General features: G+C 38.5%; 4 protein-coding genes, 2 non-coding genes and 1 pseudogene across 8 annotated transcripts; 4 read left to right on the top strand and 3 right to left on the bottom strand.

Annotated features, from left to right (window-relative positions):
• Window positions 1–33,105: 33,105 nt before the first annotated feature.
• On the top strand, window positions 33,106–35,674 carry FOXD3 (forkhead box D3). The gene has a single exon (XM_034966540.3). It carries the CDS (start codon window positions 33,599–33,601, stop codon window positions 35,033–35,035), a length of 1,437 nt encoding a protein of 478 aa, XP_034822431.1. The 5' UTR covers window positions 33,106–33,598; the 3' UTR covers window positions 35,036–35,674.
• An 8,635-nt stretch (window positions 35,675–44,309) lies between these two features.
• Window positions 44,310–44,371, top strand: LOC112438402 (U7 small nuclear RNA). Its single transcript, XR_003026829.1, has one exon. It is a non-coding gene; the product is annotated as a U7 small nuclear RNA (small nuclear RNA).
• A 25,912-nt stretch (window positions 44,372–70,283) lies between these two features.
• Window positions 70,284–73,781, bottom strand: LOC100988077 (dnaJ homolog subfamily C member 7-like; annotated as a pseudogene).
• A 4,307-nt stretch (window positions 73,782–78,088) lies between these two features.
• Window positions 78,089–147,838, top strand: ALG6 (ALG6 alpha-1,3-glucosyltransferase). The gene is made up of 15 exons (XM_055091788.2): window positions 78,089–78,203; window positions 81,283–81,571; window positions 107,014–107,098; window positions 112,618–112,707; window positions 114,805–114,893; window positions 116,671–116,753; window positions 117,416–117,480; window positions 121,481–121,672; window positions 122,267–122,402; window positions 124,410–124,495; window positions 126,223–126,307; window positions 129,667–129,737; window positions 139,373–139,441; window positions 139,568–139,766; window positions 147,460–147,838. The coding sequence occupies exons 2-15, from the start codon at window positions 81,490–81,492 to the stop codon at window positions 147,655–147,657; spliced, it is 1,530 nt and encodes a 509-aa protein (XP_054947763.1). The 5' UTR covers window positions 78,089–78,203; window positions 81,283–81,489; the 3' UTR covers window positions 147,658–147,838.
• A 1,278-nt stretch (window positions 147,839–149,116) lies between these two features.
• ITGB3BP (integrin subunit beta 3 binding protein) lies at window positions 149,117–235,271 on the bottom strand. 3 transcript variants are annotated; one of them, XR_610205.3, is made up of 10 exons: window positions 235,146–235,271; window positions 218,626–218,668; window positions 199,909–200,044; window positions 188,324–188,393; window positions 166,978–167,056; window positions 166,469–166,562; window positions 166,008–166,064; window positions 159,660–159,709; window positions 158,900–158,950; window positions 151,635–151,719 (listed from the first exon to the last, which is right to left on the bottom strand). XR_610205.3 is itself a non-coding variant. In XM_003809146.5 (9 exons), the coding sequence occupies exons 1-8, from the start codon at window positions 235,148–235,150 to the stop codon at window positions 158,901–158,903; spliced, it is 534 nt and encodes a 177-aa protein (XP_003809194.1). In that variant the 5' UTR covers window positions 235,151–235,271; the 3' UTR covers window positions 151,625–151,719; window position 158,900. The 3 variants fall into 3 exon arrangements, 2 of the variants coding, with proteins under 2 accessions (XP_034822456.1, XP_003809194.1); XM_003809146.5 differs by lacking the exon at window positions 159,660–159,709 and having other exon boundaries at window positions 151,625–151,719; XM_034966565.3 differs by lacking the exons at window positions 158,900–158,950; window positions 159,660–159,709 and having other exon boundaries at window positions 149,117–151,719.
• Window positions 235,272–235,330: 59 nt separating this feature from the next.
• EFCAB7 (EF-hand calcium binding domain 7) lies at window positions 235,331–284,662 on the top strand. The gene is made up of 14 exons (XM_008961324.5): window positions 235,331–235,585; window positions 237,562–237,749; window positions 243,823–244,034; window positions 244,675–244,761; window positions 245,456–245,651; window positions 246,097–246,218; window positions 257,958–258,099; window positions 263,765–263,874; window positions 267,386–267,543; window positions 269,152–269,285; window positions 273,730–273,878; window positions 280,285–280,494; window positions 282,995–283,102; window positions 284,411–284,662. Exons 1-14 carry the CDS (start codon window positions 235,548–235,550, stop codon window positions 284,483–284,485), a joined length of 1,929 nt encoding a protein of 642 aa, XP_008959572.4. The 5' UTR covers window positions 235,331–235,547; the 3' UTR covers window positions 284,486–284,662.
• Window positions 248,747–248,806, bottom strand: LOC112438398 (U7 small nuclear RNA). Its single transcript, XR_003026825.1, has one exon. It is a non-coding gene; the product is annotated as a U7 small nuclear RNA (small nuclear RNA).
• Window positions 284,663–288,358: the final 3,696 nt, after the last annotated feature.

Here is a 288,358-nt window from a genome sequence, read left to right as displayed (position 1 = left end):
TCATCAAACTCTCCAAAGTAAAAGAGAGAATTTTGAAAGAAACAAGAGAAAAGCAACTTATCATATACAATGGAACCTCCAGATTTCTCAACAGAAACCTTGCAGGCCAGAAGACAGTGGGATGATATAGTCATAGTAATGAAAGAATAAAACTGCCAACCGAGCATACTATGCCCAGCAAGGCTGTCCTTCAGAACTAAAGTATAGGTAAGGACTTTCCCAGATAGACAAGTTGTAGGAGTTCATCACCACTAGACCTGCCTTACAAAAAATTCTAAAGATAGCTCTTCAAATTACAAAAAAAAGACACTAATAACAAGAAAACATACGAAAGTATAAAACTCCTTAGTAAAAGTAAGTATATAATCAAATCCAGAAAATTTTAATACTGCAGTGGTGGTGTGTAAATCATGTATACCTTTAGTATGAAGGTTAAAAGACAAAACTATTAAAAATAATAATAGCTTTAATAATTTGTTAAGGGATGCCCAACATAAAAAGATGTAAATTAGAGCATCAAAAAAATGTGGGGGAGGGGTATAAATGTGTAGAGACTTTTATGCAACTGATATTAAGTTGTTCTCAGCTTACAATAGCTGTTATAATTATAAAATGGTTCATGTAAGCTTCATAGTAACTGTAGTAACTACAAAGCAAAAATCTATAGTAGACACACAAAAAATGAAAAGTAAGGAATCAAAGCATACCACTAAGGAAAATCATCTAATTGCAAAGAAAGACAGCAAGAGAGTAAGAAAAGAACAAAGGATCTAAAACAACCAGGAAACAATTACCAAAATGGCAGTGATAACTTCCTACCTATTAATAAAATTCCCCAATCAAAAGACATAGAGTGGCTTAAAAACAAAACAAACAAAGATACCAAACTATATGCTGCCTATAAGAGACTTATTTCACCTTCAATGACACAAATACACTGAAAGTAAAGCATTGGAAAAAGACATTCCACACAAATGGAAACCAAGAGAGCAAGTATAGCTATACTTACATCAGAAAACATAGACTTAAAGTAGAAAACTGTAACAAGAGGCCGGGTGCAGTGGCTCATGCCTGTAATCCTAGCACTTTGGGAGGCCAAGGCAGGAGAATCACCTGATGTCAGGAGTTCAAGACCAGTCTGGCCAACATGGTGAAACCCATCTCTACTAAAATACAAAAAATTAGCCAGGCATAGTGGCATGCACCTGTAGTCCCAGCTACTCGGGAGGCTGAGGCAGGAGAATTGCTTGAACCTGGGAGATGGAGGTTGCAGTGAGTCAAAATCACGCCACTGCACTCTAGCCTGGGTGACACAGCAAGACTCTGTCTCAAAAATAAATAAATAAATAAATATTTTCAGCAAATTAAGTATCGAGGGAATGTGCCTCAACACAATAAAGGCCACATATGACAAACCCACAGCTAGCAATAAACTCAACAGTGAGAAGTTGAAGGCATTTCCTCTAAGATCAGGTACAAAAAGGATGCCCGTTTTTACCACTTCTATTCAGCATAGTACTGGAAGTCTTAGCCAGAGTAACTAGGTAAGAGAAAGAAACAAAAGATATCCACAATGGAAAGGAAGAGTTAAATTGTCTGTTTGCAAATGACATGATCTTATGTATAGAAAACTCTAAAGCCTCCCCCCCAAAAAAACTGTTAGAACTAATAAACAAATTCAGTAAAGTTGCAGGGCACAAAATGAACATATAAAAATCAGTAGCATTTGTATACACTAACAACAAACTATCCCAAAAAGAAATTGAGAAAATAATTTCATTTACAAAAGCTACAAAAAATAAAATACTTAGGAATTAATTTAACCAGGAGGTGAAATATCTATATGCTGAAAACTGAAAAAAAAAATTGACAAAAGAAATTGAAAACACAAATAAATGGAAAGATATCTCATGTTCATGGATTGAAAGAATTAATATTGTTAAAATGTCCATACTACCCAAAGCAATCTATAGATTTAATGCAATCCCTACCAAAATTCCAAGACACTTTTCACAGAAATAGAAAAATAATCTTAAAATTCATATCAAACTATGAAAGACCTCAAATAGCCAAAACAATCTTGAGCAAAAAGAACAAAGTGGGAGACATCATATTATCTGATTTGAAAATATACTACAGACCTAATCAAAAGAGCAGAGTACTGGTATAAAAACAGACACAATTAGTGAGTACATGGTTAACTCCAAGATGTCTAATAACCACTACATTATACCATCTCTATTAAAATTTTAATTAAAAATTTTAAATTTGTATGCCTCATAATATAGTACAGTTATTCCTTCTATGTTATCTCTGACATCGACTTTCTGTGTAGAAATTTCTAGTAATAGAGCATTCTACTTTTCTAGGAAGCTGTAATTTGAAATGTAGGTAATTTTAATGGACTATGTAAGCATCTAGACAGAGGAGACCACATAGATTTAAAAAAAGGTGGGGTGGGCAGAGAAGGAGGATGATGGATAGGTAGGCTGAGGCCACATCAGTAACACCTTATTCATTTAACAGAGGTGGAATATTGAAGGTTATTGGGAAAGTAACAATCCAAGGTATGTTTTAGAAAGACAAATTGAATTGCTATAAGGAATATGGATCCTTTCAAAGTACTGCTCAAGATTGACATCACTGTATCTAAATTATCTTTCATTTGTTTTTAAGATGTTCATCTCAAGAACCAGCATGCTAGTACTCACTTTGTTATATATCACATATTACATTGATCAAAGTATTTCTTTTGGCTGGATCCTAGATTTAGCCTCAGAATTTTCCTCAACACAAGCCAGTCACAGTGGCTCATGCCTGTAATCCCATCACTTTGGGAGGCTGGATCACTTGAGGTCAGAAGTTTGATACCAACCTGGCCAACATGGTGAAACCCCATCTCTACTAAAAATACAAAAATTAGCTACATTAGCTGAGCATGGTGGTGCACACCTGTAGTCCCAGCTACTTGGGAGGCTGAAGTGGGAGAATCGCTTGAACCCACAGGCAGAGGTTGCAGTAAGCCAATATTGCATCACTGCACTCCAGCCTGGGTGACAGAGTGAGACTCCATCTCAAAAAAAAAAAAAAAAAAAAAAGAATTTTCCTCAGCACAATTCTCCTATTCTTCTAGCAGCAATGATCAATTGAAGAAACTTCTTTGCAGGCCCAGGCACTGTAAAAAAGAACAGGATTTGGCCAGGCGCGGTGGCTCACGCCCATAATCCCAGCACTTTGGGAGGCCGAGGCAGGTGGATCACGAGGTCAGGAAACAGAGATGACCAACATGGTGAAACCCCATCTCTACTAAAAATTCAAAAATTAGCTGGGCGTGTTGGCGTGTGCCTCTAGTCCCAGCTACTCAGGAGGCTGAAGCAGGAGAATCGCTTGAACGCAGGAGGCGGAGGTTGCCGTGAGCCGAGACCGTGCCACTGCACTCCAGCCTGGGCCACACAGCCAGACACTGTCTCAAAAAAAAAAAAAAAAAGGCCGGGTGCGGTGGCTCACGCCTGTAATCCCAGCACTTTGGGAGGCCAAAGTGGGCAGATCATGAGGTCAGGAGATCGAGACCATCCTGGCTAACACAGTGGAACCCTGTCTCTACTAAAAAAATACAAAAAATTAGCTGGGCGTGGTGGCGGGCGCCTGTAGTCCCAGCTACTCGGGAGGCTGAGAGGCAGGAGAATGGCGTGAACCCAGGAGGCAGAGCTTGCAGTGATCTGAGATCGTGCCATGCACTCCACCCTGGGCAACAAAGCGAGACTCCACCTTAAAAAAAAAACAGGATTTGGAATTAGATGTCCAGCATCAGCTCTACTACCTACGTATCTGTGTGACCTTAAACAAGGTACTGTGCACCCATAAGCCTTGGTTATAAAATGGATTGATAATACTTATCTTACAGAATTATACAACAGAATGTATGTAAAAACCCTAATGAGTACCTGCCCCATAATGGCTATTTAATAAATATTAGTCTACCTTTCCTCTATATAGCTATTCAAACTAGTACATAATATGGACCCAGCACTTTCATAATACTATTTTCAATAACTATAAATCCCAATTTAAAGATATAAATTTATCTTAGGATGATAGTATACCAAATATACACTTCCCTTAAAATCTTTGCTCAAATGTCACCTTTAAGGCCTACTTTAACAACCATATTTTAAAATTGTGGCCGCGCCTGTAGTCCCAGCACTTTGGGAGGCTGAGGCAGGCAAATCACTTGGGTCCAGGAGTTTGAGACCAGCCTGGGCAACATAGTGAGACTCCATCTCTAAAAAAAACACAAAACTTAGCTGGACATGGTGGCACACGCCTGTAGTACCAGCTACTCAGGAGGCTGAGGTAGGAGATTGCTTGAGCCCAGGAGTTTGAGGCTGAAGTGAGCCATAATGTTTGCAATTCACTCCAGCCTGGGTGGCAGCAGGAGACCCTGTCTCAATAAATAAATAAATAAATAAATAAAATTACAACAGTACCATTCCTAGTACTCTTAACCCTTTTATCCTCTTCTTTTTTCCTTAGCACTTAACCACCTTCTAAGATAACGTATAAATGTTGTTATCTCTTATTATCTTGGTAGAAAGTGAGCTCCACTAGAGCAGGAATCCTATTTCACTGATGTACCCCAAGCACCTAGAACTGTGCCTGACCTACAACAAGTGCTCTATAAGGATTTGTTGGCCAGGCACGGTGGCTCATGCCTGTAATCCCAGCACTTTGGGAGGCCAAAGCGGGTGGATCACGAGGTCAGGAGTTCAAGACCAGACTGGCCAACATGGTGAAACCCTGTCTCTACTAAAAATACAAAAATTAGCTGGGTGTGGTGGCGGGCTCCTGTAATCCCAGCTATTCAGGAGGCTGGGGCAGGAGAATTGCTTGAAGCCGGGAGGCGGAGGTTGCAGTGAGCCGAGATCCTGCCACTGTACTCCAGCCTGGGTAACAGAGCAAGTCTCCATCTCAAAAAAAACAAAAAAGTGTTGAATTAATTATCTGAAAGTATAATATACTTAGGATTACGTTTATCAATAATGGTGAAGATAAATCCGTATTTCAAAACTTCTTGATAATTTTGAGTTTTTGTCCAATTTCTTGACAGATCTAATGATATCACCATTGCATTGTCTTTATTTTGTAATATGTTAGAGAAGAGCTCTAATGAGATCACCGTTATTTTCATCTGGTAATTGTGGCTGAGGAAGAACTCTATTAAAAGGAAAAAGAGTTGGCTTTGCCATTTTATCATTAGTACCATCTGCAAAACAAAATTTCTTTGCAAGAATCTTTTCAAGCTTAAATTATAGGTACAATTTTAAGGGTTATTTTAACTACATATTATAATCTATAAATTTACTTAACCCAAAAAATGCTAACTGCAACTACTGCTCAGTAAGCTGGAAGCAAGCAAAAGAATGAAAGATCCCTGAAAGCCTCTCTGTGTTGTGCAATTCCTACTCTTCTCTCAAAACACTGCATTTATCTGATTTATACTTACCACTACTTAGGAGATTACTACTTTAAGTAACCAATGCAAAATAAAACACAAATTATATAATTTGTCCCTAGCGTTAAGGAAAATGGCAAATCCGGGTACTTTCCCAATTCATGTCACAGACTATTATTAGGTTTTTCTGCCAGAGTAAAGGCTAACTGCATGAATATCCTGTTTAGTCCTGGTAAGGGAGGGGGTGGGTTGCATTCCTGAAATAGGTGTGCAAACTAAATCTGTATATGTGTAGTTGTTTAGCATAGCCCCTGTGGAGATGCTTTTGTAAGTCAGCATTGTTCCCTTCAAATCCCCTGAAGTCACTGCATCCCTTAGGTAACAGTCACCTCGTGCTACCATTCCTACAATTCTCCAAGACTTCAGTAATGTTTATTATGCCCTTCATAATGTCAAAGAGCTCTACCAGTGTTGAAAGGGCTTCTGGCTGTTCCTGACTCCTTTTCCTCTACCCTTCGCTTGAAGACACCTCAAGCTGCCTTGAAAATGCATTTTAACACCCAGTATGATGCCCTTCCTTTGTTACTTTGTAACAAAGTGCTATTCATGTATGTCTTTTGTCAGCTATTACAGGTTTGCTAGAGCACAGGATAAATGGCAGGGAGAGGCTACAGTAGAGTAGATCCATTGCCTAACACACTCAACTCAGGAGTGCAAGATAAAGAGCTCTGAGGATTGAGAGTGGATGGCCAGAGTTCAGATGTCCTGAAAGTTCAAAGACCAAGAGTATACAACAGCTCAGAGAACATGATGGGTGTGGTATGTGTGTGTCAGTTGGGGCGTGGTGTGGGGATGGATACACATACACGCACACACACACACACACACACCCATATACACACACACATCAGTAACATACATTATGTTTATATGGGAAATATTTCAGATACAGAGATATAGAAAAATCGGTGTTGTTTAAAGCTGTTTTTCTTGCCCTGATGAGTGTTGTCTTTCTTAAACAACATTTTGGAAGGTTATAAACTTATTTTTAAATCCTCAAAGCATTTTTAGAATTCTGTGTGGAAAGGCCTTTGCAGACTAAAGCACATTCTATTGGTCATCCTTAAGGATGAGAAATTGTCATTATTTGATGCTGGCTCTAATTCTAGACAAAAGCCTCTAAAAGTGAGTTGTAGAAAAGTGGATAATTGGCCGGGCGCAGTGGCTTATGCCTGTAATTCCAGCACTTTGGGAGGCCAAGGCGGGGCGGATCAGGAGGTCAGGAGATCGAGACCATACTGTCTCTACTAAAAATACAAAAAGTTAGCTGGGTGTGGTGGCACATGCCTGTAGTCCCAGCTACTCGGGAGGCTGAGGCAGGAGAATCACTTGAACCCGGGAGGCAGAGGTTGCAGTGAGCCGAGATTGCACTATTGTACTCCAGCCTTGGCCACAAGACTGAAACACTGTCTCAAACAACAACAAAAACAAGTGGATAATTGAGCTAGTACTATTTAGGGAATCAAAAGTTGCATGTCACTATAAAGTAATTAGACAGATTTTCTTATGATTATTTATAACATCTCATGAATTTTATAATACTTCATAATAATTTTGGAGTACTTTAGAAAAGAGAACTCAGAAATGACACATGGTACCACAAAGAAAAGATCGTGGAGAAGGAAAAAACGCATTTAAATTATAATATTCATTATTTATGATGATCAAAAACCATTAGTAATAGCTCATTATTTTCAGCTATTGAACCAGTTTTATAGACCTATTCGTTTGGTCCAAAATAATGCAAGATTTAAAACATGTTATATACACATGTTTATATATACATGTATATATAGGATAATGAAAGTTTTGTTATATCTTAGAAAAATATGAAGTTGAGAAAACATTTATATAATTAGTATCATTAATGTTCTGTCTTTTTTTTTTCTTTTGGAGATGGAATCTCGCCTGTCGCTCAGGCTGGAGTGCAGTGGTGCAATCTTGGCTCACTGCAAGCTCCACCTCCCAGGTTCATGCCATTCTCCTGCCTCAGCCTCCCAAGTAGCTGGGACTACAGGTGCCCGCCACCACGCCTGGCTAATTTTTTTTTTTTTTTTTGTATTTTTAGTAGAGACGGGGTTTCACCGTGTTAACCAGGATGGTCTTGATCTCCTGACCTCGTGATCCGCCCATCTCAGCCTCCCAAAGTGCTGGGATTACAGGCGAGCCACCGCGCCTGGCCAATGTTCTGTCTTATAGTTGGCCTTAAATACTTACATCTATAATTTTGTTATGTATAAAACTAACCCTCTTCTTAGGATGCCATCTCCAAGAAAGCTTACTTTCCCATTCCCATGAGACCATCTGTACCCAAACTTGTTTGATATTGGTAAATGCTAAAATTTTGAAATAAAAGACAAAAGTGTTTTCAATATACATTTTTAAAACCTTAAAACCTTTTTAAAAATATCGTGTGCATTAGAACGTAACTGCTAGGAACCCTGGTTTGGTATTAGGGTTTACTAACATTATTATTTTTTTTCTCTTGTTACTTGCCCATAGGGTTTACTAACATTTGAAGCGTCTTAACTCTGCTAGTAGTCGGCAAGTTCATTAGGTTAGGCTCCGTTTTTAAGCCACTTAGTGAATTATTTCTGAATGCCAACCAATGTATTATAGAGACAGTGTGGGAATAAAACAGTGGACATTTTCTTTTTTTTTAATAAAAACTGTATATATTTAAAATGTACATGGCTGTACACATGAGATCAAAATAAAATAAAATGTACAATATGTTTTGATATACATTAGCTTGACTACAGTCAAGCTCATTAATATGTCTATCTCCTCATATAGTTACTGTGTGGTGGGTGGTGGGGGCGGCGAGCTGGATATTTTCAAAAGGGAAATTACCAAAGAAAATGCATGCACTCTTGAAAAGGTGTTAGAATGCTAGATAATAGTAAAGGGAAACAGAGTAGTTTGATTAGAATATTGACATTTCATTTGATACAATAGGTTTACCAAGTATTCCAATTAAGAATTTCTCTGTCCGGGCGCGGTGGCTCATGCCTGTAATCCCAGCACTTTGGAAGGCCAAGGTGGGCAGATCATGAGGTCAGGAGATCGAGACCATCCTGGCTAACACGGTGAAACCCCATCTCTACTAAAAATACAAAAAATTAGCCAGGTGTGGTGGCGGGTGCCTGTCATCCCAGCTACTCGAGAGGCTGAGGCAGGAGAATGGCATGAACCCAGGAGGTGGAGTTTGCAGTGAGCCGAGATCATGCCACTGCACTCCAGCCTGGGTGACAGAGTGAGACTCTGTCTCCAAAAAAGAAAAAAAAAAAGAATTTCTCAGGCGGGGCTCCGTGGCTCACGCCTGTAATCCCAACACTTTGGGAGGCCAAGGCAGGCGGATCACCTGAAGTCAGGAGTATAAGAACAGCCTGGCCAACGTGGTGAAACCCTATCTCTAAAAAAAACATAAAAATTAGCCAGGAGTGTTGGTGCATGCCTGTAATCCAGCTATTTGGGAGGCTGAGGCACAAGAATCACTTGAACCCGAGAGGTGGAGATTGCGGTGAGCCAAGATCGCGCCACTGCACTCCAGCCTGGGCGACAGAGTGAGACTCTGTCTCAAAAACTATATATAATTAAATTTAAATATATATATATACACACACACACATGCATGTATAAAATCTATACTGAATATGTATAGATTTTCTCTTGTCATTATTCCCTAAACAATATACAATATAGTATAATAACTATTTACATAGCATTTACATTCTATTATGTATTATAAGTAATCCAGAGATGATTTAAAGTGTATGGGAGAATGTGTGTAGGTTATATGCAAATACCACACCATTTTATATAAGGGACTTCAGTATTCATAGATTTTGTTATGGTGGGGGGGGGCTGTGAAACTAATCCACTATGGATACTATATTTTCTATCATAACACTTTTCCTTGTTTATCACGTTTTTTTTGGAGGTGTTGTTTTTTGGAGACGGAGTCTCGCTCTGTCACCCAAGCTGGAGTGCAGTGGTGCAATCTCTGCTTACTGCAACCTCCACCTCCCAGATTTAAGCAATTCTCCTGCCTCAGCCTCCCAAGTAGCTGGGATTACAGACATGAGCCACCACGCCCTGCTAATTTTTGTATTTTTAGTAGAGGCAGGACTTCACCATGTTGGCCAGGCTGGTCTCAAACTCCTGACCTCAGGTGATCCACCCACCTCAGCCTTCCAAAGTGCTGGGATTATAGGCATGAGCCGCCATGCCCGGCCTCTTTATCACATTTTGTACTTTGTTGTTTCTTGTCTTTTATCTGTCTGCTCCATCAGACCCTATGGTGGAGAGAGCGTGACCATGTCTGTTTGGTTACCACTACATATCTAATACCTGGTGTTTTATAGGTTCTCTATTCATTTGCCTAAATGAATGAAAAAAAAATGCCAAATACATGGATTTCAAACTGTAATGTATAAGGTGACTTCAGGATCTTTTTTTGCTTGTTTTTGTTTTTTTGTGTGTTTTTTTTTTTTTTTTTTTTGTATTTTTAGTAGAAATGGGGTTTCTCCATGTTGGCCAGTCTGGTCTTAAACTCCTGACCTCAGGTGATCTGCCCGCCTTGGCCTCCCAAAGTGCTGGGATTACAGGCGTGAGCCACTGCGTCCGGTCTGACTCCAGGATCTTAATGAGCTTCAACCTCAAGTACTATTATGTTTAAAACATTGGACCTGGGTTCAAATTCCAGTTTAATTACTTACTAGCTATGTAATTTTGAGCTATTTACTTAAGTCCTCCAAATCTCAAATTCTTCCAAAAGGAGCTAAAAATAGTATCTGCTTCTCAGAGTTGTGAGAACTGAATGATAATATTCCTCCCTCCCTGTGAAGCTATTAAGTACTCAATAAATGGTTGATATTATTATTCATATTAGAATTTCTTTTGTCTCCCACTGGTTATTTGTTCTTCTTTTCTCTGCATCAATTGCTTCACTTAAAGCACCAATTCTAATTTAATGAGGTTATTTTAAATGTGATCTTGGCTCAAAGGTCTTCTAGACAATATGATAAGGAATGCTGACCTTATCACAGCAACACTGTATAACCTTCCATTCCATATGAATATAGCAGCGTCCCTGTTTGGGAAACTTTTAGGAAACTCTATGTATAGATTCACTGAACACATATTTAATGAGTACCAGGTATGTGTCAGGTAGTATTCTAGGAGTCAGGGATATACCAGTGAACGAAATACACAAAGATCACTGCCTTTCTGGAGTTGACATTCTAGTATTATTTGCTATAATGCAAAAGAATTTGTGAATTTTAGAAATTTTGTGAATTTTTTAAAAGGGATTCCTTTAAATAGCTATAAACTATACTTAAAATGTAGCCGGGTTGGCTGGGCATGGTGGCTCATGCCTGTAATTCCAGCACTTTGGGAGGCCGAGGTGGGTAGATCATGAGGTCAGGAGTTCAAGACCAGCCTGGCCAACATGGTGAAACCCCGCCTCTACTAAAAATACAAAAATTAGCCAGGCTTGGTGGCACATGCCTGTAATCCCAGCTACTTGGGAGGCTGAGGCAGGAGAATCGCTTGAACCCGGGAGGCGGAGGTTGCAGTGAGCCGAGATCACCAGTGAGCCGAGATTGCACCAATTGTACTGCAGCCTGGGCAACAGGAATGAAACTCTGTCTCAAAACAAAACAAAAAGTAAGGCCATTCAGAAACATTAAATGTATCCTAATAAACATTTAATAAATACATTCTCATTAATGTATTTAGATAAGCATTCTAAAGACTCATCTATCACATAAAATAAGTATAGCTACAATAAAAGACTACCTCTACAGCCAGGTGCAGTGGCTCATGCCTGTAATCCCAGCACTTTGGGAGGCCAGGGCGGGCGGATCACGAGGTCGGGAGATTGAGACCATCCTAGCTAACACTGCAAAACCCCGTCTCTACTAAAAATACAAAAAATTAGCCGGGCATGGTGGCACATGCCTGTAGTCCCAGCTACTCGGAAGGCTGAGGCAGGAGAATCTCTTGAACCCGGGAGGCGGAGGTTGCAGTGAGTGGAGATCACGCCACTGCACTCCAGCCTGAGCGACCGAGCGAGACTCTGTCTCAAAAAATAAAAAATAAAACAATAAAATAAAAGACTACCTCTACAATCGGTTTTTTGTTTGTTTGTTTGTTTGTTTGTTTGTTTTTGAGATGGAGTTTCACTCTAGTTGCCCAGGCTGGAGTGCAATGGCACGATCTCGACTCACTGCAACCTCTGCCTCCCAGGTTCAAGAGATTCTCCTGCCTCAGCCTCCCTAGTAGCTGGGATTACAGGCATGCACCACCACGCCCGTCTAATTTTGTATTTTTAGTAGAGGTGGAGTTTCTCCATGTTGGTCAGGCTGGTCTCAAACTCCCAACAGCAGGTGATCTGCCCGCCTCGGCCTCCCAGAGTGCTGGGATTACAGGCATGAGCCACTGCGCCCGGCCTCTACAATAGGTTTAAAGCGCATCCGAGGCAGAGGTTGCAGTGAGCTGAGATTGTGCCACTGCACTCCAGCCTAGGCGACAGAACAAGACTCTGTCTCAGAAAAAATAAAAAATTAATAAAAAAAGAAAGTGTATCCGGCAAGAATCTGATAATCATACTCATGTTATGGCTGTTTCATTCATTAACAGATCATTTATTCTATAAGACACTTCCTGGCTGCAACTTCCTCCCCTCCTGAAGCTAGCCCTAATAAAAATTTCCTTTCTAGGCAACTATGGAGACAGCAAAAAGATCAGTGGTTACTAGGTTTTAGGGAGAGGATTAATATAGGTGGGGTACAGAGAATTGTTAAGGCAGTGAAAATACCTTGTATGACACTATAATGATGGAGATATGTCATTATGCATTTATGCAAACCCATAGAATGTACAACACCAAAAGTGAACCCTAAAGTAAGCTATGGAGTTTGGGTGGTAAGGATTTGTCAATGTACAGTAGCTCCCCCTTATCAGAGGAAGATACATTCCAAGATCCCCAGTGGATGCCTGAAACCACAGATAGTATCAAACCCTCTTTATATTCTTCACAATTTCACAGATAGAAGAGTTATTCTTACCATAGATCCTAGCAACATCAGCATGCAATTTTTTTTCTTTTTTATTAATTAGAGAACTTTCTCCTTTTCACTGAAAGGTAGTACTTTATGGCTTCTCTTTGGCATATCCGAATTGCCAGCATCACTACCCTTGCACTTTGGGGCCTTTTTACTTTTTTTTTTTTTTTGAAATAGGGTTTTTCTCTGTTGCCCAGGCCGGAGTGCAGTGGCACCATCATAGCTCACTGCTGCCTCAAACTCCCAGGCTCAAAGGATCCTCATGTCTTGGCCTCCCAAAGTGCTGGATTACCGGTGTGAGCCACCACACCCAGCCTGGGGCCATTATTAAGTAAAATAAGTGTTATTTGAGCACAAGCCCTGATATATTGTCACAGTATCTCAGCATAATCTGGTAACCGAGACCAATAGGTGGGGAGTGTATACAGCAGGGATACACTGGACAAATGGATGATTCACATCCCAGTCAGGATGGAACAGGACAGCACAAGGTTTCAACATGCTACTCAGAATGGCACACAGTTTAAACTTATCAATTGTTTATTTCGGGAATATTCCATTTAATATTTTCAAACAGCAATTGACCATGGATAACTGAAACTGAGGTTAAGATGGGATTTCTGTAGGTTCATCAGTTGTAACAAATGCCCCACTCTGATGTGACATGGTGATAATGGGAGAGGCTATGCATGTGTGCAGGCAGCGGGTATATGGGAAATCTCTGTATCTTCCTCTCAGTTTTGCTGTGAACCTAAAACTGCTCTAAAAAATAAAGTCGTTTTTTTAAATTGTCTTTCCATCTTTCTTTCTTTTCTTTTCTTTTTTTTTTTTTTAAGACAGAGTCTTGCTCTGTCGCCCAGGCTGGAGGGCAGTCGTATGACCTTGGCTCACTTCAGCCTCCGCCTCCCAGGTTCAAGCAATTCTCCTGCCTCAGCCTCCCAAGTAGCTGGGACTGCAGGCACATACCACCATGTCCAGGTAATTTTTGTATTTTAGTAGAGACGGGGGTTTCACCATGTTGGCCAGGCTGGTCTCGAACTCCTGACCTCAGGTGATCCACCCACTTTGGCCTCCCAAAATGCTGGGATTACAGGCATGAGCCACCTCACCTGACCGCCTTTCCATCTTTCAGTCTGTAAAATCCCAGATCTGAGTATAACATGTGAAGAAAATAAGTAGGTAAAAATGTGGAGGGCAACATAAAGGAAGGGAGGTTTTATTTCGCTTTGGCATTCCCCAAAGTGAATAAGAATATGCTTCTTTAATTCTATTACTTCTTAAAATCTTTTTTTTTTTTTTTTTTTTTTAGACAGAGTCTTGCTCTGTTGCCCAGGCTGGAGTGCAGTGGCGCCATCTTGGCTCACTGCAAGCTCTGCCTCCCAGGTTCACGCCATTCTCCTGCCTCAGCCTCCCATGTAGCTATAGGCGCGCACCCAGCGATTTTTTTGTATTTTTAGTAGAGTCGTGGTTTCACTGTGCTATCCAGGATGGTCTCGATCTCCTGACCTCGTGATCCACCCGCCTCAGCCTCCCAAAGTGCTGGGATTACAGGCGTGAGCCACCGCGCCCGGCCTTAAAATCTTGATAGTGTTTTATCACACTGTTAGTCCCAATTCATTAGTGGGCCATGAAATCAATTTTGTGGGTCTGACTAGCATTCTTTTTTTTACTAGAATAGAAAAAAATGTGGTATTACACGATGTGAATTTTGTCCTGTGAAACTTGTGTTTCATGTATGTATATACGTAGTTACATGTATTTTATATATACTGGGTCATGATATAAAATGTATTTCTCATCATGAGTCATGGTCAGAGTTCGAAATATCACAGAAGCTTCATGTGTTGGGGAGGAGGAAGAAGGGGTCACTCCTATATGCAAGAATGAGAGAATAAGCTGAGTTTTATGAATCAAAGTTCAATATTAAAACTTCTCCAAAATGGTAGTTTATAGATTTCTGTTTTAACTTTTTTTTGTTGTTGTTGTTGTTGTTGTTGTTGTTGAGATGGAGTTTCACTCTTGTTGCCCAGGCTGGAGTGCAATGGCGCGATCTCAACTCACTGCAACTTCCACCTCCCGGGTTCAAGCGATTCCCCTGCCTCAGCCTCCTGAGTAGCTGGGATTACAGGTATGCACCACAACACCCGACTAATTTTGTATTTTTTTTTTTAGTAGAGACAGGGTTTCTCCATGTTGGTTAGGTTGGTCTCGAACTCCCAACCTCAGGTGATCCACCCACCTCAGCCTCCCAAAGTGCTAGGATTACAGGTGTGAGCCACCGCGCCCAGTCATGTTTTAACTATTTGAGAGGAGAGCAGGAAACATTATGATCAGATGCATTCACTTTTAATTCAGAAAATCGGTGCTAATTTAAAACAAACTTTTTTTTAACCTCTTTATATAAGGCAGAAAACGTTTCGTTCAGAAATAAAAGAAATATGGTTATGTTGAGTTCATTTTCAAAGTGCTGTGATTGCCACTAAGATCTAGCAATCCAAGATTCTCTGGGGTTCTCCTTAAGCCTGTCCTCTCCCTGGAAGAGTTGATCCTTCCTTCCTTTGTAAAATAACATGTGAATACCTAGGGCAAGGATAAGCCTCTTGGAAAACCAAAACAAGACAAAGATGTTCCTACCTTAATAGGTGGTAAATTCATGCTTCCCAACTGCAGGTTTCTTCATTCTAGGCTGAAAATTATAAGCAGTACCTTATAAATATTACTTGAAATAGGAGCCCTTAGATCAGGAAAGTCATTTTCTTAGGATATTAATTTACATCCTTTGAATGTTATTTATTTACAGGGCTTTAAAAGTAATTAAGACATTTAGGGAACACATTAAACCACAGATGAATGTGAATTTTTCTGTTGGACTATCTATCATTCAAAGGCTTACCCCTACCCTTTTCCACCCAGGGAGATAAATGCTTCAGAACCAAAGAGGCATATTTCCTTTCTGTCTGGTTTCTTAGAATTCATTTAAACATGCTTATTGAAATCTCCTGTCATGCAATATTTTAGCAAGATTCCCTAAATATATACTGCTTGCAGACTGTAAATATTGCATGACAAGATTGTTACCATGTTTTCGTCCTTAGGCAAACAATACCACAGTCAAAATCCTCTATATAAACAATTCCAGTCAGTATGTACATTAATTTACATAATAAAAAGTAGGTATAGCTGTTTTCCTCTAAGGCTTTTAAATAAGTAGAAGCGAATATTCAAAAACTGTAAATGCCTTGGGACAAGAGGACTGCCTACCTCCAAACTAAATTTCACTTTCTCTAAACAACACCCAAATCAGATCACAAAGAAAACATTTTCCTCTTTAAGGCACTGTCTTCAAAAAAACTTGAATTCCTAAGAAGTCCCAATGGGTTATAGACTGATAAGATCACCAGAAACAGAAGACTCCATAAGCATTTTTGAGACCAATTTCCTATTTCTAAAAAGGAAAGATACTTGTCAAAACTAAATATGATTCCTATTAAACAACTGCATAATCAGGACACTAGTAAACAAAGATTCATCCCCTTAGGTCTCTTGGCCATGGCATGGTGTAAAGTATTCTAGGAAAAAAGAGAAATGTCAGAGGTGGTTGCCACCCTTTTAACAGTTCATTATAGGTGGGGGTGGGTGAGAGGATCTGGGACTGAAATTTTACTCATCTAGCTACCTAAACTGTGGCAAAATAATCGGGTCTGTACGGAGGCAAACAACCGGTTAGACAAATTAGAATCTTGATCTTGTTTTAAACTTTTGGGTTTCCATTTCCTTCGTTTTAAAGGAAAATAACCATTTAAAATTTGATTTTTTTAAAGCTACAATGTTGACTCCCACAAGAATTACAGCTTTGACCCTAGTTTTCTGTTTATATCCACCAGTTAGGTATATGAACTTAACCAGTTTAACACGGACAGCTAGCAAATTGTCCTTCTTGTGGAAGAGTTCCTTTCACTCCTGCATAGTGGTTAAAGCACAGACTTTGGAATCACATAGGCTTGAGCTAGATGCCTAGTGGCCACTTTTTAGCTGCATAATTATGACCAAGTTGCTTAATCTCTCAACTAAATACTGAGAATATTATCTGTACCTATTAGACAGGGTCTTCATGAGAACTGAATAAGGCAATGCATACAAATAAATGGTAGCTCTGAGACTGAGAATAAGGAAGAGAAGGAGGAAGGGGAAGGGAATATTGAATGAGGAAAACTGAAAGGGAAGAAGACAGGAGAGAGGAGTAGGGGCACAGGGAAGAGGTGGGGATAGTGGAAAGGGGTGAGGGGGGAAAGGAAAGAGAAAAGAAATACCACAATTATAGTCCCCTCTTTGTGAAGGACACCCACTGTACTTGGCAAACACTTAATCACATAACCTTGCTTGTACCTCATTATCCACTTTCTCCATCTTCACCTGAGCAGTTGGCTCACATTCCCCCCAAAAAACAACCATACAGCCATACTGACTAGGTTTCACTTGAAATTCATGTCCACAATTAGCAACTGATTTTTTGTTTGTTTGTTTGTTTGTTTTTGAGATGGAGTTTCGCTCTTGTTGCCCAGGCTGGAGTGCAATGGCGCCATCTCAGCTCACCGCAACCTCCGCCTCCTGGGTTCAAGTGATTCTCCTGCCTCAGCCTCCCGCAACCGATTTTAAAATAAAGAAAATTTCGTTTTCCAGCATTGATTAATTCAGTCGCACAATTATATAATGAAGAACCTAAGTGCTTTCCATCTTTTTCTTCTGCCAGACTCAAAACCATGAAATGACAACTATGTTATGCAGGCATACCAATGTCTACTAGAAGAGAGATGCTTTCTTCCCTGGAGATCCTTTTGTCAGAAAAGAAAACCTTTCACAGTAACCCCTAAACAATCTTCCCCTTCTGTCTCACTGGCCAGATGGCATCACTTGACCAAGTCTTAATCCTTGGCAAGGTGAATGAAACTATCATGTTTGGATTAAATCAGCAAATTCCAACCTCTGGAACTGGAATGGGGCTCATTTCCAACAATATACATGGCCATGAGGAAGACAGGAGATATCTGGAGAATTATATTAGCAGAAGAGAATTACAGTGGCAGAAACACTTACCAGCTTGGACTGAAAGTGACATAGACAGTACAAAATGAAAAGAGACCTCTGGATCCCCCACCTTGAAACTTCTACCAGCAGAAAGCAGGTTAAAAAAAAGCTACTTGGTTGCAAAAACATGTTATCTTTCGTGAAAAAAGAAAGATGACTCAGAGGGTGGAAATAAGAGCCAAGAAGGTAGAACATTATTCTCAGGCTTTGAGACCTGATCATGGAAAAGCCAATTAGTGCTTAACTGAATTTCAGAATTGCTAAGGACCAGTTACTCTTGTGTGACTTCCCTATTCCCCTTTTCTGAATAGGAGTGTCTGTGTAGCAGTTAACTTATGCCTGTCCTACCATTTTATGTTGAGTATGCATGGAGGAAGCTAACTTGTTTCTTTAGTTCAAAGGTCTTCAGATCAAGAGAAACTGTACTCAGGGAGCTGTGCTTATGAAACTAAACCTGAGAAGTCTCATTTACAGCTGAACCTGATTTATACAATGAAATTCTAAACTTTGAAGTGATGCTGCAATTAAATGGGACTTTTGAGAATCTTGGGGGAAAGTGAGTACATTTTGCATGTGAGAGCAATGTTAATATAGGGTAGGTTGTGGAAGCTAGCCTCCAAGATGGCTCCCAGTGATCCTTCTGGTATCCTTATCTTCTGGTATTCACATCCTTATATAGTGCACTCCCACATTGCATCAGGGTTGGCTTGTGTGACCAACAGATGCTACAGAAGTGATAGTACATGATGAAACTAGGTCATAAAAAACTTTGTGATTGCCGGGCGCGGTGGCTCACACCTGTAATCCCAGCACTTTGGGAGGCTGAGGCAGGGGGATCACCTGAGGTCAAGAGTTCAAGACCAGCCTGGCCAACATGGAGAAACCCTGTTTCTACTGAAAATACAAAAATTAGCCAGGCATGGTGGCATATGCCCAAGGCTGAGACAGGAGAATCGCTTGACCTCGAGAGGCAGAGGCCGCAGTGAGCTGAGATCTTGCCATTGCATTCTAGCCTGGGCAACAAGAGTAAAACTCCATCTCAAAAAAAAAAAAAATGCAATTTCTTTTTTCTTTTTTTTGAGACGGAGTCTCGCTCTGTCTCCCAGGCTGGAGTGCAGTGGCGCAATCTCGGCTCACTGCAACCTCCGCCTCCCAGGTTCAAGCAATTCTCCTGCCTCAGCCTCCCGTGTAGCTGGGACTACAGGTACTGGTCACCACGCAAGGCTAATTTTTGTATTTTTAGTAGAGACAGGGTTTCACCATATTAGTCAGGCTGGTCTCAAACTCCCGACCTCAGGTGATCTGCCTGCCTCAGCCTCCCAAAGTGCTGGGATTACAGGCGTGAGCCACCATGCCTGGCTAAAAAACTTCGTGATTTCTTTCTTGCGCTTCCTCTTCTATCACTTGCTCTGGCAAGTCAGCTTCCATGTCATAAGGGCTCTTAAGCAGTCTTATGGAAAGATCTATGTGACAATAAACTCAGGCCACCTCCAAAAAGCCAAGTAAGTGAGCCCCAGTCAAGGCTTCAGATGACCACAGCCCCAATCAACAGCTTGCCTGTAACCTCATGAAAGATGCTGAGCAAGAACTGCCAAGATATGCCCCTTCTGAATTCCCGATCCACAGAAACTATGGGAAAATAAGTGTTTGTTATTTTAAGCTGCTGTATTTTGGGGAATGTAGTAATAGATCATAATTATAAGTAGTTACTAAAAATTCTGTATTCATTTTTTCCCCCAAAAACTGTCCGTTCTGAGAAGGCTCTCAAAATGAGTTATCAAAAAATTATTATGAGGCTGGGTGCAGTGGCTCACGCATGTAATCCCAGCACTTTGGGAGGCCGAGGAAGGCAGATCATGAGGTCAGGAGTTTGAGACCAGCTGACCAACATGGTGAACCCCCGTCTCTACTAAAAATACAAAAATTAGCCAGGCGTGGTGGCACTCACCTGTAATCCCAGCTACTCGGGAGGCTGAGGCAGGAGAATCACTTGAACCTGGGAGGCAGAGGTTGCAGTGAGCCAAGATCACGCCACTGCACTCCTGCCTGGGTGACAGAATGAGACTCCGTCTCAAAAAAAAAAAAAAAAAAAACTATGGCCCCTTTAAAAGAAAAACACAAAATCATTGACACATCTTCATCTCATAAAAAAGCGAAATATCAAATTCTGCAATAATGACTAGATAATAAAGATCTCTTGTTGTTCTTTGTATATCATCTTCCATAATTCAAATAATTAATACTGAAATTATAAAAACAAACAATATTCCCCCATTGAAAGGTTTAATTCAGTTGTAGGTGCCAGTGAGAAAGCTACTGGAGATGAGAAAGGGAAGGAAGGGGCATGTGAAAAGCAAGATGATATTACAAGGCAGTACAAAGTCGTGGTGAAGAGCATAGGCTCTGAAGGCAAGCTGCATTGGTCCAGATCCTGTCTGATGACCTTCCTCATTTGTAAAATGAGAATAATTAGCACTCCTCCTTCATAAGACTGTCATAAGTAGTAAATAAATACATGTAAGTTGCATAGGAGATCATCTGGCACATAACAAGTGCATCATAAATCACTTTCATCATCTTCATCATCCTCGTGGTGTGGATAGGGTGGGGATATATAGATGTATTTGGGGTCACAAAGAAGATTCAGTCACAGTCTTATTTGGCAGATCTTGCTGATTTAATTTCCCTTCAGAAAACATCAAGAGAGTGAAAAGAGAAGCCCTGACCTAGCTGGGAGGCAGTTAAAACTATAGTAAGTGGTACCTACATTTGTTTCAAGCACTTCCCTAGCCATTAGTATATCCCGATGGGCAGCTTCACAGTTGGGCTCTAAGTGTTGAAAGTTACATCAACGGCTGGTCACGGCGGCTCATGCCTCTAATCCCAGCACTTTGGAAGGCTGAGGCGGGTGGATCACCTGAGGTCGAGAGTTCGAAACCAGCCTGGCCAACGTGGTGAAACCTTGTCTCTACTAAAAATACAAAAAATTAGCCAGGTGTGGTGGTGCATGCCTATAATCCCAGCTACTTGGGAGGCTGAGGCAGGAGAATCGCTTGAAGCCGGGAGGCGGAGGTTGCACTAAGCCGAGATTATGCCATTGCACTCCAGCTTGGGCAACAAGAGCGAAACTCCATCTCAAAGAAAAAAGAAAGTTACATCGACTACATATGGGGTAGCCAAATAATTTCTTATCCAAACTGGGACACTTCTGAGAATTAAAAAGGCCATAGAAAAGATTATATTTGAAAAGCAGGCTTAAACTGGAATTGTTCCAGGCCAGTCGGGATAAATGATTGGTCACTGTGACTGTGGGATAAGTTCATAGAAAAGCAATACACATAGTTTGTAATGAAATTGAACAATAGTATTTTACAACTATGCACAGAATGAGGAAATGGTATCTACTCCCAATAACTACCTCACCAGAAGCAATCCACTTATATTTAAATAATTCCTATCATAATAATTATTAAATAAGCAATTTACTTTACTTAAATATTTCCTATCAGAGGTGGCCAAACCCTTATCATAATATCTATATAAACATCACGTATAGCTGGGCAAGGTGGTGTGTGTCTGTAGTCCCAGCTACTTAGGAGGCTGAAGCAGGATTGCTTGTGCCCAGGAGTTTGAGTCCAGCCTAGACAACAGAATGAGACCCTGTCTCTGGAAAAACAAATTCATATAATAAATATATATCTCAGAGCACCTGACCTTGTTGACTATTCTATCTTCTCAAAACTCCTTCTTCCTTGGTTTCCATGATAATACTTGCTCCCAATTTATGCTCTATTTATTTTCAAACTTTCTTTTACGGGCCTTTCTTCTTTCTTTTTTTGAGACGGAGTCTCGTTCTGTCACCCAGGCTGGAGTGCGGTGGCACGATCTCAGCTCACTGCTACCTCTGCTTCGCGGGTTCAAGAGATTCTCCTGCCTCAACCTCCTGAGTAGCTGGGATTACAGGCGTGTGCTACCATGCCCGGTTAATTTTTTGTATTTTTAGTAGAAGCAGGGTTTCTCCATGTTGCGCAGGCTGGTGTTGAACTCCTGACCTTGTGATCTGCCTGCCTTGGCCTCCCAAAGTGCTGGGATTACAGACGTGAGCCACCACGCCCAGCCATCTTCTTCTTCTTTCTACCATCTCTGATATTTCCTTATCCTTTTCCTTTATTCCACACCCTCTAATTTGCTGAGCTAACACACTCTCATTGCAAGACATATCACACTTGAACACTGATGACTCCCATATGTTTATTTGTAGTCCTGACCTCTCTCTTAAGGTCTGTATCTGAACTGTCCAATGTGATAACAATTAGTTACATGTGATTATGAAACAATTGACATGTGGATAGCTCAAATTGAGATACACACCATATTTCAAAGACTTAGTATGAAAAAAGAAAAATAGGGCCGGGCGCAGTGGCTCACGCCTGCAATCCCAGCACTTTGGGAGGCCGAGGCGGGCAGATCATGAGGTCAGGAGATCGAGACCATCCTGGCTTACAAGGTGAAACCCCATCTCTACTAAAAATACAAAAAAATTAGCTGGGCGTGGTGGCGGGCACCTGTAGTCCCAGCTACTCGGGAGGCTGAGGCAGGAGAATGGCGTGAACCTGGGAGGCAGAGCTTGCAGTGAGCTGAGATCGTGCCACTGGACTCCAGCCTGGGCGACAGACACAGCGAGACTCCGTCTCAAAAAAAGAAAAAAGAAAAAAAAGAAAAAATCTTAAATTTTATATTGATTACATGCTGAAATATTAATATTTTTAGGTATAATAAAAATAAATATTTTTGGGTTAAATAAAATGTATCATTAAAATCAATTTTACTTAGGTTAATGGCATAACATTAGAAAAAATCAACTTTATGTGTTTCTGTTTAGTTTTTTAAAAAAACTTTTGTGGGTACATAGTAGTTGTATATATTTATGGGGTATATGAGATACTTTGATACAGGCATGCGATACACAACAATCACATCATGGTAAATGGGGTATCCTTCCCGTCAAGCACTTATCCTTTGTGTTACAAACAATCCAATTGTACTCTTTTAGTTTTGTTTTTTTGTTTTGTTTTGTTTTGAGACAGAGTCTGGCTCTGTCACCTAGGCTGGCATGCAGTGGCATGATCTTGGTTCACTGCAACCTCCACCTCCGGGGTCCCGGTGATTCTCCCGCCTCAGCCTCCTGAGTAGCTGGGGCTACAGACACGCACCACCACACCTGACTAATTTTTGTATTTTTAGTAGAGAAGGGGTTTCACCATGTTGACCAGGCTGGTCTCAAACTCCTGACCTCAGATGATCTGCCCACCTTGGCTTCCCAAAGTGCTGGGATTACAGGCGTGAGCCACCGCACCCAGCCTCTTTTAGTTATTTCTAAATGTACAATTAAGTTATTATTGACTATGGTCACCCTGTTGTGCTGTCAAATACTGTCTTACTCATTCTTTCTAAATATATTTTGTACCCATCTGTTTACTTTTTAAAATGTGGGTATTAGAAATTTAAAAGTACATGCATGGCTCCTTACCTCCTACTAATTATCTCTACTTAGAAATTCCACTAGCACCTCAAATTCAGTATGTGTAAAACTAAACTCATCTTCCCCCTTTCAGCCCATTGTCCACACTGATGATACAGTGATATTGCTAAAACACATATCCAGTTACATCACTTCCCTGCTCAAAATTCTGTAATAGTCACTTTCAGGAAAAAAAAAAAAAAAAGAAGAAAGAAAAAATCTAAGCCTCTCAGTCTCTACTTTCAAGGGCTTACAACATCTGCCTCTCTTACTCTTCACAAGTAAACTGAAAATTCCTAGAAGGCTGGGACTATGTCTCTTAATAAAATTAAAATAAAAATAAATGAAAAATAAAAAAACAGGGAAAAGCATTACAATCAATTAAGAAAAATTTTTGAGTGATCCTTAATTATGTGCCAACTCTATTCTAAGTGATTTGGATGTCCTTAATCCTTACAAAAACCCCATAAGGAAGATGCTATTATCTCCATTTTACAAGTAAGGATATGAGGCACAGAGAGTTTAAGGAACTTACTCAAGGTCATATAACTGGTAAAGGACGGAGGCCACAGTGTGTCCTGGAAATGCATTATAGTCCCATAGGTCAGGGGCATGAAGTGCAAAGGAAACTAGAAGGTATATTGGAGCCAGATTATGGCACACCTGAAGTATCTTACTAAAGGGTTTGGGTTTTCTTCTACAAGCAATGAGGTAGCATTAAACAGTTTTGCTTTTGTTTTGTTTTGTATGAGACAAGGTCTCTATCTCTCAGGTTAAAGTGCAGTGGCAGGATCATAGATCACTACAGCCTCAACCTCCTGGGCTCAATCAAGCCTCTTGCCTCAGCCTCCCAAGTAGCTGGGACCATGAGCATGCACCACCATGCCCAGCTAACTTTTTACTTTTTTGTAGAGACAGGGTCTTGTTATGTTTTCCAGATTGGTCTCAAACTGCTGGCTCAAGTGATCCTCCTGCCTCAGCCTCCCAAAGTGCTGGAATTACAGGCATGAGCCATCATGCTCAATGTGCATTAAATGTTTTTGATCAGAGGAGTGACTGGCGTGCTCCAACTGACATTTAAGGAAATAATTTGAGTAGTCATGTCTATGACTGAGGAACAAGGGACTAGAGAGTGTTTCTCCATCTGTAGTCTCCTCAATTAATGATAACACCATTTCTTCTAGACATGCAAATTTCATATCTGGGAGTTACTGTGAACTCTTTCTCCCTTAGCAATCAGACACTTAGTTCCATCCATTTTACTTCTTCAGTCCTCTCAAAGTCATCATCATCTCCTCTTCTCCAGTCTCACTGCCAATAATTTAAATCATACCTTCTTCATCTCTTACTAAGATAACGAAATAGCCTCCTTGCTATCTCCAGTCTTTTACTCCCTCAGTTTATCCTTCACATTCCTGCAAAGAATAGTTCCAAAATTTTATTTCAATCATGCCAATCAGTTAAAGACCTTTACTGGCTTCTTAATAACTTTGGGCTCTTCAGCCCAGTATTCAAGAGTCTTTATTATTTTACTCTGGCCATTCCCTTATCTCATTTCAGTTATACCAAACTACATGCTGCTCCTCGTGTCTTGCATAAATCTGTGTCTTTACTCGTGCTGTGTTCTCTTTCTTTTCCCAGAACTCTGTTCCTCTTTTTCTCTACCTAACTGCTGCTTATCATTCACAACAGCTCAAGTATTATTTCCTTTTTTTTTTTTTTTTTTCGAGACGGAGTCTCGCTCTGTAGCCCAGGCTGGAGTGCATTGGCGGAATCTCTGCTCACTGCAAGCTCCGCCCCCCGGGTTCACGCCATTCTCCTGCCTCAGCCTCCCGAATAGCTGGGACTACAGGCGCCGGCCACCACGCCCGGCTAATTTTTTGTATTTTCAGTAGAGACGGGGTTTCACCGTGGTCTCGATCTCCTGACCTCGTGATCCGCCCGCCTCGGCCTCCTAAAGTGCTGGGATTACAAGCGTGAGCCACCGCGCCCGACCGTTCAAGTATTATTTCTTAGGGAAACCTTCCTACCCACCTATTCTCTTTCCCAGGCAGAGTTAGTTATGTTTCTTTTGCGCTCCTGTAACATTCTATCATGTATTTATAACTCATCACACTACATTTTAGCTATGGACTTCCCTGAATAAGTCCCCCATTAGAGTGAGAATGTGTCTTACTGATCTGGTTATTCAAGCAATATTTATTGAGCCACACCTCCACCCCTACACCACTAGTACTTGGCTGGAGGCTAGGGATACAACAGTGAACAGATAAAAATTCCTGCCCTTCTGGAATTAACATTCTAAAGGTGGAGTCTATCTTCTTACTCACCTTTGTGGTTCCAGTGTCTGGCCCTTGATGAATACGATAAGGTTAGAAAAACAGCTGGGTCTAACAACTAGCCTTTTGAATATTTTCTTTTCAAAGGATCTTTTCCTTTATCTATGTTCCCTTTTAAATTTCTTCCATGTGTTTGTTAGTCAAATACTTCCATGTAGTCTAAATGTACTATACCTAGACAAAATGTCTAAGCAAATTTCAATTTTTACATTTCCCTTCTCTCTTCTTCCATCCCTTTCTGTTTCCTTATCATACATCTATTGTCCATTTCCCTTGAGACCAAGTACTTTCTGGCTGTCCAGAAGTACCATTAGGCATCCAACTTAGCACTTTCTTTCCCCAAAGTATCCCGGGTTCTAACTTACTTCTCCCCAATCTCCCCTGAAAACCCCTAAAGTCAGAGCTAGCTGGTCAGTAGCATCTTCCGTATTGAAGGCTTCACACTTTCTCTATCCCTACCCAGTGAGAAAGGCCCTCCTCTGCGCTGTTTCCCCTTGCCATGGCACCTATCAACCTGCATGACAAACACTGATTCTCTTGCCTGGTTCTTCCGTAAGGAACCTTGGGTTTAATTCTTCTTTTCATTCCTAGTACTTTCCAGGTCTACAACAGTTCAATAAATTACTAATAAGGAATAAATGAGTAAATAAATATATATTGTATACTTATATATCCTCTCCCCCTGAATTCAGCTGTGGGTATGACTTAAATCCAAGAAATTTCGGATTAAAATGAGAGTTACCAAAAAAGGCAGCTTTGACCCAAGGAAAACTTGTTTCTTTAAAAATGTTAGAAGAATTTAAATTTTTAAAATGTGTTTTGGCCTGGCAGGATGGTTCACACCTTTAATCCCAGCACTTTGAGAGGCTGAGGTGGGAGGATCGTTGGAGGCCAAGAGCTTGAGACTAGCCTGGGCAACAGAGCGAGATCCCATCTCTACAAAAAATAAAAATAAAAAATTACCTGGGTGTGGTGGTGTGCATCTGTACTCCCAGCTACTCAAGAGGCTAAGGCAGGAGGATCACTTGAGCCCAGGAGGTCGAGGGCTGCAGCCATCTACAATTGCACCACTGTACTGCAGCCTGAGACACAGAGACCCTGTCTCAAAGAAAAACAAAAAAATGTGTTTCGATATCCGCGATCCATGTCACATCTGTTAGTGTACCTTTAGTACATGACTTCTGCATTGTTTGCTAACTGACATTCTGTGTGAATAAAGCGTGTATCACAATGGTGTTTCCGTATGTTATCCAAGTGGGTCCTTTCCCCAGGATGTGAGTGAGCCTTCGGCATGGTCTTTTTAAGATTTTGCCAAGGGAAGACTGGGCTGGAACTAAGGAGCTAACATACCATTGAAATCAAATATCCCGTTGGGTGCACTGGAGGGTAGAGAAGAGGGGATTCCTGCACTCACGCTAAATGATAAACTTTTCCAAGGGCAGGGTCGTGAGAGGTCTTCCAGGTCACCTAGTGTTCTGAGTCATGCAGAAGTAGAAAATGGACACAATACTCCCCGCAGAGAATCCTTCCCACAGGACTGATCCTGTCCCTTCCTCCCCTCCCCCACACAAGGCGGAATCCCCACGCAGTGCACTGCAGGCGCGGTGGCCACTGCCCCTAGAACCAGATCTCTCCCCCAGTCCCGTCCTCTCCAAGCTCCAGATATGTCAAGGATTCTTAAGTAGGGGTTTTCCAATCTGCCCCTTGAGGAACTAACCCTGAGGCAAGGCGGGCAGGCCGAAGCTGCGATGTGGAGAATTCGATGTCCGAGCGACCTCCTCGGAGGAGTGGGTCGAGTTAAATATAACCGCGCGAATGGAATGGCGCTAAAAATAAGGCAGCAGCTGGCCTGTCCACAGCCCTGTCCCGGGAGGGGCGGGGGCCCCAGTGGTCTTGGGCAGGAAGGCCGCGTCCGGCCCAGGGGCGAGGAGGCTGCGGCGTCCGCAGCCAGGGCTGGAAGGCCTGGGAGGCCGCGCTCTGTGGGCCCCGGGGCCTCCACTCGGGCTGGGTCGCGGGCCTGGACGGGGACTGTCCAGAGGCATCCGAAAGCCGGGCCAACTTGCCTGGACGTAACAAGACGGAAGGGCTGGGCGCTGAGGTCCTGCCAGCCCGGCCGCCAGAGGGAGCTGAGCGCCAGAGGAGGACAAGCCGAACCCTTCAGGAGGCCGGGCGTCTCCGGAGACCGAAGCGCCGGGGGACCCGAGGAGGTCTGCCCCGCGCGCTGCTCTGGAGACTCCCGGGGCGGGTGGCGCTCGGCCTTTCCGCTCCCTTCCTTCCCACAAGTCCCTTCCCGCGCGCGCCCCACGGCCCTGCCCGCCCTCCCGCGTCAGCGCCCCAACCGTCAAGCCAGCAATTGAAACGTTTCCAAAACGGTCTATTTATTTGCTCCCAATAAATCGATCGGCGGTGATTAAAGAATCGATGTGGCCTGGGTGGGCGAGTCGCTTGAGGGGAGGGATTGGGGGCTTTCGCCCGGCGCCTGCAGGGAGGCCGAGGGCGGGCGTGGGCCTGAGGGAGGCGTGTCCCGCCCGGGCCACACCCGAGGACCCGACATCTGGGCTCACAGGCCCCGGCAGGCAGCGTTCCCTCCGGCGGAGAGGGGCGCGCGCCCGCCGCCTGCTTTCCTCGGCCCCTCTCGCCTTTCTTTCTCGCGCGCCGGGGAGGCTGTGGCCGCCAGTGGCTGCGGAGCTGCTCAGAGGCTTTTGTTGCTCCTCGGCCGGCTGAATGAGGATTTTGTAAAGCGGGACAGATAAAAATGAGCAGCATCATATTGTTTGACAGAATGATCTCGCATGATGAAGTGTCGGCTCCGAAGGGGGTGAAAATGGTGAATTCCTAAAAACCCAGCCCTGGGCTCCTCCTAGAGCTGCCGGTAGCCTGGAGGGACCCAGCGGACAGCCGGGCCTGGCCGCATCGCTCCAAACGGTGTCAGAAAGACTCCGGCTTTCAATGCCAAGTCATTTTTAAGCCCCGATCCTGTCCAGGACCTTTCTCCTCGTGGATGAAAAGAACAATTTTCGAGAGAAAGGCTCGTTTTGATTAAATCTGACATGCTGCTGATAACTCCATGCTAATGTGAAATAATTAACATAATAGCCATAATTAAAAGCACGCTAACAATGCCATAAATTTATCACACAATTTTACTAGCTTTCTGCCCCTAACTGCTCTCTCATCGTTAATTAAACGTGTTGCCTTTTACAGAATGGATGTTTATATATTTCCAATATAAATAAATTCGAAACCATCCTCTCTCTCTTCCTCTTTCTCTCCTCCTTTCCTTTTGGTCTCTCGCCATTTACAGGCACGCCTTGGCGTGGACCCTGAGTGGCAGACATCTTGAAAATAAATGAAGTTTTGAGATGCAAATCCAAACAAGAACATTAAAATAGCCTCTTTTTTTCCACCCCGAAAAGATCCGGAGAAGTATACAAGGGGGTGGTGGTGGGTAAGAGAGTTGAAAATCCCCCGCTTTGGGAAATGGAAGTAATCTGGGTGGGTTGGGGCCTTGGGTACCACCTCTGCCCTTTCCCACCTTCCTTGGTGGCGGCCATCCAGACAAAGAGGCCGGTAATAGTTTAACAAATCTATGAAGATTGTCAAGAAGCAGCAGACTTTGATTGTTGCGGGCGCGGGGGTGTTGGGGAGAAAGGAGGGGAATTTTTCTAATAGTCCCACCCACGTTTTGCTCCCTCTTGGACAAAGAGTAACTACTCTTGGTGCGGGACGCGCCCTTCACTCCGCGGAACCTGGTCCCAACTCCCCGTATTGTAAGAAAAGTGCACCCGCGCGCGGGCATGATGATTCTATCTCACATCGCGCCAACGATTTATTCAAGCCACTGGCACTGTCTCTGACTTAAAAGAGGAGAAAAGAGGCATATGGGTTCACTTGGGCCTGGTGAGGGGTAGGTGGGCAATTCCCGCCTTCCGCACTCTAACCGTGCCCCTCCTCCAGTGTTGACCACCTAAGAACCCAAAATGAGCTGTAATTAATTTCCCTTTCTCCATCATAAATTTTTCTATCCATTTCTTCCCCCCCCATCCCCCCACTGGACGCACACACTAAATCTCCCCTCCCCTGGAGACGTCTCAATTTCCTTCCTATCGATCCGGACTCCATTCTTCTTGCCTCCTGTTGCTAGAACCTAGATCCCCACTCCCCGCACCCCTCATTCCCACCGCGTCCAGGTGGCTTTCCCAGCGGGGTACCACGTACTCTGCCCGCTCCAGAGGAACCGAAGGGGTTTCATTCCATTCTCCTTTGGTTGAAACATTTCAAACATTTGAGCAGGTGAGGCAGCTGGCTGCCATCTTCCTTTTCAAATCTCTCCTGGGAAGTTCGCTTGTTGAGACTCAAAGAGTCACTCAAACTCATAATTGCGTGTGTGTGTCTACTCATTCTCCCTCTATCTCTCCAATAACCCTTTGAGACTCAGAAACTTTTTATCCACATACACCCTTTATCACATTTTCTTCCCCCCACTACATGTGTCTCACTTTCTCTCTGTATCTGTCTCGCTTCTTCCGTCTCTGTCCTACAGCTTGGCGGTAACTGACGACCTGTGAGCTTTTAGCTGCAAACTGCAACTACGCGGCAAACTATTTAGCCCGACATCTAGCCGGTCTCCGGCAGGACCCTGCACCGCGTCGGGATCGGACCCTTCCGCTGGGGCGGCCTCCTGCGTCAAGGCCAGCAGGAACCTTCCTGTCGCCCTCCCCGGCCGCCGCTTCGCCTCCTTCCCGCCCCCGGAGGTTGTGCAGGCGCTATGGTCCGCCTGGAGGGAGAAAGCCGGCGGCCGGTTCCTGAGCCGAGAGCGGCCGCGGAAAAATCCTCTGCCTCCGCTGGAAATCGATATTAGGCCGGCGCGGGCGCGGGACGTCGGGGCCGCAGCCAGTAGGTTGTGCACGTCTCATCATTTAGCTAATCGAGTCGAAAAGTTTCTGTAAGGGCCGGACCCAGCATCAGATGGTAACACTGATTGAACAAGAGATTAGCACAATAGATCTCTAACCGAGGGGAAGCGTTGCTTTTCACGCTACGCGCCGTAATTAATGGTATGAATCAATTAATTTGACTTTTATTGTGTCGAAGGAAAAAAGCGCAACAAATGGAACCGGCAGCTGGGAGTTGTTCGTCTTCCACCCCCTTCCCCAGGGAGGTTCCAAGGAGACACCGGGGAATGGACGGATCAGGCTGGGCCGTGGCAGAGGGAGGGTAGGAGGCAGCGACCAGCGGCGTGGAGGGAGTCCAGAGAGCTAGCCTCTGCGGACGGCGGAATCGAAATTAGGCTCATTTGGAGACTACTTCGAGACCGGTGAGGGGAGCCCTGTAGCCACCATCCTCCGGCGCGCAACCACACATACTAGTCCACGCGGGCCCAGCCACCAAGGCCGCGGCAGGGCCAGCGCTGCGCCCCGGGCCCCTGCCTCTAGGGCTGGGCAACCCAAGCAGAGCAAAGGAGGTTCCTGAATGTGTAAATTTCCGCTTTTTAGCTTTTTTTTTTTTTTTTTTTTTTGGACCTTCCGACACTTCGGTTGCTGAGGCAGTTGCAGACGCGACCTCTGCAGTCCTGGGCGATGGCCAGCCAGCTCAGCTCGGGTCGGTTTCGCGGAAAGCTGTCTAGACGGCATTGTAAACGGCTCGGAGCCTGCGGGCCACAAAGCTGTGGAGCTACGGAAATCAACTCTGAGATGCGTTTTAGGGCCGGGTGCAACCTCGGGATCATTTAGATAAAGAAAAACTGTGGAGGTTGGCGGGCGTCTCGGGATAGTGTCACCACCCCCTACCCTGCTCCCAGCCTCAGATGAGTAGTGTTATATCCTGGGAAACTGTCTAATGGGGATGAAAGTCAATCTGTGTGTCTCAATGCCTGTAATGAAGCAAGTTTACAGATTTTTAAATTTTTATTTTTATTTTATTGAATTATTTTTGGTGTGTCTAGGCCAAGGAAAGAGGAGATCGTGGGTGGGGAAACAGACTGAGGGAATCAGAAGCACCACTGTCCATCCGGAATTAAATCCACATCCCAGCATCTTCTGCAAATATTTCACTAATTATTTCCTCTCGGAACTCCTCCCCTCGTGCTCCTTCCTCTGGTGAGGCCGGCGCTCCCCTCCCAGGCCGCAGCGGACAGACAGGGATTGGGTTCCGTGTGCCTGCCACACCAGGCAGGCTCTTGCGGCTCCCAACTAGGCGGCCTAAATGAGGGAGGAAAGAGGAGGCGCATCGCTGATTCACCGGGTCAAGAGCACTGACTTTCCTTGGAGGTGTGAGGTCCACGCACCCCAGCCACGCACTTGGGGGTCGGTTTGCGGTGCCTCCGCCTCCAGTCCCAGTGAAATCCCCACAGTTTTTCCTACTATCACTGACTTGCCTTGCACTCCGCGTGCACTGGCCACACATCCTCGCCTCCTCCACCCGCTCCGCCGCCAGTTTTCTTGGAAGTTAAATCTTGGAGGATTTGTCCACACCTTAAGAGAAGAAAATCCAGGTTAGCTGGCAGCAACGGAGATCCCAGCATGCTGGCATGCCCAAGTCTGCCCAGGTTCCCCCAAGGCCATGCCCGCCGCCCTGGAAGTCACTGCCCGCACCCCTCACGTTTCTTCAGCCGCCCCTGGGCGCTGCGTCTAACCTGAAGACACCAGGCCTCTTCCCGGATCCACTCGACTTACCCAGGCCGCTGCCAATCCCAGCTCCTTCCCCAGCGCCTCATTTCCGATTTTTTCATATGCTAAGTCGTTTAACAACTCCAAGTAGCCAGGTATGGCTTCTTTATTTATAGGTTCCCTGTTATTTTACGTCGTTTTTATTTCTCTCGGCAACTATTCTAGTAGATTAATCAATAGCCATTTTCTGACCTTCGGGAACCCCAGCTGATGCTTTTTGTGGCCGCGCGAAAAAATACATACAGGAAAACACGCCCGCATCAAGCCGGGAAAGAGCAGGCAGGACCTGAGTGGTTTGGTTGGGGGAGGGGGAAAAAGACATCTCAGCAGGTGTCTTCCCCGGAATGAGCACTGAGGCCAGAGGGGAATCTGAAATCTAATTAGCAGGAGGGAGCCGGGTGCGCTGCTCTTACTCTTTAAAGCTAAAAACAATTAAACAAAAAGCAAAACAGAGACTAAGTTTTGCTTTTTAAAAGACGATATGGGAACCTCGTTCTAGGTCGCCCAGTCCCTGTCTAAGGAGTGTGACAAAGTGGGGGGGAGAAGGGCGGAAGGGAGAGGGGGCGGGGAAGGCAGGGCAGCGACAGTCGCACAGTCCCGCGGACGCTCCCAGGCCCACGCCCTGACTCGCTCACACCCACCCACACTCACACCCACCCGCTCCCTGGGCCCCAGGGCCCGGATCCAGCCTGGGTGGGGGGTCTCCGGGCGGGCCGCAGCGCCCTCGGTGCCCCGGGGATGCTGGCGCACAGTGCGGAGCGGAGTTGCGCGTCTCTCGTCCCTTTGTTGACAATTCCCTGAACCAACTTGAGTTTGGCTGGCTCGGCCGCGGCCCTGACGTCACGCACGGTCACGTGGCCCCGCCTCCCGCTGGATCTTTAAGTAGAAAGTAATCTATCAGGCCAGTCCTTAAAACGGGACTTTCGACTACCGGGGCTTCGGCGTCCCTGACACCCAGCCCCCTGCCCCCCCCGCTACTGTTCCTGCCCGCGCCCTCCCGAGCTGCTCGGCGCCTGGCGTCCCGCGCCCGCCTGGACCGCTCCTGCGCCCCACGCCAGGGCCAGAGGCCGAGGAAGGCGGGTTAAGTGAGGGGGCGCGGCGTGGAGAACCGCCGGGGCCGGGAGCGGTAGCGAGCGCCTAGTACCGAGCGCCAGGGACGGCAGGAGTTCGCGGAGCGCGGCCGCTGGGGGCGGACGGCAGAGCCCGCGCCACGCGATGCGGGGCCGCCGAGTGTGAGCTGAGCCCAGCGGGCCCCAAGCCACCTGCGGCCCCCTCCCCTCTCCCTGCCCCCCATCTTTCGGGGGCACTCAAACCCTCTTCCCCTGAGCTCCGTGGCAGCCCCCGACCACCCTCATCGCCCGCTGCCCCCTCCCCGCCGCCGCTACCAACCCCGAGGAGGGATGACCCTCTCCGGCGGCGGCAGCGCCAGCGACATGTCCGGCCAGACGGTGCTGACGGCCGAGGACGTGGACATCGATGTGGTGGGCGAGGGCGACGACGGGCTGGAAGAGAAGGACAGCGACGCGGGTTGCGATAGCCCCGCGGGGCCGCCGGAGCTGCGCCTGGACGAGGCGGACGAGGTGCCCCCGGCGGCACCCCATCACGGACAGCCTCAGCCGCCGCACCAGCAGCCCCTGACATTGCCCAAGGAGGCGGCCGGAGCCGGGGCCGGACCGGGGGGCGACGTGGGCGCGCCGGAGGCGGACGGCTGCAAGGGCGGTGTTGGCGGCGAGGAGGGCGGCGCGAGCGGCGGCGGACCTGGCGCGGGCAGCGGTTCGGCGGGAGGCCTGGCCCCGAGCAAGCCCAAGAACAGCCTAGTGAAGCCGCCTTACTCGTACATCGCGCTCATCACCATGGCCATCCTGCAGAGCCCGCAGAAGAAGCTGACCCTGAGCGGCATCTGCGAGTTCATCAGCAACCGCTTCCCCTACTACAGGGAGAAGTTCCCCGCCTGGCAGAACAGCATCCGCCACAACCTCTCACTCAACGACTGCTTCGTCAAGATCCCCCGCGAGCCGGGCAACCCGGGCAAGGGCAACTACTGGACCCTGGACCCGCAGTCCGAGGACATGTTCGACAACGGCAGCTTCCTGCGGCGCCGGAAACGCTTCAAGCGCCACCAGCAGGAGCACCTGCGCGAGCAGACGGCGCTCATGATGCAGAGCTTCGGCGCTTACAGCCTGGCGGCGGCGGCCGGCGCCGCGGGACCCTACGGCCGCCCCTACGGCCTGCACCCTGCGGCGGCGGCCGGTGCCTATTCGCACCCGGCAGCGGCGGCGGCCGCGGCGGCTGCGGCGGCGCTCCAGTACCCGTACGCGCTGCCGCCGGTGGCACCGGTGCTCCCTCCCGCTGTGCCGCTGCTGCCCTCGGGCGAGCTGGGCCGCAAAGCGGCCGCCTTCGGCTCACAGCTCGGCCCGGGCCTGCAGCTGCAGCTCAATAGCCTGGGCGCCGCCGCGGCCGCTGCGGGCACAGCGGGTGCCGCGGGCACCACCGCGTCGCTCATCAAGTCCGAGCCAAGCGCGCGGCCGTCGTTCAGCATCGAGAACATCATAGGTGGGGGCCCCGCGGCTCCTGGGGGCTCGGCGGCGGGCGCTGGGGTCGCCGGCGGCACTGGGGGTTCCGGGGGCGGCAGCACGGCGCAGTCGTTTCTGCGGCCACCCGGGACCGTGCAGTCGGCAGCGCTCATGGCCACCCACCAACCGCTGTCGCTGAGCCGGACGACTGCCACCATCGCGCCCATTCTTAGCGTGCCACTCTCCGGACAGTTTCTGCAGCCCGCAGCCTCGGCCGCCGCCGCTGCTGCCGCCGCCGCTCAAGCCAAATGGCCGGCGCAATAGGGACGCGCCAATGGCCGGGACCCAGGGTCCGGCGGCGGCCTCGAGCAACAGCTGCACCTCTAGGCTGCGCGCCCTGTCCCAAGCCCGGTCCGGGTCCCGGTCCCGCTGCCCAATCCTGGACTCTGCCTCTCCCCCATTTCCTTTCCCCTGAGCCCCCAACGCCTACCTTCCGCGGCCTCCATCCCCTCGCGCACACCTAAGCTGGTCGAGCAAACTCACCGCGCGCCCGCCGGGGATAGCTTTCCATACAGGTAAAACCGAAAACCGAATTTTCCAAAAATGCACCCCGACGGCGCCTGCTCTTAGTACCGTGGGGATGGGAGGGAAATTCTTTGTATATATTTGTAAAAAAATTATTGACTTTCCTTTTGGGGTTTTTATTTTTTTAAGAAAAAACAAATTCCGTAGATTTAGAGCTCTGAACTTTCATTTTTTTTGAAGGTTCACTCTCCGAAGTTTTATCTGAGAAAAGAATGTATAGAGACGTTGGGAGATTTTAAATATAAAAAATTTTCAAAAAGGCAAAAAGTGTCATTCTATTATAAAAGTCTGTTTATATATGAATGAATATATATGGTATTCTAAATGTTATTCCATCGTGTTGTACACAACTTTGTAAATAAATTTTTAAAATGCCCAGCCTAGTGTTTTATTTAGTTGTCTGAAGTAAATGGCAAGATTTTAAAATGGTATTTGCCTTTTCTCCTCCCCAGAAAATCAAGGAATTTCAAGTAATGACCTTTTCAAACTTTGTAAATTCATAATTTGAGTGTAAGAAAATTTTAATTGGAGAAAGGAAACAGTATGCCTAATTTAAATTGTGTTACTATTTTTCTTTTAGTTTTCACATAAAATCAGGATGTGAGTGATATCATTCATATCAACCCATTAAATCTAAATGACCAGACATTTCTGTAGATAAAGTAAGCTGTCATTTAAAAAAAGAAACCGAAACAACAGCAGTCTTTAAATTTTTTTTTAAAATGACTAGACTTGTATCTTCCACAATGAAAACTTCCCAAATGAGAGAGTTCTTGGTCATTTCAATTATCCTTTGAAAAGTAAGTAAATTCCAAACATCCCTCTTTTTAACATTTAAATCTTAGATTTTTGAAATTATTTCTCTTCATTCCTTAAGTGGAAGTGGTAAATAGACCCAGCTGGTTTTAAAATTTATGTTAAGGCACTTTACATTTTGCAGTGGGATTTTATTTATGTTCATCTGATAGATAATACATAGTTTTGTTTTCATAATATTTTCAAATAAGATATCTCATTTATATGGCAATAATCAATCCACAACATAATTGGATTTCTGAAGGGGTCCTATAGATGCTTCCTCTCCCTCCAACCCGAAGCCTTTCTGAAGGCCAAGGAATGGTGGCCTTAATACCCTTTTAAAAACAGCTGAACATCACCTCTCTCCCCTTTTTTTTCTTTACCTTAGGCTAGGTTAGTGTGAAATGCGACATCATAGGGTAGGAATGGGGAAGGTCCTTGTAGATTATTTTTAATTTGCATTTCAGCTGTTAAAAACCTTTTAAAAGAAAGTATGAAGGTAGAAATGAAACATCTTGATGTGGAAGGCTGGTTCTCACCACCATCAGCATATCCTCAAAAGGCATCAATTCTAATTATTTTGTAATTAATTTAGCTGTTACAATTACTTGTGCGAAATCGCTTTTAAAAACGGGAGCGAGTAGCAGTGCTGTCGGCTCGGCCCTGCGCGCGTCCTTTTGGTTAAACCCGGCCAGTCCCCGGTGTTGTCGTCCACTTTGCCTCCCTGGTGGTGGAGATGCCTCCCCGTCGCGGATCCCACCTCATTTCTCCGCTGTCGACGTGGGCTGGGGGTCGCTTTGAAAGACACTTCCTTGCAAATACACAATCTGTTTTCCTGGTAAACGGTAAACATTATTGTGTCTTGAGTAAACATTCCTTCGGGATCAGGGTCCTAAAATAAAACAAGCTGCCGGGGGTGAGATAGTTTAACTTGATAAACAAGAACCTGATAACCACCGCCGAGAGAGGAGCAATGGTAACCTTCACCGAGAGGAGATTATGGACCACACGGTCTCCGGGCGGGTCCCTTCTAATCTCCTTTTACAAGGAAAACTAAACGGATCTAATTTTGTTTGTGTGTTGCAGCTATAAAAGTAACAAGTTGTTTCACAGTTGTGTCTGGCTAATCGGTTTTTACACAAACAGCAAATGGTACATGATTTGTGCAAACACATAGAGAGGTTATTTCTAAATTTAGCTGACAGCCCCTGGGAAAAGGGAAAGGCAGGGCTTCTTGAATTCACTTTTAGCCTCAAGAAGCTGCTGATCCAAGGCTTCTAAATGACATTGGATAACAGGGGCCTCATTCCATCCCTGATCCTTTGTTACTTATAAAATTACTCGCTCATATTTCCGCGCATAGCAGCAATACCGGCCGAGCCTGCGCCAGCAGCGTGACACTCAGCCACAAGCCACCGCCAGAGACTCGCAGGGCTTTTTCCAGCGCTACATTCATTAGGCGGCGGGGTGAACGGGAGAGACCTGCCGGCAACTTTCCTTCCAGCCAGTTCTTACCCTTGAACGACGGCCTAAAGATGGTCCCCTTCCTTTATGTCGTGGAAGGCAGGAAACTCTCGGACCCAGACCCTCAAGCTGCCAGCGGTTGTTTAAAGTCCTGGCAGATGTCAGGAAGATGGGCCCGGCCGTCGCACCCTCAAAAGCTCTTTTTCGTTTAAGCTTTTTAAACCTCGAAGATTTAGCACAAAAGGGGAAATGCAAATATCATAGACAATGATCGCAAGCACTTCGTGGTGGGGCTGGGGGAAGCCTGAAACCCTTGTTTGATGTTATGGAACGCAGGCACCTGCGACAAACGGCACTGGAAACAGCTCTCTCGTTGAGATTTAAAGTCAACACTACTGATATCCACTTTTTATTCCACTTAAGAAAAAAAAAACTAAAGGAAGGGGGGCAGATTTATTTGCAATAAAAGGAGAAAGCGGGTTGATTTTTATGGGGAAGATTTTAGCTTTCGGCTACACACGCATTTAGACGTTTCTACTTTCTCTAGCACTCATTCCTAGAAAAATCAATCCAGCCCTGAGGCCTGTGGCCCCTAGAGCGTTCTCAGGACCAAGGTCTGAGTTGGGACCGCCCGTATCTAGTTCCTCGGAGTGGTGGATCTGGATGTCCGGGGAAAGGCGAATGAAGAGTAGAGCAAAACATGTGCCGGCTGTTGAGGGCTGTCGATGCGATGGCAGATGTGGCCTGTAGGGGGCGACGAGCAGACGGAAAACTTCGCGGTTTGTCTGGAATGGTCCAGCCCCAGCCCCGGAGGCCTCTCCTTCCCTCCCAGGCTCTGAGCCTCCTGACATCCTTGCTTATTCTCAGGCCCCGGAAGCCTAGGTCGAATCTCGAGAAGCTGATTTCCTCCTTTCCCCCGCCTGTGTCCTGGGAGGAACAGAGTCCCGAGGGGAGTTTGTCCTAAAGATTGGGAGGCAATAAAGTTTAGTGATGAGGAAACATTGACTTGGAAGCAATTAAGAGTTATATTTGAGGTTATTTATTTCACATGGTTTATAGGGTGAGTCTTGGTAGTGAGAACATGAAAGGCTGATATGAGTGTGTGAGAGGTGGGTATTTTTAACGTGAGTCTCTTGAGAAACTGTCCTGAGGGGTATGTGATCTGAAAGAAAGTGGGTTCCAGAGCCTTGTGTCCCCGGACTCCACCTGTGTCCCCGGTGGTACAAGCTGCAGAATAAAGTAGTGAAGGGAGGAGGTTGGAAGGGCATTCTGAAAGTGCCAGGCTGAACCTTGTGGGGAGCCGTCTGTTTCAAGGGAGGAGGCGACAGGAAGAAGCGGGATGAGAAAGGCCTTGCAGAAGGCGTTCCAACAGGGATTAGGCATTTCCTAACAGTGACTTTGGACAAGCTGCTTGGTTTCTTTCAATGTCTGCATTTCCTCGACCCTACAGTGAGAATGAGTCTGCCTGTCACCTGGGCTTACAGAATTAGGTGAGTTGGTGTCAGTGAAAAATGTCTTATAAACTGTAAAGTGCTGGGGGCATGTACAGTGTGTTTTTTAATGGCTTCTGCACGAAGAAACAACTCTGTTCTAAGCACTGGTACACGGCCAAATACATTGGCTCGGTTCTGAACCATTTGATTTTAGGTATGAAAGGTGGATTTTTCTAAGAGGGGTTGCAGAACCCATCCTAGGAAACTCCCACTCCAGAAGAGGCTTTTAAAAGGTGGAGCTTCCTCCTGGTCTGTAGGCCTTTCACTATGCCTGCGGAGAAGCTCTCGGTGCCCACCCATCCTTCAGCCTGCACCCCCAGCTCCAGGGGCAGGGCATACGTCTGTCTTCTCTCTGGCAGAGCGGCCTACTCTGCTGTTTGCCCCTATGCTTCCACTATCCGAGGCAAGTGGGGAAATCTGAGTCCACCGCTGACAGACTCCCATTAGTGCAAGATGCCGCCTGGGAGGCGAATTAAAGGTAACCAGATCCCAAACTCACTCAAAAGACCACCCTCCCCTTGCTGCCCTCCAACAGTTGGCAGAGTTACACCCAGAGCCAACTTCTCTCTTCGCCACTCCCCCTCCCCTTGCCCTCTGAGGAATGTACAAGCCATTCTTTGCTCCCTGGGGTACACAAAACAAAATTTGAAAAGAAATGTAAAACTAGCCAGGGTGTCTGTAAGAAAGCATAACCATCTCATTTTTATTTCCCGAAGTGCCGTCATATATTAGAATTTTCCTAAATGCAGAATTAAATTGGTCCCCTCCCCCATTTTAACATAAAACTGCTACCTAAGGCTCTTCTCCAGATCATTTGTGCTTTTGCACACAGCTCCATCCCATCAGGGGTGAGGCGGGGAAGAAGAGGGACACCTTCACTCTCTTGCCTGAGTCCTCTGGTGCTGAATTCCGAACCCGTCTTCAGAAAAACAGTCCTAGAATATCGGCATTAGAAGTGGCCTCCGGGGTCACCCTGGAGGCCCTCTTTTCACACAGGCCCACCCAGAAGGTTCTGGGACTTACCCAGGGTCACTCAGCAGCCCAAGTGCAAGCTATGGAAGTACTCGGAGGAGGAAAAAGTGTGCTTTACCCAGCAAGAAGGCGCCACTTGAGGAAACAAAAACAGCAGACTCTGGGGCAAGGAAGATTGGGGAGGGTTGAGAGGAGAAGGGAAAGACAGACACAGACGCGCCGGGCCGGTGGAACTCAGCTCCGGGAAGGCTGTGGACCTGGACCCTGGGACTCCCCGCTGCCTGGGCGCCTCTAGCCCGGCGATGAGCGGTTCTGCGGGGACCGACGGCCCCATTTCCTTCTTGCCTCGTGATGTGGGAGGGAAGAAAGAAGGCGGCAACTGCAGGCCCGAAGCTCCCCTCGCCCAGCGGCCCAACCTCAGTGCTGTCGTGTCGGGGATCGGTCCCCAAGGGCGCCCCCAACCCCCTGCCCACGCCGAGATCACCCCCGTGCCAACCTCGAGGGCTCGGCCTGCGGGACTCCAGCTGCCCCTGCCTGGAGGGAGGGAAGGGAGAAGAGAATACGAATTAATTACGAAGGAAACCCAGGTGTGAAAGGCACCCGCCGCGGAGCTGGGCGTGCAGCGGGGCGCGCGGTGGGGCCTCTGCTCCCGTCCCCGTCCCGCGGCTACTCAGTTGCCCGCTCATGGGAGGCTCGCGACGGAAAATAAATCCCCTCAGAGTGAACCTGGGAGCCCGAGAGGACCCAGCCTGGGATCTCTGGGGGAAATAGGGGCAAGTTTACCACGGTTTAATTAAGCCACAGCCCTAGCGTGAGGACCCCGGCGACCCATCCGGGCTGGGGGATGGACTGGAGTGCCCCCCAGCCCAGGCCGCGAACCGGCAGCGAGAAGCACACTCTCCGCCATCCCCGGCCCCGCCGCTCCCGCCTCTGCGGACTCCGCGTTTGCCATGCTCCTTCCCGGGGTCCAGGGACCGGAGCTGCGGTGCACGTCTTATTGAAGGGGAGAGCTTTGGTTCTTTTCCTCCCTGCATCCCTCCCACTTTCCTCTCAACAGATAGTAAGCAAGACTCAATTTTCTCCAAAAAAGCCCGTTACCCCTTTCTGCAAGGGGCGCGTGCCTAGGTTCACAGGGAGCTCTCTTGTCAGCCCCAGAACAACCCTAAACTCCAAATGTTCTGTTTGCTCTCGAGGTACCCCTGGGATGCAGCGTCTCCTCCACGAAGCCTTCCTGAGCCTCCCTGCCCAGACCAGTTGCTCCTTCTTGAAGCTCACCGTGCCAATTAATGAGCCATTGTCATTAGTGTTGCCCTCTGAGTTCCTGGTGAGTTCCTGACCGTCTAGCATTGCTGAGCACAAAGGGGACGATCTAAATTATTTGCCTGAGGAATAACAGCTTCGCACCACGGGAGCGGGGATAGGGGATCTTGAAGGCTGTTAACTTATCAAATCCAGTCTTTCTCAAGAGTTTGGGGAACTGTTTTCTTCCCATTTCTTTTCTTTCCTTCTTTATAATGAATGCTTTTTATAAACACTTAATTTTTTTAAGTGAATGAATTTTAAGTCTTTACTAGAGGTCTAAAAAGCGTAAGACCCGTCAACTATGTATTTTTCTGGCATGTTTTCTCAGTCATTGTGAAATTAGTTGAAAACTTCTCCCAGCCTGAAATACCAGTAGCTGGTTCCACCTCCCACCCTAATGTAGAAACCTCTTCAGAACACCTCGGTTTTCAGCCAGCATCTGTTTCAATTTTTCCAGTGGAAGAGGAAGAGGAACCACTACCTCACAAAACAATCCATTCCACTTAGGGGCATCGTTATTTGTTCAAGGGTCTTTCTTTTCTAGAACTCCTTTATTTCCTTAGTAAAGGACAGTGGATTTGAGAGTCATTTGCTCAGATTTTCATATGAAAAATGGTCGTATTTCCATGTGTTGGGTTTCTTTATCTAGAAACACAAATAATTCACTGTGCTTTAGCTCCCACATTAAAACTACTATTTGTGGGGGGAAACTGAGCAAAAGCTAAAGTTTTGAGAAAGCCTCTGGATTCTGTATTCATTACACACAATCCAGGATGGTCCACAGGCCTTCTTTTGAGACCCACTTGGAGAGCCTTGGGTTCAGACTACACTGGTGGTAAAACTCTTGTGGAATGGTTGTAAGAGTTTTGTGTTCCTGGTTTTTTTAACCAGATAAAAAGCTTTTTTTTTTTTATTATTCTTTTTACCATTTTGTTTTTATAAGCTAAGATAAAAAGTATTTTTTAAAAAGTTAAATCATTTAATTCATCTTTCATTGTTGTATTCCTTGGCATAAAAGTTATGTCTTACCTATATTAGTCATCTAAACCACTCATCATATAAAACTAGGAACTTAGATGTCTTCTCTGGAAAATATTCATGTAGATTCCACTGTTTAATTAGAGAAGCAGAAAGAAGGAAAATCCCAGATATTTGGCCATTGCCTTCCAATTGGAATCAAGATAATGTGTTCTTTTGCATTACCCATCTAATGCATTTTCTGGCAAATTTATATCGCAGTTTGTGTGGTTCCCATTTGATTTAGTCTTTATATAGCTCTGTTAGCTTCCTTCTTTGCCATTGTTACAGATTATACTGGTAAAACTTCTTTCAAATTCTACCAGCTTGCAAATGTAAATGTTGGTTACAAGAGCAAGGTAGTATCAAGATCAGCACAAATTAATCACAACCACTGTGAAACATCTGCTTTATTGATGGTACTTCAACAGCATCATTTTCCACATATATCAGGAATTATGACTTTATGATAAAGTTGCTCTTGTTCCTAGAGGGAATCAAGTGCAAGAGTTAATAGACTGGATTAAAAGACAAGACTAATTGCTAGTCCTAGTCCTGACATTGAATTTAGAAGCCCACATACAGTAAAGATTACTAGTGAAAATTTAGCTGAGAGAAGGAAAGGAATTATAGTATAATAACTATCATTTCAAAGTTTTAGCTTTTTGAGTAACTATTTTAAAAATTTAGTTTTTTTACCTTGATTTTACTTTTATCTTGATTTAAGATATCTGTCATTCAAACCTCCAGCAGTTTGAGAACTTATTTACTCTAATACTGATACTATATACTACAGGTCAGGGTAAGGGATTGAATTATTCTCTGCTACCACCACCTATGAGGTCCAGTGAATAATTTGAAAAAGGCTTACAGGAGATTGTGAGCAGGAATCCGGGCTCAACTTTGGGAACTGGTATTCTAGTGCAGTATATTCAAAATACATACTTAATGGGTCACTTTTTTTTGTTACTTTAAAATAAAATATTCTTACACTAAATGAGATGAAGTTTGAGAAGCATATTATTAGTTGTGAGAGCTAAACACTTATGATGTGAGAGATATCTATATTGTATTTTTCAAACTGATTCCCTTACTTCTTATTTGAGACACAAAATGATATTCTAGAAGGAGCATAGGCTTTGGAATTGATAATCTTAGGGTCAGATCCTGGTTCTGCCATTTCTTAACTATGTGATCTTGATTAAAGTTACTCAGCCTCTCTGAATCTATGTTTCCTTACCTACAAAATGGGGATCAGAATATGAAGATTTACTGTCACGTATTTGGAGTGCTCAAATATGGGGGCTATTAGTACTACACAGTTTTGCTGTTACATAGTGGTCATATTTTCATGAGGCTACCTTAATTTTTACTCTGATATCATATACCAAATAGTTGCCACATTTCATATTTAAAAATGAAGTCATTGAGACCACTGTCCCTTCCATCGGTTTGAGCTAGGCATCATTTTTGTGTTCTCACAACTTAACGAATGTGAGACAATTTACTCTGTAGTGTTGCTTGGTAAATCACTTTTTCACTTTCAGGGTATTTTTCAGTCTTGTGGATGAGAGGTCTTGACAATAGTCATTAAAGATATGATAGCATTTTCACAAGAACAAGGACATGTGCCTTATGTCTCTTTGCTGAGATCCAGTCTGGGTGGACTAATTTTAACATTTTTCTAGATCTACACTAATATTTCACTAGGAGAAGTCACTATCTGCCTAGGTCAGATCTGATTAAGAGCTAGTAAAGACCACCTCAGTTATACTCTCTGGTAATGGGAGGATGTGATGTTGTGTAGTTCAAGGAGGATGGGATAGAAGTCAACCGGTTTGGGTTTGCTGGATGGTGACTTTGGTTAAGTCACTTGAAACTCCAAACTGCAGATTATTATTATCTAGTGGAGACATATTACATATCTGTTTAGCTTACTCCCATTAAACCAAACATCATTTAAAAAGCAGTGTTACAGCTCTTTTAGAATTAGTCTAGCAGGTTTTCCAGCTCTCACCAGAAAACTAAAGAAAAAATAAATAAAAAAAAATAAGAGAGAGAGAGAATGAAAATCCACTTAAATGTGAAGCTACCCTGAATTCTACTTAATGGGCATGAGATGCAGGGAAGTGAAGCAAGGGTGGCACAAATTGCTGTTTCCATAGTTAGTGTCAGTTCTCTTATCCTTTTCTTTCTTTCTTTCTTTCTTTTTTGAGATGGAGTTTCGCTCTTGTAGCCCAGGCTGGAGTGCAATGGCGCGATCTCGGCTCACTGCAACCTCCGCCTCCCAGGTTCAAGCACTTCTCCTGCCTCAGCCTCCCAATTAGCTGGGATTACAGGCACCCACCACCAAGTCTGGCCAGTTTTTTGAATTTTTTAGTAGAGATGGGGTTTCACCATATTGGCTAGGCTGGTCTCGAACTCCTGACCTCAGGTGATCCACCTGCCTCAGCCTCCCAAAGTGCTGGGGTTACAGGTGTGAACCACTGCACTCGGTTCTCTTATACTTTTTACAATGTGGGTATCTTGCTGCCAAAAGTGTTGGTGTTTAAATATACTACCCTCAATTTTTGTGCAATATAGCCTCTAAATGCAAGTCAGCTATTTCTTTTTTTCTTTTTCCTTCCTTCCCTTCCCTTCCCTCTTTCTTTCTTTCTTCTTTCTTTTCTTTTCTTTCTTTCTTTCTTTCTTTCTTTCTTTCTTTCTTTCTTTACTTTCTTTCTTTCATTCGTTCATTTCTTTTGACAGAGTCTCACTCTGTCACCCAAGCTAGAGTGCAGTGGCATGATCATGGCTTACTGCAGCCTCAACCTCCCAGACAAACAATCCTCCCAAGTAGCTGGGACAATACATGTGCACTGCCACACCGGACTAATTTTTGTAGAGACAGAATCTCGCTATGTTGCCCAGGTTGCAAATTAGCTATTACATCTATAGCTCAACCAAAGGAAAAGCTAGCTATTTAGATTAATGGAGATATGGTATGCTTGTATACTGTAAAGGCAAATTTTAAAAATTTTGTGGCTAATTTTTATTATATTTGAGTTTTACCTTACATGTTTCTTTAGAGTCTAACTCCTGCACAAGATGCAATTTCCATTGTAATATCTGCCTTACCAGGGTTGTTCTGAGAATCAAGTGATATATGTTTAATTGCTTTGGAAAACTTAACAGTGCTATGAAATGTAAATTGTTTCTGTCCTCTGGACAAGACTTGGCCAGGAATTCATTCTAATAGATTTGCTCTTATTTGTTTTGTGTTTTCATACAGAAAGGGAATTATAGATAAGTATAGAACAACAGCCATGATGATGATGATAGGAGCTTAGAAGACGAATTGACCACTTACCACATGCCAGAAAATGTGCTTAGTCCTGTAAGAAGATTATCTCAGTTAGATACTTCTTTGTGGGGAGTTCCTCCATTAGATTTTCTATCATCTAGGCCCTCCTAGAATTACCTCACTCGGATTGGGAAATCTCCAAGTGTGTGTGTGTGTGTGTGTGTGTGTGTTTGTATGTGTGTGTCTAGTGCTTTTTTATTCTTACAGAGCTGAACTAGTAAGTGCTAGGCAGGGAAATATTTATTTCCGACTCAACATGTTTCCATGGTGAGGAATTTTTATTAGAAGAAGATGTGAACTTCTTCCTTTCCCCCCACACGCTCCACTGAGGGCAGGAGAGTGACTTATCTGATTGAAGAGTTTGGAAGAGGGAATTGGGCATTTGTGGATTAGCCACTCTTGTACATTTTGGGCATGACTGCTTGCAGAGAGGATACATTCTGGTTTTCAGTCTCCACCATGCTACGACTTAGCAAAATATGCTCTATATCTGTGGGTGAGATATGCACCTGTTTAGTGCTGCCTATGGCTGGGTAGGTAAATCTGACTAGCTCAGCAACTATTAGCAAGTCCACTTGGTTGTATGTCTTTAATTCAACTTTCACCAGAAATAAAGCTAATATTTTCAATCTCTCACTTCTGTGTCTACTTTTAATTGGTTCCAAATTTAGATGGGAAAGAGAAGTGTTATGAATTAACTGCTTAAACACCTGATAAGGGGCAGTATAAGGGAGTGGTGAAGAGCACTGGTGTGGAAATGAAATTGCCGATTTCAAATTCTGGCTCCATGACTTATTAGCTGTGTTACATTGTGCAAGTTACTTAACCTCCTGTGCCTTAGTTACCTTATCTTTAATTAAAAAAAAATTTTTTTTTGAGACGTCTCACTCTTTTACCCAGTCTGGAGTGCAGTGGTGCAATCATGGCCCACTGCAGCCTCAACCTGCCAGGCTCAAGTGTTCTTTCCATCTCAACTTCCCGAGTGGCTGGGACCACAGGCACACACCACCATGCCTAGCTAATAAGACGAGGTCTCATTATGTTTCCCAGGCTGGTCTCAAACTCCTGAGCTCAAGCAATCCTCCCTCCTCAGCCTCCCAAAGTGCTAGAATTGTAGGCATGAACCACCATGTGCAGCTTAATTACTGTATCTGTAAAACAGGGACAATAATAGTCCCTATTTTACCTTCACTGAGTTGGTGAGAGGATTAAATAATTTAAAGCATGTAGAATGTTTCTAACAGTCCTGGGCACATAATAAGCATTAAAAAAAAACTGTTAGCTATTCTTATTATTATATCAATATTGACAGCCCAAGGATATAATCTAAATATTTGCAAATAATTTGCACTCAGCTTCTTTTTTTGAGACAGGGTCTCACTTTGTCACCCAAACTGGAGTGCAGTGTTGCAATTTTGGCTCACTGCAACCTCTGCCTCCTGGGCTCAAGCAATCCTCCACCTCAGCCTCCTGAGTAGCTGGGACCACAGGCTTTCACCACCACACCCGGCTAATTTTTTGTATTTTTGGTAGAGACAGGGTTTCACCATGTTGCCCAGGCTGGTCTCAAATTCTTGGACTCAAGCGATCCACCCACGTCAGCCTCCCAAAGTGCTGGGATTACAGGTGTGAGCCACCATACACAGCTGCACTCAGCTTCTAACTTTCTTCCTGCAGTGACTGAATGTTTATGTCTCTCCAAAATTCATATGTTGAAATCCTAACCTAGGGCCGGGCGCGGTGGCTCACGCCTGTAATCCCAGCACTTAGGGAGGCCAAGGTGGGCGGATCACAAGGTCAGGAAATCAAGACCATCCTGGCTAATACAGTGAAACCCCGTCTCTACTAAAAATACAAAAAATTAGCCGGGTGTGGTGGTGGGTGCCTGTAGTCCCAGCTACTCGGGAGGCTGAGGCAGGAGAATGGCGTGAACCCGGGAGGCGGAGCTTGCAGTGAACCAAGATTGCGCCATGCACTCCAGCCTGGGTGACAGAGCAGGGCTCCATCTCAAAAAAAAAAAAAAAAAAAAAAATCCTAACCCAATTCTGAAGTGATGGTATTAGGAGGTGGGGCCTTTGGGGGGTGATTAGGTCATGAGGATAGAGGCCTCATAAATGGGATTAATGCCCATAATTTGCTTGACTATAGTAACCACTATATATATCACTGTATATTAGCTTGACTATAGTAACCACTACATATATATTTTGGCTTCCCCGGGCCACACTGGAAGAAAAAGAATTGTCTTTGACCACACATAAAATACACTAACACTAATGATAGCTGTTGAGCTAACAAACAAACAAACAAAAAATCGCAAAAAAATCTCATAATGTTTTCAGAAAGTTTACAAATTTCTGTTGGGCTATATTCAAAGCTGTCCTGGGCCACATGCAACTCACAGGCCACAGGTTGGACAGGCTTGATGTATTTCAAAACATCACGTTGTATACCTTAAATATAATAAAAATAAAATATGGCTGGTCAAGCTGGGCATGGTGGCTCACGCCTGTAATCCCTACACTTTGGGAGAGCAAGGTGGGTGGGTCACCTGAGGTCAGGTGTTCGAGACCAGCCTGGCCAACATGACGAAACCCTGTCTTTACTAAAAATACAAAAAACAAAACTAGCCGGGCTTGGTGGCGGGCGCCTGTAATCCCAGATACTCCGGAGGCTGAGGTGGGAGAATCACTTGAATCCAGAAGGCGGATATTGCTATGAGCCGAGATTGTGCCATTGCACTCCAGCCTGGGCAGCAAGAGCTAGACTCTGCACCAAAAAAAAAAAAAAACAAAAGGCTGGTCTCAGTGCAGTGGAATTAATTGACACAACCAGTTATTTCTTTTTCTTTTTTTTTTTTTTTTGAGACAGGGTCTCACTCTGTCCCCCAGGCTGGAGTGCAGTGGCATGATCTTGGCTCACTGCAACCTCTGCCTCCTAGCTTCAAGTGATTCTCCAACCTCAGCCTCCCAAGTAGCTGGGATTACAGGTATAGGCCACCACAGCCAGCTAATTTTTGTATTTTTTTGTAGAGACAAGGTTTCTCCATGTTGCTCAGGCTGATCTCAAACTCCTGAGCTCAAAGCCATCCACCTGCTTTGGCCTCCCAAAGTGCTGGGATTACAGGTGTGAGCCATCACACCCGGCCCAGTTATAGATTTATTTGTTCTGTCTTCACTCCCGTTGATTCACCTGACTAGACTTAAAATATAAATAGGCCAAGGGCAGTGGCTCATGCCTGTAAACCCAGCACTTTGGGAGGTTGAGGTGGGAGGAGTACTTGAGCCCAGGAGGTCAAGACCAGCCTGGGCAACATGGTGAGATTCCATCTCTACAAAAAATGTAAAAATTAACCAGTGTGGTGGTGCATGCCTGTAGTCCCAGCTACTCAGGAGGCAGAGGCAGGAGAATTGCTTGAACCCAGGAGGCAGAGGTTATGGTGAGCCGAGATCGCACCACTGCACTTCAGCCTGGGCAACAGAGCGAGACTCCTTAAAAAAAAAAAAAAAAAGGCCAGGTGCAGTGGCTTACACCTGTAATCCCAGCACTTTGGGAGGCCAAGGCTGGCGGATCACCTGAGGTCAGGAGTTCGAGACCGGCCTGACCAACATGGTGAAACCCTGTCTCTACTAAAAAATACAAAAATTAGCTGGGTGTGGTGGTACGTTCCTGTAATCCCAGCTACTCAGGAGGCTGAGGCAGGAGAATCACTTGAACCCAGGAGGTGGAGGTTGCAGTGAGCTGACATCACACCATTGCACTCCAGCCTGGGCAACAGAGCGAGACTCCATTTCAAAAAAAAAAGCCAGGCACGGTGGCTCACGCTTGTAATCCCAGCACTTTGGGAGGCCGAGGTGGGCAGATCATGAGGTCAGGAGATCAAGACTATCCTGGCTAACATGGTGAAACCCCATCTCTACTAAAAATGCAAAAAATTAGCCCGGTGTGGTGGTGGGTGCCTGTAGTCCCAGCTACTTGGGAGGCTAAGGCAGGAGAATGGCGTGAACTTGGGAGGTGGAGTTTGCAGTGAGCCGAGATCGCGCCAGTGCACTCCAGCCTGGGTGACGGAGCAAGACTCCATCTCAAAAAAAAAAAAAAATGTTGATTCACTGGTTATTACAATAGGGGGATTCTGTGAGCTAAATATGCTTTAATTATATAATTAAATGTAGTTTGATTTTTTTCTCCCATTTCTCTACTTGCCACAATCTGCAAAAATGAGACTCACAGTGACATTCCTAGGGGGCACTTATCAGGCTAGTCCATAGCGATCACCCTTATTTCAGAGTCGCATGGCATTTTGTCTGTCCTACACAATTTAGTAGTTAAATGTGTGCTGTCATATGTAGTAGGATGCTGGATAAGGTAGACTTTTGATAAAAGAATTATCTGAGTGGCTTGTAGGGTGCAAATATGTTGCAGTAGTATTTGGGGAATGGTGCTTAATATTTTATTATGAAAAATTTCGACACAGAAAACATGAATTTTGTTACAAATACCTGTATAGTTACCATTCTGCCATGAACACTCTAATACACATGCTTTTATTTATTTATTTATTTTTAGTTTTTATTTTTTGAGATAGAGTCTTGCTCTGTCACCCAGGCTGGAGTGCAGTGCCCGCAATCTCAGCTGACAGCTGACTGCAACCTCTGCCTGCCAGGTTCAAGCAATTCTCCTGCCTCACCCTCCTAAGTAGCTGGGATTACAGGTGCATGCCACCATGTCGACTAATTTTTGTATTCTTAGTAGAGATGGGGTTTCACCATGTTGGCCAGGCTGGTCTCCAACTCCTGACCTCAAGTGATGCGCCCACCTCGGCCTCCCAAAGTGCTGGGATTATAGGTGTGAGCCACTGCGCCTGGCCTAATACATATGCTTTATTACATAACCGATCTATCCATTTATCATTTGATCCATCCATCAGTCCATCTTACTTTTCTGATGCATTTCAAAGTAGAGTGTTGCAGTAAAATTTTGAAATGCTAACATTCTTCTGGGTGTAGTGGCACATGCCTATAATCCCAGTGCTGTGGGAGGCCAAGGCAGGATGGTCCCTTTAGCTCAGGAGTTCCAGTCCAGTCTGGGCAACATAGAGAGACCTCGTCTCTACAAAAATTAAACAAAATTAGCTGGGTGTGGTAGCAGGCACCTGTGGTCCCAGCTACTTGGTGGGGCTGAGGTGGGAGGATTGCTTGAGCCCTGGGGGTTTGAGGCTGCAGTGAGCTGTAATCACACCACTGCACTCCAGCCTGGGTGACGTAGCAAGACCCTCCAGCCTGGGTGACAGCAAGACCCTGTCTCAAAATAAAAGAAAGCAAAAGGCCGGGCGTGGTGGCTCACGCCTGTAATCCCAGCACTTTGGGAGGCTGAGGCGGGTGGATCACAAGGTCATGAGATCGAGACCATCCTGGGTAACACGGTGAAACCTCGGCTCTACAAAAATACGAAAAAATTAGCCGGGCGTAGTGGTGGGCACCTGTAGTCCCAGCTGCTCGGGAGGCTGAGGTAGGAGAATGGCATGAACCCGGGAGGCGGAGCTTGCAGTGAGCCGAGATCCCACCACTGTACTCCAGCCTTGGCAACAGAGCAAGCCTACGTCTCAAAAAAAAAAAAAAAAAAAAAAAGAAAAGAAAAAAAGAAAAAGAAAGAAAGAAAGAAAAAAATGCTAACATTTGATTCCTTTCTTGGAATTTCTTGTGACTCCTTGATTTCCTCTTGAAAGGCAGAAGCCATATGGTAGAGCAGACAAAGTCTGGAGCCTGACTGCCTGGGCTTGAAATCCAGCCCTGCCACCTACTAGCTGTGTGACTTGAGCAACCTTAGTGTGACTTAGTGTTCTCATCTGAAATGAGAGGATTATAACAGTTCCTACTTGTTGTGGGACTAAATGAGGTAGTTACAGGCAAGGCATCTGCAACAGTGCTTGGTGAACAAACACTTGTAGAATGCTAAGTGGCCCTAGGCACTTTATACGTATTAACTCATTTAATTGTCACCAAAACCTTATGAGGTAGTACTATTGTTATAAAATATAATGAATATTAAGCTATTATTGTTTGTTTTAGCAGAAATTCATAGAGGAAAAAGTATCTACTTAGTTTACAGTGGCACAATTGTCACTCGTTGTAACCTCAAACTCCTGGGTGTAAGCAATCCTCCTGACTTAGCCTCCTGAGTAGCTAGGACTACAGATGTGCACCACCACACCTAGCTAATTTTTAAATTCTTTTGTAGAGACAGGGTCTTACCCAGGCTGGTCTTGAACTCCTGGCCTCAAACCATTCTCCCACCTCAGCTTCCCAAAGCACTGGGATTACAGACATGCACCACTGCACCAAGCCTAGTTTTTTAGTTTTAAAACGGGCATTTTGAAGTTCATGACAAAGAGAATACTTTGGAAAGGAAGGCTTTTTGAAAGAAACGGCTCTTTGCCTGTCAAAAACCAGAGTACCCAGAGTCAAAGTTTATGTCATTAACAATTGATTTGGAACAACAGGTGAAGAGTTTCGCCCTATCAAATTATATAACGATGCCTGGCCTTGGGGAGGAGAGAGAGAAAGAACCAGGGAGAGGCTGATGACAGTATCTGGAACTTGCCCTAATCCAGGCTGATTTCCACAGTTGGGATAAAAGTACCTCTGGATTTGACAGCGAAGGAGAATTGTGCTTTCCTGTGACTATTTGGACTGGGGCTTGGGGTTGGAGTAAGGTGAGGTAGCTCTTGATGTGCAATGCTTTTTTTTTTTTTTTTTTTTTTTTTTTTACCTCATCCCTCTCTCCAGTTCGAACTGAAACTTGTCATCCACTGCCTCAGGAAAGGGAGGCCATAAGAAACAAAATAAGTTAATTTTTTGGCTTTTGAGCACTAAAAACTTTTGACCTGGCCAAAAAGTAAAAATAAAAACACCTAAAATCCCAGCACTTGGGGAGGCCCAGGCTGGTGGATCACCTGAGGTCAGGAGTTCAAGACCAGCCTGGCCAACATGGCAAAACCCCTTCTCTACTAAAAATATAAAAAAATTATCCGGGCATGTTGGCACGTGCTTATAGTCCCAGCTACTCGGGAGGTAGAGGCAGGAGAATTGCTTTAACCCAGGAGGCAGAGGTTGCAGTGTGCCGAGATCATGCCACTCGACTCCAGCCTGGGCGACAGAGAAAGACTGTCTCAAGAACAAACAAAAACAAATGAAAAACATGTTTGATAGAGTTATTTCTGGTTCCAGAGAAGACAGAAATTCTCTGGACTGAAAAAGTCCCAGGCAAACAGTTGGTCACCCTACTTGGGAGGGTTCTTCTGTTTCCAATTATACTTGATATTTGTAAAATAAATGCAGTATTGTTATGTTATATTAAGAATTCAGCATTCTACTAATAAATGCAAGGCTTGGCAATCTTTTAGTGTTCCTACTACATATGACATAAATAGCTGGAACTTCCAAAATTTTTAGGAGCTGCATTTGCTGACTTGAGTTGACTGTAATTTTCAATAGTTCCCTTTTTATTTTCGAGACAGAGTCTTGCTCTGTTGCCTAGGCTGGAGTGCAGTGATGCAATCATAGCTCACTGCAGCCTCGACCTCCAGGACTCAAGCAATCCTCCCATTTCAGCCACCTGAGTAGCTGGGACTACAGGCATGTGCCATCACATCCAATTAATTTTTTATTTTATTTTTTTGTAGAGACAGGGTCTCATTATTTTGCTAAGGCTGGTGTCAAACTCCCAGGCTCAAGCGATCCTCCCACTTGGCCTCCTGAGTAGCTAGGTCTACAGGCGGGCACCACCACGACTGGCTAATTGTTAAATTTTTTGTAGAGGTGAGGTCTCACTATGTTGCCCAAGGTATTTGTTCCTATTTTTTGCTTTTTAACTTAAAATTATTATTCTAAGCACTTTATATGAGCAAACTATGTAAAGGATAATTCATACATACCACTTTCCATTTGTTTTGTATAACCATGTTTATTTGCCCCAGGAAACTGGAAGTGATTATAATAAATATAAGCAACATGGAGTTATAGTTAAGAGCATAGGATCAGGAGCCAGACTGTTTGGGTTTAAATCCTAGTCTTGCCCCTTATTAGCTGTGTGATGTTGGACTAGTTCCATTTCTTCATCTGCAAAATGGGAGCTAAATCTTATTATGGTATCTACATAATAAGATGGTTGTGAGGATGAAATTAGTTAATATATGTAAGGTGCTTATAATGAATGATGCCAGGGACATAGTAGGCACTCAAGGATTGTTAGGTGATTTGCAAGTTTTGTTTCGTTTTGTTTGAGATCGAGTCTCACTTTGTCACCCAGGCTAAAGTGCAGTGGCATGATCTCAGCTCACTATAACCTCCACCTCCCGGTTCTGGGGATTGTCCTGCCTCAGTCTCACGAGTAGCTGGGATTACAGGTATGCACCACCACGCCCAGCTAATTTTTGTATTTTTGGTTGTGATGGGGTTTCACCATGTTGGCCAGGCTGGTCTCCAACTCCTGACCCCAAGTTATCTGCCCACCTCGGCCCCCCAAAGTGCTGGGATTACAGGCATGAGCCACTGCGCCCAGCCAATTTGCAAGTTCTTTTGCCTTACTAAGAAACCTAAAAATTTATCCATAGTTCTTTATTTCCCTAATTAAAACTTCACTAAGAATTGAGAAGGTGAGAATATTTTCTGACATGACACATTGTTTTCCCCTTTAACTTTTAATAGGACTGTCCTATGGACTGAATTGTTTCTTCCCAGTTCCAGCCCCCAAAGTGACTGTATTTGAAGACTACATCTTTAGGAGATAATTAAAGATCATAAGAGTGAGGCCTTAATATGATTAGACTGGTGGCCTTATACGAAGAGGAGGAAATCTCTCTCTCTCTCTCTCTTTCTCTCTCCCCGCCCCCCGCTCCCCTTCTCCCCCTCTCCCCCTCCCTCCCTTCCTCCCTCTCTGCATCCAGCAAGGAAAGGCTATGTGAGGAAACAATGAGAAGACAGCCTTCTACAAGCCAGGAAGAGAGCTCTCACTGAGGCCCAACCTTGCTGAATGTTGATCTGGGACTTTTGGCCTCCAGGAGAGTGAGAAAAGTAATTTCTGTTGTTTAAGCCATCCAGTCTATAGTATTTTGTTACGGCGCCAAAGCTGACTAAAATAGATTATTAATTAATAAGTAGTAAAGACCTGGGGAAAACTCTTAGAGTTGCATTTATTGGCCAAAGAATGGCCAAGTTTCTTCCCCTCCCTGAGCTATACAAATGTACCTGATGACTGGGAAGAATGATGAAGTGGAAAGAAGACCTGACTTCTTGGCCCAGCCCTGCCCCTCACCAGCTGAGTCATCTTGGGCATGTCTTGTAACCTCCACTCCTCAATTTTCTCCACAGTATAAAATGAGGCATGAGAGATTAATATATTGATCTCTGTATAAAAGGGTTGAGCTACATGTTTGAATTGATGACAAGGCTGAGATGAAAGAGGAGAAGCAATATAGACTAAAGACCAAGAACTTAGAAGACAAAGTAGTTGGAGCCAGAAGCAACTGCCATGAGAAGCCCCTAGGTCTTTCCAGAGAGGTTGAGAAGGGTACTGGGTTTTCCACAGGAGGTGGAATGGGGGATTGAGTCAATCCCACCAGGTCTTAAGAGGCAGGGAGACCTTGGCTGTCATTTGGGTTACCAAGAGGTTTTGGCTATATGCTTCCTAAATCATCTTCTATCTCTTGGGTTCTGTAATTTAATGATTAAGGGGAAGAAGAAGGGATGAGGAAAGGGGGAAAGAAGGAGGCTGAGGACTCATTTGTGCTAGAAATGAAATATATAGCTGGTCTCCAAATTCTTCTTTACTGCCGCAAAATACAGGGGTCTGTCTTCCTTCTTTCACATATGTATTTCTCTACCTGTCCATGATATTCATTTTAACTTGATTGGGGTGCCCTGTCTGGGTCTTCAGCACTCCCTTGGATAGCATTGGTCCTGTAGGTCACGGGAAAATGCTGTCCCTCTCACCTGTCTCATCTATACCTGCAAGGTATGTGTTAAATGAGGCTAACCTCTCAGATAAATGTCGGGTTCTAGCTCTGCTACCCACTACCATATGCCTTTGAGCAAGTCACTTAAGCACTCTATGCTACATGTCATTTTGTTTTTAAAGTCTATTAGGCAGTGATAAACAAAACACATACCTCATATGGTTTTGAAGGATAGTTAGAAATTCTCTTTAAATTTTGCATCCTGTGGGAACAGGGACCACGTCTTTCTTGTTCTCATGCTTAGCCTGTAGTAGGTTCTCAGTAATTGTTTTTTGAATGAATAAAAATGGCTTAGCCTGGTGCCTGAAGCATAGTAAGTACCCAAGAAAAGGTGTCTCTATATATCTCCTTCTCTAGTGGTTGTCAGTTGTTTTGCCTACCCAAAAGCTAGTGTAAGTTTATTCTATTTTTTTGAGACAAAGTCTCTATCTGTTACCCAGTCTATAGTGCAGTAGGGTAATCACAGCTCATTGCAGCCTCGAACTCTTAGGCTCAAGCAATCCTCCAGCCTCAGCCTTCCAAGTAGCTGGGACTAGATGCAAGCACCACCATGTCAAGCTAATTTTTAAAACTTTTTTTTTTTAGGGACAGGATCTCACTATGTTGCCCAGGCTGGTCTTGAACTCCTGGGCTCAAGTGATCTCCTGCCTTGGCCTTCCAAAGCACTGGGATTCCAGGTGTGAGCACCAAGCCTGGCCTGCCCAGTATCTATTTGTGCATTTTCTAGTCATAAGGCCTCCATTTGCCTTTGTAAAACTTCTCCTTTCTCCTCCTCAGTTGTTGTGATTCTGGGGGCTGACTCCACAGAGCCACTCTAGGAGGTGATATGCGGCCCACACCTGGCCCAATTGAGGCCAGTGAGAGGCCAAATGTTTTTCTGGATCTAATGTGAAAGGGACATTGTCTTTCCATCAAGGTTGCCAAGTTGGTAAAAGGTAGGCCTGAAGCTCCTGGTGGCCATCTCGTCCATGTGGGAGGAATCTGCCCAGGAGTAAAGCCAAGAGAAAAGAAAAGCAGACTTGAGGGAAGGAGGGAAATGGATTCCTAATGATTTCCTTTAGCATCTGAATTCAGCCAAAAATAAGACAGTCTCTGTCCACAAGGAGCTTACAGATAGGTAAAGACGATGTGATCAGGAGGGTCAGGCTGCCATGGAAACACTAACACAGGCTACATAGCCAGAACTTTGGTGAGTGTAGGTAGGCTTCTGGGCAGGCAGGGAGAGACATCTACAAAGAGATGGAAATGATTAATACGAGTTAGCCAGAAATGGGGCAGCATGTGAGAAAGGGGAGAAAGGAAAACAATGCAGAGATGAAAAACAACAAAACAATGGCTGAAAAGCAAAATAGTATGGTGCTTTCAGGGAATTCAATATGACAAAAGCATATACAACATTTTCCCAAATATGATCTCATTTAATCCGACAATTTGAAATCTTGCACAATAAAAACAATGACCAGTTAGAATGTGTTCAGGTGCAAGTTAATGAAAACCTGTTTACTAGTGACTTATACAATGAAGACATTTAATTACTTAGAGGTAGGCAATCCAGAGCTGGTACTTTGATTCTGTAATGTCATTAAGAATCTGGGGGCTGGGGGTGGTGACTCACATCTGTAATTCCAGCACTTTGGGAGGCTAAGGTGGGTGGATCACCTGAGGTGAGGAGTTCGAGACAGCCTGGCCAACATGGTGAAACCCTGTCTCTACTAAAAATACAAAAATTAGCTGGGCGTGGTGGTGCAGGCCTGTAATCCCAGCTACTTGGGAGGCTGAGGCAGGAGCATTGTTTGAACTCGGGAGGCGGAGGTTGCAGTGAGCTGAGATCATGCCACTGCACTCCAGCCTGGGTGATAGAGTAAGACTCTGTCTTAAAAAAAAAAAATACATATATATATATATATATATATATATGTACATATATGGGGGCTGGGTGCAGTGGCTCATACCTGTAATTCCAGCACTTTGGGAGGCTGAGGAGGGAAGATTGCTCGAGTCCAAGAGTTTAAGACCAGCCTGGGCAACATAGTGAAAACCCATCTCTATCCCCCAAAAAGCCAAACGAAACAAATTAGCTTGGTAGGGTGGTGTGTGCCTGTGGTGCCAACTACTCAGGAGGCTGAGACAAGAGGATCATTTGAGCCTAGGAGGGGAGACCGCAGTTAGCGGTGATTGTGCCACTGCATTCCAGCCTAGGTGGTAGAGTGAGACCCTGTCTCAAAAAAAGAAAAAAGAATCTGGGCTCTTCCTATCTTTTTGTTTCACCATTTTTGGCTTTTGGATGCTTATTATGCATTATACATATTACTCGTGGTATATAGAATAATGGCCCCCAAAAATACCCACATTCTAATACCCAGAATCTATTAATATATTACCTTACATGCCAGAAGGGACTTTGTAGATTTGATTGAGTTAAGGACATTGAGGGCTGGGAGCATGGTAGCTCACGTCTGTAATCCTAGCACTTTGGGGAGGCTGAGACGGGTAGATCGCTTGTGCCCAGGAGTTGGAGACCAGCCTGGGCAATATGGCGAAATCCCATCTCTAATTAAAAATAAATAAATAGGCCAGGTGCAGTGGCTCACACCTGTAATCCCAGCATTTTGGGAGGCCGAGGCAGGTGGATCATAAGGTCAGGAGTTCAAGACCATCCTGACTAACACGGTGAAACCCTGTATCTACTAAAAATACAAAAATTAGCTAGGTGTGGTGGTGCGCACCTGTAATACCAGCTACTCAGGAGGCTGAGGCAGGAGAATCACATGAACCCGGGAGGCAGAGGTTGCAGTGAGCCAAGGCGCCACTGCACTCCAGCCTGGGCAACAGAGCGAGACACCGTCTCAAAAAAAAAAAAAAAATTAGCTGTGTGTGGTGGTGCATGCCTGTAATCCCAGCTACTTGGGAGGCTGAGGCAGGAGAATTTTCTGAACCTGGGAGGCAGACGTTGCTGTGAGCCAAGATCGTGCCATTGTACTCCAGCCTGGGCAACAAGAGTGAAACTCCATCTCAAAAATAAATAAATAAATTTAATTAATTAATTTTTTTTTTAAAAGAAGCAGAGGTTAGAGAAAGAGAAAGATTTGAAGATACTGTGGTGCTAGCTTTGAAGATGAAGGAAGGAGCCATGAGCCAAGGAATGCAGACAGCTTTTAGAAGGTGGAAAAGTTCCGACCTCCAGAATTAAAATATAATATATTGGTGTTTTAAGCCATTAAGTTTGTGGTAATTTGGCAATAGGAAATGAATTTCTCACCAATGGTTGCAAGACAACTGTCACAGCTCCAGGTATTATTTTCATAGCCACTGCAGGAAGAAGGGTTAGGAGTTTAAAAGGCAGATCCACCCCACATTCATTCCTTTTGTCAAGAAAGCAAAAGCATTCACAGGCATCCTGCCAGCTGACTTTCCCTACAAATCATTGAGAACTTGGACAGAATGGCCACCTCTAGCTGCAAGGGAGGGTAGGAAAGTATGTCACTTTCCAGCCTGATTTGTTTAGTAGATGGGTCAGTCCCTTATTAATGAAAGCATAAGCAGGTTGTGCTGAGGTGCAGAACATCGGAGCATGTGACTGCGGGTGCCCTTCATCTGGGAGGAAGGGCTGTGGGAAAGTCTTGGTCCTATGTGCTAAGTGTCATTTGCCCTCGGCAGGCCAAGGCAGAGTGATTGAGTGCCTCAGAAACTGGGCTTTTCATAAGTGGCGGTTTTGGTATTTTTGGAAAGTAAGAATGAATATCCTTTTCTAAGGAGACCATCTGAGAGAGACTTTGGTTAGGGAGGGCTGATGTGCGCCTCCAACCAGAGTCAAACGGTCTCGTGCTCTCTCTGAGGTGATTCCTCCCTTCAGACACTTGTGGAGAGAGTGAAGCCTGCTCCAAAATGATAAGGAGTGAAAGCTGAGAAATTATAACCAGAGGAAGGCTCTAGAGAACACAAAAGAGGGCCAGAACTGGAGTGGAGAGGGAAGACAGAAGTAAAACCATGTCTACTATTAAGGACACAATGCAGAGAAAGCTAGGCATTATTTTTATCAGCATTAACCTGATTGGTAGCTCTCTTGTTAGGGGGCAAGCTCCCATCAGTGAAAGGCAGTGATAAGTTTGGTGATCATAGTCAGAAAGCTTGGGTAGACTCTTTGGCATAGGAGAGACATCCAGGCAAAGGATCTGACAATTGCAGCTTTTGACAAAATATCAGAATCTTGCTGTGGTGAATCAGGAGGAATGCACAGCACTGGGGATAGCAAAGAGTGACTTTGGCAGGGAAACAAAAGCTAAACAAAAAATGTAAGTTGCCTTGTGGATAGGGATCACCCTCATTGATACTGTCCAGACCATAGGACTGCCCTGTTGCCCTGTTAGTTCTGGTTGTTGGAGAGAAGTTTGTTTGTTGGGGCAGTTTCTAGAGATCTTTGTGGAGGAGCACCATCCTTGAACCCCATCCCCACCTCCCATGGATTTACTTACATACATGCATAGATATATATGTGCAAAGATGATCACTGCATCAATGTTTGGAAATTTTAAAAAAGCAGAAACAACCTAAATTCCCATTTGAAAGCCTTGGTTAAATAAATTATGCTATATCCAAATAACAGAATACTCTGAGGCCATTTATGTTTATATGACTGATGTGGAGTAAGTTCCATATTAAGGGACTTTAGCAAGATGCAGAGCAGTGTATAGAACTCAAATGGAACAGCTTCCATTGTGGGGGCTGTTGTCTCTGGAGGTGAGGACCAAGGTTTGGGGGAGGAAGGAAGACATATTTTTGCTTGTTTTGAATTTTGGTTCTTTTTGAGACAGTGAGACAGTCTCCCTCTGTTTCCCATGCTGGAGTGCAATGGTGAGATCTTGGCTCACTGCAACCTCTGCCTCCCAAGCTCAAATGATTCTCGTGCTTCAGCCTCCTGAGTAGCTAGGACTACAGGTGTGTGCCACCACGCTGGCTAACTTTTGTATTTTTAGTAGAGGTGGGGTTTTGCCATGTTGGTCAGGCTAGTCTTGAAATCCTGGCCTCAAGTGATCCACTTGTCCCAGCCTCCCAAAGTACTGGGATTACAGGCTTGAGCCACCATGCCCAGCCTGAAAACAATTTTTAACCAGATATATTGTGCCAGTTATTTATTGCTTTATAACAAATCATCTCAAAACTTACTGGCTAAACTAATATTGTATTTGGTTACAATTCTAAGGGTCAGAAATTAGAGCTGAACTCAGCTGGTCATTTCTCGTGTGCGTGCCTGGAGTCACTAATGTGGCTGTAGTCATCTGGTAACTAGATATGAGCTGAATGGCTTACGATGACCTCACTTAAATGTCTAGCTGTTGATGCTGGCTGTCACCTGAGACATCTGTCTCCTACAGGTTAACCTGGGCTTCTTTGTACGATGCCAGTGTTCAAAGACAGCAAGAGCAGACGCTGCAAGGTTTCCTGAGGCCTAGACTCCAGAGGAGCTCATACAACACTTCTGCCACATTCTATCAGTCAAAGAAAGTCACAAGGCCAGCCCTGATTCAAGGATTGGCAAAATAAACTGCACTTCTTACTGGAAGGAGCTGCAAAGAATTTGTGGCCACTTTTAATCCACCACTTGCACATGTTGCTTTTTCCAATAAAAGGCTCCACTTAATTAAAAAAAAAAAAAAAAGCTGGGCATGGTGGCTCATGCCTACATCCCAGCACTTTTGGAGGCTAAGGTAGGTGGATTGCTCGAGCCCAAGAGTTCAAGACCAGCCTGGGCAACATGGTGAAACCCCATCTCTACAAAAAATACAAAATTAGCTGGGTGTGGTGGTGCGTGCCTGTTGTCCCAGCTACTCCAGAGGCTGAGATAGGAGGATCAACTTAGCCCAGGATGATCAAGGCTGCTACTGTATGTACTCCAGCATGGGTGACAGAGGGAGATGCTCACACACACACACACACACACACACACACACACACACACACACAATGAATGCTATTTGTAATACATTCACAGGATCACAGGCTTTTAAGAATTGGGTAGAACCTTCGAGATTATTGAGTATGAAACCTCCAAAGTTTATAAGTAAGGAAACTGAGGCCCAGAAAGCTGAAGTGTTTTGGAGAAAGTAACACAGTCAGTAGCAGCATCAGGAAGAAAACCAGGTCTTCTGACTTCTAGTCTCGTACTTTTAATTCCACAGTAGAGTTTTCTTTTTCAAACAAAGCTTGTTAGTGATCTTTGATTAAGAAAACTTGACAGCAGTTTTGTAGTCCTACTGTTCTAGTTAATAACTTAAGATTCTATTAACTTCAAAGATTATTTTTATTACTATTATACTTTAAGTTCTGGGATGCATGTGCAGAACATGCAGGTTTGTCATATAGGTATGCATGTGCCATGGTGGTTTGCTGCACCTGTCAACCTGTCATCTATATTAGGTATTTCTCCTAATGCTATCCCTCCCCTTGCCCCCTACCCCCCAACAGGTGTGTGATGTTCCCCTCCCTGTGTCCATGTGTTCTCATTGTTCAACTCCCACTTATGAGTGAGAACTAACTTCAAAGATTCTATCTCAAACAAAGGAAAGAAACTAAAGAAATAGTCCAAGCAATTCTGAGAAAAGCAAAACAGAAATCTATCTTATCTAGTCTCAGTGCTGGTTTTTCTTTTTTTAGGAAATCTAGTCTTAGTGTATCTGTGGAATGAATAATTTACTGAATCATAAATACATTGATCAAAATTGCCTTACAAAATTGTTTAAATGAGTCTAGGTTATTTTTCCTTTTGGCATATTTTTAAATCCAAAATGTACTGTCAAGTATATTTAAGTAATCCTTATTGCTCCCACTGAGAACTTAGGAATTCTCTAACAGCTCTGCTTAGTCTTTAATTAATATAATCTTGATTATTAACTGTTGAATTAATGAACTTAAAGTAATTCAACAACTGTTTATTGTGAACCCACTGATTCAAAATACTGTGCTGAAAACTGTAAAGAATATAGGAAAGAAAACATGAACCCTCCTCTTAAGAAGCTTAAAGTCTAGTTGCAGGCAAACATGTATAGACCTAATTACAACACAAAGAGGAATGAATTAGATTCCATAAGGGAGGTATTAGCAAAGCGGAATGAGGGTATAAAAGAAAGATTATAGTAATGCCAACTGGGCAGGGTGGGAAAGGCTATACCGTTATTTGTGGCAGAAAGGAGGAATGAAAAGACTTTCTATAGTTAGTGTGGTCTGTAGGATTTCCTCACAGAAAGTTAAAGTTGGGGAACTTATACAGCTTAAATACTTAGGATGCATGTCTGGGCTGTTGGAGCCCTCAGAACAGGTAGTCTCCCGATACCCATCCAAGAGGAGCTATCTTTGTGTTCATAAAATTCTGAATTGAAGAGTCTATTTAATTACTACTATGTATGAGTATCTGGATTAGACGGAGCCTACCAAACAATTAAAATCAAAGTTTTGGCATGCCAAGTAGGCAAAAACAGGCAAGGAGTCCTTTGAACAGAATTCTCTTTTAATGAGACTTGCTTCTTTTTGGGTTTGCTGACAAAGTAGGATAGATATGTACTTTCATAAAAGAGAGGAATATACAGGAAAATCATTTCTTAATTTATATACATATATTTATTCATTTTTTTCTCACATTCATTCACTGACACTTTCTTTTGTGTTCAAAAACCACCTTAAAAGAAGGCAAAATGGCTAGGCAGAAGTTCCTCTAAAAAAAACAAAACAAAACAAAACAAAAAAAAAAACCCTAAAATTTGCCTGAATGTCAGTAAGAATGAATGGTAAAATACCTGTTCTGTTCAGTTTGGAATATAGGTCCATAAACTACTTCTCTCATAGCCTTGAAACCCTGAGAACAAGTTGAGTCAATGCAAGGATGGAGTTTTAATCAGCTATTCTTGCTTTCTTGATTTAAATAAGACTCTTATTTTATGAGCGCCTGTGTTATTTTTCAACATCCGGTCACTTATGATATGCAGGTGCTAATGGAGCAAAGGATGTATATCATTGGATAAATATGAACACTATATTTTTCTTGCGGGACAATACATATTCTTAGGACTGTTACTGAATTACATTTTACTAGTCCTAAAATATTTAGAGTTATGTATTTAAAAGATACAGAGCATAGGTATTAGATCCACACAAAGTATTTTAGTCAGTGAATGTTCAATGTAGCAGGTAGAGATGAACTTAGCATGTCTCGTAGACTGAACTGGGAACAGACTCTTCAGCCATAAAATGCACTTAACAGTCTATTTAATAGTGGTAAGGTCCTTGAAAATGCAATATCCATGCTAATCTTGCCTTTTTCTAAATCACAGATGAAAAATAGGTCAGTTAGGTAGAGCCTTCTCTTTCTATTTAAAGTGTGACATTTAATCTATTTAAACAACTACCAAAACTTTATTAATTCAATGTAAGAAAAGTATGCTGAGAAAGTAGAGAACTTTATTAAGAACACAAGGTTTTCCAAAATTTGATTTGGATGTCTTAGATCTCAGGACTCAATAAAAATCTCTACGTGGGGGTTTCGATCAAATCAGTAGCAGCAAGTAAGGACCAGAAAAGAGCAATCCAGAATGTAATTAAATCTCACACTGTGAAACAGCTTAAAGGAACTATTTTACAAAAGGTAAGAGGCAAAAATTAGAAGAGGAGCCTCCGGAGAAAGGTTTTCTGCTTCCCTGATGCCTCTGGGGAAAATTCATTTGGGAAGTGAAGTATACACAATCAGAAAGCTTCCAGCAGAGAACAAACCAAGGAGTCAAATTAGTGTTTAATGTAACTAGATACCAGCTTTGATGCATTTCATTTAAACCACATCGTGCTGTAGAATTCTTTGGAGAAGAAAATGCAGAGTATCTGATGAATTGTAATTACGTTTCACTGGGGTCTATTTTGGAGAATGTTCACACTTTTCCAGCCCCTCTCATTTCTTTGAATAGGATTTAGTACTTTCTGGCCCCGCCCTTCCAATCAGCCCAAATGTTTACCTAGGGTAATGCAGTAGTTCCATCTTTCCCAAGAATAGTTATAAAGAACAAGCGCTCCAGTATTTGAAAAGTAAACACCACAATATTCCACAACAGCTTTGGATAGGGGCTTTGAAAAAAAATTTTTTTTTAATTTTTAAATTTCTTCTCACAGTATACTTTCTGTTTTTAAATTTTTTAAAATTTTTTTGTTTCTAATTTAATAGAGATGAGATCTCACTATATTGCCCAGGCTGGTCTCCATCTCCTGGCTCAAGCAATCCTCCCACCTCAGCCTCGCAAAGTGTTGGGATTACAGGTGTGAGCCACTGTGTCCAGCCATCATACACTTTCCTGGGTTGTAGATTTGGATGCTATAGTTGAAGGGAGAAGATGCTTTCCTCCTCTTAGCTGTCTTCTCTGGATCCTAAAGAAATCCTGGACGAGAAAGGGCACTTAGAGGTTATTTCTTTTGCTTAACTGACTACTGTAGATTCAATAACAGTTTAGTTTTGTTCAGTTCAGCTATTATTCCAGAAAACTAACTCCATCAATTATAGAAAATAACTTTTTATAGATAGAGTTTTTACAAACCTATCTTCACTACATATCCAGGAAGGATTATTTTCCTTTACACCATCAAAGCACCCAGGTTCTTTTCTTCATTTTATGAGAATCATTCCGGTGATATGTAGTAGCTACTATTATTGGGCACATGTGGTATCTCATTTAGATTTAAATCCATGTTTCCAGAGGCAGAGTGCTGTCTTGACAATATCTGCCGTCTCCTTTCTCATTAAAACCAAACCCCAAACCTACTATCAAACAAAACGGTGATACAAAAATCACATCCTACATATTTTGTGTCCTGCCCCTCTCCTCAGCATTCATTTTTAGTTTGGCAATCTTTTATAACTTTGGTGAACAAAAGCAAAAACTCAAGAAAGAAGAAAAGACTTTATTTTGTGTTTTACCCTGTTTCACTGGCATAGACTTTGATCCCTTTCTATAAATAAAAATCTATTTCAAAATCGGACTTTAAATCTTGATGTATTTACTGTAAATTTTACAAGTTGGAACCTCCTACTATCTTGATTTATATGATTTTAAAATGGAGTTCTTACCATTTCCCTCGGGAAGAATTTTTGGTTTGAATAGTTCTTACTGGCAGGTTGCTGCCTTTATGTTTAGCCCAAATTTTCATTTTCAAAGACCGTTTTAGATAAGCACCATGATAGCTCTAAGCCAATGGATCTGTGTGCCACATAATAGAGTGTGACAATCCACTCAGTTGTGAAAGACACTGAAGATAAAGCAATAAAGCAGCATTTGTGTTATCACATTGGCTTTACAAATCTACTTAAGCACTGACCCAACAGTGTTATTCATTATTGGGAATTATGGATGTTTATAATTGTCCAAAAATACATTGGGCTAAGTTATACCATATATCATAGATTTAAATTTAAATTCAAGATCCCGGGCTGAGAGAGATGCAGATTTGTCACACTCCTTGGAGGTTTGGGGGTCCATGAACCAATGAATACATTATATTGTCACATTAAAGAACTCTTTTTATCCATAAAGATGTAACTTTTATGATCCATATAAACAAAATTATTCTTATATGTATGATTATATACATATATATGGTTGAAACATCTGTATGTATGTATATATATGAGAATAATTCCAGCTGGCATCTGAAATTGACAGTAAAAATAACAATGATTATATTCTTCTGGACTGTGTGTAAATTACTGGTGTAAGCTCCTTAAGGGCAGGCTGTTTAGTCAATAAATATTTGTTGAATGAATGAGTATGTTCATAAGTAATTATAAATTTAACTTGATTTGCATCACTTAAACAATAGAAATCAAAACTACTCTATTCACAGTAGAAAACAATTCATTTTTAGGTATGGTGTGGTGGCTCACACCCGTAATCCCAGGACTTTAGGAGGCTGAGATGGGTGAATCACTTGAGCTCAGGAGTTTGAGACAAGCTTGGCCAATAGAGAAACCCCGTCTCTACTAAAAATAAAAAAATAAACTGGGTGTGGTGGTGGGCACTTGTAATCCCAGCTACTTGGGAGGCTGAGGCAGGATAATTGCTTGAACCTGGGAGGTGGAGGTTGCAGTGAGCTGAGATCGTACCACTGCACTCCAGCCAGGGCGACAGAGCCAGACTCTGTCTCAAAAAAGGAACGAAGGAAAGGAAAGAAGGAAGGAAGGAGGGAAAGGAAGGAAGGAAGGAAGGGAAGGAAGGAAGGAAGGAAGGAAGAAAGGAAGGGCATATTTCTTAGCTCTTTCCACAGAACGGACTAAAACCAAAAAGCAACCCAATAGCAATGAGCATCCTCAGCACATAGAATGTGGTCTTGAAATACCATTTCCTGCTAAAATGAACCAGGGTTCTTGAAGAAATAGCTAATTACAGGTTTGGAAAATAAACATACAAAAATAAACCTGGAACATCTTGTTATACCAGATAGCAAGGAAACTATGATCCAAGTAAAGACTGCTATGTCATGTCAAAAGGACTCAGGAGCCAACTTAAAGGGACTCCCACTAGCCATGGGACACACTGAGCACCAGTAAGCACAGTAACGACACTGGATCGAAACACATCGAACGTGAATTGTCTGTCACATTCTCCATGAGTTCATGATACATTTTTAAAAAATTGTCACCAATGGGGAAGCTAATAAACCAGCTCATTATTTTGAAACCTCTTCCCCTCCCCTTCCCTCTCCCTTTCTTACACACACACACACACACACACACACACACACACACACGATCACCCTTGTTTCAAACCACAGAACAGACTTATAGATGAAAGGAATCTCTTTTGGAACTTCGGAAACCAACCTCATATTTGGAGGAACCAAACTGGAATCAACTTAAAACTGAATTGGTTTTTTTCTTGAGACGAAGTCTCGCTCTGTCTCTGAGGCTGGAGTGCAGTGGTGGGGTGATCTTGGCTCGCTGACATCTCTGCTTCCCAGGTTCAAGAGATTCTCATACCTCAGCCTCCCGAGTAGCTGGGATTATAGGTGCACGCCACCACACCCGGCTATTTTTTTGTATTTTTAATAGAGATGGGGTTTCACCATGTTGGCCAGGCTGATCTCTAACTCCTGGCCTCAAGTGATCCGCCTACCTCGGCCTCCCAAAGGGCTGAGATTCCAGGTGTCAGCTTACTGTGCCCGGCCTACTTTTAATTTCCTTTCTTCCTCTCTCCCTCCTTCATTCCCTCCCTCCCTTCCTTCTTTTTTCCTTTCTTCCTTCCAGTAATTCTATAAAATAAATCCTGAATGTATATCAAAATTTAACTTCTAGGCTGGGCGTGGTGGCTCAAGCCTGTAATCCCAGCACTTTAGGAGGCCAAGGCAGGCAGATTGCTTGAGGTCAGGAGTTTGAGACCAGCCTGGCCAACGTGGTGAAACCCCGTTTCTACTGAAAATACAAAAAAATTAGCCGGGGGTAGTGGTGTGTGCCTGTAGTCCCACCTACTCGGGAGGCTGAGGCGGGAGAATCGCTTTGAACCTGGGAGGCAGAGGCTGCAGTGAGCTGAGATACGCCACTGCGCTCCAGCCTGGGTGACAGAGCAAGATTCTGTCTCAAAAAAAAAAAGAAAAACAAAGAAATATTTAACCTTATCTTTCACGTTTAACTCATTTTTCCCATGCCAAGAATCATGATCTCAAAACACCAGGCATGATAGAATTTGAATAGCATATATATCTTCATTTTCTTTATCCCACTTTACACATAAAGTAGTCTCAGAATAACAATTCCAACCCTAATACACACAATATGATTACTAACAATTATTTAATTATTTTAACAGATTTTTTTTTTTCCCTTAAGGTATATCAAACTAGGAATTAACCATCAAATTACTGTGTTTTTTCCTTTTCGTTTCTTTGAGACAGGATCTTACTGTGTCGTCTAGGCTGGAGTGCAGTTGCACAATCATGGCTCACCTCATCCTCAACCTCCTGGGCTTCATGTGATCCTCCCACCTCAGCCTCCCAAGTAGCTGGGACCACAGGTGTGTGCCACCACACCCAGATAATTTTTTAAATTTTTTTGTAGAGATGGAGTCTCCCTATGTTGTCCAGGCTGGTCTTGAACTGCTGGGCTCAAGTGATCCTTGTGCCCGTGCCTCCCAAAGTGCTGGGATAGCAGGCATGAGCCACTGCACCTAGGCCCTACTGTGTTTTTTCTGTTTATTCTTCTTCTTTTTTTTTTAATGGAGTCTCGTTATGTTGCCCAGGCTGGCCTCAAACTCCTAGGCTGAAGTGATCCTTCTGCCTCACAGCCTCCCAAGTAACTGGGATTACAGCTGGGCCATTATGCTGGCTAAATTATATGTTTTAAAGTCACTTGGAACAGTCTCTTTGTGTAGCTGAGCCATCAGCTGGATATATAGTTAAGTTATTTTGTTTCATTTTATTTTTGAATTTTAGGAATTTATTTTTTCCATTTTAATTTTGCTTTATCATTAATTTAATCAGCAAATTTCATATTCTGACTTCCTTTAAATAGCCCTAAAAATGAATAAAAGTTAACTAAGATCTATGTTCAGATACTTATCTGCTGTATCTCTTAGGGAAATTGTGCAGTGTCTCACACCAGCATTTCCAAAAGTGTGTTTCATGGACCATTCTTCAGGGCGAGAAGTGGGAGGTGGGGTGGGTGTGAAGATAGGAGTCTATAGTCACATGAGTCTGAAAATCCTATATTCTCTTGGAGAATCATGATGTACATAACATATAAAAGGCTTTGAAAGCCAGGTGCAGTGGCATGTGCTTATACTCCTAGCTTCTTGGGAGGCTGAGGCAGGAGGATTACCTTAAGCCAGGATTTTGAGGGCAGCCTGGCAACATAGTGAGACCCTGCCTTAAAAAACAGGCACCAAGAAGATCTGAAGTAAGGAAGCTTTCTTCCTTAGATTTGTGTAACCTAGTGTTTTAAAATTTATTTGTCTGGGCCGGGTGTGATGGCTCACGCCTGTAATCCCAGCACTTTGGGAGGCCAAGGCAAGTGGATCACCTGAGGTCAGGAGTTCGAGACCAGCCTGGCCAACATGGTGAAACCTCATCTCTACTAAAAATAGAAAAATTAGCCAGGTATGGTGGTGGGCGCCTGTAATCCCAGCTACTGAGGAGGCTAAGGCAAGAGTATTGCTTGAACCCAGGAGGCGGAGGTTGCAGTAAGCTGAGATTGTGCCACTACACTCCAGCCTGGATGATAGAGTGAAACTCTGTCTCAAAAAATAAATAAATAAATAAAATTTATTTGTCTGTATGAAGAGACTGTCCTCACACCCTTTTTCTCTTCTTTTTTTTTTTCTGTTTTAATAAAGTTAAAGAGTAAAATAAAAATTCACAAGCTGCTTCCTTGTCCATCTGCCTACCTCCATCCCCTAATTGCAGTCTTTGACACTGGTTCATTATCTGTCACCCCATTCACACAGACACTGGATATCCAACTGAGAAAACAGAACCGCTGTAAGTACACGGAGACATGATGTGAATTGCATCCACATTCAAGATTAAACTGAGTGACTCTGCATTTTCTGGGTTCTGGGTGGTTGCCCTTCATTAGGCAAATAGAAAAAAATTTCCTGGACCAGACGCTTCAAAGCTGAAGCCCCAAGACCACTGAAGAATGCCTTGAAGATACTATTTGCATCAAAATCACCCATATTCATGCCCTCCTTGTCCAGGTCCTGTCCACTGTCCTAGCGAGTCTTTTTCTTGGGATCCGAGAAGATGGTAAAGGCCTCTCCAATTTCCTTGAACTTTCCCTCCTCCTTCTGAACCTCAGCACTGCCTCCACTGTGCCAATCTGGATGGTGCATCAAGGCCCATTTGTGATAAGCTTTCTTGGTCTCGTCCTCAGAGGCATTATTGTCCACTCCCAGAATCTTGTAGTAATCTTTCTTCTTACTCTTCTTCAGTTTCAGCTGTGCATTTTTTAGGAGCTGTTTGTGTTCTTTTGTTTTCTCTGTCTGATACACTTTTTCATAACTGTGCACTGCTTCTTCATACTGTTTGGTGTTCATGTAACACTGAGCTCTTCTCAAGCAGGCTTTTAAATAGGTGTCATTGAGCTTCACTGTATTTGTGCAGTCTTGTATTGCATTATCTAGTTTCCTAAGCTTAGAATTAACCATAACCCGATTATAGTAGAGTTTAGCTTAGTTTTTATATTGTTGGGGTTTATCCCCAGGGGTCATGTGTACAGTTCGTATGCTAGCTTGTAATTTCCTTCCTTAAATGCTTTATTTCTGTCTTCTTTCTTTGCTTTGAGTGCTTTGGGATTTCTGCAAGCAACGCAGGCCCTCTCATGGAGCCATCCTAAGAGCCTATACAAAAACGGAACTGACTTGTCAATACAATCTTCATAATAAAGGCAAAGACCTTATACATACAGAGGATCTGCATTGGTGGACTCCATTTGTAAAATGTCACTGGCCACAGATTGTGCTTCTGGATAATGACCCAGCATTACTAAATATTCTGCTTTGAGGATTTTGAAGCAATGGCAGGCAGGGGCAAGTGCTAGGGCACAGTCCATGCAGAGAACAACCTTCCTAATATCATGCTTCTCAAAATCTGTTTTTGCTAACTTCTCATATTCCATTATTGAATTGGCATTCTTGAACTCCTGTTATTCCTGAGCATTTTTATGATCCAGTTCTAGGGCTCTCTGGAGACTAACATGTGGCCATGGCATTCTCTAGAGAGAGGGGGCACTTGCCCCCTCCTAGATGTCCCTGAACAAAACTGTCATCCAATCTCAATGACTGGTGTGCATCTCCAAGAGCTTCCTGGAACCTTCCAAGCATAATCGATGTGGCTGCTTGATTACTGTAGTAGCTAGCATTTTTAGGACATATGCCTATGGCTTTTGTATAATAATTATAAGCTTCATTGTAGTATTTCTTGGCGTAATATACATTTCCTTGTTCCTTGAAAGACTCTGCTTCCCATGGTGTACAGTTAGACTTCTAGCTTCCCTAGAAGTGAAGTTCTGATGGGCAGCCACCAAGTCTAACTTGTCTGGTTTCTATTAGCACATGGCTCTGCATCTGGCACAGACAGAGCAGATGCTCAGAAAACATTTGACGAATAAATGATATTGAATAAAGGAGGCGTTACTTACTATGGTAGCCTTTAGAGAGAGATTTTGTTGGCCTGGCATGATAGCTCATGCCTATAATCCTAGCACTTTGGGAGGCCGAGGTGGGCAGATCACCTGAGGTCAGGAGTTTGAGACCAACCTGGCCAACATGGTGAAACCCCATCTCTACTAAAAAGACAAAAATTAGCCGAGTGTGGTGGCACATGACTGTAATCCCAGCTACTTGGGAGGCTGAGGCAGGATAATTGCTTGAACACGGGAGATGGAGGTTGCAGTAAGTCGAGATCGTGCCTCTGCACTCCAGCCTAGGCAACAGAATGAGATTCTGTCTCAAAAAAAAAAAAAAAAAAAAAGAGAGAGAGAGAACATTTGGGCATCAGAGACACCAGAACAGCAGTCTGCAACTAGGGAGCCTAGAATCTTCCTGTTTTTTGTGTGTGACAATAGTTATTATCTCACTGAATGAGAGTTCTGTAGAACATGCTTTGGGGAAATGTCACTCTCAAGTTTTCTTATATGTCAGAAGGGGATAATAACACCTGTTCTACCATTGTCTCAGAGTTACTGTGAAGATCAAGTGAGCTGGATATGAAAGACTTTGGCTAATGCCTATACTGAAACATGACAATGTAAGTTTAACTCTAACATTCTGCTACTTAGGTGAACTTATGCCCTACATGGGGCAAGAGTATAATGAGACTTGGAGGTTACAGAATAATGGAAAATGAGTCATTTTGACCCATAAAAGGGTCAATTAAGGAACAGGTACTGATAAGAAAATAGATTCTATTTAAAAGAATAGTTATGATCAGGTGAATGGCTTTCACTTAAAATCAGAGAAGATCTGAAACTTATATAGAAAAGGGCTTGTTTTCTTACTGAGTGGAAGTGATCTAGGAAAGGGACTAGAAACTATTATAAAAGTATGATTTGTGTGAGGAAGTTTGCCTAGCTGATTGAATATTGACAGTACCTTCAATAAAGTATATAATAGTTTGTTAAGGTTGCTGTAACAAAATAGCACAGGCTGCGTGGCTTAAACAACAGAAATTTATTTTCTCAGAGTTCTGGAGGCTTGAAGTCTCAGAGATCAAAGTGTCTGCAGGGTTGATTTCTTTTGAGGCCTCTCTCCTTTTCTTGCAGATGGCCCTATTCTCCTGTCTTCACATGGTCTTTCTTCTGTGTGCATGCATATCTGTGTTCAAATTTCCATTCTTACAAGGATCCAGGCATGTTGGGCTAGGGCCCATCCTAATGTCCTCACTTAATCTTAATTACCTCTTTAAAATCCCTATTTCCAAATATAGTCACATTCTAAGGCACTAGGGATTAGGACTTCAACATATGAATTTTGAGGGCTACAATTCAGGCCAAAACAAGTTATATGCAATTTGTACCATGAGATTATCTTTACTCTACATACATGAAATGGCCACCAGAGGTTGCTCCTTTTGCAAAAGACATGGCAGAAAGACAAGTAAGTAAGGGGATTTGAACTCTGATTTTCTGGCTGGTGACAAAATTGTTAGTTGGGCTCTTGCCCATTTCTAGTTTCATCCCAACTTTTCTGTAGTGGATTACAGATGGCCGGAAATTCTTTCCTACCTTCCCACTGAGAGGCAGAATCTATTTCCACTCTCCTTGTATCATGGCTAGGTTGCTGTGTGACTTGTAAGGCTGGGGTGTAAGAGATCTGCAACTTTTGCCTTTGCCGCTTGGAATGCTCTCTCTGGGAAGTGAGCTGCCCTGTAAAAAGTTTGCGAAACTTTCTGAAGAGAGAAGCCCTGTGGAGAGAGGGCTGAAGCCATTCATGGATGTTTCAGCCTGAGCTGATCTCCCAGCTGAATGCAGCCTTGTGAGTGACCTCAGACAATCCCAGTGGAACAGATGAACCACCTACCTGAACCCTGCCTAGATTCTTGATCCATAGAAGCATGAGCAAATAAAATCATTGCTATATAAGCCGCTAAATTTTGGAGTAATTTGTTACACAGCAGTAGATAATTGAAGCCATCACCTATTAGTCAAACTGACTTTAGAGATTAATAGTATTCATTTCATATTCTTTCCCATCTGCCTTTAAAATGCACCAACTTTTTTTTTTCTTTTTTTTTCCCAATGGAGTCTCGCTCTGTCGCCCAGGCTGGAGTGCAGTGGTGCGATCTCGGCTCACTGCAAGCTCCGCCTCCCGGGTTCACACCATTCTCCTGCCTCAGCCTCTCGAGTAGCTGAGACTACAGGCACCCACCACCACGCCCGGCTAATTTTTTTTGTATTTTTAGAAGCGATGGGGTTTCACCGTGTCTCCTGACCTTGTGATCTGCCTGCCTCGGCCTCCCAAAGTGCTGGGATTGCAGCCATGAGCCAGCGGGCCTGGGCAACAACAACTTTTTTTTTTTTTTTTTGAGACGGAGTCTTGCTGTGTTGCCCAAGCTGGAGTGCAGTGGCGCGATCTCGGTTCACTGCAAGCTCCTCCTCCCGGGTTCACGCCATTCTCCTGCCTCAGCCTCCCGAGTAGTTGGGACTACAGGCGCCCACCACCATGCCCGGCTAATTTTTTTTTTTTGTATTTTTAGTACAGACAGGGTTTCACTGTGTTAACCGGGATGGTCTCGATCTCCTGACCTCGTGATCCACCCGCCTTGGCCTCCCAAAGTGCTGGGATTACAGACGTGAGCCATTGCACCCAGCCAACAACTTTTAAGACGGATTATGCATTAGTGTAATTTGATTTCAGATAATTTTTTTTTTATTTTTTTGAGACAGGGTTGTGCTCTGTCACTCAGGCTAGAGTGCATTGGTGCAATCATGGTTCACTGCAGCCTCAACCTCCCTGGGCTCAAGTGATCCTCCCATCTCAACCTCCTGAGTAGCTGGGACTATATAAGCACACCACCACACCTGGCTAATTTTTATATACTTTTTGTAGAGACAGGGTTTCGCCATGTTGCTCAGTCTGGTCTTCAACTCCTGGGCTCAAAGGATCTGCCTGCCTCAGCCTCCCAAAGTGCTGGGATTACAGCTGTGAGATACTGTGTCTGGTCGTGGTTTCAGAGAAAATTTTCAGATAAGAACAGTAGGCTTCTGGTGGGGATGTAAATATATATATGTATGGGCTGCTATATGGTAGGAGGAAGAAGACACTTCAAAGAAAGGCTATGAAAAAGTGAGCACATGTTAAAGACAAATGATAATAGCTATTATTTATTGATTGCATACTATATGCCAGGCAGTATATTCAAGTTTTATATGCATGATTTCATTTTACTCTCATTAAAATTCAAAGAAGATGACATTATTATTAATTCTTTTTTTTTTGTAGGTGAAGTAATTATGCCAGAGACATTAGGAGACTTTACCAAGTTCACACAGCTAGAAAGTAGAAGAACTAAGATTTAAATCCAAACCTGTTTGTTTTCAGAGTTAGAGACTAGTTCTTAATCACCTTTCTACACTGCCTCTAAACTTGATCTGCTCTACAATTTTGCTATGGCTTATCCTTTTTGCTTATAGTAAATGCTAACATTCAAAATGCATTTTCTGAACATCTGTTATGTAAAGGCACTGGATATTCACATGTGAAAGATGATACCTATTGAAGGTAAAGAGCAGGAGAAGGTATATAGATGGCAGTGGTGAGACAATTCAGCTATGAGTTAGTGACTGTGACGTCTCTTCCGCTATTTATTCATGAACATTTTGAGCATTAACTTTTTGTTAAATACTGGGTCAGAAGCTGTTGGGTTGAGAACCAGGAAGGAGAGATTGATACCAACTTCCATCACTTTAAGATGTATACTTTTTACATATTAATATTTCTGAAATTATATGTTTTACAGTAATTACTAGCTTAAATGGTAGCATTGTTTTCTTCCTCAGTGGTACATAAAATAATGGTGCTTTTTACAAGTGGTGGAACTTTAGATTCAATAAAGTATGATTTTTGGTCTGCCAAACATGGTTCTTGTTCACCAGATGCTTAATATTTATGATCCTGCAATGTAATGGATTTCTCCCTACATTTGTAACCATGTAACATCCTTCACCAATGTGGCTTTCTCCTTTTGGCCTGAGATAATGCATTTATTCAAGTATGGTTGTTTATTTTCTCTCTATACTGTCTCCATCATTGTTCAGCAAATGAAACACTTTCATCTCTCTATCTTCACCCCAACTTCTTTCCTGGGCTCTGATTCATAACTGACACCTGAGTATTACAACTTTCTTGTCTTTATGTTACCGTGAACTCAATACAATGCACCATCTTTCCCTCCAAGCCAGATTATTCTCCAGGCTTCCCAAGATCTATCACTTCTTGGGAACTGTAATGCACACTTGAAACCTTGGGAGCCATCCTTGATTCTTCCCTCTCCTTTGTTTCACTTGTACATATCTAGTATGCTATTAAGACCTGTACACGAGGCCAGGTGCAGCAGCTCACGCCTGTAATCCCAGCACTTTGGGAGGCCGAGGCAGGCAGATCACCTGAGGTCAGGAGTTCGAGACTAGCCTGACCAACACAGAGAAACCCTATGTCTACTAAACATACAAAATTAGCCAGGTGTGGTGGTGCATGCCTGTAATCCCAGCTACTCGGGAGGCTGAGGCAGGAGAATCGCTTGAACCCGGGAGGTGGAGGTTGTGGTGAGCCAAGATCGCGCCATCGCTCCCCAGCCTGGGCAACAAGAGAAGAAGAGCGAAACTGCGTCTCAGAAAAAAAAAAAAAAAAGACCTGTACATGTTTCTTCTTGCATTGATCTCTCCCTTTGCAGTTCCACTATTGCCATCTCAGTCCAAGCCCTTGTCTAATCATGCGTGGACTGCTATAGTCTCCCTCTGATTCATCTGATCCATTTTCACCACTTTAAGTTTTCTCTAACACTGTAACTGTACTGTATACTTGACTCCCTGCTAAAAGTCATTTAATAGCCCCTTACTGATCACTGGATACATTCCAGACACCATAGCCTGGTATTCAAGGCTCTCTACAATTACCAGTCCTTTCCAGCTTCATCACCCACCACCTAAACTAGAGGAAATGTTCTACACTTTTCAGCTGCCACAATATTTGGCTTGAACCATTTCCTTTGTCTAGATTCTTACTCTCATTCTCTGGGCTTATCCAGCCAGGCTTTCCTTCAAAGCTCAGCTGACTCCTCCAGGAAAAGCATTTCCTGATGGTTTGCAGTTTACAGTGAACCCTCTTCTCCTAACTCCTACAGTGCTTAGTGCATATGTAAGTAATGTAACATTTAGTATGTGTTTCCTTCTATAGCTTTTTATCCTTTTATGCATAAAAATGTCTTTCCAATGAGAATTAAATGCCTTGAGGGCAGGGACCTGCCATATTTCTCCATATTCCCAGTGCTGATGGTCTTTTAGATATAATCATATTTTAGACCTGGAAGTTCACCTAGCCCTACTGATTCCTTTCACAGTTGAAGAAACTGAGGCCCAGAGAGAAGTTATTCAGACTCAGTAGAAAGTCATAGTCCTAGCCAAATATTTGCTAACACTTACAAATTATAGGGGTTGGCTTACGTAGAATGGCAAGATTCAGAAGTGGGGAATGAGGGCACTCTCTGAACAGAGGAAGGCAAGTAAAAATCATCACAGCCGTCCATGCGTGATTGGACAGAAGCCTAGACTGAGATGGAAATAGTGGAACTGGAAAGGAAGGGATCAATGCAAAAGGAAAAGTGTGCAGGTCTTACTAACTTACTAGATAGGTATTTTTGGCAAGTTTGGGACCAGGTGATTCAAGCTGCCCGCTGGGGCACGTGTAGTGGCTACTCGAGGGCAGGGCTGTCCTTTTGCACAACGCACAGGCTCTCGCAAATGATTGGATGTTCAATGTTTCTTACTTTAGGGGGCTGCCCAGTCTTCTTCTTCGCAGGCATGTGGCTGGAAGAAAGTGAAGCAGGTTGGCTTTCTGGCTCCTCGAGGGCACAGGCCCAGAGGAAGCCCTACTGCCCGGTGGTGAGGACCGGCCAAGGCTCTCTGCTCAGTGCAGCAAACCAGGGCCCGCCCCTGACAGGAATCCGTTGGCTAAGCAGCCGCTCCGGCCTTGGCCACGATCCCAGGAAAGAAGAGCAAGGGGCTTTCCATCTGCCCCTAGCCTAACCCGGGGCTGGGAACCTCTCGGGTTCCATCGGCTCTTGCCCCGCCTCCTAAGACGGCCGCCTCCTGTCCAGGCCAGGTTGCCCGCCCCTCCCCTCACGCTCGACGGGCTCGCTCCCGCACCGGGCGCGCGGGTGGTGCGCGGGCACACGGAGGCGGAAGGCCAGAGGGGCAGTCCGCCGCGGGGGCGAGCGCGCATGCGCCTTCCTGGGACCCACGGCAGGCGCGAATCCCAGCGGCCGGCGGGCGGCGGGGTAAGAGCATGGGATCCCGGGGGTTCCGGACCCCAGGCCAGTGTGGGGAGGTGCCGGGGGCTCGGACGCGCCACGAGGCGGCGCAGAGCTGGCGACCCGTCTCCCAGCTCCGCTCCACTCCCAGGGACGCGACGCGAGGCCTCCCCAGCCCTTCCTGCAGGGTCGCTTGTGGGTCGGGTGAGGGGACGCGGTGATAGTGGTGGCACTTGCAGGCTGGGGCGGTCCTGGCACCCTTGTCCTTGCGGTTCTGAGGGCCTGGCCCTCAAGAGGAGGGGCGGAGAAACGCGAGAAGGGATCCCTTTCGCCCCATATACACGCCCGGGATAGCTGCACTCCCCGGTGTTGTGTCCACTGCGGTGGAAGGACCTTTCAGACTAAAAGGAGCAAAGTCGGCTCTGGGATGGGGACGGCGGGCTTGGCATTTGTCGAGATGCACCGTCAGGGCAAAGGAGGACGAAAAGCGCATCTACTGCCTGCCTAGCAACTTCGTGGCCAGTGGATGGGTTAGAAAATTACTGTTTTCTGATTTACAGGTGGAAAAAGTCGCAAATAACCCTTTTTCTGGTTTAAGCAGAAGAGAGTCGTTAAAAGCCTCACATAATATCTTTAACCACACAGGGCTCAGTAAAATTAGGGTACCTCCCCGCTTCGTACACACAGACGCACACAGCTCCATTCAGCAAATACTTCTTGGGTACCTGCCTTCTGCTAACACTGTTCTACAAGTGGGGAACAGAGAGCAACGACTAAGACAGGAGGATCCCTGCTCACAGGGAGCCTTTAGTCAACACATCCAAGTAATTTCCTTTTACACTTTTTTTTTTTTAATTGAGACAGAGTCTTGCTCTGTCGCCCAGGCTGGAGTGCAGTGGCACGATCTCGGCTCACTGCAACCTCTGCCTCCCGGGTTCGAGCGATTTTCCTGCCTCAGCCTCACGAGTAGCTGGGATTACAGGAACGCACCACCACGCCCAGCTAATTTTTGTATTTTTAGTAGAGATGGGGTTTCACCATGTTGACCAGGCTGGTCTCGAACTCCTGACCTCAGGTGATCCACCTGCCTCGGCCTCCCAAAGTGCTGGGATTACAGGGGTGAACCACTGCGCCCAGCCCCTTTTATGCTTTTTAAATTGGAATATATCATATAGAAAAATACTGTACGCAAATTATAAGTTGTAACTTGTTAATTTATCCTAAAGTCAACACATTTCCTAACCACTACTCAAATCAAGAAGCAAGATTCACAGCATTTCAGAACACCTCTGGGCACCCCTCCCAACCACCATCCCTTCTTTCCTCCCCAAAGGTAACCTCTTTCCTGATTTTTAACACCATAGATTAGTTTTGCGTATTTATGAACCTTTCATGGAACCATATGATATGTATTCTTTGGTGTCCAGCATTTATACTGAAAATTATGTGTGTGAGATTGCACCATGTCATGTGAAAATACAAATCCTGTTAGTGAAAAGAATTAGGAAGCAAATTGAAGGTAATGATACAAACAGTAAGGGGAGGAAGCTTTAGTAGGATAGTCAGGGATGATCTTTCTGAGGGGATGATTTGAGATTTGGCATCAATGACAAAAGATTAGCCATTCCAATCAGTTCTGGAGTTATCCCGTGATGTTTTAATTTTAAATAAGAAAATAATTAGGGCCGGGTGCAGTGGCTCACGCCTGTAATCCCAGCACTTTGGGAGACCAAGGCGGGTGGATCACCTGAGGTCAGGAGTTCAAGATCAGCCTGGCCAATCTGGTGAAACCCCGTCTCTACTAACAATACAAAAATTAGCCAGGCGTGGTGGTGGGTGCCTGTAATCCCAACTACCTGGGAGGCTGAGGGAAGAGAATCGCTTGAACCCAGGAGGCAGAGGTTGCGGTGAGCCGATATTGTGCCATTGTACTCCAGCCTGGGCAACAAGAGCAAAACTCCATCTCAAAAAAAAGAAAAAAAAACAAATAACATAAAATAATTTTAGATCATTAGGTGGAATGTACCAATTTTGCCCTAAATTTTTTAGTTGATTTATTATATTTTCTGAATATATTTAAAGTGTATCCTGTGGTTAAAATGGTCCAACATTTTTCAAAGAGAAGAGGAAAATGTCAATTTTGTCGATTTGCTTTTTATTTTTTTTTGTTTGAGATGGAGTTTCGCTCTTGTTTCCCAGGCTGGAGTGCAATGGTGCGATCTGGGCTCACTGCAACCTTCACCTCCTGGGTTGAAGCGATTCTCCTGCCTCAGCCTTCCAAATAGCTGGGATCACAGGCGAGCGCCACCATACCTGGCTAATTTTGTATTTTTAGTAGAGATGGGGTTTCACCATGTTGGTCAGGCTGGTCTTGAACTCCTGACCTCAGGTGATCTGCCCACCTCGGCTTCCCAAAGTGCTGGGATTACAGGCGTGAGCCACCGCAATCGGCATCAATTTGCTTCTTACTTTAAAACCCCAACCTAAGGAAAACTGTAAAAAAAAAAAAAAAGTAAGTGGTTAATTGAGTTTTACTGCTTTTGTATTTTTTTCTCACGATTTGGGGTTATTCTTAATGATTCTTAAAAAGGCTCATTTCTCTAAGATGGAAAGTTGGTGTGGTTAATGCAAGTATATTTTGGAAGAAAAGTAAAAACCAAACTAGATAAATTGTTTATTGGAAGACTTTCCCAAACTAAATACAAAGACAAAATTCCTCTTTCTCGCTGTACCAAAGATAAATCATGCCTTTGTCTACGGTTGTGGTTTTATATTTACCTGTAGGTGAACGTGTTCTAAATAGAATTGACTGTGTCATTATCTACATATGTGTTGTTTTTCTTTTCTCAGAAATATTCCCTTGTGAGAGTAAATCTTTACTATATCTTTAGATGTATTGAGTCCCATTTAATAGGGAGATCCACCTTTTGATGTATATTCCCAACTAAAGGACTAGGGAATAAGGAACTTAAAATACCACCTTTCCTTCACATTCCTTCCCACTACCCCTCCCCTCGAATTCTCTATCCTTCTACTTGGTTTACTGGGTTCATTGTTGTAGGTACTGTACTCAGCTGAATCTTGATATCTTTTTTTTTCCCCTTAGGATACTTCTACATAGACACAATCAAGTTTTGACTATTTGGAAACCAAGCATCATTAAAATTCTCTCAAACTCCTAATTGCGAAGAATTGATAACATTTCAAGAAGTGATAACATTTCTCTGAACAAGAAAAGAAGTGATTGACCACGTTTTAAAAGTACTCTGGCACTGGTGCTGTGTTTTCTTCCCCTCCCTAAATTTGAAGAACTATGGAGAAATGGTACTTGATGACAGTAGTGGTTTTAATAGGACTAACAGTACGATGGACAGTGTCTCTTAATTCTTATTCAGGTAATACATTTTTACTGGTTAAAAAAAAAACGAAATTTTCCTTTGAATAGGTGTTTGTTTGGGGAAAAGTTTACCATTTTCTGACCAGTACAGAGAAGAATTTCAGGCCTTTTTGATATGGTTGAGAAAATACATTTAAATGTCCAGTTCTAATAGAAAGAATATGGATAACAGCTAAATAGAAGCATGCGCTTTGTGATGTGAGAAAGCAAAAATGTGTTCTAACAGGTAAGATGACAAATTGAGAAATGATTCTGTATTAAACATTGAAGAGGAAAATGAGCTAGCACTTCAAGGGAGGGGTGGAGCCTGTTTAGGGTAGAGAAGCATATTACTGGATTAAAGGGAAGCGATCAGTGAACAAGAATAAAATTGGGAATGAGAGAGGGGGAATTGATGGAGTATGGTCCTGGTGTGTTGGATTGGCTTAAATGTAACTCTGCAGGTACCTATTTAGCACGTCTCATGTTCCCGGCACTGTGCTAGCTTCTAAAAATACAAGATGAATAGCCAATACTCAGAGGGCCCACATTTTATTTTATTTTATTTTATTTTATTTTATTTTATTTTTTTGATACGGAGCCTCGCTGTGTCGCCCAGGCTGGAGTTCAGTGGCGCAATCTTGGCTCACTGTAACCTCTGCCTCCCGGGTTCAAGCAATTCTTCTACCTCAACCTTCCGAGTAGCTGGGATTACAGATGCACGCGACCATGCCCAGCTAATTTTTGCATTTTTAGTAGAGACGGGGTTTCACCATGCTGGCCAGGCTGGTGTCGAACTCCTGACCTCGTGATCCACTTGCCTCGGCCTCCCAAAGTGCTGGGATTACAGGCGTGAGCCACCGCACCCAGCCAGAGGGCCCACATTTTAATAGTTAAATGGTCACAACAGAGGGTGATAATTATAATGTAGGAGTATGTGTGAGGTACAGAGTTAATAGAGAGGTAAATGATCAAGATGCATTAGAGAAAACTTCAGGAAAGATGTTTGCATTCAAGATTTGAAGGATGAGTCAGAATTTTCTAGGCAAATGAAGTGGAGAAGGTATTATAGAGTGCAGGAACTTGTGCAGCAGACATGGTGTCACAGAGCATGGTTATTATAAGTATTGTATTTGAGTTGCATGAAACATAGGAACAAAAAGGATGAGGAGAGAGTGACCAGAGAGTAGGTTATACAATTAGCTGGGCAAATTATTTAGTTGTAGAAAAATAACTTATGTTAGTGAAAAAGGGTCATAGGAAAAAGAGATAGGTAAAGAGAAAAATGAGACAATAATATTAATAGTTGTAAGAGCTATGATATATACACAGACACATATATATACACAGACACACATTTACTCTCTACTTACACATTTACTATATACGAAGATACACATATGGAAATTTATATATATGTGTGTCTATATAGTAAATGTGTATATACACAGACACACATATATAGGTATTTTATGCATACCTATATATGTGTGTGTCTGTATATAGTAAATGTATATATACACAGACATATATATGGATATATACAGACACACATATATATAAATATCTGTATATATGTGTGTATATAGTAAATGTGTATGTAGAGAATAAATGTGTATGTGTCTGTGTATGTCGTAGCTTTTTTTTGAGAAAAAAAAAGCGCTGTCACCCAGGCTGGAGTGCAGTGGCGCAATCTTGGCTCACTGTAACCTCCGCCTCCCAGTTTCAAGCGATTCTCCTGCCTCAGCCTCCTAAGTAGCTGGGATTACAGGTGCATGCCATCATGCCCAGCTAATTTTTGTATTTTTAGTAGAGACGAGGTTTCACCATGTTGGTCAGGCTGGGCTTGAACTCCTGACCTCGTGATCTGCCTGCCTCGGCCTCCTGAAGTGCTGGGATTACAGGCATGAGCCACCGTGCCTGGCCTGTAGCTCTTACATATAGATGTATACACACACACATACATATATGTTTTGTAAGTCTTTTTTTTTTGGAGACAGGGTTTCACTTTCATCGTCCAGGCTAAAGTGCAGTGGCACAATGTTGGCTCATGGCAGCCTCCGCCTCCTTGGTGCAGTGATTCTGCTGCCTCAGCCTACCGAGTAGCTGGAAATACAGGCGTGCACCATGACGCCTGGCTAATTTTTGTATTTTTTGTAGACACAGGGTCTCACCATGTTGCCCAGGCTGGTCTTGAACTCCTGAGCTCAAGTGATCTGCCTGCCCCAGCCTCCCAAAGTGCTGGGATTACAGGTGTGAGCCGCCATGTCCAGCCAATATTTTAACCAGACTATAGTTTCTCTTTTCTCTTAAAACATTTTTTTTCGGGGGGAGGCTAAGGTGGGTGGATTGCCTGAGCTCAGGAGTTCAAGACCAGCCTGAGCAACATGGCAAAACCCCGTCTCTATTAAAAATACAAAAATTAGCCGGGCGCACACCTGTAATCCCAGCTGCTGGGGAGGCTGAGGCACGAGAATTGCTTAAGCCCAGGAGATGGAGGTTGCAGTGAGCCGAGATCATCCCATTACACTTTAGCCTGGGCGACAGAGCAAGACTCTGCCTCAAAAAAAAACAAAACAACACACTTTTTTGGGCTATTTTTATTTTTCAATTTAATTTAATTTACATTTTTTTTTTTTTTTTTTTTTTTGAGACAGGGTCTCCCCCTGTTGCCCAGGCTGGAGTGCAGTGGCATGATCTTGGCTCACTGCAGCCTTGACCTCTTGGGACTACAGGCATGTGGCTAATTGTCTGGCTAATTGTTTTGATTTTTAGTAAAGATGAGGTCTCACTGTGTTGCTTAGGCTGGTCTTGAACTCCTGGGCTCGAGCAATACTCCTGCCTCAGCCTCCCAAAGTACTGGGATTATAGGTGTGAGCCACTGCGCCCAATTTTTTCAAATACTCTGGCTTAATATAGTTTCTCTTTATTCAGCATGAATTTAAAGGATTTATAGAAAGAACTTGTAAGAACTACTATATTTTGAGTATGAGTATTTTCTTTAGTATTTACCACAACCACTGAAGACAGGTAATATCTTCGATTTACAAATGGAAAATGAGACAACCAATAAATGACAACTGGGATTCAAATATAGTTGTATTTAATTCCACAATCAGTGCTCTTATGACTGTGCTCTGTGGCTTCTGAATGAGTTCGAGGAATATGGAGGAAGTAAAATCACTTAAATGTTGCAGTTGACTTGGGCTCAAATCTTAGCTCTTTCACCTGTTAGTTGCCTGATCTTGGGGAACTTATTTAATCTCCTTGAGCCTCTTCTATCAAGTGGGGTATTAATACATACTTTAAGAGGGTTATTGGCCGGGCCGTGGCTCACGCCTGTAATCCCAGCACTTTGGGAGGCTGAAGTGGGCCGATCACATGAGGTCAGGAGTTCGAGACCAGCCTGGCCAACATAGTGAAACCCCGTCTCTACTAAAAATACAAAAATTAGCCGGGTGTGGTGGCAGGTGCCTGTAGTCCCAGCTATTCCGGAGGATGAGGCACGAGAATTGCTTGAACCCGGAAGGCAGAGGTTGCAGTGAGCCGAGATCACGCCACTGCACCCCACCCTGGGTGACAGAGCAAGACTCTGTCTCCAAAAAAAAAAAAAAAAAAAAAAAAGGATTCTTGTGAGGATTGAGATAATATGTATAAATTATGTTTTCTTTTTTAATAGTGCAGGGCTATAACTAGCACATTTATAGTTCATAACTCATCTTATTTGATCCTCACATCAGATCATTTAACCCTAAAATGTCTGCTATGCAGGAAAAATAGGTCTTGCTGGTGATTAAGTCTTTAGGCCTGGTCTTTAGGGTGACCAAGAATAATAAATGGTATCTTCCCTAGAGAAGTTTACAGTCTAGTGGATAAGGTGGACATGTAAATATATACTACATAAAAATGTAGGCTGAGCACAGTGGCTCATGCTTGTAATTCTAGCACTTTGGGAGGCTGAGGCAGGGGGATCACTTGAGGTCAGGAGTTCCAGACCAGCCTAGCCAACGTGGTGAAACCCCCTTTACAAAAAGAAAAATTAGGCATGGTGGCGCATGCCTGTAGTCCTAGCTACTCGGGCCTCTGAGGTGGGAGGATTGCTTGAACCCGGGAGGCGGAGGTTGCAGTGAGCCAGAGATGGTGCCACTGCACTTCAGCCTGGGTGACAGAGGGAGACTCCATTAAAAAAAAAAATGTAGTGTGGTATAGGCAAATACTTTGTTTCTTTTCTTTTTTTTTTTTTTCTCCCTAGACTGAATCGTGCTCTGTTGCCCAGGCTGGAGGGCAATGGTGCAATCTCGGCTCACTACAATATCCGTCTCCTGGGTTCAAGCAATTCTCCTGTCTCAGCTTCCCGAGTAGCTGGGATTTACAGGCATGTGCCACCACCCCTGGCATTTTTTTTTTTTTTTTCAGTAGAGACAGGATTTCCCCATGTTTGCCAGCCTGGTCTCAAACTCCTGACCTTAGGTGATCCGCCCTCCTTGGCCTCCCAAAGTGCTGGGATTATAGGCATGAGCCACCACGCCTGGCCCATTTCTTTTACTTCCTTAAAATGCCTTTGTCAGGTTTGATATCAAGGTTAAGCTAGCCTCATAAAATGAATTAGGGAGTATTCTCTCTTCTTGTAAAATCTGGAATAGTATGTAAGCTTGAAATTGTTTGTTCCTTAGATACTTGGTAGAACTTGATAGTAAAGGTATTTGGGCCTGGAATTTTCTTCGTAGGGAAAATGTTTAGTGATTTAATTTGTTTATTGGTTATAGGACCATTTAGGCTCTCTCTTTTTTCTCGAATTATTTTTGTAATTTATATTTTTCTAGAAATGTTTCCATTTCACCTAAGTTTTAAAATGTATTGACATAAAATTATTCATAATGTTTTCTTACCTTTTACATTTTCTGCTGTATCAATGATTATAGTTCCTTTTTTATTTCTTATATAGTTAGTGGTGTTTCATTTTTTAAAACAATCAGTCTTATTAGGGGTTTATTAATTTTATTAGTACAGTCATGCATTGTTTAATGATGGGGATTCATTCTGAGAAATGCGTCAATTGGCAGTTTAGTCATTGTTCAACCATTGTAGAGTGACTTACACCAACTCAGATTGTACAGCCTACTACACCCAGGCTGTACATTATAGCCTATTGCTCCTAGGCTACAAACCTATACAACATGTTACTGTACTGAATACTGTAGGCAGTTGTAGCACATGGTAAGTATTTGTGTATTTAAACATATCTAAACATAGATAAGGTGCAGTTAAAATACAGTATGATTATCTTATGGGACCATCATTGTTTATACAGTTCGTTGTTGACTGAGATGTCATTATTGTGGTACATGGCCGTATTTTTCAAATAACTAATCTGAGCTTTGCCCATTCTCTCAGTGATATCCTTGGGGTTGTTCTTTTTTAAATTTACTAAATTGGATGCTTTAGCTCTTAAGTTTCAGTCTCTGTAACACTATCATTTAAGCTATACATTTTCTTTAGAGTACCATCCCACAAGTAATATTTTCTAATTTCTAATGTGACATCTACTTTGACCCATGAGTTATTTAGAATTATGTTTAAAATTTTTTAAATATTTAGGCTTTAAAAATTATCTTTTTGATATTTTAAATTTAAGTAGATGGTAGAAAGAGAATCTTTCTGTGTACTACTAATTCTTTGAAAAGCATTGAAACTTGACCTAGTATGTAATCAGTTTTTGTAAATGTTCTGTGTGTGCTTGAAAAGAATGTGTAATCTCTAGTTTAATATTCTGCATATATTCAATAACCCAATATTATTGTTTTGATACAATTGTTTTTTATATTCTTACTGATATTTTACCAATTGATCTACCAGTTATTAAGAGAGCTGTAGTTTCTCTTTGTAGTTTTGTCAACTTGTATGTATATATTTTGTATCTATATTACTAGGTGATTTAGAATTGTTTTTCTTTTTTCTTTTATTTTTTGAGATGGAATCTCACTCTGTTGCCCAGGCTGGACGGCACAATCTCAGCTTACTGCAACCTCTGCCTCCCGGGTTCAAGGGATTCTCCTGCCTCAGCCTCCCTAGTGGCTGGGATTACAGGCGTGCGCTGCCACACCCAGCTAATTTTTGCATTTTTAGTAGAGACGGGGTTTCACCATGTTGGCCAGGCTGGTCTTGAACTCCTGATCTCAGGTGATCCACCACCTCGGCCTCCCAAAGTCGTGGTATTAACAAGGTAGAATTTTTTTGTGTGTGACCTGAATTTCATATCACTGTTGCTTCCCTGTTTGTTTACAGTAATGCTTTTTTGTTAAAGTTTGTTTCCTCTAAAATTAATATAGCCATAATAGTTTTCTTTAGTTTGATTTTTGCTTGTTACATCTTTTTCTGTCCTTTTATTCTTTACTGTATGTTTAGATATGTCTAAGCAATTTCCTTCTGCAATTGCTGTTTCCCTTCTCTATTGGTTTGAAAGCTATACTTTTATTTTCTTCTTTCAGGACTTATCTGGAAATTTTCAGTTGCATATTTAACTTAACAAAGCCTAAAGTTAATATTTATATCCTCTTGAACAATGCAAAGACTTTAGAATGTTTTAATTCTGGTTACAGATCCTCACTTCCCAAGTTAAAATGTTACTGTCTAGGATTTTGTTTATTCCATGATTTTTAATCCTATAAATTAGGCATTAATGACTTGTTTTGTACAGTTAATATTGGTTTATTATTTATTATTTATTTATTTTTAGAGATGGGATCTCACTCTATTGCCCAAGCTCAAGTACAGTGGCATGACCATAGTTCATTGCAGCCTTGACTTCCTGGGCTCAGAGGATCCTCCTGCTCCAGCCTCCCCAGTAGCTGGAACTACAGGTGCTTGCCACCACACCCAGCTAAATATATGTTTTTTTATTTTTAGTAGACATAAGGTCCTGCTGTGTTGCCCAAGCTGGGCTCAAACTCCTGGGCTCAAGGGGGATCCTCCCACCTTGGCCTCCCGAAGTGCTGGGATGACAGGTGTGAGCCACTGTGCCCTGCATATTTATTTAGTTTTACCCTTGTGTTTAGCATTTTCTGTTCACCCTTCTTACATATTGTATCTTTCTTTGAGATCATTTTTTTTCTTCCTGAAGTACACCTTTGGGAGTTTTTTTTGGTGAGAGTCTGTTGGTGGCAAACCCAGTTTTTGTCTGAAAATGCCTTTATTTGGCTTTCAGTCTTAAAGTTTTGCTGGGTATGGAATTGTTTTGATGGTTGTTTTCTCTTAGTATTTTGAAAATACCATTGTCTTTTAATTTGTGTTGATGTTTGGACATCAGCTGTCATTTTAACTGTTATTCTTTTGTAGGTAATTTGCCTTTCCTTTCTTGCTGCAGTTTCACTATGATATATCTTAGTGAATATTAAAACATTTGTCATCCTAGTATTTTCTGTGATTTCTGTCTCTAAGGAATGGTATTTTCTGTCTGTTCTAGAAACTTTTCAGCTACTGTGTCTTCTTATTTTTCTTCCTTTTAGAACTCTGATTAGATATATGTTGGATCTTTGGTTAGGAATTCCACAGATAGTATAGGCCATTCACTATGTGCCAAGGGCTGGTGATGCTGCAGAGAATAAAACAGACAATAATCTCTTCCCCTCATTGACTTTATAGTTCTCAGTTATCTCTTCAAATATTGTATCTTCCTCATTTTTATTCTTGTACAACTCTTGTTAGATGTATGTTGGGTCTTTTCATTCTGTCTTCTGTGTTTCATAATCTCTTGTATTTTCCATCTCGGGGTTTCTTCACAGTGCTTCCTTTATAATCATCAAATTTGGTTTCCTGTTCATTACTTTTTAGCTGTGCTTAATTTGTTTTTTTTTTTTTTTTTAACTCCCCATTGAATGTTAAGGTTTCAGTTATTATATTTTTTATTTCCAGAAGTTCTCTTTGGTTCCTTTTTAGATCTTGATCATTTCTGATAGTCTCTTGTTCCTTCAGCATACTTTCAAGGTCTTCTTTTGTATTGTTAAGCAGTTGAACCATGCTTATTTTATGTTCCTTATCTAAAAAGTCTCGTATCTGCATTCTGATTTCATAGTTTTTTGTTTCTCCTGACCCTTGCTCATGGTATTTTGTTTCTTCATGAGCTTAGTGATTTTTAATAAAATTGTGAGTTTATGTAATTTGGAACTTTTATCTGTGGGAATTCTTTGAGGCTTGAGTTTCCTGTGCATTTTTCCACATGGGGTTTATGTTGCTTCCTGGTAGGCACCTGGGGCACTATTAACAAAAATCAAACTAAATTAGCAACTTAAAGTTTCTTTGGGTCATGTACTTGGTGTGAATTCAGGCCCCAACCAGGGCAAATGCAGGCATATGGTTAGGAGTTTTCATAGGACTCTTTTTCGTTTTTCCTGTACTACCAGGAGCCAAGGCCGAGATGAGTACTATCTTCACTATCTCCCTAAAGGCATTGTATTTTAAATTGTAGTAGAGGGTTCTCTGACCTTGAATTCCTACCTGTTCAGGTCCCAGGCTTTGCCTCCTTACTGACTGCATAGGGCTCCTGGTAGCCAGGCTATTGACCACCAGAGATCATTGGATACCCTCAAGGCAAATGCTTACCTCTCTGAATCTACACTTTGCTGTTGTTTCTGGGGCCTCTAAGGAATTCTTACATGTTACTGCTAGTTCAGCCATATATTAAAATTATATATTTATAAAAGTAGGAAAAGTAATACTATATTATTAATTATATAAAAACAAATATAAATCATACATTATATATAAAACATCATATATAAAACATTATATACATTATTTATTCAATGTTAACTAGGATTTTTACTGGAGATGTTTTTGGACCCTTTGTCTGGCATATTGCTGGAAACTGAAGTGCCATCTATATTTTTAAAAGCTCCATAAATTATTCTAGTGTTTATAGAGGGTTAATAGACATGATGGTTGAAGCCAGGGGTTGAGGGGCAAAAGCAACAGGTTTAAGAGTTGCTTTTGCCCCTCAACAAAAGCAACTTTTGTGCAAGAAGAAAACAGATTTAACCACTAATCATCTCCAGAGAGAAGAGAGAATGATTAAAGGAGACTGAGAAGAAACTGTGTAGTAGGCTTAGCATCTGGAGAGTTTGTTTTTCTAGAAGCCAAGAAACCAGACAACTTTACAAAATGAGGACCGGCCAACAGTGTCCAGCTATAGACATGTCAAAAAGGATGAAAATTTAAAATAGACAAGAGATCTATAGGAGGCCATGTGAACCTCCTGGTTGCCAGACTGTAATGAACTGAGGACTGAATGGTAGTTATCAAATGGACATAGCAACTTTCAGGAAGTTTGTTCATGAATGGAAGAAAGGAAATAGTTTGGTGGCTGAAGTGGGGGAAGAAGGGCTGAGGAAACGTCCAGTTAGAAGTTGTTATATAAAATATGTAACTTATAATATTACTTTTAGTCCATAATTGGTCCATTGGAAAGTCATCCCCTTTTCTGAATTTGGTACTAATTCATGGTGATTATTTAGTTTGCAATCTTTTTTCCAGTTTTCCTTTTGTCTCCTAATTGTGACACATATATTATTTTCTCGTTTATTTTAAGGTGAAGTTGAAAAGAACTAAAATCAGAGTATAGGATAAAATACTACAAATTTTTAAATGATACTATTTCAGTATTGCTGGTATATATAATCAAATGCTTAATGGGAATTCAGGAGGGGACAATTCATCCAATACTTCTCTATTCCTGTGACTTACATATATTACTTAACCTGACATTTCTTTCATGAACTGAATTTACTCAATTACTTTTCTCATCTGGAAAAGAAAACAGGACTCCAGCTACTTATTTTAAACGCTGCTCTTAAATTGTCCCTAGGAAAATCAACAGAATCAGATTCCTTTTGGGTTACTATATAAGAAAAATATTGTTATTGCACATTAGTAGATTATTTGAAGGCATCTTGTAGATGGCTATGATATATTTTTGTCATTTTTCAGATAAGGAAAGTAAATATGCTAAACATTAAGAAAAATGGTGGCTGGGCCCAGTGGCTCACACCTGTAATCCCAGCACTTTGAGAGGCCGAGGCAGGTGGATCGCTTGAGCCCAAAAGTTTGAGTCCAGCCTGGGCAATACAGGGAAACCTTGTCTTTATAAAAAATACAAAAATTGGCCAGGCGCGGTGGCTCACGCCTGTAATCCCAGCACTTTGGGAGGCCGAGGCAGGCGGATCACGAGGTCAGGAGATCAAGACCATCCTGGCTAACACGGTGAAACCCCGTCTCTACTAAAAATACAAAAAATTAGCTGTGCATGGTGGCGGGCGCCTGTAGTCCCAGCTACTAGGGAGGCTGAGGCAGGAGAATGGCATGAACCCAGGAGGCGGAGCTTGCAGTGAGCTGAGATCTCACCACTGCACTCCAGCCTGGGCGACAGAGCAAGACCGTCTCAAAAGACAAAAACAAATACAAAAACAAAAACAAAACCCCAAAATTAGGTGGGCATGGTGGCGCATGCCTGTAGTCCCAGCTACTGATAGTGGGGGCTGAGGGGGGATCCCTTGAGCCCAGAAGGTCAAGGCCGCAGTGAGCCGTGATCACACCACTGGACTCCAGCCTGGGTGACAGAACAAGACCCTGTTTAAAAGAAGAGAAAAGAAGGAAGGGAGGGGAGGGGAGGGGAGAGGATTCCATTATAGAACTCAACTCCATCATAAAGAATATAACATTTTTAGCATTCATGTGTGAGGGACTTATGTGTCATTGGAGGTTGGGAGAATTAATGAATAACATCTGTGATTCTGCTGAGATATTGTTCCTTCTGTTGATTAAAATACTATTTTTGGTATCCTGATTTGTATTGTTTTGTTTTTAAGAAGTGAGTTTTCACTATGTTGCCCAAGCTGCAGTAGAGTGACTATTTACAGGATGTGATCATCAGGCACTGTAACCTTGGGCTCCTGGCCTCAAGTGGTCCTCCCACCTAGCCTCCCAATAGAAATGCATCATTTTTATGTATTGTAAAATATCTCAGCTTGTACCACTGCTCCCAGCTCATAATTTCTTTTTTTGTTGTTTTTTAAAAGTTTTTTGCTTTTAATTTTTATGGGTACATAGTAGATGTACATATTCATGGGTCACATGAGATTTTTTAAAAAAAATTTTATTTATTTTTTTTATTTTAAATTTTTATTTTATTATTATTTTTTGAAATGGAGTCTTGCTGTGTCACCCAAAGTGGAGTGCAGTGGTGCCATCTCGACTTACTGCAACCTCTGCCTCCCCGGTTCAAGCAATTCTTCTGTCTCAGCCTCCCAGGTAGCTGGGACTACAAGCATGAGCCACCACGCCCAGCTAATTTTTTGTATTTTTAGTATAGATGGGGTTTTACCATGTTGACCAGACTGGTCTCGAACTCCTGACTTCAAGTGATCTGCCCGCCTCAGCGCCCAGCTGATTATTTATTATTTATTATTTTTTTGAGACAAGAGCCTCGCTCTGTCACCCAGGCTGGAGTGCAGTGGTACGGCCTTGGCTCATTGCAACTCTGCCTCCCGAGTTCAAGCAGTTCTCCTGCCTCAGCCTCCTGAGTAGCTAGGATTATAGGCGCGTGCCACCATGCCTGGCTAAGTTTTGTTTTTTTTGTTTTGTTTTTGTTTTTTTTTTTTGAGACGGAGTCTGGCTCTGTCGCCCAGGCTGGAGTGCAGTAGCGCGATCTCGGCTCACTGCAAGCTCTGCCTCCCGGGTTCACGCCATTCTCCTGCCTCAGCCTCCTGAGTAGCTGGGACTACAGGTGCCCGCCACCACGCCCAGCTCATTTTTTTGTATTTTTATTAGAGACGGGGTTTCACCATGTTAGCCAGGATGGTCTCGAGCTCCTGACCTCATGATCCGCCCGTCTCGGCCTCCCAAAGTGCTGGGATTACAGGCGTGAGCCACCGCACCTGGCCTAAGTTTTTGTATTTTTAGCAGAGTCGGGGTTTTACCATGTTGGCCAGGCTGGTCTCAAACTCCTGACCTCAGGAGATCCACCCACCTTGGCCTCCCAAAGTGCAGGGATTACAGGCGTGAGCCACCATGCCCAGCCTATTTTTATTTTTTTGAGATAGAGTCTCGCTCCATTGCCCTGTGCTCCAGCACAGGCTGGAGTGCAGTTGTGAAATCTTAGCTCACTGTAGCCTCTGTCTCTGGGTTCAAGTGATTCTCCTGCCTCAGCCTCCCAAGTAGCTGGGATTACAGGTGCTCACCACCATGCCTAGCTAATTTTTTTTGTATTTTTTAGTAGAGATGGGGTTTCATCATGTTGTCCAGGCTGGTCTTGAACTCCTGGCGATCTGCCCACCTTGGCCTCCCAAAGTGCTAGGATTACAGGCATGAGCTACCGTGCCTGGCCATTATTTTATTTTTTAGATACAGTATCTCACTATGTCACCCAGGCTGGAGTACAGTGGTGCCATCATGGTTCACTGCAGCCTTGACCCCCTGGGCTCAAGTGATCCTCCTACCTCAGCCTTACAGGTAGCCAGGACTATAGGCACATACCACTGCACCTGGCTAACATGAAATGTTTTGATACAAGCATACAATGTGTAATAATCACATTAGGGTAAATGAGGTATTCATTACCTCAAGCATTTATTCTTTGTATTATAAACATTCCATTTATACTTTTAGTTATTTAAAAATGGTAAAATAAATTATTGTTGACTGCAGTCACCCTGTTGAGCTATCAAATACTAGATCTTATTCATTCTGTGTAATTATATTTTTGAATCCATTAATCTTCCCTACCCCACCCACTCTTCTCAGCCTCTGGTAACCATAATTCTGTTCTTCATCTCCAAGAGTTCAATTGCTTCAATTTTTAGCTCCCACTAATGAGTGAGAATATTGAAAGTTTGTCTTTCTGTGCCTGGCTTGTTTCACTTAACATCATGACCTCCAGTTCCAGCTATGTTGTTGCAAGTGACAGGATCTCATTCTTTTTTATGGCTGAATCCATTGCATATACATTTTATTTATTCATTCGTCTGCTGATGGACACTTAGGTTGCTTGCGAATCTTGGCTATTGTGAACGGTGCTGCAATAAACACAAGAGTGGAGCTATCTTTTCAGTATATGGATTTCTTTTATTGCCTGTCGTTTGGATAAAAGCCATTTTACCTGGGTGAGATGATGTCTCATTGTAGTTTTGATTTGCATTTCTCTGATCATCAGTGATGTTGAGCACTTTTTCATATTCCTGTTTGCCATTTGTATGTCTTCTTTTGAAAAATGTGTATTCAGATCTTTTGCCCATTTTTTAATTGGGTTATTTGATTTTTTTTCCTATTGAGTTGCTTGAATTCCTTATATATTCTGGTTGTTAATCCCTTGTCAGATGGGTAGTTTGCGCATATTTTCTCCCATTCTGTGGGTTCTGTCTTTGTTGATTGCTTCCTTTGCTGTGCAGAAGCTTTTAAACTTGATGGATCCCATTTGCCCGTTTTTGCTTTGGTTGCTTGTGCTTGTAGAGTATTACTCAAGAAATTTTTGCCCAGACCAATGTCCTAGAGAGTTTCCCCAGTGTTTTCTTGGAGCAGTTTCATAGTGTGAGGTCGTATATTTAAGTCTTTAATCCATTTTGATTTGATTTTTGTATGTGATGAGAGATAGGGGTTTAGTTTCATTTTCTGCATATAGATATCCAATTTTCCCCCAAAGAGACTCTCTTTTCCCCAGTGTATGTTCTTGGCACCTTTGTCAAAAATGAGTTCACTGTAGATGTGTGTATTTGTTTCTGGGTTCTCTATTCTGTTCCATGGTCTAGGTATCTGTTTTTATGCCAGTACCATGCTGTTTTGGTTACTGTAGCTCTGTAGTAAAATTGAAGTCAGTGTAATGTAATTCCTCCAGTTTTGTTCTTTTTGCTTAGGATAGTTTTGACTATTTGGGGTCTTTTGTGGTTCCATATAAATTTTAGGATTATTTTTTCTATTTCTGTGAGGAATGTCATTGGTAGTTTGATGGAGATTGCATTGAATCTGTAGATTGCTTTGGGTAGAATGGACATTTAATGATATTGATTCTTCCAATCCATGAACATGGAATATTTTCCCATTTTTTTGAATTTCTTTCATCAGTGTTCTATAGTTTTTTATTAAGATCTTTTACTTCTTCTTCTTTTTTTTTTTTTTTTTGAGACAGAGTCTCGCTCTGTCACCCAGGCTGGAGTGCAATGGCATGATCTTGGCTCACGGCAACCTCTACCTCCCAGGTTAAAGCAATTCTCCTGCCTCAGTCTCCTGAGTAGCTGGGATTATAGGCGCATGCCACCATGCCCGACAAATTTTTGTATTATTTTTATTTTTTTTTAGTAGAAATGGGGTTTCACCATGTTGGCCAGGCTGGTCTTGAACTCCTGACCTTGTGATCTGCCCATCTCAGCCTCCCAAAGTGCTGGGATTACAGGCGTGAGCCACCACGCCCGGCCTTGAGCCACTGTGCTTGGCCTGATCTTTTATTCTTTAGTTAATTCCTAGGTATTTAATTTTATTTGTGGCTATTGTAAATGAGATTTTTCAAATTTCTTTTTCAAATTGTTCACCATTGGCATACAGAAGTACTAGTGATTTTTGTATGTTGATTTTTTATGCTGTGACTTTACTGAGTTTGTTTTACAGTTCTAATAGTTTTTTTATGGTGTTTTAAGGTTTTTCCGAATATAAAATTATATCATCTGCAAACAAGGATAATTTGACTTCTTCCTTTCCAGTTTGGGTGACCTTTATTTCTTTCTCTTGTCTGATTGCGCTAGCTAAGACTAACAGCACTATGTTGAATAACAGTTGTGAAAGTGGGCATTCTTCTTTTGTTCCAAATCTTAGAGGAAAGGCTTTCAGTTTTTCCCCATTCAGTATGATACTAGCTGTGGGTCTGTCATGTATGGATTTTATTGTGTTGAGGTATGTTTTTTCTAAACTCAATTTTTTGAGGGTTTGTGTCAGGAAGGGGTGTGGAATTGTATCAGATACTTTTTCAGCATCAACCAAAATGGTCATATGGTTTCTGTCCTTCATTGTGTTGATTTGATGTACCACATTGATTGATTTGCATATGTTGAGCCATTCTTGCATCTGTGGGATTTATCTGTAGGGTAATGATGAATGATCTTTTTAATGTACTGTTTGCTAGTATTTTGTTGTGGATTTTTGCATCAATGTTCATCAGGGATATTGGCTTGTAGTTTTTTTTTCTTTTTTTAATATGTCTTTCTCTGGTTTTGTTATTAGGAATACTGGGCTCGTAGAATGAGTTTGGAAGTATTCTCTCTATTTTTTGGAATAGTTTGAATAGGACTGATATTAGGATTTTTCTTTAAATGTTTGGTGAAATTCAACAGTGATGCCATCAGGTTCTAGGCTTTTCTTTGCTGGGAGACTTTTAATTACTGCTTTGATGTCATTGCTTGTTATTGATCTGTTCAGGTTTTGGATTTCTTCCTGGTTCAGCTTGGTAGGTTGTATGTGTCTAGGAATTTATCAGTTTCTTCTAGGCTTTCCAGTTTTTTGGCATATAATTGCTCATAGTAGTCTCTGGTGATCCTTTGAATTTCTGCAGTATTGGTTGTAATGTCTCCTCTTTAATCTCTGATTTTATTTATTTAAGTCTTCTTTCTTTTTTTCCTAGTCTGGCTAAAAGTGTCTCAATTTTGTTTATCTTTTCGAAAACCAACTTTTTGTTTCGTTGATCTTTCAACTTCGTTTATTTCTGCTCTGATCTTTACTATTTCTTCTACTAATTTTCTGTTTATTTTGCTGTAGCTTTTCTAGTTCTTTAAGATGTATCATTAGGTTGTTTATTTGAAGTTTTTCTACTTTTTTGACATAGGCAGTTATTGCTATAAACTTTCCTCTTAGTACTACTTTCATGTATCCCATAGGTTTTGGTATGTTGTGTTTCCATTTTCATTTGTTTGAAGAAATTTTTAAATTTTCTTCTTAATTTCTTCGTTGGCACACTGGTCATTCAGGATCATATTGATTAATTTCCATGTGTTTGTACTGTTTCCAAAATTCCTCTTGTTATTGATTTCTAGTTTTATTCCATTGTGGTTAGAAAGGATACCTGATATGATATCAGTGTTTTGAATTTTTTAAGACTTGTTTGTGGTCTATCGTATGGTCTATCTGTGTGCCAAGGAGAAGAATGTGTATATTCTCTAGCCATTGGATGAAATGTTGTATAAATATCTGATAGGTCCACTTAGTTTACACTGCAGATTAAGTCTGATGTTTCTTTGTTGATTTTCTGTCTGGATGATTTGTCCAGTGCTGAAATTGACATCTCTAGCTATTACCCTATTGGAGACACTCTCTTTAGCTCTAATAATATTTGTTTTATATATCTAAGTGCTCCAGTGCTGGATGCGTATATATTTACCATTGTTATATCTCTTGCTGAATTGATCCGTTTGTCATTATATAATGACCTTCTTTGTCTTTCTCTTTTTTTGTTTTTTTTTTTTTTTTTTTTTGAGACAGAGTCTTGCTCTGTTGCCCAGGCTGGAGTGCAGTGGTGTGATCTCGGCTCACTGCAACCTCCTGCCTCCAGAGTTCAAGTGATTCTCCTGCCTCAGCCTCCCAAGTAGTGGGACTACAGGTGTGCACCACCACGCCCAGCTAATTTTTGTATTTTTAGAAAAGACGAGGTTTTGCCGTGTTGGCCAGGCTGGTCTTGAACTCCTGACCTCAGGCAATCCGCCTGCCTCGGCCTGCCAAAGTACTGGGATTAGAGGTGTGAGCCACCGTGCCCAGCTTCTTTGTCTCTTTTTATAGCTTTTGTCTTGAAATCTGTTTTGTCTGATGTAAGTATAGCTACTCCTGCTCTTTTTGGTTTCCATTTGCATGGAATATCTTTTTCCATCCTTTTATTTTCAGTCTATGTGTGTCTTTGTAAATGAAGTATGTTTCTTGTAGGCAACAGACTGTTCAAGTGATTCTCCTGCCTCAGCCTGTGGAGTAGCTGTGATTACAGGTGCACGCCACCATGCCCGGCTATTTTTTTTGTATTTTTAGTAGAGACGAGTTTTCACCATGTTGGCCACGCTGGTCTCAAACTTCTGACCTCAAGTAATCTGCCCACCTTGGCCTCCCAAAGTGCTGGGATTACAGGCATGAGCCACCGCGCCTGGCCTAAGTGAGGTGATCTTGGCTCACTGGAACCTCCGCCTTCCAGACTCAGGTTATCCTTTCACCTCAGCCTCCCAAGTAGCTGAGACTACAGGCACATGCCACCATGCCCAGCTAATTTTTTGTATTTTTGTAGAGATGGGGGTTTGGCCATGTTCCCCAGGCTGGCAAATAACATCTTATAACTCATTATTTTAAGCTAATGATTACTTAATACTGATTGTAAAAACTAACAAATAAGCAAAGAGAAAATTAACAAAAACTCTACACTTTAACTTTATTCCCCTGCTTTTTAACTTTTTATTGTTTCTATTTATATTTTATTCTGTGTCTTGAAAAGTTATGGTTATTATTTTTGATAGGTTCATCTTTTAGTCTTTCTACTCAAGATATGGGTAGTTTACAAACCTTAATGACAGTGTTAAAATACTTTGTGTACTTACTATTACCAGTGAGTTTTGTACCTTCAGATGATTTCTTATTGCTTATTAATGCCCTTTTCTTTCTGGTTGAAGAACTCCCTTTAGCATTTCTTGTAGGATAGGTCTAGTGTTGATGAAATCCCTCAGCTTTTTTGTCTGGGAAAATCTTTATATCTCCTTCATGTTTGACAGGTATTTTTGCTGGATATACTATTCTAGGATAAAAGTTTTTTTTTCCTTCAGTACTTTAAATATGTTGTGCCATTCTCTTCTGGCCTGTGTGGCTTTCTACTGAGAAGTCTGCTGCCAGATGTATTGGAACTCCTTTGTATGCTGTTTCTTTCTTCTTGCTGCTTTTAGGATTCTTTCTTTATCCTTAACCTTTGGGAGTTTGACTGTTAAAAAGTCTTGAGGTAGTCTTATTTGCATTAAATCTGCTTGGTGTTCTATAACCTTCTTCTACTTGAATATTGGTATCTTTCTCTAGGTTTGGAATGTTCTCAGTTATTATCCCTTTGAATAAACTTTCTACCCTGATCTCTCTCTCTCTCTCTATTACCTCTTTAAGGCCAGAAGCTCTTAGATTTGTCCATTTGAGGCTATCTTATAGATCTTCTAGGCATGCTTCTTTTGTCATTCTTATTTTTCTTTAGTTTCCACTGACTGTGTATTTTCAAATAGCCTGCCTTTGAGCTTACTAATTCTTTCTTTTGCTTGATCAATTCTGCTGTTGAGAGACTCTGATGCATTCCACAGTATGTCAATTGAATTATTTAGCACCAGAATTTCTGCTTGATTTTAACAAATTATTTCCATCTCTGTTAAGGATAGAATTCTAAATTCCTTCTCTGTTATATCTTGAATTTTTTGAGTTTCTTCAAAACAGTTATTTTGAATGCTCTGTTTGAAAGGTCACATACCTCTATCACTCTGAGATTGGTTGCTGGTGCCTTATTAAGTTCCTTTGGTGAGGTCATGCTTTTCTGGATGGTCTTAATGCTTGTGGATATTCATCTGGATATTGATAAGTTAGGTATTTATTGTAGTCTTCACAGTCTGGGCTTGTTTATACCCATCCTTCTTGGGAAGGCTTTCCAAGTATTCAAAGGGAGTTGAGTGTTGTCATCCATGGTCGCTGCAGCCATATTTGCATTAGGGGGCAACCCAAGCCCAGTTACACTGTGACTCTTGCAGGCTCATAGAGGTACCACTTTGATGGTCTTGGGTAACAAATCTGAGAGAATTCTTTGGATTACCAGACAAAGACTCTTGTTCTTTTCCCTTACTTTCCCCCAAAGAAATGGAGTCTGTCTCTCCATGTTGAGCTGATGGGAGCTGGAGGAGGGGTGACAAAAGTACCCATGTGGCCATCACATTGGTACATCAGACCTGAAGCTAGCACAGCACTGGGTCTTACCCAAGGCCTGCGGCAGTCACTGCCTGATTCCTGCCGATGTTCACTCAAGGCCCAAGGGTTCTTCATCAGCAGGTATTGAATCCAGCCAGGCTTATGCCCTTTCCTTAGGGTGGCAGCTTCCCCAGTCCACAGCCTATGTTGGGTCAGAAATGCTGTCTGGGAGCCAAGGCCTGGAGTTAGGAACCTTAATCAGGAGCCAGGCCTGGAATCCGGGACTCCAGGAGTTTGCCTGGTGCTGTGCTCCACTGTGGCCTGAAGCTAGGGCCTGGAATGTGGGCCTCAGGACTCTGCCTGGTACCTTATTTTGCTGTGGCAGAGCTGGTATTTAAGTTGCAAGACAAAGTCCTCTTTTACTCTCCAGTCTCCTTTCCTTAAGCAGAAGACATCCTTAAGCCATGCTGCCTGGGGTTGAGGGAGGGGTGATGCAAGCACTCCCTTGGCTGCCCTAGCTGGTGTCTTACTAGGTCATGTGCACCCCCACTCCACTGCGTCTGAGTCCAACACAGCACCAGGACTTGCCTAGGAAGTCCTTGTGTTCTAAACTGCCTTTCAAATTTATTTAAGACCCCAGAGTGCTTTAGCCTACAGTGGTGTGCCTATCTGGAACTCAGGTTCCTACTGCTGGGATGGACCATTCCCTTCTGGCTAGGACTAGCCTAAATGCTCCCTCCATAGGTACCAGCTGAATTCTGCCCTGTGTTGCTTTCTGCTGTGACAAGCAAGACTGAGTTCCAGTGCAGAGTCCCATAGTCACTGCACTCTCCCTCCCCAAACACACAGATTCTCTCTTCATGCCATGCAGCTGCTGCTGGGGAATGGAGAAGTGATGTTGACAATTCAATACTGTCTTTCTTACCCTCTTCAGTGCCTCTTTCCTTGATATGATATTAAAACCACGTACTGTGATTGCTCAGCTGATTTTGGTTCTTATGAAGGTACTTTCTTGTGGGGATAGCTGTTGAATTTGGTGTTCCTGCCAGGGGGACAGTCGCTGGAGGGTTCTATTTGGCCATCCTGCTCTGCCTCCTCTGTCATAGTTTGTTTTTTAATATGCTTATTTTAGTTTGCTTTTGGTTTATCTTGTTTTAAGATTGTAATTAAGAAGCACTTACAGGAGAGGAAAAATACATTTTCCTTCTGTCCTTCTAGGTTCTCTAATGTGCCCATGTAACAAAAGACAGATTAACAAGACAAAAACATAACGCATTTATTGAATATAAGTTTGAAACCTTCAGAAGGAAATGAAGACCCGAAGAAACAGTTAAACCTGAGTGTTTTTATACTAACTTTGATGAAGAGGGGAGAGTTGTAGAAAATGTGATAGGGCAATAGGGTATGAGTCAAGAGTAGTAAACGGGAAACTTGGCAAAACCTGTTCATTTTGGTTCCTCTGGGTATCCTTTCACCTTTGGAGATAAAGGTGCTTCTTTTCTCTGGGTATAGGGAGGGCACCTCTCACATGAGGATTTTATGATCTGCTTCAGGGGATGGTCAGTTCTTCCTGCACCTGCCCTTCCTCAGATTCCTTTAGCTTAAAATATTCAATATGCCAAGGTGCCAGATTTTGAAATTGCATGTTCAGAACTCCATCACACTCAAGTGTGGAAACTCAGGTTAGCTTGCTTAGTATTAATGCATTATTCCTCCTTTGGAAATGTATGTATTATTTAGGAAAATGGCTTATGTATATTATTGTAATTTGATTTTTTCTGAAATGTCTATCCCTTACGCTTTTAGAGATGCTTATATACATTAATTTTCAGAGACCTGAAAATATTGAATAAATACTGTTTGTTGCTTTTAAACAATCCATGGGGAGTAGAAAAATTTTGATTTTAGTATTGATTGTTTACCGTTTCTTGTAGAGATTCACAGTTCCTCTATACTTGATCCAAAGTGTTACCAGTGTCTTTAAGGCAAATGGCAACACTTGAGCCGGGGAAAGTTATTTTATTTTAATAACTTTTTTTTTCCCCAAAGCTGCATTGGCTGTTTGATAAGAAAGTTATAGAGAATCAGTTTTTGTAGCACATCATTACTAAAGTATGACTGTGTTCCATTTAACTGCTTAGTTTCTTTCTACTTACCCATTGCTATGGAAAATATAAAAGGATGACTTTTTTTTTTTTTTTTTCTTGAGACAAGTCTTGCTCTGTCACCCAGGCTGGAGTGCAATGAATGGCATGATCTCGGCTCACTGCAACCTCTGCCTCCCAGGTTCAGTTGATTCTTCTGCCTCAGCCTCCCAAGTAGCTGGGATTACAGGCATGTGCCACCACACCCAATTAATTTTTGTATTTTTAGTAGAGACAGGGTTTCACCATGTTGGTCAGGCTGGTCTTGAACTCCTGAACTCAGGTGATCTGCCCACCTTGGCCTCCCAAAGTGCTGTGATTACAGACATAAGCCACCACACCCTGCCAAAAGGAAGATTTTATTATGGAAAATTTTAGCCAAATTCTCTTCTCTAAAATGTTTAAAATTTTAATTTAAAGGCAGTTAGTAGGTATTGTTAACAACAAAACTACTTGTTTTTAAAATTCAAACATAATTATGAATAGTTCAACAATTAATAAAATGAACATTTAAGTAGTGCTTAAGCCCATTTTTCTGAGAATGAGACAGAATTGAAGCTGAGTAAATATACATTAGTGTGTTTTCTTTATGTAATTCTGAATCTTATGTAAATGAATTTGTAGAATTAAGCACTGTGGAAGGAATCGTTTTTTGCCCTTCCCAAGTGAAGCTCCCATAGGTACAGTTGGGTTGTCCTTCTGGGTTGCTTTAAGGGCACTTTAGCTGTTTTAAAAACTTAAGTACTAATTTCATACTCAGTGTCAGCTGAATTTATTGAAGTAGGTCAGACTCTGGATAGGAACTTGTTTCCCAACCCTAAAGAGAGTCATTATCCATTCTTCTATTTGTTAGAGAATGGTAATAAATTCTTCCACATTGACCACAAGTCTAGAGCAATTTCAGAAAATCTAGATAGTTGGATTTCTTCAGGTATAGGAAATTACTTAAGATTCTCTCTGACTTTTATTATCCCAGTGGACCAAAAACAAAAACAAAACAAATAAAAAGAAAAGTCAACTCCTTTCCACCCCCAAAGAAGCCATATTCAATGGTTGTATTCTTTAAAATAGAAACTTATATCCCTCCCTGGACCCAATCCCGCTACCCAGCCAAAGAATACACATGCAAAAATGCAATTAATTCTTTGGGGAATTCTTTTCTTAAAAAAATTTTTATTATTGTAGGTTATTCTTCCTCTCCAGTTTAATTAAGCAAACTTTTAATGTACTATATGCCTAGCAATGTTTTCTTTGGACACTGGAAAATCAGTTTCTCTGCCTATGGGATATAAAATTCTTTTCTGGTTAGCAGTTAAGAAATAGTATAGTCATATGATAAAACATGGGAACTGAAAGTATAAGTATTGTGAGAAGTCAGTAGTTAGTGATCAATATGTTTTTAATTTATGAAGGAAGGCTTCATGGAAGATTTAGGATTTCAGATGATGCTTGAAGGTTGGATATGAGTTGATAGAAGTAGATGTATAGAATATGGAATAAGAAGCATGAACAGAAACTTTGAATTTCAAAGTGCCAGATAGTAACTTAAAAATGTTTTTGGGTGAGAACTCATATATGGCACTGTGTTAAAGCAACCTCGGCAAAATTAATTGGTCTGCCATCACAAATTAATGTTGCAGATCAGTAAGTGAAAAATCAGGGACTCACAAACTCAAGTCTTTTGAACTTAAACGTCCTTGCTGTATTAACATTCACTGATAACCTATGAGGGTGGCATTGAGAATCTACTAGGTGCTATTACATTCTGAGAATAGAAAACTTATTAAGTTTCCTTCTGAGAGATAGAGAGACAGAGACCCACACACATGATGCGTGTATACTATGGTTAATTTCTTGTGCAAATCACTCAATGTATATATGCTATAGAAAAGTTAATCTGGGTTTCCCATGATTGTCTCATAGTGGGAATATCTTCTTAGAGATTATAGCGTTTAAAGAATATTGGTATAATTCAACAATTAAATACAAACACTTCATGTAATGTTGTAAAACTGGAGAAAAATCTGGATTAGATTTCAGTGAGCAATAATATGTCATTCTTCAATATGGCACACCTTCCTAATGGGTTAATTAGTATATTTGACTCTATGTGATTTTTACCTTACATGCCAGTTTAAAAAGCTGTGATTATACTGTACCTCTTTGGGCCTTCTCACAATTTTGTAGTCAACTGTTAGTTAAATAGTGAGTGGGTGTTTACTCTTTACTAAATGGAGATAGCGTTACATCTTTTTTTTTTCTTTCTTTCTTTTCTTTTGAGACGGAGTCTCACTCTGTCGCCCAGGCTGGAGTGCAGTGGCGCAATCTCAGCTCACTGTAACCTCTGCCTCTCGGGTTCAAGTGCCTCAGCCTCCCAAGTAGCTGGGACTGCAGACGCCCACCACCACCCTGGCTAATTTTTTGTATTTTTAGTAGAGATGGGGTTTCACCATGTTGGCCAGATGGTCTCGATCTCTTGACCTCGTGATCCACCCACCTCGGCCTCCCAAAGTGCTGGGATTACAGGCGTGAGCCACCACGCCTGGCCACCTTTATGTCATTTTAAATGATTTAAGAATAAAAGCTACTTAACCAACTTATGAGGCATTACAGAATAGGAGCTAAGAGCATGGATTATGGAGCCAGTCTGCCTGGATTCAAATCCAGACTTTGCTGCTTATTATGTGAATGGCCATTGCCTTTGTTTTCCCAGCTATAAAGTGGGTATAATGATAATACCTATTTCTTTTCTTTTTTTTTTTTTTGGATGGAGTCTCACTCTGTCGCCCAGGCTGGAGGGCAGTGGTGTGATCTTGGCTCACTGCAACCTCCGCCTCCTGGGTTCAAGCGATTCTCCTGCCTCAGCCTCCTGAGTAGCTGGGATTACAGGCACGCACCACCATGCCCGGCTAATTTTTGTATTTTTAGTAGAGACAGGGTTTCACCATGTTGGTCAGGCTGGTCTCGAACTCCTGACCTCGTGATCTGCTCACCTCGGCCTCCCAAAGTGCTGGGATTACAGGTGTGAGCCACCGCGCCTGGCCAGATAATACCTATTTCATAGGTTCATTGTATTCGGTATATAGTAAGCACTATCAAGTGTTAGTTATTACAAATCCATTATCCCTTATTTGCAATTTTGAAATTAACGTAATCAAACCGTAAAGCAATAGTTTTTATACAACTTATTTGACAGCAAAGCCTGATCTAATTAATGACTTTTTAACATATAGTCTGTTTTTGACCCTATACTTGACCTTAAGTTATTTATAGTTTGTAAAAGTCCTTTGTAATGGCTGGGCATGGTGGCTGACGCCTATAATCCCAGCACTTTGGGAGGTCGAGGCAGGCAGATCACTTGATGCCAGGAGTGTGAGACCAGCCTGGCCAACATGGTGAAACCGGTCTCTAATAAAAATACAAAAATTAGGCAGTTATGGTGGCACATGCCTATAATCCCAGCTACTTGGGAGGCTGAATCATGAGAACCGCTTGAACCCCAGAGGTGGAGGTTGCAGTAAGCTGAGATTGTGCCACTGCACTCCAGCCTGGGTGACAGAGCATGACTCTGTCTCAAAAAAAAGTCCTTTATAAAATGCAGATACTCGTGTTACTATTTTATGATACATATTGGGCAGTATAGTTGACAGCCTTATGAAGTAAAAATAAACCTGGATATAATTATTATTGAGTACAGTCAGCCCTCTGTATCCATGGATTCTATATCTGTGGATTCAGCCAACCATGGATTGAAAATATTCGGGAAATAAAAAAGGATGATTGTGCCTGTACTGAACATGTAGATTTTTTTCCCTTGCATTATCCCCTAAACAATACAGTATAACAACTATTTATGTAGCATTTTACATTGTTAGGTATTATAAGTAATCTAAAGATGATTTAAAGTATACAAGAGAATGAGCAGAGGTTATATGCAAATACTATGGCATTTTATATAAGGGATGAGCATCCATGAAGTTTGATTTCTGTGGTAGTGGGGGGTCCTAGAATGAATCCCCCACAGATACTGAGGGATGATTGTCATGTTAATAATAGTGTCTATTTATTGAATGTTTACCGTGTGCCAGGCACTATGCTGGGTATTTTATATCCGTTATCTTATTTATTCCAGTAGTCTGCAGTAGGGAAGTTGTATTGATCCTGTTTTTAATGTGCTGAAGTTTAGGGAGATTAAGTAATTTGCCCAGCGTCACTCCAGCAGTGTGCCAGCAGTGCTAGATTCAGATTTTATCTCTCTGACTTTCTCGGTAACTCCTGTGTTCTTTCTGTAACCTACACTGCCTCTCTAATTTAGACAATTTTCATAAGGAAATAAAAATCACTGATATGCTAAAGTACATTGTTGTTTTGCTCTTTTTAACTTTGATCTTAGGTGCTGGAAAACCGCCTATGTTTGGTGATTATGAAGCTCAGAGACACTGGCAAGAAATAACTTTTAATTTACCGGTCAAACAATGGTATGATAATTTTAACTTGTTTTTCTTGTTTATCATAGTTAATATAGATTGTTTGAAAATATTAAAGGGACAACACGCTATTTTCTTCATCTTGAACATCCTCATCTCTTGCATGCTGGTGCCACATATGTATTGCCTTGCATTTTGTAGGCCTGTCTTTGAAATTTGATAGTCCTGAAAGTTAATTCATATACTTAGTTAGGTGGGCTATGATGCTGAACTAGAACGTTGATGATAAAACTCTGAATGTGTATATCCTCTGTACATAAACTATGGAAGCACCATCATAGGCTAAAAACATTTCTTCCCTGTTCCCTCATCCACTGTTTCTCTCACTAAAGATCACTATGATTGTAACTATAGATAAAAATAAAAGAGAGCTTTGGCAGTAGCTGATGGCTGAATTTGCAGAGCTGAAAAGGGGACCAAAGGGAGAAGCCTACAATAATAGGACTTGTTTTCAACTCTGAAAATTTCACATGTGTCCTTTTGATTCACCTTTGAATACCCTGCATCTAGTATAGGGCATGGCACATTGTAGACCCTCAATAAAAATCTGTGGAAGGAATGAGTATTTAGGTGTTCATTTTCTCTTTTTTTTTTTTTTTGAGATGGAGTCTCACTCTGTCGCCCAGGCTGGAGTGCAGTGGCGCGATCTCAGCTCACTGCAACCTCTGCTGCCTGGGTTCAAGCGATTCTCCTGCCTCAGCCTCCCAAGTATCTGGGATTGCAGGTGCCTGTCACCATGCCCGGCTAATTTTTGTAGTTTTTAGTAGAGACAGGGTTTCACCATCTTGGCCAGGCTGGTTTTGAACTCCTAACCTCGTGATCCACCCACCTTGGCCTCCCAAAGTGCTGGGATTACAGACTTGAGCCACCAGGTGCGGTCTAGGTGTTCGTTTTCGTATGGTCTCATTTCCATAGCTTTCTCTTTGTATTATGAAGGAGGAGGTCAGCTCTACCCTTCATTGGTTATATGATACAGTATATATTGAACCTTCTGTTTCTGAAAACTCAGAGAACTTCATAGACATTTTTGTTAATTATTATTGCTCTCTATCATAATTGAGCAGTGGTGATTAACCTTAATTTTGTATACAAATCTACCTGAAGTATAAAATAGCAGTAGCTTAGTGGTAAAGAGTGTAGGTGCTAGAGTCAGACTGTCTGAGTTCAGATCCTAGCTCTACTATTTATTAGCTGTGTGACCTTTGGCAAATCATTTAACTTTCTCAACCACAGTTTTATCACTTGTAGAATGAAAATAGTAGACTACATATTTCACTGGGTTATTGTGAGGACTGAATAAAATGATACATGTAAAGCACTTAGGCCAGTCCCTAGCATGTAACGAACTCTCAATAAATGTTAGCTGTGGTTATAGCATCATAGAAATTCATGCCTGTGTCATTTTTATTGAACATATCCTGATAACAGTTGATGACATTATTTATTGACTTACTAGATGGTTGGTAGGTTATTCTCTTAGAGACTGGCTATATAAACTGTTCATATTATATTGTTGACTGCTTTGGCTACTGCTTTTATATAGCTCTTTATCAGAGAGTTTTATGCAAGAACTTCATATTGAGTTTTCTATTGATAGGTTGCCTGTTCCCTAGTCAGAGTTTGGAGTGTTTCAAATGGAAGAGGAACTCGAAACACTTTAAATGTCTCTTAGTAGGGGAATGATTAAATAAAGTCTATTTCTTATGTGCTCATTTTTTCTAGGTAGATTCCTAGAAGTGGAAGCTCTAAAGTAACACCAGGATATCTCTTTCTACGTACCCTGACCAACATTTAATAATACTGGACTTTTAAAATTGGCATTTCCTTGAGTAATTGTGACCTGAGCATCTTCTAATGTATTTATTGATAATTATATTTCTTTTTTTTGAGACGGAGTCTCGCTCTGTTGTCCAGGCTGGAGTGCAGTGGCTCGATCTCGGCTCACTGCAAGCTCCGCCTCCCAGGTTCACGCCATTCTCCTGCCTCAGCCTCCTGAGTAGCTGGGACTACAGGCGCCCACCACCACGCCCGGCTAATTTTTTTTTGTATTTTTAGTAGAGATGGGGTTTCACCATGTTAGCCAGGATGGTCTTGATCTCCTGACCTCGTGATCCGCCCGTCTCGGCCTCCCAAAGTGCTGGGATTACAGGCTTGAGCCACCGTGCCTGGCCGACAATTAGATTTCTTTTCAAAATTGCTTGTTCATTTCTTTCCCCCATGTTTGTAGTGGATAATCATTTTTGTAATGATTTGTATGATTTTTAAATTGTTATACTAATTTTCTATGCTGTGTAATGAATGACCTCAAATGCTAATTGCTTAAACACACATTTATTATCACAGTTTCTTTAGATCAGGAGTTTGGGCACAGCTTAGCTAGGTATTCTGCTCAGAGTTTCGGGAAGGCTATATTTCAGGTGTCAGCTGGGCTGCAGACTTATCAGAGGCTCAAATGGAGAAGGATCCATTTCCAAGTTCCCTCAGGCTGTTGGCAGAATTAGTTTCCTTGCATCTGCAAGAGTGAGGGCTTCAGTTTCTTGTTGGGAGCCACTCTTGGCTCCTAGAGCTCACATGCCATTTGTTGCTATGTGGCTTCTCCAACATGGCCATGCACTAAAATATGCCAGCTTGCTTCTTTAAAGTCAGTGAGAGGCAGTCTGTCTAGTATATCTGCTAGCAAGACAGAATATTACATGTACGTGAAACAGAAGCACAAGAGTGATATCCTATCACATTTACCATATTGTATTAGTTAGATGCAAGTCACAGGACTTGCCTACGCTCAAGGGGAGGGGATTGTATGCACGCAGGAGTCTGAACAGCAGGAGTTGGTGTTCTCGGTGGTGACCTTAAAGTCTGTCTACCACGACAGTATAGCAGTACTGTACACTTTAATCATTTTCCTTATGTGTGTGTATGCGTGTATAAAATAAACGTCTTCTTTCTGTTTGTTCTTGTCTTGTTCTGTAATTGGTGTCTGTTGTCTTATAAAACTTTCTACATTTTGATGTGTGTAAGTTATTTCAACTATTCTTGCAACTTTTCTGTAACTTTGAAACTGTTTCAGGCTAAAAATTTTTTTCTTTAAACAAAAATACCAAATATGACTCTGTGGGTTGTCTGTTAGAGAAAACTACATCTTAAAGTTAATGGTAACACTCTTGAATGTAATTTTATAATTCGTGTGGCAGCCATTTTTTTTTACTTACTAAACATCTACTGAGATTACATGGGGATTCAGTGGGAAAATACATTTCAATGTATAAATTGTATTTAGACAACTTTTTGGGTATTGATATATCTAAAGTAAGGCCGGGCGCAGTGGCTTACGCCTGTAATCCCAGCACTTTGGGAGACCAAGGCGGGCAGATCACGAGGTCAGGAGTTCGAGACCAGCCTGACCAACATGGAGAAACCCCATCTCTACTAAAAATATGAAATTAGCTGGGCGTGGTGGTGCATGCCTGTAATCCCAGCTACTCAGGAGGCTGAGGCAGGAGAATCGCTTGAACCTGGGAGGCGGAGGTTGCAGTGAACCAAGATCGCAACATTGCACTCCAGCCTGGGCAACAAGAGCAAAACTCTGTCTCAAAAAAAAAAAAAAAAAAATATATATATATATATATATATATGTATATATATAAAATATAAAGCAGGAGTATCAACTAATTGCTTTATTCCTACTGATATATTTTGATGCTTTACTTGAAACACTTTTAAGCTATCTTCTCTTATGCTTCTTTGTTCTGCTTTATGAATTTCCATAAGAATGGGGAGCACTGTTATAAATCCTATATTTTTTTCCTCCTAATCCAACCAATGACTTTATTTTTAGTATATATCATTGCATGCTTGCAGCTTACTGTCAATGCCTCTTTTACTCATCTCCAGTGGATCTCAAGGTTAAACTAAATGAAAAAATAGGTTTTGTCTATTTTCAGAAGCTGAAAACCAAATCAAGTTGTATTGGACAAAATGTGATTCTTGAATTACTTCATGGTTTTCCATTGCTGTATCCATCTTAGTTGTTTTGTGGCTAGTAGCCAATTGGAACTACTATTGAGCACTTTGTGTCAGTCACTGACCTCACAGCTTTACTTGTTTAACTCAATGCTTCAACAGCTCTGAGGCTGGTAAAATAAAACTTTATGCTATATAGTAACATGAATTTGGAAATGATATAATTGGTGCCTGTCTTCAGGTATCTCTGTCTAGAAAAGCGGGTCCTTTGGTCTGCATTATTTGCCTGGCCCGGTTTCCCAGATTCAAGCTGCCAAAAGGGGCTCCAACTAACCCAGAGATTCTTAGACTCGCTGCTTCTTGGCTTCAAGTCCCAGCCAGACATGGAACCCAAGATTGTTCACATGGATGTTTCTGGAAGGACAATGACCACCAGCTGGTACCATACTGTAGTACTCTATGCCCAGATGTCTTGGCTGTCTACCATGCCTTGATAATTTTAATCCCCATCTCTTCCATACAAACCTATGTTTTATGTAACTGACACTAAGAATAGACCTTCCGAAGATGATTAATAGGTTATTTGATGGGATCATGTTGAATGCTAATTTAAAGAAATATTTTTAATTCAAAAAGTAAGAGATTGTGATAGTGAGGAATTGTGACCCATTTGAAATAAGTTAGGCCGGGCATGGTGGCTCACCCCTGTAATCCCAGCACTTTGGGAGGCCGAGGAGGGTGGATCACTTGAGGTCAGGAGTTCAAGACCAGCCTGGCCAACATGGTGAAATGCCGTCTCTACTAAAAATACAAAAATTAGCTGGGCCTGGTGGTGGGTGCCTGTAATCCAAGCTACTCAGGAGGCTGAGGCAGGAGAATCGCTTAAAAAAAAAAAAAAAAACCCAGGAGGCGGAAGTTGCAGTGAGCCGAGATTGCGCCACTGCACTCCAGTCTAGGTGACGGAGCAAGATTCCGTCTCAAAAAGAAATAAGCTTATGAACAATGGTTATTTATGAGTTATATAGTTTGGCTTGCACTGTTGTATTCTTACGATTGAGAAAATAAATGGAATAGAAGAAGAAGCTGCCTAGTTGTAAAGGACATGATTAAGAAATTATGTTAACTTAACTTTTAGTTCTCGAGTCATGATAGTTGTATATATTTCCTTCACATTCTGGCTAACCAGAGGAGCCTATCAATTTGTGGACATTAGACCTACTTTTCTTCCTAAAATTCGGAGAGCCTTGCATGTAACGAGGCTCTCGTTACATGTTGGTTGAATTGGTTGCAAACAATCCTATTCTTTTTGTTGCATATTTTTTGTTGTATGAGTGTTAGTCATTGATGAAGTCTACTAATAGTAGGATGACAGTAAATCCCAGTTTGCCTAGGAGAGTCCTGGTTTGTGTCTAATGACATGGCTTAATTATTAATAGCTTAAGTAAATTACATTATTAAGCTTAGATAAGTGAGGTGCAATGTTAAATTATAAGTCTACTTCTTGAATATTGATTAACGGAATGGTGCTTTCTTCTTTTTTTCTTTTTCAGGTATTTTAACAGCAGTGATAACAATTTACCGTATTGGGGATTGGATTACCCACCTCTTACAGCTTATCATAGTCTCCTATGTGCATATGTGTAAGTTTTTCTTTCTTAATGTAACTCTAAATTTTTATGCCCTTGGCAGATTTAGTAAGAAGCAGTGTGATGGGGCTTTCTTGAGTAGAGGAGAGATTGCTTATAGCTGCTATTGTATTTTTTTTTTTTTTTTTTGAGATGAAGTCTCACTCCATCGCCCAGGCTGGAGTGCAGTGGTACAATCTCGGCTTACTGCAACCTCCACCTTCCAGGCTCAAGTGATTCTCTTGCCTCAGCCTCCTGAGTAGCTGGGAGTACAGGTGCTCGCCACCATGCCTGGCTAATGTTTGTATTTTTAGTAGAGACGGGGTTTCACCATGTTGGCCAGGCTGGTCTCAAACTCCTGACCTTAAGTGATCTGCCCACCTCAGCCTCCCAAAGTGCTGGGATTACAGGCATGAGCCACCGCACCCAGCCACTGCTATTGTATTGTGTATTACAAATGGGTTTTAAGAAATAACTATTGGCTGGGAGTGGTGGCTCACGCCTGTAATCCCAGCACTGTGGGAGGCCGAGGCGGGCGGATCACGAGGTCAGGAGATTTAGACCATCCTGGCTAACATGGTGAAACCCCATCTCTACTAAAAATACAAAAATTAGTCAGGCGTGGTGGCACATGCCTGTGGTCCCAGCTACTAGGGAGGCTGAGGCAGGAGAATCGCTTGAACCCAGGAGGTGGAGGTTGCAGTGAGCCGAGATCACGCCACTGCATTCCATCCTGGGCAACAGAGTGAGACTCCATCTCAAAAAAAAAAGAAAGAACTATCAAAGTTTGAACATTTCTATAATTTTTTTGGAGGACATCTAGCAAGAAATGCAAAAAACCGAGTTTTGTTTTGAAGTAGAGATGTTATCCATATGTGTAGACTACTAAGAAATATATCTAATATGTGTTGTGTATAAGAAAGTTTTTTTTCTGGAACAGCTCAAAGTAAATGAAAACTATAGATCCAAATGGTTACCAACTAATCTGTCAAGTTAGAAACTAGAATAATTGTAGTGTTTCATTTGTGATTGAAGATCAAAATGGGAATTCCTCCTCCTTTTAAAGAAATTGAATAGTTATAGAAGATAAGGAACTTCTGTTTTGGTAAAGACCCAGTTCTACTCTGTAGTGGTATTCCATCTTAGATTTGAAGTGTGTCAGCAAAAATTTGAGGAACCTCTTCACAATATCTCGTGAACTCATCTTCCTTGTTTAATTTCTACTTTACAGCCCTGTGTCACTTCACGATGGGGATACATTCTGAGAAATGTGTGGTTAGGTGATTTCATCATTATGCAAGCATCATAGAGGGTACTTTAGTAGGCAAAATGGTATAGCCTACTATATCTAGGCTGTATAGCATAGCCTATTGTTCCTAGGCTACAAACCTGTACAGCACGTCACTGTACTGAATACTGTAGGCAGTTGTAACACAATGGTATTTGTATATTTAAACATATCAACACATAGCTAGCGTAAAAATATGGTAGTACAATCTTATGGGATCATTGTCCTACATATGGTCCATTGTTGACTGAAATGTCGTTATGCGGTGTCGTTATGAGTGTATTTAATATTTGCAAAAATAAGCTTCATGGATTGAAAATAAACTCCCAAACATCATCATTATAGTATTCAGGGTAATTGTAATATGGTTGAAAATTTCATTTAACAATTGTGTTTAGTTTTATGCAGTGATTTATGATTATTATAGCTGTTTATTGTAGCCAATTGTTATGATAACTAAAATATTATAAATTGTAAAGATGATCCTCTGGTCAACACTAGCATATTGCTTTTTATAAAGTATGTGTTTGGTAAATGAAATGTGACACGCCAGATTGTTTTTACACTGGAAGAACTGTGAAGATAGGGCTTGTAGTTATACCTTACATAGTTTTGTTGGAAGGTAAGCAATGTAGATGCTGTTTTATAGCTTAAGTCAGTTTCACATGATTAAATAAAAAGAGTAAAACTTAAGCATTGACTCTGTTGCTTTATAAGAGAAATGGCCAATTCTCAAAATATTAATACATTCATACATCCTTCAATATCTTTATTGCTAAAAGTGATGAGGAATGAAATATCTGTATATATGCTTTGATTTGCAGGGCAAAGTTTATAAATCCAGACTGGATTGCTCTCCATACATCACGTGGATATGAGAGTCAGGCACATAAGCTCTTCATGCGTACAACAGGTAAAAGAGCAATGGGTAGTGAATGTAAAATTTGATTTTTTAAAAATTTTGGACAAACTGGTAAAGGTACTATTATTGTTCTTACTGACTTTAAAATTGTGCAATTACACATACACATATATTTACAAATATACATATTTGTATACATGATCCAAGACCAAATGTATATGTAAGCTAAAACATGAAAGAGTAGAAAGGAATAATTCTGGGTGCTTTACATTTTTTATCTGACTTAATTCTTTGAACACCTAAATGAGATAAATACTATTATTCTTATTTTAAGCTGAGGAAACTGAGGCACAGTTAAATGAAGCAAGATAGCTATAAATTGAATCTTTAGTTTTTTAGGGTGCTGCTTTAATATCCTAATTCTAAATTTCTTTCATTTTTTCTTCAAGCAAATCTTGCAGTTGTCATCTTATACATTGTATTGTTGTGCAGTTTCTAAATTAAATAATCCACACAACAAATGTTTATTGAGCATGTGTGTGTGCTGTTGTAGGAGCTTGAAAGTAATAAGCTTAGATTTCTTTAAAAGCTTTACATGACTTACGCTTTAATGCTTTAAAAGCTCAGTCCTTTTCCTTAATTAGTCTAAATGTAGTCAGAGTTCGTTCTCCTTACAATTCATCCAGTCATGGAATCTTAGGCCCAAGAGATAACCTGTTTTTCCTCTCTTTCCCTCTCCCACACCACTGCTCTTCCCTCTCCAATGCTTTAATCCTTTCTGAACCACATACACACCATGTGATTATTTGGCTTCTGAACCAATATCCATACTTGCAGGGAACTCACAACCTTTAGAGACAGTCTATTCTGTTTTCAGAGAGCTCCAGTCATTAAAAATTACCTTTCTAAATTGAACTTCCACCAGTCATTACAGATTATGTTTTCTAGGGTTACAGAGAACAAGTCTGATACCTTGTATCCCTAACATCCTACAGGAATTTGAAGTCACCTCTTCTCTACGTTAAAGATTCCTATATACTTCAGCTATTCCTTAGATGAGCAATTTGTTGAATGTGATTATGGTTTTGAGGACTCTGACCACTCTTTTGGGTGTGTTCCAGTTTGTCAGTGTCATCTTTAATGTGGCATCTGGAGCTGAACATATTGATAGATTTCAGTTGATAGATTGATAGTTTACTGTCACCTTTTTCTTGACACTAAGTGAGATATAAGAAAAAAATAAGCTCTTTAGACAGCTATGTTATACATTTGAAGAACTTATGTATTTATTTTTCTTTGTTCTAAAGGACTGCATGTTCAAAATTATGAATTGCTTTTCTTTTTTTAGGATTTTTTTTTTCAGTTTTCTCCTCACCTGGGTTTCTCAAGCTCTTTATATGCATTAATTAGCAAAAGTTTATATTTTTTCAATAAAGACCAACATTTAAAAAAGATTTTCTTACACATCACTACATTTCAGTTATTCTTTATACTAGAAAATTTAGAGTATATAGATTGAGGAAAAAAATATTTCCTTGCTTTGAATGTTTTTAAGTCCAAGTTAGAGCAAAGAGAGAATGTTAGATACATCTGATTGATTAAATGTGTGAATTTGTTAGAGAAAATTAAGAGACTCCTTTGCAATACAGCAATTGAAATTAGTCACAGGTGAAGGGATTGAAAAGTGCTGACTGTGTAAAGGACTTGTCCATAGTGGGGCAAGAACCTTGTGTTAATGAATTCTCAATGTTGGAGGAAGGGAGGCAGTTAATGGGTAGCTGTAAATCCTGATGGACTCATGTTTAAAGTTATTTACTTGTGTTTTCAGTTTTAATTGCTGATCTGCTGATTTACATACCTGCAGTGGTTTTGTACTGTTGTTGCTTAAAAGAAATCTCAACTAAGAAAAAGGTAGGTTTTCAAGCAGCCTGACAGTTCGTCTCTGAAATGTATTCTTTATTAGTCTAACTATTAAGTATAGACCTTAGAGAAGCCATGCTTTTGGAAAGAGAGTAATTAGGAATATTGTATCTTCTATCAATTTTCACTTCAAAAGCATCAACTTATCTTACAGTAATTAATTATTTTAGTGTACTACTAAGATACACTTAATTTTGGAAGTTATGTACTGTTGAACTACATGCCTTGCTGAATTTGTTACTTTACTGGTAAAGCTGAATTTTGAGCTGGCTTGTGAGATTGACCAAACTGAAAGGCATTTTGAAAAGTTGTTGTATATTCTTAATTCATAGTTATCAAATATTATTTTTGGTCATTTTAGATAGGTTAACATTAGATTGACTTCTCCAGTTTGTGTATCTGAAAGTACTTCCTCTGACAAAACCTTTTAGTGGTTTTGTTTTTCCTTTTTATGGAAGTGTCCAATGTCACCTTCATGAAAACTTCATTGTCTAAAGAGTTGTATTATAAAAATTGAATATTTTATGAAAAGAAAGTGTGACACCTCTGGAAAAGGGGAACATTTGCTAATGTGTTAGATAAAAACCACACTTTTACCCTGCTTGATTTGTGTAACAGATTACTTTCTTATCTCACAATATTTTTCTTTACAGATTGCTAATGCATTATGCATCTTGCTGTATCCAGGCCTTATTCTTATAGACTATGGACATTTTCAGTATCCTTTACTAATGCAGAAATGAAGTCAGTTGCATATTGTGAAATCTAGACTCAATGTGTACATTGCTGTCGTCTAGTAATGTCTTATTTGATAGAGTGCTTGCTTATATAAACTATTTCACAATAATATAAAAGAATCTCTTCACTAAGCTTTTATTTGAAAGGTAAAGTACAGATTTATTAAAAGTAGAATTGCTTTTTCATGTTGTTTGGGAACAAAATGTTGGTAAATGATTAGCTCTTTCTGGGGTGTTGGAAAAAGAGTGCCAACTATGGTTATACTCTAGTAATTCTAAAGTGTAACATGTCTTCTATCCTTTGTAAATGTTATCTGACATGAAAAAAGGAGAATGATCTTACAGTTTTATGAGTTTAAAAATTTTTTTTCTATCAGATAGTAGTAGCTAGAAGCTTCAGGAAACTAAAACTGATAATCAAAATATGGCTTTTATATGTGTATTTTTTTGATGCCTAAAATAAGGAACATTCAAACAAAGCTTAGATGAGAATAAATTGATAAAAATCTGTATATATCTATCTAATTTGTCTTTTAATATATTGAATGTTATTACCTGTCTCCATCTCTCTTAAAGGAAAAAAAGACGACATTACACAGCAACATGATTATTTAATTAATAGCTTTTCCTTTTGATGCCAGTCTTGTTTTAGTTATAATAACACTAATAGGTATATCTGTCAAAGGACTTACAAATAAAAGATATTCAAGTCTGTAGTTGTTTTTATCATATATTTTATATTCTGTCCACTTTACTAATTTAGTTTTTTAAAAATTTTGACATTGTTTATGGGATCATGGCTATCAGATACTCTGATAATATCAAGAACAGTGATAGAAAAGGAAAAAATGTTATCTACCAGAGTTTTAAAACTATATTTACTTTGAAATGTGACACTCATGCAGAAAACTATGCAAAATATAAATGTACAGCTCAGTGAGTTGGCAAACTACCACTCATGTCAAGAAATAGAACATTACTAGTATCCAAAAACTACCCTTGTACACCTCCCCATCCTTCTCCCTCCTCCTTTCCCAGTGGTACCCCTGAACTAACTACTAATCCTATAGTTTCCCCCTTTTTTGAATTTTATATGAAAGGGACAGCATAGTAAGTATTCTTTTGTGTTTGACGTTTTGGGCTGAACATTTTGTTTATGAGATGTATTCATGTAGTTGTGTGTAGCTGCAGTTTGTTAAAAGACTATGAAAGTGAATTCAGTGTTCACTTTCATTGCTTTACGATATTCCATTGCATGAATACATGTAATTCTATCACTGAGAGAGTAATTTGGGTTGTTTCCCAGTTTGGGCCATGACGAATAATGCTGCCATGAACATCTTATAAATATCTCCTTGTACATATATAAACATTCCTCTTATGAGTGGAATTGTTGAGTTATAGAGTGTGCACATGTCCATTTTTAGATAATCCCAAGTTGTTTTTAGCAGCATGTACCAATTAAGACTCTCATAACAATGGTGTAAGAGTTCCAGATGCTCTACATCTTGACCAACTGTCAATGGTTTTCGATTTAGCCATTCTGGAAAATTTGTAGTAGTATGTCCCCTGTGATTTGAGTTAAACTCTGAAGGCTTTCAGGCATATGTTATCTTGTAAGGATACATTTTTTTCTTTTGAGATGGAGTTTCGGAGTTTCGCTCTTGTCCGCCATGCTGGAATGCAATGGCGTGATTTTGGCTCGCTGCAACCTCTGCCTCCTGGGTTCAAATGATACTCCTGCCTCAGCCTCCTAAGTAGCTGGGATTATAGGCATGTGCCACCACACCCTGTTAATTTTTGTATTTTTAGTAGAGACAGGGTTTCACTGTGTTGGCCAGACTGGTCTCAAACTCCTGACCTCAAGTGATCCACCTACCTTGGCCTCCCAGAGTGCTGGGATTATAGGTGTGAGCCACTGCGCCTAGCTGTAAGGACACATTTTTTAACCATTATGTACTTTTCTCATTTGCAAAATGTGGATAATAGAAACCCTGACTTTGTAAGCTTAGTTTGATAATTAAATGAATTAATATTTGTAAAGCACTTAAGACAGTTCCTGGGAGACACTAAGCATTATATAGGCATTTGTTGCTATTACCACCATTTTTATAATTTATTTTTGTGGTTCTGAAATTTTACAGTGATTTGTTTAGACATAGGTGTTTTTCATAATTGTTTTGGATATCCAAACTGTATATGGGTCCATACGTTTTGAAGCCTCATGTTCTTCTGTTCTGCTAAATTCTGTTATATTATTTCTTTGATGATTTTCTCACTTTTTTCTTTCTTGAGCCTATTAGTCAGATGTTTGATCTTTTGCATCCCTTTGTCTTTTGTTTTATGGGTTGGGTTATCTTGAGTTTATCCCCAACACTTCTATCGAATTTCATTTGTATTGTTAGGTATATTTTTAATTTCTAATTAGAATTTACTACTTTTTGTTTTTTTTGGTAAAGTTCACTACTGTTCCCTGAGTGATTTTAATTCTTTCACGGTCATTTAGTTTCCCTTTCATTTCGATTCTTTTTCTGTCATAGGTTTTCTATAAATGTTTATTTTATCCTAGTGTATCTATTTTTATTTAAGAATAAGGCAAGAACACCTGCATGTGACTTCTATATATCATTGGTCCACTGTAGGATAGATAAGTGGGGAGCAAGCTGGCCACCACGCATTGAGATGCTTAAATGTCAGAATGTGGAGGGGTTTGCATTATAGTGCTAACCTCTACACTGGATAGTTTAGTTCATTTCTTCAGAAAAATATGCCCTCTTTTGTTGCCTTGGGGTAAATGTTTGGCTGCCAGATAATCTTTGCATGGGAGTGGGGTAAGATAAACTCTAGGGATTTTCAGTTAATCTCTTGTTTTCTTCTGCACATACTACTCAAAGACTGTAAGCTACTTGGTGTTTCCAAAGTTCTCTAGGGTCTTGCAGGGTGGATTGGCTTTTTGCTACCCTGAGTCTCCTCTATGTATACTCTAAGCTGTGGCTTCCTTCATCCTATTTTATTTGTTATCACTTCTGTCTTCCAGAAATATGTTGAAATCTTTATCTATTATAACAGATCCTCCCATTCTCTTTATGGCTGTGAATTTATACTTTTTGTTTGTTTGTTTTTGTTTTCTTGCTCTCTTGCCCAAGCTGGAGTGCAGTGGCATGATCATAGCTCACTGCAGCCTCAACTTCCTGGGCTCAAGCAGTCCTCCTGCCTCAGCTTCTTGGGTAACTAGGACTCCAGGCTTGCACCACCACACTCGGCTAATTTAAAAATTTTTTTGTAGAGATGGGGTTTTGCCATGTTGCTGAGGCTGGTCTCAAACTCCTGGCTCAAGCAATCTTCCTGCCTTGGCCTTCCAAAGTGTTGGGTTTACAGGTGTGAGCCACGACTTCTGGCCTGAAATTATACTATTAAATTCCTTTTCTTATTATTTTAAGAGTCTCTCGGGAAGGAGAGGAGGTAAACATTAGTGCCTAGCTCACCATTTTGAACTGAAAATCTAATTGTGATATTGTTTTAATTAACAATGTTGTTAGTTGCTAATTAAGTACATATATTACTTTATACTATTAATATATATAATAGAGGAAGTGTAGTGATCTCAGTAAATTTTTTTTTTAACTTGCTGTTGGAACATTGTTTTATTCTCTAGATTTTGGTATAATAATATTGTGAAGTAATCTAACAGAAACAAAGCTATGTTTTAAATCTTTAGAGCTCTTTTAAACCAAAACAAATCAGTTGCTGCTTAGCAGTAGATTTAATGTATTTGATGCTGTTATACATAATTTCATGTTTGTTTATCACTTCAGTACTTTGAATTTCTATTGGGAAATAGCTTTCATTGTATATGTTATTTTAAAATCACATAAGAGATATGCTATGAGCTTGCATTTCATAGAGCATATCTCTTGTGTGATTTGCTTTTTAAAAGCTCTATCTTTTTAAAAGATTATTGAGATAATTTCCTTGACACAGGAACATATATAATTCTGTGAGTCTTGGCTTTGCTTTGTGGGGTGTTCTTGGAGTATCTTGTGACTGCGACCTCCTAGGGTCACTGGCATTTTGCTTAGCTATAAATTATAAACAGATGGAACTTTACCACGCCTTGCCATTTTTTTGCTTTTTACTTGGCAAATGTTTTAAAAAAGGCCTCAAAGGAAAGGGGTGAGTGACTTTTAAACACTAGAATCCAAAAATTTACTTCAGATAATTTTTTTGGCATACTTACTTGCAGTAAGATGATCTTTCACTTTGCCTTTTGGTGATTTCTTATAAATATTTTGGCTGTAGGGTATGTGGGAAGAGAGAGATGAAGTCATGTTCTGTATTTTATTTTAAATTTTCCTAACTAGAGAAATATTTCAATTCATGTATATTTACTGGTAGTGTGGATTGGGTAGTTAGAACTTTGCTGTAGGATTTTATCACTTTAGAGCTTACTACATTATATACTTATTAGAAATACATCCCCATTTGATATTTTTCTTCATGAATGCACTCTCTTATTCCTATAGGAATGGCATCTAACATAAATGTTAATTAGGATGGTGATAACAGTCCTTTTGTTGAAGTGCACATCTTAGCTGTTGTGAATTTTTTACCTCTGATTTGAGCACACTCCCATCTTAAGCCTATATTGGTAACATAGATTTGGCATTACTATACATGTGCATGTATTATGTTCAGTGAGACTCAGGTTGATTTTGCAGAATTACTGACCTTTCCCTATCTTACTGCCTACCTTTGTTTTTGTTTTAGGTTTGTGTTGCTAGTTAAGCTAGCTTGTATTGTTGTGGCTTCCTTCGTTCTCTGCTGGCTGCCATTCTTTACAGAAAGGGAACAAACCCTGCAGGTTCTAAGAAGACTCTTCCCGGTTGATCGTGGATTATTTGAGGCATGTTTAAACACTTTCCTCTCCTTTCTGTTACTGTACCTTACCTGTGACCTTTAGGGGTTTCATGTAGAAGGTACAAGGAATAGGAACTTCAGCTACTTTCGTCCTGTAATCATTCCTTGCCAGTTATTGCTTGATTGATTAATTGACTGGTTGAGACAGGATCTTGCTGTTGCCCAGGCTGGAGGGCAGTGGCTATTCGCAGGGGTAATCATGGTGCACTACAGCCTTGAACTCCTGGGCTCAAGTGATTCTCCTGCCTTTGCCTCCCAAGTAGCTGGGACAACAGGGTGTGTGCACCTTGCTAGTTATTTAATCCATTATATAACCCCTAGCTCAGGTGGCATTTTTTAGTATGTTACATCAATAGGTAATATTCATGCCATCATCAGATCCATAATTCAATTATGTGTTTTTGTAATGAAATAGGGTTTGTAATGAAAGACAGCATGAGAAGTTTCAGCTACTTAATTTTAACAGCTGTGTAATTTTTTGGTGTATATTCTGTTTTTAGTCTTAGGAAATTATTTGTAAAACTAATAATCATGTTGCTTCAGGAAGATCTCATAATTTCTTATGAGATATATAACCTTCATCCATAGTAATTTTTAATGAGAATCTTTCATTTCATTTCATTTAATGCTAGTTTAATCACTCTTGTTAAACTTTTATTATGTGAATAATTTGATCATTTAGATTTGGTAATTAAATTAAACAAACCATTTTTCTGAAACAAAAAGGCCTTTTAATAAAGTTAGACAGAAACAACATATTTATAGATAATTTGCTAGCATTTCTTTTAAAAATAATTTTAAAAGCATATTTTCCTAAGTTTTGAATATATAAATTTCTATAGAATATCTTTCAGTAGACTTATAGGAAGATGGAACCAGCATTTTGAAAGCGACTAAGATGGGAGTTTGGTGTTGTGAAGGAACAGAAATGTGTGACTGTATGTCAACAGGATGATGGTAGTGATGATCTAAATAATCACTATTGTTATAACCACCACTTAGCAGGTGCCAGACACTTCCATGTAGTTTTATTTGATCTTTACAGTAGCTTTGTGGTAGCTATTGTCTCCACTTTACAGATTAGAAAACTGAGGTCAAAGATTCCTATAACTAGTATATAGCAGAACTGTGACTTGAACTTGGAAAATTGTTTTCCTAACCTCTTCTTTATATAACCGCTAACACTTACATAAAGAAAAGTTTAACTCTCTATGTAAGCTGCCTAATTATTTGCCTTACCTTCCATTTCAGAAATGGCATTTATCATGATAATTATAAAAATGAGTATCAGACATGTTTGATGGTGTTGCCAGTCTCTTCCATTCACTTCTTGCCTTCAAAATCTGAAAAGCATTTTCTTTGATCCAGCAGAGGAAAGTGGGATGATATAGTTGTCAGTGATAGTTACTTTTTTGATGTTAAGTCTGCACAGCTGTAAGTCAAGCAGCTGTGTAGAGAACGGATTTCACCACCAGGAGAGCTGTAGTTACAAACTTAATTTTGAAAGTGATCCTAGCACAACTGCTAATGTCTTTAGACTTTTTGATTTATTAGCAATTAGCTCTTGTCATTGCTAGTAGCTAGCAGGTTACTCTGTTACTCTAAGTAAATTCAGTTGTGTGATAAAAATGGGTCAAATGTAATATGTATTCTATAAATTGTAGAAAAAACATTTCTTAGAAAAATTTCCCAAGATGAATGACTTCAGTATTCAGGGATAGTGCACTGCTCTTTGAAAACTATTAAGTATTTGGGAATGTCTGGATTATGGTGGGCCAATGCTTTTGATCAACTGCCCTGCACAAAAATGAAAAATGCTTGAGACAGTGTATGTGTATATGTTTATTCCTGGAGGATTTAATCTATTTAGTTATAATTGTGACTAAAAGTTTCACATCTCAAAAAGTTTATTAGAGATTATGGGCTGTACTTCATGGGTTTTAATATTTCTTTCAATTATACCAGAATGTAAAGCTAACAAATCTCTTTTAAGGATAAAGTAGCCAATATTTGGTGCAGCTTCAATGTCTTTCTGAAGATTAAGGATATTTTGCCACATCACATCCAATTAATAATGAGGTAAGAGAAACAAAGTTTGTATGTAGTATTTTATAAGTTACTCTTTAAAAGCATTATGGTATTATTTCATTTATTTGGCATCATTAGGCAATGAGGTGTTTTTCTTTTCTTTTCTTTTTTTTTTTTTGAGACAGAGTCTGGCTCTGTCACCCAGGTTGGAGTGCAGTGGCTTGAGCTCGGCTCACTGCAGTCTCTGTCTCCTGGGTTCAAGTGATTCTCCTGCCTCAGCCTCCGGAGTAGCTGGGATTACAGGCGCCCGCCACATGGCCAGCTAATTTTTGTATTTTAGTAAAGATGAGGTTTCACCATTTTGGCCAGGCTGGTCTCGAACTCCTGACCTCAGGTGATCCACCCACCTCGGCCTCCCAAAGTGCTGGGATTACAGGCATGAGCCACTGCACCCAGCCGAGGTGTTTTTCTTTAGAGGATTTTCCACATGAAAGACCTATTGCTCTGTACAATAAAACTCTTCAACTTGAATTATTTTATGTGAAAATTTCTGAATTGTTACCTTGTTCTCTCCTTGAACAGAGAGTACATTAAATACGATTAATATTATGTTGAAGAGTCATGATATTCAGTGTGTATCAGTCAGGATCAATCCAAGAAGTAGGAGTAGGAGATCACTGTGTACTGTGTGTGTGTGAATTCGTGACAAGGAATTGGCTTATGCAGTTGTAGGGCCAGCTAAGCAAAACAGAAGTCACAAGGCAAGCAGTCAGGAGGGAATATCTAGGGGGGAAGGAAGAGCAATTCAGACCCAGATGCTGTTAGGGAAGGCCTCAGCCGTCTTTTAAAGGGCTTTGATTTGATTAAGTTAGGCGCCTCAGGACAAGATCCCTTTTGATTAATTTAAAATCAGCTGAGTAGGGGTTTCACATCTGCAAAATTCTTTCACAGCAGATTAGTGTTCAAATAACTGGGAGATGAGATGGGTGTGGCCTCTCTGTCTTCCAAATCTTATGAGAATTTCCCTTGTAGCCCACCCTAACAAAGGCATACAGGAAGGGAATTCTAGGGACATTAGTTCAGCCTAGCCAAGTTGACGAGTCAAAATCTACAACTGGGAAAAATCAGTTATTGTATTAGGTTATATACTTGTTTTCAGGGCTTTCAGGGGCTATTTCCCATAGTACTAAATGGTTCCAGGCCACTTTGCTTGTTGAGTCTGTCTGCTTTTTCTAGTTCTTTTTCCTCCCACCCATTAGCCATCATTAGGAGAAGCTCTAGTAGCTTCCTGCTCCCTTTCCACCTTGTTCTTTATGATTTACCATGGGCTTGAAAATCAGATAATCAATGTTTGTGAAATGAGGGCTAGAGAGACTCTTTTGTGAGTAAAGTTTATGAATGTTTGTGTTACAGATATAGCATTATCTCTTATACTTCATTATGTTTTCTTATTTTGAGTGTTTGATAATTGACCTTCAACTATGTATCTTTGTATATTTTCTATACATGATATTAAATACTAAAATAACAGAAGCAATATTTAGTTTTGTCATGTTTGGTCTATATTATGTAATCGTGTATAAAAGTATATATATATCAATGTGTAGATTTTGTTTAAATGTTATTTCATCTTTAAATTTAATAAATAAAAATATAGTTTGAAATAAACTTAAGTTGATAAATAATATGATCCTTATATTTAAAAAATATTTCCTTATTTAAGCTAGATTTATACCTCTACAAAGAAGACAAATATTTGATTTGTATTAATTTTTTAGCTTTTGTTTTACGTTTTTGAGCCTGCTTCCTGCATGCATAAAATTAATACTTCAGCCCTCTTCCAAAGGATTCAAATTTACACTGGTAAGTTTTTCATTACTTTAGATACTTAATTCTTGCCACAACTGATCTATTAAAAATTATTTTCATGGTCTGCACAGGATTTATTGGATTGGGAAACAAGACATTCATTTATTTGGCAGACATTTATTGGATGTTTCCCATACTTAGCTTCTGTGTTAGACACTAAGCTAAGCAATCAATACTCTTTCAGTTAATTCAACTATTTAATTTGTTTCGTATTAGTTAATGAGGGACTACAAAGTAGAAAACAGTGGCAATGAACTTAAGTAGCTTAAATAGTTATGCTATAAAACAGATGGTATTAAGTTCTATCAGGTACAAATGAAGTCCTATGATGGTGTGGGAAAGGGAGATATTATCTCAGGGGGAGATTTTAGAATGCTGTTTAGGGCAAGTGGGATTTGAGCCCAAATTTGAAAGTGGGGCAAGGTTAGAACAGCAGGTTATATAGCAGAAGAGAAGTTCAAAACAGAAGGAAGAAGTTGAAGGTCCAGAGGTGGGAAAGGACACAGGATATTCTGGGAATAGCTATTAAACAATATAACTTGTGTGAGTTTTGTGTGTATGTGTTGAGAGTAGGAGAGGATATAGTGAAAGATAAGGGTAAAAATTGACCAAATTATTGAAGACCTTGAAAATCTTGGTTGAAAAGGTTTGGAGTTTGATTTGTGTGCAAGAGAAACTAAAAAATATTTTTGAGAAGGGGAGGGGGCAGATCTCTGTTTTAGGAGGATGACTTGTGTCAGTTTGAAGATGGACTAGGTGCATTTTCTACAGTTTAGGGTTTTTCTGAGTAGCTTTACAAAGTCTTCTTGGTTGTGTTTCTATGGCATTTAAAATTTTGTTCCTGTGTGCCATGGTCTATAAAATGACATTTAAAAAATACCTTTTAAACTATCAAGAACATTTAGTTTCTGAAAACAGTAAGTCCTACTGGACTTATGTGAGGCAACATTTAGAAATTAGGGTTCCAAGTCTGGGACTGCCATGTAAGTACGTTGGATAAAAACAAGCCAGAAAAGAACATAACAGTGAAATACTTCAAAAGTGCATCTCATTACCACAATGCAAAAAGGATAGCTTTATGTTCCTCTTTTCTTTTTAATTATCTTTTTATTGATGATTTGTGTTGTTTGATTCTGTGAATGAACTCTGAGCATACCAAGTCATCTGTTGTTAATATTCTATTGCATAGTTAGAACAGAATGGATATGGTGTAATGCTCTGATGTCTTCACTAGGCTTAACCTGAAATATCTTCCAAGCTTGTGATAGATTGTTGTTTTTCTAGGAAGTAGAATGCTAAATAAATGTACAGTTCAAAGATAATAGAATAGAATTTCAGAGTTTGGGTAACTTTAGCAGTGTTAGAGATGATTACTTTTAGGATTATAAGCCAGAAAAAACATTTTCTTTTTCTTAGTTTTGTAATTTTTTTCAGTTTGGTATGTTTTAAAAGATGCCATTGTGTTAAAACTTTTTAAATGTAAGATTTTTGTTATTTTGTTTTTGTTAATCATGCTTTGAATTCTTACTGTATACTTCTGAGAGTTTTAAGAACATTTCCCATTATAATTGTTTTAAAAGTATTTTCCTTTCAATCATGTTTGCCTGAATTATATCTTAATATAAATCTATAATTGAGGTAACTGATAGCATGAATACTGGTGTATGTATAGCAGCAAAAGGATTTATATTTAATTTTTCAGGTATTGAGTGCCCTCTCATATGCCAGGTCCTCCTCTAGGTACTGGCCTGTAAAGGAATGACAGATGACATCCCTGCTCTCTTACTTGGGGCCTTCCATGCTAGTGGCAGGAGAGGGACAATAAACAAGATAAATCCATTAACAAGAAAGCATCTGGGAGTAATGAGTGCTATGAAGAAAGTAGTGTTGGCCGGGCACGGTGGCTCACGCCTGTAATCCCAGCACTTTGGGAGGCCGAGGCAGGTGGATCACCTGAGGTTGGGAGTTCAAGACCAGCCTGACCAACATGGAGAAACCCTGTCTCTACTAAAAATACAAAATTTGCCAGGTGTCGTGTTTCATGCCTGTAATCCTAGCTACTGGGAGGCTGAGGCAGGAGAATCGCTTGAACCTGGGAGGCGGAGGTTGCGGCGAGTGGAGATTGCGCCACTGCACTCCAGCCTGGGCAACAAGAGTGAAACTCCATCTCAAAAAAAAAAAAAGTAGTGTTATGTGAAAAGAGAGCTGATGGAATGAGGTTAGGGGACACTTAGATTGAGTAAAGGAAACCTTTCTAGAGAAGGTTTCTATAGTTTAGGGTTTTTCTGAGTAGCTTTATTATTAAATAATAATATTTATAAATATTAAATATTAAAATAGTATTTGAGCCAAGAAGTGAATGACCAACCAGAAGGAGCCAATCACAAGAAGATCTGGGCCCTGACTCGATAGAATCATATTTTTCCTTAAGGCAGGAACACATTTGGCAAAAGGAGATGAATGAAGTGGCTGCTGTAAAATGAGTGAGGGAGATACAAGAGATGAGTTGGAAGGGAAGGCAGGAACCAGATCTTGTAGGCATTGGGATTTTTTTCTAAGTATAATAGGAAGCTATTGGAGGATTTTAAACAGGAAAATTACATGATCTGATATGGTAGCTGTTTGGAGAATGGAGTATCAGGAGGCAGGAGTGTTACCAATTAGGAGATTATTGCACTACTACAAAGATGGAGGGTGGCTTAGACCACTCCTCTGCCACCCTTAGCAGAGGGGAATGGAGGGAAGTGGATGGATATTGTATTTAGGAGGTGCTGTAGATAGCATTTGCTGATGGGTTAGATGTGTAGCGTGGATAAGATTCAAGGTTTTTGCTTGAGCAACTGGATAGTTATCCATATCTAATTTGCAGAATATAAACTTCTCAAAATAGATAATTTTTTATTTAAAACTCTAGCACGTTATTAATTTATAAAACATTAATATATTTTATTGAAGTGCATGTTTTAAAACACCGAAATAGATTTGTTTTGCCGGTTTTAGATTCTGACCTTGTCTTTCATGCTTTTAAATTTAAGTTGTCTGAGATTCCAAGGGAGGATGAATGTATGATTGTTGTGTCTGAGGTATTTACTAGTTCTGTTTATTAATAACTGAATTATGATGAACTTAGATGGTTAAATAAAGCTTTATAATCATTGTTTTTTGAAAAAATATGTCAATTTTTAAATTTGATTAAAATATGCATACTAGTGTTGTTTGTATTTTACTTCTAAATAGAGCTTTAATAAACTTTCAACTTTCATTTGAAATGATTTTTATTTAGATTCTATAATTAACTATATATGCTATTTCACAAGTTGTTATATCTCATTTCCCCCCCTTTTTTCTTAAAGGTTAGCTGTGCACTATCATTCTTTTTATTTTCTTTCCAAGTACATGAAAAATCCATTCTCTTGGTGTCACTGTAAGTAGAAACATTTGAAATATGTGTTTATTATGTGTTTATAATATAACTTTATAATTTACATACAAATATACATTTGAATGCAAAACAAAACTACACAAATGTTATCTTTGCATAAAATGATTTCATAGTCATTTTTTTTCCAGAATTTTTGATTTTCTTTATAAAATGTATTTTAAACTGAAAAATTTTGGTAGAATATTATTGACATAATAGTAATTTCTTCCTGTTCCTTCACTTATATTTTCTACATGCTAATAAAAAATATATCCTTCAAAGAGGTTTTCATCAGATTGGAGCCTGTTTGTCATCTTTGCTTTTTCATTTCATTCATTTCCACATCTATTCAGTAGCCTTCTTCTTTCCATTTACTTCCATGGGGTCTTTTGTATGTTACCTTCTTTCTCTTTTTTGCCACAAGCTTAGTTTAGGCCCTATTGGCAATCTGTAACCAGACTACTTTGTTTTAGAAGCATTAAATTTTTTTCCTGGTGTTCATAGAAAGCAGTGGATGACAGCTGGGAGTATGATATCCTAATATTAAAATAGTATTCACATAGAACCCTTTGGAATACTGAAATCCTCCTCTAGGTCAATCCCAACCCACTACTGCTCTACCCCTCACCCTATGTTCACTAGGATCCTGTGGAAGATACATGTACAGAATGACCAATGACAAATGGCAGGCAGTATTGCTTTTATTAGGTGGAGCTTTGGACTAAAACCTTCGTGCAGAGCTGGGCTGGCCTGTGTGGAAGGCTTCTTGGCTCTAAATAAAACAGTCTCATATCATTGTAGACTGGGAAGACTGCTTCATGCCATCCTCTGAGGCCCAAACCTGAGTTAGAGCTTACCACTATTATATGAGGCTAGGCTGACCCTACACAAATCGCTGGTACCAGGGGATGAAACTGTGGAGAGGCATTACTTTCGAACATGTATTAATATATTTCCCCAGAATTTATACTCATAGAAAGGCAGCTCATTCAGGACCTATAATCTGACCAGATTAGTTCTCAGACACTGAACTTCTAGGGGTTCATTTTTTACAAATGCACCTAGATTATTTGTAACAGTGCATGGCTTTAATCTATTTTTGGTAAATGGTTTTACAGTTTGCATTAAAAGTTCCTTTTGGGCTGGACCTGGTGGCTCAAGCCTGTAATCCCAGCACTTTGGGAGGCTGAGGCAGGCGGATCATGAGGTCAGGAGATCCACACCATCCTGACTAACACGGTGAAACCCTGTCTCTACTAAAAATACAAAAAAATTAGCCGGGCATGGTGGCGGGCACCTGTAATCCCAGCTACTTGGGAGGCTGAGGCAGGAGAATTGCTTGAACCCAGGAGGTGGAGGTTGCAGTGAGCTGAGATTGCACCACTGCACTCCAGCCTGGGCGACAGACTGAGACTCTGTCTCAAAAAAAAAAAAAAAAAAAAAAAAAATTAAATAAAAGTTCCTTTTGACCTGGTCCCAGCTAATCATATCATTAAACAAATATTTCATTCAGTAAATATTTATTGAGTGCCTTCTATTTATCAGGCACTGTTTTGTGCACGTGGGTTATATTCCAGACAAAAATCCCTGCCTTCTTAGCTATCATTCTTAAAGATAGACACTTATTAAAAAAAAAAAGAAGTGAGTGTGTTAGAAGGTAATAAATACCATGATGGAGAAATAAAACAGAGCAAGGGTAATTAGGAGTACTGGAGGATGGGATGCAGGTAGAGGTTGCAATTTTATTTTATTTTTTATTATTATTATTTTTGAGATGGAGTTTTGCTCTTGTTGCCCAAGCTGGAGTGCAATAGCGTGATCTTGGCTCACCACAACCTCCGCCTCCCTAGTTCAAGCGATTCTCCTGCCTCAGTGATCATTAAAAAGTCAGGAAACAACAGATACTGGAGAGTTTGTGGAGAAATAGGAATGCTTTTATACTGTTGGTGGGAGTGTATATTAGTTCAACCATTGTGGAAGACAGTGTGGTGATGCCTCAAGGATCTAGAACCAGAAATACCATTTGACCCAGCAATCCCATTACTGGGTATATACCCAAAGGATTATAAATCATTCTACTATAAAGACACATGCACATGTATGTTTATTGCAGCACTATTCATGATAGCAAAGACTTGGAACAAACCCAGATGCCCATCAGTGATAGACTGGATTAAGAAAATGTGGCACATACACACCATGGAATACTATGCGGCCATAAAGAAGGATGAGTTCATGTCCTTTGCAGGGACACAGATGCAGCTGGAAACCATCATTCTCAGCAAACTAACACAGCAACAGAAAACCAAACACCACGTGTTCTCACTCATAAGTGGGAGTTGAACAATCAGAACACATGGAAACAGGGAGGGGAACATCACACACTGGCCTGTTGGGGGGTGGGGGGCTAGGGGAGGGATAGCATTAGGGAGAAATACGTAATGTAGACGACAGGTTGATGGGTGCAGCAAACCACCATGGCACGTGTATACCTATGTAACAAACCTGCATGTTCTGCACATGTATCCCAGAACTTAAAGTATATATATATATATATTTATATAGCTATTTATATGTAAATATCTATTTATATAGCTATTTATATGTAAATATATAGCTATTTGTATGTAAATATATATTTATATAAATATATGAATAAATATATATTTATATAAATATATGAATAAATATATATTTATATAAATATATGAATAAATATATATTTATATAAATATATATTTATATAAATATATAGATTTATATAAATGTATATATATAAATATATAAATAAATATATATTTATATAAATCTATAGATTTATATAAATGTATATATTTATATAAATATATAAATAAATATATATTTATATAAATGTATATATTTATATAAATATATAAATAAATATATATTTATATAAATGTATATATTTATATAAATATATAAATAATATATATTTATATAAATGTATATATTTATATAAATATATAAATAAATATATATTTATATAAATGTATATATTTATATAAATATATAAATAAATATATATTTATATAAATGTATATATTTATATAAATATATAAATAAATATATATTTATATAAATGTATATATTTATATAAATATATAAATAAATATATATTTATATAAATGTATATATTTATATAAATATATAAATAAATATATATTTATATAAATGTATATATTTATATAAATAAATATATATTTATATAAATATATCTAAATATATAAATCAATATATATTTATATAAATATATTTATATAAATATAAATAAATAAATATAAATATAAATAAATATATATTTATATAAATATATAAAAATATCTATATAAATATATATAAATAATATATATAAATAAATATATATATATAAAAGAAGGTGTGTTAAGGAAATGAGGTGGTAAGTTGCATCAGATGCTGCTTATAGGTCAAATAAGATGAGGGCTGACAATATATTATTTGCCTTAGCAATACGGAAGTCACTGGTGACTTTGGTAGGGCCAGTGTTGGTGGAGCAATGCAGGGAGAAGCCTGATTAGGTAGGGTTAAGAAAAAATGGGCCGGGCACAGTGGCTCATGCCTGTAATCCCAGCACTTTGGGAGGCCCAGGCGGGTGGATCATCTGAGGTCGGGAGTTCAAGACCAGCCTGACCAATATGGAGAAACCCTGTCTCTACTAAAATTACAAAATTAGCTGGGTGTGGTGATGCATGCCTGTAATCCCAGCTACTCGGGAGGGTGAGGCAGGAGAATCGCTTGAACCCAGGAGGTGGAGGTTGCGGTGAGCCAAGATTGCACCATTGCACTCCAGCCTGGGCAACGAGAGCAAAACTCCGTCTCAAAAAACAAAGGAAACAAAAATAAAAAAAGGAGAGGAGAAGAACTAAAGACAAGTAGGGATAATGCAATTTTTTTTTTTTTTTTTTTTTTTTTTGAGGCAGGGTCTTACTCTGTCACCCATGCTAGAGTGCAGTGGCGTGATCTTTGCTCACTGCAGCCTCTGCCTCCCGGGTTCAAGCGATTCTCCCACATCAGCCTCCCCAGTAGCTGGGACTGCAGACGCACACCACCACGCCCAGCTAATTTTTGTATTTTTGGAAGAGAAAGGGTTTCACCATGTTGGCCAGGCTGGTCTCGAATTCCTGACCTCAACTGATTCCCCTGCCTTGGCCTCCCAAAGTGCTGGGATTACAGGCATGAGCCACTGCGCCTGGCTGATAATTCATTTTTTAAAAGAAATATTTAAAATTATATTTTTAAAATTGTGTTAAAGTACACATAGCATAAATTTTACATTGTCAATTAGTACATTCACACTGTTGTGCAAGCATCACCACTATCTACCTCCAGAACATCTTCATCACCGCAAAAGGAAATCCCATACCCAAAGCAGTCCCTCTCCATTTTCCCTTCCCCCAGTCCCTCTAACCACTAATCTGCTTTCTGCAAATCTCTGTGGATTTGTCTATTCTGGATATTTTATATAAATGGAATCATATTATATGTGGTCTTTTGTGTCTAGCTTCTTAATATTTTCAAGGTTCATCCATGTTGTATCAGAACTGTATTCTTTTTTATGCCTGAATAGTATTGCATTGTGTCGATACACTACATTTTGTTCATCATTCCTCAGTTGATGGACATTGGGTTGTTACCATGTTTTGGCTGTTGTGAATAGTGCCACTGTGAATATTCATGTACAAGTTTTTGTTTGAGTCTATACTCAGGAGTAGAATTGCTGAGTCACATGGCAATTCTGTATTTAACTTATTGAGGAACCACCAGACTTTTCCATAGTGGCTGCACCACTTAACATTCCCACTAATAATATATGAAGGCTTCAATTGCTCCATATCCTTGATAGCACTTGTTATTTTCCATCATTTTGATTATAGCCATGCTAGTGGATATGAGTGGTATCTCATCGTGATTCTGATTTGCATATCCCTAATTACTAATGATATTGAACATCTCTTTATGTGCTTGTTGGCACAATATGTCTGTCTTCTTCAGAGATAAGCCTATTTAAATCCTTTGCCTATTTTTTTTTTTTGAGATGGAGTCTCGCTCTGTCACCCAGGCTGGAATGCAATGGCACGGTCTCAGCTCACTGCAACCTCCGCCTCCCGGGTTCTCCTGCCTCAGCCTCCTGAGTAGCTGGGACTACAGGCGCGTGCCACCACACCTGGCTAATTTTTGCATTTTTAGTAGAGATGGGGTTTCACTATGTTGGCCAGGCTGGTCTTGAACTCCTGACCTCGTGATCCACCCGCCTCGGCCTCCCAAAGTGCCGGGATTACAGGCATGAACCACTGTGCTCGGCTGTTTTGCCCAATTTTTAATTGGGTTGTCATTTTTTGAGTTTTAGGAGTTCTTTATGTATCCTGGGTACTAACCTTTATCAGATATATGATTTGCAAATATTTTCTCCCATTCTTTGGGTTGTCTTTTTTACCCTCTTGATAGTGTTCTTTTGATGCACAAAAGTTTTTAATTTTGATGAAGTCTAATTTACCTATCTTGTCTTTTGATTGTAGTTTTGGTATATATCTAAGAAACCAGTGCCAAACTCAAGGAAATAAAGATTTACCCTCATTTTCCTTCTAAGAGTTTTATGGATTTAGCTCTTATATTTATGTCTTTGATCCATTTTGAGTTAATTATTTTTTTTTTTTTTTGAGACAGAGCCTCGGTCTGTCACCGAGGTTAGAGTACAGTGGTGCAATCTTAGCTCACTACAACCTCCACCTACTAGGTTCAAGAGATTCTCCTGCCTCAGCCTCCCAAGTAGCTGGGACTATAGTTGCCCGCCACAACAGCTGGCTAATTTTTGTATTTTTAGTAGAGACAGGGATTTAATTATGTTGGTCAGGCTGGTCTCGAACTCCTGACCTCAAGTGATCTGCCTGCCTTGGCCTCCCAAAGTGCTGGGATTACAGGCGTGAGCCACTGTGCCCAGTTGAGTTTTTATATATGGTGTGAGGAAGGTAGACTGTTCCTCAGAGGAGTTTTGTTGAAAAAGGAAGCAGAAAAATAGGGCAATAATTGGTAGAGAAAATGGGGTCAAGATAGGTTTGTTTGTTTAAGAGAGGAGCAATAAAGGCAGGGAAATGATCAGCAGAGAAGGAAAGCTGATGGTACAGGATCTCAAGAGGAGGAGCTGCTGGAGCACTGTCATTGGGAAAGGGAGATGGGGTAGGATCTAGAGCACAAATGGAAGAATTGGCATTGGACAGATGTGTGAAGAGTTCCTCTTTAGTAAAAGGGGTGAACAGGCTATATTGGTAGAGATGCTGGGAAGGGAGTAAATGTGATGGTGGGCATCTGTGAAAGTTCTGTTTTAACTGCTTCAGTTTTCTTATTGAAGTGAGAGGGAAAGTCATTAGCCAAGAGTGGGTTGAAGCTGTTGGAAGTAGGAGGGAGAAGTGTGAAACATTTTCTAAGGAGAGACAGAGTGTAAACAGATCAGGGAAATATATAGTAATTGCAGGGCACTTGAATATCATGATCATGTATTTAAAGTGAGACCAGTTAGTATGGGTAGCTGTTTTTCTCTTGAGCAGTTGTTCAGTATAGTTGGAGTAAGCGCTGGTGGAGAGTTGGGTATTTCCAGGTTTATGGTTTTGTCTGGTGAGGATAACTCCCTTGCTTGAGGGCTTAAGAGTGAATGTATGGGAGTGATTATAATGATTGACCTTAGAATTTAAGGTAGGTAAAAAGGGAAAAGGCCATCGAAGCGATGAGGGAAAGTGAAAACGTGGTAGGAACAATAGATTGAAGATCTCGGTAGGGTCAAAAGATTGTTGGAGTTGGAATATCCAAAAGGCAGGAGATAGTGGTGAGAGTCATGGAGGAGGTGCAGTCTAAAGTATGACCGTAAGGGACAGGATTAAAGATGAGATCACTAGAAGAGAGGCGTTCTAGCAAATGAGAGGGAAGATCTATGTATATGTTAAAATTGCCAAGAACTAAGTCAGTTTGTAGAGAGTGATAGTGAGAAAGGAGTTGAAATCTTTGGGTAATGGAGGAAGCGGCCCTGTGGTTGGTCAGTATTTACAAGATGGGGAATAATCGGGGATAAAGTGTGATGAGAAGAGTTTCAAAGCTGGAGATTATTAGGGTGGAGAGAGGGAGAACTGGTAGGAAAATAGTGAGGAAGATCAAGGAGGTTACTTCCCACCACCAGGCCAAGTCACTTGAAGACTGTGGAAACAACAAAAACAGGCACAGTTGAGAGGGCAGAGGGCAGTACTGTCCTCAGAGGAGAGAGCCAGGCATTGTTTCAAACAAGGTGGTAAAGGGAGGGGTTCAGAGAAGAGGTTGAGGATGTAGGGCATTTCACTGTTTGGTGATGAATTGTAAGTACTTTGAGGTTAGGAGCTGAGTTATAATCATCTTTGTATTCCTTTCAGAGCAGTGCTTATATGTAGTAAGTTTTTTTAAGAGACAAGGTCTCACTTAGTCACCCAGGCTGGAGCACAGTAACATGGTCATAGCTCACTGCAGCCTCAGACTCCTGGGCTCAAGTGAGCCTCCCACTTCAGCCTCCCAAGTAACAAGTACCCCAGGCGTGCGTCACCATGCCAGGCTAATTTGTAAATTTTTTGTGGAGGTGGTGTCTTGCTATATTCTCTAGGCTGGTCTTGAATTCCTGGGCTCAAGTGATCCTCCCACCTTGGCCTCCGAAAGTGCCAGGATTACAGTTGTGAGCCCCTGCGCCGGCTGTAATACATTTTTTGTCAATGCTTGTGTTTGGTAAATAAATATTGAATGCATAAATGGGAAAGAATTAAACCAGAAAGAGAAAACAGTATTTATTGAGCACCTTCAATGAGCTTGCTATTAATATGCGTCCATTCTCAAGCAGTGAAATGGAAAGTCCTCTAGTAATTTCTTTCTTTGAGATGGAGTCTTGCTCTGTCATCAGGCTGGAGTGCAGTGGCACGATCTCGGCTCACTGCAACCTCCGACTCCCTGATTCAAGCAATTCTCCTGCCTCAGCCTCCTGAGTAGCTGGGATTACAGGCACGTGCCACCGCGTCCAGCTAATTTTTTTTTTTTTTTTTTGTATTTTTAGTAGAGACGGGGTTTCACCATGTTGGCCAGGATGGTGTTGAACTCCTGACCTCGTGATCCGCCTGTCTCAGCCTCCCAAAGTGCTGGGATTACAGGTGTGAGCCACTGCGCCCGGCCTAGTAATTTCTTTTAGTAGTTTTCAATCAGTTTATAATCCCAGGGTTTAAATCTCATATATTAGTTGACATAGGAAAAAGTCATCCTTCTGGGAAAGGGGGAGAATGCCCAAATCTTTATAGAGCACTTTTTAAAATAAAGAGATTCAAAATAATGATAACAATTATTCAACAACCACCATCATTAGGAAAGTTTATTGTATTTTAAAAAAGTAAACACTGGATGATACCTGCAAAGAGTTCTTTCAACTATTTAAGAATACAGGGTATTATTATTATTTCCATTTCCACTTAAGAAAATAGATTAATCATTTGCTCAAGGTCACACAGTAAATAAAGGGCAAACATGGGGACCAGGACTCAGGGCTTCACACTAGCAATGCTCCTTCTTTGAGCATTGCCACAATTGAATCCCGAAGGTACTGGAGCAGGAGTTGTGGTAAGGAGGTCACAGGGCTTAGAGCTATGACCCTAAACAACTTTTTTTTTTTTTTTTTTTTTTTTTTGGAGATGGAGTCTCGCCCTGTCATCTCACTCTGTTGCCCAGGCTGGAGTGCAGTGGTGTGATCTCAGCTCACTGCAACCTCCTCCTCCCGGGTTCAAGCAGTTCTCCTGCTTCAGCCTCCCAAGTAGCTGGGATTACAGGCACACACCACCAAGCCCAGCTAATTTTTTTTGTATTTTTAGTAGCGATGGGGTTTCACCATGTTGGCCAGGCTGGTCTCGAACTCCTGACCTCAAGTGATCTACCAGCCTTGGCCTACCAAAGTACTGGGATTACAGGCCTGAGCCACTGTGCCTGGCCCCTAAACAATTCTTTGATAAAGCCAGTGGTTCTGTTTATTGGCATTGTGCTTCCTGTTCCTATACTATTTCCCTTTTTATGTAGCTCTTCCTACTAATTTCTTCCTCCTTTTAATTTTATTATTATCAATTTGTTTTCCTTTATCCTCTTGTCTCTCTTGTCCTCTCCAGTGGCATGATGATGTTGTCTGCCATATCTTTAGTTTTAACTTAGCGGAGTAATATGTAACATGAAAGAACATAAAAGAGATGTTAGAAAACAATACTGGGAATTCATATTTACCAAGTACTACGAAATATGTGACAAAGCCTTCTCAGATTTGTTTATCTGATCCTTTTCTTAAGCTACTTGTTTGTATGATAGAGAAAAAAAGTTCCATTAACGGCATACTGGAAGCAGCAGTTTTCCAATTATTATGAGGAGTTGACACCTCTGTGCCTGTGTCTAGGCTAATTTAGTCTGGACTGTTAACAAAATGAATCAGTAGTCCATATGAAGACCTTCCTGGCTGTTTTTAAGCTACCGCTGAAAATCAGACAGATAAAATGTATTTATATTTTTTACAATTAGGAGTCGAAGTTATATTCTGTAATATTAAAATATTTTTTTCTTTACCATTTTAGACCAGTCTGCTTAGTTTTAAGTGAAATTCCTTTTATGTCTACTTGGTTTTTACTTGTGTCAACATTTAGGTAAGTCATACCAATTTCCATATATTTTCAGTATAATTCTTGTAAACTAATTTAAGACTTTTTTATAAAGTGGTTATGGTTTGAATTGATAATTCTCTTGTGATTTTTAAAAATTTTCCTTTACAGTATGCTACCTCTTCTATTGAAGGATGAACTCCTAATGCCCTCTGTTGTGACAACAATGGCATTTTTTATAGCTTGTGTAACTTCCTTTTCAATATTTGAAAAGACTTCTGAAGAAGAACTGCAGTTGAAATCCTTTTCCATTTCTGTGAGGAAATATCTTCCATGTTTTACATTTCTTTCCAGAATTATACAATATTTGGTAAGTTCAATTTTTAAGAAATGACACATTTTTCAGCATGTCACTATTTTAAAAAATTATTGAAGTAGTGATTTTCTTTTATACCTTTTTGAGATATAATTCACATAAATCTACTCATTTAAAGTATACAACTTAGTGGTTTTAAGTATGTACACAGATTTGTACAACTATCACCGTCATCTAATTTTACATTATTTTTGTCACTCCCAGAAGAAATTCTGTACCCATTAGCATTCATTCCCAATTCTATTCTCACTCCTAACTCCCTTCCTTGGACAGCCAGTTTCTGCCTCTTTAGATTTGCCTACTTTGGACATTGCATATAAATGGAATGTATTAGTCTGTGATAGCTGCCATAACAAAATACAACAGAAATTTATTTTCTTACAGTTCTAGAGACTAAAAGTTCAAGATCAAGATCAAGGTTCTACCATCAGGGTTGGTTTCTGGTGAGGCCTCTCTTCCTGGCTTGTAGAAGGTCTCTGCTTTATGTGTCACACATGGAGAGAGACCTCTGTTGTCTCTTCCTTTTCTTGTAAGGACACCGGTACTACTGGATTAGGGCCCCATTCTTATCATCTAATTTAACCTTATTTACCTCCCAGAAGGCTATATCTCCAAATACAGTCACATTGGGGGTTAGGGCTTCAACATACGAATTTTAATTCAGTCCATAACATGGGATAATAAAATTGTGGTCTTTATGACTCAGTTCTTTCACTTAGTGTGTGTGTGTGTGTGTGTGTGTGTGTGTGTATTTATTTATTTATTTTTTTGAGACAGAGTCTTGCTCTGTCACTCAGGCTAGAGTGCAGTGGCATGATCTTGTCTCACTGCAACCTCTGCCTCCTGGATTCAAGCAATTCTCCTGCCTCAGCCTCCCTAGTAGCTGGAACTACAGGCATGCGCCACCATGCCCGGCTAAATTTTGTATTTTTAGTAGAGATGGGATTTCAGTATGTTGGCCAAGCTGTTCTTGAACTCCTGACCTCATGATCTGCCTGCCTTGGCCTCCCAAAGTGCTGGGATTACAGGCATGAGCCACTGCGCCCAGCCACTTAGCATATTTTTGAGGTTCATTTGTTATAGCATATATCAGTACTTTATTCCTTTTTATTACCAAATTATATTCCATTATATGGATATACCACATTTTGTTTATCCATTCATGAATTAATGGACATGAAGTTGTTTCTACTTTTTTAGTGTTATGAATATAATAATGCTGTTGTGAACATTTGTTTACAAGGTATTGAGTGCACATATGTTTTCATTTCCCTTATGTGTATACCTGGGAGTAGAATTGCTAGATCATATGGTAATTCTATGTTTAACATCTTCAGAAACTGCCAAACTGTTCCAAAGTGCAGCACAATTCTTCATTCTCACCAACAATGTGTGAGGGTTCTAATTTCTTCACATCTTTCACAGCATTTGTTGTCTTTTTAATTATAACCATCCTAGTGGGTGTGAGGTGGTATTTCATTGGAGTGCTGACTTGCATTTCCCTAATGACTAATGATGTTGAACATCTTTTCATGTGCTTATTGACCATTTGTATATCTTCTTTGGAGAAATGCCTATTCAAATCCTTTGCCCATTTTAAACTGGGTTGTCTTTTTGAGTTGTAAGAGTTTTTTTAATATATATTCTTGATATGAGTTCCTTACCAGATATTTAACTTGCAAATATCCTCTCCCATTCTGTGTGTTGCCTTTTCACTTTCTTGATGGTATCATTTGCAGCAGAAAAGTTTTGATTTTGATAACATCCAGTATATCTATTTTTTTCTTTTGTTGTGCTTTTGGTGTCATATCTAAGAAACCATTGTATAACCAGTGGTCACAAATATTTACCCCTGTATTTTCTTCTAAGAGTTTTATAGTTTTTAAATCTATGCCTTTGAGTCGCTTTGAGTTAATATTGTATATGGTGTGAGGTAGGAGTCTGACTTTATTCAATTATTTCAGTTCCATTGAATTGTCTTGGCACTCTTGTTGAAAATCAGTTGTTCTTAAATGTAAGGGTTTATTTCTGGAATCTCAGTTCTGTTCCATTGATCTATATGTCTATCCTTATGCCACTGCCATACTGTCTTGTTTACTGTAGCTTTGTAGTTAGTTTTGAAATTGAAAATGCAAGTCCACTGATTTTGTTCTTTTACAAGATTGTTTTATCTATTTTACATTGCTTTATTTTCATATTATTTTTAGAAGTTCATCAGTTTTCTCCCAAAACTCAGCTGAGATTTTGATAGGGACTGAGTCGATTCTGCATATCAATTTGTGGAATATTGCTTTATTTTTTTGAGACAAGGTCTCACTTTGTTGCCCAGATTGGAGTGCAATGGTGTGATCTTGGCTCACTGCAACCTCTGCCTCCTAGGCTCAAGCAGTCTTCCCACCTCAGCCCCCTTAATAGCTGGGACTATGGGCGTGTGCCACCACACCCGGCTAATTTTTTTAGAGACGGAGTTTCACCATGAATATTGCCGTCTTAATATTTAGTCTTCCAATGAACGAACACAGGATGTGTTTCCATTTATTTAGATATTTAATTTCTTTCAACAATGTTTTGTAGTTTTCAGTGTATAAGTTTTGGACTTCTTTTGTTAAATTTATTCTTAAGTATAACGAATGATCCTAAAGCATAATTCTTTATGATGCTATTGTAAAGGAATTGTTTTCTTAATTTCATTTTCATAATGTTCATTGCTACTATATACAAATATATTTTTGTATATTCAACTTGTATTCTTCGGCATAGGTTTTTAATGGATTTCCTACAGTTTTCAATATACAAGATAATGTAATCTGCAAACCATGAGTTTTACTTCTTCCTTTCTAATGTGGATGACTTTTATCTTTTATTTCTCTTACTTGCCTAATTGCCCTAGGACCTATAAGACAGTGTTGAATACAGGTAACAAGAGTGGACATCTTCTCTTTTACTTGATATTAGAGGGAAAGCATCTGGTCTGTCACCATTAACTATGATGTTAACTGTGGGCTTTTAAAAATAGATGTCTTTTATCTGGTTGAGGAAGTTCTCTTCAATTCCTAGTTTACATGTTTTTCTCATGAAAAAATGCTGGATTCTGTCTAATTCTTTTTCTGCATCTTTGGTCATGTGTTTTTTCTTTCTTTCTTTTATTCTATTATATGACATATTTCATTGATTGATTTTTGTATGTTACACTAACCTTGAATTCCTAGGATAAATCCTACTGGATCATGGTGTATAATTCTTTTTATCTGCCACTGGCTTCAGTTTGACAGTATTCTGTTGATGATTTTTGCATTTATATTCATGAGACACTAACATGTAGTTTTCATGTGACGTCTTTGTCTACTCATAAAGTTCATATATTTAAGGCTTATCACATTACATTCAAGGCTGTCTAAAATGCTAGATTGCAATGTATTTGAGGTCAAGAACTCTGCATTTTATACATGCCATTTTATCTGTAGCATCTATCAGTGCCTCGCAAAGAATAGGTGCTCTGATTTTTGTTTGTTGAATGAATGTTCATCTAATTATTATAATGAAAAATTAGAGGCAGCTCAATTATCCAGTAGTTGAAAAATGATACATGAATAAGTATATAAGCTCCATGGAATATTTGGCAACTACTACAAATGTTATGAAGTTGTTGTTGTTGAGACAGGATCTCAGTCTGCTGCCTAGGCGGGAGTGCGGTGGTGCATTTTTAACTCACTGCAACCTGGAACTCCTGGGCCCAAGTGATCCTCCTTCCTCAGCCTCCTGAGTAGCTAGGATTATAGGCATGCACCATCAAGCTTGCCTAATTTTTATTTTTTATTTTATTCTTTTTGAGATGGAGTTTCACTCTTGTTGCCCAGGCTGGAGTGCAATGGCACGAACTTGGCTCACTGCAACCTCAACCTCCTGGGTTTATGCAATTCTTCTGCCTCCGCCTCCTGAGTAGCTGGGACTACAGGCACGTGCCACCACACCCTGCCAATTTTTGTATTTTTAATAGAGACGGGGTTTCACCATATTGGCCAGGCTGGTCTCGAACTCCTGACCTCGTGATCCACCCACCTCAGCCTCCCAAAGTGCTGGGATTACAGGCATGAGCTACCGCGCCCAGCCCAACAGGCTATACTTATTTATATTTTTGAGTACTACATAGAGGATTGCCCAAAGTACCCAGATAACAAAGAGAAAAGAATGACTAACTCTATTAGGGGAGTGTAGGGGAAGGTTTCAAAGGAGATATTTTATATTTAGATCTTGTAGGAAGACAAGGCAGGTATTCTCAGGGCAGATTTGAATGGGTGTCCTGAGGGTTTTGCACTTTAGGTAATGACCATGGAGGATAGTGGTGTGGGAGGTAGGAAGTTAAGAGGTGAACAGGAAAGACAAGGAGAGGATTAACTTTACTCAGGGGTTCAAATGGAAAGTAGATATAAAGTTCATTTTTTGTTAGTATAGGCCCAGATTCCTGAGTGTATGTCAAAGTCTAGCCCTATTGTGATATTCACAATCTGGTCCAGTAATCTTAAGGTGAGGACCGCTATGGGCTCCCAGATTTATTTGTTCTTTAATAGTTTTTGAGCACTTACTATATGCAAGCATTGTTCTGGAGGCTGAGGATACATGACCAAAACTAACAGAAATCCCTGCTCCCATGGAGGTTGCATTCTAGTGGAGAAATCCAGCACCAGCATATGTAAAATATATGGCATGTCAGAGGGTGATAAGTGCTATGGAGAACAACAAAGCAAGGGAGAAATCGATATGATATGCAGGAGGGATGAATGCAATTTTAAAGTGGCAGGGCTTTCTTGAGCAAAGAACCAAAGGAAGTAAACTGCAGATAATTGAGGGTAGAACATCCTAGAAGAGAAAAACTGCAAATGCAGTGAACATCATGGAGGTCATGGTGATTGGAGCTGGGTGAGGGAAAGAAATAATAGGACCTAAGATTAGAGAGGTAACAGTGTAGTTTCTTATAATGGGACTAGAATCTGACTTACATTTTTAAAAGGTCCCTATGGTAGCTATGTGGAGAACAGATTGTGGATAATGGAATCCATGAGATGATGGTGCTGTGGACCAGGGTAGCAGTGGAAGTGGTTAGAAATCGTCAGATTTTTGATATATTTTGAAGGTAGAGCCAACAGGAATTGCTGGGGTTGTGAAAGAGAGGTGTTCAAGATGACTCCAAGGTTTTTGGCATACATAACTGAATGGGTGGGGTTGCCATTTACCGAATTGGAGGAAGCATGTTGAAGGAACTTTGTGTGTGGTGGGGGCAGTCGGGAGTATGAGGAGACCAAGAGTTTTTTACATGTTTAGTTTTAGATGCCTATTAGATATCCAAGTAGAGATATTAAGAAGTACCTGGATATATGAGTCCAGAGTTTAGCGCAAGCTTGTCCAATCTGCAACTGAGGCTGGCTTTGAATGCAGTGCAATACAAATTCATAAACTTCTTAAAACCTGGAGTTTTTTTGCGATATTTTTAAAAACTCATCAGCTATCGTTAGTGTTGGTGTATTTTATGTGTGGCCCAAGATAATTCTTCTTTTTCCAGTGTGACCCAGGGAAGCCAAAAGATTGGACAATCCTGGTTTAGGGGAAAGGGCCAGGCTGGAGACGAAGTTGAGTCTTTACATATAGTTGGTAATTAAAGTCATGCTACTGGATGACTCACTAAGGGTATGAGTATAGATTAATAAGAGGAATAGGTACGAAGCCCCAGAATGCAGACGTAGGGGACATGAGGAACCAGCAAAGATGTCTAAGAATTAACTGGGTGAGATAGGAGAACCAGAAGAGTATGATGTCATGGAAGCCAAGTGAATGAAGTGTTTCAGTGAGAGGAGAGTGATTTCAAATGCTAATGAGAGAATCAAGTAAGGCAGTAAGAACTGACCATGGGATTTACTACACTGGAGGTCATTATGGATATTTGACTATAGCAGTTTCATCGTGATTAGGGTGAAAGCCCAATTGGTATGGGTTCACTAGTGAATGGGATGAAGACTGGACACAGCATGTTTATAGGCAACTGTTTTGGGAAACAAGTGTAAATAGGAGCAGACAAATGGGGTAATAGTTGGAGCAAGAGAGGGTTTTTGTTCTGTTTAACACTGACTCAAGATCGTGGTATTATGACATTTCAACCAGTACCATATTTCTTAAGTTTGAAACTTTTATTTTAAAGATTTCATTCCAGATGTTTGCACTTCCCACTAAGGTTGCCTCAGGAATTTTTCCTTTAATGACACTGGCAGCCTTTGTTTGTATCTGCTTGTAAGCTTTCTTGGCGCCTATCCTCACTTTTCCATTTGGAATGATCACTGCATTACTCTCTATTTAGATCTTACCAATACTGTCATAATGTAGCCAGCAGTTAAGGCATCCTTTAGGGTTCTGTGTCCCACCCACTTCATGGAAGTCACTACTGTTTCTCACTGCTTTCTACATTTATTTATACTGCTTTTGTATACCTGTGTACTGTGCTAGGGATAAAATGAGTAAGATCTTGCTGGTCTTTGTCTTAAAGGAGCTCACAGTCTAGAGTCACAGTCTGTCCAGTACGGTAGCCACTAGACATATATATAAATTTAAACTTATTAAATTTAAATAAAAATTCAGTTCCTCAGTCACAGTAAGTACATTTCAAATGCCCAACAGCCACATGTGGTTAGCAGCTACTATACTGGAGTGCAGACAAAACATTTTCATTACTGCAGGAAGTTCTATTGTATAGCACATTGGCCTACAGAAGACCACACTAACTGATGACCACACAACTACAATAAATGTGCTAATTATTTGTACTACTCACCTTGGTATTTAAGCCAGTGTGACTTTGTGATTTTATTTAACATTCTCCTCAGTAGATGGAAAACTCTTTGAGGCCAGAGGACCTCATTTTCTTTCATGTGCCTTCATGTGCTTTACTCATTGAAAGCATTTAGCGAATATGAAATGTAATTTTCCATTTGCCATGGAAAACTTTTTCACAGATGGGTTCTCAAGATTAGCTTAGAATTTTAAAAATTGATACAGAATAGATGTATATATTTTGGGGGTATATGTGATAATTTGATTCATTTATTCATTCATGTAATGCATGAAGATCAAATCAGGGTAACTGGGCTATTTATTACCTTAAAAATATGTCTTTATGCTAGGAACATTCAACTTATTATTTTCTAGCTATTTTAAAATGTACATTAATGTTAACTATATTCAGCCTACTGACCTGCCAAACACTAGGTTTTATTTCTTCTAGCTACCTATACATTTGTACCCATTAGCTTAGAATTTTATATCCTGTTGGGCCCCAGGGGATGTTATAAATTTAACCCTGACTAGCGTTAATATTTGTCCCAGATACCTTTCTTCAGTGCCTTGGTGGTAGGAAGTATAAGAAGACAGGGGTCCTCAGGTTTTGGCTACACATGGGAATCACTTGGAGAGCTTTAAAAAGTACTGAGGCCTGATTTAATTGGTCTGGGGTGTGATGTGGGCATTGAGATTTTAAAAACCCCTCATATGATTCTAACAGGAAGTCAAAGTTGAGATACACCAGAATAAATTAGACCCTGAACCCTCACCTTTAATTCTGCTCATTTCATAGCTACAGTCAATGTTTCCGGTACATTTAAATTTCACCTTTTATACTACTCAGTAATCCTTTTTTTCCTTGCAGTTTCTTATCTCAGTCATCACTATGGTGCTTCTGACGTTGATGACTGTCACACTGGATCCTCCTCAGAAACTACCGGACTTGTTTTCTGTATTGGTGTGTTTTGTATCTTGCTTGAACTTCCTGTTCTTCTTGGTATACTTTAACATTATAATTATGTGGGATTCCAAAAGTGGAAGAAATCAGAAGAAAATCAGCTAGCTGTATTCCTAAACAAATTGTTTCCTAAACAAATGTGAAAATGTGAACAGTGCTGAAAGGTTTTGTGAACTTTTTGCTATGTATAAATGAAATTACCATTTTGAGAACCATGGAACCACAGGAAAGGAAATGGTGAAAAGTCATTGTTGTCTACACAAAATAAATGTATATGGAGACCAAAGACCAATGGAGGCTTGTCTAAGTACTGCTTGGCCAAAACATGTGGTTTTATTATTCACAGCTATTCAAGTGGGGAAAAAAGAGAAACATGTCCTTAGTCCCATTGTTTACTCAGGAAATGCACTTTTTAAATGTCTTGAAAAAACTGAGAAATATTTCTTGATATTTGCTTTGTCTAAACCTACTTCCTTCATCAGACCATATAGTGAGCTTCATGGGAGAATTGAGCCCCTTCTTTTTAATGGAAATCACTAATTTTGGTATTCAAACTTACATTTTAGAATGCAAGTAGTGTGTATTTCACTGTTTAGAAGTCATATCTTAGGGAATTAAATTTGTGATAATCTTTTTAATTACTGAGAAGGCAATTTAAACTGCTTGAAGTTTGAATATGCCTTATTACACATGCAAATTTGATTTAACAAGGCAAATAAACCATAATCTTTTTATTTCCAAGAATGCATATTTTAATACAATTAAAAATGAATTTTCCTGAATTTAAATGTAAGCTTTAACTTTAAGTGGTTTGAGTGAAGTCTTCTTAATTACACATAATCACTGGTTCTAAACCTCCAGAACCATTCTGTTTAATTAAACATTATATTATATATATATTATTATTGACATGGTTCAGGGTTACCATTGCCAGAGCATTGATTCATGTTAACTTCATCCTATTAATACTGTATCACCCTGTATTAGCAGAAGCCCATATTTATTATAGTATTCAACTGGTAAAAATAATACATGATATCCATGTTGCAGTTTCTCATATAAAGATATGTTTTCTTTAGCCTCTGTAATAAAGATAATCATTTTCCCATCAACATTTTTTAAGGAATATATTTCTTTCATAAGATAGCCATTAAACTATATTAAGTGGTGGTATATTTTAATATAGTGCAAATCAAACCACATACACACACAAAAAAACTGGTTCTAGACATCGACAGTCACAGGCTGATATAAGAAGGTATGTATTTCTAAGTCTGATAAAGGAAGTGGGTTTAGACAAAGCAAAAATCTAGAAAGGTTTCTTTCTCAAAGCAAATGTGCATAAAGACTCAAAGGGCAGGTCAACGCAGAATAGCAGCCTTGAATCACTGCCGAATCAGCAAGAACATTGCTGTCCATGGTCACCATCTGTAATCACTGTGCCCAAATGTCAGCATCTTGGCTGGCTGGTGTAGCTTTATTTTAAAAAATATTTTTTGTAATAGTACACTTGTGTTTAACATAGAATGTTGACTTAGATAAATGATGAGGAAGTTATAAATAATTGGAGTAGCATAACTTTATTATTTGGAAATAAAAGTATTATGTACATATATTAGTAAAATGAAATGCACCTGATTCAAGGTATCATCTAGGTAAATTCTGTAAGGTACCATATAGGTAAATTCTTAAATCATTCTTCAGATGATTTAATCTAATCATACTGAGTTGCACTATAGTTTTTATAGAGACTTGTAGCAGTTATCTTATAAGTATCCCTCATATCTATTAAAAACCGGTTTAAGAGTTTATATTGAACTTAGAGGGATTAGGTTCCAAAATACTAAAACAAAATACCAGAAACAGAGGCCAGGCACAGCGGTCTGTATTTGAGAGGCTGACACAGGATGATCGCTTGAGACCAGTGAGACACCATCTCAAAAAAAAGCAAAATATCAAAAATATCCAGTGATGAATTATCACAGAAGTAGGCAATTCCAAAGCATTTCTCTTAGCTAAACTCAGGGCTATAGGGATGTTTTCATGTAAATACATTTAGGTTATGCAAAAATATTAAAGATAGATTCCTCACTTTCTTCATTAATATACCTGTCAAAAAATAAGCCCTTCAAAGTTATGTTCAAGTACATTTTAGATGGAGGAGGTATTTCTGAGAAATGCAGTTTTCTCAGCTGCCAATAAACTTAGGTTTGCTTCTTAAAATGAAGAGAATAGGGTGTATGTTCATGTATCATATATGAGGCATACAGAAGTCATTTTCCCTTGAGGACTTAGTGGGGGCGAAAAATCCCCAATGTAGCATTCTGTCCAAATGATAAACCACAACAAATTGAGTGAAACATTTACAAAAGTCAAGGCAGCCAAAGGAACCTCTCTGTTCAACAGAGATGGATAGGATATAACTAAATAATGGTTAAAGTAACGCAATGGTTTCAAGTCTCAATTGGTCTCTCTTCTGTTATGTTCATTGGAAGATCAGGGCAAGTATATCCCCTGCAACTCCCCCTCCCCTCATATAAACATTAGTTGTGTGTGTGGATCTTTCTGCTTTGTCCTTCATGTGGCCTCCAAGGGTGATAAAGTGAGAGTCATCTGATCTACAATGAAAAGAACTGGGAAATGATTCTCAGCAGACCCAGCTGTTCTAAAAGGCAAAAGCTTAGTATATCAAGAGGTCAAACATACAGTAACTGGTTTAACAGCATTAAGCACATACCTATATAACTTGGATTATATATGAAACCAATCTACTTCTTAACCCTGTATTACCTGACTAACATAGATTACTTTATAAAATGTTTTGGCTTATAACCTAAGGTTAGTTTTCAATGCTATAATAATCCTTTTTTAGTATATTTTTGGTAACATCCTATTATAAGCACTGTATCAGAATAAATTTCTTAAACAGTATGAAGAACATAATGAAGGTAATTTATATAATTTATAGTAACAGTTTTTAAAAACCTTTCATTTTCAAAAGGTGAATCTAAAATTTCTCTAAGTGGAAAGTGAATTATTTTCTTTTTTTCTGAGATAGGTGTCTTGCTGTGTTGCCCAGTCTGGTCTTAAACTCCTGGGCTCAAGCAATCCTCCTGTTTCAGCCTCCCGAGTAGTAGCTGGGATTAAAGGCTTGTGCCATTGCACGCAGTGGAAAATTTTCAACCTTAATTTGTTATATTTTGTTTCAGATTTTCATGTAGTTTTTATTTTTCATGATATATTCAAATGACATGGTAATATTTTCTACTAATTTTGTTAAAACTTAGGGCAAGTACCAAAGGAGTAGCAGTTTTTCCTTACAGAAATGGTCAAGAAAAGCATAGGTTTCACTATCAAGATAACATACTCTGTGATTCCCTCCTCCCCTTTATTTTGGGAGTGACAACAAAAACATGATGATGACAGAAAACACCACAGAATAACTGAAATTTAATATTTCAAAATAATTTGGAATGGATCACATATTGCCCCTTAATAAAGGTCTTTTCTTTAAATTCAGTACTCTTTGTAGTTTAGTTCAAAGAAAACTTCATATTTTAAACATTTGTACTGAAAAAATACATTCTAATATTTTACAAATGGTGTAAAATTTTAAAACCTTGAAAATGTTTTTTTCTCTATAAGCATAGGAAAATAAAAACTCACTCCTGAGATAGTGGCTACACAATAGACTAGATAAATCTTTAAAAAAATTTCTACAGAATCTATAAATTAATAAGCAGCTGGGGCTTTAAATGGGAAAACTGGTACTTAATTCCACTCATCATTACATTTAATCTGAATTTCAGGAAAACACAGAGTTCTACCAAAGGTGCCACTTTTATACATGCTTTATTAAGTCTACCCACAAATGCTAAAAGTCCACAGAAGTGTATGTGGTACAGAATATAAGTCAAGATCTTCCTCTCCATGTTGGCTTACATTAAAGAGCCAAGAAGAAATGTATTATTTACATTGAGATTATCTACTGGTGCGTGTAGAAAGTTTAAATTAGCTGCAAGAAATTTTATCTAGACATGCACCTGCCAACTGCTACGAGCTGGTATTTACTGGGCAGATTAATTACAAATATTTCTCTGTTCCTTTAAATATGATCAGGCAGATGCAGAAGTTGGTGCTCATGGTGAGTGCATTTCTTCTTAACGCCTGTGAGATATAAAAGATAATTATATTATCAAGAATTAGTTAACATGCACGTCATACATGACTTAAGAAGTGATTTTAACACCCAATAACAATCTAGTTTGGTACCTAGTTTAGTTAGATGCTGCTGGCAACCTCTCGTTTGCTTTTTTCTTTTGAGACGGAGTCTCACTCTCCCCCAGGCTGGAGTGGAGTGGCATGGTCTCGGCTGACTGCAACCTCTGCCTCCCGTGTTCAAGTGATTCTCCTGCCTCAGTCTCCTGAGTAGCTGGGACTACAGGTGTGTGCCACCACACCCAGCTAATTTTTGTATTTTTAGTAGAGACGGGGTTTCACTATGTTGGCCAGGCTGGTCTCGAACTCCTGACCTCGTGATCTGCCCACCTCGGCCTCCCAGAGTGCTGGGATTACAGGCATGAGCCACCGTGCCCGGCCTTATTTGCTTTTTGATTATCTTCACTAGTAACTGTCAATATGACTACTCTGACATAACAGTATTCTTTACCTTATGTGACCATACTTACATGAGATACTTCTCAGAGAATTTTAAAACTCCAACAGGGCCTACAGAAAACTTATTTACATGCCTTTGTCTATAAGCCTTAGGGGCCTTTCAGCAGGTGTTTCCTCCAACAGCTGCCCCCCCGCCCAAAAGACAGTATTTACTATGACAGATTCCTATTCAGAATATGTCCCTCTGGGGACTCCTAGTGGTGGTAGAGGCTCATGTCTCTTCAGCCTTAGAACCCTTCTGTGAGAGAAAGCCCTTGAAGGAAGCAGCCTTTGGCAACTAATGGCATACATTACCACAGGGCATGTGGGAAAAGATCTTTAAAAATGACCTAATAAGGCTGGGGGTGGTGGCTCATGCCTGTACTCCTAGGCCAAGGCAGAGGGACTGCTTGAGCCCAGGAGGTCAAGGATGCAGTGAGCTATGATTGCACCATTGCACTCCAGCCAGGGCAACAGAACGAGACCCAGTCTTTAAAAAACAAAAACAAACAAACAGATAATCCCATCCTGAGGTGATCTGTCTGCTGTGAATTCCCATAACACTGCTTATTCATTTGGTACTTACAGTAGAGAATAATGTTTATACTTCTCAGTCTGAAGGGGAAGAAACTTCTGTCAACTCTTCCTCTGTACTCCATGGAAGTGTGACAAATTTGATTGGCCAAAGTCCAGAACATTCATTGGTCTACATTTTACTAGTAACATTACACAAATTCTTCCCTCCTTGTAGTTTCCCTATCACTGTCTACTCTCAATCCCAGTGGACCTTTTTTATTATAATACTTCCTAATTTCATGTAGTAGGGAGACCAACCCATTCTATTGTGCTGACCTGCAGTCAAGCATGTAAAAGGCAGGCTTGTGGTCTTCACAGCATTAACAGTCACACGGACTTGGGGGTCTATTTAAAAGATCCAGCTTTTAGGTTCAGTAAAGTGCACAGAATTCAAGATTTAAACTTAGTGTGAGAAAGAAGAGGTTGCATTTCTGCTTTAAGGCAATCTACCTTAGTTACCCCAAGCTTCTACTAGAGAGCCTGCCATGTTGGGGGTTATCAATTCCACCACCAATCAAGTTGATACTTTGATCCTCATTGGATGCACAATCCTTGTCTGTACTTGTTATTGGCCAGAACTTAGAAGAGTCTGAACTTGTATCATTTATCATAACTTGACTTATATTTTGTGTCCTTATTAGGTTTCAAACTGTCATAATACACAGCGCTTTGTTCATACTAAGCCTCATCCTTGTGTTACCCAAGTGATTCATCCACATTGTTACTAAAGTATCCCAATATCCCGTTATCATTAGCCAAAATGTTTTTCTCTTCCCATCTTTTGATGGTCTTAGCACTCTGGCTGTGGCCTCTGGGTTGCTGTCACCCTTACTTTCTCTCTTATTCTAGCATTGTTTCACAAAGGCTTCACTTTTTAAAGGCTCTGGGAGTGAATTTGTATGGGACAGTCCTCCCCACTGAACAATTACAGGTCAAGAGGAATAATCACTGAAGTGTGACAGAGGGCTGGAGCAGTTGTGCAGGTAGGGAAGTTGGCCACGGTGATATCAGGAGTACTGTCAGGTTTCTAGGGCATAAGGACAAAATCAGGAGTTTCATTCACATCCTCCCTTACGCATACCAGTCAGGCAGCTACGACAAATATACAAAAGAGCAATGAGAGAATATGGGGGAGAGGGATTTGGGGAAGCTTATGCAGAAGATGAGTTCTAAGCAGGTTTTGAAAGACGGGTAAAATTTTGACAATAATGAGGGAAAAGGCATGCTAGGTTGAGCAGACAAGACCAAAGGTAAGGACATGAGAAAGGCACTTACTGGGGAAGGTGTCTGGGAAATGGCAAGTAATCTGGAATGAATAAGGCACAATGAAGAAACTGGAAAGGTAAGCTGTGGGCAGATCAGGGAGACTCCTGAATGTCAGTTTAAATTTGGATTTTATCATATACATGGTAGAGTGATACCTTCTAAAGCATACATTTGTCCAGTAGCAGGATAGGCTGTAGGGGAAAGGGACCAAAGTGCAGACAGGTAGGTTACAATAGGGACAATGATAATCTGGAAGAGAGGTAATGGAGAAATAAACTGGTACAGTGGGTGTGGAAAGGAGAATTAAGCATTCTCAGAAGTAATATAATCTGGCAGCGTTTGGATGTGGGGACAAAGAGAATTTGACCAATGGAATGATATAATCCCTAGAAAGGTAGAAGAAAAACATCTTTGGAGGGGAAATGATGAAATCAGTATACTTGGGGGACATTGTATGGCAGCTGAGATTGTGGGTTTATAGCCCAGGAGACTATAATAATTTGGAAACCATATACACTAAAGTGAAAAGTCAGGGAATGAAGGAGATAATGAAGGAAATGCTCAAAGTGAGAAGAAAACATGGTGAAAGGCAGAACTGAGGGAAATGCCTCAAAGGTGAAGTCACTTAATTTCACCGTCATTGCTCTTTTGCTTCTCACTGAAAGGGAAGTTGACTGGTAGCTCAACCTTAATTCTTTGCAGTTTCTTGAAAGTATTACTCAAAGACTCAAAAGAACACCCCAAAATGTGGTTATCTTTACTAAAACCCATTAACACAAAGCTATTCTCAGTACTCTGAATTCCCTGTAAGTTTATTACAGAGATTATCAAACACTAAATGTTGCACGTTCATTTACTAAATGTGTAACTGTGACGATGTATCTATGATCACCACCTAATATGTTCTCTGTTGGATTTTCATGGGTCAGAAATTTTGTAAAATGGTAACCTTATAATGAATGAATATAGGTGTATGTGGATGGATATATGTAAGATATATATATCCTATATATATTACATATAGGATATATATATTACATATAGGATATATATATCCTATTACATATAGGATATATATGTATATATGTACATATATGTAGGATATTACATATAGGACATATATAATCTATTACATAATAGGATATATATATATCTCCTATTACAATATATACATATCTCCTATTACATATAGGATATATATATATATCTCCTATTATAATATATATATATCTCCTATTACATATAGGAGATATATATATATCTCTCCTATTACATATAGGAGATATATATATATCTCTCCTATTACATATAGGAGATATATATATCTCTCTCCTATTACATATAGGAGATATATATATCTCTCTCCTATTACATATAGGAGATATATATATCTCTCTCCTATTACATATAGGAGATATATATATCTCTCTCCTATTACATATAGGAGATATATATATCTCTCTCCTATTACATATAGGAGATATATATATCTCTCTCCTATTACATATAGGAGATATATATATCTCTCTCCTATTACATATAGGAGATATATATATCTCTCTCCTATTACATATAGGAGATATATATATCTCTCTCCTATTACATATAGGAGATATATATATCTCTCTCCTATTACATATAGGAGATATATATATCTCTCTCCTATTACATATAGGAGATATATATATCTCTCTCCTATTACATATAGGAGATATATATATCTCTCTCCTATTACATATAGGAGATATATATATCTCTCTCCTATTACATATAGGAGATATATATATCTCTCTCCTATTACATATAGGAGATATATATATCTCTCTCCTATTACATATAGGAGAGATATATATCTCTCTCCTATTACATATAGGAGAGATATATATATCTCTCCTATTACATATAGGAGAGATATATATATCTCTCCTATTACATATAGGAGAGATATATATATCTCTCCTATTACATATAGGAGAGATATATATATCTCTCCTATTACATATAGGAGAGATATATATATCTCTCCTATTACATATAGGAGAGATATATATATCTCTCCTATTACATATAGGAGATATATATATCTCTCTCCTATTACATATAGGAGATATATATATCTCTCTCCTATTACATATAGGAGATATATATATATCTCTCCTATTACATATAGGAGAGAGATATATATCTCTCCTATTACATATAGGAGAGAGATATATATCTCTCCTATTACATATAGGAGAGAGATATATATCTCTCCTATTACATATAGGAGAGAGATATATATCTCTCCTATTACATATAGGAGAGAGATATATATCTCTCCTATTACATATAGGAGAGAGATATATATCTCTCCTATTACATATAGGAGAGAGATATATATCTCTCCTATTACATATAGGAGAGAGATATATATCTCTCCTATTACATATAGGAGAGAGATATATATCTCTCCTATTACATATAGGAGAGAGATATATATATCTCCTATTACATATAGGAGATATATATATATATATATCTCCTATTACATATAGGAGATATATATATATATATCTCCTATTACATATAGGAGATATATATATATATATCTCCTATTACATATAGGAGATATATATATATATATCTCCTATTACATATAGGAGATATATATATATATATCTCCTATTACATATAGGAGATATATATATATATATCTCCTATTACATATAGGATTTATAAGGATAATATTTATATATTATCCTTACTTAACAGGATATAAAAACCTTGGCCAGTAGTGAAACCTGACATTCACAGATTACTACTGGGTAGTGGCAAGAGCATAGGCACTGGCACCAGACTACTCAGTTTAGTATCCTGGCCCTGTTTTAGGTGATTCTGGGACAAGGTACTTAACCTCGTTTGTGCCTCAATTGCCTTACCTATAAAATAAAAGTAATAACTGTATTTGCCTCATACGGCGTTGTGAAGATTAAATGGGATACGTATAAAGTGTTTATAACACTGCTGGCACATAGAAATTACTCAATAGGGCTGGGCACGGTGGCTCATTCCTGTAATTGCAGCACTTTGGGAGGCCGAGGCAGGCAGATCACTTGAGGTTAGGAGTTCAAGACCAGCCTGGCCAACATGGTGAAACCCCATGTCTAATAAAAATACAAACAATCAGCTGGGCATGGTGGTGCTCAACTGTAATCCCAGCTACTCGGGAGGCTGGGGCAGGAGAATCACTTGAATACAGGAGGTGGAGGTTTCAGTGAGCCGAGATCGTGCCACTGCACTCCAGCCTGAGTGACAGAGCAAGACTCCATTTCAAAAAACAAACAAACAAAACAACAGAAAGTACTCAATAAATATTAGCTATTATTATAAGCCATTACTCACTGCAAACAACAGAATATAAGCTATTGTTTACTGCATACAACAGAATAAATGTTTTCATAAAAAACGGACACAATTTTCTATATAAGATGCTTTGCAAATATTAAGACTAGCTTGTCAGGAAGCTAATATTAATCACTTGAGATACCATTTCCAAATAAAAGTATCTTGGAGGTAGAATATAATTCTTTAATTGTGCTTTGATTTTTTTTCCCCTAAGAGATAGCAGGCAAAACACCTGGTAAGCTAAGAATTCTTTTTTTTTTTTTTTTTTTTTTGGAGACAGGGTCTCGCTCTGTCACCCAGGCTGGAGTGCAGTGATCATGGCTGACTACAGCCTCTACCACGTGGGCTCAAGTGATCCTCCCAACTCAGCCTCCTAAGTAGCTGGGACTACAGACATGCGCCACCATACCCAGCTTATTTTTCTATTTTTTTGTAGAGACATGGTCTGTCACTGTGTTGCCTAGGCTGGTCCTGGGCTCAAACGATCCTCTCACCTTGGCCTCTCACAGTGCTGGGATTACAGGCATGAATCACCATGCCTAGCCCCTAATGCCAGTTTTTGTTGTTGTTTTTTCCTGAGACAGAGTTTCACTCAGTCGCCCAGGCTGGAGTGCAGTGTCGTGATCTCAGCTCACTGCAACCTCCACCTCCTGGGTTCAAGCGATTCTCCTGCCTCAGCCTCCTGAGTAGCTGGGATTCAGGCGCAAGCTAGCCAGCTAATTTTTTGTATTTTTAGTAGAGACGGGGTTTCACCATGTTGGCCAGGCTGGTCTCGAACTCCTGACCTCGAGTGGTCCACCTGCCTCAGCCTCCCAAAGTGCTGGGATTACAGGCGTGAGCCACCATGCCCAGCCAATGTCAGTTCTTAATGTGAACCTTCAGTTATAGGTATGCTAAACACTAATATATCATGACTCATATTGCTTTTAGCTTATTTGTTATAATAAGCTATTTATAAACACATCATTTTTACTTGTATTGCTGAATCAATAGGAATTGTTCTGAAGGCAAGGTATAACTAATAAATATAGAATTATTTACTTAATTTAGCACATTTCCAAATTTAACAGACTAGTTATACCTTGTTCAGTCAGATGTGTCCTACAGAAACTATAGTCCACTTGTCAGCATCTATTTAGCTAGTCTATTTAGCTATTTATATGAAAGATGCTTAATTAAGGACCCTTTTACACTCAGTTAAAAATGTGTCCTCTCTGACTTTTAAAGTTAGCGTCGTCAGCTCAACAGTTCTTTCCAATCAGCCTCTAACTGATGTCAGAGGCCCTCCTGTTGTTTATAAGACTAGATTAATATAAGTTCAACTAAAGCTCCAAAGCTCATATCCCTATTTTCTTATAGGAAGACAATACCAAATCTGATAATGTAAATAAAATGTTTCCACCTGAACAAAACACAGTGAAATTTCACAAGGTTAAACTAAATTAGAAAGGTGAAACAGTACCTCAGTTTAAAATGGCTTTAAGGAATTCATAGCTGTCAAGATGACGTGATTCTATATGAAAGAAGAAAGGTTTTTTTTTTTCAGAAAACAATTCAAAGCAACTTGCCACAGTATATGATGCAGAATAAATGTTGAAGCAAAATGAAATTAAAACAACCTGAAGTCTTGTTTTATACTAATAGCAGCTCTAAGGCTATAAATTCTCATTTCAACATGCTATAGTTAGCCTGATTCTATTTCAGAATATACATTTTCAAATTTATTACGAAAACTTCCAAGACATTTATTACAATACATGCTTATTACCATTGTTAGTACACTCTTTATGGTTACTAAAATGACTGTCATTTGTGCTAGATTCTATATCCCTGAGGGCAGGACTATGTCTGCCTTGTTTGTCAGTGTGTTCCCAATGCTAGAATAATGCCTGGAGCATGGTAGGCACTCAATAAACATTAATGAGGTAAGAAAATAGCAATTTATAAGTATTTGAAAATACTTAGATAATTCTTTAAAAAAAGTTCTTTTCATTCATCACACATTGGCTGCACTGCATGTGGAACTTCTTTCCAGGCTCTATCCAGGCACTGTGCTAGGCTCTGGAACTATCGTACATAGATAAGACTTTTTGTTTGTCTGCCAAAGAGGAGCCCAGAAAGAGTCCTGTAACCAGGCAATTACAATGCACTACAACATGATACATTTAAAATGTTCAGACAAGTGTTGTGGGAGCCTCAAAGATGAAGCAATTTAGCTTTACCTAGGAGAGCTGGGGAGAGCTTCACAGAGGTTGTGACATCTGAGGCTGACCTTAAAGGATGAGCAGGAGTTTGTAAGACAGAGAAAAAAGCAATCATTAAAAAGTCAGGAAACAACAGGTGCTGGAGAGGATGTGGAGAAATAGGAACACTTTTACACTGTTGGTGGGACTGTAAACTAGTTCAACCATTGTGGAAGACCGTGTGGCGATTCCTCAGGGATCTAGAACTAGAAATACCATTTGACCCAGCCATCCCATTACTGGGTATATACCCAAAGGACTATAAATCATGCTGCTATAAAGACACATGCACACGTATGTTTATTGCGGCACTATTCACAATAGCAAAGACTTGGAACCAACCCAAAAGTCCAACAATGATAGACTGGATTAAGAAAATGTGGCACATATACACCATGGAATACTATGCAGCCATAAAAAATGATGAGTTCATGTCCTTTGTAGGGACATGGACGAAATTGGAAATCATCATTCTCAGTAAACTATCGCAAGGACAAAAAACCAAACACCGCATGTTCTCACTCATAGGTGGGAATTGAACAATGAGAACACATGGACACAGGAAGGGGAACATCACACTCTGGGGACTGTTGTGGGGTGGGGGGATGGGGGAGGGATAGCATTAGGAGATATACCTAATGCTAAATGACGAGTTAATGGGTGCAGCACACCAGCATGGCACATGTATACATATGTAACTAACCTGCACATTGTGCACATGTACCCTAAAACTTAAAGTATAATAAAAAATAAAAAAGCAATCTAGGCAGAGGGAAAGGTAGCAAAGTGTTCTGGGGTCCTGAAAGAGAGGTTCCAGAGGGCTGAAGCACTTGGTGTGAATAGTATGAATAAAAATGACTACCCTCCTCTTATCTGAGGTCTGAACTGGAGGAAAAATCACCTAATATTTAATAATTACCAAGTCCTGCTTTTAACTATATAACTAGTTATATAATACTATAAACATTTGCTTTATTGTGTTTAAAATATGTAAACCACTTAGATAATTTATCTAACTCTTTTTTTTGTGGGGCTTTTTTGACTACTCTGAGAGTAAAAAATGGGAAAAAAAAGTTCACCTGTCAGGTGACACAAAACCAATTTCTACTAAATGTGCCAGAATAATTTTTCTCCACCTCAAGAATAGTCTTCAGTCTATTCATTACTGTCTTTTTACAGTATTTTTATTTAATAAAACCTATTAAGACTACCATACAAATCTCTTTACTTATGCTTTTATCTTTTAACTGATCAATTTTTATATTGCTGACATCCCTTCTTCACCATTTGCTCATTTAAAAATTCATAGTATGTGAGATATGTCTCTGGGGAAAATGTCTATAAAATTTGTTACAGCTGGCAAATGCGTATGAGTCAGTGATAGCACATGACTAAATGCTTCACAGAAAATAAAATTTGTTTCTGTAGTAAGCAGAACTGTTTAAATGTTATTTATTTTTATGTTTCAAAGAAAATATATTGTGAAGTGCTGCATTGATTTAATACGCAACAATGTCTGTGTACACGCTGTAGAAGGAAAATTTATGAAACCTTTGCACAACTCCTTTAATTGAATTTTCCAAATCTCTCACCACACACAAATAATCAATATCTTCTGCAGAGAAAACGAGTCAGAATTATTACAGTCTTTCTTTTCAATTTTGTTGTCATCAGCACATACAGAGCACCTGGATATTTGTAATGTCTGACAGCAAGTTATTTACACCTCTTAAACACCTAATTGCTATTAAGTGAGTCCAAATCTATAGTTTAAAATTTTTTCTACTGATTTTATTTGAAAGAAAAATTATCATACTTCTGTTAAAGTATAAAAAATTTAAATCATGAAAGAAATTATTTAAAAGGCTTTGAAAAGTAATAAATCAGTTTATTTTTACTTAAATCCTAGACAAATCTCAAGTAAGCATTTTTAGCAGCTGAAATGCATACCCCAAAACAATGACGAATCGTGTAAAACAAGAGCATTAACATTATTAATAGGAAAGGTTATGATTCACATATGGCATACATGATAGCTGAATCATTATAAAGAGCTGAGGACTATAGTTGTACATTAATGTATATTTGTGCTATCAAAATTAATGGCTTCATTTTTTATCTCCAGATAAACCCAGAATGTTAAAGCATAGGGGGAATTTCTGTTGTTTCTCCTAAAAGTCGTCATGTCTAAACTTCAAACCTCAGTGCTTTTAAAATTGAAGTATCTGTTTGAAAAAAATATATTGTTTAATGTTAAGATAAAATAGAAAACTAAAAGGGTAGTAGTCTTCTGGGAGTGAAATTATTCAGCTGATATGATGAATACTTTTTCAAGCCTGAGTTGGGGAAAGAACAACATATTTTTATGTTTAAAAAATACTTCAGTGGGTGGTTAGAATGAAGAGGCAATATCAAACTATTTTATAGTGTTAGAACAGAAAGAGTTTTAAATTTGTCCTGTTGTCTAAGAATCTGATAACTTTAAAATCTATAACCAAGATGAATTTTACTATGTAAGAATACAGAAAGTTAACTAAAGAATACAGGAACATTGTAGAAAACAGACCAAAGTTGGAAATTCTGAAATACTTTCTATTACAAACAGCTGAAACACTGAACAATGTAAAGTTCAGATGGTTCCATTTCATTTAAAATATGCATACTGCAACCTACACAATTATTCTCAAAACAGATAAAATATGTTTTGGACTGAAGCTAAGTGTCTAGATTTCATATCTTGGCAACTGCTCTATAATTTGCTTACATTCTTTTCAAAAACATTTTGTTTATTGGAAGTACTAGTCATAGACTAACAATGATGGTATTTTTAATTATCTTCAGAAAAAACTGAAAATATTAACTACTATATAATGCCATCTATTGACTAAGGAATATCTGTAACAAGTTGTTTTAAGTAGAGGTTGATTATGTAAAGTAAATAAATTTCATGCCTCACCATGTGATGATAATGTGACATTTCATCTGTATCAGCCCACTGAATGGTCATATGTCTTAAGTCTTCAGCATAACAAATTTAAAATAATTATGAAAATTCACATCCAAATCTTACAGAAAAAGAACCTTTCATTTCATTATTTTCCTAATAGTCATAAAGCCAGTGTTATTGAAGACAGCAAAATTAGGCTTATTTCCTAAGTAACTGAAGAAAGAAAGAAGCCTTCCTTTGTTTAAGAAATCTGTGTTTAGCAGAGGAGATCCTCTTTTATTCATATACTCTCATCAAGGCATCCCCTGATTTACCAGGTCCAGTTCTTATGACACTATGAAAATCTCAGTGTGCCTTTTAATTGTATTGTGTATGTTTTAAATTTCTCTTGAATAAGTTATATAAAGCCTTAAGAATGTGTGTCAGATGTCTATTTATTTAAAACACTAGAGTGTTATTTTTATAATTCTACTCTTCCTGTAATAAAGACTGTAACTGACGTTAACTGAAATTCCCACTGAAATGAAAAAATAAATATTACTAGAACTAAAAGACCAATTAGAAGAGGCAATGATAGCATAAATATTGAAATTCTCATGGTATTGTCTATTTTAACTATTCCAGGAAAATTTTTTAAGAATCTGAAAGACCAAAAAACAAACAAACAAAAAAACCCACCAAAAACCCAGAAGAATCTGAAGGACATTCTTTTGATAGTGAAACAAGTAATTGGCTTATTCTAATTTTCATAATTACCTTAATAAATCCTATACATATTATAGGGATGATTTTTATTTTACTTATTTTCTAATATTATGACAAACTCCTAAAACATTTTAAAATTTAAACAATTCTGTGTAATAGCATAATAAAAATAAATAAATAAAAGAAAGTGGAAATTTCAAGGCCAGATTGCAAAATGAGGGACATATAAAGCAAACTAGTTTGAGATGTCAAAAGAATTAGCAAAATCCTCTTAAAATGAATGTATGAGCAGAAAAGGGTAAAAGTTGTTAGCTTAGTACAAAAAATTTGCATGTGTGTGCACGTTTGTGTGTATATAATCATTAACCAAAAAACAAAACAAACAAAAAACCCCCAAAACTAATATGTATGTTAGGAACCAGAGAAAGAGGTAGGAAAAGCACTCAGGAAAACTATATAGCTCAAAATCAAATTACAACAAAAATAAGCTTTAATCTATTTTTTAGGCAATATGAATTTCCCAAAATTAGTTAAAAAGCTAATGAAGTTTTTAATACCTCAGGAAATATAAAGAGCTAATGTAGCTCCTGCCAAGAAACAGAATTGGACAATGACTACGTAGAATAGAATATAACACACAGTAGTATATAACATACTTATATAGATACTATGTATTATATATTTTTTAAACTGAGTTTTCATTTAAATCAATGATTATTAGAAATTTACAAACATGGTTTAGTGATAACAGTCTCCTCTATGCAGGAACTTGGTCCTTTGGGAAAATCTGGTAATGGGCAAGTCAGCCTTAATGCCTAAAATAATAGAAAACAGTTTTAAGGCTGATCATGCATAAACACACAATGAAGTGATGTATTTTAGATGTCCATAAGGAAATGAAAAAAGTTTCCCCTGGAAGGAAAAATATTTTAATGAAATATAAATTTAAAAAATTTTTCTTTACATTATTAGCATTGACAGTTCACTTATTTATTCCAGAGTTTTCCTCTTCCTTATTTCTCAAAGCTGTTTGCAAAGGCCAACTATATTAAGCCTAATTCTAGTTAGTTCTAGGAAGTTACAGATTTTTAAGGAAATCACACTATTGGTGTAGAATATATAGAAGCAAGATTTCTTCCAGTTGGGAAATAATAAACATTTTGCTTTCCTATTGTGATCCTCTAAAACTTGTCAACTTAGGAGAGATTGAAACCACTGAAACCCAGTTACACATTCTAATCAAATTACACAACTAAAGTAACAGACAAGAGGCCAGGCGTGTTGGCTTATGCCTGTAATCCCACTTCACTAATCATCACTTCAGTCTGGGTGACAGGGTACAATCCTGCCTCTAAATTTTTCTTTTTTCTTTTTCTTTTCTTTTCTTTCTTTCTTTCTTTTTTTTAAAAGATCCCAAGCCACATCCAAGAAAAAGCCACCTTTCATGTTCTTAAATTCTTGGCATCACAGTAGACGTTAGTTGTTCAACTGAAAAGCTCAGGAAGCCTATTCAGCTCCCTTCCCACATGAGCTTTGGAGGAGTCTTGCCATGGCTGCAGCCCTGCCATGACCCAGCTGGCCTTTAGATCTGACTGGCTGGCAATCCCAGCACTTTCCATTGCCAACCCATCACTGGCTTATGAAAGGTTCTAAACCCAGGCTAACATACCAGATTGGCTGAAACAGTTTCAATTATGTGCCATGTTTGAATCTAAAAGCTAAGATGATTGGATGATTTCATTTGTTTTAGGAAGAGATAACACAGAATAATGAAAAGACCAGAGTTTTTGAGGCCAGACTGGTCTTTGGTTGGAATCCTTGCTCTGTTACCTAAGTAGAAGTCTTGGGCAAGTTACTTAATATTTTTTGTGTCTTCGTTCCTTGTCTACAATGACAATGATAATACAGTGTAGCTATCTTTCCACATTGCTGTAAAGATTTGCTGATCCTAGTATTCAGAATATTTGTAATTATAGTTACTCAATAAATGGCAGTCATCGGTATTTAAAAGTGGTAGGCTGAAAACACGGCCACCCATTTTAAGGCCTAATTCCACTTGCAGAAATTGCTAAATGGCATTCATGTAGGTACTATTAATCACTCCTGTATTAGTCTAAAGGTTTTGGTATTTTACAGTTCATGATTACTTTGCTTATTGAGGTGTGAAGGTGTGAATGTGTACTTCCTATGGAAACCTAAAAACTGTTTATTTAGTTTTCCATACTGTGAAATGCTCAGACATAAGAGTTCATAGTAGAACAAAGCATATTAATGATCTGAAAGTTTCCAGAATACTGGTTAGAAAGTAACTTTCAATGCTTCTAGTGCAACACTAAAAACTGCAGTATATTAATGCATTGTTGCTCCTATTTGTATTCTCAAAAAGAAATTTTAATAAAAAGACAAAATTCAAATCTTATGTTGAAGATTGCATTTCAAAAGACATTTAAAAAGTTCAATCATCAGAGAAGTTGATCTCATCAGATATCATCTTCTGCTAAATGCAATATAAAGCTTTTCAAATGAGATTCGTGATCTTTTAAAGGAACATACTTCAGAACAGGGATCTCTGAGGAAAAAAGAAAACCACTAAAAAGGATTCATGATGATTAGTTTTAACTGGCAAAATGGGATGAAAGCATCTTTATGTAATAAACTAAAACACAACTACTTACCTTTGTGAGGAAGTCCTGTACTCTTTTCAAACAGTTTTTGTTTATTCACTTTTGTCACTAAAAGAAGTAAAAATCCCATGTCAAGAATTAACATAGAATATGGATAATTTCTCAATACTTGCAACAAACAACTTCATGAGAAAAAATAATTCAAAATAATACATATTTATAAGTACCAAATATAAAATATAATACCTTATTATATATTATAAAAATGGGCATTACATTTGAAATGCCTACTACCAGTTTCCAAGGTGCATTCTTTTCATTCACATTCAAGAAGAATCCCCAAAATAACACAACCTGATAAAAGACATGTGGCTTCTTATTTAAAGAAGGTAATAGTATTTTTATCACATGTCCAGTAATGGTATATATAAAGAAGCCTATCAAATGTAAATGAGACAAATTAATAGGTTTATCTTTAAAATTACTGTCATTGAAAACTCAAAAATTCTTACTTAGTTCTTTGGTTTTCTGCATTTCTCTTTTTAAGAAATGTGATGCACAGGAGATTCCAATGAGATTTTCAAGCTCTCTACTGCCCTCCAAAGCCTACAAGAAAGTCATCTTGAATGAGTTAAGTTCTCTACACACATGAGATTACTGACATGTCTAGTGAAAATACAGTATATTGTTTCCTTCATTTGAAAAACTTAAACTTTATGTTAGGATATTTAACTGTTTCTGGCAGGCCAACTATTTCAAGCCCAAAAATGCCTGAAAAAAAACAATTTATAATTAACTAAAAAGACTAAACGTAATCTATAAATTTATGTTTAAATGTGAAAAGCAAGATATTACTAAAATATTATGGTTAAATAGTGTTCTCCTATTAAAAAAAAATTCCCATGAAAAGTAAATTAATCATACTCTATGCAAACTCTTTCCTGGATTGGATTCTCCAATCTGGGACACTTCTTTCACTTTATCCTTTTCAAACAGGGTAGAAGTATGAAAAAATGCAAACCTGTATACTACTTAAATTTTGCATTATCTCCATGATTTCTTCTGACAATTTCTCAACTTTTGATAGCAACATCATGAATCTAGTAATAAAGAAAAAGACAATACTTAGCAAGGGGAAGCATTTAAACATGGCAAATCATTTTCAGAGCTTTAACTCTTTTTAAAGGACCTTAGACTTAGGTTATTTCATTCTTTACAAACACAATATATATTATCAACTGTCCCCTCTTTTGGAGTTTTACTTTCCGATTCCCACTGAGCAGTGGGATGGAAGACATAGTTGGCTGTTCCTTTCTCCACAATGCCACATTGAGAACACTAATACACCACCATTCCTTCATTTACCTTGATCTGAGTCTACGAATCAGTATCAACTAGTAACTTCTTTTTAAAATAAAAAAAGTTTTATGACTTTATTTTAAGTATGAAAATAAAGAAAAGGAAAAGAGGAAAACATCACTTGGAATTCAATCTTCTGAACATATCTCCAGTTAGCTTTTTGGAAAAATGCTTCTAGTTTAAAAAAAAGAAATTGTGTAACTTTGTTATCATACTTTTTTTTCCTTTTTATAAAGAAATGGGGTTTACCTCTGTTACCCAGGCTGAAGTGCAGTGGTGTGATCATGGCTCACTGCAGCCTCAACCTCCTGGGTTCAATCGATCCTCTTACCTTGGCCTCCCAAAGCACTATGATTACAGGTGTGAGCCATGGTGTCTGGCTGTGCTTTCTTAATACAATATTATATACATTTTGGGGGGCCACATATTGAAGGCTGCACAATATTCTATTTAGTAAACATACTAAAAATGATTTAAACATTCCCTTATTGTTAAAATTTTAGTTGCTTTTCCAATTTTAAGACCCCACAGCTGTTTGTGATAATCTATATCAACACAGTCTGATAGAAAAATAATGTAAACCATATATGTAATTTAAAATTTTTAGTAGCCACACTAAAAGGAATAAAAAGGTAAATTTTCTTTAATAATTTTCATAATGTTTAAGTATTTAAATCAATATATTCAAAATATTTCAACATATAATGAATATAAAAATTATTGAGATATTTTATACTTTTTTCAAATCCAGGTATACTTTACATATTAACAGCACATCTCATTTCATACTAGCCACATTTCAAGTGCTCATTAGCCATGTATGGCTAGTGCGTACTGTTTCAAACAGCATAAATCCATATAGATTTTATGAGAGAAACCAGAAATTCTATTTAAATGCTTTTTCAAGATTACATCAGTGTTAGTCATTGACATTTTTGTGTTATTAAAAATAAGACAAATATGTTAAAATTTTGATCTACAATGTATACGTACAGTAAGTTTCAACTAAGTAAAATTTTATCTAAGTATGTGAACAAGAAACAAGAGACTTTTGATAGCATTATGAAAAAGCTAAAAATTATGACGACAGTGGAATTTTGGGTGTTTTTTTTCTTTAAAAGTTTTCCTTTATTACGTATTTTCAATCAGAAGTGATCTGTCTGAGGCCCTGATTGCTTAACAGGAGAACCTCAGTTTGAGAGATGGTATCATAAAGGAATTCCTGCTTCTTCAAATTGGATCCAAAGACCTGAAGAAACAAGGACTTAAGGGACTCCCACCAAGGCTGGATCCTCTAGCTTCTCATATATGATGCCAAAGCCTACTGAGTGCCCTAGGAGTACAAAGTGGAGGCAAATAAGTTACTTTGCTACGAGAAATGATCTGAGGGGCTTGTTGCCTTATACCTTGCATCCCTTTCCTGGGAGAACTGGAATAGTAGAGCCTTTTCAAACTGTCTTACCCTATCTTAATGAGCTGATGGTACTCCCTGTTAACCCGTAGGGAATTGTGTGGGAAGGATTAGGTCCCGCAGGACTGCCATCTTGAATGTCTCCAAGGGGCTCTGTTCACATAGAGTTAGATGTAAATGGTGCCCCCCAAAGTTGTATAATGTAGCATCCCCAAAGGACCTACTAGCAGCTCTCCTAAATTAAGATAGTAATTGAGGGGCTAAGCTAAAACAAACTGTTTTAACAATCTTGGAGACTTGTATGGATTAAATATCAATTATCTGGGGAAGTTGTTTTCAAAACATCTTTGATATGCTGAAGGTGCTTTCTCAAGGACACTTGTATCCATTGCAGGATCAAGTAGTAGGACTAGTAGACATGCCATTGCTCTTCTTACTACTATTTTGATTCCCTTTCCTCTCCTCCTCCTTTTCTTCTGCCTAGACGAAATCACCTTTTTCCCACCTTGAAGGCAACCAAATTCCCATGAATGGTTTTTTAGGTGTTATACAACTGTTAAATCCTGAAAAATTCTTTTTTTTCAAGGCATTCTTTTCCACACTTTCTGAATCACTGAAGAAGCCTTCATAATCTTTGGAGATAAACTATTTGCTGAGCAGATTTTGGGAGAAATAATTCTACCACTTTCTTCATCCTAGACAAAATGGAATTCTCATAAACATCCTACTTGTGCTGAAAAGTAGATATGCATTGCTACTGAGAGCCCTTTTCTGTATTTTCAATGCATGGTTCAAATTTCACTTTGTTGCCCTAACATAGCATTATGGTTTGCATACAGTCCCTTGGTTTTTAATATCATCTTGATGTTCCTTTACTAATTTGTTTATTCCTGAAAACCAACGATCTTTCATTTCTTTCAAGCTGCCTGAAGAATATATTTCTCAAGTTCATTATGGTACAAAATTTCAAAGTTATTGTGGCTCTTTCAAGTTGGTGAGTAAAAGTATCATCATTGGGTGCCATTCATATTTTGCAGAATACTATTTCTTTCTCAAATAGATTTGCCTCTCGCTAGACTAAATTGGACCAAATCCTTTATCTTATAATGACCCTTTGAGCCATCCAGATGTCAATGGGCCACTACATCCAGGTATCCAGTGACTGTTGCCAGTTTTACGGCATCCTTACAAGATTTAATCAAATCTGCATTGTGGTCAAAGACTACTGTAGCACAACCTAAGAAATCTGAAGTCTTGGTCCTCCTTGAATTAACCTTCTTTTTCATCGTAGACTAAACCCCAGCAGCATTTTTTTAAAGCATCTCGTAGTTTTTCTCTTGAGGGAGCTACATGTCAAAATTCAGGATTTTCAGTGCAGTTTTCCAATTTGCTTAGAAGAGTTGCATTGTGAAATTCAGAGTTCTCTCACATTCCTCAAAGAAAAAGTCCTTATTCTGAAAAACAACTGAAATTAGGTGCATCAGCCAAATAAAATCCATGAGAAGCATTGGATGTATCCATTAATTCTGCTTTTCCTTCCTTCTACATTAACTTCTTCAGTCTCAAGTCAGGTGTAACTTGACTTTCAAAACTATCATTCTGTACCAGTTCTGGGTTTTTCCTATCTTGGCCACTTTCAATTCTTTCAATTATTTTCCATTCTTAGCTTCAAATGTAGTTTCATCATTTACTTTTTCTCTATTAAGTTCCTCAGATGTATTCTGAGGAGAGAACTAAAAGAACAAAGAGAAATTGTATTAAATTGGTGCTTCTAATTCAGATTTATTGAAGCAGGTGTTAGCAAGCATTAACTCAGCTCCTGCTGTGCCATCCTAGATGTGAAAGAATGAGAAGCAAAGGAGTAGAGCAGATGAAAAAGGAACCCAGTGATTTATAGATTCCCTCGGATGCAAGCCATGGTATCTACTGTACTGTGTAGGCATTGTGGATATAGTGGAAGAAGAGTGAAACCCTGTAAAAGCCATGATAATGGCCTGAAAAAATTTTTGATTTCCCTCCTTTTTTGTAACTTCCAATTGTTTGACATAGGTCTCCCTTACCATATTGTAAGTTCCGTGAAGGCAAGGGCGGTATCTACCTTATTTACTGTCACAACCTGTGTTAACTAATAAGGTGCCTGCAGTTATGGGAGGGACCCAGTAACTATTTGATGGATCAATGAACAGAATAAAAAAGACCTGGTCCAGTGACCATCCATCCCTAGATTCAAGTGAAGTATGCCCATCCTGCAGTTTTCTCTTTTTTTTACTTCCTTCTCATATTGTCTTATATGTTTTCCATGATTCATCAGTTATATTGCTGACAAAGTTAATTAATTCAGTTCCCTAACTTTCCACCACATATGTCTTTCTCACATGTAACCCTGGATGTCCCTATTTGTTTTCATTGCTCCTAGTCTAAGCTGTGAGTACTATGGAAAAAAAAAAAGTCTCACAGTAGAATTGACAGTCAATATTAGAAGTATGATTTTGCTGAGCACCCAATGCTGCTTAACTCTCCATTTACCTAATTTAATGAATCTTCTTTCACAAATTTCTGCTCAACTGACAGCCTAACCCAATCTCCACTTCCTCCATATTAAAATTAAACTCTTGTATTTAGATTTCTGCCTTACTATTCTAATACAGCATTCTCAAAGGCCACAAATACACTACTAATTAATTCTATTACTAAAAGCTATTATCTGAAAGTTATTACCTCTAAGAAATTGTACTTTTATAAATCTCAAGACTTGTGCATTAAAATGTACATAACAGGGGTGAATTCCTTAGGTTTTCTTTATCTTTACAGTACTATGATTCACGCAGAAAAAGGTAAATAGGTCACTGAATCTCCATCTCCCTTGACCTAAACTGATAATTTTGGATGACAGTTGAATTATGAAAACAATGAAATATATTGTTAACATTTTTTTAATGCTTTCTTAGTTTAAGGCACTATACTTACTACTTTACAAACTATATCTTACTTAATTTTCAAAACAACTGTCTGTGGGAAATACTGTCTCCATTTTACAGCTATGAAAACTGAAGTACCAATAAATTATTTAATTATCCAGGGTTTTATAACAAGGGGCACAGTCAGGACTTGAACCCAGGTGTGTTTGACCTATGTTCTCAACCATTATATAATATTTCCAAAAGTGTAATTCAGTTACAACTGGCATCAGAATTCCTTGGTAAATGGTTAAAAATACAAATTTCTGGGCTGCATCCAAGAAATACTAACAGAGAAGGTCAGAAATACGCATTTCCAGGCAATTCTTATGCACATAAAAATTAATTAAAAACATTTTTCCTGAAGACTGATCACAAAAAAATCTGGTCAATATAAATAAAATTGACATTCTTTGTCAAAAAAAAAAATTTCCCCCCGTGTTTAGCTCTATTTATTTCATTACATTTTTACAGGCTGTCTCAAGGAGCTTTTCTGCATTCCGTTCAGCTTAAAATTTTTTCTAAAAAAATTTCTTATTGTGATAAACTATATACAAGATTTGTCATTTTAAACATTTTTAAATGTACAATTCAGTGACATTAATTACATTCACAATGTTGTGCAACCATCACCACTATCTATTTCCAAAAGTTTTCTATTACTACAAACAGAAACTGTATAACCATTAAGCAGTAACTCTTCATGCTTCCCACCTCCAGCCTCTAGTAACCTTTAATCTCCTTTCTGTCTCTTTGAATTAGTCTATTCTAGACATTGCATACAACTGGAATCTTACAGTATTTGTCCTTATGTGTCTGGCTTATTTCACTTAGCATAATGCTTTCAAGATTCTTCAATGTTGTAGCATGTATCAGAACTTCATTCCTTTTCATAAATAAATAATATTCCACTGCATGTACATACCACACTTTATCCATTCATTTGCTGATGAACATTTGGGTTGTTTCCTGTCTTTTGGTTATTGTGAATAATGATGGAATAAACATTGGTATATAAATATCTGAGTCACTGTTTTCATTTATTTTGGGCATATACCTAGGAGTGAAATTGCTTGGTCTTATGGTAATTATATGTTTAACTTTTTGAGAAAAGTGCCAGACTGTTTTCCACAGGAGCTACAATGTACAAGGGTTTTAATTTCTCTATATCCTTGCCAATATTTGTTATTTTCCATTTTTATTGTTTGTTTAAATAGACATCCTCGTAGATGTAAGGTTTAAGATGTAAGGTCTCACTGTGGTTTTGATTTGCATTCCTTTAATGACTAATGATATTTAATATATTTTCATGTGTTTATTGGCAATTTATATAACTTCTTTCAAGAAATATCTACTCAAGGCCAGGCGCAGTGGCTCATGCCTGTAATCCCAGCACTTTGGGAGGCTGAAGTGGGCAGATCACGAGGTTAGGAGATCGAGACCACTCTGGCTAACATGGTGAAACCCCGTCTCTACTAAAACTACAAAAAAAAAAAAAAGAAAAAAGTTAGCCAGGCATGGTGGTGGGTGCCTGTAGTCCCAGCTATTCAGTAGGCTGAGGCCGGAGAATGGCGTGAACCCGGGAGGCGGAGCTTGCAGTAAGCCAAGATTGCGCCACTGCACTCCAGCCTGGGCGACAGAGCGAGACTCCATCTCAAAAAAAAAAAAAAAAAAAAAAAAATCTACTCAAGTCTTTGCCTATATTTAAAATTGGATTGTCTTTTTTCTTGTTGAGTTTTGGAAGCTCTTGATCTACTCTGGACCTTAAACCCTTATTAGATATATAATTTGAAAATATTTTCTCCCATTCTGTGCTTTGCCTTTTCACTTTCTTGATGGTGTACTTTGAAACACAAAAGCTTTTACTTTTGATAAAGTCGAATTTATTTTTTCTTTTGTTCATTGTGCTTTTGGTGTTGTTATATAAGAATCTATCAACAAATTCAAGGTCATGAAGATTTATCATTATGTTTTCCTCTAAGATAGTTATAAATGGTTTTAGCCCTTATATTTAGGTCACTGATCCATTTTGATTTAATTTTTACATATGCTGTGAGGTAGGAATCCAACTTCATTCTTTTTTATAAGGAAATCCTGTTTCCCAGCAACATTTATTGAAGAGACTATTCTTTCTCCATTAAATAAACTTGGCCTCCTTGTCAAAAATCAACTGGCCATAGATGTATGCATTTGTTTTGGACCCCCAATTCTATTCCATTGGTCTCTATGGCTACTGTTAACGCCAGTGCCGTACTGTTTTGATTACTGTAGCTTTGTAGTATGTTTTGAAATCAGGAAATATGAGTCTTCCAACTTTGTCCTTTTTCAAGATTGTTTGGCTATTTAGGGTCTCCTGTAGTTTCATATGAATTTAAGGACAGGTTTTTCCATTTCTGCAAAAAATGCTGTTTAATCATTCTGCAAAAGAAATATAGGAATTACAGTGAATCTGTAGATTGCTTTGGGTAGTAGCATTAACATCTTAACAATATTAAATCTTCTTGCCCATGAATACAGAATACCTTTCCTTTTATTTAGATCTTCTTTAATTTCTTTCAAAAATGAATTGTAGTTTCTAGTGTACAAGTTTTTTACCTCTTTAGTTAAATTTATTCCTGTGTATTTTATCCTTTTAGATGCTACTGCAATGGACTGCTTCCTTAATTTCCTATTCAAATTCATTACAGGTATATGGAAACTGATTTTTGTGTGTTGATCTCATACCCTGAAACTTTTTTTGACTCTGTTTATTAGCTCTAGTAGCTTCTTGTGCACTCTTGGGATTTTCTCTATAGAGAATCATCTTGTCTTCAAATAAAGATTGTTTTACTTTTTCCCTTCCAATTTAAATGACTTTTATTTCTTTTTCTTATCTAATTGCTCTGGCTAGAATTTCCAATACAATGTTGAACACCAGTGGTGAAAGCAGGTGTCCTTGTTTTGCTCCTGATCTTTAGGGGAAAGCTTTCAGTCTTCCATATCTAAAATTTTAAACAGTTGAAAATAATTCTCTTTTTAAGACTGGCTTTCCTCTTAGCCTTTGCTCACCTACAGAATAGGCCTAATATGGAATATAGGCTTATATCTTCATCCTAAGATTCTGATAAACATTTTCAACTAACTTATCCCTAGAGACCATCATTTGAGCAGTTAAGAGGAATTTAGAATACTGACCAGTGGTTGTCACAATTAAATTGCATACATAATGCAAAACAAAACAACAAAAATTTTTAAAAAACCAGTTCTGGCATAACTCACTACTATTAAAAAGATTTTATTTGGGTTAGTGCAGTAACATCTAAAAAAGTTACTCTTCTGCCTATAAGAGAGAATGAGCTAGTGACTAAAAATAAGTCCTAGGCTGGGCACAGTGGCTCATGCCTATAATCCCAGCACTTTGGAAGGCCGAGGTGGGTGGATCACCTGAGGTCAGGAGTTCAAGACCACCCTGGCCAACATGGTGAAACCCCGTCTCTACTAAAAACTAGCCGGGCATGGTGGTGGCGTGCACCTACAATCCCAGCTATTTGGGAGGCTGAGGCAGGAGAATCACTTGAACCCAGGTGGTGGAGGTTGCAGTGAGCCAAGATCATGCCATTGCACTCCAGCATGGGCAACAAGAGCGAAACTCTGTCTCAAAAAAAAAAAAAAAAAAAAAAAAAAGTCCTATACAACAGGTGGGATCCTCGCGGTGATGGAACTGTTCTGTAACATAACTACAGTGGTAGATACAAGAATCTACACGTGATAAAATTGCACAGAACTAAATACACACACACAAATGAGTTCATTGCAAAACAGGAAATATGAATAAGATCAGTGGATTGAGTCAATGTCAATTTCCTGGTTGTGATATTGTACTACAGTTTTGAAAGATGTTATGTTGGGAAACTAGGAAAACAGTACACATGATGTCTCTGTTTTACTTCTCACAATGGCAAGTAAATCTACAATTATCTGAAAATAAAACTTACAGGACAGTCACCATTACTGCATTTTCATAGCAATGCCAGCTACAGCAGCAGCAAATTGCCAAGAGGAAGAAAAGCCAATCGCAGTAAATTATATATATTCCTTGCAAAACATAAAGGATACGGAAGTTCACATAAAATATTAACGTGTAGCTGTTTTTTTACAAATGGGCTTTATTGACATGCCATTAACTACTTGTTTTGTGAAGAAAAAAAATTTTTAAACCTAGAACATGGAACTGTATTTTCCTGTTGAGAGGATTCTTACATTTAAAATTCTCCAAATTGATCAATAGGAATTGATTTCAGGACGTATTCATCAGTAAAAAAGGCAAAGTGAAAAGAGTACATATGGTGTGCCACCTTATCTGTATAAAAAAATAAGAAAAAATAAATGAAACTGCTTAATTTTATGGAAATAAACATAGGAAAGGTAAATAAGAAACTAATGAATTTGGTTACCCACAAGAAATAGGTAGAAGGAATGAAGGAGGGATTAACACTACTCTGAGTATCCTTTTTTGGCAACAGTTTTGACTTTTAGAACCATAATGATGGCTTATCTCATTTTAAAAAGTCAAAAAGGATGAGAAAAAAGTAAAATTCACGAACAAGAAAACCTATTTCAAATGAATACTTCTTCAAATGAAGAACTAATCCAAATAATTTTTGAAAACAGTAATTTGACTATATATCTTTAGAGACAAAAAACTGCAAACAAATCTTGAATGCTTTGCAGGTTTGTTTTTAGCAGTGCTGTGAGCATGGGAATTCTGCAAGTATTTTGTGTATGATGTAGGATTAAGCAAATGTGCAAATTTATTGCTCCTCTTAGGAGACAGAGATTTAGATTTGAGATGGGATAGAAATATGGAAAAGGGGAAGTCAAGGAAAAACCTTGTATCACTATGAACAGATGAATTTTTAAATGGCCAACCAGCAGAAGGTCAACTAATAAATATAGATATGATGGAGTTAGAAAATTATGACTATGGCAATCATTACAGTAATAACTGACTCAGGCAAGAATCATCAATGTATGTTAAAACTACTGGGTGAAACATGACAAAGTACCTCCCCACAAAATATTTATTAATTACAAAGGGAAAATGATTACTTTTAATATAGATAAACCTGCTGAACATCACTGTAATCAAATGATTAAAATTCATCAATAATAGGACAAAATATCTCTTGATGTAATTCAACATTCTTCTATATTTTTGCCCCAAAATACATAACATGAATAATGACAAAATATCAGACAAACACAACTGAGGAATGACGTACAAAAAACAGTCTACACTATTTAAAAATATCACTGTCAGAGAAGACAATAAAAGGTTAAAAAAATTGTTCTAGATTGAAGGAAACTTTAAGAACTATTTATGTAATCTTGGATTGAATCCTGCATCAACAGAAAAATTGCAATAAAGAACATTACTGGGAAAATTTGAATTTGGACTATACACTATCTAGATAACAGTAATTATATCAATGTTAAATTTCCTGATTTTAATATTTTTACTATGGTTAAATAATATTATTCTTAGGAAATACACACTGAAGGATTTAGCAGTAAAAAAGGATGTCTGCAACTTCTCAAATATTCAGAAAAGTTTGAGTACCTATGTATGTGTGTGCACATGTGTGAAAGAGAGAATGAAAGTACATGTGACAAAATGTTAACAATTTGCGACTCTGGGGGAGTGTTCAGGAATTCTTTTTAATATTCTTGCAAATTTTCTGTAAATTTAAAATTATTTGAGAATCTAAAGTTAAAAAAAGTCTCTAAACTGTTAAAAGCTTACAAAAGGTATTTATAGATATTTTACCCGTGGGATTTTTTTCTTTTTTTTTTTCTTGATAGGGTATTTTTCTGTCTCCCAGGCTAGAGTGCAATCTGCTGCGCTGGAGTGATCCTCCCGTCTCAGCTTCCTCAGTAGTGGGACTACAAGCGTGTACCACCCAGGCTTGCTAATTAAAAAAAAAAAATTTTGTAGAGATGGGATCTCCCTATGTTGCTCAGGCTTGAACTCCTGAACTCAAGTGATCTGCTTGACTTGACCTCCCAAAGTGCTAGGATTATAGGTGTGAGCCACCACATCCAGCCCCAGTGGGAAATTTTGTTTGCAGTTCTTAAGCATCTTTTCTCCATGAACTCTACTTCATAAATTTTGTGTTTTTAAGGGTCTCAAGATTTTGGTTTGAATAAACAAAACTATGTATTTGTAAAAATGATTTGAGTCATGTTTCTATTCAAATTCGTAGTTTTACTGCATTTAACATTTATTTTTTATTTATTTTAATTAAATTTTTTTTTAAGATTGGAAACCATCAACTTGTATTGACACCAATTATGACTTTTCTCTGTAGCCTATAAGAGTGGACAGAGTGGGCTGACCCAAGATGTTTTATCTGTAAGAATGACTAACAATGATGTACACACTTCTAAATAGCCAACTACTTTTTCCTCAAATGCAGCTGAAAGGATTCATAATGGTAACAAATTAGTGTTACAGATAGATATTTTAATATGTATCTACTATCCATCGCCTTCCATGGAGCCATGGCATTGATCCAGGAGCTTTCACCTTTTATGTGAACTTTGGTACTGTCAAGACAGAGACAATTTTGTTTACATTTACCCAGATACGTTTCATTCCTAAGAAAAGCCTCTTGGCAATACGTTTATTCAGTTCTGAGAAATGGTGACATTTTGGAAACTTCTCTCAGAAACAGCAGTCACACATGTGGAACACTGGATGAAACTACATATGATGACAACATACGGTTAGGACATCCTCTCCCGACCCTACACATTTCTAAAGGAAAACCCAATTTTAGAATTTTGTACTTGCCAAACTTAAAAAACCCAGTCACTTGAAAGTTAGCCAGCAGGGCATTGCCACCAACCCCAATAAAGCTGTACGTTTCATCACGTGCACCAGACATATCTACAAGGCTAGTTTCAGTATTCTTCTTTTAAAGAATTTATTTTAAACCTATTATATCACACAGCATGTTTCAAACACTGACATATAATTCCCTAATAAGATAAAACAAAGGCAAAAAGTTTTATCTTATTAGAAACAAGATACACCATCACTTATAGTCTTCAAATATCATTGCACTTTAACTTCCATAATTTGACAAAGCATTCATGAAACAAGCTACAGACTAGTTTTAACAGACAAAAAATACCTTACTTGTAAGCAGACATGCCTGTCCTAAATGTTTTATTAGGTAAGAATTTTACAAACATTATTTATATTAGTGGTAATGGAGTATTGCGCCTTCTCCAAGCTGCAGGGTGAGAGCCACCAAGAGTGTGGTGGAATTTATGGCCCTTCCAAGGCCATGGCTTTTTCAGCCTGCAGATGTCAGCCTCCACCTCCTGGGCTCAAATGATTCTCCAAACAGCCTCCTATGTAGCTGGGTCCACAGGTGCACACTACCATGCTCGGCTCATTTTTTTAGTTTTTGTAGAGATGGGGTCTCATTTTGTTGCCCAGGCTGGTCTCTAACTCCTTGCCTCAAGTGATCCTCCCTCCTTGGCCTCCTAAAGTCCTGGGATTACAGGCCAGTGATGGATATTGACTATTCACTAGCTTTTGCAAATAAGAAAATTTATTTAGAAACTTGTTTTGTAGTAGTTTATAATCATTAACATTTAGTGTTCTCATATCAGAAAATAGATTATTTGTTCTAACTGGCTAAGAATGTATTTTAAGAGCATCTTGCTTTCTAAATTATAGTTATTTTCTAGGGTTTTTTTTTCTTTTTTTGAGACAGGGTCTCGCTCTGTCACCCAGGCTAGAGTGCATTGGCATGATCACCACTCACTGCAGCCTCGACCTCCTGGGCCCTAGTGATCCTCCCACCTCAGCCTCTCGAGTAGTGGGACTACAGGCACACCACCACATCCAGCTTGCTTGCTTGCTGATTGATTGATTGATTGAATGTAGAGATGGAGTCTCGCTATGTTGCTCAGGCTGGCCTTGAACTTCTGGGCTCAAGCGATCCTCCTACCTTGGCTTCCCAAAATGCTGAGATTACAGAAATGAGCCACTGTATCTTCTAGTTTTATAGACTCTATTAGACATATCTATAGGTCATACTGGCCATCATAATACCACACTGTGTTCTAACAACTTATCTAATGGGTAGGGGCCAAGGATGTTGTTAAGCAATCTATAATGTATAGGACAGCCTCTACCAAAAAGAATTACCCAACCCAAATGTCAACAGTGCTGAGATTGAGAAACCCTGAAGTAATCTTACATACTGTATCTTCTTTTATTGGTAAATGACTGAAGGTAAACATATTTATCTTTTAAGACAAAAAGGGGGCACTTATTGGAGGGATACTAGAGTATCTCCCATAATCAAAGGGAAGCTGAGGTTGAGCAAGGCTTAAGGAGCAACAGAAAGAAGCCAGAAGACAAACAGGACCCTGCCTAATGCCTCTCTTCTCTCTGGCTATGGGCTTCTTTCTCTCTCACTGCAAACCAGTTCATCTATTAATACATGGTAAAAAACATGGCTGCCAGTATCATCTTTGCTTGAAGATCTCCATCTGAGAAGTAGTCTCTTTTCCTACTTCCAATTTTATAAATTCTGTGAAATAACTGACTGACTGTGTTTAGGTCAGGTGCCTACCCCTGGACCAATCAACTGTCCAGGGTAGGGTCATGTAAGACTTTGGTAGTCTTTAAATAAAGAGCCACATTATTGGAATGGGGTAACGAGTGATTTAAAGAATGTTAATCCCAGCAGGAAGAGATGCTGGGCAGACAAAATAAGACAGTAAACCATAGTGTCAGTTACTCTAGTACAATGATTAAAAGAAGTCTGCAGCTGGGCACGGTGGCTCACGCCTGTAATCCCAGCACTTTGGGAGGCCGAGGCAGGTGGGTCACAAGGTCAAGATATCGAGACTATCCTGGCCAACATGGTGAAAGCCCGTCTCTACTAAAAATACAAAAAATTGGCCAGGCGTGGTGGCTTACGCCTGTAATCCCAGCACTTTTGGAGGCCGAGGCGGGCGGACCACCTGAGGTAGGGAGTTCGAGACCAGCCTGACCAACATGGAGAAACCCCATCTCTACTAAAAATACAAAATTAGCCAGGCGTGGTTGCGCATGCCTGTAATCCCAGCTACTCAGGAGGCTGAGGCAGAAGAATTACTTGAACCCAGGAGGTGGTGGTTGCAGTGAGCAGAGATCGTGCCATTGCATTTCAGCCTGGGCAATAAGAGCAAAACTCTGTCTCAAAATAAATAAATAAATAAATAAATAAATAAATAAATAAATAAATAAGGTGGGCGTGGTGGTGTGTGCTTGTAGTCCCAGCTACTCGGGAGCCTGAGGCAGGAGGATTGCTTGAACCAGGGAGGTGGAGGTTGCAGTGAACCAAGATCGTGCCAGTGCAACCCAGCCTGGCAACAGAGTGAGACTCTGTTTCAAAAAAAAAAAAAAGTCTGCCCAACATAAAGCTTTGTGAGCTTAAGCTGTTATTTTACCTCTCTAAATGTCAGTTTCTTCACCTTTGTTAGGGCAATAACATTATCTACCTCACTGGATTGTTAAGACGATTAAATGTGATAATATATGCCTAAGACATGGCAAATATTCAATAATTACTAGCTATTATTACCCATGTTTACTTACTATGCTTTGTAAATCCTTAAGATGAAGATATCTCCTTTACTTATACCTATTTGACCATAAATTATTATTATTATTATTATTTTTTTTTTTTTTTTGAGACAGAGTCTTGCTCTTATTGCCCAGGCTGGAGCGCAATGGCACGATCTCGGCTCACCACAACCTCTGCCTCCCGGGTTCAAGCAATTCTCCTGCCTCAGCCTCCCGAGTAGCTGGGATTACAGACATGGGCACCACGCCCAGCTAATTTTTGCATTTTTACTAGAGACGGGGTTTCTCCATGTTGGTCAGGCTGGTCTCGAACTCCCGACCTCAGGTGATCTGCCCGCCTTGGCCTCCCAAAGTGTTGGGATTACAGGCGTGACCCACCATGCCTGACCCAAAATTATGTTTTAACCCCATGAACACTTATGGGCATATCTAAAGATACAAATGTCCTATAGAACACAGTTTGGAAAATGTCCCAGGCAAGGCCATGCAGTCCAAAAGTTAAAAATCTACTTAATCATGTAACATGTCTGAAAAAATTGCTGGTGTTGTTCAAGACTGTTGGGAACAAGCCCCCCAAAATCTGGCCGTAAACTGGCCCTAAACTGGCCATAAACAAAATCTCTGCAGCACTGTGACATGTTCATGATGGCCGTAACGCCCACGCTGTAAGGTTGTGGGTTTACCGGAATGAGGGCAAGGAACACCTGGCCCGTCCAGGGCAGAAAACCACTTAAAGGCATTCTTAAGCCACAAACAATAGCATGAGCGATCTATGCCTTAAGGACATGCTCCTGCTGCAGTTAACTAGCCCAACCTATTCCTTTAATTCTTTTAATTCGGCCCATCCCATAAGGGATACTTTTAGTTAATTTAATATCTATAGAAACAATGCTAATGACTGGATTGCTGTTAATAAATACGTGAGTAAATCTCTGTTCGGGGCTCTCAGCTCTGAAGGCTGTGAGACCCCTGATTTCCCACTTCCCACCTCTATATTTCTGTGTGTGTGTCTTTAATTCCTCTAGCGCCGCTGGGTTAGGGTCTCCCCGACAGAGCTGGTCTTGGCACAAGACTTCATTTACATGAGAGTTTGGGAGCCTATTAGTATAGAAATAAAAGAAGAGACAAGGGTACACATAAGTGTACAGCTCATTCAATTGCAGTTAGTACCCAGATCACGAAAGAGAACACTGACAACATCCCAGAAACTAAGAATAACTACTAACTTTTAGCAGTATTGATTAGTTTTGGTTATTTTTGTACTTCATACAAATGGAATTATACACTATGAAACCTTTTGTGTCTAGTTTTTTCCACATCCAACATTATGTTTGTGATATTCAGCCATTGTTGTTAGCTATAGATAATTTTCACTGTAGTCCATTAGATAAATACCATAATTTGTTTATCCATTTGACTGTTGATGGACATCTGGATATTTTCAAATTTGAGGCGACTAGGAATTAGACTGCAATGATCATTATGGTATTTGTCTTTGGGTAAATATATGTATACACTTCTGTTGGGTATATACCCTGAAGTGGAATTTCTGTGCCATAAGGTATGCATATATCCTGGTTTAGATGTTGCCAAACAGTTTCCCAAAGTGGTTTTCATCTACTTATACTCCCACCAGCAGTTTATTTGAGTTCCAGTTGTTCCACATTCTCACTCCAGAAGATCTACCCAGTATTTTCCTTCTTTTCTATTTTCAGCATTCTAGTGAGGATGTAGTGGTGCTTCATGGAGGTTTTAATTTGCATTTTCCCAGATGACACTTTCCAGCTGAGTACCTTTTCATATGTTTGCTGGTTTACATGAAAATCTGCTCTTGTGAAGTGCCAATTAAAGTCTTTTGCCCATTTTTCTATTGGATTGTCTTGCAAATCTTTTCACACTGGGCTGTACTTTCACACTCTAAAAAGTTTCTTTTTATAAAAAGGACTTTTAAAGCTGTTTAATTTATCCATTTTTTCCCTTTTATTGTTGGCATTTTGCCTAATCCAAGGTCCAGTCCTCTAAAAGTTTTTTTTTTTTTTTGAGACGGAGTCTCGCTCTGTCACCCAGGCTGGAGTGCAGTGGTGGCGCGATCTCGGCTCACTGCAAGTTCACGCCATTCTTCTGCCTCAGCCTCCCAAGTAGCTGGGACTACAGGCGCCCGCCACCATGCCTGGCTATTTTTTTATATTTTTAATAGATACAGGGTTTCATTGTGTTAGCCAGGATGGTCTCTATCTCCTGACCTCATGATCTGCCCACCTCAGCCTCCCAAAGTGCTGGGATTACAGGCATAAGCCGTCGTGCCCAGCCCCTAAAAGTTTTATTCTTTTACCTTTCATATTCAGACTTCCAATCCACCTGGAATTGATTTTTGTGCACGGTGTGAGGGTAAGGGTCCAGATAAAATTTTTCCCATACTGATAACAAATAACAGTGCTATCTTTTGTAGAGAACAGGATATATACAACTAATTCAGCTAAATGAAGGTATCTGTTAAAACTTCTTACTCCCTTAATTCTACTTCTTAGATTGTGGAATATCTTTAAATAACTCTTTTTTTTTTGAGATGGAGTCTCACTCTGTCACCCAGGCTGGAGTGCAGTGGCACCATCTTGGCTCACTGCAAGCTCCGCCTCCTGGGTTCAAGGGATTCTTCTGCCTCAGCCTCCTGAGTAGCTGGGACTACAGGTGCAAGCCACCACGCCTGGCTAATTTTTGTATTTTTAGTAGGGATGGGGTGTCACCATATTGGCCAGGCTGGTATCAAGCTCCTAGACCTCGTCATCCGCCCGCCTCAGCCTCCCAAAGTGAATAACTTTTTTTTTTTTTTAAATCTGAACAGACTGACTTTCAGAAGAGGCTGTCCTGAGAAAACTACTGATATCAATAAAGTTCTCATAATAAATTGGCATTTCCATTATTTTTCGGTTTGTCCTAAGGCTGATTAGTATTCATTAATTCCTTATGCTTCAACATCTCATGGTGAGTTTCTAAATTTGTATAGTGTAGGACCAAACACTGAATCTACAGTGACTCCATCAAGGTACTGAAGCTACAGGAATTATTCTAGAAGCAGATGCCTTGCTTCGTCTCTGGTATCTCTCCTAGCTATGATATTTTTGCAAAGAAAAAAAAAAAGAATATTGCCAAAACAAAACATAAAATGTTATGATCATTTAAAACTGATCCACAAATGTGAAATGTTGTTTATTGATTGATTCACTGATTGATTGAGATGAGGTCTCACCCGGTCGCTTAGGCTGGAGAGTAGTGACATTATCACAGCTCACTGCACCCTCAACCTCCGAGGCTCAAGTGATCCTCCCACCTCAGCCTCCCAAGTAGCTGGGATCACAGGTGTGCACAACCACACCCATCTAATTAAAAAAAAAATTTTGTAGAGACAGGGTCTGGCCATGTTGCCCAGGCTGGTCTCAAACTCCTGGGCTCAAGCAAACTGCTTGCCTCAGCTTCCCAAAGTGCTAGGATTACAGGCATGAACCACCATGCCTGGCAATATTCCATTTAATTTGAGATTTACAAAATCCAAGTCTTCAGGCTGAGGCAAGAGGATCGCTTTAGCCCAGGAGTGCAAGTTCAGCCTGGGCAACATGGCAAGAAAACATCTCTACAAAAAAATAAAAGAATTAGCCAGGGGTAGTAACATACCTGTACTTCTAGCTACTCAGGAGGCTGAGGTGGGAGGATAACTTGAGCCCGAGAGGTTAAGGTTATAGTGGGCTATGATTGTGCCACTGCACTTCAGCCTGGGTGACAGAGCATGATTCTGTTTCTTAAGAAAAACAAAAAATCCAAGTCTTTATGCAGTGGTTTTAAAAAATAAAAGAAATCTAAACAAATGGAATAAAGAACCTATTACTAAAGATAAAAATGGCTTTATTAGCTAGAACTGAGTTATTTTAATGAATGAAAAAAACAATCAGAAATGCATCCTGGCCAGGTGCGGTGGCTCACGCCTGTAATCCCAGCACTTTAGGAGGCTGAGGCGGGCAGATCACCTGAGGTCAGGAGTTCGAGACTAGTCTGGCCAAGAAGGCAGAACCCGGTCTCTACTAAAAATACAAAAATTAGCCATGCATGGTAGCGGGTGCCTGTAATCCCAGCTACTAGGGAGGCTGAGGCAGGAGAACAGCTTGAGCCCAGGAGGCGGAGGTTGCAGTGAGATGAGATTGTGTCATTGCATTCCAGACTGGGTGACACAGCAAGACACTGTCTCAAAAAAAAAAAAAAAAAAAGAAACGTATCATTTTCTTTTTTTTTTAAGAGATGGTCTCACTGTGTTACCTAGGCTGGTGTGCAGCAGCTATTTATAGGAGGGATCACAGTGTACTACAGCCCTGAACTCCTGGTCTCAAGCAATCTTCTTTCCTCAGTCTCCTGATAGAAATACTTTTTTTTTTTGAGACAGAGTCTTGCTCTGTCACCCAGGCTGTAGTACAGTGGCACGATATCAACTCACTGCAACCTCCCCATCCCAGGTTCAAGTGATTCTCCTGCCTCAGCCTCCTGTGTAGCTGGGACCACAGGCGCCTGCCACCATGCCCAGCTAATTTTTGTATTTTTAGTAGATAATAATGGGCACCTGGCCTATTATTTTTATATGTTGTAAAATGTCTCAGCTCTTACTTAAACTCACTAATTATAACACCAATTCATGGAGTGATATACTTAAATAACAGAGATCTTTAGAAACAAATATGGATAGAAATTAATAAATTAAGTAAACATAGGCAAATTCCTATGTGACTCATAACAATGATTCTTGCTCTTCCCTTGCTCCTTGAAGCCCACTGCCATGGGAGCTATTGTTTTAAAAGTCTAAGCTCTAAATAAATTGATGGGTTTACAAGAAGAAAGAAGGAAAGACACTATTAAGTTTAAGTGGAGCTGATTCAGGGAGAAAAACAACAGGCTTGATTATCTGGTATCACTTTTGTCCAAAAACATTTCCTCCTTTGCTGCCTATTTACATTTTATATAACTGCACCAGAAATTAATTTGGTTTAGCAGGCACCTGCTGTCAAATACAAGATTATCTGTAATTTTTAAATTTTTACTTGCTACTTGCTTTCACTGTACATCCTTTTGTATAATTTGAACTTTTTCCTGTGTACATATATTTCCTATGTTAAAAAACATTAAATAAGTTAAACAAAAAAGAATGCTTTCCTGTTAATATCTAGTTGAGATCAGTTCACTGAGGAAACAAAAGCTTTGATTAGGAGTAGGAAGAAATAATTTACAACAAAAATATTTGTGGGGCAGAAAAGACTGAAACACGCAAATATTTGGAGCTGGAGGAGCAGCATGTCGAGGGAAAACAGCTATTAAAAGCAAACAGAGGACAGATGTAGGAGATGCCAAACAATGAGGCTTCTTTGAAAAACTCTTCTTTTTGTCCCTAAAGTATTTTAAATGGCACTCAGTTTCCACATCTTTTAATCTGGACTACTACCAAAACTATATAGTTCAGCTATATTATGAAATAAATAGATCTGTGCCCTGACTTGGGGCTGTAGCCACAGATTATAACACTATTTGCATGGAAAATGCATTCTGAGTTCCATGTAAATGACTCCAAAAACATTTGTAAACATAACCCATTTCTAAATTGAGGAAGGTATATTAACTTACAGCATAAGATCATAAGCTCCCAGGCTGCATGCAGTATCTCACACCTGTAATCCCAGCACTTTGGGAGGCCTGGGCGAGTGGGTTGCTTGAGCCCAGGGGTTCGATACTAGCCTGGGTAACATGGCGAAACTCCGTCTCTGAAAAAATACACAAAAATTAGTAGGGCGTGGTGGCGTGGACCTGTAGTCTCAGCTACACAGGAGGCTGAGGTGGGAGGATTGCTTGAACCCAGGAGGTTAAGGCTGCACTGAATGGCGATCACACCATTGTGCTCCAGGCTGGGCAACAGAGTGAGACTCTCAGGGAAAAAAAAAAAAAGATCATAAGCTCCCAATGGGGAAAACTTCATTTTCCTTATCTTTACTCTTTAGTGTCCATTGGTGTGGTACATAGAAGATACACTGAAATGGTAAATGAGCTAAACATATGCACTACTTTGAAAATTTAACCCCTGTTCTGCTTAATTCAATCCTTCCAGGAAGAACATACAAATACAGCTGTCCCTCAATATCTGTGGAGAATTGGTTCCAGGACTCCTGCAGATACCAAAATCCATGGAGGCTCAAGTCTCCTATATAAAATGGTGTATCTGCATATAACCTATGCATATCCTCCCATATACTTTAATCATCTCTAGATTACTTATAATACCTAACACAATGTAAATGCTATATAAATAGTTGTTATACTATATTGGTTTAGGAAATAATGGCAAGAAAAAAAATGTTTGTATATGTTCAGGACAGATGCAACCATTCTTTTTTTCTCGAAATATTTTCAATCTGTCATTGGTTGAATCCACAAATGTGTAATACACAGACATGGAGAGCCATCTGTATTCTTCCCAGATTTTTCCTACGTAGACAGTAGCTTTCTGCAGATAATGTCTTCATTCAAAGGAACCACCAGCAGGACAATTTGAAAATGATTGGTTGCTCGCATGTAGGCCTTCCAGGTTCCTCTAGATCTCTCACTCTGCTGGCTTCACTGTTTCTAGCTCCATCCTGAACCAGCTATTTGTTAAGACACTTTGTTCCTAAACCACGCATTACTTCTCCATCCATGTAAATCTGAAATAAGTGTCTTCCTCAGTTTTACCCTGCGCTGGTCTATTACGCATAGGCTCGGAGAACTGGGCTCAATGAGTATTAAAATTAAGGCATCATATATAACCATTATAGAACATCACAAACCACATCACAACTAAGGTATTCTACTTACTTAAGAAAGAATATTTCAGGTCAGGTATAAACTATTAATTTCTACAAATAAATGCTTTTAAACGGTCACTTTAACAAATATGAATGTCTTTCTGCAAGATACACATATATAATTTCAAAAATAACAAACTTACTCATCATTGTCTTTTGTTGTAGATTCTTTGCTTTCAGTTAAACTGGGGTGATTCAATTTTTTTCTCTTTTCTATATATGTGTAATAAAGAAAAGGACATAAAGTTAAAGGAGAAATCATCAAATTTTAAATAGAATTTAGTTTGTCAAATTTTAAATAGAAAGTAAAAAGGACAAATGGAAGGGAGGTGGGCAAAGAAAAAGTATCCTATTTTGTTTTTTTTCATTTCCCATTTTCCTAATTTCTTACTCACAATACCATATAAGAAAAAATAATCTTTTGAATAAAATTTCCACTGAAGGTTGGTATATTAAAGAGAAATCCAATATGATTCTATAATTAGGTTAAAATGCATTAGTAAACTTTATTAGATAAAGGATACTTTCATCAAATATTTTAATCAATGATATCATATAAAGGCTTCCAGTTTGCATTATTCCACCTTTATTTTTTTTCTCAAGTTAACAACAAGGGATTGGTGATACCGATACTCAGAAAATAGTTAAGTTCCTCGTAATATCATTGTAAAATAAATTTGATTTTAGGGGTAAAAGTACCTTTTAATTTTATTTTTAAACTGACACAATATTTACAGTGTATAACATGTTCTGAAATATGTATATATTGTGAAATGGCTAAATCAAACTAGTTAACATATCTATTACCTTACATGCTTATCATTTTTTATGGTATGAACACTGAAAGTCTACTCTCTCAGCAATTTTCAAGTATATAATATGTTGTTATTAATTACAGTCAATTATACAATAATTGAACTTGTTCCTCCTGTTTAGCTGAAATTTTTTATCATTTGGTCAACATGTTCCCAATCACTCGGCCCTCCCGACCAGCAGAACTTGGTAGTCACCATTCTATTTTCTGTTCTATGATTTTGACTTTTTTAGATCCCACTTATAAGTGAGATCATGTGGTACGTGTCTTTCTGTGCCTGGCTTACTTCCCTTAACATAATATTCTCCAGGTTCATTCATGTTGTCCCAAGTGGCAGGATTTCCCTATTCTTAAAGGTCAAGAGCATTCCACTGAGTATATATACCATATTTTCTTTATCCATTCATGTGTTCATGGGCACTTAGGTTGATTCAGTATCTAAGCTATTGTGAATAATGGTGCAATGAACATGGGAGTCCAGATATTTCTTTGACATACTGATTTAATATCCTTTGAATATATACTCAGTAGTGGGATTGCTGGGTCATATGGTAGTTTTATTTAAATTTTTTGAGGACCTGAATCTTTAAATGCGTATTTATTTAGTAAATCCTTGGAAAGATCTAAGTATATCACTCATTATTTATTTAAGATAACAATAAAATAAATAAATGGTTACCTTCCATTTAAAATGCCATGTAGTTATCCAAGGTCATGGCTTATCTAAACTTTTACAAGTTTCACAAATTGACAGATGCACACGTGAAGACACAGGATGTAACTAAGTCATAATCCTTCATATGCCCACTGGGTTGAAATGTAAGTTTGTTTGATTTTATAGCTCTAGTAGAACATAATGTTTGTACTTATCAATGGTCAAGTAGATAACTGTTTTATGAGCTATTTAGTTGTTTGTTCTAGAGTACTTTATACTACCATATACACTATGTACTTTAAACACATTTGATATATAATTAGCAAGTATTTGAGGACACATATTAGTAGAGTTAAGATTTTCAGTGTCTTAAATATACTGGCTTTTGATGTTTATTGAATGAATGAACAAGCAAATGAATGAATAACCCAAACTGTTCACCACTAATGAAAAACAGTCAAACGAAACTCAATTTCATTGAGTCCACTGGTTCAGAAACTGATTAATAATAATTCTTCTCATTGTTACTTTGGACCTATGTCTTCCTCAAAAAAAACAAAACAAAAAAAACCCTATCACAATTAAATTGTTACCCCAAAATAGTCTCTAATGGCAAAAGGAGAAAAAACTTACAGAAATTTTGTTAAAGCACTAGTTATTTCTCTTGTTTATGAACTATGCCTTATTTGACAAGTCTTTATCCTTAAGTTCCAAACAGAATAAATTCATATGGTTAAAAATTTAGTAAAGAATGTAAGGGGAAAAGAATAACAATATATTATGATTTTAGAGAGTTTTGGAGTAATAAATTAAAATCTGTCTCTAAAAAAAAGCTGGCCGGGCGCGGTGGCTCACGCCTGTAATCCCAGCACTTTGGGAGGCCGAGGCGGGCGGATCACGAGGTCAGGAGATCGAGACCCTCCTGGCTAACACGGTGAAACCCCGTCTCTACTAAAAATACAAAAAATTAGCCGGGCGTGGTAGCGGGCGCCTGTAGTCCCAGCTACTCGGGAGGCTGAGGCAGGAGAATGGCGTGAACCCGGGAGGCGGAGCTTGCAGTGAGCCGAGATCGCGCCACTGTACTCCAGCCTGGGCGACAGAGCGAGACTCCGTCTCAAAAAAAAAAAAAAAGCTGAAAATGAATGTTTTGAGGAAAACCACAAATGAAAACCCAAATTGTACCTTAAACCTTTATTTCAGAAAATCTTTGCCTAAAGGTCAATACTAGTTTCCTGAATTTTGTACTATGCTGTTTGCATTCAGTAAGGCTCCAAAATTAAGTATTAAAATTACTTTGCTCCTTTAACTTGTAATTCATTTTCACATTTCAGCACTAATAGCAAAAAATGTTAGGTAATAAATAGTAAAGAATGTTATTTGAATTTTCACTAGGTATTCAATGCCTTTCTAAATATTTTTATTATAAGAGAACTAGTCAAATATCTCACCCTGTAAAAATGTGGATCAATAGTATTAACCTCAGTCTTCTCATGGAAGGACTTATGATTTTAAATAATTTTCAGCTGTTAAATATGAAGAGTTTTAATATTTCTAAGAGTAATACTTAGATCAGTTACTAGACTGTTGAGTAATACAACATATTGAGTAGCAAATGTAGTAAATGAGGTTTCCAGTTACTTAATAATTACTTTCCTTTATTTCATTCCATTCTATTAAAAAAAGTAAGCACAATGAAAATATACAAAAGCACTATAGAGTCTATATGGTATTTTTCTTGTGAGATTATATGTAAAAGTGAACAAACACTTGTGTATTTGACTCTCTTCAAGTGCAGTTTCACAAAACATTGGTGATAAATGTACCATCACTGAATCTGAACTACATTCATAATTGTATTTGAGCTTTCTGGTAAGGCTCCAGGGAGCTCTTTCCCTAACAAATGAAGATAGCTTTCAACAAATTGTTAATACTTGGAAGCACAATCAATAGTGATGACAACAGCTAACACATGGTATTAATTAGGGCCAGGCATTGCTTTAAATATGTTACATATGATATCTAATTAACTTGCACAACTCTGACATAGTCACTCTTGTTCCCATTTTACAGATGAGAAAATAGAAGTACAGAATGGTTACAAACTTATCCCAGCCCATAAAGTTAGTGAGTGAGGATTGAAACCCAGACATTTAGCTGAAGACTGTGCTCTTAACCATGATGCGATGCTTATTAATAGATTAATGTAGGCTGGGTGCGGTGGCTCATGCCTGTAATCCTAGCACTTTGGGAGGCTGAGGCAGGTGGATTGCCTGAGCTCAGGAGTTTCAGACCAGCCTGGTCAACACCGTGAAACCCCGTCTCTACTAAAATACAAAAAATTACCCGCGCCTGGTGGTATGTGCCTATAATCTCAGCTACTTGGGAGGCTGAGACAGGAGAATCACTTGAACCTGGGAGGCAGAGGTTGCAGTGAGCCGAGATCACGCCACTGCACTCCAGCCTGGGTGACAGAGTGACTCCATCTCAAAAAAAAAAAAAAAAAAAAAGATTAATGTAAAGCCCAAACAGGTTTAGGCTGGTATCATGCTGCTTCTAGGTACCCATATTTTATAGTTGATAAATACTATAGGCAATCATTTTGGTCTCAAACCAAAAGTTAAGAGTTGGAAAAACCTTGATCCACAGAGGTTCAAGTGATTTGTTCAAGGTGGTCAAACAAAAGTTAGTAACTTCTTTCTAAAAAGGTTACTTGCATGTAGATCAAGTTGAGGCCTGTAGGCAAAGAGGTGAATGAGATACTGATACAGTCCTGCTATTCTTTTAATAAACCAAATTAATATTAATAGAGTGGAGGGTAAATAACCTCTTTGGAGGATCAACTCACAAAAAATAACAATGTTAATTTTTTTTTTTTTTTTTTTGAGACAGAGTCTCACTTTGCCAGCCCAGCCCGGAAAGCAGTGGTGCGATCTCTGCTCACTGCAACCTCCGCCTCCCGGGTCCAAGTGATTCTCTTGCCTCAGCCTTCTGAGTAGCTGGGACTGCAAGCGTGCACCACCACGCCTGGCTAATTTTTGTATTTTTAGTAGAGACTCGGTTTTGCCATGTTGGCCAGGCTAATCTCAAACTCCTGACCTCAGGTGATCTGCCCGCCTCAGCCCCCCAAAGTGCTGGGATTTACAGGCGTGAGCCACTGCACCCAGCTCAATGGTTCTTTTTCACTCAAAATGAAAATACCTTTATTAAGTCCCATAGATAGAAATATAATAATATTCTTAAAATATTACTTACATTATTGAATAGAAGGTTATCGCTGAGAAAATTGAAATCACTTTTTAATCTACTAAAACAGTAATATTTGGGAAGCAGTAACAAAAATACAGGTTTTTACATCTTTCATTCAGATTACTTTGTGTTGACTGGGTACTTGACAGTCTGATAACTGATTTAAGTGTTATTCTTAGAAATATTAAACCTTGTCATATTTAAAAGCTGAAAAGTATTTAAAAGCATAAGCCCTTCCATGAAAAGACTGAGATTAATATTATTGATCTACATTTTACAGGGTAAGATATTTGACTAGTTCTTTCACAATAATAAAAATGTTTAGCATTTGGCCCACACCTCAGATTGCTCATCACAGGTTTAAGGAGATAGTATATTAGTTTATCAGCTCTTTTACATATTGTTTGCTCCTTCTGCTACTTGAAAAAAAATCAGTCTTGCCAGAGGGCTAACATTTCATTAGACTTTTCTAAGAACCAGCTTTTGATTTGTTGCTTTTCTTTATTATTGCCCTGTTTTCAATTTATAATTTATCTTCATATCATTATTTCCTTTCTACTTTGGGGGGTTCATTATGTTGTTCCTTTTCAGTCATTCTGAGTTGAATGCTTGACTCAATAGTTTTCAATCATTCTTCCTTTTTAAATACAGTCATGAGCAGTATAACAACATTTTGGTCAGTGACAAACCACATATATGACAGTGGTCTCATAAGATTATAAACACCATATTTCTACTGTACCTTTTCTACTCAGATATGTTTAAATACACCAATACCATTATGTTTTGATTGCCTATGGTATTCAGTAGTCCACTGTATAGGTTTGCAGCCTAGGAACAAAAGGCTATACCATATAGCATAAATGTGTAGTAGGCTATGACATCTAGGTTTGTGTAAGTACAATCTATGATGTTCATACAATGACAAAATCATCAAACAATGCTTTTCTCAGAAGGTATCCCCATTGTTAAGTGACACAGGACTGTATATGCATTTGTAAGTACAGTTGGCCCTCTGTATTAGTGGATTCCACATCTGTGGATTCAACCAACCATGGATCAAAAATACTTTGTTTAAAAAAAGGATGGTTGCATCTGTACTGAACATATACAGACTTTTCCTTGTCATAATTCCCTAAACAATACAGTATAACAACTATTTCCATAGCACTTACATTGTATTAGGTATATAAGTAATCCTGAGATAATTTAAAGTATATAGGAGGGTGTATTGGTTATATGCAAATACTATACTATTTTCTACAAGGGACTTGAGAGTCTGTGGATCTTGGAAACTGAGTGGGATCCAGTAACCAATCCCCCAGATAGGAAGGGACGACTGTATAAAGCTTCCACCAAGAACTGCTTTAGTATAATGTAGGTATAAATTTTTCCTCTAAGTGCTGACATGTTTTCATTATCATTCAATTTTAAATATTTTATACTTTCCATTATAATTTTTCTGATCAATGAATTATTTAGAAGTTTCTTGGTTTCCAAACATACAGGTTAAAATTTTTGGAGGGCTGCCTTTTCATTATTGATTCCTAATTGTATGAAATTTTAGAGTGTGAGCTGTATGACTGTAATTTTTAGTACAGTGAGACTTCCTCTGTAACTCCAAGCTGGTTACATTTTTGTGAACGTTCTACATGTGCTTTATTATATGGGTATTATATCTTTTTGACCACAGCTCATTAGATAAACTTGCTAATTGTGTACAACTTGTCTATATCCTTCCTTTTTAACCGCTTCATCAGTTTCTGAAAGAGGTAGTTTAAAATCTCCTACAATGACTGTGGATTTATCAGTTTCTCCCTTGTTATCCTGTCATATTTCATTATGTTTTGAGTTTTTTAGATGCACATATGGCTCAGGATCCTTTTATTTTTGTAGTGGTGAATCTTTCTCTATCTCTTATGTAAAGAGCCTCATTATTTTCAATAAATCCTTTTAGGCATAAAGTCTATTTCAGCCTTTCTATTTTTGTATCAACTACTAGCTTTTTTTAAAAAGCTAGTATTTGCTTTGTTTTCTTTTTCTATTCCTTCAGATTTAATTGTCTTATGTCTTTTCTTAAAGTCTAATTAATAATGCTATTAATGAAAATGGCTAGAACATGTATGGAACATATACTATTAATATACGTCAAGTACCATTCTAAGTGCTTTCTGTGTATTAATTCATTTAATCCTCACAATTCTGAGGTAGGAATTACTATCTTCCCCATTTTACAGGCAAGAAAACAAAAAATACAATGAAGAAGTCAACTGATAGGTATCTCGTCTGCCTGAAAATATGAGGACCTTGAAATATTGTCTAAAACATCGTAACTCTTATCTGTTTCCTCCTCACCTTCCATGATAGTTTTTCACCCGCCCTCCAACTGTTTGTTTTTAACCTGCCCTCCAATTTTTTTTTCACCCGCCCTCCAATTGTTTGACTTTTGCTTTATAGTCAGCAAAACTTGTAATTAGATTAACATGTTTGCTAATTCACTTTTTCATCATTGCTTTTTGCAATTCCACTCCTTTATCTGAGGTTCACTTTACCTCTTAGAGAAGTAACTTATTTTGTAGTTATTTTACGAGAATCTGTGAGTGGCAAACTCTCTGAGACTTCGTCTGAAAAACTGTATTTCATCCTCACTTCCTGGAAAAAACTCAACTGTGATTCTTAATTGATACTATTATTGCATTTTCTGCTGGAGTCTACTGATATAGATAAGTTTATCAGTCTGTTACTCTCTTGTAGGTACTATCTTTTCTCTGGTTGCCCTTAAAATTTTGTCTTTGATGTTCTACATACAGTTTTATCATGATATAACTAGATGTGGATCTGTTTTACTTTACCCTGCCCAGACTTAGCATGCTACTCTAATTTGCAAATTCTTATCTTTCCTTAATTATGAAAAACTGATAGTCCTTATATCTTAGAATACTGCCTATGGACTATTCTCTGTATTTCCTCCTTGTAGAACTCCAATTTGGCAGATGTTGGAGAGTCTTATTCTGCCTATCATTTCACTTTATTGTTTTATCACATTCTCCTTTTATCTCTCTGTACTGTTATATTGTTATAGTCTGAGTGATTTTTACAGATCTATTGTCCAGTTAACAAGTACTCTCTTTGACTATGCAAATTTGTTGTTTATTCTTCTACTTTCATTATTAAATAACAAGTCCGAAGTGTTCATGGGAGGAAAGGGGAAAAATTTTCTCTTTCTTCTTTTCTAAAATGCACACAACTGACCCTTGAGGAACTCGAGGGTTAGGAGTGCCAAATCCCCCATGTAGTCAAAAATCCAAGTATAACTCTTACTCCCCAAAAACTTAACTACCAATAGCCTATTGTTGACCAGATGCCACAAAGTCAATTAATACATATTTCGTGTGTTATATGTATTATATTGTGTATTCTTACAATAAAGCTAGAGAAAAAAGTTATTAAGAAAATCATAAGGAAGATAAAATATTTACAGTATTGTAAAGTATTAATACCATAAGTTTGTCATCTGTTTACAAGATGAACTGTCAGAAATGGTGAGGAACTACAGCTGCAGACCTTAATCTACAGTACATATCAAGTAATTCATCTTTTTCTTGTAATGTCATGATTTTTCTCTGCTCATTGGGAGCACTTCCAGCATCACTAGTGGCACTTTATGTGGGTTTCATGGTGTTAGTCAAGGTTTCCAGCATAGCCCTAAACATGATGAAAAACATAAGAGAACCATGAGATCACTTTTTACTGCAATACACAATTTACTTGAGAGACACATTGCTTGTGCAGAGATTATCAGCATCACATGGTCAAGCAGATACTTGCAACACTTGAGCTCACTACAATAGCAACAGGAGGTAGCTATGAAATTATTACAGTAGCACAGTATGTACTAGAGTTAATTTTATGCAGTTATGATTTAGTACTGCATCTTTATATTCATTTACATTTCTCTCAGCTGCAAATGGGACTGTGTAGGGTCTAAGTGTTTGTATGCATTAGTTTTGATAAATTTTATTTTTTTATAATAAATTTGTGTATGTTTTATGGTAAATGATAGACTAGTAGCTACATATATTTTATGCATCCATGGCATAGCCAACTTTTTTTTTTATATTTACAGTCTATAAAGTTTGTCTGCAGGGTTTTACAAATTGTCACAAAACTCCAAAAAATTTTCCAGTATGTTTATTTGAAAATAATCTTCATGTAAGTGGACCTGTGCAGTTCAAACCCATGTTGTTCAAGGGTCAACTGTAATAGTCTGGAGAAACTTGCTATGGGTTGGAGGAGGGCAGCAAAATAATGTACATACAAATTAAAAAATACATAAATGATACATAACATACACACATACATATAGAGTTATGTGTCACTTAACTATGGACATACATTCTGAGAAATGCATCATGAGGTGATCTCATTGTTGTGCAAACATCGTAGGTGTACTTATACAAACCTCCACTGTATAACCTACCACACACCTAGTGTATAGCCTATTGCTCCTAGTCTACAAACCTGTACAGCATATTACTGTACTGAACACTGTAGGCAATTGTAACATATTGTAAGTATTTGTTTAAACATATCTAAACATAAAAAAGCACAGTAAAATACGGTATTATAATCTTACAGGACCATCATTGTATGTGGTCATTTGTTGAACAAAACATCATTATGTAGTACACGACTATATCATGTACTACATATAATTGTACATGCTACACTTTTATATGACTAGCAGCGAGCTAGGTTTGTTTACACTGGCATCACCACAAAAATGTGAGCAACGTGTTGTGCTACAATGTTATGACGGCTACCGGGCAACTAAGCAATAGGAATTTTTCAGCTCCATTATAATCTTGGGGGACCCCTGATGTGTATACAGTCTGTCACTGACTGAAATGTTATTATGTGCTGCATGAACGCATCTGTTAAATGTATAAACTAAAGAGTTGAAACAAATCCCATGTTTGGCCAATGTAGAATCTAAGTAGAAGGAAGACATAGAACTAAATTTTTCATCCTTTTATAACTACAAATGGATTTAAATATAATATTAAGTCTTCTGTTCACATAGTACATGGTTCAAATGTACATAGAAAGTACATATAAATATCTGGAGGAAGATTATTCCAGGTGGAGAGAACTCCAAGACCTTGTGGCAAGAAGGGGCTCAGCATGACTGACAAATAGCAAGAAGGTAAGAGTGGCTAAAGTAGTGTAAAAAAGGGGTAGAAAATGAGGCAGATGAGGTGTTTGGGTGTTAGATGGATATATGGCCTTCCATGTCATGATAAGGGTTTTGGATCTTATCATAAGTGTGATGGGAAGTGAGTAACACCAAAAATGTCCTTGAAAATGTAATTTAAATTTTATATTATGTTTTTTATAATATTTTAAAAGTGGGAGTTGTTAAGAGATTATGACCTCATTTAGAATTTAAATGACTTCATACGTCATATTTTCTCATTTATTTTGAACTTAAGTTACTTCATAAAAATCAAGCTTTTTTATTTTTAAAACATGTACAAGATGACATATTAGGATAAGCAATGTAATGATTACAAATGACATAATCTCATACAGAATTCTGGACAAAATTCTGTTTCGAGACTTCTATATGTGAGATATATATATTACAGCACATATGAAACATGTATGTGCAGTCTGATGAATAACTAGAGTGAATCAGTGTAACCACTATGTAGGTCAAAAAATAGAACATTGCCAGCACCTCTGAAACCCTTGCTATCTGACTTTTTAAAAAAGAGCTTACTTAGGACTATAATCTGTGATAATTATCTACTTAAATGTCAACTGAAATCATGTGACCAATCTTTTTATGGGCAAAAGGAATGTCCCCTTAAGTCCATACTTAATTTCAATATGGAAATTGAGTACATATCAACTTAAAATCTATTCACATTTCAGTATAGGGATGTACAATCTCTAAGGCATTTATTTTTAATTAAAAAGATATATCATGCATATAAAAATAGAACTATGAAACTTAAAGTGTATACATTTTCATACGTTTTAGGGAAAGAGAACCTAACAGTAACAGCTTTAGGATAAAAAGCATTTGATTAAAGTAAAATTAAAGACATTCAAAACTTTAAGATCTCATTATGTGTTACATTATAACAAATCAGGTAAAATGAGACTTCTTTTTTCTGGGTAGCTTCTAGTGTATGCTTAGCACTCATTAAATGTTAAACAATAAAATGTGAATTAGGCTAATCACAGTATATCTAAAGGATACACTATTAAATTTGAGCCTATTTAAAATTTTAATTATAAAACTACATGTCACTGATTCATAACCTTTCTCAAAAAAAAAAAAAAACCCACGAAATCGAGATTTGTGTTTTTAAATCAATATTTTAGCAATGAACTACCAGAGGACAACAAATATGTATGGTCAAAATTAAAATTAAACTAATAATATTTTAAAATAAAGAATTTCATATTAAAATTAGATTTTTCTCTATGGAAAAATTCTACAAACCTTTTGTAAATACATTTGAAATAGTCAAGAAAAAGAAGGGAATGAAATATAATAAATAAAGATAAGCTATATAAAGATATACTAAATGTGGGTAAAACTCAATGGAAATCATGGATAAAAATAACATTTAGAAGTATCACTCTTAAGTTGTAGTGCAGCAGCACCTGAATTATGCTCCCTTTAATTTATGCACATGATGGACAGCTTGTTAAGGGGCATATCTGTAACCATTATAATTGATAGTAGCTGAAGGCAAGTCAGGCCATAATTTCTATTTAATGGATGGGATAGTAAGGGAACAAAGCCTGCAGCTGCATTTTAAAATAAGTGCCAAAAGTTTACATTTATGTCCAAAGTAATACCTATATTAAGGTATTAAATTATTTGAGAGAAGAGAAAAATCAGCTGTAGCAAGATCCATACATAATTAAATCACAATTTTGATTTGGCTAATAACTAGAAAAACCTTACAATAAGTAGAAAAGAATGTTCAACTAACCATTTGATAGTCCATTTCTGTGCTTTTGCTCTTCAGAACTTGTGGGAGAAGCAAATAGACTCATTTGACAAGTTCCAGTTGTTGGAGAATAAGTTATAACACTTTTCTTCCTTGTGATTTTTGAAGGATCAAATGACTGGAAATAAATAATAATTAAGGACAGAAATAGCTATGTTTAGTTATAGATCTTTGACATTATATACCATTAAAAAATCAGCAAAATTCAAACTTGTTTCCTTGCTCTTGCTTTTCAGATTACAAATATACTCAACTATCACTCTCAAAGTAAACACTATTCTTTCAAGGTAGATATTTCAGGTCTCTATAATAACTAGAACATCTCAATTTGATATTTACTAAATTTTAGCATTAAAGGGTTACTACCTTCTGAGATTGTATTTCCAAACAGGTTAGAGATGGCCAACTCTCCCAACCATACCCCGACTTTTGCTTTCAGCTGAACTTGAAGTATAATTATGGGGCCAGGGCAGGAAAACTCTCAGAGGTGCCTATTACTAAGCCTCACACAGAAACCTTAGGAAGGATCACTGCTGTCCTACAGCTTCACAAAGTGGTCTGATGTAGCATCTTGCTTCAATAATCACCAAAATAATGTCCAAACAGTTGAGTCAGGCATTTAAGGCCTTTGAGGATTTGGCCTGTCTTACAAATTTCCTCTTAGCAGCTTCCTCCTTTGTGTTTCCATAGGTGTTGGGCATACCTCTTATTTCAGGTAACATATTTTAATAAGTTCTGTCTGTTCCATTAGAATTTGCTCCTGAAAATAAATATTATCTTTTCATCTTTATATCCTAGAGAACTAAAAAATGTGTGAGGAACGAATGACTTACAAGGAACAGTCCAGTAAATTTGGCCATCTTGCTCTACTCAGAATATACTAATTTGTTCACTGGTTCATTCATCCAATTATTCACTGTTACCTACAGCTTCAGTCACTAGGCTATGTGCATTTGGGCCTCAGATCATTTTGTGATCTCAGCTTGGAACATCCTCTTTTTTATCTTCCCCAAGACCTAGACTTTCTTTAGTTTAGGTCCTCATTCATGATCCCCTTCCTTCAAACATCCATTATCATACTATTAATTGTTCCCTTTCCTGAATTCCCTTAAAACTTGCTTTCCATAAGCTTACTGATCACCCACCAGCACTGCTAAATGTGTACTAATGTGTACAAAGAAATATAACAAATTGCTCTGGCCTTAAGAAGTATCTATCAAAAGTTAGAAGAACAACAAAGAGGTTTTAAATTAGTATGTATGCTACGAAATTCAGAGAAGAGGAAAAATTCAAAGTTGGCTGCAGTAGTCTGTCACAGAAAAAGGCATGAGAAATCTGAAATAAGAGGTGGAACAGACAGCATAGGATGGATCTGGGGGATATAGGAAAGGTCTGATGGCTCATACATTGCCAACATACTGGATATAGCTTGGTAGAGGATTTGAAATAGTTCCTTAACTCTGCCTGGTCAACTATCCTTTATTTTTAAGAGACCTATGGAAGAAATAGTGGCTGTGTCATCTTTTTTAGTAATCTTAATATTAGTTCCAGAATCTATAGCATTCAAAAAAAATTTTTTTACAGTTAAGATTTTAAATATTAGGAAACAATATTTAATTATATTGAGAAACGAAAGGCATTGTTTATTTTATGTATCCATAGTGGCCACAAATGCAATGAATATCTTTTAAAAAATCAAACTATAATATCAAGTTATAACTCTAAAGCAATCTTTTTTTTTGTACAGTGAAAGGGTTTTAAGTCTCTTTATCGGGTGGTTATTATTACCTCTCCATCTTGAGTTTTACCTGTTTGTATGTATTCAGTCATAAACTATGACATTTATCCAATCCCTACTCTACTTTTCCAAGAATTTATTGCCCAGAACTACTTCACTGTGTATGTACAAGAAATGAAAGTCACTACCCTAATGTACATTTATATCAATCTGTTTTTCTATTTTCACCAAAAAATTATTTTATCCAATTGCCATATGTCTAAACATTTTAACTGTAGATCATACATTTCTCCTCGGAAACAATTTTCCAGCTTTCAGAAAATAACTCTGTGAGTGTGCTTGTGCTCTGTGTGTGTGTGTGTGTGTGTATTTTTGCCTCACTTTAAAAATACTGAGGCTTCTCTCTTTTTTTATTTTTTTGGTCATTTGTGTTGGTTAAAAAGAAAAATGTCTATCTACAACTACTATACACAGAAGGAAAATTGAAAAGCTACCCTTTCCCTACTATACCACTAAATATTCTTCAGTAAATATGCACTTTTGTTTATCTGCCCTACTGGTACACACAAAGGCATAACCCTACTTCCCTAAGTTTTCTTTCCCTCAAGGTTGTACCAAGTTCCTCTAAATTTTAATCTCTGAAGAGGTTTAAAAGTAATCCTAGAATCCATCTGAGAATTTCCATTCTGCCAACTCCCAAACTTTGAAGATCTTGGCCTACTCATTAGTCTCCCACAAAAGGAAGAATTAAGAATACTGGGATTTGAGAGAAGACTGAGCTACTAACTGAGAAGTCAGCAATCCTTCCATTCAGCAAGGATGAGTGCTACCTATGAGCCCTTTAGAAAAACAGGAAGAAAGAGTAAGAGGGCTAGATTTGGCTAGAAAAAAGCTAGGACTCAGGATGTAACAAAATGAAAAAAACAAAACAAAACAAAAAACAAAAAGAAAGAAAGAAAGAGAGCGATGTCAGCTGGGCAGGGCATTTCATGCCTGTTATCCCAGCACTTTGGGAAGCCAAGGTGGGAGGATTGCTTGAGCTCAGGAGTTTGAAACCAGCCTGAGCAACATGACAAAACCCCGTCTCCACAAAAAGTACCAAAAAATTAGCTGGGCATAGTGGTACATGCCTGTGGTCCCAGCTACTCTGGAGGCTGAGATGGGAAGATCACTTAAACCCAGGAAGTTGAGGCTGTAGTGAGCTGTGGATCACACCACACACACACACACACACACACACACACACACACACACACACAAGAAAATAGATGTCACAACCACTTCTATAATAATTTACAACTGCTGGCAGCTCATGCCTGTAATCCCAGCACTTTGGGAGGCCAAGGTGGGTAAATCACTTGAGGCCGAGTAGGAGACCAGCCTGGCAACATGGAGAAACCCCGTCTCTACTAAAAATACAAAAATTAGCCAGGCATGGTGGTGCGCCTGTTGTCCTAGCTACTCAGGAGGCTGAGGCACAAGAATCACTTGGACCCAGGAGGCAGAGGTTGCAGTGAGCCAAGATCACGCCACCGCACTCTAGTCTGGGCGACACAGGGAGATTCTGTCTCAAAAAACAAACAAACAAACAAACAAACCTGCTTGTAATAATTCCTGACTCCTTAGAGTTATTTAACACCATTTCTAAACAAAAGAAATGCCACATTCTAAGATGCTGCAATCAGCCCCGCCCAAATGCTACTGTACTTTTTATAAGGAGGTCTAATCTTGTACATTAGCAAAACTAAAATTTGGGCATCGATTTTTCTGCCTGAAAAAAAAATCAATGTTCTCTCAATAATTTCAAATAGATATGATATTTTCCTTTCCTTCCTTCAATTTCTTTCACAAATTGTAGCTTACTTTGTCACCTTGTTTAAAGCATACACTACCAAAAAGGTGCCTACATTTTACTGATTTTTTTAAACCTATTATAAACAGTCTAGAGAGTACTAACTAAAAATTCTTGCAGGATAAAATATGGGATTTAAAGGATACTTTATCACTATTTTGAACTGTCAGCCTATGCTAAAATATTTAAAATACAGATACTGTAGTGTCTGGTCAACTAGAAACAAAAGGGCAGCTAGAAGGAGATAATTCTTCATAAACTTATACTGGTTATTTAGGCTATTGGAGTGTCTCACCTAAGATATAATTAATATGCATTACTAGTACTAATTATGAAATTTACATTAGAAAACTCTAGCATTAGCTGCCTCAGAGACGTTTCACAATTTGGGCCTAAGGTTCCTAGAAGAGTACTAGATACCAACCAACTACCTTCTTTTTTTTTTTTGACACAGAGTCTTGCTGGGTCTTCCGGACTGGAGTGCAGTGGCACGGTCTTGGCTCACTGCAACCTCTGCCTCCCAGGTTCAAGCGAAGTAGCTGGGATTACAGGCACCCACCACCACGTCCGGCCAATTTGTGTATTTTTAGTAGAAACAAGGTTTCACTATGTTCACCAGGTTGGTCTCCAACTCCCGACCTCAAATGATCTGCCCGCCTTGGCTTCCCAAAGTGCTGGGACTATAGGTGTGAGATACCACAACCAACCCCAACTACCTTCTTATCAGCTACTACAATTATCAACCTTAATGGTTCTAAAAATGTTGGGGTTTTGTTTTTATGGTAGCCATGGAGAACAGAAACATTTTGAACTTATCTTAGTGATCTTACAGGGATAGCAAGGAAAGAATATGACCAATATATTAGAGCTATGATACTGAATTATACATTTGCTAAAACTCATCGAATTATACACTCGAGATCTCTGAAATTAATAATATGCAAATTTCACCCTGACAAGAAAAATAAAATACTGGCTAAAAACGTTGATGCACTGGTTTTTCTATTTGTAGTAATTATTTTTTCACAATTTAAAGATATTAAGATATTAATTTTAATAATAAAAGTATCATTACTGTCATTCTCTTACACTGTAATTTTGTTTTCCTAAGAGACAAAGTCTTTCTCTGTTGCGTAGACTGAAGTGCAGTGGCACTATCACAGCTCACTGCAGCCTTGAACTCCTGGGCTCAAGTGATCCTCCCACTTTACCCACCTGAGTAGCTGAGACTATAGGCACGCACTACCATGCCAGCTTATTTAACAAACAAGATTTTTTTAGAGACAGGGTCTTACTACATTGCCCAGGCTTGTCCCAAATTGCTAGCCTCAAGCAATTCTCCCACCTCAGCCTCCCCCAAAGCTGGGATTACAGCCAGAAGCCACCATGCAGGCTTCTAGAGACTTTATGGTTTGGCTTTACTTTAGGCCTATGATCCTTCTTGGAATAAATTTTGTAAATAAAGTGAGATATGAAGTGCATATGAATTTTGTATATGAAGTGAATTTTTTTCTAGATGGTTACCATTTATTACTTTCTTTTTCCCCAATGAATTGACCCAGTATTTTAAAATGTTTAACAAATTTAGTCAACTGCTAAAGATAATATAAAAATATGAACCAAAAACAGTATTAGAAATAAGATTTTCCAAAGAGAATGAAGAATCATGAAGTCTTTAAACAATTACACTAAAGGAAAGATAGCTGTGGTATACGGAAGGAACCACAGACTTAACATTGGAAAGCCTGGGCTCACATAATGGTTTTGCTGCTCCCCAGCTATGCTATCATGGACACACCACTCATCTGAATTTCAGTTTCCTCACTTAACTAATATATTCCCTCACTCAACTAGCAAAGAGCAAAGAAAGTAGGATGGGGCAGGTAGGGGGCAGCTGGCACTGCCATGTATCTCAGACCAGGATCCATGGCAATCACTCTCTCTTCCCTTGTGGAGGAAGGTGGGGGTGGGGGTGAAGGCAAATTAATTCTAACCATGCTATTCAAGCAAAAAAAGTGAGGGCTTTTGTGGAAAATCTCCCTAGAACCAGGATGCTTTATCTTAGGCTCCACCCTAGGCAACCCCTTTTCCTTTTAAACGAGGATATATAATAATATTTCCTATACCAGAATGAAAAGATTCAGCATGAAACCAGATTCATGGACCCAACCAAGAAGCCACAACATTCTGTGGGAGGGAATCTCTCAGGTAGATTAGGGCAGGGCTTTTCCATGTGTCTACTCATAACCCATTCTTGAGATAGGGAGCCGGGAACTATTCCAAGCAACGGGTATGATTACGGACAAAAGGGGCAGTTGAGGAAACAGCTGCAGATTTGCAACTCCTAAGCTTACTCCTACCTCATTCTGGGCCACTACAATTTTTTTTTTTTTTTTTTTTTTTGAGACACAGTCTGGCTCTGTTACCCAGGCGGGAGTGCAGTGGTGCGATCATGGCTCACTGCAACGTCCGCCTCCTGGGCTCAAGTGACCCTCCCACCTTAGCCTCCTGAGTAATTGGGACGACAGGTGCGCACCACCATGCCTGGCTAATTTTTTGTACTTTTGGTAGAGACAGGATTTTGTGATGTTGCCAGGCTGATCTCAAACTCCTGAGCTCAAGCAATCTGCCAGCCTCAGCCTCCCAAAGTGCTGGGATTACAGGTGTGAGCCACTGCACCTGGCACTATAATTTGCTCCTTTGAACAACTGTACCTTGGTTCTTACTTTCTCCAGCAGGCCAACTGAACTTGATGTGTGCAAATGATGTATCTTGTGAATTTTAACTTTTTTCCTTAATAAAAATATTTTTATATATTTTAATCTAAGGTCCTTATTTTTATACTTTGTTGTGAGGTACACAGGCAACCTCAAGGATAATTTGACAGCTGCTCCAGGTCTGCACAGCAGGAATACTTTTTGTTGTTGTTAAATTATCACCACAAAAAACAACTACTTGGAGTATACAGCCTATTGGACTATCTCATTTATGTCAATAAGGGCTGGCTTTTCTACTGCAATGTCTTCTTAAAGCTCCTCCAGCTTGATAATGTTTCTTGGGATACTTGGTTTTAGTTGATTTGTCCCATGACTTGATCTCATTTTACTGGAAGATTGGACATGAATATGAATAGGAAGGTGGTGCTGAAAGGTTAGAGCCTGAGCCAGGTGAAAGGCCTAGAGAGGAACAAGGTTAGATGAAGTTGTCTACATATGCAATAAAGGATTCCTATTCCAAGTCTCTAATCCTAGAGTACTAGACTTGCTTCACACACCAGATCTATCCTTCACTGAGATTAAACTAAATCTACCATGCACATTAAGATGTGTGTGTGTGTGTGTCTGAAAGTATGAGCTGGTAAGCATAGGTTTTTTAAATGAAATGCCTGTACCCATCTGTGTTGCCCAGGAATAAATGTATGAAGCAAAGACAAAAATTCTTAATTTTTCTAGCCAGGTGTGGTGGCATGTGCCTGCAGTCCTAGCTACTCGGGAGGTTGAGTTGGGAGGATCACTTGAGTCGAGGAGTTCGAGGCTGCAGTGAAACATGATTATACCACTGCACACCAGTTTGGATGACAGAATGAGATCCCTATTCTAAAAAAATAAAATAAAACAAAAAATCCTTAACTTTTGAAAATTCTGGACTTAGAGACCTAGACCCATTACCAAGGGCTTTTGTTAATAGTATCTGGAGCCACTGTCCTGCATTGTTGCAGTAGTGATTGTAGAGTCATAGTAGCTAAAGAGAAAGGGAGTTTCATTTACCTGCCGTAAGAGCACTATAAACTTATATCCCTTTGTTCAAACAGGGCAAATAGAATGTATTGGGTGACATGTGTCTCATCCTGGAGGGAAGACTAAGAAAAGGAAGATAAATGTATCTAAGTCACTCAGGAGCTTTTATATAGGTGCAAAAAATGTATGTCAAAGTGGCCACAAGACTGATTAATAAGAGAAGGACAAACGCAGCTCGATGTTTACTGATAGAAACTAAAGCTTTGTGCAAAAGTCTGAATTCATGAAGAGGGAAGGACAGAAGGTAGGCTGAGTGTGTACCTGTCTGTTCTTTTTTTGATCCCTTCCCCGTCTTCCTGAACTGCAGGAGACTGAGCTCCCCTGGACTCTGATGACTTTATCACTGGGGTGTGTTTATTTGATGGTCAATTTGCTGTACTGGGCACTTCTTTTCTGTTGCACTATTGTAACACATGCTTTTCCTTTCCCCCTCTTTTTCTTTTTTCCAAGAAAATACAATGAATAAATACTTATTGGTATTGGGGAAAAAAACAAAAAACAAAAAAAGATATACAATTATAAACATAAACATATCTAACAGGAGAGGCCCAAAATACATAAAACAAAAACTGGCAGAATTGGAAGGGAGAGATTGAAAATTCAACTATAATAGTTGGAAACTTCAATTCCCCACATTCAATAATGAATAGAAAACCTAGATAGAAAATCAGCAAGGAAACAGAAAATTTGAACAAAACTATATACCAACTAGATTTAACAGACATCTATAGAACCCTCCCCCAACAACAGCAGAATACACATTCTTCTCAAGTGCACATAAAACATTTGGCAGGATAACAACATGTTGGGCCACAAAACAGGTCTCAACACATTTAAAAAGAGGAAAATAATACAATGTTCTCATAAAGAATGTTCTCTGGTCACATAGAATGACAATAAAAATAACAGGAGAAAACTTAGAAAATACACAAATATGTGTAAATCAAACAACATACTGCTAAATAACCAATGGGTTAAAGAAGGAATTTTTTTAAAACTTAAAAAACACATGAAGAACAAAACGCAACAAAACATAGAAAAACTTAATGGGATGTAGTGAAAGTGGTACTCAGAGGGAAATTTATAGCTGCAAATAACTATGTTAAAAGAGACAGCTCTCATATCAATAACCTAAGCTTCTACTTTAAGACACCAGAAAAAGAAAAGCAAACTAAACCCAAGGCAAGCAGAAGGAAAAAAAAAAAAGACAATTAAAGAGAAAACAAATGAAATGGAGAAAAAACAACAGAGATTAGTGGTGGTGATTCCAATAGTCAGTATTTTGAGAAGATCAACAAAATTGGTAAATCTTCAGCTAGACTGATGAAGGAAGGAAGAAAAGGAGGGAGGGAGGGTGGAAGGAAGGAAGGGATGGGGAGTCAAATTATAAAATCAGGAATGAAAAAGGGATGTTACTACTGGCCTTGCAGAAATAAAAGAAATCATAAAGGGCTACTATGACCAACTGCATGCTAACAAATTAGATAATCTAGATGAAATAGGCAAATTTCCAGAAACACATAACATACCAGGATTGAATTATGGAGAACAGGAAAATCTTAATAAATCAACAGCATGAAGAACCAAGAATGGGCTGCCCTTGGGAAAAGAGGATCTAGGATCCAGTTGGTGCAGCTTATGGCTTGTCCCTGTGTGTATAGTTGTTAAATTATTCTTTTATTTTTATTTTTAAGAAGTTATTCTTTAGATAATAATAGGCATGTAGCTTAAAAGGAAACCTCAAAAGACACATAGGATTTGTCTCATTTTAAATTAAAAAAATACTGTATCAGCGTCAAGTAATTAAACATTTGTTGGAATATCAAAAAATAAAAAAATAAATAAAAATAAATCAACAGCATGTAAAGACATAAGAGTTAATATTCAAAAAATTTACAACAAAGAAAAGCCCAGGACCAGGTAGCTTCACAAGTGAATTCCACTAGCGTTTTTTTTTTTTTTTTTCTTGAGATGTAGTTTCACTCTTGTTGCCCAGGCTGGAGTGCAATGGCGCGATCTCGGCTCACCACAACCTCCGTATCCCGGGTTCAAGCAATTCTCCTGCCTCAGCTGGGATTACAGGCATGTGCCACCATGCCTGGCTAATTTTGTATTTTTTAGTAGAGAAGGGGGTTTCTCCATGTTGGTCAGGCTGGTCTCGAACTCCCGGCCTCAGGTGATCCACCCGCCTGGGCCTCCCAAAGTGCTGGGATTACAGGTGTGAGCCACTGCGCCCAGCCTTTCTACTAATATTTAAAGAAGTGACACCAAGTATTCTCAAACTCTCCAAAAATATGAGGAAACACTTCCTAATTCTTTGAAGCCAGTATTATCCTGATACCAGAACATTACAGACCCAAATCCCTTATAAATACAGATGTAAAAATCCTGGCAAATTGAAATCAGCAGCATAAAAGAATTATATGTCATACCCAAGCAGAATTTATGCAAGGAAAGCAAGGTTGGTTCAACATACAAATATCAATCAATGTAATACACTATATTAAGAGAATAAAAGAAAAAAGCACACATGATCATCTCAATTATGCAGGAAAAGTAACTGACAAAAATCTAACATCCTTTCATGATAAAAACACTCAACAGACTAGGAATAGAACAGAATTTTCTCAATCTGATAAAAGACATGTATGAAAAACTCAGAGCTAACATCATACTTAATGACGAAAGACTAGATTCTTTCCCTCTAAGATCAGGTACAAGAAAAGAATGTCTGCTCTTGCCACTTCTACTTAATATTTTTCAGGAGGTTCTGGCCAAAGCAATGGGCATGAAAAAGAAATAAAAGGCGTAGATTGCAAAAGAAGAAGTAAAACTATCCCTACTTGCAGATGACCTGATCTTATATATAGAATACCCTAAGTAGGGCGGGGGGGCTGTGACTCACGCCTGTAATCCCAGCACTTTGGGAGGCCCAGACAGGCGGATCACCTGAGGTCAGGAGTTCGAGGCCAGCCTGGCCAATGTGGTGAAACCCTGTCTCTACTAAAAATACAAAATTTAGCTGGGCGTGGTTGTGTGCACCTGTAGTCCCAGGTACTTGGGAGGCCGAGGAAGGAGAACTGCTTGAACCCAGGAGGCGGAGGTTGCAGTGAGCTGGGATCGCGCCATTGCACTCCAGCCTGGGCAAAAGAGCAAGACTCTGTCTCAAAACAAAAAAAAAGAAAATCTCCAAATTATTAATGCTAATAAATGGGTTCAGCAAAGCAGCAGGATATATGATCCACATGTAAAAATCAGTTGTATTTCTATACATTAGCAGTGACTAATCTAAAAATGAAATTATAAAGCAATTCCATTAATAGCATAAAAAGAATAAAATAGGAATAAATTTAATCAGAAAACTATAAGACTTGTATACTGAAAACTATGAAACATTATTGAAAGATAATAAGCGAGATCTAAATAAACAGAAATATATCTCACATTCATGGTTTGGATAACTTACTATTATTGTTAAGATTGCAAATTTCCCAACTGAATCTGCAAATTTGATGTAATTCTTATCAAAATTCCAATGCCTTTTTTTTTCCAGAAGTGGACTAACTGATCCCAAAATTCATATGGAATTACAAAGGATATAGAATAGCCAAATCAATCTTGAAAAAGAACAACAAAGTTGAAGGACCCATACTTCCTGATTTCAAACTTACAATCAAAACGTTTTTTAATCTTAGAAACTTACAGTAATGAAGACCGCATGGTAGTGGCATAAACACATATATATAGATAGACAAATGGAATTTATCTGGGAATTCTGAAATAAATCCATACATTTATGATCACTTGATTTTTAACAAAGGTGCCAAGGCTGTTCAATAAAGGAAAAAATAGTCGTTTCAGCAAATGGTAGGGACTAGATTCATTTTTTTACATGTGGATATCTGTTTCAGTAACTGGTTATACACATGCAAAATAATGAATCCAGTCCCTACCTTGAACCATGTACAAAAATTAACTCAAAATGGAAGACCTAAATGAAAGAGTTAATACTATAAAACTCTTAGAAACGTAGAAAAAAACCTGTGTTTCCATGGGTTACATGTTTCTCGGATATGACATCAAAAGGACAATCAAAGAAAGAAATAGGTAAATTGAATCTTGAAAATGTTATGCTAAATGAAAGAAGCCAGACACAAAATTATGAGACTCCATTTATATGAAATGTTCAGAAGAAGATCTACACAGACAGAAAGTAGATTAGTGGTTTCCAGGGGGAGGGGGAGAGGAGGAAATTGAGACTAACTGCTAATAGGTATGGGGTTTCCTTTTGGGGTGAGAGAAATATTCTAGGATTGGAGAGATTAAGTTAGGCAATGGGAATAATCTGACTTAGAAGTGTCTTACTGCCAGGCATGGTGGCTCACACCTGTAATCCCAGCACTCTAGGAGGCCGAGATGGGCAGATTGCTTGAGCTCGGGAGTTTGAGACCAGCCTGGACAACATGGCAAAACTAAAAAAAAAATAAATACAAAAAATTAGCTGGGCATAGAGGCCTGTGCCTGTAGTCCCAGCTACCCTGGAGGCTGAGGTAAGACGATTGCTTGAACCCAGAAGGTTGAGGCTGCAGTGAGCTGTGATCATAACAATGTACTCCAGCCTGGGCAACAGAGTGAGGCCCTGTCTCGAAAAAAAAAAAAAGTGTCTTACTAATAAGTTATGGAGTACCCTTGACTGGATATCTATATATAAATCAGCAAACCTCCCCAACAAAACCTGCACCACTACTCCTCTGGCAGGAAGCCTATTGAGCTGGCCTTGGTAAGAAGTATGCTCTTCTCTTCCCAACCGTAGCATCTTCTATTCTCTCTCTGAAGTGGCCTGAAAAAGACTGGGTCAAGCTGGCTTGGTATATGGCCAGGTAGCCAGTTGTCCATATAAATTCATCTGGACTGCCATCGGCAACAGTTTGTAATATATAATTCATCTTCATTCCTGAAAATCTATCTAGGAACAATGCTTGGAGAGCAACAACTCAAGCAGGCCAAATACAGTAGATGATTATAAATTGGAACTTTCTTCACCTCCTTACAACACCCAACAATTTGTGAGGTTTAGCAAATTGTGGTACTGGCAGTATACATCCCGTATATTATAGGAAGAACACAGGGTATGGTCCATATCTCTGCTTCCCTCATTAGAAGAGGTATATTAGTCTGTTTTCCTGCTGCTGATAAAGACATACCCGAGACTGGGAGGAAAAAGAGGTTTAATTGCACTTACAGTTCCACAAGGCTGGGAAGGCCTCAGAATCATGGCGGGAGGCAAAAGGCACTTCTTTTTTTTTTTTTTTTTTTATACTTTAAGTTTTAGGGTACATGTGCACAACGTGCAGGTTAGTTACATATGTATACATGTGCCGTGTTGATGTGCTGCAACCATTAACTCGTCATTTAACATTAGGTATATCTCCTAATGCTATCCCTCTCCCCTCCCCCCACCCCACAACAGGCCCTGGTGTGTGATGTTCCCCTTCCTGTGTCCATGTGTTCTCGTTGTTCAATTCCCACCTACGAGTGAGAACATGCGGTGTTTGGTTTTTTGTCCTTGAGATATTTGCTGAGAATGATGGTTTCCAGCTTCATCCATGTCCCTACAAAGGACATGAACTCATCATTTTTTATGGCTGCATAGTATTCCATGGTGCATATGTGCCACATTTTCTTAATCCAGTCTATCATTGTTGGACATTTGGCTTGGTTCCAAGTCTTTGCTATTGTGAATAGTGCTGCAATAAACATACGTGTGCATGTGTCTTTATAGCAGCATGATTTATAATCCTTTGGAGTATATACCCAGTAATGGGATGGCTGGGTCAAATGGTATTTCTAGTTCTAGATCCCTGAGGAATCGCCACACTGACTTCCACAATGGTTGAACTAGTTTACAGTCCCACCAACAGTGTAAAAGTGTTCCTATTTCTCCACATCCTCTCCAGCACCTGTTGTTTCCTGACTTTTTAATGATCGCCATTCTAACTGGTGTGAGATGATATCTCATTGCGGTTTTGATTTGCATTTCTCTGATGGCCAGTGATGATGAGCATTTTTTCATGTGTCTTTTGGCTGCATAAATGTCTTCTTTTGAGAAGTGTCTGTTCATGTCCTTTGCCCACTTTTTGATGGGGTTGTTTGTTTTTTTCTTGTAAATTTGTTTGAGTTCATTGTAGATTCTGGATATTAGCCCTTTGTCAGATGAGTAGATTGCAAAAATTTTCTCCCATTCTGTAGGTTGCCTGTTCACTCTGATGGTAGTTTCTTCTGCTGTGCAGAAGCTCTTTAGTTTAATTAGATCCCATTTGTCTATTTTGGCTTTTGTTGCCATTGCTTTTGGTGTTTTAGACATGAAGTCCTTGCCCATGCCTATGTCCTGAATGGTACTGCCTAGGTTTTCTTCTAGGGTTTTTATGGTTTTAGGTCTAACATTTAAGTCTTTAATCCATCTTGAATTAATTTTTTTATAAGGTGTAAGGAAGGGATCCAGTTTCAGCTTTCTACATATGGCTAGCCAGTTTTCCCAGCATCATTTATTAAATAGGGAATCGTTTCCCCATTTCTCGTTTTTGTCAGGTTTGTCAAAGATCAGATGGTTGTAGATATGCAGCATTATTTCTGAGGGCTCTGTTCTGTTCAATTGGTCTATACCTCTCTTTTGGTACCAGTACCATGCTGTTTTGGTTACTGTAGCCTTGTAGTATAGTTTGAAGTCAGGTAGCGTGATGCCTCTGGCTTTGTTCTTTTGGCTTAGGATTGACTTGGCGATGCGGGCTCTTTTTTGGTTCCATATGAACTTTAAAGTAGTTTTTTCCAATTCTGTGAAGAAAGTCATTGGTAGCTTGATGGGGATGGCATTAAATCTATAAATTACCTTGGGCAGTATGGCCATTTTCACAATATTGATTCTTCCTACCCATGAGCATGGAATGTTCTTCCATTTCTTTGTATCCTCTTTTATTTCATTGAGCAGTGGTTTGTAGTTCTCCTTAAAGAGGTCCTTCACATCCCTTGTAAGTTGGATTCCTAGGTATTTTATTCTCTTTGAAGCAATTGTGAATGGGAGTTCACTCATGATTTGGCTCCCTGTTTGTCTGTTGTTGGTGTATAAGAATGCTTGTGATTTTTGCACATTGATTTTGTATCCTGAGACTTTGCTGAAGTTGCCTATCAGCTTAAGGAGATTTTGGGCTGAGACGATGGGGTTTTCTAGATATACAATCATGTCATCTGCAAACAGGGACAATTTGACTTCCTCTTTTCCTAACTGAATACCCTTTATTTCCTTCTCCTGCCTGATTGCCCTGGCCAGAACTTCCAACACTATGTTGAATAGGAGTGGTGAGAGAGGGCATCCTTGCCTTGTGCCAGTTTTCAAAGGGAATGCTTACAGTTTTTGCCCATTCAGTGTGATATTGGCTGTGGGTTTGTCATAGATAGCTCTTATTATTTTGAGATACGTCCCATCGATACCTAATTTATTGAGAGTTTTTAGCATGAAGGTTGTTGAATTTTGTCAAAGGCCTTTCCCACATCTATTGAGATAATCATGTGGTTTTTGTCGTTGGTTCTGTTTATATGCTGGATTACATTTATTGATTTGCATATGTTGAACCAGCCTTGCATCCCAGGGATGAAGCCCACTTGATCATGGTGGATAAGCTTTTTGATGTGCTGCTGGATTCGGTTTGCCAGTATTTTATTGAGGATTTTTGCATCAATATTCATCAGGGATATTGGTCTAAAATTCTCTTTTTTTGCTGTGTCTCTGCCAGGCTTTGGTATCAGGATGATGCTGGGCTCATAAAATGCGTCAGGGAGGATTCCCTCTTTTTCTATTGATTGGAATAGTTTCAGAAGGAATGGCACCAGCTCCTCCTTGTACCTCTGGTAGAATTCGGCTGTGAATCCATCTGGTCCTGGACTTTTTTTGGTTGGTAAGCTAATAATTATTGCCTCAATTTCACAGCCTGTTATTGGTCTATTCGGAGGTTCAAATTCTTCCTGGTTTAGTCTTGGGAGGGTGTATGTGTCGAGGAATTTATCCATTTCTTCTAGATTTTCTAGTTTATTTGCGTAGAGGTGTTTATAGTATTCTCTGATGGTAGTTTGTATTTCTGTGGGATCGGTGGTGATATCCCCTTTATCATTTTTTATTGCATCTATTTGATTCTTCTCTCTTTTCTTCTTTATTAGTCTTGCTAGCAGTCCATCAATTTTGTTGATCTTCTCAAAAAACCAGCTACTGGATTCATTGATTTTTTGAAGGGTTTTTTGTGTCTCTATTTCCTTCAGTTCTGCTCTGATCTTAGGTATTTCTTGCCTTCTGCTAGCTTTTGAATGTGTTTGCTCTTGCTTCTCTAGTTCTTTTAATTCTGATGTTAGGGGGTGTCAATTTTAGATCTTTCCTGCTTTCTCTTGTGGGCATTTAGTGCTATAAATTTCCCTCTACACACTGCTTTGAATGTGTCCCAGAGATTCTGGTATGTTGTATCTTTGTTCTCGTTGGTTTCAAAGAACATCTTTATTTCTGCCTTCATTTCATTATATACCCAGTAGTCATTCAGGAGCAGGTTGTTCAGTTTCCATGTAGTTGAGCGGTTTTGAGTGAGTTTCTTAATCCTGAGTTCTAGTTTGATTGCACTGTGGTCTGACAGACAGTTTGTTATAATTTCTGTTCTTTTACCTTTGCTGAGGAGTGCTTTACTTCCAACTATGTGGTCAATTTTGGAATAAGTGTGGTGTGGTGCTGGGAAGAATGTATATTCTGTTGATTTGGGGTGGAGAGTTCTGTAGATGTCTATTAGGTCTGCCTGGTGCAGAACTGTGTTCAATTCCTGGATATCCTTCTTAACTTTCTGTCTCGTTGATCTGTCTAATGTTGACAGTGGGTTGTTAAAGTCTCCCATTTTTATTGTGTGGGAGTCTAAGTCTGTTTCTAGGTCTCTAAGGACTTGCTTTATGAATGTGGGTGCTCCTGTATTGGGTGCATATATATTTAGGATAGTTAGCTCTTCTTGTTGAATTGATCCCTTTACCATTATGTAATGGCCTTCTTTGTCTCTTTTGATCTTTGTTGGTTTAAAGTCTGTTTTATCAGAGACTAGGATTGCAACCCCTGCCCAAAAGGCACTTCTTAATTGGCAGTGACAAGAGAAAATAAGCAAGATGCGAAAGTGGAAACCCCTGATAAAACCATCAGGTCTAGTGAGCCTTATTCACTACCACGAGGACAGTATGGGAGAAACCACCCCCATGATCCAAATTATCTCCCACCGGGACCCTCCCACAACAGGTGGGAATTACGGGAGTACAATTTAAGATGAGATTTGGGTGAGGACACAGGAAACCATATCAAGAGCCATAAGCAAATGGCATTTGAACCTTGCCCAAACATCATGAAGCATTAATCTCCATGAAGATCTGTAGCTGCATTAGGAACACTGGGAGTTGGGAGTTCCAAATATCTCTGGATATGGCCATTGCTTAGGATGAACAGGCTCCACTTCAACCAACTGGCATATAAGGGCCATCTCTTTCCCTTAGAAACCAGAGCCTTCCCCCTTCAGCAACATATTGGTAAGGTAAAATGACCACAAAGTTACTACGAGTTCCAATATAGCTTCACAACAATTAAGTACTCCTAAAATTGTAGGTATATATTTTGAATGTCCAAATTCCTTTTGCATGGGCTAAGGCAGCCTCAATGGGGCCATAGGCCATGTGAGTATATAATTGGGAGCCAGGTTGCTTCAGGGCTAAGTTGTTACTAGAGTAGATGAAGTGTGTATGTAGCCATGGAGAGAAGCCCAGACTTAACACCAGAACAGAACAAAAGCTGTTAGCTCTAAGATGTAAATACAGAGCTTCAAACAAATGATAAGGCAAGAGGACAAAGCTGAAAATACCAGAAACTGGTCAGGAAATAGAAATGCCCAAGCTAGTATGCTAGGAACCTCCTTCGGGCAGATGTGGTCATGTAGTACCAAGCTAAATCAACTGGTACTACTAAATCAGTTGGTACAAGCTTAAATCAATTTAAGTTCTGTTGAAAGGTACAGAACTGGGCCAAACATAACAATGTATTTTTCTAATACAGGATGTCAGCTGTGGCACTGGCTACCTTGACACATCCTCATCTGAAGAAAAAATACAAAGAAGGCCTGCCATGATGACAATTTACTTCATGAAGAGAATGGGTTCTGAAACGGTCATTCTTTTCCATTTAAACAATGTTACCATCTCCCAAAGAACAGCTTTGGGGTAGGAAAGAACAGTATTTCATTTCAAGCTGGACTACTCATCTACCAAAAAACCATTCTGACCAAAGAAACAGATGCAGAATTACAGTCACAGCTGCATTCTGCACAGAACAAGTTGGATAATGGTATTCTAAATTGCTAATTATACTGTTAATGATTTTTTAAGTGTCATTGCAGTACTTTGCCACCTTTGTTTAAAAATTTTTAAAAAGCATGTAGCAAGTTTTCTAAATGGTAAATTTCTGTTTTGTTAAATACCAGTGTGTCTTCCAAAGAAAAATTCCATATAAAACCCATTTATTGAAATGGCATTCATATGTGAATTTGGAGGAGCCTACTTATTGACTAGCTATTTGTTTCAATTTACTTTCTCACCAATTTACCTGCATTTAAGATTACTGAGGTCATAAGTATCTCAGTATTAGTGTTTCTATCTAGATCCATAGTTGGTATGAAAAGATAATAAACTAACATATGTCATGATATGCTGGCACTGGGAATGTGCTACAACTCAATTTACAAAAAGTAATGTACAATTTAATTTTCATTGTGATAACTGTGGTGCAATTTATTACAGTGTTAGTATTATGCTGTTTAATCCATGCCAGCATAGCTGAGGAAGGTAATTACATTTTTGATATAAAAATGCTACTAATGTTTTCATTTCATTTTAGCAGATTATAGTATGCAGATTAAAAGTACTGCCATTGTCCCATATTGTTTCTTGTACATTTAAGTGGCAGACTATTTTTTTCCACAAATAGTGAATTAATTTCTACTAAATTATTTCATTAAGGTTTTTAAATAATTAATTTGCTTCTTAACTGAACACCTCAAGCTGGCCAGGAACTTCCACATATTAGATTCACAAAAACTAAAATATCTTATATGCAGAAAATGGTGTACCAATCACAATTATATCACACTGTGATATAATTAAAATTATCAAGATAATTTTAATATTTAACGAGATAAATCAGTAGTTAAAAACTGAAAACACAATCTTATTCAATGACAAACTTTTAAGCAAATACTTACATTTTCTTCTAACAGACCATCCAACTTCAGTGATCTTTTAACCCTACAAACAAAAAATTTAAAGAAATTTTAGATTTGACATGCTTTATTTAAAATAGCCCAATAATTAAGGGAAAGATATATAAACAAAGATTCTTAGTTCTACCAACCAATTTTTATATTATGTATTAAAGCAGAATACCATATGAAGAAAGCAATTATTTATGATGACAGGTTTGATTCTAATTGCATATCTCTAAATGGGATCATAATTAAATATTTAAATGAGTTTCTTTAAAAATATATGCAGTTATATATACAAGGACTACCGTACAATTTAAACATCAGTCCTATATTATAAAAACTCTTATAAAAGTTACTATGTTTGTCTGCTTTAAAATACCACTATTACAATATCATATATAAGAGCAAAATAATTTATACACTTTCAGTGGAGATGTTGAAAGTACAGTACAGAAACAGTGCACTAGGTGTTAAAGGTATGAGCATGGTGAAAAAAAGTTTTGCACATTATTCTAGCTTTAAACATGATTCAGTGCAACCAGACTATGACTTAACTGAGGAACAGATGCTCTATGTCTTTATAAGTCCCCAATCCATAAGAAACTATTTTTTGTTTCCTTCACTAAACTGATTCAGGAATATGCCAGGCTCTCTGTGTGCAAAATCTATTCTGCTAAACTGGATGCCCAGCTGTTGGTGACAATGCTTAGAAAGGGAAGCTGAATATTTATAATACTTTATTTCATACAGCTGTCTTCTAAAGAGCAGTCATCAACATTTTATTGAATGCAGACTAAATGTTCAAAGGAGAAAAAGGTCAATATAAATTAAAACTAGTTTTCTCAGTGACAAATGCAGTGTTAAAAGTATCTTCTTGATTCTTGAGAAATAGAAATAGAATTAAAATATTAAAGAATTAGAGCATAAAGCAAAAAGATTGTACTATGTTATATTACAGAAATCCCCCAAAAGTTTGTATTGATCTTAGAAAATGACTATTCGTAAGTAACTATTGATTTACAAAGGACAGGAATAAGAAAAAATAGAAGAGATGGTCAATCTAAGAAAATCATTGAACAGTAAATATTCAGTACAGAAATTTAATCTATCTAAAAGATTATTTTGCTACTATATCCACATTACCCTATCACAACATTATTTCTTGAGATTAAACTGGTTTAAAGAATTATTTATGCTTTTAGAAATCTACTTAATATCAATTTAATCTGATTTCCCAATGAGGCAAGAAGAAAACAGAGGTACAAACAAACTAAAATGCAGATAATTTTTTAAAATTTATATTTAGCTTTGGAATACATATTGCCCTATTTGGGTATGTAAGATGTTCTGGTATTTATAACACTTCAAAAATAGAAATTACACCAGGCGTGGTGGCTCATGCCTGTAATCTCAGCACTTTGGAAGGCTGAGGTGGGTGGATCACCTGACGTCAGGAGTTCGAGACCAGCCTAACATGGTGAAACCCTGTCTGTACTAAAAATACAAAATATTAGCCTAGCGTGGTGGTGCGTGCCTGTAATCCCAACTACTCCCAAGGCTGAGGCAGGAGAATCGCTTGAACGCGGGAAGCAGATGTTGCAGTGAACGGAAATCGTGCCATTGCACTCCAGCCTGGGCAACGGGAGCAAAACTGTCTCAAAAAAAAAGAAAAAGAAAATAGAAATTAAAAAACTAAAGTTAAACAGTACAGCATTTCTTATCCTTTGTTTCTAAATGCTATTAAGATGCAATAGTATCTTTTAGAAGGAGACAAATTCCACCCTGCTATTAACTGTTCAAAATATTGCTTTGTTATCAATGGTTAATTCTTAGACAAAGTAACTAAATGTTTGCTTTTAAAAAGTTTACAGATTAGGCCCCAAGTTGATCTAAGAAACCCAAGGAAATACGTAAAAAATAGTAAACAAGAAAGTAAGCTGAGTTAAAATAGGTTGTCATCTCCCACTTTATGTTTGGTGACAATCTAAAAATATTATTTACTGAAGGTAGTGTACTATTCAGATAATTCGGACATCTAATAACCAAAAGTTATAATACTTAAAAGAATCCTTAAAAGATATAATAGACAAGACTAGAAGAAATCTAAGAAATCACTTAGTTCAGCCAATAGGGAAAACAGTTTGTGCAACTTGCCTACTGTCACACATCTTGAGGGAGAGAAACTCAGATCTCAGGCCCTGCGCATAATAAATCTTTATGGAATTGAGGGGAAGGGAATTAAAGAAGGGAAAAGAAGAGCAAACCCACTACAGAGTTTATGACCATCTATTCTTAATATTATATTAGAACTGGGCCCAACCACTCTTTTACAACACAATGACGAGAATATACTAAATTGATTACTTTACTGTTAGTAGGAATAGAAGAGACGGATGAAACATATGAAGGAAGAATAGGTAAAATTTGATTAGATATATGGGATATTTTCCTAAAATATTTACTCTTTTGTTACCAGTATTAGCTAACAAAAGTGATATCTATCTGGTAGTTCTGTAAAGTTATAAGCAGCTCCTGTGGCTACTATCTTGGTTTAAAAAAGTGGGTACACAAAATTGGACAAAGGACTTGAATATACACTTCTCCAAAGTGATATACTAATGACCAATAAGCACATGAAAAGATGCTCAACATCTCTAATCATTAGGGAAATGCAAATCAGAACCACAATGAAATATTACTTCACAACCTATTAGGATGGCTACTATTAAAAAACAAAACAAAACAAAAAAAACAAACAGAAAATAAGTGTTGGTGAGGATGTAGAGAAACTAGAATCCCTGTGCACTGCTGGTGGGAATGTAAAATGGTTTAGCAGCTATGGAAAACAGTATGGCAGTTCCTCAAAGAATTAAAAATAGAATTACCATATGATTCCATGATTCCACTTCCAAAAATAATTGAAAGCTGGGACACAAACAGATATTTGTACACCAATGTTCACAGCAGCATTGCTCACAATAGCCAAAAGGTAGAAAAGCAACCCAAATATCCACTGACAAATGAACCAATAAACAAAATGTGATATATATATAAAACAAAATCTTATTCAGCTTTAAAAAAAAGAAATGAAATTTGACATGTGCTACAACATGGATGAACCTTGAAGACATTATGCTAAGTAAAATAAGCCAGTCACAAAAGGACAAATATTGTATTATTCCACTCATAGGAGAGTAGTCAAGTTCATGGAGACAAAAAATAGAATGGTGGTTGCCAGGGGCTAGAGGGAGTGAGGAATGGGAAATTACTGTTTAATGGGTACAGACTTTCAGTTTTACAAGATGAAAAAAAATTCTAGAAATGAATGGTGGTGATGGTTGCACAACAAGGTAAACATTCTTAATGTCACTGAATTGGACACCTAAAAAATGATTAAAATAGTAAATTTTGTTATATATAATTTAGCACAATTTAAAAATAGATAATTTTTTTAAAGGATATCTACTTATTGTGTCCTAATTACCTCCCTTTTACAGGTAACCTCTCTGTGGGTGACTTCTAACTTCCAACTTACCCAAATTTCCACCTATGCCCGTAATTTACAAGTTATATTATATTTCTAGGTATACTAGGTTTAGATTCACTGGGATCAAAATTCTGGTTGCTACCAGAAATACTGCTGTTGAGAATTTTAAAAAGATAGAAAGCATTTGACATGCAATTTTATAGAGAGAGTAACTATGTTTGTATAATTATATTATTCTCTAAGACTGACCTCCTCTTTTCTATTTAGCTTAACATATGGTAGTATCCTGAATAGGATTCTCTGGTTCATCAGAACAGAAAAAGCAGATGAGTTTTATTACACAATGTTATTGACTAACATCAGTTACAGTATTAAAGAAATTATTCTAGGAAAAAAAAACCCTATCATTTGATTCCTAATAAAAAACCAGGAATGACACCTCAGAAAATCACAAAATTTTATGATTTGAGCTTCTCTTATAGAACTTTTAAAACATTAGTTTAAATACAATTTTGAATAACAGGACTGAGGGGAAGAATGGGGGGTAAAGAATAAACTTAGTAAAGCAGTTAAGACTCAGGGAGCCTTCATGCTATGCCAAATTCTTCCCTAAGGTTGGGCAAATCACATAATCTCACTAAGCTTCAAAAAGTTGATAATAACACAGGCCTGTAAAGTAGTAAGAAATTTCTGAGTGGAAGATAAAAATATCACTGAGTATTTCAGTGCTTCCATTTACTCCACACTATAATAGAGATGATAATATTGCCAGCTACAACTTCACAGGAGTGTTTAGAGTATTACTGAGTATGCTTGTGAGATTCTTAGAAATCCTTTGATGAAAGGCAATGGCCAAATTCACATTCCATGTGACTCCTTAAATGTAAACTGAGATATGTGAAATGATTTATTTTCCATTCTATGTATGGGAATGAGCAAAGATGGGAGAAGAATCTATTATCCTTTCTGCATTCTCCTTTTCATTCAAGCCTATGTTTTTTGTGTTCAAATTAATAACAGTATTAGCCACTAATACTGTTATTAATCATTCATTTAGATGCTTTCATATTGACCATACTGTTATTAAGTACTGCCACATACATACATATAAAGGAAGGACATAAGTATGTCCTTTGAAAGAGTCTCTATTGAAAGCACTCAGGTGTATCAGAATTAAAAATGGCAGATGGGTAACAGACTTTTTTCTGTATGAATTTTATTTCACAACATAAACATAATAACAAAAAACTAACACTGAAATCTACCATACCTTTAAGACTCCAACAGAATCATCTCTAAGAAGTTTCTACTGACACTGACCTGTTTGCACTAGGGAAGCTTCAACTCTACTCAACAGCACTTGTGCATGACCCTCTCACTAAACTTATGCTGAAACTATTTATGTTCATTTTTCTTCCCCAGACTAAAATATTTATATCATCAGCACTGTGTCTGCTAACTGGTAGGTTACAAGTTCTAAAAATGCTTGAACTATATCTTCCACTAAAGTTAAAACTCCTAGATAACACAGTATCTATTAATATTTGAATCCCCAAAGCCGGATACGGTGATTGGCATACAAGTGTTATATAAACTAACGATTTGTCTAATTAATTGCATTTATTTTTTAGTTTGAAACACCAATCTCAAATTCAAGAATATATTTAGTTCCTTCAATTTTCTATGATGCTCCAATTTTGTGGACTAAAATAATTTTGGTTTAAAATTCCTAGATAAGACTTTTTTTTTTTTAAAGATATTCCCATCAACCATATTTAAGTTTAAATACAGAGCCTGGCACAGTGAGTTTCGCCTGTAATCGCAACACTTTGGGAGGCTGAGGTGGGTGGATCCCTTGAGACCAGGAGTTTGAGACCAGCCTGGCCAACATAGGGAGACCCCAACTCCACAAAAAAATACAAAAAAATTAGACAGGTGTGGTGGTGCATGCCTGTGGTCCCATGACTTGGGAGGACGAGGTGGGATCACTTGAGTCCAGGAGGTCAAGGCTGCAGTTAGCCACAATCACACCATTGTACTCCCAGCCTGGGCTACAGAGCAAAACCCTGTTAAAAAAAAAAAAAAAAAGTTCCCAAACAATATCATCTGAACAGTTTTATCTCTAAGGTAGTCCTTTATGTTGATTTGTCTTACCAGTTCTGAAACAAAAACTAAGCCATATTTCTTCAACTATTGCCTCTCCTTCATTCTATCTTTCTGAGACTCTATTAAGAAATAATTTTAGACTTTCTTCTTCTTTAACATCCCTAAACTCCTCTTTCATTTCATTGTTCTCTAAGCTGCCTTTTGGGCAATTTCTTCAGATTTATCTTTCAATTCTCTAATTCCTTACTCAGCTGTGCCTAATCTACTGTGTAAAACCATCCATTAATTTTTTAAAACAATTCAATACGTTTTGGAGTAACTTTTAATTTTTCTATAATTATAAACTTTAAAAAAGCTCCAAGAATAAAAATTCTTGTTATCATTTACCCAGATTTACCACTTGCTTACATCTTATCTCATGTGCTTTATCATTCTGTCTATACACATATATATGTTTATTATATATGCTTATTTTTCTAAACCATTGAGAACTTGGAGACATAGTATACCCTTACTCATAAATATCTCCATATGTTTTGCTAAGAACAATTACATGAACACAATTATCAAAATAAAAAAATTATCATCAATACATTATTATAATAAGGAGTCTGTAGTCAAATTTTATCACTTGTCCTAATAATGTCCTTTATAGCAAATTTCCACCCAAGTCTAGGATCCAGTCCTGGATCACTCATTGCATTTGGCTGTCTCCCTCTAGAACAGTTTCTCAACCTTTTGTTTTCCTTGACCTGGACATTTTTCAAGACTGCAGGCCATTTTTATTTTTATTTTTGTAGACTATCCCTCAATTTGGGCCTATCTGATATTTCCCCATGATTAGGTTATGCATATTTGGCATAAATATCACAGAAGTGATGTTGCATCCTTCTGAGAGCATAACTTGAGGTACTTGATCTTGATGTATTGTAATATCAGTGATATAAATTTTGACCATTAAGATATTATCTTCCAGTTTTCTCCAATGTAGTAAATAAGAAATCTTATAAAGAGCCACTAATGATCATTCCTTTTATATTTATTAGTTAGCATTACATTCCAAGAAAAGGCTTTCAGTTCTCCTTCCTTTATTCATTTATATCACTACAGTGTCACAGATTTTTATGTTAGCCAATGGATTTTAAGCCATTCCTATCATTATTTATTTTGATGTTTAACTGTCCCAAATTTGGCAATGGGACCGTTCTTCCCCTTCACCCCAGCTCCTGTTTAACCTATGTACCCATAACGCTTTGAGCACTTCCTACCTTTCCAGCATACACAAAAAGTTTTCTCTGCTCCAGCTTTGGAATCAGCTTTTTCTCCAATGAGACCTAGCTCTTTTTAGTGGACAATGGTATTTAGACACCAAAATCTGGGCACTAAATGTGTTCACTGTTACTTACGTCATCGCTTACAGTCTCTCTCAGAGGACAGAGCTGGAACACACATCACACACACAAAAACATTTCTATCTACCTCTATCTTTAATATGTATATTTTTAAAAACTATGATTTCATATTGACATCTCCAATGCCAAGTCAAGAAATTTGAAATTCCTCCATCCAAAGGTGAGAAACTGGCTCCCATCATCCACAATACACTTACTCATTTGACCAAGCCTAGAACACATAAAAACTAGTTTCAGAAGTGCTAACACATACTACCATGGAAAGCAAATCTCTTACTCAAGTTCAGTATTTGCCTAATATTTTTAATGTAAAATTTACATATAGCAAGCAGCACAAATATTAAGTGTATAGATGCGAGTTTTAACAAACATGTACTATATCCCTGAAACTCACATCCATATCAAGATATGGAATATTTGAATCATATGAGGAGGGTACCTCAGGCTCCCTCCAAGTCCATAATCTATACCATACACAACTACTTTTCTAATTTTTTCCAGCATAGATTACTTTTGCCTATTCTAGAATTTCATATAAATAGAACTATACAGTATGTACTTGTGTCTATTTTCTCTGCTCAGCATAACTGTGAGATTCACCCAGGTTGTTGCACATCAGTAGATCATTTATTTTTAATTAATATTCTATCTTAATAAACCATTTATTTGTTTTCCTGTTGATGGACACTTGGTTTTAGTTTTTAGCCATTATGAGTAAAGCTTCCAAGAACACCTTTTACAAGTTTTTTTGTTTTGTTTTGTTTTCCTTAGCTATACTGCATTCAGTTTTCTTGGATAAATAAATACCTAGAAGTAGAGGTGCTAGATCATTGGGTAGGTGTATATTTATTTAATTTCATAAGAAACTGCCAAAATGTCTAGCAACATGTTACGGTTCATTTGTGTATCTTCTTTTATTAACTATTGGTTCAAATCTTTGGGCCATTATTTTAATAACATTTTTGTCTTTCTACTGTTGATTAGTAAGAGTTCTTTCTTATCCTAAATACAAATCCTTTGTCTGATATATATCTGTTACATACTTTCTCCCAGTCAGTTGTTTGAAAATTTACTTTTTTTGGCTGGGCATGGTGGCTCACACCTCTAATCCCATCACTTTGGGAGGCCAAGGTGGGCAGACCACAAGGTCAAGAGACTGAGACCATCCTGGTCAACATGGTAAAAGCCCATCTCTCCTAAAAATACAAAAATTAGCTGGGTGTGGTGGTGCACACCTGTAGTCCCAGCTACTCGGGAGGCTGAGACAGGAGAATCACTTGAACCCAGGAGACGGAGGTTGCAGTGAGCCAAGATCGTGCCACTGCACTCCAGCCTGGTGACAGAGCGAGACTCTGTCTCAAAAAAAAAAAAAAAAAAAAACAGAAAATTTACTTTTTTTAACGGTATCTCTTGATGAGCAAAAGTTTAAAAGTTAGATGAAGCGTAATTTATCATTTTTTCTTTTATAATTATTGCTTTCCGCGTCTTGCCTGAAATTTCACCTACTTCAGACTGTAAAAATATTCTCAAATATTTCCCTCCAGAAACTTTCCTTTTTACATTTAGGACTAAAATGTATCTCAAATTAATTTTTGTATGTAATATAAGGTGAAGGTCAAGGTGTTTTGTTTTTTTCCCCACTGGGTATGCCAGCACCACTTGGGAAGAAAATCTTCTGTTATCCCCACTGAGCTGCTTTGGTACCTTTGTGGGTCTATTTCTGGACTTTCTATTCTATTCTATTTACCTATTTCTCTATATGCCCAAACCACATTGAGTTCATTACCAACACTTTATGCCATGTCTAGTTCGTGTACATACTCCAACTTCATTCTTTTTTTTCAAAATTGTTTTGGCTACTGCAAGTCACTTGCCTTTCCATACAAATTTTGAAATCAGTTTTCAATTTCTATAAAATGTTTGCTTGAAGAACTAAAAATAGAACTACCATTCAACGCCAGGCACGATGGTTCACGCCTGTAATCCCAGGACTTTGGGAGGCTGAGGTGGACAGATTACAAGGTCAGGAGTTCAAGACCAGCCTGATCAATATGGTGAAACCCCATCTCTACTAAAAATACAAAAATTAGCCAGGCATGGTGGTGCATGCTTGTAGTCCCAGCTACTCAGGAGGCTGAGACAGGAGAATCACTTGAACTCGGGAGGCGGAGGTTGCAGTGAGCCAAGATCGCACCACTGCACTCCAGTCTGGACAACAGAGCAAGACTCCAACTTAAAAAAAAAAAAAAAAAAAAGAACTACCCAGCAACCACCGCACTACTGGGTATCTATCAAAGGAAAATAAATCATTATATCAAAAAGACAAATGTACTTGTACATTTATTGTAGCACTATTCACAACAGCAAAGTCATGGAATCATCTTGTGTCCATCAATGGATGACTGGATAAAGAAATGTGGTATATATACACCATGGAACAATATGCAGCCATAAAAAAGAATGATACCGTGTTGTTCTGCAACAACATGAATAGAGCTGGAAATCATTATCTTAACTGGAATAACTCAGAAGCAGAAAATTAGGCCAGGCATGGTGGCTCACACCTGTAATCTCAACACTTTGGGAGGCTGAGCTGAGCAGATTGCTTCAGTCCAGAGTGAGCCTGGGAGGCAGAGGTTGTGGTGAGCAAACTGCACCACTGCACTCTAGCCTGGGTGACAGAGCAAGACCATGTCTCAAAAAAAAAAAAAAAAAAAAGAGGAGAGGGGAAGGGAAGCGGAGCGGGGGAAGGTGGGGGAGAAGGCGGGAGGAAGGGAAAAGGAAAGAAAAGAAAGAAAACAAGAGAAAAAAGAGGAAAGGAAAGCAAAGAAAATCAACTGGGTGTGGCAGTGCTCACACCTGTGATCTCAGCATTTTAGGAGGCTAAGGCATGAGGATTGTTTGAGATCAACATGGGCAACACAATGAGACTTTGTCTCTACAAAAAAATTAAAAATTAGGCCAGTGTGGTGGTGTGCACCTGTAGTCCCAGCTACTTGGAAGGCTGAGGCAGGAGGATCACTTGAGCCCAGGAGGTGAAGGTTGCAGTGAGCCATGTTCATGCCACTGCAGTCCAGCCTGGGTGACAGAGTAAGACCTTGTTTCATGAAAAAAAAAAAAGAAAAAAGAAAAAAAAAGAAAAGCAAATACCACATGTTCTCATCTATTAGTGGGAGCTAAACAATGGGTACATATGAACAGACAGAGGGAAATAATAGACACTGAGACTTCAAAAGGAGGAAGTATGGGAGGAAGGTGAGGGTTGAAAAATTATCTTTCGGGTACAATGTAATGTTCACTATTTGTGTGATGGGCACCTACGAGCTCAAACCTCACCATTATGCAATATATCCTTGTAACAAATCTGCACATATACACCCCGAGTCTATAAAAAATAAAAACAAATAAATTAGGTATAAATGATCATACTCAAAAAAAGAAAGTACAAAGAAGGAAAATTAGATTACATGAAAAATGAAATATAAAACAGAAAAGATAAAGATAATACTAAATACTATTATACAAGTTTTCATCCACTTAACTTTTTTTTAAAAAGATCCATTTTAAACAGTAGAAATAAAAAAAGAGCAAAACTTAAAAAGAAATGTTTGTTAGGATTATGACAGGGATTGCATTAAATCTAAACATTGGTGAGAACTAACATTTTAATAACACCACATTTATCATTTAAAAATACTCTCACCAGCATGGCACATGTATATATATGTAACTAACCTGCACATTGTGCACATGTACCCTAAAACTTAAAGTATAATAATAATAAAATAAAAATAAATAAAAAATAAATAAAAAATAAATAAAAATACTCTCATTTATCTTCATCTTTAATTTCTCTAAGGAACATTTTGTAATTTTCACTGTAGAGGTCTTGCATGTCTTATGCTAAATTATTATATGTTTTTATGTAATTATAAATGAAAAATCTTAAACTTCAATTTCCAGGTGTTTATTCCTGAAATATAGAAATATATTGATCTTTGTACACTGATTTTGCGTCCTACATCCTTGCTAAATTGTTCTGAAAATTGTTTTATAGACTTTTTAGGATTTTCTTCATACATGATGTCATTGTTGAATCATTAATTTTACTTTTTCCTTTTTTGTTGTTGTTGTTTTTGTTTGTCTTGAGACAGGGTCATCCAGGCTGGAATGCAAGTGACACAATCACAGCTCACTGCAGCCTTGACTTCCTCAGCTCAAGTGATCCTCCTGCCTCAGCCTCCCAAGTAGCTGGGACTACAGGCACGTAACGTCACACCTTGTTAATTTTCATATTTTTTCGTAGAGACAGCGTTTTGCCATATTGCCCAGGCTAATCTTGAACTACTGGGCTCAAGCAATCTGCCTGTCTCAGCCTCCCAAAGTGATGGGATTACCGGCATGAGCCATTGGGCCTGGCCCCACTTTTTCCTTTTTAACATTATGGGTGTTTTTCTGTGTGTGCTTTTTTGAATAGAGGTGGTGAGAGGGCACATTCTTGCCTTTTTCCTAATCTTAAAAAAGTTTTCGATACTAAATATATTATCTATAGGTTTTTCAAAGAAATGAGAAGTTGCCTCCTATTCCTAGTTTGCTGAGGGTTTTATTTTCTCACGAATGGGTATGTTCTCTGTACAATTAACCAATGAAATCGTCTGGGTCTTTGTGGGAAGATTCTTAGTAACAAATTCTATTTCCTTAATTATGCAGATTTTCTATATCATCTTATGCCATCATGCTAAGTTGTATTTTTCAAGGAATTTGTCAATTTTGTATAAGTTGTCAAGTTTACTGGAATAAAGGCTTTAATGATATTACCTCTTTCAATATCTATAGCATCTTTAGTGGTATTCTGCTCTTTCATTTTGGATATTGATAGTTTATGTTCTCTTTCATCTAAGTACAATTTACCCTTTCATTCTGGATATTGATCATTTGTTTTCTCTCCTGTTAGACTGTTATATCTACCTTTCCCTTTCCCTTTCTTTTCTTTTTTTTTTTTAACTTTCAACTTTGTTGCTTATAGACAGTAAAGAGTTAGGACTTGCTTTAAAAAAAAAATCTAGCCTTATAATATTCTCTACCCTTTTCACTGATGTCTTTACTGCACTTAAACTTGATGTAATTATCTGGTTGGGGCTACCATTTAGATAGTTGTTTTCTATTTGTCCCATCTGTTTTTGTTCCTTTGTTCTTTTTTACCTGCCTTCTTTTGAATTAACATTATTTTTAAATATATCATTTCAATTCCTCTATTTGTTTTTTAGGTATGCCTCTTTGCATTTTCAGAGGTTACTCTGGGGATTACAATATGCCTTTTTAACATACCACAGTCTATCTAGAGTTATAATAATACAGTACTACTTCATGTAAAAGAGAAGAATCTTGCAACATTATAGTCAACTCCCTCTACACTTTGTGCCACTGGTATCACATATATTATGTCTACATATAACCCCATAATAGTGTTTAATTTTTGCTTTAAACATTCTCACCTTTTTAAGAAGTTGCAAGCAAAAAATATATAGATGCTCCTTGACTTACAACAGGATTATGTTACAACAAACCCATTGTAAATTGAAAATGTTAGTTGAAAATGCATTTCACACATTTAACCTACTGAACATCACAGCTTAAACATGTTGAGAACTCTTAAATTAACTTATAGTTGGGTAAATCATCTAACCCAAAATCTCTTTTAAAATAAAGTGTTGAATATCTCATGTAATTTATTGAATATTGTGCTGAAAGTAAAGAAAAGAATGGTTGTATGGGTACTTAAAGTAGTTTCTACTGAATGCATATTGCTTTCACACTATTATGAAGTCAAAAAATTCTAAGTTAAATAGACAGGTGAGAGCCACCACGCTCAGCCAAAAAGGCTCTATTATACCTTCCTCTATTAGACTTTACTGACTTTTACAAGCAGGAAAGAATTGCATTTAAATTTCATATTTTTCTTATATCAAGTACTAAAAATTTCACCAATCTTCTTTTAAAATGCAGGACACTTTATTTATAAAAGAAATTATATAACTTTGAATATCTACTATAATTCAAAGGATGTTTATTTAATGGTTAACTTTTACTTGGCCTGACACATCATTCCACCCACCTACTTCTTTATAATCAACCCACAAAATAAAAATCATTGTACCTGGCAGTAGCATCAAAATGATTACAGCATATAGGCACAGTAAAGATCCAGAATATGTTTATATTCATTTTCCCTTATCTTGGAAAAAATATAGCACATTTTAAAGTTCTCTCAGAAAACTCTCAGACTATAAATACAGCAGCAGAATGGCCTCCACTGTTACTGTTACGAATAGTTTTTCTACAACACTAATGCTATTCCAACTTTATAGCTTTAGTTCAGTCATAGCTTGGAACAGAATAAAGTTAATTCTGGTAGAGAGTATCTTTGGCTGAATTAGCATGATGATGTACACTAATTAGAAAGACTAAGCAAATGGTACTTTTTAAAGGAAGCTTTATAAAGAAAAGGTAGAAGAAGAAAAAAGGTCTAGAATGGGATTTGATTACTTACAGCAAGAGTTACTAAAAAGACATGTATCTGTCTACATAGAATGAAATCTTTCCAAAGTAGCAACTTTATCATTCAATTAATAAATACTTATTGAGCAACTATTTTATCAATGAGGACACTGAGTAACAATCTAAGGAGCACACAGCGGGTTAACAGACTCAAGATTCAAATCCTGGTTTGTCTTACTCCAAAGTCCATGATTTTTCCACTTCAAATCTTTAAAAAGTGAAGGTTTCAACCTAGATAGAGAAATGACTGTGCCACTAATTTCAGAATGTACACAGAAAGAGGAGCAAGATTGGAAGGGAAGATGATTAGCCTAATGAAACCAACAGCAGCATTTATCTAATTCATCTGTTTCCTCCAAAGGATCAAAGAGAAGGCACAGAAAGCTACACTTAGGGAGGACTTAAGATAGGTAATCTCTAAATCCTTTTAAAAAACATTTTAAGTAGTACATACTAAATGAATAAATGTAATACTAATGAATAATGGATACTAATGAAAAAATGTAAGCTGTGCAAGTTATAAAACATTAGAAAATAAGCACCCATAAACTCACCACATAATTTAAGAACTAGATCATTACCAATATGACTGGGTATACATGCATCTATTTGCTTCCCCCAAAAGGCATCTATTAAACTGTATTTATCATTTCTCTGCCTTTTAACAATAATCTTATCATATACATATATAACCATAAGTAGCTTATTTTTGCGTGTTCTTAAGTTTTATAAGGATAACAAATGTAGTCTCATACAAATTGGTTATTTCACTCATTATGTTAAGATTCATCCATCCGCTCTATTGTCACTGAACATTTGCTGTTTCTTATTTATTTTAGATTCATTTGGACCATATATATTTTAACAACTACTCATTGTTGTATTGAAGTTTTTTCCGCTCAAGGTTCTAAGAAATTAGAAAAAAGACAGATCACACCCTCCCATAAGTTATATTACACATTTAGTCTTCCAAATACATACCAAATAGTCACCATTTCAACATCACTTAAAAATGAATCCACCTTCATACGCAACTTGCCAAGATAACTATTTGCACCACTCATTTATGACCTCACCAGTAACCACATTAAAAAAAAAAACACTTAATTTACTAACAATGATGGAGATTCTCTACTAACATGCCATTATGTTTTATGCATTACTTAACTGTTGATTTAGTCTTAAATCACTTTGCTAAAACTTAGAAAATTAGCAAAGTAATTGCTAGTTTCACATATATATTAGCTATATATGTGAGATGTTAACCTCAACTTTAAGGTTGTGTATTTATTACCAGAATATACTTATCTAAAAGCCTAATATAACATCTTGTGTGCGTATGTTAGGAAGACAGTTGTCAAAAAGGTCCACTTTTAGGCCTGACACAGTGGCTAACTCCTATAGTCCCAGCACATTGGGAGGCTGAGGTGGAAGGATCACTTAAGCCCAGGACTTCAAGACCAGGCTGGGCAACACAGGGAGACACTGTCTTTACAAAATAAAAAAATTAGGCATGGTGGCGTGTGGGAGCCCAGGAGGTAGAGGCTGCAGTGAGCTGTGATCACAGCACTGCACTCCAGCCTGGGCAACAGAGCCAGACTCTGCCTCAAAAAAAGAAAAAAAAAGTTCCACTTTTCATAGTTTTTTGGTTCCCCACTCCTATACACAGATACACACAGTTCAGGAGGTATTACCACTTGTTTGGCAAATACACCTCTGTTTTCACTGTATTCTTAGGGATTTTGTGTGTGTGATTGTGTGACATTATCTTTGCAGCTTTGTTTATTTGAGAACTGGATGATTTTTCTAATGCAAGAGTAGGGAGACAAATCTCTTTGCTTAATTCTGGGGAAAGGAAAACCTCCTCAATAATCCATAACTTTTAAGGGCATCAGTAAAACATGCATTTATTGGCAGCTGTGTTGAACACCCTATTAGGTGATGGGTTTCTTTATCTGTAAAGATAATAGCAGCCCCCATCCCCTAAAGTATTTTAGGATTCAATGAAAAAACGTAGATAAATTGATTAACACAGCACCCACATTGTAATTCAAGATTCAATAAATATAGGTTATCATTTCTGTACAGCTTTCCCCTTTCATGTCAATTCCTATTTGATACAAAAATTTCCCCAGCTGTGTTACTTTGCATTTTACTTAATCCTGAAATAAACTAAGGAACAGGTTACACTAGAGGGGGTACCTAAATCAACCTGAGGACAAGGACGGCCAAGGAGAAATTACAGGTGTTTGATATCCACCCCACTCCCCCAACCTTTAACGGCTTTTTTAAGTTTCTATAGGGTAGCAACTATTTTATGCATCTCAATATAGGATGGATGAAGGATATGAAAAACAGATGAATATTATCTAGCACAATGCCTATTCCCACTATGGTCATTCTCAATAATCAGATTATTGGTCATAGATGGGAATTTAGAGATCATGCAGTACAAACTTATTTGTGTAAGTAAAAAAAACGAAGCTCAGGGTCGATAAGTGACTTGCCCAACAGTGAAAGAGTCTTATCTGGAATCCAGGTATCTAGACCCACTCAGTCCATGAGTTCTCCCACGGGTTTACACGAACGCGCCACATTAATGAAGGCAAGGGACTGACAAACTACGAAGGCGTGTTTTTATCTACTCTGTCCCATCCTGTGTGTCAACCTTATTTATGTTATTTCAAGTTAGACATCACCTAAATACAGCCCACAGTTTACGAAATCTGTCAAAAGCATCGTAGAAACAGAAAGCGAAGGAGGACTATCGTATGAGTACCGCTGGAGGAGACGTAGAGTTGAGGGTACCAAGCGAAGAGAACTGTCTGTGGACAGAGGAGACAAGCTCATACTCCGAAAAAATAGGAAAACGAGAAAGGCTATTGGGCCACATAATATCTTCTCTTCTTGCAGAGGGCCCCCAAAACAGCAATACCTGGGGAGGAGATACCTACGGCATTCTGAGATTCGGGAAAGCACCACTGCCGCTGAATAAAACGAACCCAACAACTTCCGAAAACAGAAAATCCGCCAAAGGAAACGCCAAGGCATGAAAAGCGCGCGCTGGACGTTGCGTCAAGCCCACCGCGGCCGGGCGGAAACATCCTCCCCGCGACGAAAGATCCGGGTGTGCGCGAGCAAAGGAGCGGGCGGGGAGTCTAGGCCCAGGACAGCACCTATTTCCTGCTGGTGTAACAGAGCACCTTCTCTCACTACTCTGGCCATACCACCCCCGCGATAGAGGAGCAACACAGCTGTCTCTGTGCGCTCTGGATCAGCGCTTCCTAGATTTCTAGCCGGATCGTTTGGAGAAGGGCTCTGCATCTTATTTCCGGTGGCGGTGAGGTGCAGTTGCCATGGTGATTAGAGAAAGGCCGAGATCTGTCCAGCTGCGGTGAGAGGAACGCTGAATCGCCGAAGAGAATTGGCTGCGCTTCCTTGTTTGTGAGCTAGAATTAGGTAGCAAACAGCTCGCTGTCTCTGTCTCTTCGCTCCCTCTGTCCCTCTCTGTGCAGCTGCTTCTCCTTCCTCTGCTTTGTCTACTTCTCTGTCATAAACATTTGGTCCATGTATGTACCTAAAATGTACATGTAAATGCGGTTTTATTTCCAGAGGAATACAAAAATAGAGAGATGGTGCCCGAGATTACCTGTGACGGTATTTCACTGTGTAGGGACGGTGACTGGATGGCTTTCTGTTTTCACTTGGCCCTGTAGAAGCCTTAGGCGCTTGTTAACAGTTTATTTTTCTTGCTATTGTGTGGCTGGTTATTTATGGAGCCGTTTGCTGCAATGTACTCTCTAGGCCCCTGTCTCAGTCTCGGGCCGGAGTTTTAAGTAAGGGAGGTTTCCAAGCCTGCGGGGGGTGCAATTATATGTTTATTTAAGCTTTAGTTTGGTTTCTCGTCACAGAAAGGAAAAGAATAAAATTCTGGCACATTTCTGCCTTGGGATTTCCATGTGAGGGAGTTGCCTTGTTTGGAAAGAATATTTGAGGACGATCCTAAAATATACTTATATTTTAAAATTGCTTATTGCAAAGTGAAATTCATTCTCCCTTACTTCTTGAAACAGTTTTCTTTCACATTTGTGAGGAGATGCATGCACACATATGTGTTTAGAACTCTGATGCTTAATTATAGTATTACCAATTTGCAGTAACCAGACTGTGACACCACATCCCTGTGGGGTCCTTCTAAATCTGGTGTAATATGAAAGTGTCAGGCAGGCGGCCTGCGTATTATAAATAGGGTACTTCATCCATGATAAGCAATTATTATCTTTCTTTCCCAAGTGTAAATGATCTATATAATTCGAAAAGGTGCAAGTGATTTAGGCCTCCTGAGTAGGAATGCAATGAGTCCTGAAGGGGACCCTACCTGTGTCATCTTATTATTGAACTTGAAATATTCAATTTATTAGGTTGGAGATCTATTTTTAGAAGTCAAAGCTGGGTAGAGTAATATTGGAAGCTGTTAGACCACCAGTAGAATCTAATACCCCATAGTAACCATTGTTCAGTACTATATCCACATTAACAAAGAAGAAACTGTTCGTGAAATACTGCTAGCTGGGTGACATCGCTACCCCTCAATTTCCTCATCTGTAAAACGGACAAAAAAATACCTGACCACTGTAATAGGGATAAGACAAGATGTATGACAGTTCTTTAAGCTCTTATGTACAGAGGTGCTATATAAACCCCAAATATTGTTATAAATAAAGGAACACAGTAAAACTATGATAATGCTATAAGACTTTTAAAATATAGCTATTTGAAATGTGGGGCTGCATTATTGAGATGTTAATGAAATGATCTTGTTGATCCTGCTGTGGAAGATGGGTGTCAACTACCACTCATATCCCGATTCTCATTCTGGAGTTTCTCATTATCTGCAGTTTATTTAGCACTTACTACGTGTCAAGCAGTATTGTATATGCTTCACCTGTATTAACTGATTTGCTCCTCTTAAAAACCTGATGAAGACTGTCATCTGACTTTTGTATTTTGAGAGAATAGATGTGTGCTTTTCCTTTGTTCAGTGATTCTTCTTTTGTATATATCTTTGTTCTTTTGGCTATTATCACATATTTGAACAATTATATATATACATATGTATATATCTAAAATTAGAAATTAACTGCCAAGGGCTTATTCTTGTTTAATATATAATACGTCCATATACAACTATAATATTCGTCTTTTACTTCCACATATAAAACTTTTAATATCTTGATCTTTTCATATATGTTATAAATTTTCTTCTACGTATAAAATCTTGATTCTCCTCCCTGTATTTGAAAGACATGGTGACATTTGTGTTTTAGTGACTCACATTGACAAACACATTTTTAAATTATTTTCCAATAGAATGGCGATCAGTCCACGAAGCGATGCAACTTTCTCCAGTCAGAAGTCAACACGTTCAGAGAGTCCTCGAACAAAGAAATTTCCACTAACTGAAGAGGAAATATTTTATATGAATTGTAGAGCTGCCTACTTAACTGTCTTCAAAAGCAGCTTGGAAAACATTATTTCTAAAGATCAACTTTACTTAGGTAAATTTTTAAAATTTGTAAATCTTTCACCTTTTTGTTGAAAGTTAATAAATAGGTCCGAAAGACTGAAATTAGAATTACCTTGTTGAATCATCCCAGTTTCTTAGTGAAGCTTGAGCAATGGAACTACAGTAAGCTATTATGTCATATTATATAGTTACATATTCTAGGAACTAAAAAATAAAACTTTCAATGTTTATACAAACTAGATGGGTAATTGAAAGCTTCTATCAATTACTACTTGCTTAAGATACTTTTAATTCTCATTTTGGTGCTTTAAGATTTATCATAATAAAATTAAAACACTTTTGGCCTCTTAAGTCACTAGCCTGAATTTGACCCATACTGAGGAAAGTGTAAAGGATGTGTAAAAATGGGTGGAATGTCTGAAAAAGTGAAGTACTGAGAGATAAGTGAACTTTTAAAAGAGAATTGAGTTGGGGTTTTTTTATTTCTTATTTTTATTTTTTGTTTTGTCTTTTATTGCTTCTGTCCTTTATCACATTTAAAAATTCCTCTCATTACAAAGGTCCCCAAAACCACCAAATTTGGTTCTTTCCAGGAGTATCAAATGATTTGGACATCTTTAGTCATAAGAGAGTAGTAAACAACAGTACTAGATAACACTGACTACTCATGTCAGTTTCATCAAGGCTAATAACTTTATGGGTAGAGAAACTGAGTTATTTTGCCAATTTTATAATGAATTTTCTTAAACCAAAACCCTGACATATTTTTGCAGCAGTGTCTTGAGTTTGTATCCAATAAGATCTATCTGAGGAAATGTATTTTGAGGAATACAAGAATTGACAAGATTAAAATTTATTTGATGTCTAAATAAAATACATTATTTGTAAAGTAGTTTAAATGCAAATGCACATGACTGACTTTTAAAGTCATGTTTAATTTTGATTTACATAATTTTAAAATTACTAAAATGCTCTATTTTGAATTTTAAGTATTTGTGTTTAATTCATATACATTAAATGTTTAGGCAGACATCCAATATTTTTTTTTTTTTTTGAGACGGAGTCTTGCTCTGTCTTCCAGGCTGGAGTGCAGTGGCGCGATCTCGATTCACTGCAGCCTCTGCCTCCTGGGTTCCAGCGATTCTCCTGCCTCAGCCTTCTGGGTAGCTGGGATTACAGTTGCACGCCACCATGCCTGGCTAATTTTTGTATTTTTAGTAGAGACGGGGTTTTGCCATGTTGGCCAGGCTTGTCTCAAGCTCCTGACCTCAGGTGATCTGCCTGCCTCGGCCTCCCAAAGTGCTGGCATTATAGGCGTGAGCCACCACGCCTGGCCAATAAATTAAAATTACTTCTACTTTGCCATTATTTCTAAAATATCCGAGTTTTTTTTTTGTTACAGTTTTGAAAATATACTAAGAGAAGGAATCTGCTAAGTTTAAAAGTTTAACATGCCTTCCACTACTATGGCATTTAGTTTGGAATCAATGTGTATGTATTACTAAGGTGCTATCAATCTTATGAAATTATCTGGGAGGATAACTATGCAGTGTTTGTCTCTTCAGTGTTATATACACTTTTGGTTTTAGGGTGGAATACTCTCTTAACGTTGTAATAATTGATTTTAGATAAACTATTTTTTAAAAAGGAGTAACATGAACCAGAGCTGCTGCTTCTTGCTACACCTTTCATCTATATCCTTCTGCCACTTATACATATAACATGTGCATTTCCATTTTAAGGTCAGAGACAGCAGTAGCATTACTATAGCTTTAAGTTCCTTTTTTGTCAATTTATAAATAATACAGGCATTATAGATGCATGTCAGAACTTTAAAGTAAACCCTGGCAAAAGATCCATATCATGGTGTCAAAATTTAAACATCTACAGCTACGTGATATTTTTACTATCATCAAACTTAATCATTAGATCCAGCTAATTCTAAACCTAGAGATTAAAGTTAGTAGGAAATAGATTGTATCAATTTCTTAGCTATGGGGACATCTGCTTACTGAGTACATGTTTTGGCATAATTAATTTTATTCTGAGAAAGTTGTTCTTTTCTAATTACCAGTACATTTTTTAAAACAGTATTGTCTTTGTTACTAAAGATAGCAGCAAGCATATGCTAAGCTACCACTTGTGAGAAAAAGTTACATACCTTTTTTCTCAAAACTGAACAGAAGATATAATTTTCTTTCATGTGGACTTCAAATGCTGGCAAGGATGTGGAGAAAAGGGAACCCTCTTACACTGTTGGTAGGAATGTATATTAGTACAGCCACTGTGGAGAACAGTTTGGAGGCTTCTCAAAAAACTAAAAATACAGCTACCATAGGATCTAGCATCCTACTGCTTGGTATATATCCAAAAGGAAATCAGCATATTGAAGAGATATCTGCACTCCCATGTTTACTGCAGCACTATTCACAATAGCCCAAATTTGGAAGCAACGTAAGAGTTCATCAATAGATGAATGGGTAAAAATTTAAAAAGTGGTACATATACACAGTGGAGTACCATTCAGCCATAAAAAAGAATGAGATCCTGTCATTTGCAACAACATGGATAGAACTGGAGGTCATCATGTTAAGTGAAATAAGCCTGGCACAGAAAGGCAAACATCACACATTCTTTCTTATCTGTGGGAGCTAAAAATTAAAACAATTGAACTCATGGAGATAGAGAGTAAAATGATGGTTACCAGAGGCTGAGAAAGGTAGTGGGGGTAGGGGGAGAAAATAGAAAATAGAAAAATAGAAAGAATAAGACCTAGTATTTAGCTAGCACAACAGGGTGACAGTAGTAAAAAAAATAATTTAAGTGTACATTTTAAAATAATTAGATATAATTGGATTGTTCGAAACAAAGGATAAATGCTTGAGGCAACAGATACCCTATTTACCCTGATGTAATTATTGCATACCTGTATCAAAAAATCTCATATTATACACCTACTATGTACCTCCAAAAATTAAAGATTTAAAAAAAAGAACCTTAGAAAAAAGGCACTTTAGGCTTAACAATAAGGAAGAAATTTTGCAGGAAATTTTATATAATATTCATTGTCATAAAAATAATTTAGTAGTTGTGTAAATGCGTTCTGTATACGTACCATGATTCAGTTAACCACTCCTTGATTCTTTGAACATTGTTTCCTTTATTATTAGTAGCAGTAGTGTAGCAATATGATAAACATCTTTGCACACTAAGCCTTTTTAAAATAAAAATATTTTAGAGGCAAAAAAAAAATTACAACTTCATTTACATCTACTTGTATTCCCAGCTTTTAAAGGGTAGGAGCTGGCTGGGGTTGGAATCCTAAAACACATATTGCCATTTCTTTGATTCTGTGAACAGCTGAATTAAGGAATAGTTCATTTACACACTAGGCAAAATACTTACTTACCTGTTGTTGCTAGGGCAGCATGGTAATCAGGGCTTTTGTCGACATCCAAAATAAAACTGTGGGAATAAAAACATTTATATTATCTCCAATGCAATGAATTTCCACAAGGCCTTTATAGGTATATGGAAGATGGCGGTTACCACAACTACAACTTCTGTTAGCTCTGAAAGTCACTGGCATAATCTAGAGGAGAAGAGAATTTTATTTATGGATTTTTAATATGTTACAACCCATGAGTTATGGCCATAGATAGCAATTTTACACTCAGATGTAGACTTCCTATTTAGATTATAAAATTTCTTGCCAGGCGCGGTGGCTCATGCCTATAATCCCAGCACTTTGGGAGGCCGAGACGTGCGGATCACCTGAGGTCGGGAGTTTGAGACCAGCCTGACCAACATGGAGAAACCACGTCTCTACTAAAAATACAAAATTAGCTGGGCGTGGTGGTGCATGCCTGTAATCCCAGCTACTCGGGAGGCTGAGGCAGGAGAATCGCTTGAACCCGGGAGGCAGAGGTTGCAGTGAGCCGAGATTACACCATTGCACTCCAGCCTGGGCAATAAGAGCAAAACTCCATCTCAAAAAATAATAATAATAATAAAAATAAAATAAAATTTCTTTTTTTGAGATGCAGTCTTCCTCTGTCACCCAGGCTGGAGCACAGTGGCTCAATCTCCGCTCACTGCAGTCTCCGCCTCCCAGGTTCAAGCGATTCTCCTGCCTCAGCCTCCCGAGTAGCTGGGATTACAGGCGCAGGCCACCAGGCCCGGCTAATTTTTGTATTTTTAGTAGAGACAGGGTTTCACCATGTTGGCCAGGCTGGTTTTGAACTCCTGGCCTCAGGTGACCTGCCCACCTCGGCCACCCAAAGTATAATTGTAAACCCAAATTACAGGTGTGAGCCACCACGCCAGTCTAGAATATAAAATTTCTTTGGAACTAAAAAGTTTGTATTGATGAACAAAAATCACCCTATACTATACTTGTGCACAATAATGTTCAATATAACTGACTCACTTATATCTGTATTTATTACCCTGATCTGGTTTCTATTTCCATGAGGATATTTCTTTAGTGAAATTGTTTTATACTTACTGGTCCTTATTACATTAAATTGTACAATATCCAGATTATCATTTTTTGATGCTGATTGGTGATGCCCAGATCTTGTGAATTTCTATAAAGATAGTTGGAACTATCCAATATAAGATTTTGTAATAGAATTTGGCAGTACAATTCAGGACAATTGTATCTTTTAAAATTATGTTAATTCCTTCTGTGGTGCTTAGGAAATTTATCATTGGTTCATTTTAGAAAATGTTATATTTCAGTATGCAGAGATTTATTTGCAAATTACCAAGTTACTTCTATTCAACTGTTCAAAATATCTGCAGTTGCTTTAACCATTTTATTTTAGAGTGATATGACATACATAAATATACAAAGCTTTTCTCACATGTACTTCTTTGCTCTTCATAGATAGAAGGATATAGTTAAAAATGAAGAGTAGTTTGACCATAGCATCTCTATAATAATCTTCTCTCACAGTATATTGACATTCTCGATTTTTAGCAGGACCATACCTGCAAAGGGATACTTTATGTGCATATATTTGACATTTGGAACATGATTAATGTTTTTGAAAGCTTAGTACCTAGCAAAGATGAACATTTTAGATATCGTGCCTTATTGACATTGGTATTCTTAAATGAATGATTTTCTCATTTCATTAAGATATTTGTTTTTTAAATTCACACATTGTATGTATTTATGGGGTACAATTTGACATTTCAATACATTTATATGTTGTGTAATGATCAAATCAAGGTAGTTAGTATATCCGTCGCTGCATGCATTTATCTTTTCTTTGTGGTGAGACCATTCAAAAGCCTCCCTTCTAGCTATTTTGTAATATACAGTACCTTAATGCTAACTATAGTCACCATACTGTGCAATAGAATAGCAGAACCTATTTCCCACTATCTGATTGTAACTTTGTACCCATTGACCAACCTCTCCCCATCCTCCCCTACCCCCAGAGTACTTAGATAGTACTTAAGTTCCCCTTCCCAGTCTCTGGTAACCACTGATCTATTCTCTACTTCTAGGATATTAACTTTTTTTTTAAGATTCCACACAAGTGAGATATGCTGTATTTGTCTTCAGCGTCTAGCTTATTTCACTTAACATGTTGTCCTCCAGGTTCATCCATGTTGTTGCAGATGACAGGATTTCCTCCTTCTTTATGGCTGAATAGTCATTAAGGTATTTATTTAGCCAGAAAAAGTACTAATTTATACTTTTTGTGTTATCCTTTTGTCCCCCAAACAATTAAGTGGATGGTTGTTTTTAATCTTGTATTTCCTTTAGAAGCTTTTAGAAGCTCTTAAGTAATCAGATATTGTTAGTTATTTAAACCATGTAGGTTGAGAACCAAACTGTCAGAATAAGGAAAATCTATTTAATTCTGGTATTAATAATTAAAGAATGTTTAGGTGGTGGCATAAATATTTTTGTTTTTCAAAGTCAGGCCTATCTTGGTATCACTAGATAAATCAACACCAAAGTAATGTACTGGTATATGTATAGTGTTTTTTAAATATCATAATACATAATGATTTGAAGAAAAAAATGCGCTTAAGTACAAATTCCAGGTGTTACAATCACAAATAATACTTGTCTTGTTGGGCAGCTCTTCAGCATGCAGGAAGAAATCCATCCCAAAAGACCATTAATAAGTATTGGACTCCTCAAACTGCCAAACTGAATTTTGATGATTTTTGTATAATTTTAAGGAAGGAAAAACCTACTTCAAAAGCAGAACTACTAAAATCATTTAAGCAATTAGATGTAAATGATGATGGCTGTATTTTACACACTGACCTTTATAAATTTCTAACAAAGGTAAGATCTGTAAAACTGTTTTGTAATGTGCATATTTTCTAAAACAGCTTGGAATCTAGCTTTGACTACCAAAGTCCACATTAAAAATAAGTATTTCATTGAGAGGTTAAATGAATTACTTACATGTTATTTATAAAGTACTTAGGAATCCTTCTGGATGAAATGTTCTTTGTAAATAAATGATAAAGTATAAAATCGAGCTTACGTTACCATCCCCTTGTTCTCCTATTTAATTGGTTCCTGTCCAGAACTCTTTGAAAATCAGTGATAGTTCCATATGTGATAAGTAAAAGGAAAACCAAATATAAATGGGATTAGGAATGCATTCTGTTTTTTGATACAATGTTAGAAAATATCATTCCCCTAAACTCAATAGCAGTTATAACTGACTCTATACTATTCAGTTGTTAGTTACTATTTAGTAAACTGAAATTCAGCACACTTTCACAAAATTTAATAAAATTGTGAAATTTATATAGCCACCTCATTCTTTCTTTATATATAATACTCATGATTTATAATGAAGCAATACATTCAGACTTACTTGTGGAAAAGATTAAAATGTGCTTCCACTATCCCCATGAATAACAAAGGAGTAATCATGTTGCTTTAAAATAAATCTTGTTTTTTTTTTTTTCAGAGAGGTGAGAAGATGACTCGAGAAGAAGTAAATGCCATAATAAATTTGGCTGATGTAAATGATGATGGCAAATTTGACTACATCAAGGTACATAAGCTCACATTGATGTAAATTTACATACTGTGTTGGAAAAGTGTTTTTATTTTTCCCCAGCTTTATTAAGGTATAATTGACATTACAGTGTACGTGCAATGTTTTGATATATGTATACATTGTGAAACAAATCAGTTAACATGTCAACTAATTAACATGTCAGCAAATTATTTTTAAAGGGATGCATCTTTTTAATATTGGCAATGACATCCTTAAATATTGTGCATGAAATTTAATTTTTCCAGTTCCATAATTGCAATCTGATGACTACATTAAAAATAATATAACCAAGTTAAAAAACATATGTGCTCACACACACAGACAGATACACACATAAACATAGAGACTCTACTCAGAAATGTACCTTTTCTGGGGTGGAAGAATCATAAAAATTATTTTGAACAAATGCAAGCCTACACATCTTGTAAAAAAAAAATAATAAATCACCTCTCCTTGTGTAACATTTTATTTTCACTCAGAGTATGAACTCCTCATTGAATCACGGCTACATTTCACTAGGTCACTTGAGGCTGGTCAATCTGATTCAAAAAAATAAAATGCGTAACCATCAATAGGAAATATATTCCATCTATCAGTCTATTCCTTGCCTACTAATGTGCATTTGCTTTCTCCTCTTCCCCAATGTATGATTGAATGTTTTACCCACTGGACTTTTTTTTTCCTGTAGTTTTGTAAATTATATATGACAACCAACGAGCAATGTCTCAAGACTACACTAGAAAAACTAGAGGTTGACAGTAAATTGATGTGTCACCAGTTTGGAAACCACATCAAAGGGTCCCCTGAAAGGGACCCATCACCAGTACCAAAACCATCACCTAAAATCACAAGAAAAACTGATCCAGAAACATTCTTAAATAAAGGTATTTACTTTTAACACTAAGAATTTCTTGATCAGAAATGAAGAGTCATATTCAGATAAATTTTTCCTTCCATTTCAGCTTATCAGTGATAAAACAAATGAGAATCTAACTTTTGTTAGCTACTATTTCTAGACTCTTTTAGCTGTAAAAATCTATTGAAGTAAAATTTTATTATGGAACTTGACTTAGCTATGCTCATTATATTTTATTAAAACTAAAATTTCAGACTGAAAGGTGACATATTGAAATAAGAATTCTTATTAGAAGCCCATAAATTAGGGATCATTAAAGCCTGATAAATATAAAACTTCTGACTTTATTTCAATAGGGAGAACAAAGAGAGTCAAAGTAATACAGTAGATCTTTTATACTGCACTGTGTTTGGAAAAAACTCCTACTGACAGCTTTTCATAATGTGAGACCAAATAATCATTACTTGTTGCAGGTGACACCAGGAGTTCTTTACTGTCAGCAACCAGGAAGTTCAAAACATCTGTTTCCTTCACAGTTACCATGGGGCCTAATGGTAACCGAAACTCAAAGTTAACGGAGCCAAATTTAATAAAGGTATAGTAAGTTAACAGATGACTTTTTCTGAAAAAAATTTGACATTAAGTTTATTAATAACTGTGCAGTGTCTACAGGGAACCAGTAAAGTTTGTGAAGTAATTTGAGGTTTTTCTGTGTAATTTCTACCTGTAAGCTAGTGTAATACTTTTAAATTAAAAATGATGAATATTATTATAAGGTCTTCAGTTTGAAAATGGTAACACTCAAGTTTTATAACCTGATGAGTAGATTATCAAGTTATATACTTTGGGAAGCAAATTTTTTGTTGTGTTTAACAAATATTCACCATAGGTGTTTCGTATAAATAAATCATTCATTCAATTTCGATTCCTGTGAGAGAATGACAACAAAGTCACTTTGCTAAGTCAATATTTGTAGAGTGTGAATATTGATCTTCTTTCTTTGTTTTCCCTTTCTAGACTCAACCTTTACTAGTTTTCTTTCAACAGAAAATAATAGCTACAGAAATATAAAACATTAACTGGAAACTGCTAGGATACATTAAAAATGTGCACCTAGAGACCTCTGTAAAAGGGGAAAAAATGGTTATGACCACATACTATAACTGCTGTTAGAAAACTGAACTGATTGTTCTCAAGAGCCACATTTTTGTTTCAAATAACAACTCTGTATTTGTTATTGAACTCTGAAGTCCCTTATATCTTTAAATTGCTAGAGAGTGACATTTGTTCTATATTAAAATTTTAAAACATTATCTCCAAGGAATTTTGTTCAGACTGTTTAGGAATCTATACAACCTAAGCAATTTGGTGTGCATGTCCAACATGTTCATACACAATATTTAGTGTTCCAACAATATTACTTTCCACCAATGGAACCTTTTTGTATTTTGCAACTAAATTAATTATTAATAAAATTAACTTAGTTAAATAATTATGGTTTACCTGATTCAAAAGTACAAATAAATGTAATTTTAGCCACTGTAAAGAGAGATATAAATAAATATTAATGTGGATTATGTTAAGTTATAGTAAGACTTTGTGTCATTAGTTGGGCTCATACCAATATAATTTTTAAAATTTAGTTCAATTCAACAAATATTCACTAAGCATGTAATGTGTGCCAGTTATTTTGCTTAGTGTAAAATATGAGCTTGAATTTAAAAATATAAATTTTCATTTGACTATTAACAGTATACCAAGGACTACCTTGGTATATGCTACACTATAGCATAGTATTTATTCATTCATTTATTCAACAAATATTTATTGAATGACTACTGTGTGCCAGTGTTCTAGATGTTGATTAGATTAGTGATCTAGAGTTTTGGGTAGAGATCTACCTGGGCTTGAATCTTAGCTTTATCACTTAATAACTGTGTGACCTTGGGTGAATTTGTCAGCAGCCCTTCAGAGTTTCAGTTTTCTTACCCGTAAATAGGGAGTAATTATATTTAGTGTGCTTTGGAAAGATTTAAATCGTATGTAAACATATGTAAAGCATTTAGCACAATGCCAAGGACATTAATAAAGAATAGTGTTAATAATGTTAATACTATTTATTATATACAAAGGACATTAATAAATACTAGTAATATTATTATAGAACTAAGAAATAACTGGATGCTTGTATGGGAACGACATGATGAAAGTATAGTTTAAGAAAAGTTAATCTACTGTTGTGTTATATATAGAGACCTCAGAGACACCATCTAAGAGGCTGATAGAGTTTTCCAAATATAAAGTGATGATAACTTGGCCTAGGATAGTACTTAATGTAATAAGTACTAATAAGGTAATAAGTAATTAAGTAATTACTTATTACCTAATAAGGTAGGGGCAGGTGTAATAGAAAAATGCCAAAAGTAGTCTGTAAGTCATAACAATTATTTAACAAAGAGACTACAGTTTTGTATGTAAGTCAAGAGCAGGGAATGGTGTGGATGATAATTGGGAATTAGGTAAAAGGTACTAAGATAATTTAACCATTAAAAGAAAAGGGCATACTGTCAACTTTTTAATACTGTGAGTTTCATATAAAATGTAATGTCTTTTGGAAATAATTGATAGCTCTGTATATCTTACCTTTTAATATCCTGTTTCTGATCTTGATATTGCCCACTGTTGCTTGCTATCTATTTCTTAGATGAGCTGAAATTATTATTTTTTTAAGTAAGTGACCCTTTTGTTATTCAGCAGCATTCAGTTCTTTGTTTACATTTTTCTTTTCTTTATTTATTTATGCATTTTTTTTAAGACAAGAGTTTCACTCTGTCACCCAGGCTGGAATGCAGGTGGGATCTTGGCTCACTGCAACCTCCACCTTCCAGGTTCAAGTGATTCTCCTCCCTCAGCTACCCAAGTAGCTGGCATTACAGGTGCATGCCACCATGCCTGGATAATTTTTGTGTTTTTAGTGGAGACGAGGTTTCACCATGTTGGCCAGGCTGGTCTCGAGCTCCTGACCTCAAGTGATCCATCTGCCTTGGCCCCCCAAAGTGCTGGGATTACAGATGTGAGCCACCACGCCTGGCCACATTTTTCTTTAAGTCTTGTTTCTTCCTGGAGGGTTTTCTGGAAAAACAGAGAACCTGCTAGACAAATTCTAAAAGAACTGTAATACTTGAAGTTTTCTTTTTTTATTTCATAAATTTCATATATTCCTGAGGTTTTATAAGCATTCTGAAAAGTACTTGGTTGTGAATGTACAGAATAAATTACTGAAAGGATTGTTAAATTAATTTTCCAGATACTTTAAATTTATTTTAAACAAGTTTGGGTATCTCAACTTCATGTGGAACAGAAAAGTATGGAATTGGGACAGAGAAGGAGGGACTTTTCAGAAATTAGAAAATTGTTGTGATAGATAAGCGTAAGCCATGTTTTAAACCATAAAACCACACAATTGGTAAAGGACTTGAATTACAAAAGGAAAATAAGATCCTTACAGGTACTATACGCATATTACTTTCTATTGGCCATACTTAGTTACTGCATTATTATTCTTTTTAAAATCCCGAATTCTATCCATTTACTTAGGTTCTGTGATGGTCAAGGAATGTCAGGAATTTTCCTTTCAGAGAGGAATAGCTTCACCTTCCTTGCTAAGACCAGTCATGTCTAGAATTAGAGTAAGCCCCAAACTATCAGTTGTAAACTCCAGAGATGCAATACTTCCTATATTCAGATTCTTAGAGTATGCCTACATTTATGTTTTATACATATATAGTACAACATATGCACACACATCACACACATGTTGTACAACCTATATATTATAAATGTCAAAACATATATAGCATCTACATTGTATACCATTTATATGTTATATGTATGTCTATATATGGCAATACAAATAAAAACATTTGAAATTCCAAATGGTTCATTATCTGTTTTTTGTGAAAGCTCCAGATAATAATTTTCTTATAAGTTTCTCACATTTTCAAAATGTTGATCAATTCAACCTGTCAATTAGATTTCAGGCCACATCAATTTTACCCTTCATAAATTATCTATTTAACCTTTTATTTTTAAGTATGTATAGTTTACAATTATTTAATAACAAAAAGTGCAACAACTGGTTACCTACCTGTCTTATCATACCCCAAAGCAAATAGCTTCCTAATAAGTATGTGACATAGGAAATCTTTATAAAAAGCAGTAGTGATGATAATGATAGTGATGAGTTCCTCCTCTCACTAAATCTATGGCAGATCTACTGCTTAATAATTCTTTCTCACTGAAAATTTTAATAATACAGAATTTGTATGTTAAAACAAATCATTTTCATTCACTACAGTGTTCCAAGAAAAATGTGACTATACTGATGTATTTGTTTTCATAACAAGAATTTTTTGCTTTAGTATTTGTACTTTTGTACTTTTGTACTTTTCAGCATTTCGTTATATATTATGAATGAAAATAAGTAAAATTTGTATATGACAAATAAAGGAAATAACAGTTCAGTTTGCACTTATATGAATTTACCTGAATTGGTAGAATACAGCACCACCTCATGCCCTATATAAGAATTACAAGCTATTATTTTATTTCTGCTTTATAATGTCAAAAAATTATATCATACATGGAATTTCTTACTCTTATTCTAAAATTATTTTCAAAACTCAACCTTCTTTCATTTTTCTCTTAATACTCAAACTGTCAGCTTAATCTATAATCCTTTCAAACTGATTTATTTGAATGAGCCAGCCAATTTGTCAGTAATTTTTTCTTGTAGTTCATAACATTTTAGTCTAGGTCCTAGAGAAAAAGCTTTGTATGATTGAAAGTTTGAAAGGGTATTTTTTTTTATTTTTATTTTTTTTTTGAGATGGAGTCTCACTGTATTGCCCAGGCTGGAGTGCAGTGGCACCATCTTGGCTCACTGCAACCACCGCCTACCGGGTTCAAGTGATTCTCCTGCCTCAGCCTCCCGAGTAGCTGGGGCTACAGGTGTGCACCACCACGCCTGGCTAATTTTTGTAGTTTTAGTAGAGACAGGGTTTCACCATATTGGCCAGGCGGTCTCGAACTTCTGACCTCGTGATCTGCCCACCTCGGCCTCCCAAAGTGCTGGGGATTACAGGCGTGAGCCACCGCACCCAGCCTTGAAAAGAAGTTTTAAGTTGAATAAGCATTGTATGTTTAATAACTCTGGCAGATCTTAAGTTGAATGTTTCCTTTTGAACAGTAGGAGCTATAAGTTCTCCTAGTGAAGTTATTTAAAATTCAGATTGATCTGTATATTACACTGAAGTTTGGTTGATATAAATAATGTGGTATTTGTCTTACTTTAATAACTGTTGTTCTACCATTTTCCAGCTATATTAATCTGTATTTAATGTTATAGTATGTAGTTTGGCTGTCTTTCCGAAGAAACTCACAAATTCTCTTCTATTATAGCATTATTTTCTAGACATGGTACTTAGGAAAGACTTATAATAAAAATGTTTAACTTGTTCCCCAGTTAAATTTTATAAAGCCATGTCCTGTTAATCTGTGGCACTGCCCCAGAGGTAGCATCAGCACATTGAAAAATTCTTCCGAAATCTTTGAGTTTCCTAAATGGCACAAATTATGTTTACTACCAGTGTACCAGGCAAAGTACATTATCTTTTAAAGCTTAATTTAACCATTTTTTTAAAGCTGGGGGTAGGGCTGCTGTGCTGATGATTACAGTACAAATTTAAGAAATTTTGCAGCTACTAAATTCTACATTTTTAAAGTAAGAAAACCAAATAATTAAGTTTATCTTAACCCTTAAATGTATGGAATCCCGATTGATAATGCCTTACCATACTTTATTGTAATGATATATTCATAAAGTTTATTTTAAAAACTGGCTTAAAAAATCACTGCAGATATTTAAATGTGAAATAGAACAGAACTTAGAATATAACTTACACACTGGAGAGAAAGTAAGGAGACCTAGCTTTTGGTTCTAGTTCTGCAGTCAATTGAGAACTATAGCTGTTCACATATATCACTTTATTTTTCAGACTTTTTTGTCAATCAAAAGAGAAGTCTGGACTAGACTGCTTTTTAGATTTCTTCTACTTTTATAAGTCTGTAATTCTAAAGTATTATCCTTTACCATTCCAAATAGGTAAATATAAAAAATATAAAATATATTGGATGAAATTCCATCTGATGCTATAATCAAAACTGATTGAAAGCATTTAAATGTTTTCCATTTAATGTCAGAATCATAATTCAAACTGTCTCAAAGTGTAACTTGTCTAAATGCTGTATAACATTTCTTTCATTTCTATTCTTTAGCAGCCATCACCATCCAAGGTCATGTTGATTATATTAAGGGCAATTGGGTCTGAGGTAATGCCAGCATCTGTTGTTAGTCCGTATGTATATGCCCATCCAAGAGATTTACAGGGAAGCTAAATGAAAGTCTGTGTATCATTACTCATCATTAATAGTTGAACTTGGGCCAGGCGCAGTGGCTCACGCCTGTAATCCCAGCACTTTGGGAGGCCGAGGTGGGCGGATCACTTGAGGTCAGGAGTTTGAGACCAGCCTGGCCAACATAGTGAAACCCCGTCTCTACTAAAATACAAAAAATTAGCTGGATGTGGTGGCAGGCCCCTGTAATCCCAGCTACTCGGGAGGCTGAGGCAGGAGAATTGCTTAAACCTGGGAGGTGGAGGTGGCAGTGGGCCGAGATGGCGCCACTGCACTCCAGCCTGGGTGACAGAGTGAGACTCCATCTCAAAAAAAAAAAAAAAAAAAGTTGAACTTCAACTTCTGCCACAAGCCCAAGTTTGAACCTCATTGTATCACAGATAATAAAAAATTTGAATTCGTACCCTGAGTACATTTTCTTTTAGAAACATGGTCTAAATGTAGAGGCCAAATGTCTTGGACTCTAGACCTAATATTGCTACAAACTCCTTATAAAACTCTGAACCCATATAATCTCTGGCTACCTCAATTTTTCTGTTTATTAAAATGACTTATTTCATATCTACCCCATACTGCCTCATAGTGATGTTGCTGAAATATTATATATAATGACTTCTTTCTGTCATGGGCAATATACTTAACAAGATAAATTTCAGTAAGTTAAGGTCACATCTTAATTTCTTAGAATTAAAAATACACATATCTTGTATACCCCAAAGGTGTGACAGTGCAGGTGATTAATGACTGACTGAAAGCTTGAGTATAGTTCAGTTTATAATGATAAAATCTTAAAATGCAGTTTAAGAAGAAATTTCCAAAGAAAAGATAAAGATAAAAATAGAAAACTTGTATAAATTGAGAAATAACCAAAATGAAAATAAAAGGAAATAGAGAAAATACATTCATTAACACTCACAGAGTGGTTAATATCTAAAATAGTCAAAAGAATTTATTAAAATATGTAAGAAAAATGCTAAGTCTGCAACAGAGTTATGAGAATAGGAGAATGGGTAATTTATACAAAATAAAAAAATAAACACATGAGGGAAATGTTCAGCCTTGGTATTAATAATCAGAGAAATTCAAATTAATGCAAAAGTTACTACAATACCATTTTTACTATCAAATACTTGAGGCATATACAAATATATGGAATACCATAATGAATGCTTTATGTACCCACACCTTGCTTATGAAATCATCCCACATCACCCAATTTTTTTCACAATAAAACAATACTAACCAAATAATGGTAAAATTATTACATTATATACCATTGGTGGTATTGTAAAATTGGCAGTACTGTTTTATAAAGCAGTATGGGAACACATGTCAATAGCTTTAAAAATATACATACATTTTTGCCTAGAAGTTCTCAAGGAAATTATTCATCAGAAGAAAAGCATTTAGACAAAACAGTATTCTATTAATATTGTGATAAGAAATTAGAAATGACCTAAATGTCTAACATTTTAGAAATAGTTAACTAAATAATGGTATACCAACTCAATGTTTTTGTTTTTGTTTTTGTTTTGAAACGGAGTTTTGCCGTGTTACCCAGGATGGAGTACAGTGGCACGATCTCAGCTCACTGCAACCTCCGCCTCCCGGTTTCAAGGAATTCTCCTACCTCAGCCTCCTGAGGCTGGGATTACAGGTGCCCACCACAACACCCGGCTAATTTTTGTATTTTTAGTAGAGATGGGGTTTCACCATGTTGGCCAGGCTGGTCTTGAACTCCTGACCTCAGGTGATCCACCCACCTTGGCCTCCCAAAGTGCTGGGATTCCAGGATTGAGCCACCATGCCCAGCCCCAACACAATTTTTAATCATAGAACCATTTAAATTGAAATTTTGAATATTGCATAGCAAAATGGTTTTTCCTGTGGTAAAATATACAAAACATAAAATGTACCATTTTACTCATTTTTAGGTATACAGTTCTGTATCACTAAGTACATTCACACTGTTGTACAACCATCAATACCACCACCATACATCTCCAGGACTTTTTCATCTGGAACTCTATTCATTAAACAATGACTCCCCATTTCCCCCTCCCCACAGCCCCTGGCAACCACCATTCTACTTTCTGTCTCTCTGAATTTGAAGTGGTCAAATTCACTTATACCTCATATAAGTGGAATCATACAATATTTGTCCTTTTGTGTCTGGCTGATTTCACTTAGCATAATGTCTTCAAGACTCATTCATGTATAGCATGTGCCAGAATTTTACTCCTTTTTAAGACTGAATAATATTCCCTTGTATGTATTTACCATGTTTTGTTTATCTATTTTTCTGTCAATTGACAGTAGGGTTGTTTCTACCTTTTGGCTATTGTAAGCAGTAATGCTATGAACATTGGCATACATACCTGTTTGAGTCCCTGCTTTTAATTCTTCTGGTTCTATACCTAGAAGCTGGAATTGCTAGATCATATAGAATTCTAGATTTGCTTTTTTGAGAAATTACCATACTGTTATTCACAATGCTTCACCATTTTATGCATTTTATGTTCCTATCAACAGTGCACAAGGGTTCCAATTTCTCCACATACCAACACTTGTCGTTTTCTGTTTTTTTGATAATAGGTATCCTAATGGGTGTAAGGTGGTATCTCATTGAGGTTATGATTTGTCTTTCCTTAATGATTAGTGATGTTGAGCATCTCTTCATTTGCTTATTGGCCTTCTATATATCTTCTTTAGAGAGGTGATCATTTGATGATTCCTTTGCCCATTTAAAAAATCTGGTGGTTTGTTTTGTTGTTGTTGAATTGTAGGAGTTCTTTATATGCTCTATATATTAATCCCTTTTTGGATATGTGATTTGCAAATAATTTCTCCCATTTCATGAATTGCCTTTTCATTCTGTTGGTAGTGTCCTTTGATGCACAAAAGTTTTTAATTTTGATGAATTCCAATTTATTTGATTGTTGCTTGTGCTTTTGTTGTCATATCCGAGAAACCATTGCCAGATCCAGCGTCAGCTTTCCCCCTATGTTTTCTTCTTAGAGTTTTATAATTTTAGCATATTTAGGTCTTCAGGTTGAGTTAATTTTTATGTGTTGCATAAGATAAGAGCCCAAATTTATTCTTTTGCAGATGGATATTCAGTTTTCCCAGCCTCATTTGTTGAAAAGACTGTCCTTGCCCTCAATGAATGATCTTGGCACCCTTTTTGAAAATCATTAGACCATATAGGCAAGGATTTATTTCTGGGCTATCCATTCTATTCTATTGTTCTGTATGTCTGTTTTCATGCTAGTACCACACCCTTTTGATTACTGTATCTTTGTAGTAAGTTTTGAAATCAGAAAGTCTGAGCCCTCTAGCTTTATTCATTTTCAACAGCAAAATATTTTGGATATAAAATTAATTTTTAAAAGCAGAACATAAAGCAGTGTTTATTAAAATGTAAAAAATAGGTTTCTACATAAGGTCAGTATTAGAAAGGATTACATGAAAATCTAAGTAGGGCATTAGAATTATAGAGATTTTTAATAAAATATGAAAATAATTGTGACATGAAATAGAAAAATGAGATGTAAGTATGTTAGGATAATTTAGTCTTCTTTTAAAAATGTGAGCATGAAACCGATCTCAATGTAAATTATTTTTGCCTTTGCAGTGCCATAATAAATCTTTCTATAATGAATTAGAAAACATTTACGATGTTATTGTTATACAGCTAGCATACACCTTTTCAGTAGTTATCAATATTATTAAAGCCTTGAACTTATTATTTAAATATTCTTACCTACATTTCAGGTAGGCTTGTAATAAAGTGAAAAGCATTTTTGCACATAGCTATGGTAATGACACAATTTTCTCGTAACTTCAATAAAGAATCTTCTACTTTGTGTCCAAGATGCCATTTTCAAGTTTTATTCTTTTCTTTTTTTCTTTTTTCTTTTCTTTTTTTTTTTTTTGAGACAGAGTCTCACCCTGTCTCCCAGGCTGGAGTGTAGTGGCATGATCACGGCTCACTGCAACCTCCATCTCCCAGGTTCAAGCGATTCTCCTGCCTCAGCCTTCGGAGTAGCTGGGATTACAGGTGTGCGCCACCACACCCAACTATTTTTGTATTTTTAGTAGAGATGGGGTTTTGCCAATGTTGGCCAGTCTGGTCTTGAAATTCTGACCTCCAGTGATCCGCCCGCCTCGGCCTCCCAAAGTGTTGGGGTTACAGGTGTGAGCCACCGTGGCTGGCCAAGTTTTACTCATTTCTAGTTATGAGATCCCATATATGAATTCAGACAAGAAGGGATTTGGCTAGACCAAGAAATGGTAAAGCCAATATAGAAAAGTCTTTCTCAAAAGTGATATTTTATATTCATCGGCATTGTTCTGTAGCTGTGAAACTTTTTTTTTTGAGACAGAGTCTCGCTCTGTCACCCAGGCTGGAGTGCAGTGGCATGATCTCGGCTCACTGCAACCTCTGCCTCCCGGATTCAAGCAATTCTCCTGCCTCAGCCTCCTGACTAGCTGGGACTACAGGCGCACGCCACCGTGCCCGGCTACTTTTTGTATTATTAGTAAAGACGGGGTTTCACCATGTTGGCCAGGCTGGTCTTGAACTCCTGACCTTGTGATCCACACGCCTTGGCCTCCCAAAGGGCTGGGATTACAGGCGTGAGCCACCGCTCCCGGCCAGCTGTGAAACTTTTATTCAGCATGCTTCTAGTTATCTACACTTGAGCAATTATTTTGCTCTTACATTTAAAGTCATTTTTCCTTTCAATATATTTCTTTTAGCAATCCTTAATTCTTCCTTCTTACTGTGCTCCTAGCACTAATCTCATTCTATTACAGCAACATATTTATTTATTACTTTTCTTCAATACTTCATTTTTCTTTTCTTTTTTTTTTTTTTTTTTTGAGACGGTGTCTTGCCCTGTTGCCCAGGCTAGAGTGCAATGGTGCGATCTCGGCTCACTGCAACCTCTGCCTCCCCAGTTCAAGTGATTCTCCTGCCTCAGCCTCCCAAGTAGCTGGAATTACATGCACTCATCATCATGCCCAGCTAAATTTTGTATTTTTAGTAGAGACAGGGTTTCACCATGTTGGCCAGCCTGGTCTTGAACTCCTGACCTCATGATCCACCCACCTCAGCCTCCCAAAGTGCTGGGATTACAGATGTGAGCCACCGCGCCCAGCCAACTTTATTTTTCTTACTTCTTCTTTACCTTATATCTTTTCCTAACTTTTCATTATTAAAATGCTATCTATTCTTCATGATATAGTTCATCAGTTGCACACTCAGTTTACATCAGTCCCCCAACCCCAATCAGTTAGACAGTAAATATTTGTTGAGCCAATGTGTTAGGCACTATTTTAGGAACTTAGATTATAGTAAATTCTTTTGCATGTATAATTATCTTTTTGTGTTAACCATATATTGCTGCCAATTATAATTGGATTTTTTTGAGATGGAGTTTCGCTCTTGTTGCCAAGCTGGAGTACAATGGCGCGATCTCGGCTCACTGCATCCTCTGCCTCCCAGGTTCACGCAATTCTCCTGCCTCAGCCTCCTGAGTAGCTGGGATTACAGGCATGTGCCACCACGCCTGGCTAATTTTGTATTTTTAGTAGAGACAGGGTTTCTCCATGTTGGTCAGGTGATCCGCCCACGTTGGCCTCCCAAAGTGCTGGGATTACAGGCGTGAGCCACCATGCCCTGTGTATAATAGGATTTTGTTATGTCTGTTTTTTACCTCCTAACTATGTTGCACATTCCTGGAGAGCAATGATTATATTTGACATTTCTTTTATATCCCCCTGTGTTTTCTCATTACTATGCATACTGGAAACATTTAATAAATATTGTTTGAAATAATTTTTTCCTTCATTTCAGGACTGGCAACACATGCAATCAAAAGGTTGCTTCTTCTTAGAAGAAGATGGTGAAATCATTAGTCATCAGTACAGGATGCAAATAGCTCAGAGGTCCATGGTTTATCTAACAATTAAGCCATTAAACCTGAGTCAAGTTGAAGGCAAGTTTAAGTTTTTTGTATATTTTTAAAATGTCAATTTGTACCCTCCTTGAAAGTACTTAATGTAAGTATTCCATAGTCCTAGTTAGGGAAGAAAATAACCTGCCTAAGTAAGAATTTATGGTTACATTTCAAGAAAGTGTTGGCTTATACATGAACTGTGTTAATCATATGAAAAGCAAGTAGATTGCTTTATATGTTTAAAGCATGTTTTATTAAAAATAAGAACTTTTTCCAAACTTTTCTACAGCTAAGATAGAAGAAAATAAAAGAAAAAAAATGTTAACTGGTTTCCTCATGATATAGAACTAATTTTTTTTTTTTTTTTTGAGACGGAGTCTCCCTCTGTTGCCCAGGCTGGAGTGCAGTGGCTCGATCTTGGCTCACTGCAACCTCCGCCTCTGGATTCAAGTGATTCTCCTGCCTCAGCCTCCCCGAGTAGCTGGGACTACAGGTGCACACCACCTCGCCCGCCTGATCTTTTTGTATTTTTAGTAGAGACGGGGTTTCACCATGTTGGCCAATCTGGTCTCAAACTCCTGACCTCAGGTGATCCACCCGCTTCGGCCTCTCAAAGGGCTGGGATTATAGGTGTGAGCCACCGTGCCCAGCCAGAACTAAGTTTTTATTTGCTAATTAATCTTAGCTTTTTCCATTTGTCAATTTTTAAAATTAATATGTCAAAGAGAAGTACTGCAAGGGGATAATTTGGAACAATATGAAGCTGAAAGTATTTTTAAATACCTTCAAAACCCTTTGTCTGCGACTTAGACAATATTTATTAATAATCTTTGTATTCATGGTAATATTCTAGATAAAAATACTTTTCTAGTGTCTAAAATGGTTATGTAATTTTTAAGCAATGAAAGATATCTATCTATAAGGGTGATTTCCCTAGATCACCTTTTTTAATGTTGGCTGTTCTAAATCAATATTTATTTTTCTTTTATAATGTTTACATACAAGCATTTTCTTACTAAAGGATTCCCACCCCCCCATTCTTTTTCCCTTCTAAAGTAGAGATTTTGAAAGTTTTCACTGCATCTCTTGTGGGATACGTACAATGTTTGGCAGATGATACTTTTAAATGACAATAACAATAGTTATTTTTCAGAGAGAGGAATCAAGATAGCCCTGCAAATTCAGTGTAGTTGTTAATTCTCTGTATTCTTATTAACAAGATTCCTTTATTCATTTATTTATCAAATAGTTATTGAGGGCCTTATATACCATACATCAATTTAGGTGTTTAGGATACATTAGAGTTAAAAAAAGACAAAAATCCCTGCCCTCGTCAACTTAAATTTTAGTGAGGGAAACAATACATAATAAACATAATAAATAGTAAATGACATGGTATGTAGGAAAGTGATAAGTGTTATGGGAAAATCAGAGGGAAAGGGGGTTAGTGAATGCTGAGGGAATGTGGGTTGCCATTGAAATGGAGTGGTTAGTATATGCTTCATTAAGAAGGTGTCATATGAATAAAGACTTTGAAAGAGATGTATGAGTTACCAACTGCTACATAAAAAACTACCCCAAAACTCAGTGGCTTAAAACAATTAAACATTTGTTCACTCGTGAATCAGTAGATCTGTTAGTTCTTAGTCTGAGCCAGGCTTGTTTTTTCTCTATAGGGCTTGCTCACACAGTTGTGGTTAGCTACAGGTTAGCTGGTGGCTGGCTTTGCTAATCTTGGCTGGGTTCTTTCTTATGTATGAAGTCCCAGCTGGGACAACTTGACTCAGCCTCATATGATCTTTAATAATCCTTCAGTAAACTAGCCTGGACCTGTTCTCTTGGCACAATAGAATCTCCTGAGGTTTGGGCTCAGAACCAGCACAATGTTACTTCGTTATATTCTGTTGCTCACAGAAAGTCACAAGGCAAGTCCAGATTCATAGGCTGGGGAAATAGACTTGATCTCTTGATGAAAAAGCTGCAAAGTCACATTGCAAAAGGCTGTAGATACTGAGGGGGACAGCCATTTTTGCTGTCTTCCACAGAAGGCAAGGGAGTAAGCCTTGTGGGTGTATGGTGCTGGAAGGGATGGGTGAAGAGTGGAGGAGGTGGCAGAGTATTCCAGGTAGAGAGAATACTCTGTGCAGAGGCTCTGTGAGAGTGTACTGGTGTTAGAAGAAGAGGCTAGAGTGTCTCAAATGGAGTAAGTGAGGAGAGAGTTGTAGGAGATGAAACCAGGGAGAAACAAGGACAAAATCAGGAAGAGGTTTCTTTTTGCCATAATTAGGACTTGGGCTTTTGATCAGAGAAATGAGGTTTCCCCCTTGTTTTTTGTGAGTTTTATTCTCCATATATAAGGTCAAGATTTTATCTTAATCTTTCATTTTCAGCAGTTTGACTGTGTGTCTAGGTAGTTTTTGTTTTTGTTGTTGATGCTGTTGCCTGGGTTTTTTTGTTTTTTGGTATTAATCCTGCTTGGGGTTCTCTGAGCTTCTTGGATATGTGGCTTGTTGCCTTTCATTATTTTTAGGAAATCCTCTGCCTTATTTCTTCAAATATTTCTTCTGCCCTCTTTCTTCATCTTCCACTTGTATGGTACCTGACATCTCTTCCTTTTCTGCTCCACCACAGGTAAGCCAGTGCTTGCATCTCGTCTCTCCTCGGAAAGATCTGTCTTTCCTTGGATTTTAAGCTTATAGTTGCCCTGTAACCCCAGCTCTGATGGGATCAAGAAAAGTTATGATTTTGTAGTTCATTAACTTTTTCTTATTGTTAGGAAAGGAGCAATATTCTCCCCACTCTGCTCCATTAGAGGGTTTTGAGTAGAAGGCAGGACATAATCTGATTTATATTTTAACAAGAGCAGTTAGGTTACTGTATTGAAAGTAGGTAGAAGGCAGGGTTGGCTCTAACGAATTTGAATGAGGAGCCTCAGCACTTTTCGGCGCCATTTTCGAGTGATGCCTGATCTCATCAATCTAGCGGAAGAGACAGGATAACCTATCCAAGAGTATAGCGCCACTATGACTCCACCAGAAAAATTACTTTAAAAATCGCCAAAAATTACTTGGAGCAAAGGGCAGTCGGCGGAGCTTCGCCAAGGCTGGCGCAGTCGGTTTTGACCTGTAGCAGAGAACCAATTCTGGAGAACAGCCTCACTTCTTTGATTGAATACTCACATAATGCTTTGGAACAACATGAGATTAAGGTTTAATAATGATAGAATGAAGACCATAATAAAAGAGACCTCTACTTACCTCAGCAATTCTTACCTTTCTTACCTATTTGATGAAGATGTCTTTTGAAAGGTGTACTGCAAGGAACACAATGTTTGTAAATTCTGCCTTTACCAAGGTTTCTTTTTCAATTGATGCCAAAGAGTTCCAATATTGAACATCTTAAGTCTGTTACTTGGAGTATGGATTGAGTTTGGAGCTTACTCAGAGGACTACAGGAGAGTATCCAGGAGGTGGATAATTACTGTACCTTCCTCATGGAAAAAGTTTTATTTAAAGTGTTATTTCTCATTGAATACTATCAAAAAGGAAAAAAAAATGACCTAAACTTTTGAGATAGATTTGGCTCTAGTAAGTATTTAGATATATCGCTTGCATATCTGGGAGAAGAAATAAGAGACTATCATCAATACATTCCCATCTACTAAAAAATTTTATTTTACACATGTCAAGGGATTACTTATAACTTCCATTGTCTTTTTTTTTAAGCCTATATGCAATGAAAAATATATTGGCAAAATAAATGTTTAAACCTTTTATGTTAAAATTACTGTGAAAGATGACAAGTTAGCTGCTGTTTTTGTCTACATTATACTGAAATTAAATGTTTATAATTTATATTTTGGGTTTATTTATTTATAAATCATGGAATTTATGCAAAAACATGAGTAGTACAGATTCTCTTCTAATTCTGTAGAACTTTGAATAATGTGATATTTTTCTTATAGTTGGACCCTTGTGTTTTGAAGAAATGCCAACTGCTTGAAGAATTTCCTTGTTATTTGTATTATTTGCTATAGGGTTAGATGTTGAGAAATTCTTCTGACAAAAAATTTTAAGCCAGTTTTACACTAAATATTCCTCAGTCTGATTAATTTGTTATTGGATGTATTCTGTATCTTTCTTTTGTAATTTGTAACTTTTATCCACTTAGCACGAATGGTTCTATTGAAGAAAATCTTTAGGAAGTGGTAGAAACTTTAAATCGCCCCATAGTTTGCCTGTTTCCACATTTTATTATCTTATAATCTTTGGGAGTGCTTACACTTATGGAGCTAACATTTTCAGAGATACAGTTTCTCATAGTACCACTAAAACTTTTTTCCTCTTTGGACTGAATACCTATGATTATAACTATACAGTAGTTTAAGTTTCCTTGTGATTAGTCAAAAATACCATTTTAGTATGAAGCAATGAAGTCTATTATTTGTTGTCCCATAATTGAGAAAGCTTAGATACACCTTTTATTAAGAGTTTGTAAATTCTAGCTTAGTCTACACAGATTTTTATATCAATTTGTTTGTATTTTTATTAATGTCATTTCTGGAATTGTGAAAATGTTAATGTTCGACAAGCAACATTAAAAATAGATTTGAAACATTAAAAAAAAAAAAAGAAAGTAGATGGAAGGATATGCAGGAGAAAGCAAGGAATCCAGCTGGGACATTATTGTAGAATTCTAGAAGAGGACTGGCAGTGCTTTGAACCAGGATGTTGGTGGGAGATGGTGTAGTAGAGATTCTGGGTATATTTTGAAGGCAGAACCATAGGATTTCCTAAGGATTGGTCTTGGCATGTGAGAAAAGAAAAGAGTTAAAGAAGATTCCAAGATTTTTGACCTGAGCAACTGGAAAGACTGAGTTACCATTAACTGAGATGGGCAGCGTTTTAAAAAAAGACTAGGGAAGTCTAGTTTTAGAAATAGAAATCTCGGTAGAAATGTTAAATACACAGTTATATGGGTCTAACATTCAGAGGAAAGATCCTAAAGATATAAATTTTGGGGTTGTCAGCACATAGATGTCTGACATCTCTTCCTCGTGTGCTCTACCACAGGTAAGCCAGTACTTAAATCCTATTTTTTTTCTGAAAATGTCTGTTTTTCCTTGGATTTCAGGCTAATTGGTTGCCCTGCAACCTCAGCTTTTGATGAGTTCAAGAAAAGTTATGATTTTTAGAAAGTGAGTATATAGAAAGTTTCTCACAAGGTTGCTGTATTTAGGTTTGTGCCTTATTGCAAATGCTATCATGTTTACACATAAAAATGGAATATGGGCCAGGTGTGGTGGCTCATGCCTGTAATCCCAACACTTTGGGAGGCCCAGGCAGGTGGATCATGAGGTCAGGAGATTGAGATCATCCTGGCCAACGTGGTGAAACCCCATCTCTACTAAAAATACAAAAATTAGCTGGGTGTGGTGGCACATGCCTGTAGTCTCAGCTACTGAGGAGGCTGAAGCAGGAGAATTGCTTGAACTCGGGAGGTGGAGGTTGCAGTGAACCAAGATCGTACCACTGCATTCCAGCCTGGGTAACCGAGTGAGACTCCATCTTGAAAAGAAAAAACATGGAATATGTATTTCTAAAGAAAATATCCAAGAAGAAACTAGTAACTTATTTTTTATATAGGAAAGAATAGATAGTGATTGCTTATTTTAAGGTGTTTGGGCTTTTTTTTTTGTTTGTAGGAAAACCATCCCCTTGGTTATCCGTTGATACTGCCATGTATATTCTCAAGGAAAATGAGAGTCAAGCAAATCTACAGCTTGTGTGTTTTACCGAACTACGAAATAGAGAAGTATACATATTTATTTTCTAATGTTTAATTTTTAAATATAGTATGAACTGCAGTTTGGGGAAAGTATGTTTCTATATTTTATTTTTTAAGCTTTCATATACCTTCCAATTAAGGTATAAACAGCACTTAAACACTATAGATATTATGTGTTTTTAATTTAATCATATTAAATTAAATTAAATTAAATAATTATAAAGATTTTTTCTTGTTTGCTGCGATTTCTTAAGAATTAAGGATAGGAGCTGGGCATGGTGGCATGCACCTGAAGTCCCTGCTACTTGGGAAACTGAAGCAGGAGGATTACTTGAGCCCAGGAGTTCAAAGCCGTATTATTCTATGATTATGCCTGTGAATAGCCACTGTACTTCAGCCTGGGCAACATAACGAGACCCTGTCTCTAAAAAAAAATTTAAATAAAGAATTGAGGATTGGTTGGCAGTCTTGAGTCTTGGCTTATACCTTTTAAGTTGTATAATATTGTACCTTACTTTCATCTTTTCTAAATGCCCTGATGCCTCATGTGTGAACATTTGATATACTCAATAAAAAAGGTTGATGCCAGTACATTTTTTTTCCCTAAATGCAAGCAATTCAAGACTTTGGAAAAGCTGCTGTAGATGTTTGTCTTACTTATACTACTACTGCAAAACAGAAAAACTTAAGATTACTATCCTCAGGCTTGACTTATTTTATAGGGTTCAAAAATAGATTGATATGAAAAAATGCTTTTAAATGTTTTTATATGTTGCCCATGGGGTTGTTCTGATCTTTTCTAATAGTATATTTACTCAGAGGCCAAATATGTGAAGCCGATACATAAATGTGGCTATTTATTTTATGAGGACTACAAAATACATCTGCTACACAAAACAGAAATAATACTATTTAAGGGCTTACTGCAATATCATATTTAATCTTTATATAGGCTCAATGACACACAAACATTTCCCTGATAGAATGTTATATAAAAGTCTTTTCTGTAGGCTTCCTTACAGACAAGAATAGGCAAGAAACAAATAAAATTGGCTGAAGTTAATGTTTTGACTAAACTCTTCTTCAGAACTGACTACAAAGTTAAGTTCAAGATAAAGCATTGTCTAAGGTAAAACAGTAGCTGTTTCCACTTTGTTTTGGGTAAAATTACTCTCTTATGAGATTGCATGTGTAAAAAAATTAGTATATAGCAAAATTATAATAGAGTTTGCATGAGTTTCTATTTACCTCTTTATAGGCTTCTGTTTATCTGTAATATGTTATATTTACAAAGGATTTTTTATTTGTATTTATACTTTCACAATTATTTTCTTGTAGATGAGTTTTGTGCCCATGAAAAAACTTTCCATTTGTCATCCACAGTGGCAATGCAAGGTTATGTGTGGAGATAAGGAAGGATCATGGGATAATATATATTAGGAAGCAGCAAGATCTGGTTTTCACTCCTGAGTCTACATCTAGCCAATTTCAAAGGTTATGCTTTTCAAAGGATGGATTTGGTAAACATTTCGGTTTTTTTTGTTTGTTTTTTTTGAGACGGAGTCTTGCTCTGTCACCAGCCTGGAGTGCAGTGGTGTGATCTTGCTCACTGCAACCTCCGCCTCCCGGGTTCAAGTGATTCTCCTGCCTCAGCCTCTCAAGTAGCTGGGACTACAGGCGCATGCCACCATGCCCAGCTAATTTTTGTATTTTTCGTAAAGACAGGGTTTCATCATGTTGGCCAGGATGGTCTCGATCTCTTGACCTCATGATCCGCCTGCCTTGGCCTCCCAAAGTGCTGGGATTACAGGCTTGAGCCACCAGCCTGGCCAACATTTAGTCTTAAAAATGACTTTCGGTTATATTGGATTTCTTCTAGTATCAAAATAGGACCTGGTGACCTTAAGATTATGATTTCTCTGAGTTGCCAGGGCAGAAATGGAACTAAACCCAGAACTTAGATGAGCAACATTATTGCATATATGAGTCTCCAGAATGACCTAAAATATACCTAAGTTGTTTTTTGTTTGTTTATTTATTTAGAGATAGGGTCTCACTCTGCTGCCCAGGCTGGAGTGCAGTGATGCAATTCCCTGTAACCTTGAACTCCTGGGTGAAAATGATCTTCCTGCCTTAGCATCTCAAGTAGCTAGGACTATAGATGCATTATTATTATTGTTGTTATTTTTAGAGATAGGATCTCGCTATGTTGTCCAGGCTGGTCTCCAATTCCTAGCTTCAAGCAATCTTTCCACCTTGGCTTCCCAAAGTGCTGGGATGATAGGTATGAGCCACCGTGTCTGGCCTTATACCTGGGTTTTAAAAGGAATTTTTGGACATAATACGTGAAAGGATTCTCTTGGGTTAGTCTGTGCTGAAGGGCACTTAGCTATTACACACAACTAAGAATTGTTTAGATTTAATATATTTAACAGAGACAGCTGCTAGCTTTTATAGGAAACCTTTGGGCTCCAAAAAGCTCTTAGGAGGTACATAGAGAGATACCATTTGCTTTCTTTCTTTTGTTTTTTGTTTTTGAGACAGAGTCTCATTCTATCACTCAGGCTAGAGTACAGTGGCACGATCTCAGCTCCCTGCAACCTCCACCTCCGGGTTCAAGTGATTCTCCTGCCTCAGCCTCCCAAGTAGCTGGGATTATAGGCGCCCGCCACCATGCCCGGCTAATTTTTGTATTTTTAGTAGAGGTGGGGTTTCACCAAGTTTACCAGGCTGTTCTCAAACTCCTGACATCAAATGATCCACCCACCTTGGCCTCCCAAAGTGCTGGGATTACAGGCATGAACCGCCATGCCCAGCCTGCTTTCTTTTATAGAACTGGAGAATAAAATGTTTTCCTATACAAATGTTCTGGTACCCATGATAAATATCCAACATTTGATAGGAAACAGAATTTCATATAAAGCTGGTTTATTTGGGATTCTGTGTCTTGTTTTATAGTCCATATTACATTAAAAAAAAGTGAAGTTCCAGTGCGTTCATCCACATAATTGAGCTCTTACAAATGTGATTAATTTATACAAATAGTAAACCATTTCAAAATATATTTAATTTTTATTTTATGTCATTGAAATCTGATTTAGATATCATATATTTGAATCAAATTAGGAAACCATAATCTAGAATATTATTACTTTTTTTCAAAGGAGCTCAGTATTTGCATTAAAAAATGACCCTACGATTTATCTTTGCTTCCTGTTGAAGGTATTTGCATCACAGATATTTTTGAAGATTGTTGGGGAAGATTTAGAAGATATATAACTTACCTATTACAGTTTTAGGCATTTGTTTCAAAAATATATAAAGAACTGCTGTATCTAATGATCTCATAATGGGATTACCATTAACAAAAAGAATTTGAAACCTGTAAAAAGACTGATAGGACTATAATAGAATTTGTAAATATTGATTTAAAAATCATTTCTAATGTGTCCCTTTCAGAAGAAATATTAAAAGCTTTAAATTAAAAGATGAAAAGATGAAGACTGATGATTGTTTTATTTCATTGTTTTGAGAAAAGGTGTTTGGATGGACTGGTGAACTAGGACCTGGAATTTACTGGTTAATTCCTTCCACAACTGGCTGTAGGCTGAGGAAAAAAATAAAACCAGTAACAGATGAAGCCCAACTTGTATATAGAGATGAAACAGGGGAATTATTCCTTACAAAGGAATTTAAGTAAGTTTTGTTTATTAATGTTAGAATTGTAACATCTAGACTGGATAGATATTAATAGCCTGTGTTACTCCCTTTGGCCAGCTCCCACCCCCATCCTCAGATTCTAATTCACCAATTCAACTCTTGTGAACAACCTGTATGAACTTGGAGGATGTTCTGCTAAGTTAAATAAGCCAGGCACAGAAAGATAAATACTGCATGATCTCACTTATATGTGGGAACTTTTTTTTTTTTTTTTTAATAGAGACAGAGTTTTGCTCTGTTACCCAGGCTGGAGTACACTGTCACAATCATTGCTCACTGAAGCCTCAGAATCCTGGGCTCAGGTGATCCTCCCAGCTCAGCCTCTTGAATACAGTAGCTGGGATTACAGGGGCTTGCCAGCATGCCTGGCTAATTTTTTTAAAGAGATGGGAGTCTCGCTATGTTGCCCAGGGTGGTCTCAAACTCCTGGCCTCAAGCGAGCATTCTGCCTCAACCTTTCAAAGTGCTGGGATTATAGGTGTGAGCCACCACACCCAGCCTTATATGTGGGATCTTAAAAAGTCAAACCCATAGAAACAGAGAGTAGAAGAGTGGTTATAGCAGCTGGAAGTAGTGTGGGGGTTGGGGATATGTTGGTGAAAGGATACAAAATTTCAGTTTGATAAGAGGAATAAGTTCAGGAGATCTGTTGACAATATGGTGATTATAGTTATATATTGTATCCTTGAAAATTGCTAAGAGAATAGATATTAAATGTTCCCACTAGAAAAAAGATGATAAATATATGAGATAATGGCTATGTTAATTAGCTTGATTTAGTCATTTCACAATGTCTACATATATCAAAAAATCACATTGTACACCATAAATATATATATCAAAACAAAACAACTCATTCTCTAGGCATCTGAAAATGTTCCTCCATTTGCAGATCTGGGATTGTCATTTACTTGTGGGTTCTACACATTTGGCAAGTCAACTTCAGTCAAACATCGACAATTTCTCCCTATTGGTAGAGAGGAAGAAAAAAGTAGATTGGAGAAAGGAAAAAAGAAGGGAACGACTACTATTCATTGAGTTCTTACTGTGTGTTGAGATACTGTGGTTGTTCTAGAAGCTTTTTTATCTCATGTAATACTGGACTGAGCCCAAACTGTATTTGGATACATTAACTTTATAGTTTACAGAAATTGTGTAACGCTATATTACTTCCTTTTGAATGTTATCCTCATAGAACCCTTCTTCAGCCAGGCACGGTGGTTCACGCCTGTAATCCCAGCACTTTGGGAGGCTGAGGCGGGCAGATCACGAGGTCAGGAGATCAAGACCATCCTGGCTAAAATTTTTAGTAGAGAAACCCCATCTCTACTAAAAATACAAAAAAAAAAAAAAAAAAAAAATTAGCCAGGTGTGGTGGCGGGCGCCTGTAGTCCCAGCTACTCAGGAGGCTGAGGCAGGAGAATGGCGTGAACCCAGGAGGCGGAGCTTGCAGTGAGCCGAGATCACGCCACTGCACTCCAGCCTGGGTGACAGAGTGAGACTCCGTCTCAAAAAAAAAAAAAAAAACCCTACAGTGTAGTTGCCTTAGTGACAAGAAATAACTAGCTATTTTTATAATTTTAGGTCTACTTTATCAGATATATTTGAAGTAATTGATTTAGATGGAAATGGTCTTCTTAGCCTTGAAGAATATAATTTTTTTGAATTGAGAACAAGTGGTGAGAAATGTGATGAAGATGCTTGGGCTGTCTGCAGAGGTAAGCACTTTTCTTTTCCTTAACAGATGTATGAAAATATATATATAGCACCTTTTCATCTCTAAGAAATGAGAAGTCAAACTTCTGCATGAAATATTATTATAGCATTTAGGACAGTTTGAAAGTAGTATTGTTTGTAGATCATAAAAACTTAAACATTTATTTTTCTTAAACCGATAGTTGGTATAATACTCAAGTTAAAAGAAAGTGTGAATTACTTAATCATAATTTTAGTTTTGAGTCTCTACTCTTTGGGGTTTAGAAGACAAAAAACTTGTCCTTGCTCTTGATACCACTGGGCCTGAAGTGGTCAAGAACCACAAACTGTGACCAGGAGAGGGCAGCAAAAAGCCAAAAAGCTAGAGTTTTACTCACAAATTAAGGTTTCCAGGAAGTTGTTTATATTATACATGTTAAACATTCTTCAGTGCTTTTCGTATTTGAGTTGAATTTAAAAAGTCCATTTATGGAAATATTGAAGCCAAAAATGCCAAGATGGACAAAGAAAATCACTGAGAATGAGGCAAAGTCAGTTATCACTTAGAAGGAGTCTGGGAAGACATACTTGCATATTGGTCAGAGGGAAAACCAAAAAGCCATAGCCAACTATAGATCACAGAACAAGAGGTATGAGGAGACCAGAATGCAGTCAAGAGAGATTAACTCATGTATGCTTTCACTGGGATAGCTATATGTGGGTCTTAAAATGGTCTAAGCTTGGCAAAGTGAGCCAGGTTGGGAGTCTGTTTACCTAGACAGCAAGTAGGGTAGAGAAGTATATTATTTATATAAAGGAATCTTTCAGTATTTCTATTTTAGCTGAAAGTTAATATAATCAACAGCAATACATGTATATTGATTTATAATATTAAACTTTGATTAATAAAATTCATAATATACATAATAGAGTATTACCTATAGGAAGATGTAATTATCTTATAACTTTAATGATATAATCTTTTAATTGGCACTAGAGAACATTCCATAAGAGTGAATTTGTGGCTTTCTGATGGTAAAGTTTGTGATAAGTAAAATTCTAATTTAAAATTTTAATTGAATTGGCAGAGTTGACAGTTAACATTTTTTGATAGCTTACCATCTACCATGTACCAGCTGCTGATCTATGCACTTCTACACACCAACTCTATGAAGTAGTACTTTATTATTCTCACTTTATAAATCAGGAAATAGAATTAGAGGTTAAGTAACCTGACCAAGGCTACACAGCAAGAAAGTTTCACAGATAGGCTCCAGAACTTTGAACTCAATGCTATCAAAAAGTCTCCAAGAGTTATTGACTTGAAAAATGATTTGGAGGAATGTCTACTTTACCAACATTAATAATATTGCAAAGAAATGAGAGCTTTTAAGGTTTTAATGTTTCCCCTGAATAATAAGAAAATGTACTGTTTATCTGTAAGATTATTTTAATAAACTTTTTTTACACTTAAAGATGCTTTATTTTTATTTTGTTTATTAATAAGCTTTATTTTGTTTATTTATTTATTTTTTTTTTTTGAGATGGAGTCTCACACTGTTGCCCAGGCTGGAGTGCAGTGGCGTGATCTCGGCTCACTGCAAGCACTGCCTCCTAATAAACTTTATTTTTAGAGCAATTTTAGGTTTACAGAAAAACATAGGCTGGGTGCTGTGGCTCATGCCTATAATCCTAGCACTCTGGAAGGCTAAGGCGGTAGGATTACTTGAGGCCAGGATTTCAAGACCAGCCTGGACAACAGAGCAAATTGTCTCTTAAAAAGAAAAAAAAAAAAAAATTGGCCTGTAATCCCAGCACTTTGGGAGGATGAGGTGGGTGGATCACTTGAGGTCAGTAATTCAAGACCAGCTTGGCCAACATGGTGAAACCCCACTTGTACTAAAAATACAAAAATTATCCAAGTGTGGTGGCAGGTACCTATAATCCCAGCTACTTGGGAGGCTGAGGCAGGAGAATCACTTGAGCTTGGGAGGTGGAGGTTGCAGTGAGCCAAAATCATGCCACTGCACTCCAGCCTGGGTGACAGAGTGAGACTCCGTCTCAAAAAAAAAAAAAAAAAAAATAGAAGTCTTCCATATATTCCTCCTCACCCACAAGTTTTCCCTATTATTAACATCTTGCATTTGTATGGTACCTTTGTTACAATTGATGAGTGAATTATTGATACATAATCATTAACTAAAGTTCATAGTTTACATTAGGTTCACTCTTTTTGTTTGTTTACGATAGAGTCGCTGTTAGCCTAGGACGGAGTGTAGTGGTGCAATCTCAACTCACTGCAACCCCTGCCTCCAGGCTCAAGCGATCCTCTCACCTTAGCCTCCTGAGTAGCTAGGACTACAGGTGTGCGCCACCACACCTGGCTAATTTTTGTATTTTTTTGTTGAGATGAGTTTCACCATGTTGCCCAGGCTGGTCTCAAACCCCTGGAGGGTTCACTCTTGTCTTGTACAGTTCTATGGGTTTTGACAAATATGTAACATCATGTATCCACCATTACAATATCATTTACAAAGGACTATCCTTTCTCCATTGAATTGCCTTTGCTCCTTTGTCAAATATCAGTTGAATATATTTATGTCGGTCTATTTCTGGGCTCTCTATTCTGTTCCATTGATCTATTCATCGTTATTTCACCATTACCACACTGTCTTGATTGCTGTGGCTTTATAGTAAGTCTTGGAGTGAAGTGTTAATTATTTTTTTTTTTTGAGATGGAATCTTGCTCTGTTGCCTAGGCTAGAGGGCAGTGGCGCGATCTCGGCTCACTGCAAGCTTCGCCTCCCGGGTTCACGCCATTCTGCCTCAGCCTCCCGAGTAGCTGGGACTACAGGTGCCTGCCACCACGCCCGGCTAATTTTTGGTATTTTTAGTAGAGACAGGGTTTCACCATGTTAACCAGGATGGTCTCGATCTCCTGACCTCGTGATCTGCCCGCCCCAGCCTCCCAAAGTGCTGGGATTACAGGCGTGAGCCACTGCGCCTGGCCCAAGTGTTAATTTTTTAAAAATTAATGAGGATTGAGAATTTTAAGTTTTAAAAAGTAGATTCGTTTTTGATAGTCTCTATAGTACAGTATCTAGATAGGTTTCTTAATGTATTTGTATTATATATCAAATAATTTTTTCATCTTTTCTACATGGTAGCTCTAACCTCGATTTTTGTGGCTACCGTTTCTCTTCATGATTGAATTTAATCTGCATTTATTTTTTCCCCTTGAAAAAGTTATGAATAATTTTAAACTCTTAACTTTTTTTTTTTTTTTTTTTTTTTTTTGAGACAGAGTCTCGCTCTGTCACCCAGGCTGTAGTACAGTGGCACGATCTCAGCTCACTGCAACCTCCCCAGGTTCAAGTGATTCTCTGCCTCAGCCTCCCAAGTGGCTGGGACTACAGGTGCATGCCAGCATGCCGGGCTAATTTTATTTTTTGTATTTTTAGTAGAGCTGGGGTTTCGCCATGTTGGCCAGGCTGGTCTCGAACTCCTGAGCTCAGGCTATCCACCTGCCTTGGCCTCCCAAAGTGCTGGGATTACAGGCGTGAGCCAGTGTGCCCGGCTTCTAAATGTTTTAAGCTATTAATCAGTCAACCGGTTTTACACAGTTATGTCTCTGCTGCTTTTCTCACAATAATGCACACAAAAGAGATGCCACCTCAAATAAGACTACCCATTTCCCTTGGATATATTATAGATGGAAGTTAGGAAATAAAATCTTCCCTGTTGTAGGATAGCTAACAAAATATCCATAATAAATAACTACTTATTATCCATGTTACAGACAAATTCAGGAATTATGCATGTCTAGATACTTCTAGGTAAATTTAGTTTTGCTCATAAATAGTGTTAAAACGGGCATAGACTTACCTGGGAAAATGTAGTTGATTCGTGGATTCCAAAGTGCTCCCCATTATCTGTCAGTCTTTCAAGACTTGGGGACAATTTAGCTAAAATTAGAGGAATCAGGTATATAGTAATCTCCTTAAATATGACACTATTCCCGTTTTTCTTTCTGAAACTCAGTAGTTTGGGGAGTATTATATCAAATTCATCCAGTTTCTGCTGGCTTTAAGTGGCAAATACATATGAAGCATTTTAATTCTTTTGAAATATATAACAACGTATGCTCTAAATAACCAGGCAGATTGGAATTTACCCAGAAATATTACAGTTTCCTCTAATTTTAGAATATATTTGCACTATTTATAACTTTAGGATTTTTTGAAAAATGAAATTGTGTACTACGACGTATCTATGCTGAGTTATGGGAAATTAGAAGAATAGCTCTCAATAATGTTTTGAGCCATTTTTATTCCACTTTTATCCTGCTCATAGATTCATAGGCCTCTTTTAAAATAAATATCTATAAATAATAATATATCATAGACATTTTATTAAGGTTATGAATTTTTAAATTATGTAAGAAAAAACTTTTGGTTGTTTAAACAGAGAATTTTGATACAAAGAGGAATGAACTAACGAGACAAGGATTTATGGATTTGAATCTAATGGAAGCTAATGATCGAGAAGGAGATCCTTGTGACCTTTGGGTAACTCTACACTCTATGGGCTACAATAAAGCTCTGGAGTTGACAGAGGTAAAGTATTCTTAAACTTTTGCCAGTGGGTTTAGTGTACATAATATTTTACTTTATGAACATTTTCCTGACATATAACTTTCGAATTGGGCACCCAAATCTTTGAACTTTAGTATATGAATGAATCCTGGGTGCAACAACATGTTTCTCTTAGTTTATACAAGTTCTTGTTCTCACCTGAAATTTAGTTACTGCCAACATTAAAATAATTCAAAGACAAAAGAGTCTAAGCATATAATATGCAAGAAAAAAATTTGGTATTAAAAAAATTAAAATTGGAAAAGGCAGTTTGAGTTACTAAAGTCTCATTTCTATAGGGAAACACTTTGTCTTAACAGTTTAAAGGCTCTCTTAGAATAAGGAGAATGTGTCTGCATTAGAACTTGGATTTCTGATATTTTTATAAAGGGTACTTTTGGGGTTAATACTTGTAAAACACTTGGAACAGTGGCTGGCTCATACAAAGCATTGTGTATGTATCAGCTATCATCATCATTATTATCATTAACATGATAGGTATAGAAGTTGAACAGGGCTCGTAATAAACCATAGGGGTAATAAAAATTTAAAAATTAGGCCTTCTTAATTTATATATATATATACATATAAAAAACTTTTTTTTTTTTTTAATTTGAGACAAGGTCTTACTCTGTCACCCTGGCTGGAGTGCAGTGGCACAATCATAGCTCACTGCAGCTTCAACCTCCTGGGCTCAAGTAAGCCTCCTGCCTCAGCCTCCTGAGTAGTTAGGACTACAGGTGCATGCCCCCACGCCCAGCTAATTTTTTAACTTTTTTTTTTTTTCTGTAGAGATGGGGGTCTCACTGTTTTACCCAGGCTAATTTCTATATTTTATGTCAGATTTAAAATATAGAATTTAAGAGTTTCAGTTTCAGGCCACAAGTTACATAACAGTACATTTGTTTATACTCTTAAAATTAAAAATAGTATTTGTCCTTTTTCCATACTTGAATCAACTTAGGAGGGCAATACTAACTTTGACAAATTTTGTTTTAGATACATTTAGACTTTGGTTTAATTCCTAGTTTTGACATCATTCAAAACCTTCATTAACCTGTTTGGTGAGAGGTTCTCTATTCTTTCCCCATTTTTAGAAATAGGAGGTGAATAGTTACGGTAACTATTTATATCCTACTTGAGCCTAACAGTCAGAGACTCCCACATTTTAACCATGTGTAAAATCAGCATCTAATCTAGGAACAATATTGATTGTGCTACCCATGTTGTTGCTTATTAGGGAAATTAGTTAAGAGCAATTTAAGACTTTTTACCACAGTTACTGATGTCATTTACCTTTGAAACTATAAGCAAGAAGGATTTCTGAGCTAACATTTAATTTAATTTAAATTTCATTTATTTATTGAGTAGGTTATTTGTATCATTTAAATTCAAAAGGTAAAAAAAATACAGTATACATTGGAAAGTATCAATAGATGATGAGACTGCCACTCAGTAACTGAAATAAAAAGACAAAGCTGAATTGATTGCTTACTATAAAGGAGAGCTATGCTGGTCAGGCACAGTCTTTCCACTGAGAGCAGAATGCTCATTTATATAGGGTTTTGGGGAGGTATGGAATTCAAGGATTGCCTGGCTTTTAGAGGCATAAATGAGTTAATACTATCTGGGGAAGCATGGTTACTTGGATGAGACTGTTGATTGGTTGGCACTAAGCAGTGTATTTACTGATGTGAATCCATCGCTGATTGCCTGACTTTCAAAACTGAGGAGCTGACACTGGTTGCCTAACGTAAGTGTGTTAATTGAAGTGGAGCTGTTCCTCATCAGTTGAACAGATTTCAAATCTTTTTTCTTACTAAATTTCTTTATTGTTTCTTATTAAATTCTTATTACTTATTTCTTTATTTTTCCTTATTAAATTCTCTAATTTAGGCTGTAGAATTACAGATTACACATTCCCTGTATCAGCCTGTGAAGATCCTCTGTTAAAGAGCAATATAACTTCTTTATAAGGGCATTGCCCCTATATACTGTAATTGAATAGTTGCTCTTTTACTGAATTTGAGAAGTAAAACTTACATGTTTAGTTTTGCCCCCCTTTTTTTTCTGTTTTCCTTTTTAAAATAGAATTTCATGATATTAATTTCTTTCTAGATTCAGAACTGGGAAAATTTACTTTCTTTTTAAGAGTTTAAGCACTACATAACTTTTTATTTCCCTTTTGTATGGGTTAACAGGTAGTTGAGAGCTAAATATTGTGCTAAATTTAAGTAGCATCCCATAATCTAGGTTTTATTATTACAGTCTTCCCCATCTTCCTTATCACATATATTGTTAATAATTTTACAATGAATAATTTACAGTTAATAGTTTTCTTGCTTGTTGTTTGCTTCCTATATTAAGTTAGTAGGATAAAGAAAATAAGTAAATAAAAGATCAAGCCCATGAAAAGAAAAAATAAAACTATAGGGCAGCTCTTTTAGATGTGATAAGATTTTAATTAAAAAAATTTAGAATGTGCAGAAATCACTAGTATTCCTATACACCAACAATAGTCAAGTCAAGAGCCAATTCACGAAAGAACTCCCATTCATAATTGCCACAAAAAGAATAAAACACCTAGGAGTACAGTGAACAAGGGAGGCCAGCAATCTCTACAAGGAGAACTACAAACTACTGCTCAAAGAAATCAGAGATGACACAAACAAATGGAAAAACATTTGATGCTCATGGATAGGAAGAATCAATATCGTTAAAATGGTCATACTGCCCAAAGCAATTTATAGATTCAATGATATTCCCACTAAAATACCATTGGCATTCTTTACAGAACTAGAAAAAAAATTTTAAAATTCATATGGAACCAAAAAAAGAGCCTGAATAGCCAAGGCAATCCTAAGCAAAAAGAACAAAGCTGGAGGCATCATGCTACCTAATTTCAAACTATACTACAGGGCTACAGTAACCAAAACAGCATGGTACTGGTACAAGAACAAACATATAGACCAATGGAACAGAATAGAGCACTCAGAAATAAGACTGCACACCTACACCTGTTTGATCTTTGACAAATCTGACAAAAACAAATAATGGGAAAAGGATTCTCTATTCAATAAATGGTTGCTGGGATAACTGGCTAGCCATATGCAGAAGATTGAAACTGGACCCCTTCCTTACACCATATACAAAAATTAACTAGGGCTGGGTGTAGTGGCTCATGCCTGTAATCCCAGCACTTTGGGAGGCTGAGGCGGGTGGATCACAAGGTCAGGAGATCAAGACATCCTGGCTAACATCCTGGCTTTATCCTGGTGAAACCCCGTCTGTACTAAAAATACAAAAAATTAGCTGGGCATGGTGGCAGGCGCCTGTAGTCCCAGCTACTCGGGAGGCTGAGGCAGGAGAATGGTGTGAACCCGGGAGACGGAGCTTGCAGTGAGCCAAGATGGCACCACTGCACTCCAGCCTGGGCGAGAGTGCGAGACTCCGTCTCAAAAAAAAAAAATTTAAGATAAAGACTGAAATGTAAAACCCAAAAGTGTAAAAACTCTGGGAGACAACCTAGGCAATACCATTCAAGATATAGGCATGGGGAAAGATTTCATGGTGAAGATGCCACAAGCAATTGCAACAAAAGCAAAAATTGACAAATGGGATCTAATTAAATTAAAGAGCTTCTGTGCAGCAAAAGAAACTATCAACAAAGTAAACAGACAACCTACAGAATGGGAGAAAATTGTTGCAAACTATGCATCTGACAAAGGTCTAATATCCAATATCTATAAGTAACTTAAATTTACAAGAAAAAATTCCATTAAAAAATGGGCAAATGAACAGACACTTTTTAAAGAAGATATACCTGCAGCCAACAATCATATGAAAAAAAGTTCGACATCACTGATCATTAGAGAAATGCAAATCAAAACCACATTTCACACCTGTCCAAATGGCTATTATTAAAAAGTCAAAAAATAAAAGATGCTGTTGAGATTGTGGAGAAAAAGGAATGCTTATACACTGTTGGTGGGAGTGTACATGAGTTCAACCATTGTGGAAGACAGTATGGTGATTCCTCAAAGACCTAAAGACAAATACCATTCAATCCAGCAATCCTATTACTGGATATACACCTAAAGGAATGTAAATTGTTTTATAAAGACACATACACATGTATGTTCATTGCAGCACTATTCACAATAGCAAAGACATGGAATTAACCTAAATGCCCATCAGTGGAAAACAGGATAAAGATAAAGTGGTAAATATACACCATGGGATACTATACAGCCATAAAAAAGAACGAGGTCATGTCCTTTGCAGGGTCATGGATGGAGCTGGAAGCCATTATCCTTAGCAAACTAATGCAGGAACTGAAAACCAAATGCCACATGTTCTCATTTATAAGTGGGAGCTAAATGATGAGAACACATGGACACATAAAGGGGAACAACACACACTAGAGCCTATCAGAGGGTGAAGAGTACGAGGAGGGAGAGGATCAGGAAAAATAACGAATGGGTACTGGGCTTACTACCTGGGTGATGAAATAATCTTACAACAAACCCCTATGACACACGTTTACCTATGTAACAAATCTGCACATGTACCCCTGAACTTAAAAGTGTAAAAAAAAAGAAAAAAAATTAGAGAATATGTTTTAACATGGACCTTTTAAGATGTTTTGCTTTCAGTGAATATTCAAATATTGATCCTCTTTGGTTGAATAAAACTGATAGCCATGACTTAAAAAATGGCAGAATATTACCAGAATTTACCAGTACTGAACAAATAAACCTTTAAAAATGCCATACTCATAATTATTATAAATAATCTTTAAAAATTTTTACAAAGGTGATGTGTATGAAAAATAAACCCAGGTCTTCTACTTTTTAGTCCAATGATTTTTCATTCTATTTCTCTTAAAAAGACAAATTTATTATTGCCAAAGGTTGAAGTGATTAAAATATTTTTATTATACAAATATTTTATAATTATTTTATTTTATTTTATATTTATTTATTTTATATTATTAAAATATTTTTAAAAACAAAAATTTCTGTTTATGTTCTACTAAAATTAACTTCAGACTTCTTTCTTTTATTTCCTTAAAAGATGACCACCAATTTGTGAATTTATTCAGTTATTCAACAAATACTTATTGAATACCTACTATGTGATAACTGCAGGAAAGAGGCACTGAGGATACAAAGATGAATAACATAATCAAAGTTCCTGCCCTTATGAAATGTATATTCCATGAAGGAGAATGATTAATTAATTAAAATGAAATTATATCAGCCAGGTGCAGTGACTCACGCCTGTAATCCCAGCACTTTGGGAGACCAAGGCAGGTAGATCACCTGAGGTCAGGAGTTCAAGACCAGTGTGGTCAACATGGTGAAACCTTGTCTCTACTAAAAATACAAAACTTAGCTGGGTGTGGTGGTGGTCACCTGTAATCGCAGCTACTTGGGAGGCTGAGGCAGGAGAATCACTTGAACCCGGGAAGCAGAAGTTGCAGTGAACTGAGATCACCCAACTGCACTCCAGCCTGGGCGACAAGAGCAAAACTCCATCTCCAAAAAAAAAAAAATTATTTCAAAGGTGTTTTGAAACAACTCAAAGGCTGAAGTAGAGAACAGAGAACAGTGGGGGAGTGAGGGAGATTGGGGGGCCAGAGCAGATCCCTCTGCAGAGGTGGCACTTAAGCTTTAACCTGAAGCAGGAAGACAAGGTACCTATGTGAAAATACATAAGGATAATCTTCCCAGTGGAGAGAACACTACGTATGAAGGGCTTCATTTGCTCTAGGATCTGAAAGATAGGATAGCTGTTGCATAGAGACACAGGAGATCAGGTTGGATGGAGAGGCAAAGGCTCTTTACCACATTGGCTTTTTACCACATTGTAGGCTGTGGTAAAAAGACTAAGGTAGATATTAGAAAAATTTCATTCCGAATGCAGAAAATATTTTTAAGTCTCATATTTTAAAGGTGTTTTTAGACTAAACGTTTAGTCAGTGCTCTGTGTCCATGCAGTAAACTTCAATTGTAAATGTAATAATTTCTGTAGAAACCTTTGATGAATTATTTCTGTAACCCTCACCTTAGAAAAGAAAATTAAATAACATGGTATTTGTTAGCATTGAACCAAATGAAGAGATGGTATTATGGTTTAAAGAAGGTGGTATATTACTGATTTGCTAGAGGTTGTTATTTTCTTTTATTTTCTATGAACATTATCAGTTAATATGTCAGGATTTCATGCTTGCTTATTACTCAATTCATAGTACTAAAATTTTCCTCTAAAAGTATATTAGAAGGACAAGCTAGAAGGTATAGCATATCTTCTTATATGGTAACATATTAATAATTTATTTAAAATTCTATCAAAAGGCTGAAACAAGATTTTTTTTTCCAATCAGGCATGTCCATTTGTCATTGATATCTATGCAGAAAAATGCAAGCCAAAAATTAAAGCTGTCCATATGGAGGCATGTAGTGGACAACTTGAGAAGGCCATTTGTAAATCTGTTCTTAGCAACGGTGATGCCAAAGTAATGGATGGCTATGAAAATATAATCGTGCATACTTACAGTTGTGACACCTGGATAACGTCAGTTATTGAAAACAAGGTATCAATTATGAGGTGGTTTTCCTTATTTTGCTACAAAGCTTACTAATATATTTCATCTTATTCCTTACTCTATTCGTATGTGGTAATTAAGTATCCCATCACATTAATAATGTTTATAATGCATAATTATTTTTTCTCCTCAGGTTTCTAACTCAAACTGGGAGTGGTAATTTTTATATGATTTTTAAAGGTTTCCAATTTTTTCTCTTAAAATATTAGGAAAATTAAACATTTGGATATCAGTGAATATAGAGCACAATCTGGGTACAAAGTATTTTATTTAGTTTGTTTCTAAAAGTTTTTATGTATACATAGCTATTTTAATAATAGATATCATGTTTTAAAGAAATATTATAAGCAAAGGAAAAAATTTCAACCCAGCGTTTTACACTAACATTGCAGAGATCCTATAAATTATTATTATTTAATATAACAATGTATTCTACTGTCCCAAGACCTGCTTTCATCAAGCTGATTATTTCTACATTTGGCTCTCTTCCCTGCTGTTAATACTATTGATATTACAGGTCAAGAGAATACGAGCATAAATTCTTAGTCAGAAATATCCAGTTCTCTAGAAATTATAAATTTTCATAAAACTTTATATAAGATGGCTAGGTGCTCAGTACTGTTGACTTATTTCTTTTAGGTCCTAGGTGAGACATATTTTTATGCCTGCCATAAATTTCTTAAAATACTTAAGATTTGGCAGCGTTTTTAGTCAACCTGAGAATATATTATGTAACTATTTTAGTCACAATAGGAGCAACCAGAAAGTGTAAAACTTGATCTCTGCATTCAAGGAGTTTATGGGCTATAATTGGAAAGACAAAATTAATACTCTTGAAAGACATCAGAGAATAATTAAATGTTACATAATGTAGTACTGTTTGTGTGTGCGATAGGGGTTTTATTCTGTTTCTCTTGTAGTTGTTGTTAATTTGGACCATAGAAGTTGGGGAAGGATTTGTTATGAGGGGCAAGGGAACTGTGATAAGGGATTTGAGCACTGAAGGATGACTAGGATTTAGATATGCAGACAGACAGCCTTTAGAAGCAGGGGAAACAGTGTAAGGAGAGACAAGGCGAAGGGTATATATGAAGTATAAAGGAAAGAGTGAGAATATCTGCTTTGCAGCAATAGACAGCTTTATTTGGAGGAGGATTAGGAGGTAAATAACATACAGCATGGATCCAAATTATATATGTTATCTTGAAAACGAGATAGAGGAGTTTAGACTTGATTAACTAAGCTTGGGTCCCCACCTAGTAGATTGCAGTTTTCAAATGGACCAATCATGCCTCAGAGGGTGATTCCTAAGATGCATCATGGTTCCCTTTCTGCCCTCTATGTTTTATTAGGGTTAAAAGGGTGAAGGGAGTTACTACGTTACCCCAACCCCTCTGTTCTGCTATCACCTATTAGTTCTCAATTCTCTGCCTCCTTTTTCCTCAAGGAAAATTCAACTCTCTTCACCAAAATGTGATAATAATGTGAACATTTTAGACCTTATTGTTTGCCAGGCATTTACATATATTAGAGCATTTACTTCTGACAACAACCCTATAACATAAGTGCTATTCTCATTTTACCAACAGGAAACTGAAGCACAGAGCAGTTAAATAACTTGCAAATGATTACACAGCTAAGTAGTAGAAGAGTTGACAAATAAATTCAGGTAGTCTAACATTATACTACCCCCTTTGTAGTCATTAGGGTATGATCGCAGATTCTTAGTAGGGGAATATTTTTATTCCTGCATTTTCTCCATTTATCAGTGTCATTCTGCTTTCCCTTGCTCCCTATCCATCCTAGAGGCCATTGTCTATTATCTCAGTTGTCACTTCTTCCATAAGGTCTTTCTTGAAACCCCAGTCCGAGCTAATGTTCATCTTCTGTGTTTCTGTAGATCCTTCTAAATACCTCTGTTACAAGACTCAGCAAAGTGTTTTGTAATTGTCATTTTATTTGTCTGTCTCCCCTAGAGTGTGAGCTAGGAGTCAGTAATTCTATCTTTTATCTCAGTGCACCTAGACCCTAAAACAATGCCTGATACAAAGTTGATAATAAATATATTTGTTTATATATTGTCAATGAAGGAGTAAAAAGATGTTTTAGACATATTAGTTGGAAGGTAGTATTAAAATGAATGGAAGTTGAAAAAACTAGAGATAACAACAAAAGAAATAGACACTATTGCTATCATAAGTCAAGGATGAAATAATGTGACCCTAGTGTCCATAATACCCTGGGAATGAAGATTAAAAGGTAAGTAAATTTAAGTCACATTTAAAAGAAAAAGTTTATATAAATGGTGACAGATTGGAAAGAAAATGAATGAGAAAAAGTAACGAAGTTGAAAGAGGTAGCCAATTTGTATGAATTTGTAGTGCACTATATGATGTTAAAACAGAATTTCAGGGTTTATTCTGAGGCTTATATTTGTCTGTAATTATTAAAGAAAGGACTAGCAGCTTATGAAATCTTTTTTTAATAGTCAGATGAGAAAGTGATTATTCACATCAACAATGAGCTAAGTAAAAACTGCATAAACAACAGAGGACTCAACATATTTGCAGTAGAAGTGGGACCCAAATCTACAATGGTAATGTATTATTTTCTAATTAAAGCCTTTTGTTTTATGTCTTTGAAAAAAATTTGCTATTAATGCTATGAGTAAAATGTAGATATAAAATGGAGTGGAAAATTATTTTAAGTATGATATTTGTATCAGTATCATTCTATACTCAAGAGACAGGAGACTTTGGTTCTAATCCAGTTCTGTCACTGTTTGGTTGAGTGACTATGGGAAGTTCATTTACTTCTATGTTCCAGTCTCTCTAAGTGTAAAATTAAGATAATATCACTAGGCCGGGCACGGTGGCTCACGCCTGTAATCCCAGCACTTTGGGAGGCCGAGGTGGGTGGATCACCTGAGTTCAGGAGTTCAAGACCAGCCTAGCCAACATGGTGAAACCCCATCTCTACAAAAATACAAAAATTAGCCAGGTGTGGTGGCAGACGCCTGTAATCCCAGCTACTCGGGAGGCTGAGGCAGGAGAATCTGAACCTGGGAGGCGGAGGTTGCAGTGAGCTGAGATCACGCCATTGCACTCCAGCCTGAGCGACAAGAGTGAGACTCTGTCTCAAAAAAAAATAATAATAATAATAATATCACTAGTTTTATGTACTTCACAAAGTTAAAGTAAGGATAAAAATAAAATGATGTATGTACATGAAAGTACTTTTTACATCATATAGAAATGTAAAGTATTAATAGTAACAATAATTTTGATAACCCAAAATGCTTTTATCTGCATTATTAAGATTTTCTAAAGTATCCTGAGAGGGACAATGCCTCTGAGTTTTAAATAAGGAAGTAAGTCAAGAGCTAGAAAAAGCTGTAGTTCTGGTGTTAGCAGAACTCTGGGTTTCTGATTTAGCCAGGGGTTCAAAGGCAGGGACAGATCAATAGAGCTACCTACTGGGCAAGTGAAGGGAGAAAGGAAGAAGCTTCCTATTCTTACCCTTTCTTTCTCCATACTGTCCATAAAATCCTAAAACATTCCAGAACAGGATAAAGAGATTATCTTTTCTGTTTCTCCAATTAAGATTTTAGAAAATGCTCTAGGTTTAGCAAGGAAAGGATATTTTCTCCTCTTTCCACCACTCTTCTTTACCCACATTCACACACACCAACTGACAGCTACTATGTTAGGGTAGAATTTAGACTGGATTATCCTGTTAGACCTCAGAACATAGATTGCTAGTCTCTGCTAAGGACAAATATTGTAGAATTTTATCTGTACAGGGATATTCTTATACAAGGCCTAGAAATGTTGTCCTATTTAAAAATTAGCCAAAAGTAACAATATATAAAAAGAGAGTAAAAGCTTTCTATTTTTATGTGCAGGTTTGTCAACATGTAATGCCTCTGAATGAACGACAAGAATGGATATATTATTGTATATATTCTCTTATTTCTTAAATAATTATACTTAGAACTTACCAAACTAAGAATTATTTCAGATTTAGTCTGTTATTTATTAAACAACTAAATGCTACTTAACTGATGTACCTAAATAATAATCTATTCAATATATATGCATTTTCATTTTATGTCCATGTTATGTACTTTATTATTAAAATATAAATAATGCTTTCATTGTGTGGTGTTCTTATTTAGTAGGAAATCTTTTTCTTTTTTTTTTTTTTCTCAGCAATAAGGCTGTTTATTTCACCTGGGTGCAGGCGGGCTGAGTCCGAAAAGAGAGTCAGCAAAGGGAGATAGGGGTGGGGCCATTTTATAGGATGTGGGTAGGTAAAGGAAAATTACAGTCAAAGGGGTTTGTTCTCTGGCGGGCAGGGGCGGGAGTCACAAGGTGCTCGGTGGGGGAGCTTTTGAGCCAGGAGAAGGAATTTCACAAGGTAATGTCATCAGTTAAGGCAGGAACAGGCCATTTTCACTTCTTTTATGGTGGAATGTCATCAGTTAAGGCAGGAACCGGCCATCTTGATGTGTACGTGCAGGTCACGGGGGATATGATGGCTTAGCTTGGGCTCAGAGGCCTGACATTCCTGTCTTCTTATATTAATAAGAAAAATAAAACAAAATAGTGTTGAAGTGTTGGGGCGGCGAAAATTTTTGGGGGTGGTATGGAGAGATAATGCCGGGTGATATTTCTCAGGGCTGCTTCGAGTGGGATTAGGGGTGGCATGGGAACCTAGAGTGGGAGAGATTAAGCTGAAGGAAGATTTTGTGGTAAGGGGTGATATTGTGGGGTTGTTAGAAGAAACATTTGTCTTATAGAATTATTGGTGATGGCCTGGATACAGTTCTGTATGAATTGAAAAACTAAACGGAGTAAGAGAAGGAGAAAAACAGGTATTAAAGGACTAAGAATTGGGAGGACCCAGGACATCCAATTAGGCAGTGCTCAAGGAGGTTCAGCATAGCCCTGCCAGCAAAGATTATTTGTTTACTTTAAGAGGGAGTTAAGAGTGGCCATTTGGGGATAGCACCAGGAGACATCAGCTGTGATGGCTTGGCGAAACAGTGTAAACCGGCAGTGTAAACAAGAGTAGGGCATTTATGAGTAGAGAACGATGAATAGGAGTATGACTAGACAGAAGATAGTAGGGATGACAAGTTTTTTGGGGCACAGTCCAAGTTGGTCTGGTGTCTGGAATGAGACTGAGGCCTACTAAAAAGGAGCATCCATACAGGAGCTCAAATGGGCTGTACCCTGTAGCATTCCCAGGACAGGCCTGAATTCTGAGAAGGGAAAGTGGTAAAAGGATTGTCCAGTCCTTTTTAAGTTGGTGGCTGAGCTTGGTGAGATGTGTTTTTAAAAGACCATCAGTTTGCTGAATACCAAGAGCCTGAGAAACTGCTTGGGTGATTTGACTAATAAAGGCCGGTCAGTTATCGGATTGTATAGAGGTGGGAAGGCCAAACCAAGGAATTATGTCTGACAGAAGTGAAGAAATGACCGCGGTGGCCTTCTTAGACCCTGTGGGAAAGGCCTCTACCCATCCAATGAAAGTGTCTACCCCGACCAAGAGGTATTTTAGTTTCCTGACTCGAGGCATGTGAGTAAAGTCAATTTGCCAGTCCTGGGCTGGGGCAGATCCCCGAGCTTGATGTGTAGGGAAGGGAGGGGGCCTGAACAATCCCTGAGAGGTAGTAGAATTGCAGCTGGAACACTGAGAAGTGATTTCCTTGAGGATAGAGTCCCATGATGGAAAGGAAATGAGAGGTTCTATGAGGCGGGCTTAGTGGCTTGTAACCTACATGGAAGAGGTTATGAAATGATGACAGAATAGAATGGGCTTTTGAGACTGGAAGGAGGTATTTTCTTTGGTCCAAGAACCACTTGCCTTGTGTGGGAAGAGATAGGTGGAAGTTTCAGTGAGGGAGTAGGTGGGAGTAGCCAGATGAGAAGGAAGAAAACTGCCATGAGGGATAGAAATTGGAACGCTAGCTGCTTTTTTTAGCTATCTTATCAGCCTAAGCATTGTCCTGAGCAATGGGATCTGATGCCTTTTGATGGCTGCTTTTTTAGCTACCTTATCAGCATAAGCATTGTCTTGAGCAATGGGATCTGATGCCTTTTGATGGCCTTTGCAGTGAATGACTCCAGCTTCCTTTGGAAGTAAAGCGGCTTTGAGAAGAGTTTTTATTAAAGAGGCATTAATGATGGAGGACCCTTGCATAGTGAGGAAATTTCTTTCTGCCCATATAACAGCATGGTGGTGCAAGATATGGAAGGCATATTTAGAGTCAGTATAAATATTGACGCGTAGTCCTTTTGCGAGAGCGAGGTCTCGAGTTAAGGCAGTGAGTTCAGCTTGCTGAGAGGTAGTGGAGCGGGGCAGAAAGTATATACTATATTCTCTCTTGGAAGGATAGTTGGATAAAATGAGTGGAAAATTAAAATGAATTTACATGTATGAATATTTCTGAATTCTTTAGCATATTTATAAATTAAAACTAGAAATATAAAAATTAAGTCTTATTACTATTCAGTTCTATTTACCCAGATGTTTTTATTTCATTAGCAAATTAAAAAAACTAATTATCTAACATGCAGTTTTAAATTATAGACTTACCTGATCACTGTAACTCCTTCCAACTTTAAAGTTTTATAGTTCTAATATTTTAAAACAAATTTAAAGTTTAAGTATCAAGTACTGTTATATATATATGAGTCATGACATTCTTAAATTACTATATTTAGTAATTTTATTGATTTTATATTAGATATTGGGGTAGACTTTTTTTATAAAAAGTCAGTGGCCTTTTAAAATCTTTTTGGTTTAGGTTAAATATGAAGCAGAAACTTAATATATTATATACTACACTAATATTTTGGATATAATCCAAGAAAATGGATGTGTATTTCCCATTTTGGCCACCAGAGGGTGAGCATATTATTTTATTTATTAGAGAGATGGATAGTATTATATTTCTCTGCACTGTGTTAGGTCCTTTATGACTTCTAAGACTGCTTTTGGCAAACTGTATTGGACACTATGGCTATATGCATATTCAGGCATATAACACCCATTTTTTTTGAGACAGAGTCTTGCTCTGTCACTCAGGCTGGACTGCAGTGGTGCTCTCAGCTCACTGCAGCCTTGCTTTTCTGGGCTCAGTTGATTCTTCCATCTCAGCCTTCTGAGTAGCCACACCCAGCTCGTTTTCATATATTTTTTTTTTTTGTAGAGGTGGGGTTTTGCCATGTTGCCCAGGCTGCTCTAAACTCCTGGGGTCAAGCGATTGGGTGCCTTGGCCTCTCAAACTGCTGAGATTACAGGCATGAGACACTGCCCCCAGCCAACACCCATTCTTATTAGAGAACATATTCTAATTTATAATGGGGATACTAAGTCTTCTTCTCCTAATGAGTCTTCATGAGTTTGCAAGTTTAAGAGCATTCAAAGTTAGCCCTGCTATCTTTACGTAGTCTTATAAAGCCTATATTTGATGCTCAGCCTAGCTTAATTTCTGGGGGAAAAAAGAACTGTAATGATTTGAGGAAAAATAAAGCAAATAGTGGACCTGATTTAGAGGATATAGATGAGATTCATGTGGTGAGGTAATGTGTGAGCCAGGAACTCTATCTAGGAATCATTATTGAAAGTCTGAGGGGTAGGCCTGACACGGTGGCTCACGCCTGTCATCTCAGCACTTGGGAGGCCGAGGCTGGCAGATCACCTGAGGTCAGGAGTTCGAGACCAGCCTGGCCAACATGGTGAAACTCTGTCTCTACTAAAAATATAAAAATCAGCTAGGTGTGCCTGTAATCCCAGCTACTTGGGAGACTGAGGCAGGAGAATTGCTTGAACCCTGGAGGCA

The sequence above is a fragment of the Pan paniscus genome, chromosome 1 (genome assembly GCF_029289425.2).
Source record: "Pan paniscus chromosome 1, NHGRI_mPanPan1-v2.0_pri, whole genome shotgun sequence".
NCBI classification, from domain to species: domain Eukaryota; kingdom Metazoa; phylum Chordata; class Mammalia; order Primates; family Hominidae; genus Pan; species Pan paniscus.
Note: the sequence above shows the minus strand (reverse complement) of the source record. Positions and strands in the feature narration are given on the sequence as shown.

What these genes read in the sequence shown, in the direction of transcription:
- FOXD3 (XM_034966540.3), top strand. Translation starts at nt 33,599, where the DNA reads ATGACCCTCTCCGGCGGCGGCAGCGCCAGCGACATGTCCGGCCAGACG.
- ALG6 (XM_055091788.2), top strand. Translation starts at nt 81,490, where the DNA reads ATGGAGAAATGGTACTTGATGACAGTAGTGGTTTTAATAGGACTAACA. An exon ending in CACATCCAATTAATAATGAG is followed by an intron (nt 124,496 to 126,222) that starts GTAAGAGAAACA and finishes TTAATTTTTTAG; the next exon opens with CTTTTGTTTTACGTTTTTGA. An exon ending in CCAGAATTATACAATATTTG is followed by an intron (nt 139,767 to 147,459) that starts GTAAGTTCAATT and finishes TTTTCCTTGCAG; the next exon opens with TTTCTTATCTCAGTCATCAC.
- ITGB3BP (XM_034966565.3), bottom strand. An exon ending in CAGAAATGGACTATCAAATG is followed by an intron (nt 188,394 to 199,908) that starts GTTAGTTGAACA and finishes ACACATATATAG; the next exon opens with AAAAGAGAAAAAAATTGAAT. An exon ending in GCAGAAAACCAAAGAACTAA is followed by an intron (nt 166,065 to 166,468) that starts GTAAGAATTTTT and finishes TACTTCTTTTAG; the next exon opens with TGACAAAAGTGAATAAACAA.
- EFCAB7 (XM_008961324.5), top strand. Translation starts at nt 235,548, where the DNA reads ATGGTGATTAGAGAAAGGCCGAGATCTGTCCAGCTGCG. An exon ending in AAACCTGAGTCAAGTTGAAG is followed by an intron (nt 258,100 to 263,764) that starts GCAAGTTTAAGT and finishes TTTTGTTTGTAG; the next exon opens with GAAAACCATCCCCTTGGTTA. An exon ending in TGGGACCCAAATCTACAATG is followed by an intron (nt 283,103 to 284,410) that starts GTAATGTATTAT and finishes TTTTATGTGCAG; the next exon opens with GTTTGTCAACATGTAATGCC.